Source organism: Scyliorhinus torazame, chromosome 15 (genome assembly GCF_047496885.1).
Source record: "Scyliorhinus torazame isolate Kashiwa2021f chromosome 15, sScyTor2.1, whole genome shotgun sequence".
Lineage (NCBI taxonomy): Eukaryota > Metazoa > Chordata > Chondrichthyes > Carcharhiniformes > Scyliorhinidae > Scyliorhinus > Scyliorhinus torazame.
Window position 1 is genome coordinate 94,214,914 of NC_092721.1, and position 288,358 is coordinate 94,503,271.

Consider the following 288,358-nt stretch of genomic DNA (forward strand, 5'->3'; position numbering starts at 1 on the left):
CGGTCAGCAGCCGCCACAGTCAGTGGAGTTATAGTGATATAGAAACATAGAAAATAGAAGCAGGAGGAGGCCATTCGGCCCTTCAAGGCTGCTCTGTCATTCATTATGATCATGGCTGATCATCCAATTCAATAGCCTAATCCCGCTTATACCACCTCCCCCATATCCTTTGGTCCCCTTTGCCGTACAAGCTATATCTAACCTTCACCATATTGCCATGGACGGGGCTCTGCCACGGGGTTGCCTGGTGGGACAGACAGGCAGCAACTGGAGTCGCCCCCTTTATGGGTATAAACAATCCGGAATTGTGGCATGCCAGTCCCGCGAGCGCTGGACCACTCACCCTCCCAGCCCAGGGGCGACCCCCACCCACCGATGGCGGCCTATCCCCCCAACTGGGCCTGTTCCATCCTTCCCCACTGCCGGCTCCCCCCCCCGCCCCACAGCCCCGTGCACTCGGGTGGTGGCTCCAGTGCCCCGGCCTGACTGCCCAATTTCAAATATGGTTACTCACCTCCTCGGATCCCCACAGCAGCCATTCTGCTTCATTTTTAAAGGTGTACTGGACGGCGCCATGTGACTGCTTGCTGGGGAGGCGGTCAGATCACGGGTGGCCGTTCAACAAGGGGTCCTTCTTGTTAATGGCATGGAGACTGGGCTTAATTGGTGATTATTGGTTTCTTGCCACTCCGCCGCGGGATCTGGATCTCACCAGCGGAAGCGGGCCGGTTAGATTGGAAACCAGTCGGTGCCTGCCGTGTTTCTGATTTCGGCCTCTCCCACGATATAACCGGCTCACTCATTTTTGCGTCCCGCGCGACGAGGCCGGTAGATCGCGTCCAAGAGCTCTTCAACTCCCCTCAGTATCTTTTATAAGTGACCTCTGTCATGTGAGAGTGCCTTTAAGAAATGGATGTTTAAGCAATGTACTTTTAAGAAATGCAGTGATGTCAGAGAGTGGGTGGAGCTGAGCTCAGTTCGGCCATTTTGAGGTTAGTTCTGAGTTTTTAGTTTCAGTTTGAAAAGAGCTTGGGTTGTGTCTGTGTTTGCAGTGAGCTGGATCTGCTGTGATCTCTGCCATGAAAGACTATGTCTGGATCATTTGGGTGATTTAAACTCATAATAGTAATGCCTTTAACCTGACGTGTTTCTGTTTAAAGGTGTTAAGTCTCTCTTGGATGTTGAAAGGAATAACTGAGGGATTATTTAGTGTTGTAATATTTTCGGGATTATCTTTGAAGTAAGGGGGTGTTAAGAGATCCAATGTTTATTTAAAAGGGTTAAGTTGAGTTCATGGAATAAACATTGTTTTGTGTTTAAAAAACATTTGTCCATAATTGCTGTATCACACCTGGAGAACAAGCCGTGTGCTCGGAAAAGCAACAATAGCATTAAAGGGGGAGGTTGGTTGAACTCCATGATACATTTTGGGGTTCTGAAAATGCCTTGCCCATAACACCTCAGATTATGGATTCGAACATCTACTTAATCATAACTTATCGCAGCTCTATTAAAAATGAACTGCCTGAACTCGTCCAATCTCTCCACATAACTGAAGAACCTCATCATCTCAGGTGGTCTTCCTAAGAAAGCAGTGGAAGCTGAGGGGCAATTAGGGATGGGCAATAAATGTTAGTCTAGCCAGTGACACCCACATCCCATAAACAATTAATTAAAAAGAAAATTGATTACATTGAAGATTGAGTGAGACAGGTTTCTGATGTACAATGGAGTCAAAGGTTATGAGGGGGGGTGGTGGGGTGAGTTCAGGACGAGAAATGATGTCAAAGCTTTCACATGGGACAGTGTCAAAAGCACATGAATAGTTTTGATGTTGTTGAGTAAGTTTACCCGAGCTGCTGTCACGCTATTTTATAAATCCAATCTCGGGTGCGGTGAATGTGCATTTATCCTTGTCGAGTGGGCACTGCTGATCATTGTTGATCCTGTTTTGCTTTGTCCCTTCCATGGGCAATGCCATCGAATAGGTTGAGCAACCTTTCAAAATCTGACAAGACTGAAAAAACAATTTCCTGGATGTATTATTATTAGGTGCTGAACTTTAGTCCATTGGACTCTCTCTGTGCTATTGAAGCACACTTCCATGAGTACAAAAACCTTGAGATATCGACTTTGTATTTGAAGATAGTTCAGTTGTATATCAAGCTTTGTGAGGAATGTATAGTCCTGAAATGATGCTGGCACTTCTTGGATTGTGGAAATAGATACTTGCATTGAATGATGGCTTTGTTGAGCACCTTAATGTCAAAGGATTGCCAAATGTCACCATTTTTTCATTGTACAATGACTATATTTGATATATACAGCAACACGTCAGGTAACTCAATGATAGCATCTGCTTACAATTGTTTCAGCTGCTGTGACACTTCAAGATGGATTGTAAATGGTAGTCATCTCAAATTGTGTGAAATTGGTGAAATTGATGTGTCAATGTGGGTGCATGATCCTAGCCTTTAATTTCCCCAAATCCAGTAAATAAGGAAGGGTGATGGGCATGTATAGTATGAATCATGAATCATGTTAATATGTGCTCCAGTCTTCAAGTTTGAATCTAAACCTGTCAAAAAGGTTTACTGCCATAAGGCTTCTGTCATTAGCTACTTAGAGAGTGCACCTGTCTCGGTGAGTTTTTTTGTAGTGGACTGGAACTGTGCTTGTTCCCAAAATCAGGGTCGCAAAGCCATCATAAGCTTGAAGAGTGTCTGTCTCAAGGTTGAGATAGAATTGAGAAAAATACTGATGGTAATTTTTTTCACTCAATGTCGATACTTTGGCGCCAACATTGATAAGAAGTGACACTGATTTTGACTGAGTATTTCTAAAAATGTTGTGGTGTTAAAAAACTGTATCTCACTTTCAAGAAGAGACTCTTCCACCTGTCAAAACACTGGATTATTTCTTGCTCTTTGACGACCTGCACATCTTTGTAACATAGTTCCATTGAAAGCATGAGTTACACGTTTTCACTCAGGCAACACATTGCAATGTGACTTGATGGACATTTTCGCAATTTGAACCCAGTTTTGAAAGCATATGAGCATGATGAGGCATGTTCTGATGAGATTGCTGAAATGTCCTTTTCCATAACCATGTCACTTGAACTGGTCAGGCAAGCTGTGTCTTACAATAGTGCATTGCAATCTCACCTCTTTGAGTCTAACATAGCAGATTCAATCTGCATTTTCCAATGTCAAATCATCCTCCATCATGAAGAGAGATTCCTTAATTTGTGGAAAAATAATTGAATGCTGGATAACTGGTGTGGATCAGACCAGTGCCAACAGCATAGGGTTCGATCCCTGTTTTGGCTGGAGTGGGTTTGAGACCTGCTTCCTTGCCCCACTCATGACACATGTCAGAGCTGTAGGGTTGGATCTGTCTTTGGGCAGAGAACTCAAAAAAAAGAAGAGGAAGGTGAAATAACTTGGATGTGGAATGCAGAGTAAAATTTAAAAATGTTCTAATGATGCAAAACTTGGAGCAGTGGCAAACAATGGGGATGATAAAAACTTACTGCAACAGGAAATAGACAGCGGAAGGAGAAACAAATGGTAGGTGGTATTTAGCGCAATTGGTTAGCTGGCTTGTGATGCAGAGCGAGGCCAACGCGTGGGTTCAGTTACCGTACTGGCTGAAACTATTACTGAAGGCCCCACCTTCACAGTCTTGTCCCTTGCCTGAGGTGCGGTGATCTTCAGGTTAAATTTCCACCAGTCAACTTTCCCCCTCAAAGGGGAAAGCAGCCTATGGTCATCTGGGACTATGGCGACTTTACTTTAATTTTTGCTTTAACTTTCTCATCTTTGTGTCTTCGCTATAGTGAACAGTAGTGTAGCTGCATAGCCTGGCTCCCCTCCCAGAGGTATCAGGATTAAAAAAAGTTCCCCAGGCACATCTCAAATCTTTCAAGAAGATAAACTGAAAGTCTATGAATGGTTTGAATGTCACGTGTGAAATGGTCGTACCAGTATCTCTGAAAGTATGACAAATTGCATGTGAGGCAATTCTTATGTGGAATTGTACGGTTTGGATACACTATAGAACCGGTCTCAGACAGTCAGTTACTGGAGAACAACATGACAAGAAATGATTAATGTGGCTCAGGAATGCCTGAGAACTTTAATGAAGGTATCAGAGGCACATGCTCCATTGAGAAACCAGCATAATTAATCAAACAATTGGCGAGAATCTGGTACCTATCAGAGGGACTAAAATTAAGGAGAGACATTGAATTTGGTTTTCTGAAATTCAAGGTTGGGTTGCTTTGATTTAACAAGATAATTAGGACAACTGCGAGAAATAAGCCTCAATCTTCCAGTCTGCACATTGGAGGAGACTTTTCGTGACCCAAGATGCACATTGGGACCTTGTGGACGTCCTGATAAGCTGACATCTGTGCGAACTGCCTTGGGCTTTGGGGGGAACATTTGATCATCTGCTGACACCTAGACTCCCCCTACTGCCCCCGAATCAAGTCTGACTGACCTCCGACCCAATCGACCCACCTGAGCCATCTACCACCCTATCCATAGAATCATAGAATTCCAACAATGGATAAGGAAGCCATTCACCCATCGAGTCTGCACTGGCCCTCTGAAAGAGCACCCTACCTAGGCTCACTCCCCCGCAGTATCCCTGTATCACCGTAACCTCACCTAGCCTATACATCCTCAAAACTAAGGGGCAATTTAGCATGACCAATCCACCTAACCTGCACATCTTTAGACCCAGTTGCCAGCTTACTCGCTTGCCACCCTACCCACCGAAAGCACTTTCCACCATACCCAGCTGTCACCTTACCCACTTACCCCACCCACCCTACCCACCCACATTCATCTATTCACTCATTCATCAACATTGACACTGGACGTAAAAACTAACTATACAGCAGTTAGTACAGTAAAAAGGGATGTGTATTCTCTCCCCATCACTGAAGCACTGCAATGAAGTTCTCCAAATGGACAAGATTTCTGGGGAAGCCAGGCTTGGAAAATTGAGCAACAAATGAGAAACTGCATCTAGGCGCAGAAAAATTTGAATGGAGTGGCAATCCAACAATGTTTGTCGAGAGGGGACTGTGTGAAAGAGAGGAGTGTGTATATGTGTGTGAGAAAGAGAGGGGTGTGTGTGAGAGAGACAGGAGTGTGTGTGAAGGAGGGAGGTGTGTGTGTGTGTGAGAGAGAGAGGGAGAGAGAGGAATTGTGTGTGTGTGTGTATGAGGGTGGAATGTGTGTGTGTGAGGATGAGTGCGAGGGTTGAGTGTGTGTGTGTGGAGTGTGCATGGAGTGTGTGTGTGAGGATGAGTGTGTGTATGTGTGTGAGAATCCAGCATTCCAGCAGCTTTCTTCCCATTTTATCCAAAGGAGTAGCAACCATCTTCCCATTAAATATGAATATGTTGTGTGCGTGAGTTGAGTGTGTGAGAATGTGTGTGAGGGTCAGTGTGTGTGAGGATAAATGTGTGTGTGAATGGGTTGAGTTGGTGGGTTGAGTGAGTTGAGTGGGTGTGTGCTGAATGTGTGTGCATATGTGAGGATGAATGTGTGTGAGGGTGTGTATGTGAAGATGAGTGTGTGCCGGTGTGAGAGTTGGATGTATGTATTGAGTATGTATGTGTTGAGTGTGTGAGGATCAAATAACCTTTATTGTCACAAGTAGGCTTACATTACCACTGCAATGAAGTTACTGTAAATAGCCCCTAGTCGCCACATTCCGGTGCCTGTTCAGGTACACGGAGGGAGAATTTACAATGCCCAAATTACCTAACAGCACGTCTTTCGGGACTTGTGGGAGGAAACCGGAGCACCCGGAGGAAACCCACGCAGATACATGGAGAACATGCAGACTCTGCAGACAGTGACCCAATCCAGGAATCGAACCTTGGGCAATATTTTCCCGGAAAACAGCAAAGCCGATGGTGGGAGGGAAAAGTGGCCTGAGCCCCCCAAGGGACTTTATTCACCTCATAGTGTAGCACTTAGTGCCAACAATTTTCATCCATGGATTTCACGCTGTATCGCTGGTGGGGCGGCCTCTGATTCACCCACCCCACCATCACCTCAATGGTGCAATCATCAGGGCGTCCATCTGAAGGCCGGCACAGCAACCATGCTTTGTAGGTCACCAGGAAATGATGGCTGCCAAGAAATCTGCCCCCAAGTTTACGGACACCTCCCTGGAGAAACATTCAGTAGAGGCCCGACATGATGTGCTGCCACATAGCAGGAACCCAAAAGCAGGTCAGGGCCCGTTAGGTCTCAACCCTCCAGAGGGCACCCACCAAGGCTATTGCAGACAACAGGGAATGGCAAACAGCAGACTGCCTCCACCTCTGCTGTGGATGTTGGAGATGCACCAAGACATAGTGGCAGGGCTAAGGAACTCTAGTTGCACAATATGGGCACAGGTGTTAAGCACTTGTACATTTTGTTCATCCCTTTTAATAAACACTCATTAGTTGCACCTTTTCTATGGCTCCATGTTCTGATGAGCTGTGTTCCTGTAGTCCTGACCTGAAAACTGTATTCCTGCACCAGAAAAGGCAGGGTGCTCAGTCCAGAGCTTCCTCCATTTGCTTTGTGTAAGGTTCCCAGCACATTGCTGGTATCCCTTCACAGTGGCTGAAGACATCAGTCATGATTGTTTCTGATAGGAAATGAGGATGTCTCCCACTCTGTACAAGACTCGTATCATTCATTCTAGTCATTGCCCATGTTTGCCCTCTGCTGCTTTGGAGCTGCATTTGGCCTCCTCCGTTCCATTTGCCTCAGCTTCAGTTGACACTGAACCTCAAGGCTGTGAATACCCGTAGTTTCTGTGGCTATTAGCACCCCGTTTCCCTGGGTTTCTGTGGCTATGACTCATCTTTCATTCTCACTCCACAGTATAAATATTTCCCACTTTCTCTGTTAATAGCTTTGACAAAGGGTCACCTGGACTCGAAACGTTAGCTCTTTTCTCTCCCTACAGATGCTGCCAGACCTGCAGAGATTTTCCAGCATTTTCTCTTTGATGCAAATACCACTCCCCTGTACAACAATATGCCCCCACTGTGGAAGTTCTTGTGGATCCAGAATCCGGCTTCTCAGTCTTCTGAACACTCACCAAGCCTGGCGTACGCATCCAACATTTCAACGGACCACTGCCAATGGCGAGCAAGAGATCTTGGAGATGATAGCGATTGCTGAAACCAACACCAGGAGATGGGAAAAAGAAGATTAGGAAAAAATACATGGAATCCTCAATCTGCATTTACCATAAGGCAGCAATTTCCAGAGAACATTACTGACATTGCAAATATTCTCCTGTAATTGTTGAGTTTCCACAGAATATGTCCTTCACTGACGCGTGTGTTATAGATTTATGAGTTTATTTTAGTATATGAATAGGCAGTCCTCATTCTTAAAGATTGATCTTAAAAATTCATTTAAGGACATCCACCATTGCTTTTACATGATAATATTCTGACACATTGATGGATTATAAAATCATTGGGAGTCTAAACTGGCTGATTGAATTAACACCGTTTAGCAAAGTAATATCATTACTCATCTACAAAATTTAGGCCACAAAACTCAGCTCGGTTGTACCTGTATTTTCAGAGTTATGGGTGCCATTTTAGTTCCAAAATGGCATCCATGATATGCATGCACATTTCTGGTGTCAGTCACAATAGAGAGCTCTTTGGTGAGACTTTTAGTGCGGGAACTGGGATCAAATTCCACAAGTGTAGGCAAATTGTGATGCCATGATAATTTGGTACCACAGGTATCATTTGGGACTCGATATTCCAGCCAATGCCCTCTCTTAAACTCAAACAGCTGAAAACCTATTCAATAACAGATAGGGCATACCAACCAGCAGTCTTTAAAGGTATTTATTTATCATCAACTACTTTCAGGTTAATTATGATTGATTTCTGTTGGCTCTTGTTCAGATTGTGGAAGTTTTAGGGTGGTTCAGGAACAGCAGTGGTAAGTTTCAAGGAAATAAGACAAGGTTGGACGACATCTCCTTGAATGCCAGCAGTATTAAAGGTATAACGGATGAGTTGAGGGCGACAATTTACATGTGGAATTGTGATATAGTAGCCATCACAGTGACCTGGATTCACCGGTCGCCGACGCCGAAATTACGTTAGTCGACCGGCTGGAGAATCCAAGTTTCCAACCAAATCGGGTGCGGCGCCGCTTTTGCGATGCTCGTCCCCCTCCAAAGCACCGTACTCTAGAAGTACGCCGCGCCATGTATCGATGGCTTCAGGATGTTGCGTGAGGCCCGCCCCCCGATGCTCCGCCCCCGACCAGCTTGAGATCCTGAAGGCATGGGTTACGTGTGGTCTCACCCGTTCGGAACACGGCATGGCAGCTGTGTACTCAGTCCAGCACCGCCACAGTTGGGGGAAGACCGATCCGGGGGCACGGGGGTCATTATTCGGGGCTTGGGGCACTGTAGAGGGGGTGGTCCGAGGCGCGTGAGCTGGCCGAAGGGGGACTATTTCGTGGGCTGGGTACGCGAGTGTCCGGCGCCATGTTGCATAGCGGGGCCGCTGCAGGCCACTGCCGTGTGCATGCGCGGCCATGGACCTGGAATTCTCCGGGGTGTATCGGTAGCTAAACAGGGAATCGGTGGCCATTGTGCGCCAATTTTCTGGCGTAAAACGCCACCATTCCCACGCCAGCATGAGTTCATAGTTCCAGAATCAGAGAATCCAGCCCGTGGTTGAGGGAGGGGCAGGATTGACAGCTCAACATCCCGGGATATAGAATTTTCAGGCGAGACAAAGGAGGGAGTAAAAGAGGAGGAGGCATTGCATTATTAGTTAAGGGGTCAGTTATTGTGGTAAGGAGAAATTATATCTTGGAGAGGACATCAAAACAAAGCTTTGTGGGTCGAGCTTAGAAACAAAAAAAGGACAGCTACATTGCTCGGTGTTTATTGTTGACTCCCAGATAGTCAGCATGAAATTGAGGAGCAAATATGTTTGCAATTCGCAGAGGTGTGTAAAAATAATAATAGGGTAATTATACTAAGTGATTTCAACTATTCCAAAATTAACTGGGATAGTCATTTGTTAAGGGCTTAGATGGTGTGGAGTTCTTAAAATGTATACAGGAGAACTTTCTAGCTCAATATGCAAAAGGTTCAACACAGGATGGTGCAGTGCTGGACCTAATTTTGGGGAATGAAGCTGGACTGGTGGTTGATATGTTGGTGGGGGAGCATTTTGGTGACAGCGACCACAACATAGTACAATTTAAGTTTGTTATGGACAAAAAAATGGTCAAGCTGTAAAAAAAGGTTGTGGATTGGGGGAGTGTGAATTTTACTAAAATAAGGCAGGATCTGGCCAAGGTGGACTGAAACAGAGTTATTTTATTTGTGGAGTAATCTATACAAGAGCAGTAGGGAGCATTCAAAAATGAAATGGGGAGGGTACAAGCCATGCCTCCACACTATCCCCGCAACCCAGTAACCCCACCTAAAGTTTTTGGACACTAAGCGCAATTTAGCATGGCCAATTCACCTAACCTGCCCATCTTTAGAGTATGAGAGGAAACAAGAGAACCCAGAGGAAACCCACGCAGACACCGGGAGAACGTGCTGGCTCCACACAGACAGTGACCCAAGCCGGGAATTGAACCGGGGACCCTGGAGCTGTGAAGCAACTGTGCTAACCACTGTGGTACCGTGCTGCCTCAGGATATGATGAGAAGGAAAAGGGGCTTTCAGCAAGTGCAAGGGGGGGTATTAGTAGAGTACAGAAAGTGCAGGATGGAATTTAAGAAAGCAACAGGAGTGCAAAGAGGGTATATGAGAAAGCTCTGGTTGGTAAAAGTAGGGAAAATCACAAGATCATTATGGCTGCACGGTGGCACAGTGGTTAGCATTGCTACCTCACAGCACCAGGAGCTTGGGTTCAATTCCGGCCTTGGTGACTGTCTGTGTGGAGTTTACACTTCCTCTCTGTGTCTGCGTGGGTTTCCTCCGGGTGCTCTGGTTTCCTCCCACAGTCCAAAGATGTGCAGGTTAGGTGGAGTGGCCATAATAAATTGCCCTTAGTGTCCAGAAATATTAGGTGGCGTTACTGGGTATCAGGGATAGAGTGTGGGCCTAGGTAGGGTGCTCTTTCTAAGGTCTGGTGCAGACTAAATGGCCCAAATGGCCTCCTCTGCATTGTAGGGATTCTCCAATTCTATAAGTGTATCAACGGGAAGAGAATAACCAGGGACCAACAGGGAAATCTATGGGTTGAGCCAGAGGACATTGGTAGGGTGTCTTCACCCACGAGAATGAGGTCGATATAGAACTCGGGAGGGGGGGGGGGGGGGGGGGGGGGAGATTGTGAGGCTCTTGAGCAAACTGTCATAGGGAGTGCCAAACAGCGGGATTCTCCGTTTCTGAGACTAAGGGCTGGATTCTCCGATTGCTGACGGCGAAGTCGCGTTTGGCGATTGGCCGGAGAATCCGTTTTGATGCCGAACGCCTCTGCTCCAAAACGGCATCATCGGTGAGTACGCCGCACGCCGTTGGGACGGCCTCAGGACGTCACCTGAAGGGCCTCCCCTGAAGCTCCGCCCCCAATGGGCCGATTTCCAGACGGCGTGGATCACTTGTGGTCTCAGGTTTCGTCAATCTCGCATGGCGGCTGAGGACTGTGTCCAGCGGCAGTCGGGGGCGGGGGGCTTTCTGCTGGCCTGGTGGGCTGAGGGGACTGGTGGGGGGTGCTGGCAGTGTCTGGCAGATCGGGTCCACGGGTGGCCGGTGCCATGTTGTATGGCGCGACCACTGCAGGTCACCACCGTGCGCATGTGAGACCACGGACCCGGCAATTCTCTGTCCATATCTGCAGGTAAAGCCGGGGATTTTACATGGTGCGGCTGTTAGCCCCCCACCGGGCGCAACATCTTTTTGGTTGTAATACTGGACACATGCTCCGGACATTGCCTCAAAATCGGTGAATCTAGCCCTCAGTGTTGATGCCAACGCGGAATTCGTTGACTTTCATGACAGAAAAACTGGCGTCACACCTGGACCGATTCCATTACTGTTGAGGGGCTAGTACCGGTGCCACGTGGGACACACTTGATTCGCTGTGCCTGGGCGCAGATGACAGAGGCCACGAGTGCAATGGGCAACATCATTCAGACCGGCCAGCAGTGCCGGAAGAAACTGCATGACCTCCTCAGGGCAGCCAGGGTGAGTAGGCAGCACTGTGTCCCTGGCACCAATCCTCGTCCCTCACACCTGTAACCCTAACACCCAGGCCGAACCCCCAGCTTGCACTACATGCTGGTACCCATACCTGCCACCATGGCCGGGTGCCCTGGCCACTGAGGCCACCAGCTACCCAACCCCTGGTGGCATCAGTCATTTTCTGTCCCCCCACCCCCCCCTCCCCCCCCCACTCCCCCCCCCCCCCCCCCCCCCCCCCGGAGAAGGCCATGCACAACCGCCGCGAGTGGGAGAAGAATGGAGTGGCACCGCCGAACCTGCGGCCCCTCACTGTGGCTGAGCAATGGGTCCTGGACATGGTCGGCACACGGAGGAATGGGCGATCACAGAGCTCGGCTGCGAATGAGGAAGTGAGACCCCACTAGCGCCTGGAAGGAGCCCGTGGCATAATGGTGCAGAGATACCTTCATCTTGACAGTCACCGGGAGTGGGTGCCTCCCCCCTGCCCTTGCGATACCAGGTGTGCCATGATATGGCAGATATGTGGCATTGTCTCCCTGCTCAGCCAAAGTCTTCAACTTCCCTTGACAGTGGTATGCTCTGCGAACCCCGCCCGGCGTCCCCATAGGGACTACTGAGGGCGTTGCCCTGGGTGGGCTGACTGATGCCCTGTCGGCGGGTGGTGGCTGGCTGCATGTTGGGGGATATGGCAGAGGGTGGGGTGCAGTGGTGAGGGTGTGGAAGCACCCATATGGCTGGTGTCACTCTGCAGAACCAGGGGCCAAGGTGGGTGGTCAGTGGGGTGTGCAGCAAGATGGCTGCCATTCAGGCAACGATAATGGCGGTCCATGCCTGGACACTACCCCAGTCCCATGGGGGGTCACCCTGGCCACACGGCCCATTCCCACATCACACCCACTGTGGCATTGGCAGAGCCTCCCCCAGTTCCCCCCCCCCGCAGCTAACAAGTGAGGCACGATCAATTGAACAAAGACTAGAGTTGGATACAACTGAGGCTTTATTGCTCTAAGATGTGTGGCCTCCCACAGCAGCTGGCGAAATGGCTGCTGAATGGAGGACACACATATTTATACTCCGCCTATTGGGCGGAGCCAGCAGGCAGGGACTACCGGCGAACCTGTAGTACAGGTCCTACCTTACATCACCTAATACAGGTGCAACAGTGGATTACCACATTCACCCCCTGTTAGAATTGAGTCCGGCGGAGGGAGTGGAGAACTATATACAGCATTGAATTTATATTGACAGTATTTGATCAGAAAAAAAATGTCTTTTGAAGTTCGGTGCCAGTTAGAGATTTAACCGGTCTGGTGCCTTGATATTCCGCTGGGAGTGACGTAGCGGTGGCTGCGATGTTGATGCTGGCCTGATGTTCGGTGACTCCGGGAATGTGCCGAAATCCTCTTCATCCTCGGGCGTGGGCAAGGGAAGGACGGATGGTCCTGGTGGGGTTAATGCTGGGAGCGCCGGGGGAGGGGTGATTGGCGCCGGGCCAGAGAGTTGTGTGTGTGTGGAACCTGCTGGTGCCAGGTCCCTGAGGGAGACAGTATCTTGGCGGCCATCGGGGTAAGCCACCTAGGCATACTGGGGGTTGGCATGGAGCAATTGCACCCTTTCCACCAACAGGTCCGCCTTGTGGAGGCAGAAGTGCCTACGGAGCAGGACTGGTCCTGGAGCTGCGAGCCAACTCGGGAGCGAGGCCCCGGATGTGGACTTCCTGGGGAAGGCAAAAAGGCGTTCATGGGTTGTGTTGTTAGTAGCGGTGCACAGCAATGACCGAGTGGAGTGGAGTGCATCAGGGAGGACCTCCTGGCAGCGAGAGGCTGGGGGGCTCCTGGACCGTAGGGCCAGTTGGACGGCCCTCCATACCGTCCTGTTCTCTCTCTCGACCTGATGGGCCACACGGTAGCACAAGTAGTTAGCACTGTGGCTTCACAGCGCCAGGGTCCCAGGTTCGATTCCGGCTTGGGTCACTGTTTGCTGAGTTTGCACGTTCTCCCTGTGTCTGCGTGGGTTTCCTCCGGGTGCTCCGGTTTCCTCCCACAGTCCAAAGACGTGCAGGTTAGGTGGATTGGCCATGATAAATTGCCCTCAGTGTCCAAAAAAGGTTAGATGGGGTTATTGGGTTACGGGGATAGGGTGGAAGTGAGGGCTTAAGTGGGTCGGTGCAGACTCAATGGGCCGAATGGCCTCATTCCGCACCGTATGATCTATGTTTTTAAAAAAAGGGAGCAGCACGGTAGCATTGTGGATAGCACAATTGCTTCATAGCTCCAGGGTCCCAGGTTCGATTCCGGCTTGGGTCATTGTCTGTGCGGAGTCTGCACAACCTCCCCGTGTGTGCGTGGGTTTCCTCTGGGTGCTCCGGTTTCCTCCCACAGTCCAAAGATGTGCAGGTTAGGTGGATTGGCCATGATAAATTGTCCTTAGTGTCCAAAATTGCCCTTAGTGTTGGGTGGGGTTACTGGGTTATGGGGATAGGGTGGAGGTGTTGACCTTGGGTGGGGTGCTCTTTCCAAGAGCCGGTGCAGACTCGATGTGCCGAATGGCCTCCTTCTGCACTGTAAATTCTATGTAATTCTATGTACCTGCCCGTTTCCCCAGGGGTTATAGCTGGTCGTCCTGCTGGAGGCGATACCCCTGGTGAGCAGGAACTGACGCAGCTCATCGCTCATGAATGAGGATCCCTTGTCATTGTGGATATAGGCGGGGAAACCGAACAGAGCAAAGGTAGTATTTAGGGCTTTGATGACGGTGGCAGACGTCATGTTGGGACATGGGATGGCGAAGCGGAACCTGGAGTACTCATCGACCACACTGAGAATATACGTGTTTCGGTCGGTAGAGGGAGGGTCCCTTTGAAATCCACGCTGAGGCGTTCAAAGGGGCGGGAGGCCTTCACCAGGCGCGCACGGTCCGGCCGGTAGAAGTGCGGCTTGCACTCCGCACAGACATGGCAGTCCCTGGTGATTGTCCATACTTCCTCGACTGAGTAGGGCAGGTTGCGGGCCTCAATGAAATGGTACAACCATGTGACTCCCAGGTGACAAAGGCTGTCGTGCAGGGTCCAGAGTCGGTCTACTTGTGCGCTGGCACATGTACCTCGGGATAGGGCGTCTGGGGGCTCGTTGAGTTTGCCGGGGCGATACAAAATCTCGTAATTATAGGTGGAGAGTTCGATCCTCCACCGCAAGATTTTATCGTTTTTGATCTTGCCCCGCTATGTGTTATTGAACATAAAGGCTACCGACCGTTGGTCAGTGAGGAGAGTGAATCTCCTGCCGGCCAGGTAATGGCTCCAATGCCGCACAGCTTCAACGATAGCTTGGGCCTCTTTTTCGACGGATGAGTGCCGAATTTCTGAGGCATGAAGGGTGCGGGAAAAGAATGCCACGGGTCTGCCTGCCTGATTGAGGGTGGCGGCTAGGGCGACGTCCGATGCGTCGCTCTCTACTTGAAAGGGAAGTGTCTCATCTACTGTATGCATCCCGGCCTTGGCGATATCGGCTCTGATACGGGCCAAGGCCTGCTGTGCCTCGGCCGTCAGGGGAAAATGGGTGGACTGAATGAGTGGGCGGGCCTTGTCCGCGTAGTTTGGACCCACTGGGCGTAGTACAAGGAGAACCCCAGGCAGCGTTTGAGGGCCTTGGGGCAGTGGGGGAAGGGAAGCTCCATGAGGGGGCCCATGTGGTCGGGATCGGGCCCCAGAACTCCATTCTGGACCACATAGCCGAGGATGGCTAAACGGGTCGTGCTAAACATGCACTTCTCCTTGTTGTAGGTGAGGTTGAGGAGAGTGGCGGTGTGGAGAAATTTGGCAAGGCTAGCAGCGTGGTCCTGCTGGTCACGGCCGCAGATGGTGACGTTGTCTAGGTACGGGAAGGTGGCCCGCAAACTGTACCGGTCAACCATTTGGTCCATCTCCCTTTGGAAGTGAGACCCCGTTAGTGACACCGAAGGGAACCCTGAGGAAGTGATAGAGACGACTGTCCGCCTCGAAAGCGGTGTATGGACGGTCCGATTTACGAATGGGGAGCTGGTGGTAGGCGGATTTGAGGTCTACAGTTGAGAAGACCCGGTACTGCGCAATCTGATTGACCAGATCAGATATGCGTGGGAGGGGCTGCGCCTCGAACTGCGTGTACCGATTGATGGTCTGGCTGTAGTCCACGACCATTCTGTGTTTCTCCCCAGTATTAACTACTACCACTTGGCCTCTCCAGGGGCTGTTGCTGGCCTCAATAATTCCCTCCCGAAGCAGCCGCTGGACCTCGGACCTGATGAAGGTCCTGTCCTGGGTGCTGTACCGTCTGCTCCTGGTGGCGACGGGTTTGCAATCCGGGGTTAGATTTGCGAAGAGGGAAGGTGGATCGACCTTTATGATCATGAGGCCGCACACAGTGCGGGGTGGTAGGGGCCCGCCGAATTTGAGGGTTAGGCTCTGGAGGTTACACTGGAAGTCCAGGCCGAGTAGTACAGCAGCGCAGAGATTGGGGAGGACATAGAGGCGGAAGATGCTGAATTCTACGCCCTGGACTGTGAGTGTGACTGCGCAGAACCCCCGGATCGCGACGGAATGGGATCCAGAGGCCAGGAAAATTCTTTGGTTGGCGGGGTGTACCGCGAGGGAGAAGCACCTTACCGTATCCGGGTGTATGAAGCTTTCGGTGCTCCCGGAGTCCAGCAGGCAAGAGGTCACGTGGCCGTTGATTTTCACACTGGTCGATGCGGTGGCCAGGTTGTGCGGACGAGACTGGTTGATCGTCACTGAGGCGAGTCGTGGTCGGTCGTCGCTGACATCGGATGATGGGGAGCCTGGGGCCCCAGGTCCTGGAATGCTGTCGGTGTCCATGCCCCGTGGGGGAGACAAGATGGCGGCGCCTAAAGATCTTGTGGGGGACAAAATGGCGGCGCCCATGGGCCGCACGTTGCGGGGGTTGGACAAGATGGCGGCACCCATGGGCCGTACGTGGACTGAGGGGAGAAGATGGTGGCGCCCACTGGCTGCGTGTGGCCCCGGGAGGTGAAGATGGTGGTGCCCACTTGCCGCGCGTGTCCGGGGAGGTGAAGATGGCAGCGCCGACTGGCCGCGCGGTCCGGGGAGATGAAGATGGCGGCGCCCACTGGCCACGCGTGGTCCGGGGAGATGAAGATGGTGGCGCCCACTGGCCGCGCGTGGTCCGGGGAGGTGAAGATGGCGGCGCCCACTGGCCACGTGTGGTCAGGGGAGATGAAGATGGCGGCGCCCATTGTGTGTGGGTCGAAGGGAGGGGGCGATAGCGGCGACTGCGCAGGCTTGGCACACCGCGGCGAAGTGCCCCTTTTTGCCGCAAGCCTTGCAAAGGTCAGCGCGAGCCGGGCAGCGTTGGCGAGGGTGCTTCTGCTGGCCACAGAAGTAACATCGGGGACCCCGGGGTGCGCGGGCTGACGTGTGGTGCAGGCGTACTGGCTGGGTAAGGCCCCCGTTGGGGCCATCTGTGGGGTCCACGAGGGGTAGGAGGGGTGGGCTGCGCGGCTGGTGGGGTAGGCCTGAATGTTACGTGATGAAACCGTCATGGAGAGCGCTAGCTTCTTTGTTTCAGCTAGGTCGAGCGTGGCCCTTTCTAACAGTCTTTGGCGTATGAGGTCCGATCCAATCCCCGTTATGAACGGGTCCCGCATAACGGTTGCCTTGTTTTAGGGGCAGCACGGTAGCATTGTGGATAGCATAATTGCTTCACAGCTCCAGGGTCCCAGCTTCGATTCCTGCTTGGGTCACTGTCTGTGCGGAGTCTGCACATCCTCCCCGTGTGTGCGTGGGTTTCCTCCGGGTGCTCCGGTTTCCTCCCACAGTCCAAAGATGTGCAGGTTAGGTGGATTGGCCATGATAAATTGCCCTTAGTGTCCAAATTTGCCCTTAGTGTTGGGTGGGGTTACTGGGATAGGGTGGAGGTGTTGACCTTGGGTAGGGTGCTCTTTCCAAGAGCCGGTGCAGACTCGATGGGCCAAATGGCCTCCTTCTGCACTGTAAATTCTATAAATTCTATGATAATCTATGATAAGAAGGTTGGAATGTTCAGTGGCCGTAACGGCCTGACAGTCACAGTCCCGGACGAGTGGGATTAGCACCCGCCAGAAGTCTTCTATGGACTCACCAGGGAGTTGAGAGCGAGTAGCGAGTATGTGCCTGGCGTAGAGCGTGTTCGTTTTCTGTGCGGAGTTTTCTTTGAGAAGCGCCATGGCGTCGGCATAGTTCGGGGCGTCCTGGATCAGCGGAAACACTTTGGAGCTCAACCTTGAATACAGGATCTGTATCTTCTGAGCCTCCGGAACAGAGTGGCCGCTGAGTTGATGTACACCTCGAAGCAAGCTAGCCAGTGATTAAACTCCTTTTTGGCATCGCTTGATTGCGGATCCAGCTGCAGGCGATCTGGTTTGATTCGGTGGTCCATCTTTTGAAAATCTTCGAGCAATATATTGAGGCACGATCAATTGAACAAAGACTAGAGTTGGATACAATTGATTATTGCTCTAAGATGTATGGCCTCCCACAGCAGCTGGCGAAATGGCTGCTGAATGGAGGACACGCATGTTTACACTCCGCCTACTGGGCGGAGCCAGCAGGCAGGGACTATCGGCGAACCTGTAGTACAGGTCCTACCTTACATCACCTAATACAGCTGCAACAGTGGTTTACCACAACCTTGCCAGTGTCCAGCCTGGCAACCCGTAGTCGTGCCTCTATGTGTACTACCTCCTCTCTCTCCCTCATCAGCCACGGCAACAGCTTTGCGAATTGTAAAAGCACAAGTGAACCTTGCCGTCCGGAATTTGGCCCATTGGAGGTGGAAAATCGTGGATGCCCTGGAGAATACCGGATCGGGCCCACAATGATATACAAGCGGCATTTACTGTACATGTGTTCCAGAATGCATTGACGCTGCTGTTCAGGTGACGGAGAATTGCGAGTTGGCATCAAAATGGTGCCTGCCGCGAATTTGGTGTCGGAACAGATTCTCCATTCAATTGTATTTCCCGATTTCAGCGTCGGCCGATGGAGAATCCCGCCCAAGAAGTTTGAACTGTCGAGATGGGATCTGATCATTGTTTATGTTGCCTAGGCAGATGTGGCATAATTAAACCTGTTGTCTGCCATTTCAGCTGATGTCTTTATCCCTGTACTTAAAGGAGTGGAATGAGAGTCGTATGACTGGAATGGTAACTGTGTGAGACAGTAATGGTTTTAAAAGGTGTTGAAGGTGGAGGTGAGAATGTACTTGAGCAAATTGGTAGCTACAAAGATTTTGTGGTGCATGGAGAGCTAAAGGCTAGACAATTGGAATCTTGGGAGTGCAGTTCCAAGTGAACCGGTGGAGAGCTACAGACATAGAATGAAGTAGGATTTGGAGGGAGAATCAGGATATGGGTGGAGAGAGATACAAGGCAGTGATCAGAGATGGTTTTATCTATAATTGATGCAAGTAGCGAGGCCACATGAGATGGCAAGTTGATGCAGGTGGCTGTGAATAAGGGTTGAGGATTTTACAAGTTAAGGATAGGAGGGCAGTGAATTTAGAGGAGAGAGAACATGATGAATCAAAATGGAGGTTGAAATCACTGAGACTTAGAAGCCATATGGTGCCTTTGCTGAGGAATGAAAGCAATGAATGTAGCTCCTTGTAAAAATTGGCATGGTACCTGGGCAGCTGGTAGCCTGCCAGCTTTTTAATTGGAGAGGCGAGATGGATACAACAGCACGATAAACTATTCAATGGAGGAAAAAATGGAAAACGCATAAGGACATAGACCAATATATGATTTAGACATAAGAGGCAAGTGGTGAAAGAAATAACCAGATAGCAGAGGCTTCAGTTAGGGGGAGGATGTCATCACCATTCAGCCAGATTTCTATCAGGGCCATGATGTTTATGTCATCATCCACAATAAGGTTGTGGATTCCAAGTGTTTTGCTCATGAGTGAATGGACATTCTTGAGGGAGGTATAGTGAAGGCAGTGAGATCTAGACCGCTGACAGATTCCGCAGGCCAAGCATTGGAAAGGGAGAAATGGAAATGGGGAGGAAAGTGTCAAAGTCAGCTGCTGTTATTGCATTGGGTGGGAAGGTTGGCGAAAGGGTAGGATGGGACAGATAGTGCTGCTGCTCATGTGGGGACAGCAATGAGCGCCTTGAAAAATCCATCAGTGAATGGTAAGTGAGGCACAGAGGAAAGCTACAAGAGGTAATCTTCCATTGGTCACTTGTAAACTGCGCAAGGGTGCAGAAAATTGCGTTATTCTACAAACATAACCAGATGACCCTTGGAAGGAGCCAGAGGTGAAAACAATTCTGGCCATGGTGATATTGACAGCCACTGGCAATGTGGTCCACCTGGGAGGAGGTCTTCTCCCAGGAGATTGCGAATGCCAGCTACCACCTGACATGGACATTCCAGTGACCTGAGGCATATTGTCATGCCACATTGTCTGGCATCTTTGACTTTGTCTATATATATGTTTATGGAACCGACCTCTTCATTCACCTGAGGAAGGAGCAGTGCTCCAAAAGCTAGTGATTTGAAACAAATCCATTGGACTTTAACCTGGCATTGTAAGACATTTTAATGTAAAAATTTGATTTTAGAACTTACTGGGTTCAGCATTTTAGCACAGTGACAAGATCGGTTTGAAAAGTGAAAATTACAAATGAAACAAAAATCAACAGAATTTATGATTTACTACCAACTGGCTAGATTCTGGAGTGGTTCCTGAAATGGAAATAGGTTTGTAAAAGAAGCAAGAACTTTTGAGACTTTTAAAGCTGACAACTGTGCCTGTACATGGTTTTCGGGTACTGTATATCTACATGTATTGCAAAGAAACCTTCATTGTAGATGACCGCGTGGAAATGTAATGCTATACTTAAAGGATACAATTACGTGACATTGATTTATTAGGCACATTGTGTAACCGGTTTAGTCTTCACAGCCACTCCATATGTTAACACTGATACTTGAAAGATTGAGTTTCTTTGCACAAAAGAAGATTCAAGGAAAATAAATAGAACGAGAGCGTCAAGTTTCTGTAATATGGCAGGTACATGACGAAGTTCTATTTGATTATATAATTGAGTTGTTTTTCAGAGCTTGACCTGAATAAAAATGTCAGCAGTTTTACTGTAGAGATCAAACTAACTACTGCTGCTGGGAAATAAACAATAACCAATGGGGTTCAGAGTTCCGTCGGTGCCTTCTCCTCAGAAAGCCTGTGGTTACCCTTTGCAATGTTACTACGTAGGGTGAATGCAAAAATGCATAGAGGTGGATTCTACATTGCCCGCTGCCGGTAGCGGGTTTCTCATCCGACGGAGAATGGAAGCATTCATCGGAAAACGCGATGGGCAGTGGTTGCCAATCCCGTTCCAATGCTCTGGTCCTCCGCCGGCAGCGGAACAAATCTATAAGCCCCCTGCCGTCAGCAACATGAAAATCGGTTAATGGGCCGGAGGCCAGATTCTACAGCGCCCCCCCCCCCCCCCTCCCCCCACCCCCGTCATACTCGAGCCCTCTTAGCTGGGATTCACATGGGCGTCAAGTGGTTTAACTATTTTCAAGTAGAGCCTGATGTGGGGTCGGGGGTCAATGCATGATGGAGGTGTCCCCCCAAAGTCCATCGGATGGCCCCCTCCCCCGCCACAACAAAATCCTGCAACTAGCCTGACCACCACCCCACTGACCTCCCCAGCCCACCCATCAGACCCCCATCAGATTCCCCATCAGAGACCCCATCACAGACCACCTTCAGAGACTCTCAACAGAGACTCCCACCAGAAGCCCCCAACAGAGACCCCCATCAGGGAGATCCATCAGTCACCCCTGCCTAACAGCTGAAGAGCATTCCAGGTAGTGAAGTGAAAAATCACTGTATTTACACTTCCTCTTTTTCACAGAAGAAAGCACTTTGCTGCATTTGTAGTGGTGAGGAATTGTCAATCATAGCAAGAGTGTTTATAAACATTGTGGTTAGCATTAAAGTAGGATAATGGAGATACATTCATGCATGAAGCGAAAGATAGATCAACAATTCACCAAGCAGCTATCTCTGGAGTAATAAAACTGTCTAATCACTGGCCAATGCAATGTATTGCTGTGTGAAATTGAGAGGAGGATTTGCATTTCAAAGGCTGTCACGAGATTTGAAGGCATTCACCTGAGGAAGGAACAGTGCTCCGAAAGCTAGTGATTTGAAACAAACCTGTTGGACTTTAACCTGGTGTTGTAAGACTTCTTAAAGAGATTTGAAGCCCTTTTAAGTATACTTGGTTTTGGAGGAAGTCTCTGATACTTGTAACAGTTGCTGCTTTCAAACTTTTTGTCTGAGGCAGCAGAAATGAGGGAAGGGTAAGTGAAAATGCAGTGATGTTTTTTCATTCCACTACCTGGACTGCTCTTCAGCTTTTGGGCAGCAGTTATTGATGGGGGTCTTTGTTGGGGGTCTCTGAAGGAGGCATCTGTGGGGTTCTCTGTTGGAGGATGCAGCAAGCAAGCGACGTTTCTCACCTGTTGCGACATTGCAATAAAAATGGAAACATTTTATCCATGGGATCTGCCTTGGTTGTGTCTGCCATTTAATGAGCAGTTTGTGATGTTTTTGACCATAGTTTGCCTGTTAATTCATGTTTATTGTGATGAATGTAGGAAATTGGTATATGAATTGTATTTTGTATATGTTTCAGTGAGATTTTTAAAAGCCTGAGTTAAGGTATTTATTTATTGCAGTAATATTATTAAAGAATCTTGGTTAAGGTGTCCAGACTGTGCATCTGCTAAAGCTGTAATTAAGGAGTTGTAAAAGGGCAGGGTCATGATTGATTCCAACCATTTACTTGGTTACAGATAAAGTGCTGATAGGATATTGTTATGATTGTTGGAGATTCCCTGGAGAGTACATAATTTGTGAGGGGTTGTATTTAGTCCACCTGAGCAGGTCATGTGACATCTTAGTGGGATACAGATTATGTAATTAATGGGAGGAACCAGGTCTGTCTGTAGATTTACAGTTTTCCATAGGATTTAAGTCTGACAAGGTAGAGGATTTTATGTTAAACAGCAGTTTTGCCAAATGCTGTAAGATTGAGCAGAGGTGTTCTGAATATGCTTTTGAAAGGTCTCAGTCTCCAAATGTCTCTAACAGCTAAGCAAGTAATATGTTTGTTAACTTTATTTATAAGTGGCACTTGAACTATATTGGGTTGCTTAATTGGAGTTAGTAGTAGGTATAGATACTAAGTATAAGTTTTTCCTTGTGTTTAACAACTGTTTAACTGATAACTGTAAAGCTATTTCTTTGATATTGATGTCATTAATTCTGTGTTTAACTTAAAGTTTGTTTTAACATACAAGATATCTATTGGCCAGGGTCATCACTCCTAGGATGAAGTATCCTTTTCTCACAGTTCTATATAGTAGAAAAAAAATGTTTGGGGTTCTTGTCCAGTATCTTAACATTAGTTCATTGTAATTCTGTATGTTAGAATCTAAATGAATAGTACTGACGGTTTGCTCTGTTGACTCTTGTACTGTAAAACTTCTTACTGTGTATTTAAAGCCGTGAAATCTTGGGACCGTATTCCCTTAGTAAGTAATGGGAATTCACATTTTTTATCTCCTTTACAATAAGGGCAACTAGGAATGGGAAAATAAATGATGGCCTAGCCAGCAAACCAAAATCCCTTGAATGAATAAAAAAGTTACTGGTCCCTAACTGGATTGTAATACTGTATTTAGTTTTGGATAATGATCGAAGAACATTCTTCGATTGTGTACATAATCAGGACTAAAAGTAAACTTCAATTTGTGAATATTGTAAAATAAAGTTTCAAATAAAACTTCATAATAACAGTTAAAAGGTTAAACCAACGCAAAAAAATTACATGTTAGTGTTTGTATATACGTGGGTGTGTCATTCTTTTATAGATCTCTGCTAAAATCACAGGAAGGAGAATGAAAACCTGTCAATCTCACCTGCACTGAAGGGGGCACAGTTTCAGCATTTTGCTTGAGCAAACTTTCTGCTGTTTAATTGCTCATTGTTAATAATTGTTCATGTAAATCGGTTCAACATAACACTGCATCACATAACACTTACAGATTTAGAAAGTCTGATTAACCCATTAGTATCACCACACACTATTCTGTATGAAAAAATAGTTTTGCTTATATAGAATGTCTCAAATAGTTTGCATTTGATTTTTATACAGATCCATTTATTTCTGCAATGCCCCTTTACTTAAATGACTGCCTTTGCAACTTTTATATTTAAGTCCCACAATATACCTAAATGGGTGTCAGGTCTTATCTGGAGTAATTTGTGGGGCGAATTTCTGCATCCCATGCAGCGTATTTCCCGGTGGCAAGAGGCAGCCAACAATTGATTGCCAGCAGGAACTTCTGATCTCGCCGCTGTCAATGGGATTTCCCATTGAATCCAACCCTGGCCGCTTGGGAAACCTGAAGATCCCTCTGGCGAGAACAGCTGGAAAGTTCCCTTTAAAGTTTAGACAAGAGTGTAAAATGGGTCATATCAGTTCAGGCACCCATTAAACACTTCCCCTTATTGTTGTTTGCAGTGAAGTTAATCAAAATAAACTGCCAGGATTTTCATTGATGGGTTCAGCTGTTCTTTTGTATTTGTAATTTAGTTCTTGCCAAAAGTAACAATTGAACAAAACAACTTACAACATTCTTGGATATAAAAATATATTTAGGTGTGTTTATTTTTGTATGTGTGTGTCTATGGGCGGGATTCTCTGTTGCCTGACGCCAAAATTGGGAATGGCGATTGTGCGGAGAATGGCTCCCGACACCAAAATTCCGTCAGGTGCTGGTTTGACGCTGGGTCGCGATGCTCCACCCCCTCCAAATCGGCGTCATTGAGAAGCGCGCTGCACGCAGTTCCAACCCCGTTTGAATGCCATTATCGGGCCACCCGCGATGCTCCACCCCTGATGGGCCGAGTTCCCGACGGCGCGGGCCATGTGTGGTCTCAGTGGTCATGAGCCTGGCATGGCGGCTGCGGAGTCCAGCACCGCCATACTCCACTGAGAGCCGTGCCGCTGGCCAGGGGGCTTCTACCAGGGCTAGGGGAAGTAGTGGGAGGTGGCCTGGAGGTGGGCTGTGAGGTCAGGGTGTACGGGTATGCGGTCCAGCACAACCAGCGCTATCTTTTCCGGTGCGATCTGTGCATGTGTGGGGGTTGTAGGCGTACACACGGCTTCAGCTTGTCAGCCTTGCGCATGTCCAGTATGGACCCAGCGATTCTCTCACTGTTTGTCGTGCGTTCCGCAGGTGTTTCACGCAGCGCCGGTGCTAGCCCCACACCGGTAGCGGAATCGGTGCGGGTGTGCCACCGATTTTTCCTTCGTGAAACAACACGGATCCTCCGTTGGCATCAGCACTTAGACGCAGGAACGGAGAATCCAGCTATGTATCTGTGTGTGTGTGTGCACCACAGATATAGGTCTGTTTTACCAATGCTCCATTACACTGTATAAAATTGACATAGGTTGGATTGGACTTATTAGAAAATCTAGAACCTGAGGGCTGATACCTTAACCTTGAATAAAGTAGCTTGAATGCCCTTGGGCCTTCACCAACTCTGCCACCGTAAATTCAACAGAAAACCCTTAAGTGTTAAGGACACCTAAAAGTCAGGGTTTCCACAAAACCTCTAGAGAAACTACTAAGGTAGAGCAGCAGCCACAGGAAAATTCCAAGCATTAAAGTAGCACTGAGCTTCTGATATCATTTATCAACATTTCGAGAATTAATGGGCCTGACTTTTGTTGTGTCCAGATGACGGCGAAACCCTTGACAAATGATGGGCAGTTTCCAATTCCAGGATCCCCAAACCCATGCCGGAGTTTCAGATTTTTTGAGAGTGCCTTTAAAGGGTGCGGGCTAGACTGGGATAAAAGCCTGTACCCAGTACTTTCAGACATTATTGGTTTCATTGCAGAGATAGGCATTTCCTACTCTTCCACAACCTTCATGGAGTTGTGTCGGATTTTTAATAAGGTGTAGTTCACTGTCCTTCAGAGGAGTCATGAAGCATAGCTGCATGAAGTGACCTTTTAACGAATCTTGGTTGAGAACCCAGAAATCCATTACTTTGGTGAAGCAGCTGAGCCCCAGAAAATAAAATAATTGATTGAGAGCACTGGTTCTCTGATATTTGTTGTAAATTTCCTAATGTTTATTTGCCATTATTCTATGTTAGCCGACGCCGAAATCGGGAAAGGTGATTGGGCAGAGAATTGGTTCTGACACCGAAATCGCAGCAGGCGCCAATTTGATGTCAAGTCACAATACTCCAGCACCTCAACGAGCAGCTTCAATGCATTCCGGAACGCATGTACAGTAGACACTGTTTGCATATCATTAGCGGGCCCGACCAGTCGGTATTCTACGGGGCCTCCACAATTCTCCACCTCCAATGGGCCGCGTTCCCATCGCCGTGGTTCACTTGTGCTTTCAGAAATCGTGAAACCGGCATGGCGGCTGCGGATGGGGAAAGAGGAGGTAAGGAAGGTGCCCAACATCGTCATAGTTTTCTGACAGTTGTGCCGCTGGCCGGGGGCTTCTGCCAGGGCTGGGGGGGGGGGAGCAGTGAGGGTGACCAGAGGTGGGCTGTGAGGTTGGGGTGGACAGGCATGGAACACCATTGCCGCAGCTGGCAAGACAGCCATGCAGTTGAACACACTGCTAACAGCTCACTTTGAACCTAGTGTCACAGGTCGTATAGGTGTCACCCCAGGGCACCCCCCTGGGTGCCCTCTGGCCCCAGCCGACCCAACAGCTGTATGGATGTGCTCCAGCACAACCAGTGCCATCTTTTTGGCTGGGATAAGTATGTTTGGGGAGTGTAATGTGTATGTGCAGCTGCAGCTTGTCAGCCTCCCAAGTGTCGATCACGGACTCGGTGAATCCCGCATAGTTTTTCATTGGAATTGACTGTGTTCCATGCAGCACCAGTGCTAGGCCCTCAACAGTAGTGGAATCGGTCCAGGTGTGGCACCGGTTTTCCTATTGTAAAAGTCCACGGATTCGGCATTGGCGTCAACACTTTGTCTCAGAAATGGAGAAGCCCAACCAAGAGGTTTCAAGGACTTGCATTTTCTATGACTGATACTTTAAAGGGTCTTGACAATTGACATTTTTATTAGCGAAAAGTAATGAATGAATGTCTTATTTTTTTTAAAAAGAGGTCTTTTACACATCCTACTCTCTATGGTTCATTTGTTCTATACATACTGGTTTTGTATATGTATATATATATATTGGCATTTAGTGGATCAATAGACATGGAAGTACTATAGCTTGTCATAGGAAGCATAAGTGTGAGGTTGAGCATAGGATGTGAGTGGGGGCATGAGGGGGCATATTTGGGGTTCGGAAATCTGTGAAGGGGTGAAGGCTGAAGGATTCAACATTTTCTGGGTTCTAAATTTTCTGTTGTAAGTGCAATCAAACCTAAGGGCGTGATCCAATGGCCACACTGCGTCCGAAAAGCAGCTCGCCATGGCGCAGGCTGGCCGATTAAAGCTGGGATCTATTCCGCTTTCAAAACCTCGCCAGATCCAATGCAATCTCTCGTGAGACGTTGCGATGTAAATCCCACCCATTTTGGGTGGATCACGTTTTGGCAAATCTGGATATTAGAGCGATTCAGTTAATCTCGCTCCAATGTGCAGATTCCTGAGGTACCTGAGGCTTTGGGATGCATCCCCTTCGCCTCAGAGACCTCGGGTGAGCGCTGTTCAGCACTGACCTCCACAAACAAGGGCGAGAAGGATTGGCATTCAGGGGGGTCTCTCAGGGGATTGGAGACCACAGCTGCTTGCACTTTAGGCATCTGGGTACCCTGGCAGTGCCACCTGGGCACCAGCCTAGCACTGCCAAGGTACCAGATGGCACTGGGGCGCTCTCCCATTGTGTGTTTGGGCTGGGGCCTTGGAGATTGGAGCTCCCTCGTGTAGAAAACGGGGTTATGTGTGGCCTCGGCCACATGTTCCCCACTGAGGCCCCTTGCATTGTATAACCATGTGCTTCTCGGATCCGCGAGTGCCAGGAAACATGTGGCTAAACATGCTCTCTTTGGGACTTTGTTCACAATTAGTTGAATCATGCCCAAAGTCAATGTTGTACAGTGGAATGGTACATTGAGAAAACAGACCTTTTTCCATGCATGTGTGTGCAAACACTCATACAAACAAACGCACACACAGAAATATCTCTTTATCTCCACGAATGTTGTAAGTCATTAATTGTTAGTTTCAATTGTTGGTTTTGGCAAGAATCAAGTTGCAAATGTGAAAATAACAGCTGATCCCATCAGTGAAATGCTTCACACTTTATTTTGATTGACTTCACTGGAAATAACAATAAGGTGAAATGTTTAATGGGTGGCTGAACTGATACTACCAATTTGTTATTATTTTAACTGAGATGAAATCCCACAGTGCCCAGTGGAGTGGGCCTTCTAAACATCCTTCTTCAGCAGCTATTAGTCCTTAGAGCTGCCTCCAAACCTTTTCCTGGGCCAGCTGGCCCAAACCCAGACCATATCTGCTCCATGGCAATGAAGATCTTGGCTTTGCAGGCATTTTCCTCTGAGGCAGGCGAGCCAAGCTGGAAATGTTCCTGACTCCCGCTGCCCACCTTGAGGCTGAAAATCAATCCTAATGTGTCTGTTAGGTATAAAGAAGGGTTAAGTCATAGTTTGGCATGATTGAGGCAGTAATTGAATGGCTGAAGGATGGAATTTTTCCTTTATATATGGCAAAACACATCAGCTAAGATTTTAATGCTACGGTACCTGCATTGAAATGGTGGAAATGTTCATTCGGGCACTACTCCACGTTTAAGTCCCCAACTATAAGAACCTCAATTCACCACTTCAGCATTAGCAAAATTCAACATTTTCTGATAGTGATAACAGAAAGGTAATTAAAATGCAAGAACACCTTGAAAGATTTTATTTTTGCAACATGAATCAAGAATTTCTAGACACAAATGATTGGAAACGGCAATCCAGCATATTTGGGTAAATGAATGACTTTACAGAGAGTTTGCTTTAACCTGGTCATTATTATTTATTGCAGGTGATGGTTTTGTCTTCTGTGCCTCAGTTCCACCTTTGGATGTTTCTTGAAACAAACGGCGTGGTGTCCACAAGGACATTATGATTCTTTTATATTCTTTTCTGAAGTTTTGGTTCAGCAGTCCATATATAATTGCATTAAGGCAACTGTTAAAGTAAGCCATGAAGTAACTAAGGACGAAGAGCCACTCTGGGATTTTTGGTGCAATCTTCTGTGGATTGATAGCCACAGCTAGGCCAATGAGGTTCAGGGGTGCCCAGCAAAATGCAAAAAGTACAAATACTAAAAACATAGTCAGAAAGTTTCTGAAGTCACTTTGCTTCAGTCCTGGCCTCACATCCGTTTTGACTCGCCTCCTTACTTGAATCACCAAAATCCAGATTCGCAGGTAACAAAATGACACAACTGTGATAGGAACTAGGAAGTGAATTACCACAACAGCAATGGTATAAGAGGAACTAACTGTCTGAGCAAATGTACAGGAATAGACGCGGGCATCATACTTCAAGGATCCAACAAAAAAATTTGGTACTATTGCAAGAACTGTTAATACCCAAATCAGAAACACAAAGATCAATGTGTTGCGACAGCTATATAATTTGTCATAAGCCAGACTGTGACAGATGTAGCAGTATCTGTTTATTGCAATTGCGGTGATGTTAAAAATTGAACCTATCACACTTAGTCCCATCAAAAAGCCACTCACTTTACAGTGAATGTCACCAAGGAGCCATCCATTGTGAAACATGGCAAAGAGTATTAGTGGATATGGATACACAGCCACGACCAGGTCAGCAAACGCCAAGCTTACAACAAACACATTACCTGCAAAAGAATAAAAGAAAGAGCTGTTAAACCAAACTTAATCACCATTTACCTCTACGGCATTCTACAATGGCTTCTATCGAAGTGGATTACTAGTCATTCATCTATTGGACATTGCAGGACGTTGCCACTGGAGGCTGACTGCCATTTTTGCTGACCTAATAGCAGTTATTGATTCCAACTGCAGTTATTCTAAGTACTCGGAGTCATTGGTAATGAGTTACTAACTTGGTCCACAAACAAGCAGATAAACTGGCTTTATGGCAAATCTATGGAGAGAGGGAGAGAAACAGGACTCCATTCATTACCAGCAAGACCTTGAAGCCTCAGTTAAGATAAAAACATCTTTTTAACAATTGCACTTTAAGAAAGAATGCAGCCTAGCACTGGAGAAATAGAAAAGTTAACAACATGGAAAATATCATTTTGTGAAGTAAGTTCTCCCATGTCAATCAGTTGGGTAACTTTAACCTATTGGTCATTTCTACCACTCCTTGTAGTTTAATGATGTAGCTGCACTCCTTGTAATAGCGTTTAGATTAGTGATTTGTAGCCTTGAAAAGTAGAGAAAGTAATGAATTGTAATTGGACATTGGATTTGACCCAGGAAAATGTCAGCTTAAAGGCACTTGTTCAATTGACCTAATTTCCCCACAGTCCCTTGATTTGTAAGCACTTACCTTAACTGGAGCATTACACTTTGAATCGGCAATCTTGTGTGCGTATTGTCTCACTGTCATTGAATTAACTTACTTAAAGCCAACTGGTTATGAGAAATAATTTGAGATGATTTGATATATAAGTACTTCATAAATAGAAGTAGCTATTTTTAACTATTGGTCCAAATTGATCACAACTTTTAATGCATTTACACAAGTGCTTAGGATGTCTACGTTATCACACCAATTGAATAAATAGCTCCTGGAAGAGTTTGAAATATTCTTCTACTTATCATTCAGCAAATAAGTAAACTCCTATAAGTCGAAAAGTGAAAATACTGACTTGATTGGGTGTTAAATCTGACCAGAACTCACCTTGTTAAAATCCCTTCAAGCATGCACTGTACATTGCTCTACAATAATTTGAGCAAATGGGTAGAAATTTATTTGCAGTTTTCCAAAATGTACTCTCAAGCAGGTGAGGAGCGCAAAGTCATAAAATGTCCTCTTTAATGTCTGATCTTAGGCTATGTTTTCAGAATGTTTACTCCTAGATCTGAGTCTTATGTAAGAGGAGTTTATATACCTAAACATGTAAAATAGCTAAGAAAAAGTACTCAACATTACACAATTGTAAACAATATAGGACGTTATTTCAGGGCAATATCAACAGTATGTGAACAAATGGGACTAAGCATCGTCCTGATATATGTGATTCAGCTTCAGCCGGCTGTTAATTTACCTACAGAACCTATCGGCGTTAGCTTGATCCCATTAACTCTGGGCAAAACTCTATGAAGTTAAAAAACATTATTTTTAATACTCACAATAGCTGATACAGATGGATTTATTTGCATATTCCAGTGCACAATATTTTGGTATCTGTGCTGGTTCCGAAACCAGGGACAAAGGGATGTGGGGTTAGAATTAAGGTGAATCAATGAATATACAGAGACCTCACATTTGCTTTCTTGCATCATTGAAAGGATTTTTCTCACAGGTCTTGTTCTGACAGTGTGCTTTCACTGCTTGGAAAGTGAGTTCCATTCCTGTGGAGTCTACATCAGAAGATCTGTCATTCCTAACTGACAGCCTTCAATTAAACTTGAGAGCACTTGTACAGCTTCACTTTGGTCCTCAGATGAGGAATAAGATGAGCAAAAGCAACCAAAACTGCAATGAGCAACAGGAATCTTCCCCTTAACCATCTGTTGCTCCACTGGACAGAAGGAATGGATGGATATAGGGGGGCAAAATATTGCAGCGGCATTAGTGGCCTTGCATGTCAGCTGGAGAGCTAGTAAGAGACCCACGATGCTTCTTTTTGGGAAGACCAGCCTGGAGGGTTCTCCTGGAGGGTCATTTAATAATAATCTTTATTAATGTCACAAGTAGGCTTACATTAACACTGCAATGAAGTTACTGTGGAAATCCCCTCGACGCCAGAGTCTGGCGCCTGTTCGGGTACACAGAGGGAGAATTCAGAATATCCAATTCATCTTACAAGCACGTCTTTAGGGACTTGTGGGAGGAAACCGGAGCCCCCGGAGGAAACCCACGCAGGCATGGGGAAAATATGCAGACTCCACACAGACAGTGACCCAAGCCGGGAATCGAACCTGGGACGCTGGCGCTGTGAAGCAACATTGCTAACCACTGTGCTTTACTCTACACTAGGGGTTCTCTATCATTGTACCTGCCTCCACAATCTGCTCCAACACTTTTCCATGTGAGAGACCTTTGAAACAACACAACTTCCTGTCTGGGTGGTTCCTTCAAGGTTTATGTATTTGAGATAGTGGACAGTATGCATGAGTCCTGCGATAGTGTATCCAAATACGGGACACGTCCGCAGCACCTCATCAAGCTCGACCTGGTATTGGGTCATGTCCCCCAGTGAGTTGGACATTCTGCCGAGGCCCTCAGCCATGGCTGTCACTGACTGCACTTGGACACTTTCACTCATGTTGCCAAGGTCTCCACTGTGGTCGCCACCTTAGCTGTGTTGACCTTGGTGCCACGTATTGCGGCTGCTATCATAGAACATAGAACATAGAAAATACAGCACAGAACAGGCCCTTCGGCCCACGATGTTGTGCCGAACCTTTGTCCTAGATTAATCATAGATTATCATTGAATCTACAGTGCAGAAGGAGGCCATTCGGCCCCCTGAGTCTGCACCAGCTCTTGGAAAGAGCACCCTACCCAAACTCAACACCTCCACCCAACACCAAGGGCAATTTGGACATTAAGGGCAATTTATCATTGGCCAATTCACCTAACCCGCACATATTTGGACTGTGGGAGGAAACCGGAGCACCCGGAGGAAACCCACGCAGACACGGGGAGGACGTGTAGACTCCGCACAGACAATGACCCAAGCCGAAATCGAACCTGGGACCATGGATCTGTGAAGCAATTGTGCTATCCACAATGCTACCGTGCTGCCCTTAAGAACAAATAAATCTACACTATATCATTTTCCCGTAATCCATGTACCTATCCAACAGCTGCTTGAAGGTCACTAATGTTTCCGACTCAACTACTTCCACAGGCAGTGCATTCCATGCCCCCACTACTCTCTGGGTAAAGAACCTACCTCTGATATCCCTCCTATATCTTCCACCTTTCACCTTAAATTTATGTCCCCTTGTAATGGTGTGTTCCACCTGGGGAAAAAGTCTCTGACTGTCTACTCTATCTATTCCCCTGATCATCTTATAAACCTCTATCAAGTCGCCCCTCATCCTTCTCCGCTCTAATGATCACCTGCTCCCGTAACCTCTGGGACTCCTCCAATTGGCTATGGACCTGCTGGAGTGTCGCTGACATCTCCCTTTAGATGTCCCGGTTCCTCCATAATGTCTCCATCAGCTCCGGGTAACCCTGTTGCAGAGACTCAGCATCTGACTGGGACCCAGCTGGGTCCTGGGATCCATCCGCACTTTGACTGCTGTCTCGCCTGGAGGTTCCTGCCTCAACTGATGTGCATCAGTGACTGTGTGGTGCTCACCAGATTGTGCCCCAGTAGCTTGTCCATTAACCTTGCCCACCGAGGTGTGTCCCGCTGCGCTGGTGGACGGTGGGGATGACACCTGTGCGCATCGGTGTGGAATCCTTGGAGATCTCCTCCGAGGTGGTCTTATGGGAGACAGGGGAGGAGGGAGTGGGGTACCACCCCGGATGGGCCATTGCCGTCAGCTGGAGGGCTGGTGGGGGAATGAACACATGGTCAGCGGGAGGGATGGGTCAGTCTGTGTGGCAGTAGTAACTCACGTGTGACAATCCACGGGTGGGGCCTGGTGGATCGTCACCTCTGCGGCATGCACCGACCTCCGCATTGGTGACCACTCTGTACCCGCCCACCCCAGTAATCTCCAGGACCCATTCCTCAAAGGTCATGAGTATTTTTATGTCCAGCATTCCTCTGTCGGTCAGGGCCTTCTCCCAGCGATTGTGGGAGACACAGAGAAGGCATCGTTAGCCACATGTGGGGTTCACATTGGTGGGGGCCATGGCCTGAAGGGAGGGTTGGGTGATGGGAGGGTTAAGGTGAAGGGGGGTGAATGGTGGGTTGGGGGGTAGATGGATGGTTGGGGGTGGGGAGGGCGCTGGTCGCGTTGGGGGCTGGGAAGGTTTTGGGGAGGGGGGGTGGTGTCAACTCCCCCGTGCTGCCCAGTGTGGGTTGTTAACCTTCTTGCGGCACTGGAGGCTAGTCCTCCTGGTCACACTTCCCGAGCGACAGCCGCTGACGTTTCATCCAAGACAGCACTGGCTGCCCTCTGGCTCACCCTCCTGGGAACAGGACATCCCTCTTTGGCCTCCAATGCATCTCGGATCCTCCCCAGGTCTGCATCTCCAAACCTTGGGGCCGGTCGTCTCGGCGCCATGGCTGCGAGCTGGCTGGGACTGCTTCACCTTGTTAGCGGGGGAGGGGTTGTGGGCTAGCAGGCATGGTTAGCGTTGCCGGCCTCGCCGGGCCGAGCGCCGGGAAGCTTGCGGCAATTCCCGCTCGCTACCATACTAAGAAATCCTTCTGGAGAATTGTGCCCATTGTTTCCTTGGCTGGTCTGACCTGTTGTCTCCCCTTACATTACACAATTAGTTTGAAATCCGGTTTGCTTTCCATGATATTGCCTTGGAAACAAACATTTAGAGGTTTTGCAGCATAAAAGCCTGTATGCTGATAATTGTTGTCCTCCTGCAGGAATACTTGCATCACGCTGGGCGGGCCCATGGGAGATAAAAGATACCAATTAAAGCTGCCAAGGTTAGAGGGTGTTAAATCATCAGTGTACACACTTTTCAATGGCTGCTGAAATCATGTAACAATGTTGGCTGGATGGTATTTAATTCTTTCAGTAAGCAGCTGGAAGACTGTCCATCTGCCCTCCCTCTGTATCTCTCCATCTCCAATTGCCAGTCCTGTCAAAACTTAGTTTTTCTCCAGCACTTCCTCCTCTGCAGTTTTCAGATAGAGGGTGACTAAAGGGCCTTCTCTGGTTCTCTGCCTCTCCTTGGTGTTGTCCATTCTCTTTTTCTGAATTGTGCATGTAGATGGTGAAAAGGCTTTGGGGATTATATTTTCTTAAAAGATATTTTATTCCAAACATATTCAACATAATAACACAACCTTAACATCCAACAGAGTGTGCAATTTGTGCATTTCTTCTCCATTTACTGCCCCCTTCTCTGCTACAAATAACTCCACAAATATAGCTATGAAAGGCCTCCACCCTATCTCAAAGCTCTCCACAGACCCCCTTAGGGCTACTTTGATTTTCTCCAGCCTGAGAAACTCGTAAAAGTCGCCCAACCATGCTATAACCCCCGGCGACGTGGATGACCTCCAATTCAAAAGTATCCATCACCAGGCAGTCAGAGAGGCGAAGGCCACGACATCGGCCTCTTTCCCCGCAGCAGCTCCAGCATCTCCGACACCCCAAAGATCGCTACCTTAGGGTCTGGCTTCATCTCAACCTCTAATATCCTCGATAAGTTCCCAAACTCTGCATTCCAAAAGTTCTCCAAATCTTCACACCCCAGAACATATGGGCATGGATTGCCACCCCCCTCCCACACCTCTTGCATCCGTCCGCTACCTCTGGAAAAAAACCACTCCTCTGTGCCCAAGTCATGTGGACCCTGTGCACCACCTTTAACTGTATAAGACTCGTTCTTGCGCAGAAGGAGGTTGAGTCCACTCGGCTCATTACTCCCACCCACCAAGGTCCCCAACCTATCTCCCTTCCCAACCCGTCCTCCCACTTCCGCTTGATCCTTTTTGCAAAAGCTGTTCCCTGCTACCCCAACCATTCATATATATCCCCAATCCTACCACAACCCCTTTCAACCAGGAGCAACATTTTCTCCAGAAGCGTACACTCCAGCACCTGAGGGAATGAAGGCAGCTCCTTGAGTGCAAAGTGCCGTACCTGCCAATATCTAAACTCACTGCCCCTTGGTAGCTCGAACCTCTCCGCAGCTTCTCTAGCCCAGCAAACCTCCCCTCTGCAAACATGTCCCTGACCCGCTCCTCCCTCCATCTCCTATACATCCCATCCATCCCCCCTGGCATAAACCGATGATTCCCACACAGCATAGTAATTACCAACATGTGACCCAGTTTAAAGTGCCTCCTCAGCTGGTTCCAAATTCTTACTGACGACTCCACCACCGGACTCCCCGTATACTTTCCAGTGGTGCACGGTAGTGGGGCCATCACCAGAGCCCTCAGGCTTGTACCCTTGCAAGACTTCTCCTCTAACTTGACCCAATCAGCCCCTCCCCATCCTACCATCGTCTCACCTTCTCCACATGCATTGCCCAATAATAATGCAACAAATTTTGGAGTGCCAGCCCCCCTTCCCGCCTCTGCCTTTGCAACAGAGCCATCTTCACCCTCGGCACCTTCCTTGCCCACACAAATTCCGAGATGAACGTAGCTACCTTCCGAGAAAAGGCCTTGGGGAGGAAAATCGGGAAGGACTGAAACACAAACAGGAATCTTGACAGTATGTTCATCTTCACCACCTGCACCCTCCCCGTCAATGTCAGGTACCCCATGACGTCCTCCACCAACCCCGTTAAATTCCACCTATGCATCGTGGCCCACTCATACATTACCTGAATCCCCAGGCACCGGAACCACTCCCTTGCCACCATAAATGGCAGTGCCCCCATCATCGCGCCCTCCCACCCCCCTAGCCTGCTGCATTCACCGGGAACACCTCACCTTTCCTACATTAAATTTATAGCTGGAAAAGGCCCCAAACCTCTCCAGCAATCCCATGATTCAAAGAACAAAGATAAGTACAGGCCCTCCAAGCCTGCGCTGACCGTGCTGCCTGTCTAACCTAAAACCTTCTACACTTCCGGGGCCCGTATCCCTCTATTCCCAACCTATTCATGTATTTGTCAAGATGCTCCTTAAAAGTCACTATCGTACATGCTTCCACCACCTCCTCCGGCAGCGAGTTCCAGGTGCCCACTACCCTCTTTGAAAAAATGTCCCTCGCACATCTCCTCTAAACTTTGCCCCTCACACCTTAAACCTATGTCTCCTAGTAATTGACCCTTCCACTCTGGGAAAAAGCTTCTGACTATCCACTCTGTCCATGCCACTAATAATTTTATAAACTACTATCTGGTCGTCCCTCATTCTCAATCATTCCACTGAGAACAAACCGAGTTTATACAACCTCTTCTGTACCCTCGCCAAAGCATCCACATCCTCCTGGTGGTGTGGCAACCAGAATTGAACACTATATTCCAAGCGTAGGCTAAGTAACGTTCTGCCCATGCTTTCTAACCAGTCCGTCATGAACAGCAACATGTCATCGGCATTCAACGACACCCAGAGCTCCCTAACCCCCGTCTGAAGCCCCGCCACTCAGCCGAGGCCCGAAATGCCATCGCCAAAGGCTCAATCGCCAAAGCAAACAATAGCGTGGACACCCATGGCTCGTGCCCCTGTGCAGCCCAAAATGCCCCAAATTCATCTCATTCGTTCACACACCTGCCATGGGGGATGCACAAAGCAACTGAACCCTTGCCACAAACCTCAGCCCAAACCCAAACCTCCCCAGGATTTCAAACAAATACTTCCACTCTACCTGGTCAAAAGCCTTCCCTGTGTCCATTGACACAACCACTCCGACACTTGCTCCCCCCCCCCCCGCCGCCTTCCCCAGGGGGGTCAAAATTATGTTTAACAAACTCCTAATATTACTGGAGAGTTGCCTCCCCTTCATGAACCCTGTTTGAACCTCTGAGACCACCAGCGTAGTTGGCAACTCCCCCTTCTCCACTGCTTCATTAAACATGCACAAAATGTGGGGGGCCAACTCTGCCACAAACTGCTTAGAAACGTTTGCCGGGAAGCCATCCGGCTCCAACGCCTTACCCGACGGCATCATACCAATGCACTCCATCCTCCTCCTTTAGCCCTAATGGCTCCGTCAGTGCCTGCGTCTTTCCCTCCTCTATCTCCGAGAAGTCCAGCCCATCTAAAAAAATGACCCAAATCAGCCTACTACTCCCCTCAGCTTGGGCCTCTACAACCCCTCGTAAAAGGCCTTGAACACTTCATTTATCCTCTCTGGATCCGACACCACGCTTCCCCACCCTCCGCCTTTACCTGAAGGATTTCCCTCACTGTTGCCTGTCGCCACAGCTGTTGGGCCAGCATGCAACTCGAGTTCTCCCCATACTCATGCTGCAACCCTGCACCCTCCACAGCTGGCCCACCGCCCTTCCCATCGTCACCTGATCATACTGCCCCTGCAACTTATTTCTTTCCGCCAACAACTTCTTTGTGGGGGCCACAGAGTACCTCCTATCCACCTGAACTATCATGTCCAACAGTCGCCGATGCTCCTCCTTCAAGGTCTCCCAAAACATGAATGCTGATGCCTCCCCATTCTGATTAAGCTCAACATAATTCTTAATCGTCACTGCCACCCTCCCACAGAACTCTTTGTCGGCCAAAAGCCCCAAATCCAACCTCCACCCGGCCTCTGCACGTGACCCGAGCAAAATCTCACATCTGAAATCACTATTCCTGCATACTCCGCACCTTCTACCCCCATCAGCACCACAAAAGTCAATCTGGGAATGCAGGCTGTACACCTGCGAGAAGAAGGACTACTCCCTCTCTCCTGGATGCCCAAACCTCCACAGAGCCACCATCTTCATCCTCTTCAGAAACTCTCCCAGCTTTCGTGCATTTCTTGACTTCCCCATCGACTTATCCACCCTTCGCACCAATACACAATTAAAATCCCCCATAATCAGCTGGTGAGAGTCCAAATCCAAGATTGCCCTTAATATTTTTTTAAAAAATCATTTAGGGATGTGAGCGTTGCTGGTCAGGCCAGCATTTATTTTCCATCCCTTCCACCCTTCAGAAGGTGTTGGTGAGTTGCCTTCTTGGACCCCTGCAGTCCTTGAGGTGTAGTTATACCCACTGAGCTGTTAGGAAGGGAGTTCCAGGATTTTGTCCGAGCGACAGCGAAGGAGCGGCGATATATTTCCAAGTCAGGGTGGTGAGTGACTTGGAGGAGAACTTCCAGGTAGTGAGGTTCACAGGTATCTGCTGCAATTGTCCTTCTAGATGGTATTGGTCATGGGTTTGGAAGGTGCTGACGAAGGAACCTTGGTGAGTTACTGCAGTGCATCTTGTAAATGGTACACACGGCTGCCACTGTTCGTCGGTGGTGGAGGGTTTGAATGTTTGTGGAAGGAGGAGCAATCAAGTGGGCTGCTTTGTTCTGGATGGTGTTGAGCTTCTTGAGTGTTGGAGCTGCACTCATCCAGGCAAGTGGAGAGTATTCAATTCCACTTCTGACTTGTGCCTTGTAGATGGTTGACAGGCTTTGGGGGGGTCAGGAGGTAAGTTATTCGCCGTAGGATTCCTAGTCTTTGACCTGTACTGGTAGCCACAGTATTAATGTGGCTAGTCCAGTTCAGTTTCTGATCAATGGTAACCCCCATGATGCTGATTGTGGGGGATTCAGCGATGGTAATGCCATTGTATGTCAAGGGGCAGTGGTTAAATCCTCTCTTGCAGGAGATGGTCATTGTCTGGCACTTGTGTGGCATGAATGTAACTTGCTACTTGTCAGCTCAAGCCTGGATATTGTCCAGGTCTGGCTGCATTTGGACATGGACTGCTTCATTATCTGGCGAGTCGCGAATGATGCTGAACATTGTTCAGTCATCCGCAAACATCCCCACTTCTGACCTTATGATGGAAGGGAGGTCATTGATGAAGCAGCTGAAGATTGGGCCCAGGACACTACCCTGAGGAACTCATACAGTGATGTCCTGGGGCTGAAGTGAATGACATCCAATCACCACAACTATCTTCCTTTGTGCCAGGTATGACTCCAACCAGCAGAGAGTTTCCCCCCTGATTCCCATTGACTCCAGTTTAGCTAGGGCTCCTTGATGCCATACATATCAACTGCTGCCTTGATGTCAAGAGCAGTCACTCTTCATCAAAGAAAGCCTCTTCTTGAATCTGGCATCATCCCAATTGAGCCCATACACATTCACCAACACCACCAGTGTCCCCACTAGCACCCCATTCACAATCATAAACCTCCACCCGGATCCCGCAACTCCCTAGCCCCAGTAAACCCCGTTTTCTTTTTCAACAGTATGGCGAGCCCCCTCGACTTCGAGTCAAAAACCGAATGGAACACTTGCCCCACTCACACCTTTCTCAACCACACCTGGGGGCGTGATTCTCCGACCCCCCCACCGGGTCGGAGAATCGCCTGGGGCTGGCGTGAATCCCGCCCCCGCCGTGTCCCGAATTCTCCGCCACCAGAGATTCAGCGGGGGCGGGAATCGCGCCGTGCCAGTCGGCGGGCCCACCCCAGGGACTTCTCCGGCCCGCGATGGGCCGAAGTCCCGCCGCTGTCAACCCTCACCCGCCGGCGTGGATTAAACCTCCTTTTGAATGGCGGGGCAAGGCGGCACGGGCAGGCTCCGGGGTCCTAGGGGGGGGGGGGCGCGGGGCGATCTGGCCCCGGGGGAATGCCCCCACGGTGGCCTGGCCCGCGATCGGGGCCCACCGATTCACGGGCGGGCCTGTGCCGTGGGGGCACTCTTTTTCTTCCGCCTTCGTCATGGTCTTCACCATGGTCTTCACTCACTCCATGGCCTCTACCGGAAGTCCGCTGAAGCGATTATAGGGAGGTGAGTTACTTGCCATGGAATTCCCAGCATTTGAGCTGCTCTTGTAGTCACAGTATTTATACAGCTGCCAGTGTTAACTTTCTGGACAATGATGACCCGCAGGATATTGATGATGGGGAATTCAGTGATAGTAATGGTATCGATGGAAAGGAGAAGTTGCAAGACCCTCTCTTGTTTCAATCAGGGTCCTATACTGTTTGGACTCCCATGCAATTTTGGTGATCTGCGTTTCCCACAGGAACTGAATGTTATCATACATTGAGATATCCGATACTCAGATTTACTTTGCTTCAGTGAGTTTGGTGTCGAGGACAGCGACATCAATTTACCAAAGGAAGGCACTGAAAAAAAATCAGAGAACTTTAGTTTCTTCATCACATCAACAGATTCAGCTCAGAAGCAAAAATAAAATTCCTTTTCACACAGAAGGTTTATTTCCTATCTGTAGAGGCTGCCAAGGAACCTCAGGAGGATGCTGACAGGGTGGCAGTTCGTGCAGTGGGATAGCAAATTGAATTTAATGTGGAGAAGTGGGAGGTGCAGCATTTAAGGGAGGAGGAATATGAAGAGGAAGCATTCACTAAATGGTAAAAGAGTTGAAAGAGTAGCAGAGAGCCCTGTGGGCTTCACAGTCAGCTTTTAGAAATGGAAGCATAAACTAATAAAGCTGTAAAAGAACATTTTTAGGATTTAGTTGCAAACAGTGCACACCTCGATCCATCCCACTGTTACCAGCAGACAAATCATTGTTGTCCTCGGCTTCGCTTTATTTACCTTTTCTTCTTGGGTCAACATATCCATTTTGGATGTGGAAGCGCTCAAACTCTCATATCAGACAGAAACCCGCGGCTGTTGGCAAGTTATCTCATTGACAGCACATGCGATCAATGACCTTAACATATTGCACCGAGTTAAATAACATAATAGCCTTGCTTAAAAAAAAAGCAAATTCAGCTTTTCCAGATGTTGATACATATGTACATTTATAAAAGATCTTGCATCTAGTGCATGCTTTGTCCATAATACATGGATGCGACATTACAGGTATCACATTTATACATGCTCACATTTTGCATCACAATATCAAATGCCTAAGATTGCAACAGCTTGAACAGGTGGAAAATTTCCCAGTCAAAATCAAGTGGGGTATGTGCGGACATACTACTAAGGAAAACATACAAAGGGTGTATGAAGTCAATCAACAATGAACATTCTTGAAAAGTTAACTATAAAAAAGAAGACAAATGATTGAAATTGCTTTACATATTTTTTGAAAAGTCCTTTCAGGTCCCATCTTGCTTCTCCGTAAATTTGTTTATTTTATTTATTGTCACGTGTACTGAGGTACAGTGAAAAGTATTTTTCTGCGTGCAGCTCAGATCATTTAGTACATGAAACAAAAAGAAAATACGGAAACTACCATCAATGCAACAGCCTTTTCTGTATTAAAAATACAACCTATGAACATTTTGATAAAATACCAGCTCTCTTTGAGAAGCCTAGTACCCCTATGTTTCTTTTATTCCCTTATGTCTCTCCATCTGCTATTCTCTTTCTCTTTGCTATTTTGGTGTAGTTATTGGAGGAGGGGGGAATTGTACTTTCAGACGAGATGCTGAACCAAAGACGCTGTTCTCCCTCGCAGGTGTATGTACAATCCATGGCACATTTCAAAAAGGAACAGGGGAGCTCTCCGGATGTCATTGCCATTATTTACCCCTTGACCAACATCACCAAAACAGGTTAACTAATCATTTATTGTTATCTGTGGAACCGTGCAGTGCACAAATAACATGCCACATTTTCATACATTACAACATCAAATGGCCTTCAAGGGGGTTTCACTGGCTGCAAGGCATGCCCCGATTATGAAAAGTGCTAGATAAATGCGAGTTTTTCTTCTCTTACAGTTATCCCCAGATTTCTCTCAGTTGTAGTTAACTTTATTTCTATTTAAATTCTCTCATTAATTACAATCTCACATGGCCAACTTTTGAGGGGATGTTGCACAGATCTGCAGAATTCTGTAATGAATAATTCAAAGTCTTGATTTTCAGCATAAGTGTCTTTATACCGCAAATCCAAATAATAACATCTAAGTTTTCTAATTATTTGTTTCTATGGTAATATCATGGAAAGCAAGTCGGATTTCAAACTGTGTAATGTAAGGTGAGACACCAGGTCAGACCAGCCAAGGGAAGCAATGTATTGTAAGAGTTTGACAACACTTATATCTAACAAGATAATACCATTCTCCTCTACAGAGATGTATTTTTGAGATGCGGTTTTTCACAGGCTTGATGAAGGTAGATAAAATGCTGAAATCACTACACTACAGTTTAAAGTAAAGCCCATGAGTAAATTACTTGTATTTGTTGGGAGTTCTCAAAAATTGCAAAATCAATGCTCGACACTATTTTAAAGGATCAACATTCTGTCCTTTAAAAATCTATTGGTTGATTTTAATATTTTTAGGTTTCAAGCAGGTTCTGCATACCTGATCAAAACATTTTGGGTGGATTCTCCCTTTCTGAGACTAGGGACTAGATTCTGCGTTTCAGCAGCTGAGTGCCGGCGTCCAGACAGGTCTCGGGCTTTTGGAACGGGCAGTCCCATCTAGAGTGGAGCTACAGTCACAAAGTCAGGGCTACATGAGGGTTGTCGGCGAGCATCCAGCTCCTGCAGGCGCAGGTGGAGGAGTCCAACTGCATGTAGGGGCAGGAGGTAGTGCTGACCATGCGAGCCATTCAGGCACTGCATGGGTGGCGTCCGCGGTGGAGGCATTGGGGGCGACGGTTTCGGCTATGGATCAGCATGTCCAAGGCCTGGGGCATTCTGTGAAAGCGCTGGCCGAGGTCCAGGACAGGGTTGCTGCCACACAAGCGACCATGTCCCAGAGCCAACTGTACATCACAGCGGCACTCCTAGCATGGCCCAGTCACAGCAGACCATGCCGTGCAACATCGCTGGCCAACATGGCGCAGACAAAGATGGTTTTCGCCCAGTCCCAAAGGGAGATGGCGCAGTCACTAACTGATGTGACACAAACCCAGAAGGTGGTGGCACAGTTGCCGCGTAACGTGGCGCAATTCCAGATGGCGTTGGTCCACTCCCTGTGCTCCATGGCCACGAGCATGCAGACCATGGTTGAGACGAGAGCAGGCCTCCAGGACTGGCAGTGCCAGTTGTCGGGGAGCCTCAGGGGATAGCTCCGCTCGCACCCCTGTCCTATGAATTAGCTGGGGGCCATGGGCCAGCCCGAAGGAGAAGGAGGTGATGGGGCACGTGCCGGTGAATCCCTCATGGGAGGTTCTAGAACACCGCAGCATTTCAGACTCCCCCGCCTCCCTCCTGTCCCTGGCACATCTGGTGGGCAGAACAGGGCAGCACCACACCACCTAGGACACCCGAGCAGCAGCCGGGCCCATTCAGGCCCAGTCGCCCCAGAAAAAGCCCACTAACGGGGATCTATGTCGCAGGGCAGGAATCACAGCAGGCTGCTTCCACTCCTGCTGTGCCGTCTGGGGAACCACCTCGGCATAGCATTAGGGCCTCTAAGGCCAGAAAAGTACACATCAGTTAAGATGGCGCGGGTGCAGGACACAGTTTAGTTATAGGGGCTGGGGCACAAACCATCGCAGAACAGGTTGTCATCATTCTCCATCCCATGGACCAGACCCGCTGTTACTACCAACCCAGGGCCCCCACCCTGTAGTGCGGAGGGGGTTGCAGGCGGGGCCTAGCCAGGGGAGCGGGGGGAGGGGGGGCATGTGGTGCTGGGATGCGGTGTCCGTACCCCTGGCCAGTCCCCCCCCCCCTCTACCCTCCCTCCTGGAGGCAATCAGAGTGTTCTTGCGCGTTGGCCCTGGCACAGACATCATGCGGCCTCCCATGCCTGCCTGGGTGACGTGCTCTGTCCACCCTCCTCCGCATCCTCCTCATTGAATGAGGCCTGGCTTTCATCCTCTTCCTCCAGCACATCGCTCCTCTGCTGCGTGATGATGTGGAGGACGCAGCAGGCCACCACGAGGCGCATGACCCTCTCAGCATCATACTGGAGAGCCCCGCCAGAGTAGTCCAGACACCTGAACCGCATCTTCAAGAGACCGAAGCACCACTCAATCACCACCCTGGTCGCTGCATGGGCATCATTGTAGCGGGTCTGCGCATCGGTCTGTGGCCTCGAGATAGGCATCAGCAGCGAAGACTGCAGCGGACTTGCTGCTTCTAAGATTGCTGACATTATCTTCAGTCTTTGTGTAAACCACCTTGTCGATGATATGACCCAGGTAATTTATAGATGACTTGAAAAAGTCAGACTTTTCCTTCTTAACTCTCAGGTTGTGGCTCTGTAAATGCTTCAGGGTAGCTTCCAAGTTCTCAAAGTATTCCTGTTCTCTTGAACTGATGATGCGTGTGTCATCGAAATAAACATTGCACTCCATTTAACCCACTTAAAATTTGATCCATGGTTCTTTGAAAAAGAGCAGGTGCAGATGTTAACCCAAAAGAAAGTCTTCTGAAATGAAACAGACCTTTGTGCATACCACGGTGAGTAGTTGCTGTAATTCGGCAGCTACATTCATCTGTAGATATGCCTGTGAATGTCCAATTTTATTGAAATCCTGTCCTGTACAAGGTCCAGCAAACAAGTCTTCAATCAGTGGCAGTGGATAATGATCTCCGCACAAAATTGGTTAATAGCTTCTGAATCTCCACACATTTTCATTGGGCCATCTCGTTTTAACAGAGGAATGATTGGTGTCACCCAATCGCTTGTCGCATCAGGTTCAATGACTCCTGTCTTTACTAATCTTTCTAGTTCTTCTTCAACTTTAGGCTTGATGGCGTATGGTGCGGTTCTAGTTTTGAGACATTTGGGTGTGCTGTCTGGCTTGATTTTTAGGTGTAGCTCAACTCCAGTCGTAGAGGTCAGTGAATCTTCGGACACTTTCCGTTGCAAGTTATTCTTTGAATTTAAATTGATTGGCTTTTTCCCAGCCAACCATGTTGTGCCAAATAGAGCAGGAAAATTTTCACGGACAATGTGAAGAGGCAACTTCGGCGTCTGCCCATTTGCTTCTACTTCACCATTATGCATCTTTTTAATGGTACAGCCTCTTCAGTGTACATCCTTTGGGTCACATTTGATGTTTTTAAAGGCAGATGCTTCAGCTTTTGATGATAAATTGTCTCAGGTATTAGCGGTACTGCTGCACCCGTATCCACTTCCATTTTAATTTCATGACCTTCAAGTTTTGGATATGCCCCAAAACATTATTCTTCTCCCTGCATTGACAAGACACCCAGCTTTATCTCTCGCTGTAGCTCGGTTTCACTGTCTTTTGGATGATCATAAGCTTCATCCACTAATTTGTAGACATGTCTAGTTTGTTTACTTGTATTGTTCTTCGTGCACTTTCTTGCTGTAGAATATGTTTTCCAAGCCCAACACATCTTGACAATATGGCCCTTCTTGCCACAGTTCTTTCAAGTATTTAATTTACTCCAGCATTCCTCTGCTGGGTGTCCAACCTGTATACAATAGTGACGTGGTTGCACTTTGGCAGCCCTCTTCCTTGAGGTGTCCATTTTGTGGTTCTTTGCTCCAGCCGCTATCTGTGAAGCTTCCCTTGTTGCAAGCTCCATAGATGTGGAACTTCCACAGCAGCTCTTAAAGTTAAATCACTGACAGTAAGGAACTTCCTCTAAATAACTTCACCGTGCACATCACAAATCAGCCTGTCTTGAAAAGAATCAAGTGCGTACTAAATCTTGTTAATCTTCTTAAAAATGCTACAAATCGTAAAATACTTTCACCTTCTTCCTGACTACGGGTGTGGAATCTGAACCTTTCAATAACACTCTAGGAGAGAAATATCCCACTAAAATTTTTATTAATTCACTGAAGGAAATGTCATCTGGTTTTGCTGCGTCAACAAGATTCTATTGCAGCATAAACATTTTATGGTCAACTGAGCTGAGAAATGTTGTGACCTTTAGGTCCTCCTGTGTCTGATTAGCTATTAAAAACAATCTTTATTCATGTGAACGCCATGTTTCATAATCCTCATTAAAAGCGCCCATGGACTGTACGTGCAGCCACTTTTGGATCCCAGCTCCTAGGGTATACACCTCTTCCCTTCTGACTGTGTTCCAAAGTATATCACAAACAATTCCTTGAATAAACAAATAGAAATTTTTTCCCCTTTTTGCCTGAGTATATTTTGACTTTTCGCCCGAGTAGTGGCTCATGAGGAATCGACAAACTTCAAAATCCCCGTTCCGAGCATGCCTATGTCAATGTGATTTCCCATTTAAACCATCCAACTCCTCTGGGGAACCCTTGGGTGGGGATGCACTGCTGGTGGGAACAGAGAATCCCAACGATCGGAGAATTCCGGCCGGAATATAAAAGTAGGGTGGTCCTACTGCAGCTGTACACAGTGTTGGTGCGACTATGGTGCAGTACTCTGTGTAGCTTTGAACAAAATATAACGGTGTTGGAAGAAGTTCAGAGAAGATTCACCTGACTCATTCATGGGATGAAGAGTTTATCTGAAGAAGAAAGGTTGAACAGGTTAGGACTATATACCCATTGGAGATTGTAAGAATGAGGGGTGATCTTTCTCAAACATTCTGAGGGGATTTGATAAGAGTGGATACTTGGAGGATGTTTTGTCTTGTGGAAGAGACTAGGGCAAGGGGGGACACAGTTTAAAAGTAAATGTGGAAATGAGGAGAATCTTTTTTTTCTCAGAGTGTGGTTATTTTATGCAATTCTCTTCAGAAAACAGTGGCGACTGGGTCATCAAATTTATTCAAGGCAGAGTTAAATAGATTTTTGACAGACAAAGTAGTCAAGAGTTCTGGGGGCAGACAGGGCAGCAGAGTTGAGACACAATTAGATCAGCCATGGCCGAGCAGGCTCGAAGGGCTGAATGGCCTATTCCTGCTCCTAAGCCCTATGTTCCTGGCTGGAATTCTCCGGCTGTTGCAATTTTCTTTAGCCGCTGGCAGCGCACCCCTGCCTACACGATTTACCAGCGGCATGGAGTGGCTTTAATAGGAAATCCCATTGACAAGCAGCAGGAATAGAGAATCCCGTCACCAGCGAATGGTGCGCTGCCGAGAAACAGGCAGCTGGGGAACCGGAGGATCAAGCTCCCTATGTTCATAATGCATGTCAACCATGAGGTGTACCGCACATTCAGCTGTCTGGCTAAACTAGTCTAAACAAATAATGATGGTGCATGCATGAATAGAGTGAAAGAAATGCAATGTGAAATATTTACAAGTGTAATTTAATTTTGAAAAACACCCACGGCACCTTTAAGCCTTATTTCACTGGCAATGTAGTTGGGCAGGTCAGTTGTGGCCATCATACAGAGCCTCCCTGTTTGAACAGGAGACGTTTTAATAGGCTGGCCTTACGTGCAAAATTGTCAGCTGCTAGTGGGTTTCACCAATGAAAAGCTTCCTCCACAACAAAATCAAACGTGTATTGCATGCATGCTATGGCACGTGGGATCTTTATTATAATTGTGTGGGAAAGGGCAAAAAGAAAGGAAGCAAAAGTGGTGCGTAGTTCCGGCTACGATATTGGGAATGGCACAACATTGACAAAGTCCCAGCCAATGTGTTACTTATAAAAGTAAAAGTTGGTGAATGGTATTAAAGACTACTGTAGCTCGAGTACTGCACACAGTTCTGGGCACTGCTACACAGGAATGATGTGTGATTGCACTATGGAGGGTACAGAGGAGATTTACAAGGATGCTGTCAGAAATCAAGAATTTTAGTTATGAGGGAAGATTGGATAGGCTGAGATCGTTTCCTTTGGAATAAAGGAGGCTGAAGGAAGGTTTAATTATGAAGGGCCTAGCTAAAGTGGATAGCAAAGCCTTATTTCCTCTGTCAGAGACGCCAATAACCAGGAGTCAGCAATTTAAAGTAATTGGTAGACATATTAGAGTGGAGTTGAGCCACAATTCTTTCATTTAGAGGGTGATGGGGACTGGAATTCAATTCTTGAAAGGGTGGTATGAGTAGAAGCCCTCATTGCATTAAAGAAAACTTGAATATGCGCTTAAAATGCCGTAAACTACTGGAGGGGATATGGACCAATAGTTGGAAAGGGGGATTAGGCTGCATTGCTCTTTGCCAGTAATGCATGAAAATTACTTCTTTCTGTGCCATAAATTGTCTGTTTTTTTAATATTGTTATATACACCTAATTATTTTAGAGGCACTGTTTAGTTTTCGAATTTAATTCCAAATACAAGTTCTGTGGAAAAATCTTGATAAACATCTGTGTTACGTTCTGGTGCTTGGCCAGATGGAATTAGTGCACTAGAGAATGTCTAGTTTGAGATTAGTTGAATATTTATTGATTAACAATAATGTGGATCAAATAACAACATGAAAATTACTAAAACCACTAACTATTAAATTACTAGTATAAAATTATCCAAGAGTTATTACAAATGTGACTATCCACTATGACGACTATCTCCAGACTCCTCGAGGTTGGAATGTCACGTGGTTATTCTTTACTTCCACCTGCTGGTTGGAGTTCATATCTGCAAATATTTACATAACTGTTTATGCATATCATCACATCCAAAGGTCCTTTGGAAATGAACAATATTTACTTGCATTATTTATATTCAATACATAATACATATGATATGCATAATACTTCAATTATTCACATATTCAATGTCCATCATAAATTCAATCTGTCTGGCTTACTTCTGTTTGTGGTCGACCTTCTAAGCACTGGTTGAACTTGTGAATTTGACTGGCATTTTCAGATGTTTCTGAAAATGGTTCTTGCTGTGTGTTATGTTATGCTGTTTGATTAACATAAGTTGCTACTGACCATAGACGACGTTGAAAGGCACGCCAGTCCTTGAAGTAAGTTGAAACGATTTATTCATTAACAACAACTAGATACATGAGTTTGATACTCTGCTGATCTAACTCTAGTAACTCAGTGATAATGACTAACTGTACAACTAGGATTTAGGCCACATGTGGTGACCCAGCCTGAGATCTAAACTATTCTGCTGCTAATCTTACAGTCCCTGCCAGGAGTGAGAGCGAGGGTCTAGTGTGTGTCTGGTTTTATAATGAGTTGTGTAGTGCCCTCTAGTGGTCATTCCACAGCCAGGTGTTCTGATTAACCCCTTAGTTTCATGTCAGTCTACATATCATTACAATGTGTTTCTATGCTTTGCACATCTTCAGCTTGTTCTGTTTCTGTATGCTGAAGTAGCATTTGTTCAGGCGTCCTAAGATTGCATTCTACATCATCCGGTAGTTCTGAAACAACGGTTGCTGAACATTCAGCAAGGCTCTCCTGTTTCTTCATAGTACTTGTCCTTGGTCCGTGACAATGATATATGACTTCTGACCTGATGGTTGTATTACCTTTGCACACTTCAGCCATCCATCAGGATCCATTAGTCAATGGTGCTGCTCTTTGGCTAAGTAACGCGAGATATGGATCTTCCCGACTGTCCATTGCTTTTTGAGTAGCTGTTTCACAATGTGAACACCTTTTTCAGCCTTTCGATTGGATTGAAGGTAAAGAGGACTAGATGTGATGTGTCGAAAATCATGGGCTGGATTCACCGTTTTGGAGGCTAAGTGCCGACGCCGGCATGGGAACTGTGGTGTTTTACGACGGCAAAATCGGCGTGGCACCCTCACCGATCCTGCGACCGCTGAGGAGCTATCAGCCGTGCTGAGTAAAAACACCCATCTCCCATGATACAAACGCCTGGAGAATGGCCGGGTCCATGGTCACGTATGCACATGGTGACAACCTTCAGCGGTCGCGCTGTAAAACATGGCGTAGGCTGTGTTCGGACCCGACCTGCCAAATAGTATCCCCCTGGCCACCCCATAGCCACCCCCCACCAGTCTCCCCAACTCTCGGCCAGCAGTATGGCTCCGACCTGACTGTGGTGGCGCTGGACACAGTCTGCACCTGCCACACCGGGCTCCCGACGGCTGAGACCACATGTGTTCCATGCGGTTGGGAACTCGGCCCATCAGGAACGGAGCATTGTGGAAGGGCCTTCAGGTGATGCGCCAATGCTGTTCCAACGGCATGTGGTGCACCACGTGATGACACCATATCGAAGGGGGTGGAGGATAGAAAATCGGTGTCAAACTGGCTCCGCCCCTAATTTGGGCATCAGAGGGCTTTTCTGCCCGATTGCCGATTACAAAATCAGAGTTTGGGAAGAGTGACTCCCGCCCCATAGCTCTGAGCGAACTCTGTCCATTCATGGCTGCTAATACATGGGCCATTGTCGCTCATGACAACTTGTGGTATGCCATGATGAACAAAAATATCCTTGGTATGTTTGATGACACATCTGGTTGACGAACTGGATAGTTGTACCACTTCTGGAAAGTTAGCAAAATAGTTGATCACTAACAAGTATTCTTTTACTGCTGGATAGAACAAATCCATTTCCACTTTGTGCCATGGAATCATTATTATTTCACCCATTTTGATTGGTTCTTTTCGTTAGCACTGACATTTTCGACAAGTTGCACAGTTTTCTACCATCATCTGAATGTCTTGATTTATGCCTGGCCAGTATACCGTGCCTCCAGCTCTTCGTTTGCATTTTTCAATGCCTGAGCGTCCCTCATGAATATTCTGTAGAATCATAGATCTTGGAGATTGTGGTATGATAATCCTGTTTTGTCTGAGTAAGAACCCAATGGCTGCACTTAGTTCTGCTCGAATGTTGTGGTATTTGGAACAAGACCCTTTTGGCATCCCTCACAGAGATGTTTTATGATCCTTTGTAGTACTTCATCCTTCTTGGTTTCTTCTTTGATCAACTTTGATTTCGCATCGGACAGTGGAATTGTCTCTGTCACAAGATTTACGTGTACTTGCACATCCTCATCCATGCATCATTCTTCCACCATATCTATAGCTCGTGAGAGTGCACTGGTGACTACGATATGTTTTCCTGGAGTATAAATAAGATTGAAATCATACCTCTGGGGTTTCATCATCATTCTCTGTATTTGTGGTGGCATCTCATTCAAGTTTTTCTTTATAATTGCTACTAGCAGGCTATGATCTGTTTCAATCAAGAATTTTGGTAGGCCATATAAATAATTGTGCACAGCTTTGTGCTTTCTTCATCCAACTTGAGTTGCCCAAAGTCCTGTGATGCACCTCGTTTGCTAAAGCATGTCACTTCTGACATCTCATTCATAATCTCTTCACGTTTCGAAATTGGATAATGTTTAAGTTGAGGTCTTTAGGATCCATGCAGATTCTCAAGTCATTGTTTTGTTTCTTCACGCACTCCATGAATTCACCCAATCCATTGGCTCTTCACTTTTTTTTTAATCAGCCTCAGATTTGTTATCCTCTCCAGTTCAGCTTTCAGCCGATCCTTTAGTGGTGCTGGTACTCGCCTTGGAGCAGTATAACGGGTTACACATTCTCTTTCAGTTGGATCTGATCAGTGAACCCCAAACTCTGAATCCTTGGAATATTTCTGGAAACACTTTTTTGAATCCACTGATGTACTGTGCGTGGATAAAGCACAGTCAACACTGTGTACCCTCTTTACCAATTCAAGTGCTTCACAGGCTTCCACACCCAGTAGTGATTCACGATCTCCTTCCACATTGGAAAATTTTACTTTATGAATTCTATCCTTTACTTTAACATTTAGTTCACAATTGATTCGTTTCCCAATTTAATCTTTCAAAAGTACCGATTGGTTCAAGAATTTTCGTTTAACTTTCATTTCTTGAATGTCTGACAGACTTATAAGATTAACTCTCGCTCCTGTGTCGAGTTTAACATTCACTAACGCTTGATTAATCATTAGAGAAACTGTCCAGTTACCTTTATGAACAGTAGCAATTTTATTACTATTATTGCAGATTTGCTTCAAAGACTTTTCAGTTTGCTTTGATTTATAACACCAGTCTTCATTAGATATGAGGGCAGCACGGTAGCATAGTCGATGGAACTGTGGCTTCACAGCGCCAGGGTCCCAGGTTCGATTCCCCGCTGGGTCCCTGTTTGTGCAGAGTCTGCACGTTCTCCCCGTGTCTGCGTGGGTTTCCTCTGGGTGCTCCGGTTTCCTCCCACAGTCCAAAGACGTGCAGGTTAGGTGGATTGGCCATACTAAATTGCCCTTTGTGTCCAAAAAGGTTAGGAGGGGTTATTAGGTGAGGGTGGAAATGAGGGCTTAAGTGGGTTGGTGCAGATGCGATGGGCCGAATGGCCTCCTTCTGCACTGTATGTACTATGTTCTATGTATGTTCTATACAACATCAATAGAAAATGTGTCTTCCAGATTTATCTCATCAGAAACATTTATTGACTTTTGCACTTCTGTTTTTTTAATTCAAAAAGCATTGTTTTGCAAAGTGATTCTTGCATTTGCATTTAGCACACACTTTTCCGAAAGCTGGACTTTGCCTTTGCAAATATGTGTTGCCGCTTTGTCGGCACAAAATGGTGGCATAGGGTAATCATGTAAAATGGCCACCACTGTTGAGACCACGTTCTGCATTTGGGTGCATCACAACATCAATGGCGTTGACTGCACCTCCGGTTTCACGCCAAAATTTCTTAAGTTTAAGATACTAATCTGCTGCGCAGCTCGCTCGCTGGCATGGCAAATGGCATTTAATGGCATCATCAAGCTGGAGTTCATTCTCCCTCAACAATCTTTCACAAACTTTGTTATTGCTTGCACCGAACACAATCTGATCTCGGATCGTGGACGTTTGCAAAGTTGCAAAGTTACATATTTGGGCCTTTAACCTCAAATCTGTTAGGAAGCTGGCGAACAATTCGCTGCCTGTTGTGTGCGCTTTGGAAAATGTACCTTTCAAATGTTTCGTTCTTTTTAGGTATACAATGTCAATCGAATTTCTTTGTGACTTCGTCAAAATGTTTAAAATCAGCTTCACTATCAAATGTGAAGGTATTACAGATTTCTATCGCCTGTGGACCTGCTACAGTGAGCAGCAACACTATTCTCCGTTCATCGGGCTGTGCCTGAAGACCTGGAGCTGCCACGTAGAGTGTGAATTACTGCTTAAAAGCACGCCCATTTGCACCTGGATTACCAGTAACTCGAAGCGGTGTGGTGTCTTCAAATCTTCCATCATTGACTTCAATGACTGGTAGTGCATTGAGCTATATTCTGTCAATGCTCTTCGTGGTCAGTAGAAATTTTTCTTCTCTTCTTTCTTAGCTTGGCCTTTGGTCCTTTAGATCTTCAGATCACCAATCCTGGTATCATGTTACATTCTGGTGCTTGGCTGGATGGTATTAGTGCATTGGAGGATGTCTTGTTCGTGACTAGTTGAATGTTTATTGATTAACAATAATGTGGGTCAGATAACAATATGAAAAATATTAAAACCACTAACTATTAAAATACTATTATAAAATTATCCAAGAGCTATTACAAATGCAACTATCCACTATGACGACTATCTCCAAACTCCTCGAGGTTGCAGTGTCACGTGGTTTTCCTTTACTGCCACCTGCTGGTTGGAGGTCATATTTGTTAATATTTACATAACTGCTTATGCATATCATCACAGACTGGAGTCTGACAAACCACACACTCTTACCATAATTATAAATCAAAAGCTAACTTTTGCAACACGGTAACACAGTAGCATTGTGGATAGCACAATTGCTTCACAGCTCCAGGGTCCCAGGTTCGATTCCTGGCTTGGGTCACTGTCTGTGTGGAGTCTGCACATCCTCCCCGTGTGTGCGTGGGTTTCCTCCAGGTGCTCCGGTTTCCTCCCACAGTCCAAAGATGTGCAGGTTAGGTGGATTGGCCGTGATAAATTGCCCATAGTGTCCAAAATTGCCCTTAGTGTTGGGTGGGGTTACTGGATTATGGGGATAGGGTGGAGGTGTGGACCTTGGGTAGGGTGCTCTTTCCAAGAGCTGGTACAGACTCGATGGGCCGAATGGCCTCCTTCTGCACTGTAAATTCTATGATCAAATTCTATGAACTTGTATTAATGGGTAAGAGTCATAAAATGGCAGCTTAAGTTACTTAGCTAAAGAACTGGAGCCCTGATATCTGCTGTTATTCCAGTAAAGGGTTTAAGTTATTCATGTGATTTCCCAGAATTAAGGAACGCTTTTGAATTAAAAGGAAATTCATTTTCATTTCTAACTGGAAACAGGCCGTGTGTGAGACAGTGCCATGGAGATTGATGGGACTTAATAAGATTCTTTGTTTAGAGAGTTGATCTCTGTGAAATCAGTTAAAGCATAGCAAGCAGGCAAGATTAGCTGATGTTTGGAAAATAAGCTGTCAATTTTCAGTCTTATGTAGTTTGTCACTCTTTGGAAGTCAAAAGATAAAACCAGACCTACACATGAATTAGAGTAAATGCAGGATCTATCATTGATGACGCAGCCTGCGATTGGGATCTAGTATTCAGCATAAGGCAAAGTTGGTAGAGGAAAGATATATTTAGCTGGAAGCTAAAGGAAGGAACCTACAGTCATCCTCTCAGTGGAAGATAGTTAACATTATTGCAGTTGGAGTTCTGGAAGTATTCAGCTTGGTTGCAGTTTGAAAGTACAGAAGTGGGCTCTTGGAAACCTCTGATATTTTCAGCTACTGCTCAGGAGTCACATGAAGGCCCATGTTGGAAGTGAGGAATCCAGAGTTGTGAGGTCGGAAAATAAATCTCAGAATTACTTAGCCAAAAGCTAGTGGAAAATCTTGCATGTTGGCAAATACTTGGAACACTGAGGAGAAATTTGAGTGAATTCCAAAGGACTGTAGCATACCTTTGGGTGTTCCCCACAGAAGTAAATCATTCGAAGATACCATTAAAGTAGAGAATTCTTGGTGAAAGTAAAACGTAAATCTGAGTGCATAACGTGCATAGTTACAAACCATGGTGTGATTTAATGGAAGCATTGCACTTAAGCGAGAGCGCAACGAGGCTGTTAAATCGCAGGAGAGGCCAAAATCGAGAATCGTGACAGGCGCAGGTCTGTCTGCGATCTAACAGGCCCGCTCCCATTGGCGAAACAAGGATCCCACCTTAGTGTGGCGAGAAACCAATAATCTTACCACTTAATCTCCATACAATTAACGGGAGCGACCCCCATTTAACTGAACCCTGTGATTTAACGGCCTCCCCAGCAAGTGGTCACGCGGGCGCTGATTAGTACTCCTTTTAAAAACGGGAAGCTGGCCGAAGGGCTGCTGCGGGGACCCGAGGAGGTGAGTAACCATCTTTGCTCACAGGCAATGAGCCTAGGGGCACTGCGGTTGCTGTCTCGGGGCTCGGAGGGCGGGTGGGGGAGCCAGCTAAGCACCAGTATTCCTCATTCCATGCCATAGTCTGACACCTGCTTGTCTGCTAAGTGCTCGCTCACACTCATCACCTGCACGTGGTGTGCCGGTGAGGAATGCTGGGAAGAGACATCCAGAAACTCGCAGAGATGGGGCATGGGATTGGTGCTCAGTCTGCATTGCGGAAGAAAGTGCCAGAGGCATCATATTGGTTGAGGTCAACGATTTTTAGTTATTAACAAATGTGACCCAACTGCCCCAATCCCCTGATGGTGCAGACCCCCCCTACCCCATCCCTCCCAGATGCCCCGCCCATCCCTCCCCCCAAACAACACACTCACCGCTCCTTCCCCTCGCAGTGATCTTTGACCTGCTTAGTCTTCTGTGCTCTATTGCTGCATCTAGGTGTGTTCTCAGCATGCACAGCAGAGGTCGAGACAGCCTGCTGCCTACTGCATCCCGTGGCCTTCGATGCCCCTGGTGGGTAACCTCTGGGGGCTCTTTGGTGGAGGGCCCTGGTGCACTGGCCGGCAGCACCTGCCCTGCCATGCTGCCCGGTTCTGGGTGCTGACTTCGAGTCGCACCCACATGGGACTAGGAGACTTTCCCAGTGAATAGGACGTGCTCTGCAGCACCTCATCAAGGTCCGCCTGGTACTCGACACGTCTTCCAGTGACAGGGACAATCTGTCGAAGCACCCAGCTATGGCCATCACTGATTGAACTTTGGACACCTCCACTCATGCTGCTGATGTTATGCAGTCCAGTAGCAACCCTAGAAGTTTTGGTCTTGGTGCCACCCATTGCTAGTGCCATCTCCTGTGCCCATAGCTTCTGGGATTCTCCAATCGGCTATTGACCTGCTGATGGGTCGCTGACATCCCCATGTAAATCTCACAGTGGCACCCTATCATTTGCATCAGCTCCGAGTAAACTTCGTCCAGAGGCTCAGCATCTGACTGGGATCCAGCTGGGTCCTGGGATCTGACTGCTGTCTCGCCTGGGCGATCCTGCCTCCACCTGATGTGCATCTGCAACTGTATAGTGCTCATCAGATTGCACCCCAGAAGCCTGTCAACAATCATTGCCCATGATGTATGTGTCTCTGTGCTGGTGGAGGATGGGGATGACAGCTGTGACGCTTCGACGGTGGCATCCTTGGAGCTCTCCTCCGAGGTGTTCTCAGGGAGGTGTGGTGTGGGGCTGGGAGTGGAAACCATCCCAAGTGGGCCATCGCCGCCGGATTGAGATCCAGCAGGAGAATAGACATGTGGTCAGTGGGAGGGATGGGTCAATTTGTGTGGCATTAACAACTCCCATGTGACAGGCCAACTAAGCTGAGGCCGGTGGATCCTAACCTGGTTAAAGATCTGTCCTCGGACACCCCCCAAGGGCGGTTCCTTATATGGGGTGAGGACACTGATGTTGAGCACCCTGCCACCCGTCTGGGCCTTCTCCCATATGTTGTGGCCCAACTTCTCCTGCGGGCCACAGAGGGGCATCGATAGCTGCCCCTGTCGTTCATCATGGGGGTGGGGTGGGGGGTGGTGGTTTGGGAGACTGTCCGTATGGGAGGAGGGAATGGGGAGTATTGGGGGGGGTGGTGGCAGCTTGGGGGGCATGGACGGTATTGCTGGACATGGGTTGGCCAGGGCTCGGAACGGTGCTGTGCGGGTCTGTGCCAGGCACATAATCATCAGAGGAAGGCGGGGGGATGGTTGGAGTCTAGTGCTAACTCACACGTGTGGCCTGGTGGAGGTCATTGATCTTCTTATGGCATTGGGTGCCGGTCCTCCTGCTCACACTCCCTGATCTGACGGCACTGGCTGCCCTGTGGCTGACCAACTGTGACCTTTGGGGGAACAGGACAGCCCGTCTGGCCTCGACCACGTCCAGTAATCTGCCCAGGTCATCATCCCTGAATCGTGGGGCTGGTCTCCTCAGTGGCTTGGCTGCGAGCTGAGTGGGATTGACTGTGCAGAAGCGGTTTAAATGCTGCTCTCCCTTGTTAGCTGAGGGGCAGGCGAGTGCGGTCCTGGTGAATCTCGTGGGGCCTTGTTAGGTCGACCGAGCATCGGGAAGCTCGCTGCGGTTCCCGCTCGCTACCATGCTTCAAAACCTTTTGGTTAAATCGCGCCCCATATTGATAAATTAACAGTGCTTGTTTTGTTTAAGTATTTTGTATGCAAGAAGTTTGTATTTCATTTAAAATGTGAAAACTGGTGGCGTAGTTCTGTTGGTTAAAGAGAAGTGTTCAGATTTCTCCTTAAATGTTGAGCCTTGAGCAGGATCATAACACTTTGTTCTCTTTAACCAGAACTCTCACTGAGATGATGATCTCTCCCCCCAAAAACCAGTTAGCTGAACATGGGTTGGAATTTCCAGTGCAAGCCAGAATCAATAAAAAAAGTATTTTGAATAGAATAAATCGTAATTCAATGTGGAACAAGAAACCATGACCCTGAAATGAAAAATCCCATTTTCTCTCATCTGATCTAACTAGGCTCTGTATGAGCTTTGCACAAATTCGGTCTAACTCCCAATAAATATTGGCCTAAAATTGGTTAAAATACAATCTCACCAGTTGTGAATTTAACAACATGAACATAGCATTTACAAATTGCATTTCATTCAGATTTTACGCCAAGTAAACCAAGGTCAAAGGTTGAAAAAAGGGTTGGTAAAGGTGGTACAATACTAACCACTCCTGTAACTTAGCCAACCTTCTCTAATTGACCTCGATTTCTTGCCTCCAGGGCGTAAATCTTATGTGTGCATCATTTTTATAGCTAAGGAGACCTTCTATAAATCACGAGGCTAAACTCTGAATTCATGCATGCACCAGTGACTGCAGTGCAGGATAAATGCACATGTGCAACTGTTCTTGATGCTTTCCCAGTCAGTGGCAGGAGTTACACTGAAAAAGACTGAACAGATAAGTTCAAATCTAATCGTTACCTGTGTATCCAGGGAATGATTTTATGTTCTTCCACCAGTGGGTTTGTAGACCCGGGGAATGTGGGTGGGGGTGGAAATGGGCAAGAATGAGCATACAATTGCTCACATCATAGAATTCATAAAATTTACAGTGCAGAAGGAGGCCATTTGGCCCATCAAGTCAGCACCAGCCCTTACACAGAGCACCCTACTCAAGCCCTTGTCTCTACCCTATCCCCGCAACCCAGTAACTCCCACTTAACCTTTTTTGGACACTAAGGGCAATTTAGCATGGCCAATCCACTTAACCCACACATCTTTGGACTGTGGGAGGAAACCGGAGTACCCGGAGAAAACCCACGCAGACACGAGGAGAACGTGAGAATCCGCAGAGACAGTGACCCAAGCCGGGAATCGAACCTGGGAACCTGGAACTGTGAAACAACTGTGCTAACCACTGTGCTACCATGCTGCCCAGATAGCCTTCTCACCGGACTCCCGCTGCCCAAAGCTTTCTGCATTTTAAGCTTAGACTGAACAAGGCGAGGCCTAGGCCCTTGCCCCAGTTGATCCCTTATGTGGCCAAATATGGTCTACTTAAGGGCTGTTTCGCACCCAGCCTCAATTTTGAAGCTGACAGGAGGATTTCAGGAAGGGGGGTGGTAGCGGGGGAGTTTGAAAATGAACCGAATTAAGGTCTTGGGCAGGAAAGAGATCAGGCCGCCTCCATCAGTAGTCTCCTTTTAACATTCAGGGCCCCTCCCTCTCCAAAAAAGATCCGTCCCCTGAAGGTGCTCCCTGTCATCCAGATCCCTACACCAACACATTCCTGCCCCTCTGCCTACCTCCTGGGCTTCACCTCCCCAGCCCACCCTGAGAACCCCACACCCACTTGGTTCTGGGACTTAGGACAGGCTTTTGCCCCCCCCCCCCCCCCCTCCCTCCACCCTCCCACGCGCGGCGTGTTTTCCAGTGTCAGAGACAGCTCAGCATTGGCTGCTGGTGGGATTTCCCAGTCCCGCCAATGTCTGTGGCATTTTGTGTGGCTTGTACCCTTTGCTGCTGAGAACCCGCTATGTGGGTAACCATCAGTGGGGCTGGAAGACCCCACCAGCAGGAAGAGCAGGAAAATTCAACCCTTCGATTCTTGGAACTACTTGCCAGCCAGTCCTGTCCACTGCATCCTGTGGCACTGCAAGGACGAGAGAGCTGCTGCCCAATCAGATTGGCTGGTAGCTCTCTGAGGTGGGTGTCCTCTTGAGCGAGGGACAGAATCATTGGCTCCAGCCAATTAACTCTGTTGGAGCGTTAAATGTCTGTGGGGCAGGACGTGATGACGGGGATTTGTTCTCCGCTGACTCCTCGGAAGGAAAACGCCGTCATCCTAAAAATCCTGCCCCTAAAATGTAGCTAAAGCCATCACCGGAATCGCCTCCCTTTGAATATCAGATTGAATATGTGCTTTATTTAATTAATACAGTTAAATACAAAATAAGAGTGAATTATACACTTAAATAGGCTCTGTGATGCATAAAACATAGAAAATGATAACATAAGGCACACTTTCTATGATGGGAAACATGGTACAGTTTCAAGCTGCATTGTCTCTTCGCTGGCTGGCTCAACCTTAAACACACAACTTCCTCTGCTGACTCAAAATTAAGGCACTCACCTATAAACTGATTGCCTATTAGCGAGAGGTCAGATCAGTTATATAATTCAACACCTTTTAAAGACATAACAAAACAAAATACAACAGGCAACTCCCTTCCTCATTGACTAAAGGTTATCAATTACTGAGTCAAACACAATTACCACTGTCAGTAATTTATGGAGATGGCTCACAGCCTTTCTCTCTGAGCCCAAAGTGTCAAACTTAGCAAGTGGAATAGAAGGACACTTAACCAACAAGGTATCAAGAAGTGTTTCTTAGCAACAATGCATTTGAAATGATCACTTCTGCGTCTCAGAATGTAATGTAAATTTGTTGAACAAAATAATGAACTATAACTGATCTTTGTCTGTGTGACTCTGTGTTTTAATCTTTTACACAATATCAGACATGCCAAATCTCGCAAATTTATGGCGAGAGACACAATTTCCAAGTGAAATACGTCTCAATCATAATCTTGCAAGGGAGATATGAAGCCTTGGGGTTTTTCAAAACATATTTTCTCTTGATGAAAGATGAGTGACTTTTAGCTTTCTGTCCTCTGCTGCAGCCTCTGCAACTGGATCATCGACTTCCTGGCCCATAGACCACAATCAGTAAGGATAAACAACGGCACCTCAGCCACGATAGTCTTTAATACCGTGGTCTGCAAGGCTGCGTCCTTAACCCCGATTATACTCCCTAGACACACCCGACTGTGTGGCAAAATTAGGCTCCAACGCCATCTATAAGTTTGCTGATGACACGGCCTCGTAGTGGGTCGGATCTTAACCACCGATGAGTCAGAGTACAGGAGGGCGATGGAGAACCTAGTGGCATGGTGCAATAACAACAATCTTTCCTTCAATTTCAGCAAAACTAAGGAGCTGGTCATCAACTTCAGAAAGTGAAGTGTCCTACACGCCCTGGTCTGCATCAATGTGCTGTGATGGAGATAGTTGACAGCTTCAAATTCCTAGATGTACACATCACCAAAAATCTGTCCTGGTCCACCCACACCAACGCTACAACCAAGAAAGCACAACAGCACCTCAGGAGACTAAGGAAATTCAGCATGTCCACATTGACTGTTACCAGCTTTTACAGATGCATCATAAAAAGCATCCTATCTGGCTGCATCACAGCCTGGTATGGCAACTGCTCAGCCCAAGAGTATAAGAAACTACAGAGAGTTGTTTACACAGCCCAGTCCATCACATGAACGTGCCACCCATCCATTCAGTCTATCTACACTTCCCGGCTTTGAAAAGTGGGCAGCATAATCAAAAACCCTCCCTTTCCGGGTTATTCTTTCTTCCAACCTCTTCCATTGGGCAGAAGATACAAAAGTCTGAGAACACGCACTAACAGATTCAAAAACAGCTTCTTTCCTGCTGTTACCAGACTCCTGAATGGCTCTTTTATGGACTGAACTGATCTCTCTATGCATCTTCTCTATTGTTGTAACAGTACACTCTGTATGCTTCACCCAATGTCTATGACTATGTATTTACATTGTGCATTTATCGTATGTCCCATGTTTTTCACGTATGGAACGATCTGCCTGGACGGTACTCAGCACAATATTTCTCACTGTACCTTGGTACAAATGGCAATAAATTTAAATCTAAATGCCTTTGCCTGAGCGGCAGCCACCATGTCCCAGTGGTGAATGGTAAACGATGAGGCTGTCAATGAGATAATTGTGCTGGCCATGACAAAGAGGCTGTAACTGTGAGAAAGGTGGAGGCAGGGAGAGAGATAGCACGGGCCAGTGGCCACAGCCAGGAAAAAAACTTGGATGTGGCCTGAATATTGTTTTGGAAATTGTAGCCTAGGTTCAGCTGTAGGTTTTAGGGGAGAGATCTTCATCCTACTGAGATTTCTGGTTAAAGAGAGAAGAGAAAGCAAAGAAACAGAAAATTAATGGCACAGAAAGTTGCCATTTGGCCCATCACATCTCATCTCTACCATCATCAAAGAGTTATCCAGCCTAATCCCATTTTCCAGCTCTTGGCTTGTAGCCCATAGCTTACTCATATTAAGTAATTTTTTTAAAATGAGGGCTTCTACCTCAACTATCCTTTCAGGAAGTGAGTTCTAGACCCCCACCATCCTCCAAGTGAAAATGATCATCAATGCAACTCTAATCCTTCCACCAAATAATTTAAGTTGCGGCCGCCTGGTTATTGAAAGTAGAACTAGGTCCTTCCTATCCACCCCAGCTGGCTCTTCATTATTAAATCTCCCCCAGCCTCCCCTGTCCCAAATAAAACAAACCCAGCCTATCCAATCTTTCCTCTTAATTGAAATTCTCAATTTCTAGCAAATGTTTCCCCTCTCTAGTGCAATCCTCTGGCCTTTTATTGTACATTGTTTCTTTAAATTTTATATAATTCTTAACTTCTTTAGTTAGCCACAAATATTGTTTACTTTTCATAGAGTATTTATTTTTCAATGGCATGTATCTTTGTTGAGAATTATGAAATATTTCCTGAAACACTACTGGTGCTTTGCTATCATCTTATCTTTCCATCAACTTTCCCAAACCATCTCAGCCAATTCTGTGAGTGAATTTTTAGAATTATCTTTATCTGAGTCGAAGGCCGGGATTTTCCGGTGCGTCATAGAGGAGCCAGCCATGGGAGACTCGGTGCCCCAGCCAAAAGACTCTCGACAATCCCAGCGGTGGGTGGGAATGGAAAATCCTGCTTTAAGACAGGAGTTTCAGATTCACATTTCTCATCTTCAAACCGAATAGGAAATTCTTTCATTTTATGATCACTCTTACCCAGTAGATAATCTATCATAATATTGTTAATTAATCTTTTCCATGGATTGTCACCTTGCCGTGGTGGAGAGGCTTAAGCATTCTGCTGATGTTGAGAGTGATGCCATAGAATTCTTAAATTCCTGGCAGGGTCATCTATAATGGTAAGGTCAGAGGGAAGGAGCCAGACAAAGCATGATCCAAAACAAGACCTCATGGAGGATCAGGTGGAAGATACTCATATGGTATCAATGGCTGCAATGACGGATGAAGGCTTCAGCAGTAGGAAGATCTCTAGTCATTGAGGTTCTCTTGCCACTGGAACTGGACCTATCCTCTGTCAAGGACCATGAGTCTGCCGATGTACAGTGGCATTCCCACGTTAAAAGGTGTCCCACACAAGTGTCTACCTAGAGGAAACCACCACGCGCACCACACAATCAGGACCTGCACTGGTCGGCGAGAGGTGACAGGGACAGGACTGTGAGATCTGGAAGTCCCTAGTTCAGACCAACACTTAGACGGTAGAGTTTGATTCAGTCTTGTGGTCTTGGAATTGGAACAGGGGAGCGTTTTGGCAGCTTTCTTTACGACTGAATAGCCCTCTTCAGGATCCACTATTCACGTTGCATGGGGAAAGGGCTAGAAAAGGGACCCTAAAAATAGTCTGTTCCATCTCTAACCTGGCTGGAAAACTGAATCCAGCAGCTCACCCTAACTGCGATCAGAAAATCAGAGTTAAACTGTATTTCGGAACCTGGAATTAATGAACCCTCATGGATATTGAGTAAAGCAATTGACTGGAATGGAGAACTGCCCTTGTTTCATGTGAACTCAGGCACTTCAACATTGACATCGTTGACCTGCAAGAGACCCGAAGAGCAGGCAAAGGGCAGCTGAGGGCAGATGGCGGTGGTTACACCTTCCTCTGGAAAGGAACACCCGAGCATCAGCCCAGGACGCATGGAAGATTCCAACAAGAATGAACTCGCAAACCAATTCTCAGAGCTTCCTATTTTTAAAAAATGAAGTTAGTATACCCAATTTATTTTTTCCAATTAAGGGGCAATTTAGAGTGGCCAATCCACCTAGCCTGCACATCTTTAGGTTGTGGGGGCGAAACCCACGCAAACACGGGGAGAATGTATAAACTCCACATGGACAGTGACCCAGTGCTGGGATCGAACCTGTGACTTCGGCGCTGTGAGGCTGCAGGGCTAACCCACTGCGCCACCGTGCTGCCCCTCAGAGCTCCCTGTTGGCATCAACGAATACCTGATGACTGTCCGTCTACAACTTGCCAAGAACCGGCAGTCAATGGTTGTGAGTGCTTATGCCCAACCTTTGGTGCCAATGATGAGTCCAAAGGAGACTTCTACTCCACCCTGGACACCATACTCTCCAACATTCCAAAGGAAGATGAGATATTTTCCAAGGGGACTTCAATACCAGGGTTGGGAATTCCTGCTCAACTCTGGAAACAAACCAACGGAAATGAGGAGTTGCGAATTGAAACTCCAACATGGTTCTCCTGCTCACCAAATGCCTGGAACACCAACTTGTCATCACTGACACACCGTTCACCAAAAAGCCAAGTTCAAGACTTCAAGGAGACATTCACAATCAAAGCACTGGTACATGATTGATTTAGTCATCGTTTGATACCGAGACCAAAAGGATGCCCTCATCACCAAAGCGATGACCAGTGCAGATGACTGCTGGACAGCCCATCGGCTCGTCTGCTCATCTATTACTATCAAACTCCATCAGAAGCAGCAGAAGATGAAGAAACAGGTCAGAAAAAAGATCAACATTGAGCCCTTCAGGAGCCAATAATTCTCCTGAACTTCCAACAATGTCTTCATCAAAATCTCCAAAGCATTCATTCTAATGGCGTGAAGGAGAACTAGAAAGAGATGAGGACAGCCAGCATCTCAAGCTGTGAAGAAACTATCAGCTACAAGACCAGGAAACACCAAGAGTGGTTCGATGAGAATGACTACATCATCTAAGGCCTCATCAACAGGGAGAGGAAAGCTCTCCATGCCTGGCAAAATGAGATAACCAGCATGGCAAATAGGAGAACTCATGTAACAGCTAAAGGTGGAGGTACAAAGAACTAGGGAAATCAAGAACCAATGGTGGACTGAGAAAGCTAACAAGCTGCAGCTCTTTGCCAGCAGGCACAGCACCCAGGGTTTTTCAGTACACCAAAGTAATATATGGGCACAACAGCCTAGACTTCAAACCGGTGTGGAATAAGGATGGAACCCTCTTGAGGGACAGAGAAAACATCAGCCTTGGATGGAGATAACACTTCAAAGAACTCCTAAACATGACACAATCATAGACGAGGAGTATTCGAGGATATCTCCCAACTCCCTATCAAAAATGATCTTCGACTCCCAAGCATGGATATGGTCAAAGCCACCATTAAACACTTGAAGAATGGAAAAGCCTCAGGAGTGGACGAGATTCCAGCAGAGATTTTCAAACATGGTGGAAAAGAGGTCACCCATCATGTTCATCAGCTGCTCCCAAAAATCTGGGACAGAGAAGAAATTCCTGCTGGCCTCAGGACACCATCATCACCACCATCTTCAAGAAAGGAGATAGTGGATTGTGGGAGCTACCAAGGAATTTCCCTACTCTCCATTGTCGGGACGATTGTCATCTGAATCCTCGCTAGTCGCTTTCACCCACTCTCTGAAGAATTCCTCTGAAAGATGGTGTGGCTTCTGACCAAACCATGTAACAATGGACATGATTGTCACTGTTCGACACCTTCAAGAGAAATACCAGGAGCAACATGAACCACTCTATGTGGCCTTCATTGATCTGACTCAGTCATAGAATCATAGAATCATAGAAGTTTACAGCATGGAAACAGGCCCTTCGACCCAACCAGTCCATGCCGCCCAGTTTTTACCATTAAGCTAGTCCCAGTTGCCCGCACTTGGCCCATAACCCTCTATACCCATCTTACCCATGTAACTATCTAAATGCTTTTTAAAAGACACAATTGTACCTGCCTTTACTACTACCTCTGGCAGCACATTCCAGACACTCACTACCCTCTGAGTGAAGAAATTGCCCCTCTGGGCCCTTCTGAATCTCTCCCCTCTCACCTTAAACCTATGCCCTCTGGTTTTAGACTCCCCAACCTTTGGGAAAAGATGTTGACTATCTACCTTATCTATGCCCCTCATTATTTTACAGACCGCTATAAGATCACCCCTAAGCCTCCTCTGCTCCAGGGAAAAAAGTCCCAGTCTATCCAGCCTCTCCTTATAACTCAAACCATCAAGTCCCGGCAACATCCTAGTAAATCTTTTCTGCACTCTTTCTAGTTTAATAATATCCTTTCTATAATAGGGTGACCAGAACTGCACACAGTATTCCAAGTGTGGCCGTACCAATGTCTTGTACAACTTCAACAAGACGTCCCAACTCCTGTATTCAATGTTCTGACCAATGAAACCAAGCATGCCGAATGCCTTCTTCACCACCCTGTCCACCTGCGACTCCACCTTCAAGGAGCTATGAACCTGTACTCCTAGATCTCTTTGTTCTATAACTCTCCCCAACGCCATACCATTAACTGAGTAGGTCCTGGCCTGATTCGATCTGCCAAAATGCATCACCTCACATTTATCTAAATTAAACTCCATCTGCCATTCGTCGGCCCACTGGCCTAATTGATCAAGATCCCGTTGCAATCCTAGATAACCTTCTTCACTATCCACTGTGCCACCAATCTTGGTGTCATCTGCAAACTTATTAACCATGCCTCCTAAATTCTCATCCAAATCATTAATATAAATCACAAATAACAGTGGACCCAGCACCGATCCCTGAGGCACACCACTGGTCACTGGCCTCCAGTTTGAAAAACAACCCTCTACAACTTCTGTCGTCCAGCCAATTTTGAATCCAATTGGCAACCTCACCCTGGATCCCGTGAGCTTTAACCTTCTGCAACAACCTACCATGCGGTACCTTGTCAAAGGCTTTGCTAAAGTCCATGTAGACAACGTCTACTGCACTGCCCTCATCTACCTTCTTGGTCACCCCCTCAAAAAACTCAATCAAATTTGTGAGACATGATTTTCCACGCACAAAGCCATGCTGACTGCCCCGAATCAGTCCTTGCCTCTCTAAATGCTTGTAGATCCTGTCTCTCAGAATACCTTCTAGCAACTTACCTACTACAGACGTTAGGCTCACCGGTCTGTAGTTCCCAGGCTTTTCCCTGCTGCCCTTCTTAAACAAGGGCACAACATTCGCCACTCTCCAATCTTCATTTGTCATTTGAGAAGTGCTATGGAAGACCCGTTCAAAGGCTGGCTGTCCAGAGAAATTCATCAATATCCTTTCACTCCTTTGTGACAAGATGTCGCCGATAGTCCTCACCAACGGAAATAAGACAGAAACATTCAAGGTCAAGACTGGAGTCATTGCCCCCACCTTTTTCTCCATTTTATCGCAACAATCCTTCATCTTGTCTCATTACACATTAACAGTCCTAGATTGGCTTGTTACCTGGTTGGTTTCATGACGCATTGTTCTAAGAAACTGTTCAGAGTACAGTCTATGAACTCAACCACTAAGTTATCTTTACCAATTTGATTGGCCCAAACTGTATGAAGGTTGAAACCTCCAATAATTATTATAGTACCTTTTTTATAAGCCTCTATTATTTCTTAATTTATATACTACTGTACAGTGTAACTACAGTCAGGGGGCATATAAACACACCACTAGACTCTCACCAGTGTCTTATTTCTACTGGTAATTTTAATCACCACCCAAAACTCAAAATGGTTCTACTTTCGAATCAAGATCATTTCTCACTATTGTGCTCCTCATCCTTTATTACCAGAGCTACAGCACCTCCTTTTCTTTCTTTCTGTACTGCTGAAATGTCACGTACCTGTGAATAATCAGGTGTGAACTGTGGTCCTTTATCAATCCTGTCTTTGCAATGCATCTCAGATCATACTTATATATTTTTATTTATGATATCAGTTTATCCATATTATTACAAATACAATATGCAAATAACATTAAGCCTATTGAGATTGAAACACAGGGAAATAGCTAATATTGAGTTTGTTTAATAAAGATATGCAAGGAAATTTTCACCTTTACAGATTAAATAATAATTTGGTGATAATATGTTCCACTGTAAATTTTTTCCCATTTTCAATCCATTGATTTAAATGGAAAACAATGGGGTTGTATAATGATGGGGACATCACTTTGTCAAATTGCTGTCCAAGTTGAGAGGGTGAAAATGACTGAGTGGGACTGAAAGTTGGGTGGGGTGTTCGGCGGCGAAGGTGCATTGTGTAGCTGGGCGCACCCATATGGGTTTCTTTCTGAGATCCTTTATATTCATTGGGCATTTTGTGCCAACTTCTCTGAAAAAATACCAACAGCATAAGATTGAATCAAACATATTGGGGGCGATTCTCCGATATGGAGCCCAAGTGTTCGTGCCGTCGTGAATGCCGTCGCGTTTCACGCCGGCGGGAACCGGGCCCGGGTACGACTGATTCTGGGCCCGACGGGGGGCCAACATGGCATTGGAGCAGTTCACACTGCTCCAGCCTCCTTTCGATGCGCCAAATAGATGCCACGCCAACCCGCGCATGCACAGTTGGGCCGCGCCAACCTGTGCATGCGCGGGGGACTTCTTTAGCGCGCCAGCCCTGACTCAACATGGAGTCGGTGTGCAGTAGCCGGCGCGCCAGAAAGTAGGCCCGGTGGGGGAGAGGCCGGCCCGCCGATTGGTGGGCCCCGATCGTGGACCAGACCCCATCGGAGGCCCCCCCCGGTGAAGGAGCCCCCCTCCCTCCCCCCCACCACAGGCCACCCCCCCCCGACCGTTCCCGCAGATATCCCGCCGGCAGCGACCAGGGGTGAGTGGCGCCGGCGGGAGTTTGTCGTGTCGGCGCGGCCGCTCGGCCAATCTGGGCCGGAGAATCGGCGGCCCCGCCAATTCCAGCGGCCCGCGGCCGGCGCCGCGCCAAAAGCACTTGGGAGAATCGCGCGCCGGCGTGGGGGCGTCGTAGCGCGGTTGCGGTGATTCTCCGGCCTGGCGCGGGGCTCGGAGAATCGCCCCCATTGTGCCCGTCATTTGGTGTGAAATGGAGGTCAAGCATTTGAAACATTATGCAACATGAGGGGTTGGATTTGTAAGCGACAACGTGAAAGAAATGTTTTCCAGTGAAGCTCCCAATGCTGTTCCAGGAAAGAATTAACAAACCATTGAACTATGATTCACTGTGAATTAGACTGGTCATTCCATTGAAGAAACAAGGCTGATGAGTGGATGATGCCCAATGGACTGGGGCTGTGCCCAGGCACCGATCGCCATTATGGCGGCCATCTTGCTGAACACACACTGACCACCCACCTTGGCCCCTGGTTCCGCACAGTGACACCGGCCATATGGCGCCCAGCCCCGCACCCCACCCCCCACCACAATTCACCCCCACCCCCGAACACCCCACCCAACCGGCCGCCACCCACCGGCGGACCACCCACGGCAACACCCACGGCAGCCCCCAGTGAGGGCAGTGCCAGCCAACGGTACTTCTGGCAGCAGGGAGGGCATCAGGACCGGGGGCCCACACGGTGCCGGACACCGACGGGGTAGGGATGCAGGGGTGGGGGAGGGACATGCGTGGGCAGAGCCCGCACTGCCAACCGGGGCCACCGTGTGGTCCATGCAACCTGGCTGGTCACGGGAATATGCGCCATATGCTAACAGATTGGCCTTTCACCCCCTGCGGATGATGGCTTTGGAGCTCAACTTGCAATGCTGGCCGCCATGGCGATGGTCGCAGCCCTGCGAGATGCCTCCTGCCGTGTTAGCGGGAGCCGCTCGGAGAGGTGGGGAAGCTGCAGCAGCAGAGCGGGCTGCAGAGGGGCAGGTGACGGCTGCCAGGCTGGAGGGTCAGCCGCCAACAGGCCAAGAAAGAGGAGGTGCCAAGGAAGCGCCACATGAGGCCTCGTGTGTACCGGCACCGCCTGTCATTTGAGGAACTGATGGACCGGGCATGGCATCGGAGACTTAGGCTGAGTCCGGGATCTCACAGACCTCAGCGCACAGGTGCATCCGCACCATCATGGACCCCCCTATATGCCCAGGCGCCTCAATACATCCAGTTCCATGTGGACCAAGCCCACCAGGATGTCCGGGTGGGGTTCACTGCCATCACCGGGTCCAGTGGGCCAAAGATGGAATGGGATGCATGTCGCCCTACGGCTCCTGTGGATAACAGGCCGTCCTCCACTATCCAAAAGGGGGGATCACTCGATGAACATCCAGTTGGTCTGTGACCATCAACTGTGCATCATTCACCTCTGTGCCTGGTACCCAGGCAGTGTGCACGACTCCTTCATCCTGGCACACTCAGTGATTCCTGACATGTTCGAGGGGCACCTCCCAGGCTAAGGGGTTGGCTCCTGGGTGACAGGGGTTACCCGCTGCAACTGTGGCTGGTGCTACCTATCCGGAGGTCACAAGCCCACTACAACGACGCCCATATAGCGACCTTGAGTGTGATTGAGCGGTGCTTCGGCCTCTAGAAGATGCAGTTCAGGTGCCTTTATGCTGTGGAGGGGCCATCCAGTACAAGGCTGAGGGTTGCCCGCATCGTGGTGGCCTGCTGCATCCTCCACAACATCGCGCAGCAGTGGGGCGATGTGCTGGAGGAGGAGAATGGGGAAGAAGGGCAGGCATTGTCTGACGAGGAGAATGCGGGGGAGGGGGACAATGCGCAGGACATTGTGCGGGCTCCCAGACAGGCATGGGAGGCCGCACAACATTATCGCCAAGGCTAACATGCATGGGATGCTCTGATCGCCTCTAGGTTCACCGACTAGGATGGGGGGGGTGGCGATGGGGGAGGAGTGCTGACCAGGGGCACGGACACCACATCTCCTCACCTCCCACACCACCAAACCACCCGCTTGCACATCCTTCCGTTATACAAAGCTGCGGCTCTATGGGTTGGGGGCTCTGGGTTGGCAGTCAGCAGGTCTGGTCCATGAGAGGAGGATGAGGCTCGAGCGAGGAGCTCCAGATCGTACAATAACGTCTGACTCATATACACAGTAGCGTCTTCCACCTGGGTGATCCCTGCCTGCTGTGATGGAACTGTCCAATCCCTGGGCTGGAGCTGCTGGGGATAGTCCAGGCACTGTGGGGGGGAGGGGGGGGGGGCACAGTCCCCCCTCAGGCCCCTGCCACCCCACCCACACCACCTGGCCAGCCCGGACCAGCCACTCCCACACCCATCAGACAGAGCACTGAGGCAGGTTTCAACGGTGTTAACAGATGTTTATTGTGGAGACGTATATGCAGTCTGTGCCCTACCCCTATGCCCTGTACCCATGCCAACCTAACTGGTGTCTAACTTTCTGGCCTTACAGGCCCGAACACTATGCCTAGGTAATTCCACAGATGGTACAGCAGGAGTGGAGGCGGCCTGCTGTGATTCCTGCCTTGCGACAAGGGTCCCGTTGGCACGCTTCTCCTGGGGAGACACGGCCTAGATGGGCCTAGCTGCTGCTCGGGTGTCCCAGGTGGTGTGTTCTGCTCGCTGCCCACCAGATGCACCAGGGACAGGTTGGGGGGAGTCCGAGGTGCTGCGCTGTTCCGGCATCTCCCCTGCGGGAGTCACCAGCACCAACCCCATCACCTCCTCCTCCTTCGGGGTGCCCGATGGCCCCTGGGACAGGGGTGTGAGTGGAGCCATCCCCTGAGGCCTCCCGAGGCCGCTCTGGTCTCTGTCTGGGACTGCACCACATCACGCTGTGACTGTGCCACCACCCTGTGGGCCTGTGCCAAATGATCCTCCCTCTGGGACTGGCCAGTGCCTGGGCAATGCCGCCGACGTTCCCAGCCATGGCCTGCTGTAACTGGGCCATGTTGAGGTGCGCCATTGCAATGTCTAGGTGGCTCTGGCACATGGCTGCCTGTGAGAGGGCAGCTCTGTCCTGGGCCTCGGACACAGCCTGCAGAGAATACCCCAGGCCTTGGACACGCTGATCCATAGCCGAAACCTTCGCCCCCCCAATGCCTCCACCACGGTCGCCACCCGTGCAGTGTCGGCCTGGTGACATGCGTGACCGGCACCACCCCCTCCTCCACCTGTGCCCGCAGGCGCTGGTTGCCCGCCGTCATCCCCTCTTGTAGTCCCTGGGTCTCTGACTGCACCTGCACCATGGTTGGGACTGGGAGGAGCCCTGGACCCGTCTGGGCGGCAGCTGGTTCCTGGGGCTGGGCTGCCCTCCGACCATCCGGCCCCTCGGCTGCTCCTACCTCCACCTGTTGTACCGGAGCAACTGTGTGGTGTGCACCAGATAGTGAGATAGTGTCCCAGGAGTCTCTTCACTAATGTGCCCAACCGAGGTGATAGTCTCTGGGATGGTGAAGGGTGTAGGAGACAGCTGTGATGTAAAGTCCGTGTCTTCATCTGACCCGAGCTCCCCGTCAGTGCTTGGCTGTCTGGGGGGCACCGGCTCTGGCACTGGTTGGGGGGGGGGGGGGTGTCTCTGGATGGACCGGCCCCATCTGCGGCAGATCCTATAAGACACAAGACGGCATGTATGGTTAGACAGCGGTCCGGGAGGTGGCATGGGGCGGCGGGGTTGAGGAGGGTGGGGGCTGGTGATGGGGTAGGGGGTGTGGGGTGAGGGGGGTAGGGGGTGTGGTGTGGGGTGTGGGGATGTGGGGTGAGGGGGTGCAGGGGTGGGGGGGGGGTGATGGGGATGTGGGGGTGTAGGGTGTCCACACATGTGTCATGGGATCCGCAACTAAGCAGGGTCTCACTTACTCACCCTGGCCACCCTGAGGAGGTTGTGCAGTTTCTTCCAGCAGTGCATATCAGTCCGCACGATGTTGCCACGGCGCTGACCGCCTCTGCCACCTGCGCCCAGGCACGGCGAATGGCGAATCGCCGTGCCTGGTGGCCTTCCTCCCGGGCCGGGGTAAAGGGTCATCTTCTCTCCTCTGCAGCGTCCAGGAGGGTGTCCAGCTCAGCGTCCCTGAACCGTGGCGCTGCTCTCCTTCCAGCCATCTTGTTGGCTGGGACGGTGTGTGTGGGAAGATGGAGCGTTTAAATGCGGCTGCGGCGAGTGAGCTTCACGTGCGACCCGGCAAATCCTGCACCGTTTTGCATGGAATTGGTTGTGTTCCACGTGGTGATGCTGCTAGCCCATTTAAAGTAGCTGAATCGGTGCAGCTGTTGCGCCGTTTTTTCTGTCGTAAAACACCACTGTTCCCACGCCGGTGTCGGCACTTCCCACTTCGAGAATCCAGACCCAGGGGTTTATTTCTCTGAATATTCTCCTCTGGGAGGATCTGAACATTTCCATTTGGAAAATTCAGAGTTTGCCACCTTTGGCATCTGCATGATTGTGACCACCAGGTTTGAACAACAACAAACTATTCATTAGAATAACTATATACAGAATGCAAGGGTGTGCTCCCGACTTCAAAAGCCAGGCTTCATTGTGCCTGGGAAAGCCCGTGCTCAGCCCCCTGGATCCGCCCGTTAAGGTTCAACTGGCCTATCGGGTCAAATGACATTTCAAAACCTTCCCCTTCAAGGGACCCGCTAGTACATCTCCCTCTTTCTCCCATCACTTACTTCAGGCCCTCCTTGTAGCCATCAGTATGTGTAGTCAAAGACAAGATGAACTCTTGAACAATCGCCAAGAAATATTTTGGAAAGAGATCATTGTATTTGAAAATTCTCACAAAATGCTCAAGAGGAAAATACTCATCACCACTTACCTATTAGCAGTCTTACCAGAAACCTGCTGCTATCTTAAGGCTTTTAAATCCTGTGGCAACAGGATTTCTCCTACTTCATGGTCACCCACAAATGATTTACTCTCTGGTTATACAAAAGATGACTCCACAAATTATGGCAGTGGCAGTGGCGTAGTGCGCCAGCAGGCAGACATCCCTCATCACTTGTTACTGGAACATAAATGGCCTTGCAGATTTCCAGGGCTGTGATTAGTAATTTTGAGATAAGGTCTGGGTTTTATTAGGTTCACTGGAGACATTGTCGATCAATACTTTCTCTGAAAAAAGTGCTTCAAAATATATATATTAATTGTTACTGTCTGTACACATCTGTCCAAGGGAGACATGAAGCTCTAGGGAAATTGCTTCAACTGTTGACAGCAACCTTGGTTAGTGTTTTGATTTGATTTGATTTATTATTGTCACAGGTATTAGTATACAGTGAAAAGTATTGCTTCTTGCATACTATACAAATAATGCAGACCATACATAGGGAAGGAAGGAGAGACTGCAGAATATAATGTTACAGTTATAGCAAGGTGTAGAGAAAAGATCAACTTAATATGAGGTAGGTCCATTCAAAGGTCTGAAGGCAGCAGGGAGCTGTTCTTGAGTCGGTTGGTACGTGACCTCAAACTTTGGTATCTTTTTCCTGACAGAAGAAGGTGGAAGAGAGTATGTCCGGGGTGCGTGGGCTCCTTAATTATGCTGGCTGCCTTTCCGAGGCAGCGGGAATTATAGGTAGAGTCAATGGATGGGAGGCTGGTTTGCGTGATGGACTGGGCTACATTCACGACCTTTTGTAGTTTCCTGCGGTCTTGGGCAGAGCAGGATCCATACCAAGCTGCGATACAACCAGAAAGAATGCTTTCTATGGTGCATCTGTAGAAGTTGGTGAGGGTCGTAGCTGACATGCCAAATTTCCTTCGTCTTCTGAGAAATTAGAGTCGTTGGTGGGGGTTGAGGACACAGCCTTGTGTGGCACCTGTGTTGAGGATGATCGTGGAGGAGGTGTTGCTGCCTATCTTTACTGATTGTGGCCTGTGGGTTAGAAAGTTCAGGATCCAGTCGCAGAGGGAGGAGCTGAGGCCAAGGCCACGGAGTTTGGAGATGAGTTTCGTCGGAATGATGGTGTTGAAGGCTGAGCTGTAGTCGATAAATAGGATGATGCACTATCAATTACAACGAGACGAGAGTAGAGAGTAATCAAGGCTTTATTAAGCAGAGATGTGTTGCCTCCTACAGCTGCTGCCGAAACGGCTGCAGCTTGGTGAGCACACACATTTATACTCCACCTGCTGGACGGAGCCAGCAGGTAGGGATCTACCCCCGTACCTGTAGTACAGGAGCCTTACCGTATTACTTCTCATATCCGTCATATATAAAACAGTGGTGACTACCACATTCACCCCTGTTAAAAAAAGAGTCCAGCAGGGGTGGTGGAAAACTATTTACATGTATGTGAGCATTTTTAAAGTGTACAGTTTGGGGAAAAGTTCACAAATTTAGCCGGTCGGGTGTCTTGATCCTCCATTGTGAGCGCCGCAGTCCCGGTGGCGATGCAGGTGCCGGCTTGGTCGCCGGTGACTCCGGGAGCGTGTAGTCCTCATCTTCATCCACGGGTGGAACCAATGGGAGGACGGATCATCCTGGGGCGGGGGCTGTGGTGAGGTGCGCTGGGGGGAGGATGGGTGGCGCCGGGGCAGTTGGCGGGGGGGGGACACCCAGCTGGTGCCAGGTCCCTGAGGGAGACTGTGTCTTGGCAGCCGTCGGGGTGTGCCACGTAGGCGTACTGCGGGTTTGCATGGAGTAGCTGTAACCTCTCAACCAACTCTGCCTTGTGGAGCCGCACGTGCTTGCGGAGGAGAACGGGTCCTGGAGCTTCCAGCCACGTTGGGAGCGAAACCCCGGAGGTGGACTTCCTAGGGAAGGCAAGGAGGTGTTCATGGGGGGTTGCATTAGTCGCAGTGCAGAGTAGCGATCGGATAGAGTGGAGGGCGTCGAGGAGGACCTCCTGCTAGCGGGAGACCGGGAGATTTTTAGACCGTAGGGCCAGTAGGACGGCCTTCCAGACCGTCCCGTTCTCCCTCTCCACCTGCCCATTTCCCCGGGGGTTGTAGCTGGTCATCCTGCTCGAGGCAATGCCCTTGCTGAGCAGGAATTGACGCAGCTCATCACTCATAAAGGAGGATCCCCGGTCACTGTGGACGTAAGCAGGGAAACCGAACAGAGTGAAGATGCTATTGAGGGCTTTGATGACTGTGGCAGATGTCATATCGGGGCATGGAATGGCGAAGGGGAATCTGGAGTATTCGTCGACCACGTGAAGGAAGTACGTATTTCGGTCGGAGGAGGGGAGGGGCCCTTTGAAATCCATGCTGAGGCGTTCAAAGGGACGGGAGGCCTTCACCAGGTGCGCTCGGTCTGGCCGGTAGAAGTGCGGTTTGCGCTCTGCGCAGACCTGGCAGTCTTTGGTGACCGCCCTGACTTCCGCAATGGAGTAGGGTAGGTTGCGAGCCTTTATGAAGTGAAAGAAGCGGGTGACCCCTGGGTGACAGAGACCATCGTGTAGGGCCCAGAGTCGGTCCACTTGTGCGCTGGTACATATACCTCAGGATAGGGCATCGGGGGGGCTCGTTGAGCTTACCGGGGCGATACAAAATCTCGTAATTGTAGGTGGAGAGCTCGAACCTCCACCTCAAGATTCTATCATTTTTGATCTTGCCCCACTGTGTGTTATTGAACATGAAGGCAACCGACATTTGGTCAGTGAGGAGGGTGAATCTCCTGCCGACCAGTTAATGCCTCCAATGCCGCACAGCTTCAACGATGGCTTGTGCCTCCTTTTCGACGGAGGAGTGCCGAATTTCGGAGTCATGGAGGGTGCGGGAAAAGAATGCCATGGGTCTGCCTGCCTGGTTGAGGGTGGCGGCCAGAACGACGTTTGGTGCATCGCTCTCGACTTGAAAGGGGAGGATCTCGTCGACCGCATGCATCGCGGCCTTGGCGATGTCGGCCTTGATATGGTTGAAGGCCTGGTGAGCCTCAGCCATCAGGGGGAAAACTGTGGTGTGAATGAGTGGGCGGGCCTTATCCGCATAGTTAGGGACCCACTGGGCATTGTATGAGAAGAACCCCAGACATCGATTCAGGGCCTTGGGGCAGTGGGGGGGGGGGGAAGTTTCATGAGGGGGCGCATGCGATCGGGGTCGGGCCCTAGAACTCCATTTTGCACCACATAGCCAAGGATAGCTAAGCGGTTGGTGCTGAACACGCACTTCTTGTTATACGTTAGGTTCAGGAGTTTGGCGGTGTGGGGAAATTTGAAACGGTTAGCGTCGTGGTCCTGCTGGTCGTGGCCGCAGATGGTGACGTTATCGAGGTACAGGAACGTGGCCCCGCAGTCTGTACCGGTCAACCATTCGGTCCATCTCACATTGGAAGACCGAGACCCCGGTAGTGACGCCGAAGGGAACCCCAAGGAAATGGCAAAGGCGGCCGTCTGCTTCGAACGCAGTGTATTGGCGGTCCGCCTTGCGGATGGGGAGCTGATGGTAGGCAGATTTCAGGACCACTGTAGAGAAAACCCGGTACTCTGCAATCTGATTGACCATATCAGATATGCGTGGGAGGGGGTACGCGTTGAGCTGCGTGTACCGATTGATGGTCTGACTGTAGTCAATGACCATCCTGTGTTTCTCCCCAGTCTTTACAACTACCACTTGGCCTCTCCAGGGGCTGTTGCTGGTCTCAATGATGCCTTCCCGCAGTAGCCGCTGGACCTCCCACCTGATAAAGGTTCTGTCCTGGGCGCTGTACCGTCTGTTCCTGGTGGCGACGGGTTTGCAATCTGGGGTGAGGTTTGCAAACAGGGAAGGTGGGTCGACTTTAAGGGTCGTGAGGCCGCATACAGTAAGGGGTGGTAGGGGCCCGTTGAATTTCAGAGTCAGAATTTGGAGGTTGCACTGGAAGTCCAGGCCGAGTAGCAAGGCAGCGCAGAGGTTGGGGAGGATGTAGAGCCGGAAGTTGCTGAACTCTACGCCCTGGATGGAGAGGGTAGTGGTGCAGTACCCCCGGATCTCCATGGAGTGGGATCCGGAGGCCAGGGAGATTTGTGGGGTAATGGGGTGCACCGCAAGGGAGCAGCGCCTTACCGTATCGGGGTGGATGAAGCTCTCCTGCTCCCGGAGTTGAGAAGGCAAGGTGTCGTGTGGCCATCGATCTTCACCGTCATTGTCGCGGTTGCGAGGTTGTGTGGCCGGGACTGGTCGAGCGTAATGGAGGCGAGCTGCGGCTGGTGTTGGTGGGCCCCGGGCAGGTCGGCGGCGGTTTAGGGCGATGAGCGGCCCGATGAGGCGCCCGACGAGCAGGGGTCCTGAGGCGGCATCCAAAATGGCGCCAAAGATGGTGGCGCCCATGGGGCGCACGTGGCGGGCACCGTTAAAGATGGCGGCGCCCACGGGCCGCACGAGGTCTGATGGGGAAGATGGCGGCGCCCATGGGCCGTACGTATTCTGATACGAGGAAGATGGCGGCACCCACGGGCTGCACGTGGGTTGTGGGGACGGAAATGGCGGCGCCCACGGGTCGCACATGGGGGGTGCAGGAACAATGGGGCTGGTTACAGCGGCGATCGATTGGGCCTGGCACACTGCAGCGAAATGTCCTTTCTTCCCGTAGGCCTTGCAGATTGCGCTCCGCGCCGGGCAGCGCTGCCGGGGGTGCTTTGTCTGCCCGCAGAAATAGCACTTGGGTCTCCCGAGGTCGGTGCGACGCGGTCGGTTGGCTGGCTTGGGTTTGGCTGGGGGCGGTCGCTGGTGGGGTCCACGATGTCCAGGAGGGGGAGCCGTGCGGTCAGGGGCATACGCTTGCACATTATGGGAGGCTAACGTTAGTGAGGTCGCGAGTTTCTTGATCGCTGCGAGGTTGAGCGTACCCCCTTCTAAGAGGCGCTGGCGGTTGTACGCCGACCCTATACCCGTAACGACAGCGTCCCTGATTAGGAGTTCAGAATGTTCAACGGCCGAAACTGCCTGGCAATCGCAGTTCCTCGCCAGGGTGTGCAGTGGGTCCAATGACTCACCAGGGAGTTGTTGCCGCGTGGACAGGAGGTGCATGGCATCGAGTTTGTTGATTGGCCGGGTGTAGTTCTCTTTCAGAAGCACCATGGCCTCAGTGTAGTTGGGCGCGTCCCGGATAAGGGGAAAAATATCGGAGCTCAACCGTGTGTACAGGCTCTGGAATTTCTGTGCTTCTGAGGGTTGTTCTGTCGCTGATCCGATGTAGGCTTCAAAGCAAGCTAGCCAGTGGTCGAAGGCCGACGTGGCATTGTCTGCTTGAGGGTGCAGCTGCAGGCGATCTGGCTTGATGCGTAAGTCCATCGCTGTAAAATCTCTGCTTAATAAATTGATGCACTATCAATTACGACGAGACGAGAGTTGAAAGTAATCAAGGCTTTATTAAGCAGAAATGGCTGCAGCTCGGTGAGCACACACATTTATACTCTGCCTACTGGGCGGAGCCAGCAGGCAGGGATCTACCCCCGTACCTGTAGTACAGGAGCCTTACCGTATTACTTCTCATATACGTCATACATACAAACAGTGGTGACTACCACATAGGAGTCTGACATAGGTGTCTTTGTTATGTCAGTGTTCCAGGGTAGAGTACAGGGCCATGGAGATGGCGTCTGCTGTGGACCTGTTGCAGCGGTAGGCGAACTGTAGTGGATCAAGGCAATCCAGGAGGCTGGAGTTCATTCATGCCATGAAGCACTTCATGATGATGGATGTTAGAGCCACTGGACGATAGTCATTAAGGCACTCTGCTTGACTTTCTTTTGGTACAGGATGATGTTGTCTTCTTGAAGCAGATCGGGACCTCACATTGTTGTGAAGAGAGGTTGAAGATGTCTGCGAATACCCCCGCCAGCTGATCCGCACAAGACCTGAGTGCTCGTCCGGTTACCCCATCCGGGCCAATGGCTTTCCGTGGGTTGACCTTCAAGAAGGCTGCTCTGATGTCTGCAGTGACCATAAGACATAGGAGCGGAAGTAAGGCCATTCGGCCCATCGAGTCCACTCCACCATTCAATCATGGCTGATTTCATCTCCATTTACCCGCTCTCTCTCTCCATAGCCCTTAATTCCTCGAGAAATCAAGAATATATCAGCTTCTGTCTTAAAGACACTCAACGTCCCGGCCTCCACCGCCCTCTGTGGCAATGAATTCCACAGACCCACCACTCTCTGGCTGAAGAAATGTCTCCTCATCTCTGTTCTAAAGTGACTCCCTTTTATTCTAAGGCTGTGCCCCCGGGTCCTAGTCTCCCCTGCTAATGGAAACAACTTCCCTACGTCCACCCTATCTAAGCCATTCATTATCTTGTAAGTTTCTATTAGATCTCCCCTCAACCTCCTAAACTCCAATGAATATAATCCCAGGATCCTCAGACGTTCATCGTATGTTAGGCCTACCATTCCTGGGATCATCCGTGTGAATCTCCGCTGGACCCGCTCCAGTGCCAGTATGTCCTTCCTGAGGTGTGGGGCCCAAAATTGCTCACAGTATTCTAAATGGGGCCTAATTAATGCTTTATAAAGCTTCAGAAGTACATCCCTGCTTTTATATTCCAAGCCTCTTGAGATAAATGACAACATTGCATTTGCTTTCTTAATTACGGACTCAACCTGCAAGTTTACCTTTAGAGAATCCTGGACTAGGACTCCCAAGTCCCTTTGCACTTCAGCATTATGAATTTTGTCACCGTTTAGAAAATATTCCATGCCTCTATTCTTTTTTCCAAAGTGCAAGACCTCGCACTTGCCCATGTTGAATTTCATCAGCCATTTCTTGGACCACTCTCCTAAACTGTCTAAATCTTTCTGCAGCCTCCCCACCTCCTCCATACTACCTGCCCCATCACCTATCTTTGTATCATCGGCAAATTTAGCCAGAATGCTCCCAGTCCTGTCATCTAGATCGTTAATATATAAAGAAAACAGCTGTGGCCCCAACACTGAACCCTGCGGGACACCACTCGTCACCGGTTGCCATTCCGAAAAAGAACCTTTTATCCCAACTCTCTGCCTTCTGCCTGACAGCCAATCGTCAATCCATGTTAGTACCTTGCCTCGAATACCATGGGCCCTTATTTTACTCAACAGTCTCCCGTGAGGCACCTTATCAAAGTCCTTTTGGAAGTCAAGATAGATAACATCCATTGGCTGTCCTTGGTCTAACCTATTTGTTATCTCTTCAAAGAACTCTAACAGGTTTGTCAGGCACGACCTCCCCTTACTAAATCCATGCTGACTTATCCTAATCCCACCCTGCACTTCCAAGAATTTAGAAATCTCATCCTTAACAATGGATTCTAGAATCTTGCCAACATCCGAGGTTAGGCTAATTGGCCTATAATTTTCCATCTTTTTCCTTGTTCCCTTCTTGAACAGGGGGGTTACAACAGCGATTTTCCAATCCTCTGGGACTTTCCCTGACTCCAGTGACTTTTGAAAGATCATAACTACAAGTTCATCCGAGGCTTCTAGGGTGGAGGGCTCGCTCTCGCTGATCTCTTCCTCAAAGCGGGCATAGAATGCATTGAGCTCATCAGGGAGGGGTGCGTTGGAGCCACCGATTTTACATGCCTTCATCTTGTAGCCCGTTATGTCTTGCAGACCTTGCCATTGTCGGCGGAGGTCCGTGTGGCTAGCCTGGGACTCGAGCTTGGTCCGGTACTGTCTTTTGGCATCTTTGATGGATTTCTTTAGATCATATCTGGCTTTCTTGTAGAGGTCAGGGTCACCTGACTTGAACGCCTCAGACATATACTTCAGCAAGCAGTGGATATCCCTCATCATCCAGGGCTTCCGGTTGGGAAACACGCGGGTTTGCTTCTTTGGCACACAGCCTTCTACACACTTACTAATGAAGTCAGTTACTGTCGTGGCGTACTTGTTCAGGCTGCTCGCAGAGTTTTTAAATGTTGAAAGGTTTTGTTGCAAAGCACACACACATAGGACAAGAATTCACAGAGTTATATTTATGTTGCACAAGGAAGACACACTGAGACCTTCGGTAAACTATTCATCATGAAACAATAGTCAAATTTCACACTGTCATTATCCATGAAAATGTTCTCCATATTCCATGGCTAAGTAAACAAATCACTTGAGTTAAATTTTGCACATATTTTGCTTCCTGGACTTAAAATATGTATTATTTTGCTCTAGAAATTACCTCATGATCATTTTGTCTGGCATCTGATGGGATGATTAATCTGCACCTTCACCGAATTCTTAATCCTTGATATCACACTTGATTCATAAAAATTGATTTGGAAATGATGCTGAAAAAAAGAGGAATTAGAACCGTGTGCACGTGTAGTTCTCCAGCCAAAAAACTTGAGGGGATGAGAATGAAGACACGGATTGGTGTTCCGCTTAAATTAACAATGTTGCATCTATAAACTCACTTGTCTAATACGCAGGCTCTGGCCATGAATATGAGTGGGGGCAAATTCAAACATGTGCATTATCCTGTTTAGCCAACCTCTTAGGCCAACAGCTGTTTGGCTTCCACAATGAAATGTCTACCAATTCATCTATAATGTACTCATTTATTCTGCAAATGTTATTGTGTTTCAGCTCGCCTGGAATTAGTAATGATGAGGTTAGAACGAAAACAGAAAACGCTGAAAAAACCCAGCAGGCCTGACAGCATCAGTGGAGGGCCAACATAGTTAATATATTGGGCGGGATTCTCCGTGAATTGACGCGGTGGCCCGAACCCGGTGCCTCAAACGGCGCAAATCACTCCAGCGTCGGGTCCCCCGAAAGGTCGCGAATTCTCTGGCCGGGAATGGGCTAGTAGCAGCGTGACGCGTTTCGCGACGGCGTCACCCGTCACAGATGCGCGCGCCATCAGTGACACCTGACGCCGCGCGGCGGCGCTGCACAAAAGACGCCCCCCCGGAGACCTGGCGAAATGGCCGCCCGCAGCACAACGCCAAGTGAGACCCCCCCCTGCCTGCTCCCCTTTCCCCCTTCCCAATCCCCCCTTCCCCCATATCCCCCTTAACCCATAACCCCTTCCCCCATATCCCACCTTCCCCCATATCCCCCCTTCCCCCATATCCCCCCTTCCCCCATATCCCCCCTTCCCCCATACCCCCCTTCCCCCATATACCCCCTTCCCCATATCCCCCTTCCCCCATATCCCCTTCCCCATATACCCCCATATCCCCCCTTCCCCCTTATCCCCGCTTCCCCATATCCCCCTTCCCCCATATCCGCCTTCCCCCATATCCCCCTTCCCCCATATTCCCCCAAGGAGAGGGCACTGGGTGTCAACCCAAATCCGTCCCATGGAGTGGCGATTGTGGCCACCAGCTTTCTCCCCCCGGCCCCCCACCCCCCTCCCCCGAGTTCCACCCCTCTGATGAGGTGGCATCTCGCAGTCAGCACATGGGACAGGGCGGCATGGCTGTGCATGTGCCGGCGACAAGTGAGCTGGGGCTCTCCGACCCCAGAGTCCCCAGGGGACGCCCGCCAGGGGCATCGAAGACCACAGGATGAGGTAAGCAGCTGGCTGCCTCCACCTCAGATGTGCATCCGGGGGAAACACCAGGATGTAGTGGGAGAGCTAGGAGGCTCAGGCACATTAAGGATCGCTGAGGGCACTGGGGGAGGGGAGGGGGTGGTTGGGGGCCAAGGGGGGTTTTGAGGTGCGGCACTACCGGGAATAGGATATTGTACAGCACATTAAACTACTTTTTGCACAACCATTATGATGTCTCTGTCACTTTCTTCCGCAATGCGGGCTGACTCCTGGACCTTTGCACATCGCGCCAGGCATTCCCACTCCCCCTCCCTGTGGTGCCCACCCACCCTCCGGCCGTGGGCATGTCCTCGGAGCTGTGTCCCATCCCCTGGGTGTTTGAATGATAGCTGCTGGGTTTGGGGTGTTGCCTCCTGCAGTGTTCTAGTCCAGGCATCAAGGAGTGATTGGGATGCTAGGCAATGATTCCCACATGCTACATGGTCTTTCTACCCACAGAAATCCACTTGGCATGTGTCAAGTGCTCACTTAATCAGGATTGCCAATTCTCTATTGGCAATAGCCTTCAGCCGCGCAGTCAGAGGCCTCAGCAATTGATGGGGGGTATGGGTGATCGGTGGGGCAGACAGGCAGAGACAGGAGTTGCCCCGTAACGGGTACACACGATCCAGAAGTTGGCATGAAGTTGCTGCGAACGATTGCCCACCCCACCCCGGTTGCCCCCCCTCCAGTGCTTCCTCCCCCATCCCCCAAGGTGGCCCACTCCTGTGGAGGGACCCCGCCCCCTGCTGAGCACTGAGGTGGCAATCCGAGCACCCCCGGGCTCTTTGCCTGTGAGCAGAGAATGCTGCTCATCTCCTTGGCTCCCACAGAATCCCTTCCACCAGGTTCATGGTTTTCAAAAGGAGCTCTAAACAGCGCCAGCGTGAACATTGCTGGGAAGGCCTGTGAATGATGGGAGGCCTTTGGATTCACTCTCGTTGAATGTGTGGAAAGGGGGGGAGGGGCTGGCGGGGGAGGGTGCGTGATGGAGAGGGTGCGCGCCGAGGAGGAGGGGGAGGGAGGGGGTTTGGGGACGGTGCTTGCCGGGGAGGTGGGGGGCGGAGGGGGTGTCCGCCTGGCCATGTGCCAGCTGGCAAGAGTCGCGACCATGCAGCCCATGGCACCTGGCTGCCGGGGGGGGAGGGTATGGGCAATGGTGACATGTCGTCTATCCTCCACACCCACCCCCCACCCTCTGCAGGCTGTTATGTTTGGTCATCACTCAGCGATGTTGGCCGCCGTGGTGGGAGCCGCACCTATACATGTTGCACTGGAGGAGCTGGAGCAGGAGCGTGCCAGGGAGGCGGCGGAGGCTGCCGCAGTGGAGTGTGCCGCAGGGAGGCAGGTGGCAGCCGCCCAGGCTGGAGGGCCCCCCGCCCGACAGGACGAGGAGGAGGAGGAGGTGGTGGTGGTGCCACGGTGACGGAGACGTCCGATGAGGCCCCGTGTGTACCGGCCCCGCTCGCCGTACCAGATTCTCATGGACCGGGCATGCAGGAGGAGACTCCAGATGAACCGGGAAACCGTGGCACACATCTGCCATCTGATGGCACACCTGGCACCGCGTGGCACTGGGGGAGCACACCCTCTCCCCATGGCCGTCAAGGTTACGGTGGCCCTGAACTTCTATGCCATGGGGTCATTCCAGGCACCGAGTCGGGACCTGTCTGGCATCTCGCAGCATTGGTGCACCGGTACATCCGTGCAGTGACAGACGCCCTATATGCCATTGCGGACCGCTACATCCAGTTCCCTGTGCACCGGGTCATCCAGGATGACCGGGCAGCGGGCTTCGCTGCTGTGGCCAAGATGCCCATGGTCCAGGGGGCGATCGATGGGATGCACGTCGCCGTGCGGCCACCTGCAGATAACAGGGCCGTGTTCATGAATAGGATGGGGACCTATTCCATGAACATGCAGGTGGTCTGTGATGCCGCCCCCCCCCTCCCCCGGCTGAGGGGCTGGTTGCTGGGCGACAGGGGTTACCCGTTGCGGTTGTGGCTGATGACGCCTATACGGAGGCCACAGACTGACAGGGAGAACCGCGACAACGATGCCCATGCAACGACCAGGGGTGTGATAGAGAGGTGCTCTGGGCTGCTGAAGATGCATTTCAGGTGCCTGGACCGCTCTGGAGGGGCCCTCCAGTACCCCCCAGATCGGGTCGGCTGCATCGTTGTGATCTGCTGCATCCTGCACAACATAGCCCAGCAGAGGGGCGATGTGCTGGAGGCAGAGGAGGGAGAAGGGGAGGAGCAGCAAGACGAGGCGCAGACCTCTCCAGATGAGGAGGATGGGGGCAATGGTCAGGACAGACGGGGTGGACATGGACGGGAGGCTGCCCACCATTACCCGCTGGGCCAGCGGGCTCGGGACAGGCTGATAGCCACCCTATTCACGGACTAGGGGGACGTGGGAATCGCCGAGTATGGGCACAGACTGCACACCACGGCACCAGCCTACCACCCTCACCCCACCCACCCAACACCAACCAGCCTCACCGCACCCACCCAACACCAACCAGCCTCACCCCGCCCACCCAACACCAACCATCATCACCTCACCCACACAACACCAACCACCCTCACCCCACCCGCATGCACACCACCCCTCCATTGCACATCCACCTGCGGCACCAAGGGCCGGGCTCACACGGTCGCCGGTGGAAGCGTGTTTATTGCAGGCCATGGAGGATGATGACGACCCGCTCTGCTCTGGGCTCTACATCGTTGAACAATATCTGACCCATGGCCACAGTACCACCCTCTACCCGGACCGTCCCTGCATGCGGCCGTGACACTGCAGCGCACCGTCCCGTCGTTTGCCCGGGGGGTTGGCGAGGGCAACTCGGGGGGAGGGGTGGGCACACTCACCTGAGGCCAACGTTCTATCACCCCTCACACATCCACTGGTGCTCACCTCACACCACCACACCCGCACACATCAGACAGAGCACAAAGGCAGCTTCTGTAGATGTGAAAGTGATTTTAATAACAAACAGTTCATACATGTGCCCTAGCCCCGTTCGAGCACCGTCTGCCCCTGCATCACCTGGCTCTGCCAGCCCCGGCGGTTCCTCAATGCCTGCACCAGAGTGTTGATGCCCTCAGTGATGCTCCTCAGTGACTGGGAAACATCCCCCGTGATGGGGCCATGCTTTGCTCTGCCTCAGCCATGCCCACCTGCGGCTGGGACAAGATCCGCAGCGCCTCGGCCATTCCCATCTGAAGCAGGACATGTCCCACAAAACCTCATCAAGGTCGGCCTGGTGCTGGGTGACATCCCCCAGTAAGTCGGACATTCTGCCAAGACTCCCAGCCATGGCCGTCACTGACTGCGCGACGCCTTGGACACCTTCACTCACAATGCCGATGTGCATCAGGCTCTCCACATCGGTCGCCACCCTAGCAGTGTTGGCGTCGGTACCACGCATTGCCAGCACCATCTCGTGTGCCCGTAGCCTCTGGGACTCCTCCAAGCTTCTATGTATCTGCTGGAGTAACCTCTGAATGTCCCGGCCACTCCCTATCATCTCCATCAGCTCCGGGTAGCCCACTTACAGAGGCTCAGCATCAGGCTGGGACCCAGCTGGGTCCTGGGATCGAGCAGACCTCTGACTGCTGTCTCACTTGGGGGTTCCAGCCTCCACCTGATGTACATCAGCAGTAGTGTGGTGCTCACCAAATTGTGCCCCCAAAGCCTGTCCACTAACATGTCCCACCGAGGTATGTGTATCTTCACTAGTGGAGGGTCGGGATGACAGCTGCGCCGCGACCACGGTTGCATCCCCAGAGCTCTCCTCCGAGGTGGTCTCCTCGGAATCAGGATGGACCGTTGACAGGTCCTCCGGGTGGGGCCCGGTGGTTTCTCATCTATGCGGCGTCCGCCAGCCTCCGCATGGGTGACCGATCTGCCCTCGGCCGTCCCAGTCACCTCCAGGGCCTGATCCACGAAGGAGGTGAGGATTCTGATATCTGGTACTTTGCTAGTCTTGGTCCCCTCCTGCCGATTGTGGGAGAGCTTTTCCTGTGGAGACTCAGAGAGGGCATCGTTAGCCACACGCGTGGTGGGAGAGGGGCGGGAGAGGGGTGTGAAGATGGGGTTGGAGGGGAGGGGGTCACTTGAAGAGTTGGGGGGTGGATATTCCAGGGGAAGGATGTTGGTGTCTACTCACTCGTGCTACCTGGTGTAGGTCGTTGACCTTTTCCTGCACTGCTGGCCAGTCCTCTTGATCATACTATTTGAAACATCGGCTGCAGTGACCTCATCCCAGGCAGCACTGGCTGCCTTGTGGCTCACCCTCTGGGACCTCCGGGGGAACAGGACATACCTCCTGGTCTCCACCGCGTCCAGGAGCCTCCCTGGGTCAGCGCCCACAAATCTTGGGGCTGGTCTCCTCGCCGCCATTATTGCGAGCTGGCTGGGGTTGGCTGAGCAAGTGCAGATTAAGTACTGCTCAACCGAGTTAGCAGGGGGCTGGCGAGCATGGTCTCGGCAAATCAGCTGACGAGGCGTTATTTGCAGCGAGTAGTCCGTGAGGCCTTGTTAAGTCGACCAATTAATGTTGAATTGTGTTGCCGGTTTCACTGGGCTGAGCTCCGAGGAAGCTCGTGGGAATTCCCGCTCGCTTCCACACTTAGAACTTTTTCCAGAGAATCGCACCCATGGAGTTGGAAGATAAATTTTGTTCCTCCCTCCACAGATGCTGAGTTTTCCCATCATCCATGGTATGTTGCTTTTATTTTAATGATGAGGTTGAGCTGAGGCCAGAAGTGAAGCCGCTGAAAAAGATTTCAGCAACCGTTTTCCAGCTACGTCGTAAGAATAGCTGAAGGTCAGTGAAAGAGGCCGACGTTTTGGCCTTTGCCTCCCTGGTAGCCCGGAGACGGATCCTTTTAATGTGGAAGGACTCGAAGCCCCCGAGTGTGGAGACTTGGGTCAGTGACATGGCTGGGTTTCCCAAGCTGGAGAAAATAAAGTTTGCCTTGAGGGGGGGTCAATGCTGGGGTTCTCTCGGAGGTGGAAGCCGTTCGTCGACTTTCTTGGGGGAAATTAAAATGTCAGCAGAAGCAGCATTCTGAATGGAGGGGGGCGGGTAGGTGCAATATGGTTAAGGGGTGTACAGAAGGGGTTGGGTGGGAAATGTCTAGCTTACCATGTTGATGTTTATGTTAATATTATTTTGTTTGTTATTGTTGTAAAAATTTTGCAAATACTTCAATAAAAGTATTTTTTTCAAAAAAAGAATAGCTGAAGGTCAAGTCAGCTCAGATGAATCTAATGATCCAACACAAAAGCTCCAATTCAAGTCCTTTTTATCCCACTAAAGTTTTTCATAAAAGGAAAATAAATAAATAATTGAAAATCCTTGTCTGAAAGAAAGAGTGAAGAACAAATAAAGAATATAGTTTTGCGTACATAAAATAACTCAAATTGGTAGAAATACTTCATACATATTGTGTAAGCATTGCAATAGAACAAAAATACATGAAGACAGATACATAATACAGAGGGCTAGACTTATATCATCTGGTTTAGTACAGGGCTAAATCGCTGGCTTTGAAAGCAGACCAAGGCAGGCCAGCAGTATGGTTCAATTCCCGTACCAGCCTCCCCAAACAGGCGCTGGAATGTGGCGACTAGGGGCTTTTCACAGTAACTTCATTGGAAGCCTACTTGTGACAATAAGCAAATTTCATTTCATCAGCTTTCTGGCGATGGGCTGGGAGGCAGAGGATTCTTAATATCATGATGAACAGCATTGGGAGAGAAACCCAATGCATTTATATCACATCCTGAAATTGCAGAGGGTGCTGTGGATGGAAGGAAGACCTCACGCTGAAACCTGGAACGTAATTAAACCTTTTAAACAGGCAATTAACTGCTAATTTTCCAGGATTTACGAATTTAACAAGGGGCACACGGAAACATAGAAACGGGGGTTCAGACCCACTCTGCTATTAGCAAGAGGTGGATTAGCAGGAGGTCAGTGTTGGCCTTTGACGGCAGCTATTGTGAACAGATGCGTGGATTGCTAGGGAGGATAGAACACTGTGGGCCGTGGAAATGACAATCAAGAGCAGGGGCAAACATGCCACATCAGCAGGGGCACATTGCATGAGTGTCTTGTCGGACATGGCAATTTTGTATACAGGTCAATGAGTAGGGGGAGGACGCGGGGTTGCTCAGGTATATGTAGTGTAAGGCCCTGAGAACTAATTTTCTGTGGTTCTCATTAACTTAGGCTTTTAGACTTCCAGTGTGGAGAAGCCGAGGGGGAGAAATCTGTAACCATAGAGAGCGGGACAGTTGCAACCTGACAATCACCAGGATATCATCCTTGAAGGGAGCAAGGAGGAAAAAGGTGCAGAGGGATATACAACTAGCCTCTTGCATGCAGATGTGGTTTCCTACCAGAGAGGGTTTACCAACAAAGGCTCAGCTTCTTGCAATGGTCAGACCAACAGTGTTGCTGAAGACTGTCTCACCAAGGAAGTACTCGTGGAGCTGGATGCTATTGTCGAGAATAAGTTAAGCCTGTAGGGAGGGGCTGGCATCCAATGCCTATATTCCTGAAGGACATCTCAAGATTATTTCTGGATCTTCTGGAGATGTGTGTGGCATCTCCCAGTCTGCGATTCACTGCTGCATCAAAATAATCACCAATTCCATGTTCAAATGGGCCAGTCAATACATGTGTTTCCACACCATTCTGGATAGTCAAGCTCAGAGGGCTATAAGGGTTCAAGGCCATTTCTGAATTCCGTCAGGAGCAGCGTGTCATTGACTGCACACGTGTAACCATCAAGGCTCCCACAGACTATGTAGAAGCCACTCAGTTTACAACTGGACCACAACCACTGCAAACTATTCCTTCAGATTTGTTCAAGGTTCCCAGGAAACAGTCAAACCCCTATACAGTAATGAAATCCCAGGTGCCAGACTTTTTCAATCCCTCCTGTTTGCCTTCAAGGATGGATACAAGTACCTGAGAGAAACGCAGACATTGGGTTGGGGGCTGCACGATAGCACAATGGTTAGCACTGTTGCTTCACAGCTCCAGGTTCCCAAGTTCTGTTCCCGGCTTGGATCTTTCCCTGCACATTCTCCCCGTGTCTGCGTGTGTTTCCTCCAGATGCTCCGGTTTCCTCCCACAGTCCGAAGATGTGCAGGTTAGGTGGATTGGCCATGCTAAATTGCCCTTAGTGTCCAAAAAGGTTAGGTTGGGTTATGGGGATAGGGTGGAGGTGGGGGATTGAGTAGGGTGCTCTTTCCAAAGGTCGGTGCATACTCAATGGGCTGAATGACTTCCTTCTGCACTGTAAATTCTATGATCTATGATACAGAGCAGATGTACAACATCTGGCATGGGACAACTTGAGCTACCATCATGTAGGCCATAAGCTTTCTGAAAATGAGCTTCAGATGCCTGGATAAATCTGACGCCTCAGAAGGAATCTCACATGTCATGTGCAGTGCTGTGCTGTCAACAACCTGATGCTATGGAGCTTTGAAAAACGAGGGCATCCTAGAGCTTGATGCCTCCTCTGGTGACCAGGTACCACATGGTGAAGAGCTGCATGGACCACATGTAGGGCAAGGGATGCTTGCAACTTGCTGATACTGGCATATTTCGGCTAACCCTTACAAACAGATTCATGTAATCCATTAAAGCTGCATTTTTAATTGTCCTTACCATTTACCTGCCCTCATTAATGCTTTGGACAGCAGCAGCGTGAATGCAGCGGCCGCACGCAGTGTGGCCATTCCCACTCCTAGTTCATCAGTTTAAGTATTCTATGTCTGGTCCAGTCAGAGACAGGAGGGTGTGATTATGAGTGAGGCAGATATGGGGAATCCAGAAGGTGGAAATGAGGGCAGCACGGTAGCATTGTGGATAGCACAATTGCTTCACAGCTCCAGGGTCCCAGGTTCGATTCCGGCTTGGGTCACTGTCTATGCGGAGTCTGCACGTTCTCCCCGTGTGTGCGTGGGTTTCCTCCGGGTGCTCCGGTTTCCTCCCACAGTCCAAAGATGTGCTGGTTAGGTGGATTGGCCATGATGAATTGCCCTTAGTGTCCAAAATTGCCCTTAGTGTTGGGTGGGGTAACTGGGTTATGGGGATAGGGTGGAGGTGTTGACCTTGGGTAGGGTGCGCTGTCCAAGAGCCGGTGCAGACTCGATGGGCCAAATGGCCTCCTTCTGCACTGTAAATTCTATGAAATCTATGAAGGAGTCTCAGCCCTTGTAATTATCCAACTGATTTGAGTTTGGTGCCACCTGTACGGATGGAAGCAGAGGCTGCAGGGAGAATGAGTAAACTGACTACATGCCTATGTTACAGGGTTCATTCCAGTGGGGAAATTAAGATGAAGTTCTAGTAGGGGACAGTGTAGTTAGGAGGATAGATACTTGATATGCAGCTGAGAGCATGAATCCTAAAGTCTGTGTTGCATGTGAGGGTTAAGGATATTTTCCTCAGGTTTGGATAAGAACTAGAAGTGGGAGGGTAAGGGTCCAGCTGTCATGGTTCATATGGGTGCCAATGACCAATGACCAATGACCGGTTTCCTCTTACAGTCCAACGATGTGCAGGTTAAGTGGGGTTACGGGGATAAGGCAAGGGAATGGGCCTAGGTAGGGTGCTCTTTCGGAGGGTTGGTGCAGACTCGACGGGCTGAATGACTTCCTTCTGCACTGTAGAGATTCTATGGACATAGGTAAGACCAAGAAGAAGGTTCCGCTGTGGCATTGTGAGCAGCTAGGTGCTAAACTAAGAGACAGGCTCACATATTTTAAAACAAAATATCCCCAAAATTCCCAGATTTGTAACGAAGGATAAAACTGGAGCCAATCTTTACTCACATTTATAAGAACCTATTTACGAGGTTATATATCTCTTCATATAGCAGTAAGAAGTCTTACAACATCAGGTTAAAGTCCAACAGGTTTGTTTCAAACACCAGCTTTCGGAGCACTGCTCCTTCCTCAGGTGAATGAAGAGATATGTTCCAGAAACATATAGATAGACAAATTCAACGATGCAAGACAATGCTTAGAATGCGAGCATTTGCAGGTAATTAAGTCTTTACAGATCCAGAGATAAGGGTAACCCCAGGTTAAAGAGGTGTGAATTGTCTCAAGCCAGGACAGTTGGTAGGATTTTGCAAGCCCAGGCCAGATGGTGGGGGATGAATGTAATGCGACCGGGTCCCGGTTGAGGCTGCACTCATGTGTGTGGAACTTCGCTATACGTTTCTGCTCGGCGATTTTGCGTTGTCGCGAGTCCTGAAGGCCACCTTGGAGAACGCTTACCCGGAGATCAGAGGCTGAATGCCCTTGACTGCTGAAGTGTTCCCTGACTGAAAGGGAACATTCCTGCCTGGTGATTGTCGCGCAATGTTCGTTCATTCATTGTCGCAGCGTCTGCATGGTCTCACCAATGTACCACGCTTCGGGACATCCTTTCCTGCAGCGTATGATGTAGACAATGTTGGCCGAGTCGCACGAGTATGAACCGCGTACCTGGTGGGTGGTGTTCTCACGTTTAATGGTGGTATCTATGTCGATGATCTTGCATGTATTGCAGAGATTGCCATGGCAGGGTTGTGTGGTGTCGTGGTCACTGTTCTGAAGACTGGGTAGTTTGCTGCAAACAATGGTTTGTTTGAGGTTGCGCGGATGTTTGAAGGCAAGAAGTGGGGGTGTGGGGATGACCTTGGCAAGATGTTCATCTTCATCGATGACGTGTTGAAGGCTGCGAAGAAGATGTCCTAGTTTCTCCACTTTAGGAAAATACTGGACGACGAAAGGTACTCTGTCGGTTGTGTCCCGTGTTTGTCATCTGAGGAGGTTGGTGCAGTTTTTTGTTGTGGCGCGTTGGAACTGTCGATCGATGAGTCGAGCGCCATATCCCGTTCATACGAGGGCATCTTTCAGCGTCTGTAGATGTCTGTTATGCTCCTCCTCGTCTGAGCAGATCCTGTGTATATGGAGGGCTTGTCCATAAGGGATGGCTTCTTTAATGTGTTTAGGGTGGAAGCTGGAGATGTGGAGCATCATGAGGTTATCCGTGGGCTAGCAGTAAAGCGAAGTGCTGAGGTGATCGTCCTTGATTGAGATGAGTGTGTCCAAGAATGCAACTGATTTTGGAGAGTAGTCCATGGTGAGTCTGATGGTGGGATGGAACTTATTGATGTCATCGTGTTGTCATTTCAGTGATTCGTCACCGTGGGTTCAAAGGAAAGAAATGTAATCCATGTATCTGGTGTATAACGTCGGTTGAAGGTCCTGTGCGGTGAGGAGGTCTTGTTCAAACTTGTGCATGAAGATGTTAGCATATTGAGGTGCAAATTTGGTCCCCATGGCTGTTCCGTACGTCTGGATGATGAACTTGTTGTCGAAGGTGAAGGCGTTGTGAACCAGAATGAAGCGGATGAGTTGCAGAATTGCGTCTGGAGATTGGCAGTTGTCGGTGTTGAGTACTGAGGCTGTTGCAGCAATGCCGTCATCATGGGTGATGCTGGTGTAGAGTGCCGAGATGTCAATTGTGATGAGGAATGTTCCTGGTTCAACTGGTCCATGGGTGCTGCGTTTCTGTAGGAAGTCCGCCGTGTCGCGACAGAAGCTGGGCGTACCTTGTATGATGGGTTTCAAGATGACCTCGATGTAGCCAGAGAAGATCGTGCATATAGACACTGACATTAAGTTTCTACAAAGATGCAAGAAAGCAGACAAGATCCCGAAAGGGCTACAGATCACAAACCCACTCAAGTCGATCTACAACACAGACTATGCTGAGAGACTCTGCCGTCGCACCTCTCTCACACACCTCAACCATCTCGTACGCCAGCTCTACAGCAAACGACGCAACCTGGAAACCAAGATAGAGACCATATTCTCAACTTGCGCTCAGGATGCAGCAGACCAGCTGCGGAACACCGCCAAACAGATGAGACAACGATACTATGCCACCTATATGCACACCAAGAACAGGAAGCTTGAGAAACTCAGCATCACCACGAGCAGCAACCAAGCCTCCCTGGTACCACAGTAGAAAACAATACAGGGAAATCTATTGTCAACTTGTTGGACTACACCCTTCAACCAGATGAAATCGAAGTCCTCAGCAGAGGGCTCAATTTCTGCACCACCACCAAAATGGACCCGCCAGTCTCACGGCAGACACGGAGGAATTCATCAGGCGAATGAGGCTCCGGGAATTCTTCCACAGACCCCAAGAGGCCGACAGCGAACCCAAGGAGACTACCAATGAACCGGAACAGCAGGCCGAGAGATCTGCGGTGCGGCAACCGAAGAGGAAAGAGTCGAATTAGACCCCTCCGGGAGGCCGCTGCTCTAGACTCGACATGTATGCTCAAGCCGTCAGGAGTCGCGTCAATGCCAGATTCATCAGTCGCATTCACAAGACAGCCCCAAACGTCACCCAAGCACAACGCAATGCCATCTGCGCTCTCAAGACCAACCGCAACATCATCATCAAACCAGTAGACAAAGGAGGGGCCATTGTCATACTGAACAGAATGGACTACTGCAAAGAAGTATACCGCCAACTCAACAACCAGGAACACTACAGACAGTTACCTGCAGATCCGACCAAGGAACACATCCGCCAACTCAACAGACTGATCAAGACCTTGGATACAGACCTTCAGAGCACCCTACGTGCTCTCATCTCACGTACTCTTCGCATTGGAGATCTCTACTGCCTCATGAAAATACACAAGGCCAACACACAAGGCCGTCTTATCGTTTCAGGCAATGGGACCCTGTGTGAGAACCTCTTTGGCTACACCGAGGGCATCTTGAAACCCATTGTACAAGGTACGCCCAGCTTCTGTCGTGACACAATGGACTTCCTACAGAAACTCAGCACCCATGGACCAGTTGAACAAGGAACATTCCTCGTCACAATGGAAGTCTCGGCACTCTACACCAGCATCCCCCATGACAACGGCATTGCTGCAACAGCCTCAGTACTAAACACTGACAACTACCAATCTCCAGACGCAATTCTGCAACCCATCCGCTTCATTCTGGAACACAACGTCTTCACCTTCGACAAAAAGTTCTTCATCCAGATGTATGGAAAAGCCATGGGGACCAAATTGGCACCTCAATATGCCAACATCTTCATGCACAAGTTTGAACAAGACCTCCTCATCGCACAGGACCTTCAACCGACGTTATACACCAAATACATCGATGACATTTTATTCCTTTGGACCCATGGCGAAGAATCACTGAAACGACTACACAATGACATCAATAAGTTCCATCCCACCATCAGACTCATCATGGACTACTCTCCAAAATCAGTTGCATTCTTGGACACACTCATCTCCATCAAGGACAATCACCTCAGCACTTCGCTTTACCGCAAGCCCACGGATAACCTCACGATGCTCCACTTCTCCAGTTTCCACCCTAAACACATTAAAGAAGCCATCCCCTATGGACAACCCCTTCGTATACACAGGATCTGCTCAGACGAGGAGGAGCATAACAGACATCTACAGACGCTGAAAGATGCCCTCGTATGAAGGGGATATGGCGCTCGACTCATCGATCGACAGTTCCAACGCGCCGCAGCAAAAAACCGCACCGACCTCCTTAGAAGACAAACACGGGACACAACCGACAGAGTACCCTTCGTCATCCAGTACTTTCCCGGAGCGGAGAATCTACGACATCTTCTTCGCAGCCTTCAACCCGTCATCGATGAAGATGAACATCTTGCCAAGGTCATCCCCACACCCCCACTACTTGCCTTCAAACAACGGCGCAACCTCAAACAAACCATTGTTTGCAGCAAACTACCCAGCCTTCAGAACAGCGACCACGACACCACACAACCCTGCCATGGCAATCTCTGCAAGACGTGTCAGATCATCGACATGGATACCACCATTACACGTGAGAACACCACCCACCAGGTACGCGGTTCATACTCGTGCAACTCTGCCAACGTTGTCTACCTCATACGCTGCAGGAAAGGATGTCCCGAAGCGTGGTACATTGGCGAGACCATGCAGACGCTGCGACAACAAATCAACGGACATCGCGCGACAATCACCAGGGAGGAATGTTCCCTTCCAGTTGGGGAACACTTCAGCAGTCAAGGGTATTCAGCCTCTGATCTCCGGGTAAGCATTGTCCAAGGCGGCCTTCAGGACTCGCGACAACGCAGAATCGCCGAGCAGAAACTTATAGTCAAGTTCAGCACACATGAGTGCGGCCTCAACCGGAACCTGGGATTCATGTCGCCTTACATTCATCCCCCACCATCTGGCCTGGGCTTGCAAAATCCTGCCAACTGTCCTGGCTTGAGACAATTTACACCTCTTTAACCTGGGGTTACCTCTATCTCTGGATCTGTAAAGACTTAATTACCTGCAAATGCTGGCATTCTAAGCATTGTCTTGCATCGTTGAATTTGTCTATATATATGTTTCTGGAACATAGCTCTTCATTCACCTGAGGAAGGAGCAGTGCTCCGAAAGCTAGTGATTCAAAACAAACCTGTTGGACTTTAACCTGGTGTTGTAAGACTTCTTGCTGTGCTCACCCCAGTCCAATGCCGGCATCTCCACATCACATCTTCATATAACAACCACAGTTTTAATTTGTATCCATTTTTTACGAATACAAATGAATCCCCAGTTAATTCTTATTGCTTGTATAAAATTAAGCACAGTTAATATATAATGAACAGATTCCATTCACTAAATAAAAAATGAGTTTATACGTACAACCAAAATTTCAAAACAAATTAAATCACAAGTCTCTGGGCGGCACGGTAGCATTGTGGTTAGCACTGTTGCTTCATAGCAGCAGGGAGCCGGGTTGGATTCCCAGCTTGGGTCACTGTCTGTGCGGAGTCGGCACATTCTCCCCGCGTCTGCGTGGGTTTCCTCCGGGTGCTCCGCTTTCCTTCCACAAGTCCTGAAAGACATGCTTGTTAGGTGAATTGGGCATTCTGAATTCTCCCTCAGTGTACCCAAACAGGCGCCGGAGTGTGGCGACTAAGGGATTTTCACAGTAACTTCATTGCAGTGTTAATATAAGCATACTTGTGATACTAATAATGATGATTATTATTATTATATTCAGTACAATGCATTGCACTGGGAGATGTCACTCCTCTGGTATCACAAGCAAATTCTTCATACATTCTTCATACATGTACTTTCTTGTAAAACAATCAGGCAATTAATATCTTACATTAGCCCACTTAATTTTAGCGATTTTCTTTCCCGCCAGTATTTGTTTTATGCCAGCAAAATTAATCACAACTTGTGCTCCCACATTTTGGAGATTGTACACTATCCTACAATGAATGACTATCCTACAATGAATATCTACATAACATTCAACAGATATGTTTTCTACAGTATGCTAATTGTACAGAGACTCACGTAAAATGTTTGCCAAATACACTCCAATGACAACTGCCCTCCAGAAGAGCCATATTTCAATAGCCAAAGTAATTTTAATTCCAATTTTTATTTTTTTATTTTCTCAATCTCAAGGACAACATTTCCAGTTTTTGCACATAAGAAGTATTTTGAATCCAGCTGCTACAGGTACCTATCAGAAAGATTAGCATGTGAACCACTGTCATAAATTTCTAGTTATATGTTCTTTGGGTCTCCTAAGGCTGGAACTTAAGTCAGCATTTTTCGTGATTTAATTTTTGCAATGTTTTATTTGCCGTTAAAACATTTGTGACTTTAGGCTGTTTATTCATAGTGCAATCAGATCAAAAATATTGTGGGCCCTGTGGTGTTCTTTGTGGTTCTAATCCGAGGATGGTTGGTGTAGTGTTTACAAAGACCACAACTAGCTTTTATATCAACGAAGCTAAAGATTTATTCACACTACTGAACTGGATTTGACACTTAGGCCTACATAATAAATAGTTGATAATAAACATGCAATCTACACTCATCTACTACTAATCTCTACACTAATACAATAACTATGATCCGCTCTCACTCACACTGTCTTTCTTACAGTCTGTCTTCTAGCCTTCTCCTCAACCTCTCTCCCAGAAGGCTAAGCATCGATGCCTCATATAGTTCTGCATCTAGCTCCCTCTAGTGGTTGATTTGGACATAACATTAACCCTTACAGTTCTGTACATTTATCATAATGTCATGGGCCCCACTTTTAATTGAACTCAATTTATTTCCGGTAAAATAAATCTCACTAAAAAATATTATTCGCTGGAGGTATCATTTGACATAGAATCACAGAATTTTACAACAGAGAAGGTGACAATTCAGCCGATCGTGTCTGCACTGGCTCCCGAAAGAGCTACCTAGCTATTCCCATTACCCAGCCCTATCTCCATAGCCCTCTAAATCAGTGTTTTTCAAACTTTTTTGCTCGGACCCATTTTTACCAACCGGCCAACCTTCGCAACCCACCTCGGCTGACCTTCATGACCCACCATTTTCTTTTACCTTTAATGCGAGAGGTGAGTATGCTTGGTTCTCACAATCTCACTCCAATGAGGTTCACAGCAGGTGAAGGCTATGCGCATATTCAGTTGTATTGAGAACTCCTGCGCTGATTCCAAACAAGAAATAAGCTGGACTTCTAAATTCTCAGCAATATCACAAATTCGGCAAGCCACTGTGTTATCACTAACTGGGATACATTTCATTTTTTCATCTAAACACTTATCTAGGACTGTACAAGCTATGCCTATTGCTGCAGGAAGAATTCATCGCTCTGCTACAGTGAGGGGCACTTTCTCTTTAGCTAGACTGTAAGCTAACTAAGAGGCTAATTGTACTTTGTCATTCAATGTAACATTTCTGCTGAGGATTCTTGCTGCATCCTTTGAAAAAAATCAAGAGGTTTGCCCTCAAATTCACCATGCTTTGTCTTCAACTGCCTTTGAAGTTTTGAGGGTTTTAAACTTTCATTTGCCAGTACTTCCCTGCATATAACACACATGGGCTTCACATCCTGATTTGCATTGGCACAATTAATAAAGCCATACCTTAAAAAATCATCTTTCTATTACTTTGTGTCTGATTTCAGCTTCTTAATGGGCTGCTCACCAGAGTCTCTGGAGCTCACACCAGCATTGCTTTGTCTGCTGTGGATTCTCCTGAGCCACTCTCTCCAGCAGGTTTAGTTGTGAGATCCTGGCCTATTTGTGTCTCATGCCCTCTCTTCCTTATTACAAAATGATCCATTTAAAATTCTACAGTCCTGTTGCTTGTTTGCTGCTAACAAAATGGAGGAATCGCAATCGTGCTCAGAGTATGTGACGTTAGAGTTCAGGGCGCGTGACCTGCTCTCTGCCTCGCTTCAGGCAGGAAGGTTGCATCAAATTTTTTTAAAAATATTCTGCTGTGTCAACGTGCTGGCATCAGGAGGAGGCGGTCCTTCTCGCTGGACTCCGGGCCTACGCACTGATGAGCGGGCATGCATGCGCTGCACGGCCGGTATTCTGAAAGCCGGCCGCGGCTGTCATTTTTAAAAGCGGCTGCTGCAGCCGTTGGCCATTAATTCCTGCGATCGGGTACGCCATGATGCATGATTCCGCGACCCTCCTGACACCCACCTGTGGGTCGCAACCCCAACTTTGAAAATGACTGCTCTAAATTCATCACTTTCAAATGAATTTAAAGCTCTCTTTTGAAATTGTCTTTGGAATCCGCCTCCACCACTCTCCCAGGCAGCATATTCCAAATCCCAACAAATCTTGGAGTAAAGAAGTTTTTCCTCATCTCACTCCTAGCTATCTTGCTGACCATCTTGAAATTGTGACCCCGAGTCACTGACTTACCAACTAGTGGAAATAGAATATCCTTTGTTACCCTGTCAGAATTGTTCATCATTTTGAACACCTCAATAAGATGACCTCTTAATCTTTTCTGTTTAAAGAGAAAGGCCCAATTTATCTCATCTTTGTTTTCATTTAAAATTCCTCATTCTTGGTATCATTCTAGTAAAAATCGTCTGCACTCTCTCTAGAGCTTTAACATCCTTCCTTAAATAACGTGCCCAGAACTGAACAGAATATTCCAAATGTGGTCTGATGAATGATTTGTAGAGGTGTAGCATCATTTCCTTGCTTTTATACTCTGTCTCTATTTATAAACCCAAGGATGCTATAAGCCTTCTTAACAACTGTTTCAACTTGCCTGGCCACCTTCAGAGAATTATGCACTTGAACCCTGAGGTCCCTCTGCTCCTGAACTCTCCTCCGAGCCTGTATTGTCTCCCTGTGTTTCTTCTACCAAAATGCATTACCTCACTTTTCTCTGCATTGAAATCCATCTGCCAGGTGTCCATCCATTTGGCCAACTTGTCAATGTCCTCTGAAGTCACTTGACATCATCCTCACAATTCAATATTCTCCCTAGTTTTAGTATCATGTACAAATTTACACAACACCCACAACATCCATCTCTAAATAATTTATATAAATCAGAAAAAGCAACGGTCCCAACACTGAGCCCCGGGGAGCACCATTTTCAACTCTCTCAGTCTGGGAAATACCCATTATACCTTCCCTTTGTTTCCTATCTCTTAGCGAACATCTAATCCATGCTGCCAAGGACCCGTCAATCCCCAAAATGTCTAATTTGCTATCCAACCTGCCATGTGCACCGTATCAAATGCTTTCTGAAAGTCCAAATATACAACATCCTCAGCATTACCCTCATCTGCTCTTCAAATCACTCAATTAAATTTGTCAGACATGGCCTGCCCTTGACAAAGCCATGTTGACCGTCTGGTATTAATTAATTTTTCTCTCAGTGTATACTTATCTTATTATCTCAACATATTTGTTTAGTTTCCATAGGTTTCCTTCTGCATCTGCTGCCATTTCTGTCGTTCAAGAAACATGCTGCCTGAAAGGTATCGCCCTGCAGAAAGTCCCATCTGCAAGGACTGTTTCTGTACAAACCTGTCTATGTGACAAAGCTAATTGTCCTTCGCCTGTTTCTCAAGATATACTCTCTCTAACTACTAATTCCTTGGGTGAGATTATCCAAGAAATCGACAAAGGTCGATGTTGGACAGGAAAAACGATGTTGGACCTGTTGATGGCAATGGTGACTTTTTCTGCCTCACAGTACGGCACTTAATGCCGAAAGCATTCAGCCACGGTTTCTACATGTATCGCTGGTGCAGCAGCCTCTGATCCATCCACCCCATGGTCACCTCAGCACTGTAATCACTGGGGGCGTCATACTTAAAGGCGGCCCCCAACCACACCAGCCGCACTTCGGTGTGATGGTTGTCAGGAGATACACATCCAAGTTTACGGAAGCCTTGCTGAAAAGATTCCTGGATGCAGTAGAGGCCAGAAGTGCTGTCCTCTACCATGTACAGGAAGAAAAACAACCAGCAAGGCCACCAAGCCAGCATGGGAGACAGTGGCAGCAGTGGTCAGCGCGAACGTCCTGCCGAAGAGGTCATCCATTCAGTGCAGGGGGAAGATGAATGATCTCTTCCATTCTGCCAGGGTCTCATCAGTCTCAACTCTCACACCCATAACACATCCTCAGGGATCTCACTCACTGCCAGCTCGAGGGATGCCACCACTCGCTCTCCCACGCACATCTTCATCTTCACTGTGGGTTGTGTCCTCATCACCTTGCTGCTCCCATTGACCAGTCACACATACCAGGTATCCTTAACATCTATCCTGCAAGCATCCTGCTTCCACTTTAACCATCTGTCTTCATGCAGGAAAGTTGGCTCACAACAAGAGGGAGAGATCACAGACAGGTAGAGGGATGCCAGGGCTTAAGGTCCCCAAGGACCTTGAGGAGAGAGAGACATCCAGTTGGCCAGGAGGAGATTAACTGCTCCTGTGCTGATGGTGAGGTCGGTGTTGATAAACCAAGTGAGGATCCAGCACTACAGCATCCATTAGACAACAATGCCGTTGATCATGTCTCCTGTACTCAGGATCCCGCCATGCGCTAATGACCTCTCCTTTTTGGCACAAGTATATCTGGGAAGCATGCCGGGAATCCACCAGCCATGTCCTTGATTCCAGCCCCAAGTGCAGCTCAGAGGAGGGATTCACAGACCCTGATATTAAAGACCCGTCACAGCATTCACCCAGACCTTCCACCAGCACAGAGATACACCACAATGGGACTTAGTTGGAGCGCAGTTTCAGGGTCACAATCTGGTGAGCAAATCAGACTTCCAGATCCAAAGCAAGTAGAGGCAGGGACGTCACAGGGTGCCAGCAATTGGAGGAATGCTGGAGGCCAGGAATCTGCCAAGTCCCAGTCAGATGACATGCCTCTGGACTCAGTCAATCCTCATGTGATGAACGTAGGAATTTCAGATATATTGCGCACAATCTAACCCCCAAAAAATCAGAGTCCGTTCTGGGTAGGATGAGCGAGGTCGTTTCCGGCTCTTGTAGCGTAAGGAACGACCCCACTATCTAACGGCACTCTGTTGCTATTTCGGACGTCAGTGGGGAACACTACCGTGAGGCTGCACATTGTCATTTCCTGTACTGAGGAGCTCCGATGAGCTCGAGCCCCCCACGCCTGCCGAGGCGACCTCCGGACCCCCCAATTCCCCAACTCAACTATAAGGGGGTCTTCGCCCCCCACCCCCGGACCCCACCTCACATGGCAGGGCACCCCCAGGCCTGATCCCCGATGTGTGCACAATGCCAGCCTCTCAACTTGGCACTGCCATCCTGCCATCCTGGCAATTCCACATGGGCACCCTGGCAGTGTCAGGCTGGCACACAGGTGGCACTGCCAGGGTGCCATGTGGTAGAGCCTGGCAGTGCCAAGGTGCCCATGTAACACCAGCGGTGCCAAGGTGTCCTCCTGCCCAGAGGCTGACCACCCGAGGACCTCTGATTGTCTGGAGCCCCCCACCCCACAAGTGCCATTCCACCTGGTCCCCGTATGTGGGGACCACAGCTGGCATGGCCCAGACGGTAAGGCTGCTGGTACAAGTGGTGCCGACGCATTGCAGCCGGGCGGTCCAATGTCCATATCAGAATCTGACTCACTGTCTATGCCGATGCTGGCTGGGTCCACGAGTGCCACAGGTCCCCCAGCATCTCGACGGTCAACAGGAGGCAAAACAGGTGGGGTCCAGATTCCCCACTGATCTCGGGACTTCTCCTTGGCCCGTTCATCGTGGAAGCAGCGGTCTCCGGTATGCTACACACCTCCAGAACCGGCTGTATCACCCCTGGAAATCCGCCTGCAACCCAGATGGCCATGGGACCCTCCGCCTGAGGACGTGGGCAATTTCCAGACTTGGTGGGGTTGGAGGGGGAGGTTTGAGGGGCGGGGTAGGTTCGTTATGACCCCCTACAGGGACAGAACTGTATAACATCCGCTTCCTGTCCCACACACCTGAGAATGAGCTACTCCTCCTAATTGGAGGAGTTCCCCACAGAATATAAACCCCGACCTGGAAGCAGTTTGGGGAAGGAGACCCTGTGGTGCGTGGAGAGGAGCGTGGAGCGGAGCGTTTGTTGTGATTAGTGTGGAATAAAGTGAGTTGTACCCTGTCAGCCTGGCCTCTTGTGAGTCTGTGCCTCCGTCTACAACAATTTCTGTCAACAGCACTCATGATAAATGTGATGTACAATTCAAACGCTCTAACCATTTTAAACTTTTGCTTCTGTGTGCTGTGAGATAAGAAAAATAAAAACAAGGTAAAAACAAATGGACTTCCCCATTCCTGAGTGCACTAAAAGCTTATACACGTTTTAAGGTGACATTACGAATAATAGGGGAGGTGGTGGAACAGTGGTATTATCACTGGATTTGTAATCCAGACACAGGGGAAATCCTCTGGAAACCCAGGTTCATATCCCAACACTGCAGATGGTGACATTTAATTCCAGATTTTTATTGAAGTCAAAAGTCTAACGCTGACCATGAAATAATTGTCGATTGTTATAAAAACCCATTTGGTTCCCTAATGTCTTTTAGGGGAGGAAACCTGGTCTGGCCTACAGATGAGTTCAGATCCACGGCAATGTGGTTGATTCTTAATGGCAATAAATGCTGGCCGAGCCAGAGACACTCACATCCCAAGAATACTTTTTTTTTTAAACTTTAATTTATATACTATAAATGTTGCCACAGTCCCATAGGTTGCTCTCCACTTTGAGAGCTGACTGGTGGTGATTTAACCTGAGGGTCACCACACCTCAGGCGAGGGCAAGGTTAAGAAGGCAGGGCCTTCATGAATAACCTCAGCCGGTACAGGATTTGAACCCAAACTGCTGCCGTTGCTCCGCATCACCAACCAGCCAGCCAAGCCAACCAAATCATCAGTATATACTTGTGGTACTGTTGTATATATCACATACGAGATATAATACAGTAAGGCTCCTGTACTACAGGTACGGGGGTAGATCCCTGCCTGCTGGCTCCGCCCAGTAGGCGGAGTATAAATGTGTGTGCTCACCGAGCTACAGCCATTTTGGCAGCAGCTGCAGGAGGCTACACATATCTGCTTAATGAAGCCTCGATTACTCTCTACTCTCATCTTGTCGTAATATATACTTATATCTCTCAATGATATTTCAAAGTATTTCTCACACAATTAATTATTTGAAAGTCATATTTCAGGTAAAAGTGGTAGCAATTTTTCTTCATAAATATTTTAATTCAAATTTTCAACATTTATACATTTTAACCCAACCCCAATGGCACTCCCCCGCCAAACTATCCCCCTCTATCCCTTGGCGGCAAACGGATCCCCTAAAGTGTAAGACAAACAAACCCATCTCTGGTGAAACCCCCATCCACCCCTCTCAGAGCAAAGTTCACCTTCTCCAAATACAGAAACTTGACCCTTAAATTTCTCCAACTCCGGACAGGACCAGAACCAGGTTCCTCCCACACCGCTTGCAACTATCCTCCACTCCCTCAAACAACCAGCTCATTCCTGCCCTCATTAAGTGCACCCTGTGCACCACTTTTAATTGAATCAACCGCAGCCTCGTGCACAAGGTCGAAGCATTAACCCTTTGCAGCACTTCACACCATAGTCCTCCCTCCAACACCATCCCCAACTCTTCCTCTCACTTGGCCTTAACCCCTTTCCTTGGACTCCTTGTCCTCCTCCATAATCCTACCATAGATCGCCGAAAAGACCTCACTCTCCAGCCTCCCACCGACAGCACCTCCTCCAACAGTGAGGAGGACGGTGCCACTGGAAAGTTCGGAAAAACCTTTTGTGTGAAATTCCGCACCTGCATACACCTGAAGCTCTCCTCCCGCTAGAGCCTATACTTCACCCCCAATTCCTCCAAGCTTGTGAACCGCCCTCCAAAAACAGATCCTGCATCTCTTTCACCCCTTTCTCCTCCTGTCCGAGAACCGTGCATCCATCCTTCCTGTCTCAAACCTATGATTCCCTCTAATCGGCATTACCCATGAACCTGCCCTCACCTTGAAGTACTGTCGGAATTGCCCCCAAATCTTCAGCGTGGCTACCACCACAGGACTACCCAAGTACTTCAATGAGGTGAACGGTAGTGGCACTGTTGCCAGCGCCCGCACCCCCGGCCCTTTACAAGAACCCGCCTCCATCCGAACCCACAAAACCTCCAGCCCGCACCTTCTCCGCCCAATTAGAGTGCAACAAGTTTGGAAGGGCCAAACCCCCCGACTGCTGCGCCCTTTGGAGCACCACCTTCCTTATTCTGGCAACCTTCCCTGCCCACACAAACAACAAGACCAGTCTGTCCACCTTACAAAAGAATGACTTTGGCAAAAAAAACGGCAGACACTGGAACAGAAACAGGAACCTTGGCAGAATGTTCATTTTTACTGCCTGCACCCAGCCTGCCAATCACAAGGGGAGACAATCCCAACGCACAAAGTCCTCCTTCACCCTCCACACCAGGCTCGGGAAATTAAACTTCCAAAGTCTCACCCAGTCCCACGTCACCTGCATTCCCAAATACCTAAAATGAGTTGCCGCTACCTGGAATGGCTTCCAATGATTGTCCAACCTGGAGAGACAAGGGGAGACCCAAAACATGGAGAAACCCTGGAAATGTGGGGACTGTGGGAAGGGATACAGAGCCCCATCTAAGTTAGGAGATTCATCGACGCAGTCACACTGGGGAGAGGCCGTTCACCTACACTGTGTGGGAAGGGATTCACTCAATTCTTCAGCCGACAGTCACATCAGAGAGTTCACACTGGGGAGAAACCATTCATCTGCTCTCAGTGTGGAAAGGGATTCAGTGCTTTATCCACTCTGCGGGACCATCAGCGAATTCACACTGGGGAGCGGCCGTTTACCTGCTCTCAGTGTGGGAAGTGATTCAGTGATTCATCCACCTTGCGGAAACATTATGGGCGGCACGGAAGCACAGTGGTTACCTCAGTTGCTTCACAGCTCCAAGGTCCCAAGTTCGATTCCGGGCTTGGGTTACTGTCTGTGCAGAGTCTGCACATTCTCCCTGTGTCTGCCTGGGTTTCCTCCGGGTGCTCCAGTTTCCTCCCACAGTCCAAAATGTGCAATTTAGGTGGATTGGCCATGCTAAATTGCCCTTAGTGTCCAAAAAGGTTCGGTGGGATTACTGGGTTATGGGGATAGGGTGGATGTGTGGGCTTAGGTAGGGTGCCAGTGCAGACTTGATGGGCCGAATGGCCTCCTTCTACACTGTAAATTCTATGATCTATGACCCCTCACTCCTAGCCCTTCACCTGGTGAAGAAACCACAAACTATTCAGTCTTCCCTAAATTTAACTTATACTCTGAAAATGCCCCAAATTTCCTAAGCAACCCCATTATGTCCCTCACCGACAAGCTCGGGTCCGAGATGCACAGCAGCAGATCGTTCGCGTACAGAGACACCCTCTGCTCCATTCCCTCTCACAATCCCCTTCCATAAGTCCCAGCCCCTCGGCACAATGGCCAAGGGCTCTATCGCCAGCGCAAACAGAAGAGGGGACATGAAGTATCCCCATCTTGTTCCCCAAAATAGTGGAAAGTACCCTGAATTTGTGTCGTTCATCTGCATCCAGTGCTAGAAAACATACAGTTAACAGTAGCTGTTTAAAAAAAAAATTTTTTTTAAAATTTAATTTACTAATTAATTGACGCAATGTCAATTAGAGGGGTGCAGTGCTCTGACTGTGAGATGTGGCAGGTCCGGGAGGCTTCCAGCATCCCGGATGGCTTCATCAGCAGAAAGCGCACCCAACTGGAGCTCCTCACAGACCGCATGATTCGGTTGGAGCAGCAATTGGATGCACTTAGGAGCATGCAGTACTCCATGCAGTGGAAAGCGTCATAGATCGCAGTTATATAAATGCGGTCACACCCAAGGTGCAGGCAGAGAAATGGGTGACCACCAGAAAGGGCAGGCAGTCAGTGCAGGAATCCCCTGTGGTTGTCCCCCTCTCAAACAGATCTACCCCTTTGGATACTGTCGGGGGGATAGCCTATCAGGGGAAAACAGCAGCAGCCAGAGTTGTGGCACCACGGCTGGCTCTAATGTTCAGAAGGGAGGGTCAAAGCGCAGAAGAGCAATAGTCATAGGGGACTCTATAATCAGGGGCACATTTAGGCGCTTCTGTGGACGTGAAAGAGACTCCAGGATGGTATGTTGCCTCCCTGGTGCCAAGGTCCAGGATGTCTCCAAATGGGTAACGGGCATCCTGAAGGGGGAGGGCAAACAGGCAGAGGTCGTTGTACATACTGGTACTAACGACATAGGCAGGAAGGGGCATGAGGTCCTGCAGCAGGAGTTCAGGGAGCTAGGCAGAAAGTTAAATGACAGGACCTCGAGGGTTGTAATCTCAGGATTACGCCCTGTGCCACGTGCCAGTGAGGCTAAAAATAGGAAGATAGACCGGCTAAAGACGTGGCTAAACAACTGGTGTAGGAGGGAGGGTTTCCGTTATCTGGACCACTGGGAGCTCTTCCGGGGCAGGTGTGACCTGTCTAAGAAGGACGGGTTGCATCTAAACTGGAGAGGCATAAATATCCTGGCCGCGAGGTTTGCTAGTGTCACACGGGAGGGTTTAAACTAGTATGGCAGGGGGGTGGGCACCGGAGCAATAGGTCAGAAGGTGAAAGCATTGAGGGAGAACTAGGGAATAGGGCCAGTATGGCTCCGAGGCAGAGCAGACAGGGAGATGTTGCTAAACACAGCGGGTCTGGTGAACTGAAGTGCATATGTTTTAATGCAAGAAGTATTACGGGTAAGGCAGATGAACTTAGAGCATGGATTAGTACTTGGAACTATGACGTTGTTACCATTACAGAGACCTGGTTGAGGGAAGGACAGGACTGGCAGCTAAACGTTCCAGGATTTAGATGTTTCAGGTGGGATAGAGGGGGATGTAAAAGGGTGACGGAGTTGCGCTATTGGTTAGGGAGAATATCACAGCTGTACTGCAGGAGGACACCTCAGAGGGCAGTGAGGCTATATGGGTAGAGATCAGGAATAAAAGGGTGCAGTCACAATGTTGGGGGTTTACTACAGGCCTGCCAACAGCCAGCGGGAGATAGAGGAGCAGATAGGTAGACAGATTTTGGAAACGGGTAAAAACAACAGGGTTGTTGGGATGGGAGACTTCAACTTCCCCAATATTGACTGGGACTCACTTAGTGCTAGGGGCTTAGATGGGGTGGAGTTTGTAAGGAGCATCCAGGAGGGCTTCTGAAAACAATATGTAGACAATCCAGCTAGGGAAGGGGCTGTACTGGACCTGGTATTGGGGAATGAGCCTGGCCAGGTGGTAGAAGTTTCAGTAGGGGAGCATTTCGGGAACAGTGACCACAATTCAGTAAGTTTTAAAGTGCTGGTGGACAAGGATAAGAGTGGTCCTAGGGTGAATGTGCTAATTTGGGGGAAGGCTAATTATAACAATATTAGGCGGGAACTAAAGAACATAGATTGGGGGCGGATGTTTGAGGGTAAATCAACATCTGACATGTGGGAGGCTTTCAAGTGTCAGTTGAAAGGAATTCAGGACCGGCATGTTCCTGTGAGGAAGAAGGATAAATACGTCAGATTTCGGGAACCTTGGATAACGAGGGATATTGTAGGCCTCGTCAAAAAGAAAAAGGAGGCATTTATCAGGGCTAGAAGGCTGGGAACAGACAAAGCCTGTGTGGAATATAAGGAAAGTAGGAAGGAACTTAAGCAAGAAGTCAGGAGGGCTAGAAGAGGTCACGAAAAGTCATTGGCAAATAGGGTTAAGGAAAATCCCAAGGCTTTTTACGCATACATAAAAAGCAAGAGGGTACCAGGGAAAGGGTTGGCCCACTGAAGGATAGGCAAGGAAATCTATGTGTGGAGCCAGAGGAAATGGGTGAGGTACTAAATGAATACTTTGCATCAGTATTCACCAAAGAGAAGGAATTGGTGGATGTTGAGTCTGAAGAAGGGTGTGTAGATAGTCTGGGTCACATTGAGATCCAAAAAGACGAGGTGTTGGGCGTCTTGAAAAATATCAAGGTTGTTAAGTCCCCAGGGCCTGATGGGATCTACCACAGAATACTGAAGGAGGCTGGAGAGGAAATTGCTGAGGCCTTGACAGAAATCTTTGGATCCTCACTGTCTTCAGGTGATGTCCCAGAGGACTGGAGAATAGCCAATGTTGTTCCTTTGTTTAAGAAGGGTAGCAAGGATAATCCAGGGAACTACAGGCTGGTGAGCCTTACGTCAGTGGTAGGGAAATTACTGGAGAGAATTTTTCGAGACAGGATCTACTCCCATTTGGAAGCAAATGGATGTATTAGTGAGAGGCAGCATGGTTTTGAGAAGGGGAGGTCGTGTCTCACCAACTTGATAGAGTTTTTCGAAGAGGTCACAAAGATGATTGATGCAGGTAGGGCAATGGATGTTGTCTATATGGACTTCAGTAAGGCCTTTAACAAGGTCCCTCATGGTAGACTGGTACAAAAGGTGAAGTAACACGGGATCAGAGGTGAGCTGGCAAGGTAGATGCAGAACTGGCTAGGTCATAGAAGGCAGAGAGTAGCAATGGAAGGGTGCATTTCTAATTGGAGGGCTGTGACTAGTGGTGTTCCGCAGGGATCAGTGCTGGGACCTTTGCTGTTCGTAGTATATATAAATGATTTGGAGGAAAATGTAACTGGTCTGATTAGTAAGTTTGCAGACGACACAAAGGATAGCGATGAGGACTGTCAGAGTATAGAGCAGGATTTAGATCGTTTGGAGACTTGGGCAGAGAGATGGTAGATGGAGTTTAATCCGGACAAATGTGAGGTAATGCATTTTGGAAGGTCTAATGCAGGTAGGGAATATACAGTGAATGGTAGAACCCTCAAGAGTATTGAAAGTCAGAGAGATCTAGGTGTACAGGTCCACAGGTCACTGAAAGGGGCAACACAGGTGGAGAAGGTAGTCAAGAAGGCATACGGCATGCTTGCCTTCATTGGCCGGGGCAGTGAGTATAAGAATTGGCATGTCATGTTGCAGCTGTATAGAACCTTAGTTCGGCCACATTTGGAGTATAGTGTTCAATTCTGGTCGCCACACTACCAGAAGGATGTGGAGGGTTAATGAGGGTGCAGAAGAGATTTACCAGGATGTTGCCTGGTATGGAGGGCATTAGCTATGAGGAGCCGTTGAATAAACTTGGTTTGTTCTCACTGGAGCGACGGAGGTTGAGGGGTGACCTGATAGAGTTTTAGATACAAAATTATGAGGGGCATAGACAGAGTGGATAGTCAGAAGCTTTTCCCCAGGGTAGAGGGGTCAATTACTAGGGGGCATAGGTTTAAGGTGCGAGGGACAAGGTTTAGAGTAGATGTACGAGAAAAGTTTTTTACACAGAGGGGAGTGGGTGCCTGGAACTCGCTGCCGGAGGAGGTGGTGGAAGCAGGGACGATCGTGATATTTAAGGGGCATCTTGACAAATACATGAATAGGATGGGAATAGAGAGATACGGACCCAGGAAGTGTAGAAGATTGTAGTTTAGTCGGGCAGCATGGTCAGCAAGGGCTTGGAGGGCCGAAGGGCCTGTTCCTGTGCTGTACTTTTCTTTGTTCTTTGTTCTTTCTTTGTTCTATCATGCGGTTGGGTCATTTGAAAAAAACATTTAGAGTACCCAATTCATTTTTTCCAATTAAGGGGCAATTTAGGGTGGCCAATCCATCTATCCTGCACATCTTTGTGTTGTGGGGGCGAAACCCGTGCAAACACAGGGAGAATGTGAAAACTCCACACAGACAGTGAACCAGAGCCCGGATCGAACCTGGGACCTTGGCACCGTGAGGCAGCAGTGCTATCCACTGTGCCACCGAGCTGCCCTACGCTATTGGATCTTTGTATAACAATTTCATCTATGCCACAAACATAGGCCCAATCCCAAACTTCTCCAGCACTGTAAGACAAATAACTCTGTCAAATGTGTTCTCTGCATCTAACATCACCACTACCTTTAGCTTCCTTCCCTCTGCTGGAGAAAGCACCACATTCAGCAGTGCCGCACATTTGACACAGCTGCCTGCCCTTGACGAACCCCATCTGATCCTCCCCCACCACCTTCGGAAGGCACTCCTCCAACCTCACCGCCAACACCTTTGCCAATATTTTAGCATCTATGTTCAGTAGAGATGGGCCTGCACGACCCATACTCCACCAGATCCTTCTCCTCCTTGAGTAATAATGAGATGGATGCCTGCCTCATTGTCTCTGGCAATGCTCCCCATGCCATCATGTCCTCAAACATTTCTACCGTCAGCGGTACCAACTTATTCTTGAAGTTTTTATAAAATTCCACTGGGAATCCAACTGTTTCCGGTGCCTTACCCGATTGCATCTTCCTTATCACTAGTTGCACTTCCTCCAGTCCCATTTGTTCATCCAGTACGGCTCTCTCCTCCTTTCCCTCCTCCGGAAACTCCAGTCACTCCAGAAATTCCCTCAACTCCGACTCATCCTGCGGTGGCTCCGACTAAGACAAGCCCCGATAAAAGTCCTCAAGCACTTTAATCGCCTGCTCCGGTGCCACTACTGACCTACCTGTTCCATCCCTAATCCATACGATCTCCCTCACTACTGCCTGCCATTGGAGCTGGTCCGACAGCAATCGGCTGGCCTTCCCACCATACTCATAAATTACACCCCTCGCTCACCTCAACCGCCGAACTGCCCTCCCCGTGGACAGAAGATCAAACTTTGCCTGCAACTCCTTCCTTCTCACCAACACTCCCGGCTCCGGGTCCTCTGAAAACCTTCCATCCACGTCCAATATTTCCTCTATCAACCACTGCCACTCCTCCCGCACCTCCCTATCCACCTTTGCCTTGAATGAAATGGCCTCACCATTCACTACTACCTTCAATGCCTCCCAAACCACCGACGACGGCACCTTCCCATTTTGGTTAAACTCCACATACTCCTCAATCACCTTCCCCAGCTTAATGCAACAAATTTGGTCTACCAACAAACCCACATCGAACCTCCAATCCGGCCTCTGGGCTAGACCCTTCTCCAAGACCACATCCACGCAGTGCGGAGCATGTTCCAGTATCATAATCGTCGAGTACTCTGCCTTCTTTACCCCAGCTAACAGCGCCTTCCCCACCACAAAAAAGTCGATCCTTGAGTGCACCTTATGCATTGGCAAAAAGAATGAATACTTCATATCCCACGGATGTAAAAGCCTCCACGGGTCCACCCCCCTTATCTCCATCATGAACCCTACTGTTGAAGCCTGAATGGAACACTTGGCTCGCCCAACCCTTCCTCAGCCTCACCTGGTCCTTTACCCTCAGATGGGTCTCCTGAAACTGTATTGCGTCTGCTTTCAGGCCCTTTAAGTGCAAGAAAACTCGTGCTCTCTTCACTCGTCCCCCAACTATCACACATTCCACGTCACCACTCTGATCCGGGGACCCTCCCCCTTTCTGCCCTTCCTACCCATCATGACCATCCTCCCAGGCCCTGCCTAGCAGGCGAGACCCATCCTCGGCTCTAGTCACCATCACCCCCCCACCCCTGCCCCCTTCCCAGAAACCCCTCCATCACTTCCTCTTGAAAACACCTCACCCAGTATCATCCACATCCCCCCATCATTCACACCTCCCAGGACCATCAAAATCTGCATTGCAACGATCACGACCCCTCCCTCCACCTCGCTCCCTTTTACTAGCCAACATTATGGGGGCAGCACGGTAGCATTGTGGATAGCACACTTGCTTCACAGCTCCAGGGTCCCAGGTTCGATTCCAGCTTGGTTCACTGTCTGTGCGGAGTCTGCACATCCTCCCCGTGTGTGCGTGGGTTTCCTCCGGGTGCTCCGGTTTCCTCCCACAGTCCAAAGATGTGCAGGTTAGGTGGATTGGCCATGATAAATTGCCCTTAGTGTCCAAAATTGCCCTTAGTGTTGGGTGGGGTTACTAGGTTATGGGGATAGGATGGAGGTGCTGACCTTGGGTAGGGTGCTCTTTCAAAGAGCTGGTGCAGACTCGATGGGCCAAATCGCCTCCTTCTGCACTGTAAATTCTACGAAAAATTCTATGTTTGCTAGCATGGTGGCTCCTGCCAGAGCCCCCCTCCCACATCGAAAAACCACACCAGCTCCAAAAAACCCCACACCCACCCCCTCCAAGCTCCCACCACCTTACATCCAAACAAGCCTCAAAACCTAATCAACCATAAATCCCCACCGTCCCAGAAAACAGTTAACCATAACATCCAGAACGAGAAAGTACAACATAAAGGAAAATCCCTGTCAAAAACTGCCAAAGTCCAAATTCAGTCCAGTTCCAGGCCTTCTGCCTTCACAAAAACCTCTGCCGCCATCACAAATTAGTGGTCCCTGCCATTGTGCGTGACCCTCGGGTAGACCACACCAAACCACACATTGGATTTATACAGCACTACTTTAGCTCGACCGAAGGCCGCCCATCCCCTTGCCAGCGCCGTTGTCGCGTCCTGGTATATACACCATTTCCGTCCAACTTCACCTCCCGCTTCTGCTTCACCCACCTCAGTACCTTCTCCTTTACTCGCAAATTGTGAAAGCAGACGATCACAGCGCTCAGCGGTTCATTTGTTCTTGATTTCGGCCGGAGCGACTGGTGGGTCCTGTCCAATTTGAACTGAGAGGGTTCTTCCCCTCCCCATCATCGTCGCCAGCATTTCGGCGAAGTATTCCGTAGGCCTCCAGCCCTCCACTCCCTCAGGCACACCCATGATTGCCTTTGTGACCTGTTCTCCAGGTCTTCTACTTTGGCACTTAGCCATCTATTGATCTCTGCCACCTTCCGCAGCTCCTCTCCCATTGAGGTGAACTGGTCGCTATGCCATGACAATGCCTCCTCTACACCCTTTTCTTCTCCCCTTAGTCCATCACCGCCGTCGAAGTCTTCACCAACTCCTCTCTCATCGGGGCGAGGGTCTCACCCACCCACTCCTTAAGCGAGGTCATCATCTCTGTCAATGCCTTTCGAAATGTTTTGAAAGCAACCACTCAAACTCCCCTGCCATCACTTCAGCCATCTTTTCCACCCGACAGGCTCTCTCCATCATCTTTATCCCTGCAGCACTCCTCGTCGCACTTTGCAGTAGACATTCACTCACTCCCTTTTTCCCTGGATTCTCGTCTCTGGTTTTTGACATTCTTTAAATCCTACAGTTTCTCACAAAAGAATTTTCCCAAAAGCTGGGTGTAAAACGCCTAAAAAGATGACTCTGGCAGGAGCCACCAAACACGTGACCTCCACTTACATGCTACAACCGGAAGTCCCTGAGTAGCAATTTTGTGCACAATAAAATAAGGGGCTGGTTTAGCACACTGGACTAAATGGCTGGCTTTTAGAGCAGACTAAGGCAGGCCAGCAGCACGGTTCAATTCCCGTACCAGCCTCCCCAAACAGGTGCCAGAATGTAGTGACTAGGGGCTTTTCACAGTAACTTCATTTGAAGCCTACTTGCGACAATAAGTGATTTTCATTTCATTTCATCCACAAATAGAAATGAAATGAATGATTATGAATCTATTTAAGTTTTTTGGTGGTGGGGTTTGCAAGGCAATGCTGGCTGGAGGATTTTTGGCCAAGAGAGGAAGGAAATTGTCTTGCTATTTTCCAAATATTGGCAAGCAAATATTAATTTTCACCTCAAGCAGTGGCTTAAAAATATTTCCAAGTCACTGGATTAGTAAACCAGAGACCCAGATGCTCTGGGGACTCAGGTTCAAATCCCGCCACTGCAGGTCCTGAAATTTGAATAAAAATAAAAATCTGGAATTAAAGTCTAATGATGACCATAAAACCACAGTCATTTGTCATAAAAAGCCATCTGGTTCACTAATGCCCTTTAGGGAAGGAAATCTGCTGTCCGTACCTGGTCTGGCCTATATGTAATAATCACTTATTATCACAAGTAGGCTTCAATGAAGTTACTGTGAAAAACCGCTAGTCGCCACATTCCGGCACCTGTTCGGGGTGGCCGGTACAGGAATTGAACCCATGCTGCTGCCTTGTTCTGCATTACAAGCCAGCTATTTAACCCAGTGTGCTAAACCAGCCCATATATGTAACTCCAGATCCACAGTTGACTCTTAACTGCCCCTTCAAGGTCAATTAGGATGGGCAATAAATGCTGGCACAGCCTGCAACATCCACTTCCCATGAACAAATAAAAAAACATTAAGCTCTCGATCAACATAGAAATCAAGAGACTATTGAAGACATTCAGGGTGAGATGCTCTGGTCTGCCAGCCGCTTTTTCTGGTGCAGCGTGCCCCTGCCAACAGCGAGATTCTCCATTCCCGCAGCTGGACAATGGGCAATGGAGGGGGGGGGGGGGAAGGCTCCTATTGTGGCCACCCCATGCCGTCGGGAAACCCGCAAGCTTGGGTGAGCTGCGGCAGACTGGAACATCCAGCCGACGGAGAATTCTGCTGACAGGCTTACTCCTGAAATGAGGCAAAATTGACTGCGTAGCTGGGTCATGTCAGGTTGTGAATTCTGGATGGAGGCATTCCTGGAGGTTTGATAATGTGACCTGAAAGAGTTGTGCCACTAACCTTTCCACCCTTCTTAGGTCCTTGAGCCTTTCGGTACACTGTCCCTACCTGGAAGGGTTCTGCTCACCTCTCTGCTTCTTTGATGCGTGCCTTGTTGATGAGAGGCCGGCCTCTTCCTCCCATCCTTGGCAAACATCACCTAATTGCAGACCTTCAGATCCCGCAGCAAGAGTTTTAACTAAATGTGAGAGATGGCAGTAAGAGAGTGTGGGGTGAAGGAGAATTTGGGGAGATAAGGGCAGGGATGTGATAGGCGTGGTGCAGAGCCTTTCCATGTTTCCTTTCCATTCCTGCATTTGCTGGGGTCTCAGGAATCTATGTCCATGTCAGCCTTTCTGATACCGACTTGAATGTTTTTACTTGGAAATCCCTCCTTTGACAGAATCAACAGGTAAGGTTGCTGATAGAAACCTACTTTTTGGGAAGAAATGATTTAGTGACATTATACCATTAAAAATCATATATTAGCCATGACAGCAGAAAATGCTGAGAGCATGGGAAAAGATCAAATAAGGAAATCAGTATTCAAACTGACGATCCACGTTGCAGAATAGACTCATTGTTATCATTACTGGGCAAACATCCCAGTTTTAGCAAATATGGTGGGAAACAGGTGGTTCAATCACACCATATTATGGAAACATAGAGAAGTTTTCCCATGCCATATTATTTATTAAAACGTGATAGACAGATATTTTAGATGAATTCTAATTATTTTAACCCACTCACAGTCAGAAATGCGACAGAACCTAAAAAAGATTATGATTTCCTGAAGAGAACGGGAGAAAACCTTTGCTCGCTCTCTCTGAATTCATCTTTGACCTAACCTTTGAAACCTATTCCTACTTTGCTTTGTAAACAGTTATTTCCTTTTGTTTCATTTTTGTATTGTGCATTTTGATCTGAAGAAATGGCCACAAACTAAATTGTATTTTGAATTCAACTCAATCATCTGTATTTGCATTGGACAAACAACTTTTTAGATTCTGTATTCGCATAAAATTTGACTTGATCAATAGACTTTGAAACTGACATAAATAAAGCTATACTTGACTTCACCCAAGAAGCTCAGTCTCAAGTTCTGTAAGATTAATACATAGTGCGGCGACACATAAATATATTAACAAAATACAGATCCATCAGTTGCCCACCCTCTCTGATTGATCAGGAAATCCAGAAGCAATATGCAAATTATGGGTTTCTATTGAAGAGTCTGCTGCGACTGCTGTTCTTTCTCAAAGCCTTGTTCCATCCACAACAAAGAATCTATTATAAGGTAAAAGAAAGGTATTGTAATAGCAATGCGAATGCTAAAAGCTCTCTTGGTAAATCAGATAGCAGAAGATCCAGTGAGCTGCAACTGAAAGTACCCCCTTATATTGCTTCAGGAACCCTCCAACACTAATCAATTTTGCTGGCAGGTTTAGGGTTAAAGGAGGCATCGGCAAACTTAGGATATGATGTCATTGAAGCAAGTTATTGATCTTTAAAATTAGGACACTGCTTGCCTGCTGATTTCCCTTTAAGGGACTGTCCCTTTAATTTGTCCCTCAGTTCATTTGATTTAGTTTCATTGGTTATTTATGTTAATCAGAATAGTTGGCCAAGAGCATTGGGAATAAATGATCTGAATGGATACATTTTCTCTGTAGAAATATAATTTAATTGGTTGCAGATGATAGTTTGTTCATTACATAACAGCTTTTGTTATTGGTCAATAAGTAGGCAACGAAAATCATCATGGAAATTGTCCAGGTGACAATGAGGACAAAATAGGTTATTACTCTTCTTACTATTGCAAAATGACGTTACATACAAAAACCATAATTACATTTAAATAAGCTTTAATTGAGGAGATTCTCTTCAATCTTGGATGGTAAAGTCAACATCATATTGCAAGAGCGCTGTTTGTTAACATTGTGACCTATTTTCAGGCTTAGCAGTAAAGAAAGTAATTCTTTGGGTGTTTAATTGAATTTTTTTAAATATAAATTTAGAGTATCCAATTATTTTTGTCCAATTAAGGGACAATTTAGCGTGGCCAATTCACCTACCCTGCACTTCTTTGGGTTGTGGGGGCGAAACCCACGCAAACACGGGGAGAATGTGCAAACTCCACACGGACAGTGACCCTGAGCCGGGACCGAACGCAGCTAACCACTGCCCCACCGTGCTGCCCTTATTACAATTTTTAAGTGACTTTTGAAAATGTAGCCTCAGCAAAAACTGTTTGGTAATTTCTACCCTTGAGGGGGCATTATTGTCTCAACAAAAAATAAAAATTGAAAAGTTTCCCCACTGTAAACATGCTATGCCTGATACATATGAATGATAGTCTAATCAATTGAAACTTCATTCTTTATACTTAAAGAACAACATGGTAAACTGGTGTGGCTTCAGTCTTTCCATGGGTCCCAATTTATTCTGATTAATGCCCATTTTAGGTTTCTGTTGTTAATAAGTTATGCTACCATTTTAGTGACAGTTTGTCATACCTTGACATTGACAAAATAGTCAGAACATGGCAGTAATTGGCATTTGAAAAAGAAACACATTCCCTGATCATGTCTGAACACCAAAACAACTGTTCCCTAGTGTTATCCAGTATCTGTGGAGTAGGTTTCTTTAGGATCAATACTGGGTCAGAGAAGCATTGGGCTCAGTTGTGAGGTCCTCAGGTGAATGTTTCAAACTACTACAGAAAAGTTGAATAAGAATAAAACTGGATGGACCATTTTGCATCAACCTATGGGCTTCGAATATGACAAATGCACAGTCAACCCTGCAAAGTCCTCCTCACTGTTATGGTCAGGACCAGAACCCAAATTTTGGTTAAGATCCTGGATTAGAACCCAACTATTTTCATTTGATAAAACTATGATGAAATGTTACTGCACCACCAGAGTGATAATACTGACCAGTGACAGATTTTATATTAAAACATACTTTAATTTGAACACATAATTGAGCATATAAGAAACATAGATTAACAGGTACAATATCTCAGCTTGCTTCATGAAATCTGCCTCAACTTTCCAATTAAGCATACAAAGTTAAGAACCAGGTTTTGCTTGCTCATCTTGGTGCAGAGTCCTTGGAGAGAGAAATCCTTTTTTCAGGACCAAACTGAAAACCTTCTGCTCAGCTTAGAGTCCTAGAAGCAATTATTTTGTCCAGACAGACCTGGCCCCTCCAATTAGCTACACTAGCTGCCCTCAAAGCACACAGCATTATTTTGTCTCTCATTACAAGATGTGCCTTGATTTGTTTAGCCAGGGTCAGACTGTTACAACATTACATTAGCTCTCTATCTTCAAACAGATAAAATGGTGTTTAATCACAGCTCTAGCAGACATACTGTCTGTAAACATTTTATCCTAGGCTGTAATAATATTACTGCAAAAATACAAACTATAAAATATGACAATGTTCTTATATTCCTCACATCACTAATATCTGGGAACTTATACTAAAATTGGGAGAGGCATTCTATAGGATAGTCAAGCAGCAGCCTGACATGTTTATATTCGCCAAATTATACCTTAGAGTCTGTCCCAAACTCCTTCATCACCATTCCTGGGTATGTCTTGTCCCATCAGCAGGATAGACCCTTCAGAGGTAGCGACACAATGGTATACAGTTGGCAGGGAGTGGCTCTGAGAGTTATTAATATCGATTCTGGACTGCAAATCTCATGACATCAGGTCCGGCTCCACCTCACCCTCCCGGCAACCAACTCCCCTTGTCCTCCCCCCTCCCCAATTTGACATTGCCCTCTTGCGGTTCCGAGTCAACTTCGCCATCTGATTCAACATGGCCTTCCCGCGGCCCTGATTCCACTTCGGCATCCCAGGACAGCGACTTGACCTCGCCCTCCTCGGAGAGTCTTAGCCCCACCCTCCTGCCACACTGACTCGATTTTGCTCTCCCAGTGCCCCAACACAATCACTCCATCCTGGACCCTGACTCCACCTCACCTGCCATAGCTTCGACTCTATCTTAACATCCCGGCCAACAACGCCATCTTGCTTTCCTACCACCCTGACTTGGCTTCACCCTTGCACTGCCCCAAATCCACCCCACCCTCCTGGGCCCTGACTCCACCTCGGTCTCCCACGGCCCTGTATGCACCTCACCCTCCCAGCAGCCAACTCCATCTTATCCTTCCGTGACGCCGACTCAACCTCACCCTCCTGGGCGCTGACTCTACCTTGCCCTCCCAAGACCCAACTCGATCACCGTCCCAGGCCCTGATTTGACCATGCCCTTCTGCAATCCGACTCGATCTCGACCTCCTGGGCCTTGCCTCATCCTCTTGGGCTCCTTCTTGACCTCACCCTCTTCAGCCCCAACTCGACCTTGCCCTCCCCAGCCCTGAGTCAACCTCATTCTCTCAAGAGAATGACTCTTAAGGCCATTGACTCGACCTCACCCGATCGCAGTCTCGACTCAACCTCACCCTCTCGGGCCCCGACTTGATTTCACCCTCTCATGCCCCGACCTGGCCTCACCCTTTTGGGCCCGGACTTGACTTCACCCTCTCGGGACCTGACCTGACCTTGCCCTCCCATAGTCCTGATACGCCCTCCCATAGTCCTGACTCGATCTCACCGTCCTGAGCTCGACATGACATCGCCATCCCTGTGCTTTGGGTCAGAAATACTGAGTCCTGGGCTCCAGCCTTGCTATTGCTTTACTTTCCTTGGCCCGGCACTCTTCAGCACATTCGCCAATGCTGGTGTTTGCTGCTCCACCAATCAGACACTATTTCTCTCCCTCATTAGCTGCTGATAGACTCATATTTGAGCTCACTGATCACAAACAAAAACAGGGGAGCAAAGGCCCATGATTGGAGGAACAGCTCCAAGAATAATCTTCCATTGAAACTCACCTCTGACTGGAATTTTGAACATTGTTGTTGAGAGCTACACGGAGGGGCTTTACTGGCTGCATCTGGCCCATGGGCCATACTTTGGACAAGCATGTTCAAGAAGGTAGTGTGTGTGGGTTTGGAAGGTGCTGCCTAAGAGGCCTTGGTGAGTTCCTGCAGTGCATCTTGTAGATGGTACATGCTGCTGTTACTGTATATTGGTGGTGATGGGAATGAATGTTTGTGGAAGGGATGCCAATCAAGTGGGCTGCCTTGTCCTGGATGATGTGGAGCTTCTTGAGTGTTGTTGGAGCTGCACTCAGCCAGGCAAGTGAAGTGTATTCCATTACACTCCTGACTTATGCTTTGTAAATGGTAGACAGACTTTGGGAAGTCAGGCGGGAACTACTCGCTGCAGCATTCCTGGCCTCTGACCTGATCTTCGAGATACACTATTTATATGGCTGGCCCAATTAAATGGTATTCCCCAGGATGTTGATAGTGGGGGATTTAGTCATGGCGATGTTATTGATTGTCATGGGGAAATGGTTTGATCCTTTCTTGGAGATTGTCATTACCTGGCACTTGGTAGCGTGAATGCTACTTGTCAGCCCAAGCCTGGATATTTTCCAGGTCTTGTGACATTTGGACATGGACTGCTTCATTATCTGAGGAGTCGCGAATGGTGCTGAACATTGTGCAGTCATCAGCGAACATCCCCAGTTCTGACCTTATGTTGGAAGGAGGACCATTGGTGAAGCAGCTGAAGATAGATTGGCCTAGGACATTACCCTGAGGAACCCCTGCAGTGATGTCCTGGAACTGAGATTATTGACCTCCAACAACCATAACCATCTTCCTTTGTACCAGGTATGACATCAACCAGTGGAGAGCTTTCCCACAATACCAATTGATTCCATTTTTGCTCGGTCTTCTTGATGCCACACTCGGTCAAATATTGCCTTGATGTCAAGAGCAGTCACTCTCACCTCAGCTCCTTTTCCATGTTTGAACCAAGGCTGAGATCAGAGGTTGAGTGGCCCAGTGGAACCCAAATTGAGCATGTGTGCATAAGTTATTGCTGAGCAAGTGGTGCTTGAAAGCACTGTTGATGACCCCTTCCACCACTTCACTGATGATGGAGAGTACACTGATGGGGTGGTAATTGTAATGCTATGTATAATCGGAGGCGAGTAAACGGTTAAAAAGATGATGTTCATGTATATCAACACTAGATGGCATCACTGAGTATTTTATAAAAGGCTGTGTCTCTTAGCATTCTGGGAGAAACTGTTGGAGAAATTGATGAAGAAGGATAGTGTGAGGTTGAGTTAGAGTGTAGTTTATATTAAAGAGAGATAATTAATTACTGTAACATAGATTCAATACTATTATTGTGTTAGCTGTTACTCAGCAGAGTATGCAAACCATTTCAAGTGGTGTAAAATAAACTAGCTTTGATTTAAACATTTCACTTTCTGTTCTTTGTAAACACAAATGACTTTGGCTATCTTGGAAAGCAATATAAGGAACATAACAGTAATTGTCTTTTCCTGTTTCATGTGTATAGGACTTCCCTGGGCAATTTTTCACATTGCAGGTAGATGCCAGGGTTGTAGCTATACTGGAACAGCTTGGGTAGGGCTGTGGAATTTTCTGGAGCACAGGTTTTCAGTACTATTGCTGGGATATTGTCAGGGCCCATAGCCTTTTCAGTATCCAGTGCTTCAGTTATTTCTTGATATCACGTAGAGTGAATTATATTGGCTGAACACTAGCATCTGTGATGCTGGGTACCTCAGAAGAAAGCCAAGAGGGATCATCTACTCAGTACTTCTGGATGAAGATTGTTGTAAATGCTTCAGCCTCATCTTTTGCACAGATGTGCTCGGCTCCCCCATCATTGAATGTAGGCATATTTGTGGTGCCTCCTCCTCCAAGGTGTTGTTTAATTGTCCATCACCATTCACGACAGGATGTGACAAGGCTGCAGAGTTTAGATCTGATCCGTTAGTTATGTAATCACTTACCTCTGTCTATCACTTGCTGCTTATGCTGTTTGGCACACAAATAGTCCTGTGTTGGAGCTTCACTAAATGGTCACCTCATTTTTCTGTATTGCACTGTTGTGCCTGGCATGCCCTCCTGCACTCCTCATTGAACCATGGTGGATCCCCTGGTTTGGTGTAATCATAGAGTAAGGGGTTATGTTGGGCCATGAGGTTGCAGATTGTGATTGAATACAATTCTGCTGCTGCTGATGATGACCCACAGTGCCTTATGGTTGCCCAATCTTGACTTGCCAAACCTGTTTTAAATCTATCCCATTTAACACATTCGTAGTGCCACACAACACAATGGAAGATATCCTCAATGCGAAGAGGGGACTTTGTCACCACAAGAACTGTTGTACCTACCAACACTCTTAGATCGATGCATCTGCAGCAGGCAGATTGATGAGGCTGAGGTCAAGTGTGTTTTTCCCACTTGTTGTTTCCCTCACCACCTGTTGCAGACCCAGCCTCATAATTATGTCCTTTAGGACTCTGCAGCTCAATCACGAGTCATGCTACCGAGCCACTCTTGGTGATGGACATTGAAGTTCCCCACCCAGACAACATTCTGTGTACTTGCCGCCCTCAGTGTTTCCTCAAGTGGTGCTCAACATGGCGGAGTACGGATTTATAGCTGAGGGGGGGCAGTATGTGGTAATCAGTAGGAGGTCACCTTGCTCATGTTTGATCTGATGCCATGAAACTTCATGCAGTCCTGAGTCGATGTTGAGGGCTTCCAGGGTAACTCCCTCCTGACTGTAAACCACTGTGCCGTCACCTCTGCTAAGTCTGCCATTCGAATAGGACATACCCAGGAATGATGATGGTGGTTTCTGGGATAGTCCGTAAGGTATGATTCCGTGCGTATGTCAGGCTCTTGCTTGACTAGTCTTTCAGACAACTCTCCCAATTTTTGTGCTAACTCTTAGGAGTTAGTAAGGAGGACTTTGCAAAGTTAACAGGATTGAGTTTGTCCTTTTTGTTTCTGGTGTCTCGGTCGATGCTGGGTGGTCCATCTGTATCCATTCTTTTTAGAGCGTTATATTTCTTTGTTGCCGCAAAGGGAAAAGGTATGGACGTGCCCACACTCAGGATTCTTGTAAAACATGATGATGAGTTTATTAAGAGGTGTTGCCCATACAATCAAAGATGGTGATCTGCCCAAAGCGCATGCAAAACACTCTTCTGACGTCACTACACATCATGTGACGCTAAACCAGCAGGAATGCATTCTCTGATACATAGAGGTTTGAAACAACTGGGCATCTTGCTGGGCCATTTCAGAGGGCATTCAAGAGTTAATCACATTTCTGTCAGTCTTGAGTCACATGTAGGCCAGACCAGGTATAGACAACAGATTTCCTTCCCTAAAGGACATTGATAATCTTCACAAGTAGACTTACATTAACACTGCAATTAAATTACCGTGAAAAGCCCCTAGTCGCCACATTCCGGCGCCTGTTCAGGTACACTGAGGGAGAATTCAGAATGTCCAACTTACCTAACAGCACGTCTTTCGGGCTTGTGGGAGGAAACCGGAGCACCTGGAGGAAACCCACGCAGACACGGGAAGAATGTGCAGACTCCGCACAGACAGTGATCCCAAGCCGGGAATCGAACCTGGGACCCTGGATATGGGAAGCAACCGTGCCACCCATTATTAGTGAACCGGATGGTATTTTTTCATGGTCATCATTCGACTTTTAAATCCAGATTTGTATTGAATTCAAGCTTCACCATCTGCGATTATCAATGTGAACTTCGATCCCAAAACTTTGCCCTGGGTCGCAGGATTATTAGTCCAGTGACAATACAACTGCACAACCACCTCCCAGTCAATGACCTTCCATCCATCATAGGTCAGTAGTGGCAATGTTTGTTGATGATTACACAGTGTTCAGTGCTATTCACAACTCATCAGACACCGAAGCAGTCTATGCCTGCATACAGCAAGCACTGAACAACATTCAAATTTGGGTTAATAAATGACAAGTAACATTCATGCCGCACAAATGCCAAGCAATTACCAGCTCCAACAAATGAGATTGTCAATCTCCCCCTGACATTTAATGGCATTACCATCGCTGAATCCTTCACCATTTTGGGGTTAGCATTGACCAAAAATGTAACAGGACTATCAATATAAACACTATGGCTACAAGAGCAGCTCAGCAGATAGGAATTCTGAGGTGACCTGTCCACCTTCTACAGGTCAGGAGTGAGATGGGATCCACTTTATATGTACAGCTCTAAAAACAAAAGGTCACACCATCCAAGACAAAGCAACTCACTTGAACAGCACCCCATCCACCATCTTGAACAGTCCCTCCTCCATCAATGAAGTACAGGGGCAACAGTGTGTGCCAACGACAAGATGCATTATAACAACTCACCAAGGCTCCTTCGACTCCACCTTTCAAACCCACAACCTCTATTGTGTTGAGCTGTCACCATGTTTGGCATGTTATTATGTCTTGATGAGATTCTGCTTATTCTACAAGTGACTGAAGATAGGTGGTACATAGTTTTGAGAAAAAAACATTTGTTCATAAGTTATTCACAAAGATCTCAGATGAGTGCATGGTTTCTTTGACACTATTCTGTGACTTGCTCTCTTGGACCCTCGTGATCATCTGACTCTTGATGCCAAACTTGCATCATCATCAACCTCACTGTCTCAGTTACATAACTTTTAACCCTTTACTCCACATTTACTGCCTAAAAAAGCAGTAGATGCAGGTAAACACCAGATGACGGTTCCCTCCAAGTCACTACAATCCTGATTCAGAGCCGTTCTTTCACTGTTGCTGGATTAATATCCTTGAAATGCCTTCCTAACAGCACTGTGTATATACCTACATCACATGGACTGCAGTGATTCAAGCGGGCAGTTCACCTTGCAAACAATGCTTAGACACAATGAATAAATAAAAATAAACTATCTTACTGAGTTTATTGCTCCTTTCTCTTCTTTAAAATCTCTCAGGAACCACTCTGAAACATTGCCACATTTATCTCTCAATAGATTTATCAAATAATGTCACTGTTCCACAATGCTGGTCACCTCTTTGTTCCGTTGTATTTGCTGTCATGATATGCAAACATGCAACCAATGAACACTCAGAATAGGACACAACCAATGGGCAGTCAGGACACTCAGAGGTGGCATCACCACAAAGGGGCATGACATAAACACTATAAAAGGGATGAGGCACTCACACCCTGCCTCTTTCCACAGACAGACATCTAGAGAGTGAGACAGGGTTGATCAGCAGCATCACACCCCAGTACGTGGCTTAGAGCAAGCTGGTACAGTTAGACTGAGTTACTACAGTTAGATTAGCAGAGAGTCAAACTCATTTGAGAACTGTGTTAATAGTTCAAAAAACACATTGAACTCATTTCAGAGTCTGGAGCATCCTTTAGTTAAGACTGCATCAAGTAGCAGCCTGTGTTATCCGAAGCAGCGTAACACAACATTTGTCACAAAGTATTTTCCATTCTGAATCACAACTACCTCCTAATAGCAAACACAAACACTTTTATCCTTTCACACAAAACTAATTCTTCATATATGAACTGTAGCACTAGCAACATCTCCAACCAACTCTTAAATGTTGCAGCGTGCCGCCATTGACAGCAATTAAAGTATGTTGAATGTATTTTCGCGAGCATTGGATAGATGCTTTATCTTACTTAACACCGAGCTGGCACCAGTACTAGGAGAAGGAAGAAACTGTGCAGCCAGGAATGGCTGCACCTGAACCAAACAGTGTGAGTGTCCCTATAAAAGCACACATTAAGTGGCTTAAATTGAGCAAGAGAGTAGGGACTTGAACAGAGAACTTCGTGGAAATTATGTTAAATCTGAAGAGAATTAAATAAGAATTGAGAGTAAACGCCCGATAGTAAGGAACAATAAGTGTAAAACCATAGCGTAAACCATCGGGAAAGATATACATTTTAGATTATAAAAACATAACCACACTTTCACAAAGCAATTGAACATTGAATATATTAAATGGCTTGTTCAACAATGGGTACAACATCCAAAACAAAGCACCTGTTTCAAATATTATTGCAAGGTGCCTGTTCTTCCATGCTTGTGTGAATCCCTTCTGCCTTTCCACAACGTTCACGCTCTGGATTCTGAGAGCGAGGGCAAGATCCCGATCGCACTGGGCAGAGAGAGCCGGGTGGGGGTGACTCACAATTGGCCCAGCAAGGAGCCTGATTTGGGGCTCACGAGCGATCCACCCATTGCGCTCAGATCCGCGTCGACCGCAACAGGGTCGCTGAACCACACCCACGATATTTTGGCCCCAATTGTTTCCTGTGGTAACAAATTCCACAGGCTCACCACTCTTTGGTTGAAGGAATTTCTTCTCAGTTCAGACTTTAAATGTTTACCGTGTATCGTTTGACTATGGCCCCTGGCTCTGGTCACCCCCACCATGGGGAACATCCTTCCTACATCCAACCTGTCTAGTCCTGTTAGGATTTTATAGGTTTCTATGAGATCCCACCTCATTCTTCCAAACTCCAGTGAACATAATCCTAAACTATTCAATCTCTCCTCAGATGGTAATCCCGCCATCGCAGGAATCAGTCTGGTAAACGTTTTTTTCTGTGCATTATGGGTACCTAACCCCATTATTTCCTGAGGATTACACCTGTTCCTTACGTCCTATAACCACAAGTGATCAACAAGAATATATAAAAATATAGAAGCATTCATTTAATTGCACAAACAAATGTCACTGTGGTGTTTTCTTCTATTTAAGCATAGGTATGCCTGTGCATAAGCTGCTGGCTGCTGATTTATCATGCTTTGGAGCAGAGCATTTTGGCGAAAGCAAAGTAAGTAATTAGGAAAGCTAATAGAATGTTATCGTTGATTGCAAAGGGAATTGAATATAAAGGGAGGGAGATTATGATTCAGTTATACAGGACATTGGTGAGACCACATCTGAAATAATGTGCACAGTAATGATTTCCTTATTTAAGGAAGCATGCAGCACATCAGAAGCAGATCAGATAAGGTTTACTAGACTAATATCTGAAAGGGTTGTGTTGTCTTTTGTGGAAATGTTAGACAAGCTAGGCTTGTATCCAATGGAGTTTCGAAGAGTAGGAGGTGACTTGATTGAAACCTTGAAGATCCTGAGGGGTCTTGACATGGTGGCTGTGGAAAGGATGTTTCCTCTTTTGGGAAAATCTAGACGAAGGGGTCACAGTTTAAAAATAAAGGGTCATTTATTTGAGACAGAGATGAAAATAATTTTTATCCCTCTGAGCATAGTGCTTCTTTGAAATTCTCTTCCTCAAAAGGCAGTGGCAGCAGATTATTTGTATATTTTTGAGGCAGAGGTAGATATATTCTTGATAAACAAGGGTGTGAAAGGTTATTTTGGGTAGGCAGGAGGTTACAATTTGATCGGCCATGATGTTATGGAATGGCAGAGCAGGCTTGAGGGACTCAGTGGCCTATTCCCAATTCATATGTTCATATTTTGAAAAGTATGTATGAAAATATTGGTTTGCCCAGACGTTTGGCACTGGGTATATAGTTCATAAACTGCCTGTGTCCTTGAAGATTCAGGTGTAGAACCACACAATTGTCAAGTGCCCACCTCATCTGCATAATTGTAACAATGTTCCAAGTAGCTGCGTTGCTCCTTCAAGGTGTCTGTCACATCTGTGCACAGCAGGAGGGCCCAACGGCAATGTTTATGCATCACATAGTGCAGACAGCATATTTTTCTTAATGGCCAACTGGACCATAAAGGGAAGTTGCACCAAAATATTATTGCGATGCAAATTATTCTAAGTGAACACTGGGGCACATTGAGGGTACCAGAGTGGTGGATGTGGCATAGGAGGAATTAGTGGAGATGGTGGGCAGGAAGAGAAGTGCCTTGATTCCGCTCGAGGCCAAGTGGTCTGCAGGGACCACCCTCAGAAGACAGTGGGTGCAGGTGGCCAAGGAGGTCAACTCCTGAAGTATGGATCTGAGGACTGATGTGCAGGTTAGGTGGGGTTACAGGAACAGGGCGGGGAATGGGCCTTAGTACGGTGCTCTTTCAGAGGGTTGGTGCAGACTCGATGGGCTGAATGGCCTCCTTCTGCACTGTAGGAATTCTATGGTTCTATGGACTTGGATGTCAGGGTCACAAAGAAATCTAACATGGGCGGTCAATGTATTCAGACTGAGCACACCAACAATCTCTCACCCTGCTCAATGAACCACTCCTCTATCACTCATCTGGCAGAACTCCCTCGAACTCAGGACTCAAGCCGGACATCCAGAATTAATCTTTCTTTTTTAATCATTCATTGGGTGTGGGTGTCGCTGGCTAGGTCAGCATTTATTACACATCCCAAATTGCCCTTGAAAAGATAATGGTGTGTTGCCTTCTTGAACTGCTGCAGCCCATGCCTAGGTTCCACCTCACTCCCAGACAGTTATCAATACTGCCAGCCTCATATCCACCTCCCATGCTTTCAGCTATTCAGCTATGGGAGACACGTCATTCAAACATGGTGCTAAAGATCACTGACATTTTGCCCTGTCGCTTCAGGAAATGGTGACACAGAACACAAGGAGAAAAGCAGACCTGGCAGAGGACAAGGCCACCTGCACCCGATGGAGAGATGATTGACCATATCATGGGTGTCGTGTTGGGTGTTCCGATACACAAACGAACCAACACGGTTGTGGATGGTACAACTCTGTTTTATTATTCTGTACAATAATAACTATTAACTTCTGGCTGTGGTTCGTACTTCACCAGCTAACCTGTGGACCCAGCCCTAGCACTATCTTAGTGAGGCACTCAGCACATGGTGTATGTCTGAGTGGCACGCTGTGAGCTCTGTGCTCTGAGCTAGCTCCTGGTAGAATGAACGGGAACTGTGGTGTTCCCTGTTTTATAGTTTGTGTGCTCTCGCTGGTGATTGGCTGCGATGTTGTGTGTGTGTTGGTTGGTCCATCTACCTGTCCATCAGTGTGTGTGTGTGATTGCACCATGATATGTTAATATGGATATCATGACAATGGGTGCATTTGTGACAGGCCTGCAACATCCATAGCTGGTATGTTCCTGCCCTGTGTCCCTTCTCAACACCCACATCCCCTCATCCTCAGATGTAGATGATGAGCAAGCTGCTGATGGTGTGACTACGCCCTCACCCTTTCCCTCACACTGCCTTCCCCTTCTGCCCTGCAGCTTTTGGACTCAAGAAATGCCACCTGCATTTAAGGGAGAGCCTAATAGACTCTTGATAAGGAAGGGGTGAAGGGTTAGGCGGGAGGTTACAATCAGATTCGCCATGTTGAATGGTGGAGCAGCCTCAAGGGGCTTCAATCTGTCCTAATGTTGATTTGCCAGGTCATCGGACTGCAAGGCCCCTGATGAATTCCACTGCAAAGGACTCTGATGAGGACCTTGATGCAGCGGCATACAGAAGAGTACGGAAAGAAGATGTACATTGAGATACCTTCACTATCAAGGAGCAAGGAGGAGTGCAGAGGTTATGGTATCGAGCTTGCCCTCTCCACAGACTTTGCTGGATCTCACTGTCATGCGACAGACCTAGTGGCACAGTTTCCGCATCCTCGTTACCTGTTACAGACTTTGTATGGAAGAGCTACTCTGGTTTCCCTGGTCAGGGTGTGACAACACTCTCTGGCAAATCTAGGAACTCACCACAAAAGCATTCCAAAGGACTTTTGAGCACTTTGCAATAGAATTGGTTCCAGGAACTTGCTTTGCCTGCAATTAGGTGCGTAGCATTTACAGAATGCTATTGGGGAGCCCATCTTGCAGCTTCACACTTGCTTTTTTTCTTGACTGTGCAACACAAACATTGCCTCCACTAGTGTTAGCCAAATCTGGGATCCTGGTTGGGCTGCTGGCATCAGGCTAGCTTCAAATCAACATCTTCTGGTACACTCAGTGGATGCATTTGTGTGTGCCTTTACCGGACATGAATTTGCCTAGAAACAGCAGTAAAATGAATTTGACAAAGCTCATTTTCTCCACCATGTGGGCAGCACGGTCGCCTTGTGGATAGCCCAATTGCTTCACAGCTCCAGAGTCCCAGGTTCGATTCCGGCTTGGGTCACTGTCTGTGCGGAGTCTGCACATCCTCCCCGTGTGTGCGTGGGTTTCCTCCGGGTGCTCCGGTTTCCTCCCACAGTCCAAAGGTGTGCAGGTTAGGTGGATTGGCCATGATAAATTGCCCTTAGTGTCCAAAATTGCCCTTAGTGTTGGGTGGGGTTATTGGGTTATGGGGATAGGGTGGCGGTGTTGACCTTGGGTAGGGTGCTCTTTCCAAGAGCCGGTGCAGACTCGATGGGCCGAATGGCCTCCTTCTGCACTGTAACTTCTATGATAATCTATGAAAACATAATGGGATCCAACCTCCCCAGCATTAGGTAGGAATCTGCCTGGAGACTTCAGTAGCCAGTATTAAAAAGGCTGGATGAGACGCGTCTCTCCCTGTAACAAGATAGTTGGCAGCTTAGATAAGAATTGGATGTGAATAGGTTATGAGTAAAAAAAGTTTACCTAGATGATTGGGAAGATGAAATATGTGTACATATGATAATATTTCAAGTCAAGGAATTTGATAAGGGTAGACAGCCAGAAATATAGAAGGCAAAATCAAAGTGGAGCAAAGGTATAACTAGACGGATGCTCAGAAGAAAGGAGGCCAGTTAACATCTAGTAGGCAGAAGCAGACAAACCAGTTTCCTGCTAACAGCTTCTAAGTCTTAGAGCCAAGGCAGTGCAGAAAACCTTTGTAAAGGCAGTTTAAATATATTCACTGGGCAACATTTCCCAGACTTTATTATCCTTCCTATATTGTGTGGTAAATATAAGATGGTTTTAACCTATTTAACTTTATTTAATTTGGATGTTGTTTGGGGAAACCTGTAAATCTTAAGGACCTCAGGGATTGCAGATTTATTTTGGAACAAGGGTACATTGTGCATAAACTGTGTGTGTGTTTAATAATTCATATACCTTAATTGTTGTAGAGTATAGCATTCCTGTTTGTCTGTATTTGTCTTTTCTTTACTTTAATAATTAGCCTTTAATAATCATTATGCAATGACAAGGCTGCTTATTCCCACTTGAGTTTCACTAGTCTCCTCACACCATAACAAAACAAAACTATACACCCCCATGAACAGGCATTTCAAGTTGAGATACCCTCCCAGATGACATCAGTGTGCTTCGTGACAAACCTTAAAGATTTACTCTTGTGTTAGGATACTGGACCAAACTTCACCATTCATTAGGACACCAGACGGGAACCCCAAACAAATGTTTTTTAATTTGTAAAACTGTGAGGAAAGGATGCGTCACCCCATGAGTGATAACTCTGGCCAATAGGTGTCTTTTACATTAAAACAAACTTTAATTCAAACAGAATTAACCACATTAACAGCAAAGAAATAGCTTACACTTATCAGTTGAACAGTTCTTTGATTAAATGATAAACTTGAACTTACAATCAACACCTGCTACTAATTCTAATTAAGTACTGTTCAAATGCCACTTATAAATAAAATTAACAAAACAGGTTACTTGCTTAGCTGTGTAGAGACTTTTGAAATGAGATCCTTTCAAGAGCAGATCCAGTATACTTCTGTCTTGTCAGACTCAAATCCTATGGTAAACTGCTGTTAAACTTAAATTCTTATAACAGACTGCAAAACTACAGACAGACCCGGATCCTTCCAATCATTATATCATGTGTATCCCACTAAGTTCCATGATCTGCTTAGCTCGGACTAAATACAATCCCTCATAAATTATTTACAATCCAGGGAACCATCCAAAATATGAACAATGTCCCATTAGCGCTTTATCTGTAACCAAGTAAGTGGTTGGAATGAATGATTACCCCATCTTTTACACTTCTTTAATTACAGCTTTAGTGTACATACTGCTGGTATGTATTTTAAACCATTAATAACATTATTGCCGCGAATATAAAACATAATATATAACAATTTCTACATTCACCACCCTTGTGCCACACAGAAAATGCTGGTCACTATAAGCGGCACAACACAAGGGACTTTTGCATCTATCAACTGGAATTTGCTCTAATCTTTATTCATTTTTACTTTATTAATAAACTTGAAGCGCTAATTCCTGCAATATCAACTCCAACCAGATTTCTCCCCACTTGAGTACCTGTAACGACCGAATGTTCTATTATAGCAGTGTTTCTCAAACTTTTCTCCCCTGGACCCATTTTTACCAACATCCTTCGGGACCTATGCCATCCGACCTTTGCAACACATGGCGGCTGACCTACTCGACCTATGTCGGCCGACCCACGCCCGAATTTCGCGATCCACCATTTTCACTTACCTTTAATGTGACAGGTGAGCCTGCTTTGTCCTCACAATCTCACTTGCTTTGTTATTCAATGTCACATTTCTGATTATGACTTCAGCTGATGATTTAAGATCTCACTGCGTCCGTTGAAAAACTTAGAGGTTTATCCTCGAACTCGCCCTGCTTAGTCTTAAAATGTCTTTGACATTTTGAGGGTTTTAAACTTTCATTTCCCAGTACTTCCATGTATATAACATACATGGGGCGGAATTCTCCATTGGCGCGATCTTCTGCTCCGCCGGCAGTGCACTCAGGCCCGCGGGTTACCGACAGCGTGGGATGGCCACAATGGGAAGCCACATTGGCCGGCACCAGAATGGAGAATCCCGCTGCTGGCGGCGGCCCGCCATGCCAGAAAATGGGGCTGGTGAGATGGAGAATCCCGCTCCTGAACTTTGAATCCTGATTTGCAGTGCACAAGTAATAACCCACATCTCGAATAATCATCTTTATACTGCTTTGTTCCCGTTTTTAGCTTTTTCTTCATGAGTTTTTCACCAGAGGCCCAGGAGTTCACATCAGCACTGCTGGCAGCTGCAAAATGGAGAAATTGTTCTTGCGCGCTCAGAGCACGTAACGTCAGTGTTCGGGGCACGTGACTGCTCTCTGCCTCCGCTCCATGAAGCCTCCTCCTCTTGCAATATTTATGCCTATTAATTTCATGTCTGAATCTGGGCTCCAGTGTGATCTAAAAGTCAGTCCGTTCACACTGATCATATTGAGATTCAAATTGTTCTCCTTTGTGTCTTCTACCAATTACCTGAGCCTGATATCAAAGTTCCATCTGAATGAATCTCCAAATAATTATGCCGTTCCTACCCATCTGCTCAAACAAGAATCAGTGATATGATAATATTGAAGAACATTGGAGGTTGCAATTTACATACAAAATTAGTCATTTATTCCAGTAGCTGTACCAAATTTACAAAACATTAAGCTTCTGTTATCAGGGTCAATTCCACTGAATGCATTCGATTTGGAAATCACTTTAGCTCCAACAAACTGTGACTCAATTTCTTCTGCTCATCAATTGTTGTCATTGCCCCAAGTGATTCTGTCATTCAGTTTTGAGGAGGGTAAGAGGGAGGACATTGACATTTTGCTTTGTTCAAGTGCGGTCTGTGCACAGTTTCAGAGTTTAATGCTGTATTGCCCTGTCAGATAACTAAAACCTTGGAAATAAATCATCATTCGTGATGGGTGTGTAAGCTGCACAGTGAAGCCATGAAGCATGTCCACATGTACTCCCAATACTCCTTAAATCAAATGCATTCTTTTACATTCTTTGAGCCCCAGTATAGGTTGGATAGTGGTGGAGATAACAAGAAGCAATGTATTTACCACCCCACCCCAGCAGGTCCAGAAACAGCGGAGGAGGGAAAATTGCAAGGATGGGATTCCGACCGGAATCTCACATGCCGAAGCCTGGTCACGATTTTACGCCGGGGCAGGCAAGGCCTCAGGCAGGAAACCCGTCCTCGCCACAATTAAGGCTTTTAAGAGGCCACTTAAAGACCACTTAAAGGCCTTTATCTGACCAGCCTCAATTTTCAGATTGGCAGGCGGATGATAGATCTTGGGTTGGGGGGGGGGGTGGAGGGGGGGAGCCAAAATTGAACTAGGCTTGATTTTGGATGGGAAGGTAGGGGGGAGGTGGGGACGCCTCCATCAGAAACCCCCTTCAGACTGGGGGCCCCTTCCCCTTGATGATCATTGACCTCCGGACCTCCCTCTCCGCCATCCTATCTCCCAAGACTCTAATTTCTCCCTCTTGATCCTCCAGGCCTTCCCCACCCCTCTCCCCTTGACCCCTGCCACTTTACCTTTCCTCCGGTTCCCAGTACTTTGCTCCAGGCAGCTAGCTGCAGTGCCTCTTCTGGCCTCTGCAGCGCTCATCCTGGAATGGTTGGAGAGTTGCCAGCCAATCTGATCGGCCAGCGGCTCTCAAAGCAGGACTTCCTCCCATGGATGGAGTGGCACGGTTGCACAGTGGTTAGCGCTGCTACCTCACAGCACCAGGGACCTGGGTTCAACTCTCACTTCGGTGTCAGTCTGTGTGGAATTTGCACATTCTCCCTGTGTCGGCGTAGATTTCCTCTGGGTGCTCTGGTTTCCTCCCACAGTCCAATGGTGTGCAGATGGATCGGCCATGCTGAATTGCCCCTCAGTGTTCAAACGATTAGGTGGGGTTATGGGGACAGAGCAGAAGGGTGGGCCTCGGTCTAGTGCTCTTTCAGAGGGTCGGCGCAGACTCGATGTACTGAATGGCCTCCTTCTGCATATAGGGATTCTATGATTCTTCTGCAAATCAATAATCATTAGACTATGCCAAGCTTCCGATGTCCTGCAAACTTTGGTCTAAGTTCTGTGATGAACGCAGAAGTGGGAGTGATTTCTGGTTGGCGGGGAGGGTGGTGGGGTGGAGGGGCCAATGCTTGTCAGCTCATTAAATATGTATCCATGCAGAGCATGGGTGAGGGCAGAAAGTTGCAGTACCCACCGTTACCTAATGTACCTGAAGTTCCAGGTGCCATATTTAAAGGGCTTTGAGACAGCCATCCACTCACTGCAGGCCAGGAGCTTCTTCTGGATGTCCGGAAGGTCTCAGAGAAGAAAACAATGTGCAGCCCTATGGTCCAGCAAAGTCTCCCAGGAGACTCTCCTTCAGGCTTTACAAGAAAGACAGGAGGAATTGTTTCCCTGGCAACAGGATACTCTCCCATCTGACCGTGACGGACTGGATGGAGGTCGCAGCAGAGATTAGCATCCAGCACAGGGACACCCAGCAGTTCAGGAAGAGGTTGAATGATCTGCTGATGGCGAAGGGGAACCGGGAGTACCCGTCAATTACGTTGAGGAAGTACACGTTGCGGTCGGTGGAGGGGAGGGGCCCTTTGAAGTCCATACTGAGGTGCTCAAAGGGGCGGGAGGCCTTCACCAGGTGTGCTCTATCTGGCCGGTAGAAGTGCGGCTTGCACTCTGCGCAGACTTGGCAGTCTCTGGTTACGGTCCTGACCTCCTCAATAGAGGAGGGCAGGTTGCGGGCCTTGACAAAATGGAAGAACCGGGTGACCCCCGAGTGGCAGAGGTCACAGTGGATAGCCTGGAGTTGGTCCACCTGTGCGCTGACACATGTACCGCGGGATAGGGCATCAGGGGGCTCATTGAGCTTCCCCAGGTGATACAAGATCTCATAGCTATAGGTGGAGAGCTCGATCCTCCACCTCAAGATCTTGTCATTTTTGATCTTGCCCCGCTGCGTATTGTTAAACATGAAGGCAACCGACCGTTGGTCAGTGAGGAGAGTGAATCTCCTGCTGGCCAGGTAATGCCTCCAATGTCGCACAGCTTCCACAATGGCTTGGGCCTCCTTTACGACAGGGGAGTGTCAAATATCGGAGGCATGGAGGGTGCAGGAAAAAAAAGCCATGGGTCTGCCCACCTGGTTGAGGGTGGCGGCCAGAGCTACTCTGATGCATTGCTCTCCACCTGAAAGGGGAGGATCTCGTCGACTGCATGCATCGTGGCCTTGGCGATGTCCGCCTTGATATGGTTGAAGGCCTGGCGGCCTCAGCCGTCAGGGGGAAAATTGTGGACATGATGAGTGGGCGGGCCTTGTCCGCATAATTCGGGATCCACTGGGCGTAATATGAGAAAATCCCCAGGCATCCTTTCAGGGCCTTGGCGCAGTGGGGGAGAGGGAGTTCCAGGAGGGGGCGCATGCAGTCAGGGCCGGGCCCTAGGACTCAATTTTCCACTACATCGCCAAGGATGCCTAAGCGGTTGATGCGGAACACGCATTTCTCCTTATTGTAGTGAGGTTGAGGAGTTTGGCGGTATGGAGGAATTTTTGGAGGTTTGCGTCATGATCCTGCTGATCGTGGCCGCAGATGGTGACGTTATCTAGGTACGGGAAGGTGGCCCGCAGCCCGTACTGGTCAACCATTCGGTCCATCTCTCACTGGAAGACCGAGAGCCCATTGGTGACGCCGAAGGGAACTCTAAGGATGTGATAGAGGCGGCCATCTGCTTCAAACACAGTGTATTGGCGGTCCTCCAGACGGATGGGGAGCTGGTGGTAGGCGGACTTCACGTCAACTGTGGAGAAGACTCGATACTGCGCAATCTGATTGACCATGTCAGATATGCGTTGGACGGGGTACGCGTTGAGCTACGTGTACCGGTTGATGATCTGGCTGTAGTCAATGACCATCCTGTGCTTCTCCCCAGGCTTCACTACCACCAATTGAGCTCTCCAGGGGCTGTTGCTGGCCTCAATGATCCCCTCCCGCAGAAGCCGTTGGACCTCCGACCTGATGAAGGTCCTGTCCTGAGCACTGTACCGTCTGCTCCTAGTGGCAACGGGTTTGCAGTCTGGGGTGAGGTTCGCAAACAGTGAAGGTGGCTCGACCTTAAGGGTCATGAGGCCGCAGATGGTGAGGGGGGCAGGGGTCTGCCGAATTTCAAAGTAAGGCTTTGGAGATGGCACTGAAAATCAAGGCCTAGTAACAGGGCAGCGCAGAGGTGGGGGAGGACGTAGAGCCTGAAGTTGCTGAACTCTACGCCCTGAATGGTGAGGGTCGCGACAGTGTACCCCCGGATTTTAACGGAATGGGATCCGGAGGCCAGGGAGTTTTTCTGGGTGACGGGGAGTACCGGGAGGGAGCAGCGCCTTACCGTAGCGGGGTAGATGAAACTCTCTGTGCTCCCGGAGTCAATGAGGCAGGTCGTCTTGTGCCCATTGATCTTCACCTTCGTCGTAGCGGTCGCGAGGTTGCGGGACCGAGACTGATCCAGGGTGATGGAGGTGAGCTGCGGAAGATGTTGGGAGGTCCCGGGCTGATCAGCGGTGGCGGAGGTATCAGCAGGCAGCGAACAGCCAGGCGGGCAGGGGTCCTGAGGCGCGGTCCAAAATGGCGCCGAAGATGGTGGCACCCATGGGGCGCACATGGCGGGTGGCATCAAAGATGGCGGCGCCCACGGGCCACACGTGGCTTGCGGTGGAGAAGGTGGCGGCACCCCTGGATCGCACGCTGGGCCTGGAAACAGCGACGACCGACCGGGCCTGGCAAACGGAAACAAAGTGGCTCTTCTTCCCACACCCGTTGCAGGTCGCACTCCGCGCCGGGCAGCCCTGCCTGGGGTGTTTGCTCTGTCCATAAATAATAACATTTGGGCCCCCCGGAGTTGGCTGGCTGCCGCGCGGCTCAGGCTTGCGGTGAGCTGGAGTCGACAGCTGGTGGGGACCACGATGCCCACGAGGGTGCCGCGCAGTCGGGGGTGTCGGCCTCTAGATTACGGGAGGCCACTTCTAGTGAATTAGCAAGCTGCCTAGTCTCCGCAGGATCGAACTTCCAATAGTCGCTGGTGAACATACGTAGACTTCATGCCTGTGACATAAGCGTCTCTGATTAATAGTTCGGTGTGTTGGACTGCCGAAACTGCCTGGCAGTCACAGTTTCTACCGAGAACCTGTAGGGCCCACAGGAAATCGACCAGAGTCTCCCCCGGGAGTTGCCGTCTCGTGGCCAGGAGGTGCCTGGCATACACTTGATTGACTGACTTAACGTAATGTTCCTTTAGTAGCGTTATCGCTTCTGTGTAGGTGGGCGCATCCCAGATGAGGGGAAAAATTTCAGGACTCACCCGTGAGTAGAGGACTTGGAGCTTCTGTGGGTCCGAGAGTTCTTCAGTGGCTGCTCTGAGATAGCCTTCGAAGCAGGCTAGCCAGTGGTCGAAGATGGACGTGGCGTTGGCTGCGTGAGGGCTCAGCTACAGGCGATCAGGCTTGATTAAGATGTTCATCTTTTAAAATATTTCACAATAAATTGACTCTCCCCAGACAGTGTGCACAAACTCTCCCCAGACAGCCTGCACTAACTCTCCCTGGACAGTCTTCACTAACTCTCCCTGGACAGCCGTCACTAACTCTCCCTGTGCAGCCTTCACTAACTCTCCCAGGACAGCCTGCACTAGCTCTCCCCGCACAGCCTGAACGAACTCTCCCCGGACAGCCTTCACTAACTCTCCCTGGAGAGCCTTCACGAACTCTCCCAGGACAGTCTTCACTAACACTCCCCGGCCAGCCTTCACTAACTCTGCCCGGACAGTCTGCACTAACTCTCCATGCACAGTCTGCATTAACTCTCCCGCACAACCTGCACAAACTCTCCCCGGACAGCCTGCCCGAACTCTCCCCGGACAGGCTGCACTAACTCTCCCCGGACAGCCTTCACTAACGCTCCCCAGACAGTCTGCACAAACTCTCCCTGGACAGTCTGCACTAACTTTACCCGGACAGTCTGCACTAACTCTCACCAGACAGTCTGCACTATCTCTCCCCCGACAGCCTGAACGAACTCTCTCCGCACAGTCTGCACTAAATTTTCCCGGACAGTCTGCACTAACTCTCCCGACAGCCTTCACGAACTCTCATCGGACAGCCTTCACTAACTCTCCCCAGACAGCCTTCACTATCTCTCCCCGAATAGCCTTCGCTAACCTTCCCCGGACAGCCTGCACTAACTCTCCCCAGACAGCTTGCACTAACTCGCCCCGGACAGTCAGCACTAACTCTCCCAAGACAGTCTGCACTAACTCTCCCCATACAGCCTGCACTAACTCTCCCCGGACAGCCTGCATTATCTCTCCACTGACAGTCTGCACTAACTCTCCATGCACAGTCTGCACTAACTCTCTCCGGACAGTCTGCACTAACTCTCCCCGGACAGCCTTCACTAACTCTCCCCGGACAGCCTGCACTAACTCTCCCCAGACAGTCTGCACTAACTCTCCCCGGACAGCCTGCACTAACTCTCCCCGGACAGCCATCACTAACCCTCCCCGGACAGTCTGCACTAACTCTCCCCGGACAGCCTGCACTATCTCTCCCCGGACAGTCTGCACTAACTCTCCCCGGACAGTCTGCACTAACTCTCCCCGGACAGCCTTCACTAACTCTCCCCGGCAAGCCTTCACTAACTCTCCCCGGCAAGCCTTCACTAACTCTCCCCGGACAGTCTGCACTAACTCTCCCCGGACAGCCTTCACTAACTCTCCCCGGACAGCCATCACTAACCCTCCCCGGACAGTCTGCACTCACTCTCCCCGGACAGCCTGCACTATCTCTCCCCGGACAGACTGCACTAACTCTCCCCGGACAGTCTGCACTAACTCTCCCCGGACAGCCTTCACTAACTCTCCCCGGCAAGCCTTCAGTATCTCTCCCCGGCAAGCCTTCAGTAACTCTCACCGAACAGCTTTCACTAACTCTCCCCCGACAGCCTTCACTAACTCTCCCCGGACAGTCTGCACTAACTCTTCCCGGACAGTCTGCACTAACTCTTCCCGGACAGTCTGCACTAACTCTCCCCGGACAGTCTGCATTAACTCTCCCTGGACAGCCTTCACTAACTCTCCCCGGACAGCCTTCACCAACTCTCCCCAGACAGCCTTCACTAACTCGCCCCGGACAGTCTGCACTAACTCTCCCCAGACAGCCTTCACCAACTCTCCCCAGACAGCCTTCACTAACTCGCCCCGGACAGTCTGCACTAACTCTCCACCGACAGCCTGCACTAACTCTCCCCGCACAGTCTGCACTAACTCTTCCCGGACAGTCTGCACTAACTCTCCCCGAACAGCCTGCACTAACTCTCCCCGCACAGTCTGCACTAACTCTTCCCTAACAGTCTGCACTAACTCTCCCCGAACAGCCTTCACTAACTCTCCCCCGACACTCTTCACTTACTCTCCCCGGACAGTCTGCACTAACTCTTCCCGGACAGTCTGCACTAACTCTCCCCGGACAGTCTGCACTAACTCTCCCCGGACAGCCTTCACTAACTCTGCCCGGACAGCCTTCACTAACTCTCCCCGGACAGCCTTCACTAACTCTGCCCGGACAGCCTTCACCAACTCTCCCCAGACAGCCGTCACTAACTCTCTCCGGACAGTCTGCACTAACTCTCGCTGGACAGTCTGCACTAACTCTCCCCGGACAGTCTGCACTAACTCTCGCTGGACAGTCTGCACAAACACTCCCCGGACAGTCTGCACTAACTCTCCCCAGACAGCCTGCACTAACTCTCTACGGACAGCCTGCACTAACTCCGCCTGGACAGTCTGCACTAACTCGCCCCGGACAGCCTGCACTAACTCTCCCCAGACAGCCTGCACTAACTCTCCCTGGACAGCCTGCACTAACTCTCCCCGGACAGCCTGCACTATCTCTCCCCAGACAGCCTGTACTAACTCACCCCGGACAGCCTGCACTAATTCTCCCGGACAGCCTGCACTAACTCTCCCCGGACAGCCTGCACTAACTCTCCCCAGACAGCCTGCACTAACTCTCCCTGGACAGCCTGCACTAACTCTCCCCGGACAGCCTGCACTATCTCTCCCCAGACAGCCTGTACTAACTCACCCCGGACAGCCTGCACTAATTCTCCCGGACAGCCTGCACTAACTCTCCCTGGACAGCCTGCACTAACTCTCTCCGGACAGCCTGCACTAACTCTCCCCAGACAGCCTTCACTAACGCTCCCCGGACAGTCTTCACTAACTCTCCCCGACAGCTTGCACTAACTCTCCCCGGACAGCCTTCAGTAACTCTCCCCGGACAGCCTTCACTAACTCTCTCCGGACAGCCTTCACTAACTCTCCCCGGACAGCCTTCACTAACTCTCCCCTGACAGCCTTCACTAACTCTCTCCGGACAGCCTGCACTAACTCTTCCCGGACAGGCTGCACTAACTCTCCCCGGACAGTCTGCACTAACTCTCCCTGGACAGCCTTCACTAACTCTCCTCGGATAGCCTGCACTAACTCTCCCCGTACAGTCTGCACTAACTCTCACCAGACAGTCTGCATTATCTCTCCCCGGACAGCCTGAACTAACTCTCTCCGCACAGTCTGCACTAACTTTTCCCGGACAGTCTGCACTAACTCTCCCCGGACAGCCTTCACTAACTCTCCCCGGACAGACTTCACTAACTCTCCCCAGACAGCCTACACTATCTCTCCCGGAATAGCCTTCGCTAACCTTCCCCAGACAGCCTGCACTAACTCTCCCCGGACAGGCTCCATTATCTCTCCCCAGACAGTCTGCACTAACTCTCCATGCACAGTCTGCACTAACTCTCCCCGGACAGTCTGCACTAACTCTCCCCGGACAGCCTTCACTAACTCTCCCCGGACAGCCTGCACTAACTCTCCCCAGACAGTCTGCACTAACTCTCCCCGGACAGCCTTCACTAACTCTCCCCGACAGCCTTCACTAACTCTCCCCGGACAGCCTTCACTAACTCTCCCCGGACAGCCTGCACTAACTCTCCCCAGACAGTCTGCACTAACTCTCCCCAGACCGCCTGCACTAACTCTCCCCGGACAGGCTCCATTATCTCTCCCCAGACAGTCTGCACTAACTCTCCATGCACAGTCTGCACTAACTCTCCCCGGACAGTCTGCACTAACTCTCCCCGGACAGCCTTCACTAACTCTCCCCGGACAGCCTGCACTAACTCTCCCCAGGCAGTCTGCACTAACTCTCCCCGGACAGCCTTCACTAACTCTCCCCGACAGCCTTCACTAACTCTCTCCGGACAGGCTTCACTAACTCTCCCTGGACAGCCTTCACTAACTCTCCCCGGACCGCCTTCACTAACTCTCCCTGGACAGTCTGCACTAACTCTCCACGCACAGTCTGCACTAACTCTCCCCAGACAGTCTGCATTAACTCTCTCCGTACAGCCTGCACTAACTCTCTCCGCACAGTCTGCACTAACTTTTCCCGGACAGTCTGCACTAACTCTCCCCGGACAGCCTTCACTAACTCTCCCCGGACAGCCTTCACTAACCTTCCCCGGACAGCCTGCACTAACTCTCCCCAGACAGCCTGCACTAACTCGCCCCGGACAGTCAGCACTAACTCTCCCCTGACAGTCTGCAGTAACTCTCCACAGACAGCCTGCACTAACTCTCCCCGGACAACCTGCATTATCTCTCCCCAGACAGTCTGCACTAACTCTCCCCGCACAGTCTGTACTAACTCTCCCCGGACAGTCTGCACTAACTCTCCCCGGACAGCCTGCACTAACTCTCCCCGGACAGCCTGCACTAACTTTCCTTGGACAGCATGCACTAACTCTCCCCGAACAGCCTTCACTAACTCTCCCCCGACAGCCTTCACTAACTCTCCCTGGACAGTCTGCACTAACTCTTCCCGGACAGTCTGCACTAACTCTCCCCGCACAGTCTGCACTAACTCTCCCCGGACAGTCTGCACGAACTCTCCCCGGATAGCCTGCACTAACTCTCCCCGGACAGCCTGCACTAACTTTCCTTGGACAGCATGCACTAACTCACCCCGGACAGCCTGCATTAACTCTCCTCCGACAGCCTGTACTAACTCTCCCCGGACAGTCTGCACTAACTCTCCCTGGACAGTCTGCACAAACTCTCCCCGGACAGTCTGCACTAGCTCTCCCCAGACAGCCTGCACTAACTCCGCCTGGACAGTCTGCACTAACTCGCCCCGGACAGTCTGCACTAACTCTCCCCAGACAGCCTGCACTAACTCTCCCTGGACAGCCTGCACTAACTCTCCCCGGACAGTCTGCACTAACTCTCCCTGGACAGTCTGCACAAACTCTCCCCGGACAGTCTGCAGTAGCTCTCCCCAGACAGCCTGCACTAACTCCGCCTGGACAGTCTGCACTAACTCGCCCCGGACAGTCTGCACTAACTCTCCCCAGACAGCCTTCACTAACTCTCCCCGGACAGCCTTCACTAACTCTCCCCGGACAGCATTCACTAACTCTCCCCGGCAAGCGTTCAGTATCTCTCCCCGGCAAGCCTTCAGTAACTCTCCCCGAACAGCCTTCACTAACTCTCCCCCGACAGCCTTCACTAACTCTCCCCGGACAGTCTGCACTAACTCTTCCCGGACAGTCTGCACTAACTCTCCCCGGACAGTCTGCATTAACTCTCCCTGGACAGCCTTCACTAACTCTCCCCGGACAGCCTTCACCAACTCTCCCCAGACAGCCTTCACTAACTCTCCCCGGACAGCCTGCACTAACTCTCACCAGACAGTCTGCACTATCTCTCCCCGGACAGCCTGAACTAACTCTCTCCGCACAGTCTGCACTAACTTTTCCCGGACAGTCTGCACTAACTCTCCCCGGACAGCCTTCACTAACTCTCCCCGGACAGCCTTCACTAACTCTCCCCAGACAGCCTTCACTAACTCTCCCCGGACGGCCTGCACTAAGTCTCACCGGACAGTCTGCACTAACTCTCCCCGCACAGTCTGCACTAACTCTCCACCGACAGCCTGCACTAACTCACCCCGGACAGCCTGCACTAACTCTCCCCGGACAGCCTGCACTAACTCTCCCCGGACAGACTTCACTAACGTTCCCCGACAGTCTTCACTAACTCTCCCCGACAGCTTGCACGAACTCTCCCCGGACAGCCTTCAGTAACTCTCCCCAGACAGCCTTCACTAACTCTCCCCGGACAGCCTTCACTAACTCTCCCCGGACAGCCTTCACTAACTCTCCCCGGACAGCCTTCAGTAACTCTCCCCGGACAGCCTTTACTAACACTCCCCGGACAGCCTTCACTAACTCTCCCCAGACAGCCTTCAGTAACTCTCCCCGGACAGCCTTCACTAACTCTCCCCGGACAGCCTTCACTAACTCTCCCCGGACAGCCTTCAGTAACTCTCCCCGGACAGCCTTCACTATCTCTCCCCCGACAGCCTTCACTAACTCTCTCCGGACAGTCTGCACTAACTCTCGCTGGACAGTCTGCACTAACTCTCCCCAGACAGCCTGCACTAACTCTCTACGGACAGCCTGCACTAACTCCGCCTGGACAGTCTGCACTAACTCGCCCCGGACAGCCTGCACTAACTCTCCCCAGACAGCCTGCACTAACTCTGCCTGGAAAGCCTGCACTAACTCTCCCCGGACAGCCTGCACAATCTCTCCCCAGACAGCCTGTACTAACTCACCCCGGACAGTCTGCACTAACTCTTCCCGGACAGTCTGCACTATCTCTCCCCCGACAGCCTGCACTAACTCTCCCCGGACAGCATGCACTAACTCTCCCCGGACAGCATTCACTAACTCTCCCCAGACAGCCTTCACTAACGCTCCCCGGACAGCCTTCACTAACTCTCTCCGGACAGCCTGCACTAACTCTTCCCGGGCAGTCTGCACTAACTCTCCCCGGACAGTCTGCACTAACTCTCCCTGGACAGCCTTCACTAACTCTCCCCGGATAGCCTGCACTAACTCTCCCCGTACAGTCTGCACTAACTCTCACCAGACAGTCTGCATAATCTGTCCCCGGACAGCCTGAACTAACTCTCTCCGCACAGTCTGCACTAACTTTTCCCGGACAGTCTGCACTAACTTTCCCCGGACAGCCTTCACTAACTCTCCCCAGACAGCCTACACTATCTCTCCCGGAATAGCCTTCTCTAACCTTCCCCAGACAGCCTTCACTAACTCTCCCCAGACAGCCTACACTATCTCTCCCGGAATAGCCTTCTCTAACCTTCCCCAGACAGTCTGCACTAACTCTCCCCAGACAGTCTGCACTAACTCTCCATGCACAGTCTGCACTAACTCTCCCCGGACAGTCTGCACTAACTCTCCCCGGACAGCCTTCATTAACTCTCCCCTGACAGCCTGCACTAACTCTCCCCAGACAGTCTGCACTAACTCTCCCCGGACAGTCTGCACTAACTCTCCCCGACAGCCTTCACTAACTCTCTCCGGACAGTCTGCACTAACTCTCCCCGGGCAGCCTTCACTAACTCTCGCCGGACAGCCTGCACTAACTCTCCCCAGACAGTCTGCACTAACTCTCCCCGGACAGTCTGCACTAACTCTCCCCGGACAGCCTTCACTAACTCTCCCCGACAGCCTTCACTAACTCTCTCCGGACAGCCTTCACTAACTCTCCCCGGACAGCCTTCACTAACTCTCCCCGGACAGCCTTCACTAACCTTCCCCGGACAGCCTGCACTAACTCTCCCCAGACAGTCTGCACTAACTCTCCCCATACAGCCTGCACTAACTCTCTCCGGACAGTCTGCATTATCTCTCCCCTGACAATCTGCACTAACTCTCCATGCACAGTCTGCACTAACTCTCTCCGGACAGTCTGCACTAACTCTCCCCGGACAGCCTTCACTAACACTCCCCGGACAGCCTGCACGAACTCTCTCTGGACAGCCTTCACTAACTCTCCCCGGACAGCCTTCACTAACTCTCCCCGGACAGCCATCACTAACCCTCCCCGGACAGTCTGCACTAACTCTCCCCGGACAGCCTTCACTAACTCTCCCCGGACAGCCATCACTAACCCTCCCCGGAGAGTCTGCACTAACTCTCCCCGGACAGCCTGCACTATCTCTCCCCGGACAGTCTGCACTAACTCTCCCCGGACAGCCTTCACTAACTCTCCCCGGACAGCCATAACTAACCCTCCCCGGACAGTCTGCACTATCTCTCCCCGGACAGTCTGCACTAACTCTCCCCGGACAGCCTTCACCAACTCTCCCCAGATTGCCATCACTAACTCTCCCCGGACAGTCTGCACTAACTCTGTCCGCACAGTCTGCACTAACTCTCCACCGACAGCCTGCACTAACTCTCCCCGGACAGCCTGCACTAACTCTCCCCGGACAGTCTGCACTAACTCTCCCTGGACAGTCTGCACAAACTCTCCCCGGACAGTCTGCACTAGCTCTCCCCAGACAGCCTGCACTAACTCCGCCTGGACAGTCTGCACTAACTCTCCCCAGACAGCCTGCACTAACTCTCCCCGGACTGCCTTCACTAACTCTCCCCGGCAAGCCTTCAGTATCTCTCCCCGGCAAGCCTTCAGTAACTCTCCCCGAACAGCCTTCACTAACTCTACCCCGACAGCCTTCACTAACTCTCCCCGGACAGTCTGCACTAACTCTTCCCGGACAGTCTGCACTAACTCTCCCCGGACAGTCTGCACTAACTCTTCCCTGACAGTCTGCACTAACTCTCCCCGGACAGCCTTCACTAACTCTGCCCGGACAGCCTTCACTAACTCTCCCCGGCAAGCCTTCACTAACTCTCCCCGGACAGCCTTCACCAACTCTCCCCAGACAGCCTTCACTAACTCTCTCCGGACAGTCTGCACTAACTCTCGCTGGACAGTCTGCACTAACTCTCCCCGGACAGTCTGCACTAACTCTCGCTGGACAGTCTGCACAAACACTCCCCGGACAGTCTGCATTAACTCTCCCCAGACAGCCTGCACTAACTCTCTACGGACAGCCTGCACTAACTCCGCCTGGACAGTCTGCACTAACTCGCCCCGGACAGCCTGCACTAACTCTCCCCAGACAGCCTGCACTAACTCTCCCTGGACAGCCTGCACTAACTCTCCCCGGACAGCCTGCACTATCTCTCCCCAGACAGCCTGTACTAACTCACCCCGGACAGCCTGCACTAATTCTCCCGGACAGCCTGCACTAACTCTCCCCGGACAGCCTGCACTAACTCTCCCCAGACAGCCTTCACTAACGCTCCCCGGAGAGTCTTCACTAACTCTCCCCGACAGCTTGCACTAACTCTCTCCGGACAGCCTTCAGTAACTCTCCCCGGACAGCCTTCACTAACTCTCCCCGGACAGCCTTCACGAACTCTCCCCGGACTGCCTTCACTAACTCTCCCCGGACAGCCATCACTAGCTCTCCGCGGACAGTCTGCACTAACTCTCCCCGGACAGCCTTCACTAACTCTCCCCGGACAGCCTTCAGTAACTCTCCCAGGACAGCCTTCACAAACTCTCCCCCGACAGCCTTCACTAACTCTCCCCGGACAGCCTTCACTAACTCTCCCCGGACAGCCTGCACTAACTCTCCCCGGACAGCCTTCACTAACTCTCCCCGGACTGCCTTCACTAACTCTCCCCGGACAGCCATCACTAGCTCTCCGCGGACAGTCTGCACTAACTCTCCCCGGACAGCCTTCACTAACTCTCCCAGGACAGCCTTCACTAACTCTCCCCGGACAGCCTTCACTACCTCTCTCCGGGCAGCCTGCACTAACTCTTCCCGGACAGTCTGCACTGACTCTCCCCGGACAGTCTGCACTAACTCTCCCTGGACAGCCTTCACTAACTCTCCCCGGATAGCCTGCACTAACTCTCCCCGTACAGTCTGCACTAACTCTCACCAGACAGTCTGCACTATCTCTCCCCGGACAGCCTGAACTAACTCTCTCCGCACAGTCTGCACTAACTTTTCCCGGACAGTGTGCACTAACTCTCCCCGGACAGCCTTCACTAACTCTCCCCGGACAGCCTTCACTAACTCTCCCCAGACAGCCTACACTAACTCTCCCCAGACAGTCTGCACTAACTCTCCCCGGACAGCCTTCACTAACTCTCCCCGGACAGCCTTCACTAACTCTCCCCAGACAGCCTACACTATCTCTCCCGGAATAGCCTTCGCTAACCTTCCCCAGACAGTCTGCACTAACTCTCCCCAGACCGCCTGCACTAACTCTCCCCGGACAGGCTCCATTATCTCTCCCCAGACAGTCTGCACTAACTCTCCATGCACAGTCTGCACTAACTCTCCCCGGACAGTCTGCACTAACTCTCCCCGGACAGCCTTCACTAACTCTCCCCGGACAGCCTGCACTAACTCTCCCCAGACAGTCTGCACTAACTCTCCCCGACAGCCTTCACTAACTCTCTCAGGACAGCCTTCACTAACTCTCCCTGGACAGCCTTCACTAACTCTCTCCGTACAGCCTGCACTAACTCTCTCCGCACAGTTGCACTAACTCTTCCCGGACACTCTGCACTAACTCTCCCCGGACAGCCATCACTAACCTTCCCCGGACAGCCTGCACTAACTCTCCCCAGACAGCCTGCACTAACTCGCCCCGGACAGTCAGCACTAACTCTCCCCTGACAGTCTGCACTAACTCTCCCCAGACAGCCTGCACTAACTCTCCCCGGACAACCTGCATTATCTCTCCCCAGACAGTCTGCACTATCTCTCCCCAGACAGTCTGCACTAACTCTCCCCGCACAGTCTGCACTAACTCTCCCCGGACAGTCTGCACTAACTCTCCCCGGACAGCCTGCACGAACTCTCCCCGGACAGCCTGCACTATCTTTCCTTGGACAGCATGCACTAACTCTCCCCGAACAGCCGTCACTAACTCTCCCCCGACAGGCTTCACTAACTCTCCCCAGACAGTCTGCACTAACTCTTCCCGGACAGTCTGCACTAACTCTCCCCGCACAGTCTGCACTAACTCTCCCCGGACAGTCTGCACTAACTCTCCCCGGACAGCCTGCACTATCTCTCCCCGCACAGCCTGCACTAACTTTCCTTGGACAGCATGCACTAACTCACCCCGGACAGCCTGCATTAACTCTCCTCCGACAGCCTGTACTAACTCTCCCCGGACAGTCTGCACTAACTCTCCCTGGACAGTCTGCACAAACTCTCCCCGGACAGTCTGCACTAGCTCTCCCCAGACAGCCTGCACTAACTCCGCCTGGACAGTCTGGACTAACTCGCCCCGGACAGTCTGCACTAACTCTCCCCACACAGCCTTCACTAACTCTCCCCGGCAAGCCTTCAGTATCTCTCCCCGACAGCCTTCACTAACTCTCCCCGGACAGTCTGCACTAACTCTTCCCGGACAGTCTGCACTAACTCTCCCCGGACAGTCTGCATTAACTCTCCCTGGACAGCCTTCACTAACTCTCCCCGGACAGCCTTCACCAACTCTCCCCAGACAGCCTTCACTAACTCTCCCCGGACAGCCTGCACTAACTCTCACCAGACAGTCTGCACTATCTCTCCCCGGACAGCCTGAACTAACTCTCTCCGCACAGTCTGCACTAACTTTTCCCGGACAGTCTGCACTAACTCTCCCCGGACAGCCTTCACTAACTCTCCCCGGACAGCCTTCACTAACTCTCCCCCAACAGTCTGCACTAACTCTCTCCGGACAGCCTGCACTAAGTCTCCCCGGACAGTCTGCACTAACTCTCCCCGCACAGTCTGCACTAACTCTCCACCGACAGCCTGCACTAACTCTCCCCGGACAGCCTGCACTAACTCTCCCCGGACAGCCTGCACTAACTCTCCCCGGACAGACTTCACTAACGTTCCCCGACAGTCTTCACTAACTCTCCCCGACAGCTTGCACGAACTCTCCCCGGACAGCCTTCAGTAACTCTCCCCGGACAGCCTTCACTAACTCTCCCCGGACAGCCTTCACTAACTCTCCCCGGACAGCCTTCACTAACTCTCCCCGGACAGCCTTCAGTAACTCTCCCCGGACAGCCTTTACTAACACTCCCCGGACAGCCTTCACTATCTCTCCCCCGACAGCCTTCACTAACTCTCTCCGGAGAGTCTGCACTAACTCTCGCTGGACAGTCTGCACAAACTCTCCCCGGACAGTCTGCACTATCTCTCCCCAGACAGCCTGTACTAACTCACCCCGGACAGCCTGCACTAATTCTCCCGGACAGCCTGCACTAACTCTCCCCGGACAGCCTGCACTAACTCTCCCCAGACAGCCTTCACTAACGCTCCCCGGAGAGTCTTCACTAACTCTCCCCGACAGCTTGCACTAACTCTCTCCGGACAGCCTTCAGTAACTCTCCCCGGACAGCCTTCACTAACTCTCCCCGGACAGCCTTCACTAACTCTCCCCGGACTGCCTTCACTAACTCTCCCCGGACAGCCATCACTAGCTCTCCGCGGACAGTCTGCACTAACGCTCCCCGGACAGCCTTCACTAACTCTCCCCGGACAGCCTTCAGTAACGCTCCCAGGACAGCCTTCACAAACTCTCCCCCGACAGCCTTCACTAACTCTCCCCGGACAGCCTTCACTAACTCTCCCCGGACAGCCTGCACTAACTCTCCCCGGACAGCCTTCACTAACTCTCCCCGGACTGCCTTCACTAACTCTCCCCGGACAGCCATCACTAGCTCTCCGCGGACAGTCTGCACTAACTCTCCCCGGACAGCCTTCACTAACTCTCCCAGGACAGCCTTCACTAACTCTCCCCGGACAGCCTTCACTACCTCTCTCCGGGCAGCCTGCACTAACTCTTCCCGGACAGTCTGCACTGACTCTCCCCGGACAGTCTGCACTAACTCTCCCTGGACAGCCTTCACTAACTCTCCCCGGATAGCCTGCACTAACTCTCCCCGTACAGTCTGCACTAACTCTCACCAGACAGTCTGCACTATCTCTCCCCGGACAGCCTGAACTAACTCTCTCCGCACAGTCTGCACTAACTTTTCCCGGACAGTGTGCACTAACTCTCCCCGGACAGCCTTCACTAACTCTCCCCGGACAGCCTTCACTAACTCTCCCCAGACAGCCTACACTAACTCTCCCCGGACAGTCTGCACTAACTCTCCCCGGACAGCCTTCACTAACTCTCCCCGGACAGCCTTCACTAACTCTCCCCAGACAGCCTACACTATCTCTCCCGGAATAGCCTTCGCTAACCTTCCCCAGACAGTCTGCACTAACTCTCCCCAGACCGCCTGCACTAACTCTCCCCGGACAGGCTCCATTATCTCTCCCCAGACAGTCTGCACTAACTCTCCATGCACAGTCTGCACTAACTCTCCCCGGACAGTCTGCACTAACTCTCCCCGGACAGCCTTCACTAACTCTCCCCGGACAGCCTGCACTAACTCTCCCCAGACAGTCTGCACTAACTCTCCCCGACAGCCTTCACTAACTCTCTCAGGACAGCCTTCACTAACTCTCCCTGGACAGCCTTCACTAACTCTCTCCGTACAGCCTGCACTAACTCTCTCCGCACAGTCTGCACTAACTCTTCCCGGACACTCTGCACTAACTCTCCCCGGACAGCCTTCACTAACCTTCCCCGGACAGCCTGCACTAACTCTCCCCAGACAGCCTGCACTAACTCGCCCCGGACAGTCAGCACTAACTCTCCCCTGACAGTCTGCACTAACTCTCCCCAGACAGCCTGCACTAACTCTCCCCGGACAACCTGCATTATCTCTCCCCAGACAGTCTGCACTATCTCTCCCCAGACAGTCTGCACTAACTCTCCCCGCACAGTCTGCACTAACTCTCCCCGGACAGTCTGCACTAACTCTCCCCGGACAGCCTGCATGAACTCTCCCCGGACAGCCTGCACTATCTTTCCTTGGACAGCATGCACTAACTCTCCCCGAACAGCCTTCACTAACTCTCCCCCGACAGGCTTCACTAACTCTCCCCAGACAGTCTGCACTAACTCTTCCCGGACAGTCTGCACTAACTCTCCCCGCACAGTCTGCACTAACTCTCCCCGGACAGTCTGCACTAACTCTCCCCGGACAGCCTGCACTATCTCTCCCCGCACAGCCTGCACTAACTTTCCTTGGACAGCATGCACTAACTCACCCCGGACAGCCTGCATTAACTCTCCTCCGACAGCCTGTACTAACTCTCCCCGGACAGTCTGCACTAACTCTCCCTGGACAGTCTGCACAAACTCTCCCCGGACAGTCTGCACTAGCTCTCCCCAGACAGCCTGCACTAACTCCGCCTGGACAGTCTGGACTAACTCGCCCCGGACAGTCTGCACTAACTTTCCCCAGACAGCCTTCACTAACTCTCCCCGGCAAGCCTTCAGTATCTCTCCCCGACAGCCTTCACTAACTCTCCCCGGACAGTCTGCACTAACTCTTCCCGGACAGTCTGCACTAACTCTCCCCGGACAGTCTGCATTAACTCTCCCTGGACAGCCTTCACTAACTCTCCCCGGACAGCCTTCACCAACTCTCCCCAGACAGCCTTCACTAACTCTCCCCGGACAGCCTGCACTAACTCTCACCAGACAGTCTGCACTATCTCTCCCCGGACAGCCTGAACTAACTCTCTCCGCACAGTCTGCACTAACTTTTCCCGGACAGTCTGCACTAACTCTCCCCGGACAGCCTTCACTAACTCTCCCCGGACAGCCTTCACTAACTCTCCCCCAACAGTCTGCACTAACTCTCTCCGGACAGCCTGCACTAAGTCTCCCCGGACAGTCTGCACTAACTCTCCCCGCACAGTCTGCACTAACTCTCCACCGACAGCCTGCACTAACTCTCCCCGGACAGCCTGCACTAACTCTCCCCGGACAGCCTGCACTAACTCTCCCCGGACAGACTTCACTAACGTTCCCCGACAGTCTTCACTAACTCTCCCCGACAGCTTGCACGAACTCTCCCCGGACAGCCTTCAGTAACTCTCCCCGGACAGCCTTCACTAACTCTCCCCGGACAGCCTTCACTAACTCTCCCCGGACAGCCTTCACTAACTCTCCCCGGACAGCCTTCAGTAACTCTCCCCGGACAGCCTTTACTAACACTCCCCGGACAGCCTTCACTATCTCTCCCCCGACAGCCTTCACTAACTCTCTCCGGACAGTCTGCACTAACTCTCGCTGGACAGTCTGCACAAACTCTCCCCGGACAGTCTGCACTAACTCTCCCCAGACAGCCTGCACTAACTCTCTACGGACAGCCTGCACTAACTCAGCCTGGACAGTCTGCACTAACTCGCCCCGGACAGCCTGCACTAACTCTCCCCAGACAGCCTGCACTAACTCTCCCTGGACAGCCTGCACTAACTCTCCCCGGACAGCCTGCACTATCTCTCCCCAGACAGCCTGTACTAACTCACCCTGGACAGTCTGCACTAACTCTTCCCGGACAGTCTGCACTATCCCTCCCCCGACAGCCTGCACTAACTCTCCCCGGACAGCCTGCACTAACTCTCCCCCGACAGCCTGCACGAACTCTCCCCGGACAGCCTGCACTAACTCTCCCCGGACAGCCTGCACTATCTCTCCCCAGACAGCCTGTACTAACTCACCCCGGACAGTCTGCACTAACTCTTCCCGGACAGTCTGCACTATCTCTCCCCCGACAGCCTGCAATAACTCTCCCCGGACAGCCTGCACTAACTCTCCCCGGACAGCCTGCACTAACTCTCCCCGGACAGCCTGCACTAACTCTCCCCGGACAGCCTGCACTAACTCTCCCCGGACAGCCTTCACTAACTCTCCCCAGACAGCCTTCACTAACGCTCCCCGGACAGTCTTCACTAACTCTCCCCGACAGCTTGCACTAACTCTCCCCGGACAGCCTTCAGTAACTCTCCCCGGACAGCCTTCACTAACTCTCCCCGGACAGCCTTCACTAACTCTCCCCGGACTGCCTTCACTAACTCTCCCCGGACCGCCATCACTAGCTCTCCGCGGACAGTCTGCACTAACTCTCCCCGGACAGCCTTCACTAACTCTCCCCGGACAGCCTTCAGTAACTCTCCCCGGACAGCCTTCACTAACTCTCCCCGGACAGCCTTCACTAACTCTCCCCCAACAGCCTTCACTAACTCTCTCCGGACAGCCTGCACTAACACTTCCCGGACAGTCTGCACTAACTCTCCCCGGACAGTCTGCACTAACTCTCCCTGGACAGCCTTCACTAACTCTCCCCGGATAGCCTGCACTAACTCTCCCCGTACAGTCTGCACTAACTCTCACCAGACAGTCTGCATTATCTCTCCCCGGACAGCCTGAACTAACTCTCTCCGCACAGTCTGCACTAACTTTTCCCGGACTGTCTGCACTAACTCTCCCCGGACAGCCTTCACTAACTCTCCCCGGACAGCCTGCACTATCTTTCCTTGGACAGCCTTCACTAACTCTCCCCAGACAGCCTACACTATCTCTCCCGGAATAGCCTTCTCTAACCTTCCCTAGACAGTCTGCACTAACTCTCCCCAGACAGCCTGCACTAACTCTCCCCGGACAGGCTCCATTATCTCTCCCCAGACAGTCTGCACTAACTCTCCATGCACAGTCTGCACTAACTCTCCCCGGACAGTCTGCACTAACTCTCCCCGGACAGCCTTCACTAACTCTCGCCGGACAGCCTGCACTAACTCTCCCCAGACAGTCTGCACTAACTCTCCCCGGACAGCCTTCACTAACTCTCCCCGACAGCCTTCACTAACTCTCTCCGGACAGCCTTCACTAACTCTCCCTGGACAGCCTTCACTAACTCTCCCCGGACAGCCTGCACTAACTCTCCCCAGACGGTCTGCACTAACTCTCCCCGGACAGCCTTCACTAACTCTCCCCGACAGCCTTCACTAACTCTCTCCGGACAGCCTTCACTAACTCTCCCCGGACCGCCTTCACTAACTCACCCGGACATTCTGCACTAACTCTCCACGCAGTCTGCACTAACTCTCCCCAGACAGTCTGCATTAACTCTCTCCGTACAGCCTGCACTAACTCTCTCCGCACAGTCTGCACTAACTCTTCCCGGACAGTCTGCACTAACTCTCCCCGGACAGCCTTCACTAACTCTCCCCGGACAGCCTTCACTAACCTTCCCCGGACAGCCTGCACTAACTCTCCCCAGACAGCCTGCACTAACTCGCCCCGGACAGTCAGCACTAACTCTCCCCCGACAGTCTGCACTAACTCTCCCCAGACAGTCTGCACTAACTCTCCCCGCACAGTCTGCACTAACTCTCCCCGGACAGTCTGCACTAACGCTCCCCGGACAGCCTGCACTAACTCTCCCCGGACAGCCTGCACTATCTTTCCTTGGACAGCATGCACTAACTCACCCCGGACTGCCTGCATTAACTCTCCTCCGACAGCCTGTACTAACTCTCCCCGGACAGTCTGCACTAACTCTCCCTGGACAGTCTGCACAAACTCTCCCCGGACAGTCTGCACTAGCTCTCCCCAGACAGCCTGCAGTAACTCCGCCTGGACAGTCTGCACTAACTCGCCCCGGACAGTCTGCACTAACTCTCCCCAGACAGCCTGCACTAACTCTCCCTGGACAGCCTGCACTAACTCTCCCCGGACAGCCTGCACTAACTCGCCCCGGACAGTCAGCACTAACTCTCCCCTGACAGTCTGCACTAACTCTCTCCAGACATCCTGCTCTAACTCTCCCCGGACAGCCTGCATCATCTCGCCCCAGACAGTCTGCACTATCTCTCCCCGCACAGTTTGCACTATCTCTCCCCCGACAGTCTGCACTAACTCTCCCCGGACAGCCTGCACTAACTCTCCCCGGACAGCCTGCACTAACTCTCCTTGGGCAGCATGCACTAACTCTCCCCGGACAGCCTGCACTAACTCTCCTCCAACAGCCTGTACTAACTCTCCCCGGATAGTCTGCACTAACTCTCCCTGGACAGTCTGCACAAACTCTCTCCGGACAGTCTGCATTAACTCTCCCCAGACCGCCTGCACTAACTCCGCCTGAACAGTCTGCACTAACCCGCCCCGGACAGTCTGCACTAACTCTCCCTGGACAGGCTGCACTAACTCTCCCCGGACAACCTGCACTAACTCTTCCCAGACAGTCTGCGCTATCTCTCCCCCGACAGCCTGCACTAACTCTCCCCGGACGGCCTGCAGTATCTCTCCCTGGACAGTCTGCACTAATGCTCCCCTGGCAGCCTGCACTAAGTCCCCCCGGACAGTCTGCACTAACTCTCTCTGGACTGTCTGCACTAACTCTCCCCGGACAACTTGCACCATCTCTTCCTAGACAGCTTCCACTAACTCTCCCTGGAGAGCCTGCATTATCTCTCCCCAGACAGCTTGCACCATCTCGTCCTAGACAGCTTCCACTAACTCTCCTGGTGCATGCACTAACTCTCCCGGAGAGCCTGCATGATCTCTCCCCAGACAGCATGCACCATCTCGTCCTAGACAGCTTCCACTAACTCTCCTAGAACAGCATGCACTAACTCTCCCGGAGAGCCTGCATGATCTCTCCCCAGACAGCATGCGCTCTGCCTTCCACCTTTGCCTTTGTCACGGCTCCAGCCTTTCCCACTTAGCCGTTCTATCTTCCTTCCTCCTTTGGTGATCCTTGAATGCACTATCCAGTTTCAAATACGGGTTGGCGTTTTTTAAGGATAGAATCGTAGAATCATTGAATTTGAAATGAAATGAAAATCGCTTATTGTCACAAGTAGGCTTCAATGAAGTTACTGTGAAAAGCCCCTAGTCGCCACATTCCGGCGCCTGTTCGGGGAGGCTGGTACGGGAATTGAACCCGCGCTGCTGGCCTGCCTTGGTCTGCTTTAAAAGCCAGCTATTTAGCCCTGTGCTAAACCAGCCCCGCTCTGAATTTACTGAATTTACAGTGCAGAAGGAGGCCATTCGAGTCTGCACTGGCCCTTGGAAAGAGCACCCTACCTAAGCCCATACCTCCACCCTATCCCCATAACCCAGTAACCCCACCTAACCTTTTTGAACACTAACGGCAATTTAGCATGGCCAATCCACCTAAACTGCACATCTTTGGACTGTGGGAGGAAACCAGAGCACCCGGAGGAAACCCATGCAGAGACGGGGAGAGTGTGCAGACTCCACACAGACAGTGACCCAAACCGGGAATCAAACCTGGGACCATGGAGCTGTGAAGTGCTAACCATCGTGCTACCATGCCAGCCCTATTTTTAGCCACGTGATTAATCAATATGCACCAAAGAAAAAGTTTAACTCTTTGCTCTCTAACTTACTTCAGCAAAGTGATGTAGCCTGGTGGATAGCAAGGATGCTTAAGAACCAGGTAGACTGGGCTTCCTTCATGCAATTTAGAAATAGATGTACTCTGGCCATCAGAAAGGCAAAGGCTGATTATTTACTACTTTGGAATGTAATCCCAAAAAAGTTTGGCATACGAGAATAAATCCACCTTTTCTCAGTTGCCTATTTAGACTCCCTGTAGTACAGAAGGAGGCCGTTCGGCCCATCGAGCCTGAAACCCTCTGAAAGAGCACCCTATCTAGGCTGACTTCCCTGCCCTTCCCCCATAACCCCACCTAATCTGCACAACTTTGGATTCAGGAGGGGCAATCTTAGCATGGCAAATTTTAGCATGGTTAGTTCACCTAACCTTCACATCTTTTGAATGTGGGAAGAAACCAGAGTACCCGCAGGAAATTCATGCATACACGGGAAGAATGTAAAAACTCCGCACAAACAGTTATCCAAGTCCAGAATTGAACCTGCGTCCCTGGTGCTGTGATGCAGAATATGAAGCACTGTGCCATAACTTTCGACAATATTGTAGTTACCGTTATAATGTATATGGTGACCTGTTGAATTATCAATTTGTTAAAGCAGGACAGGCATTAAACATGGCTATAGCTAACAATAGAACTATTGGAGTTCCTCCAATGTTCATCAACATCGACTCTGCCTCTTGTCCTTGCAGTTTTTCATCACTGTCTGTCACAGTACCAGAGTTGTTCGAAGAACTACTCAACTTGGACCCTAGGCCTAGGCAGCACGGGGGCACAGTGGCTAGCACTGCTGCCTCACAGCGCCAGGGACCCGGGCTCAATTCCTGCCTTGGGTGACTGTGTGGAGTTAGCACTTTCTCCCTGTGTCTGTGTGGGTTTCCTCCGGGTGCTCAGGTTTCCTCCCACAGTCCAAAGATGTGCAGGTTAGGTGGATTGGTCATGCTAAATTGCCCCTTAGTATCCAAAAGGTTAGAGGGGCAATGGGGATAGGCTGGGGGCATGGGCATAGGTAGGCTGCTATTTCCTAAGGTTGGTGCAGACTTGATGGGCCGAATGGCCTTCTTCTGCACTGTAGGGATTCTATGATTCGATAATAAGGCAACTTCTCCTGATGATCCCAACCCCTTTTATGAGAACTGCAGCTTATGTAATTTCTGTCCCTCTATGTCATCTATTTAGTCCCACTATTCAAATGGCAGGAATTCCTTTAGCATGCGAGTCCACTGTCACCCTACTCCATTTTAAAGGGGTGTCAAGATAGGGATATATTAGAAACTTGGGTCCAGAAATGGGGTCCAAGACGTAGCAGGCAATTTAGGAATTAAAAGACTGAGGGAAAACATGGCTAGCGCAGAGTCAGAGGGATATGCCCACAGCCTGAGTTATTGTGTCCCATTCAGATGTAACCTCATTAGTGGGAATACACAGAATTTCTTGGTTCTGCCAGGATGATCCATTCAAGATCCATTGTCATTCAGGACAACATTGTCTGACCAGCCATTAGCCAATCACAGAATCTGATGACCTATTTGTCCATAAATGGAAGGTTAGTTCGATATAGATGGTATAGCTCTGTTCTTTTGGATAAACTGGAATGGGCAATCAGCCAAGATAATAATAATAGGTTCAAGTCTGGAAACTCGAGAGAACCTTTGTTTGAGGGGCTGGATGGAACATAGAGAGAGAGAAAGAATACTGTGCTGAACAGTTACAGGATGAAGGCCATGGAAATCGACCAGAGAGATCATGAAAGCTACCACCGGGGCATGTGAAATGCAAAGTATTGCCTTTGCCTATTTGTGTAAGTGAAACGAGAGCTGCATGTTCATGTAAAGTGTTGTTTGATGGAACTAGGATGTTAAGTTTAAGAAACTGCATGTAATCTGTCAGTGTTAGAGTTGAAGCAAAATATTGAAAAATTGTTTTTGTTTCTTCCGTTGTATTGAAGTTTGTTTATAAAATAACCAAGCCTTATTTCTTGTTTTATTATTCCTGGAACAAATTGATCTTTCTGCACCATCTTCAAACTTTAAAAAGTTATGGCATCTGGTCCGGTCGCTTAACCACCTTAGAGAGCTGAGCAAGTGTCTGGAACAGGGGGTAATAGTGCAGATCCAAATTGCTACATACCAATTTCTATTTTATTCTGCCTTTCTAAAGTTATGGAAAGGATTGTCTCTAAGCAGCTACCTTATTTTTTCGACACTGACAACATTTTGTCAGATATGTAGTCTGGTTTTCGTTAGGAATATGGATGCATTACAGCTACATTGATAACTGCCTTAGATAAGAAACAAACTTATGCTGCTATTTTTATTTATCTATCGAAGGCATTTCAGACTGTTGGTCAATCAATCTATATTCATGAAAAGATTGAGGGACATTTGTTTCAGTAAGTATTGTCTTGCATGGTTCATGAGCTACCTTTCAGTTATCAGTGTGTTAATTCAGATAGGTTTGTTTCTGGCCCTTTTACAGTTAAAAAGGGGGTCCCTCAATATTCTATTCTGGGCTTTGTTCATTTTTCTATTCATATAAACAACATAGTTCAAGCAACAGGGAGATCTTGTATCCATTTGTATGCAGATGATACAGCCTTATATTCTATAGGTCCATCCATTCTTTCCATTTTACACAACCAATAACTCAGTTTTGTAAATGTACAATGGGCAATTTTTGGTCTTTATCTTCCGCTGAATTCGACTAAAATCAAGTTTATGCTGTTTAATAGGAAATGGTCTTAATCTACCTGTGATGGCAAAATGTTAATGTATGATAACTCTGAACTTGAGCAGGTTTCCATTTACAGATATCAAAATCTGGTTGAACCATGATTTGACATTTAATTCCCACACTGATATTTTACAAACTACGGTTAAGTCTAGACTTGACATTCTGTATCGCAGTAAGTCCTGCTTTACTAAATATTGAGTTCACAGAAGCAGCCACATGGGAAGCGTTGGGAACAAAAGGTTCATTTACAGAGATCCAAAAAGAATATATACACAAGCTCTGGCTGGGATTACCGGGCCGGCTCAGGTTGGGTTTAAATACTCTGGTTTCCTCTCCTGCTGATAAGGGGGGTCCGCCCCTCAGCGGGGAAGCTTGTACTCCATGAGACTCAGGGGGAGCCCAATCAGCCTGGCCCGGGCCCCGTGGGACCCATGTGGGTTACAATACTCACTCTGCGAGAAACACCATAGTTCAAATGTCTATCCTGCCTATTTTGAATCCAGGAAAATGGCTTACAAATCCTCTCTTGGCAAAGTAGACGTCTTTTTTCACTCTGTAATGAGATTTCTGGGGCTGGATTCTCCCAAAATGGGACTATGTCCCACGCCGGGGTAAAAGCACTGGAGTTTTACTCTGGAGAATCCTGGGGGAAAGTGGAGCTGATTCAATGACCTGCAGGGGGCTAGAAGGGACCCAGAATAGTTCACGCAGCTTTAGCTGCGGATATGGGCCCCGCACTTCCGGTTTTGAGCCGGCGCATGCGCACGGTGGTGGCCTCCAGGGACCGCGTTGAGCGCCATGGCGGACCTGGACTGCAGAGACAGACATAGAAATTAGAGCCCCCTGATCGGCCATGCGCTCGAGGAACTGACCGCGCAAATATTAACCCCGGCCGCCTATGAGGCCCCCCAGTGCCTAATCCCCCCACCCCCCACCAGGGAGGCCGCGGATTGAGTCTGCAGCCTCCACGCCAGCATCCCAACCGGAAATAGGTGGTTAGTTCCATGCCATCGGGAACTCGGCCGGTCGGGAGCAGAGGCTTGTTGGGCAGGCCTTTGGCAATACTCCATGGTCACGCCGATTTTCGGGTCCCGGAGAATCGCCGAAGCGCTGCCGGGCCCGATTACAGCGTGAAAGTGGATTCGCAACCCCTCTACCGGCCGCGATTGCGGCGCTGAGCTGCGGAGAATCCAGCCCAGGTCTGCTCTCTTAATTTGCATAACAGCAGGAAGGCACTCTGGTTATCTTCGTTGCCGATGTAATAACTTGACAGACAGGCAACCACCAGATGGATGAACAAATGATGAGTAATGAGTAGTAATGGGGATGGAGATAGAGATTGGGCAGGCATGATGGATGAGTTTGAAAAAGCTAATTAGCAATTTGAAAAAATGTTTAAATCACTGCATTCTGAATTCATCTTTGCGCAAAATTCTCCGTTAGGGAGTCAATGGGTTGGATTGTCCGATTTTGCGGCCAAATCTGGAGGAAGCATCAGGTCTTACAACCAAAATATCGGCGGCACCCTCGCACCGGTTCACCACCCAGCCATCGGAGAATCCCGCCCTATCTTTTCCCGCCAGAGCTGAATTGCACCTGCAAACAGAAAGAGGTGCTTTTCAATCACCTCCCTTCATGGGTGAGTGATTTTGAAGTGTTCAGTTAGATATTGACAGCACTTAACTCTGTTTGAAATGGTCCAGGTGTTGTAAGTCAAATCTATATGTTTATAAACATTGCGATTACAGCACTTCAGAGTTACTCAACTGTGAAGGAGGATGAATGGAGCAATGCTGACAGCTGGGGGTGTGTGGAAGCTGTCAATCACAGCTTAGTAAAATCAATATCAAAGAGAAATGAATGAATGGCTTGTAGATCAAAGATCTGAGTGGGTTTAAACACAGCTAACTGTTTTTTTCTTTCCAGGAATTGGCAGGTGATACTTCCTGGGCTCAATTCTTCACCATCGGGATGCTTCATTTTACCAGCTGTCCGGGGGTTTCCCAATGACGTGGGGCTGCCCCAAAATGGGAAACCCCATTGACCGGCCGGCGAAATGGAGAATCCCGATGGCGTGCTGAACCAGAAATCTGGCACGGCAGGACGGAGAAACCCACCTTCTGTGTCTGAGCCAGCAGGTGTATTATCCAGGTGTGTTAAAATAGCAATGCTTTTCACTGCCACTGTCTGGAGTGCACTCTAGTGCCTAGATAGGGGTCTCTCTTCTGGGGGGCTTCCTGACAGGGGTTACTTTCCTGGAGAGTAGGGGGAGGTCTCCTTATTTAGGGAGTCTCTGCGGGGGGTCCCTTTATTTATGGGGTCTCTGCTAGGGGGGTCGATGGGCAGGGGTCTGGTAGAGGGTGGGCTGGTCTTGCATTGTGGGGGGGAAGGGTGGCCCTATGATGGGAATTGTGAGCAACTCCCTTAAAGAGTTACCCCTTAGCCCACCATGAGGTCGACTGTGTCTGGGCCACACTTGTCAGGACCGGTAGTAATTCTCACCCATGCGATTCCTGGCCCAGAGGACTGTAGCATCACATGGGCCCATACAATATGCTGCCTGGCCCCCAGCCGGAGGATGCAAATGGGTCATTAAGGCACGTGGCGTGAACTTCAATCCCAACGCCAGCGGCTGTCTGGAGCATTGTGCACAGATCCCGTTTTCTTCACAACCGTTGGATTCTCTGCCTCATCGGTAACTCCGCTACCGGTAACATGAGGCAGAGAATTTCGCCCAAAATGTCCGATTCGGGGAAATTATTGTTTTCGTTGAATATAGGGTTAAAAATCATTCAGAGCCTCTGGCAACTAAGTTCAAAGGGAAAACTTGTGTTTGAGTAAGTTGCTGTCTGTGTTACAGTGTCTGTGATTTTTCTTGTCAGTGTCTACTGCCTGTGACATTAAATTGTATTAGTGGAAGCGGTAGTATTATAAGGTCTGGAAAGGAGTCCACACTGAGCTGAACAGGTTGAGTCAAAGGAAAAAGCTTTAATATAACAGAACAAGAGTACAGAGCAGTTACTCTACTGCAAGAGCCACCTCACAGTTCATGGCCCTCCGGTTATACAGGATGTAGAAGGGGGTGTCCCGGCCCTCAGTGGTGGAGTGTGTATTCCCCATTGTCCTTTGGGAGTATCAATCCCCCAGTCTCATAGTGTCCCATGATCTGCTCAAGGTTTCATTAGTGTCCCGTGACCTGATTAACCCCAGGTTATGACAGGCAGCGTAGCGGTATTGCCACTGGACTAGTCATCCAGAGACCCAAGTTAATGTTCTGGAGTCCTAAGTTCAAATCCCACCATCCTTATTTGGTCTGGCCTACAGATGACTCCAGACCCAGAGCAATGTTGACTTTGAAATGGGCAAGCAAGGCACTCAGTTCAGGGCAATTAGGGATGGGCAATAAATGCTGGCCTTGCCAATAGTGCCCATGAATGACTAAAAAAAAAGTTAACGTTTTGGGGTCACGGTCTGGTTCTGTTTATTGTTTTAAAGTTGCTTCTTGAATGCGTGTATGTAGGTGTATTTTGAATTAGGTAGAATGAGGACACGGGTAAGCTGTGATAAAATACTAGACAAGTTGTTAAAGCAATTGCCTTGTTCTGGTGAAAGAGTGGTGATTCTTGGACAATAAATGCTTTGGCACTTTGGTTTAACTACAAAGAGTGTGAAATTTACTCTTTGATATAATTCTTGAGAATTTACCTTTTCTTTGATTTTTAATTATAGTTTTGAAAAAAGAAGAATAAAGCCTTAACTTATTTCTAGATATAGTTGCTCTAGATAGAAATATATATATAGAGAGAGTAACAGTGGTCAACATTTTGGAGCTACTTTGAACACAATTCTCAGAAAGAAAATGGATTAAAAAAAAAAGGGGTGGGACTCTCCGCCAACCGGCGGGGCGGGCAATACCGGCGCTGAGGAGTGGCATGAACTACCCCGGCGTCGGGCCGCCCGGAAGATGCGGAATCATCCGCACCTTCAGGGGCTAGGCCGGGCCGGCGGGGTTGGCACCCCGCTAGCCGGCGCCGAAGGACTTGGCGCCATGCCAACCGGCGGCGAAGGGCCTCTGCTGGCTGGCGTGAGTTGGCGCATGCACGGGAGCGCCAGTGTGTGCTGGCGTCATCCCAGCGCATGCGCAGGGGGATTCTTCTCCGCGCCGGCTATAGCGGTCCGTTACACTGGCCGGCGCGGAGGGAAAGAGTGCTCCCACGGCAAAGGCCCGCCCGCGGATCGGTGGGCCCCGATCGTGGGCCAGGCCATCGTTGTGGGCCCTCCGGGGCCAGAGTTCCTCCAGGGCCAGAGCCCCCCCCTACTCCGAGGACTCCGTAGGCCTCCGCAGAGCCGGTAAGGACCTGGTCTAATTTCCGCCGGTGGGACCGGCTGAAAACGGGCGGCCACTTCGCCAATCGCAGGGCGGAGAATCACGAGGCGGGCCGCTGCCCACGGCCCCCGACCGGCGCGGCTTGATTCCCGCCCCCTGCCGAAAAACCGGCGCCGGAGAATCCGTCAGCCGGCGGCGGGGCGGGGTTCACGCCGTACCCCGGCGTTTCTCCGGCCCGTCAGGGGGTCGAAGAATCCCGCCCCAAGTATTTAAATTGGAATTTGGAAATAACCAGTGTGAGCTTGGAATAATTCTGGGTATGCTTAGCTGAAATTATGAAAAAAGAAGATCTAAAGCTTGGAATTTGAAGATAGTGCTCTTTGTTTAAAGAGGCCCTGGCCGGGATTCTCCAACCCCACGCCGGGTCGGAGTATCCCGGGGGGGACGCGGGAATCGCACCCCGCCTCCCCGACGCCGGCTTCACGATTCACCACCCGCCGATGCTCAGCCACCCGCGGGATTCCTGCCCCACTTGTCGGGGGCCCTTGAAAGCATCCCCCCCCCCCCGGCGATTCTCCAGGCCCCTATGGGCCGAGTGGCCGACGTGTTTGGCCGAGCCCCGCCGCCGTGGTTTACTCAGGTCCCACACGGCGGGACCTGGAAGGAGAGTCTGCGGGAGCCGCCCTAGAGGACGGGCAGGGGGATCTGACCCCGGGGGGGGGGGGGGCCCCCATGGTGGCCTGACCTGCGATCAGGGCCTACTGATCGGTGGGCGGGCTGGTTCCGTGGGGCCTATGTTCCTCCGTGCCGGGCCCCTGTAGGGTTCCGCCATAATGCCGGAGGCCTAAATTTTCTGGCACCCAGATTTCCTGCCATTACCATATATGGGGTAAGGTTTATATGGGGGCTGGTTTAGCACAGTGGTCTAAACAGCTGGCTTGTAATGCAGAACAAGGCCAGCAGCGTGGGTTCAATTCCCATACCGGCCTCCCCGAACAGGTGCCGCAATGTGGCGACTAGGGGCTTTTCACAGTAACCTCATTGAAGCCTACTTGTGACAATAAGCGATTTCAAAAAAAGCTTACGTGCAGACAAAATACCTGGAAATGGACCCCCTGGGGTGGGTTTTTGGTGTCCTGCAGAGTTGCAATGAGCAATTCCGTTGGGTATTGCCACCACCCCCCCCCACCCCCACAGCCACGAAATCCCATTGGCTGAGGGCCAGAGAACTTTCTGGAAAAGCGTGAAGAGGGGTATAAGAATCAACCACCAAGACCCTCCCCAGGAAAGACTCGGTGCAGAGACAACTGACAACATTCAACATTGGACCAGAGGACAGAAGAAAGCAGTTTGCAGGACCCTCCTTCGCAGCCAGGAGTCCTGAGACAACCAAGACTCAGAGAATTGGACCCGCAGCTCACCTGAGTTCATCAACACAGGTAGTATGAAGAATCTTGGGATTATTGAAGTTAGGATAACTTAAGGGGGTGGGGCTAATTGCTTTACTGTATTTGATAATAAATTAGGCTGAATTATACATTTGTATTTGTTCATCTCGAAAATAAAGGCACCTGGGTAAAGTGTTGTAGATTGCCCAGATGATGTCAGACTTTCTGGGACCTAGATTTACCTTATATGAGATAAAGATTTGTGTAGACAATGCACCTGAGGATGGACCTCTGGTACGGGAGGGGGTAGTTCCTGATTCCTTTTGAGTTGCAAACAGCAACTCGATTGGGTGTTGCAACCCCTGCCCAGTGAACTCATTGGCTGAGGGCCAGATAAAATTCTGGAAGGACACAAAGGGCGGGATAAGAAGAGACATCCAGAGACCCTCCCCAGCGAAGACTCAATGCAGAGACAATGGAGAAGACACAACAGGGGACTGAGAACAGACAGAAGAGACATGCGAGACCCACCAGATGAGGACCCTGCGACAACTGGGACTCAGAGGATTAGACCTGCAGCTTGATCCAGTTCACCAGCATGATTAGTATTAGAATCTTGGGGAAACTATGGGTGAAATTCTCCGGAAATGGCGCGATGTCCGCCGACTGGCGCCCAAAACGGCACCAGTCAGACGGGCATCGCGCCGCCCCAAAGGTGCGGAATGTTCCGCATCTTTGGGGGGCGAGCCCCAACATTGAGGGGCTAGGCCGACGCCGGAGGAATTTCCGCCCCGCCAGCTGGCGGAAACGGCCTTTGTTGCCCCGCCAGCTGGCGCGGAAATGACATCTCCGGGCGGCGCATGCGCGAGAGCATCAGCGGCCGCTGCCAGTTTCCCACGCATGCGCAGTGGAGGGAGTCTCTTCCACCTCCGCTATGGTGGAGACCGTCGTGGAGGCGGAAGGTAAAGAGTGCCCCCACGGCACAGGCCCGCCCGCGGATAGGTGGGCCCCGATCGCGGGCCAGGCCACCGTGGGGCACCCCAAGTGGTCAGATCGCCCCGCGCCCCCCCCAGGACCCCGGAGCCCGCCCACACCGCCTTGTCCCACCGGTAAGGTAGGTGATTTAATTTACGCCGGCGGGACAGGCAATTTATCGGCGGGACTTCGGCCCATCCGGGCCGGAGAATCGAGCGGGGGGGCCGCCAACCGGCGCGGCGCGATTCCCGCCCCCGCCGAATATCCGGTGCCGGAGACTTCGGCAACCGGCGGGGGCGGGATTCACGCCAGCCCCCGGCGATTCTCCGATGAATATCACCCTGTATTGGGATATTTTGGAAGGTTAACTATTTTTGTGTTTGTGAATAAATTTGGGTTGAATCGTGAACCTGTGTTCGTCCTTTGTTCATCTCGCAAATAAGGGCACCTCGATAAAGGTTTTACTAATAAACTGGTCCAAGAGTCTGATAATTTACAGACAACATCATGAAAGAATGGCCAAGAACAACGATGAGACAATGGAGAAGTTTCCTCTCCAGTTTGATGAGGTGGCATAAAAATCATTGGAGCTACTTTTTGCCTGTACCAAGTTACTTAAAACTTAAAAGGGACATAGCTAGCGTATGGAATGTTTGATTGTTGAAAGGAAAAACAAATATTACGTTGGACAGTAATGTTTTACAAGGGAAGGCAGAGAATAGGATGATGGTTAATAGGATGTAATGTATGTAATGTATGTAGCCGAGCTCGTAATAATCGTTGAACTACAGTCTGAATACAGAGACGAGGCAAGCTATGAGCGAGCTCTCATTTTGGATGCGGACTGGACAAGAAAAGGAAACCATATTAATATTACCACCTTCTGCCGAAAGCCCCACATTCTGGCCAGTATAGGTACCAATATCATATTTCTCCCAGAAAAGCTACAATCAATTAAACAACAATGAATTAAAACCCATCGGACCTATGTAGATGTTATCCAGCGAGCCAGAACACCAGGGAATAATTTGAAACCATAAAAGAAACTAGCTGGTCGGATATTATTTGGAATTGAGGCACAAACATATAAATACACCCGTGGATAAAATAGCTTTGCATATTATGATTATCACTATAATTTTGGTTTCATTATTGTCATTATCATTATAATTATGAGGGGCATAGACAGGGTAGATAATCAGAAACTTTTTCCCAGGGTAGAAGGGTCAATTACTAGGAGGCATAGGTTTAAGGTGTGAGGGGGAAGGTTTAGAGGAGATGTACGAGGCAGGTTTTTTACACAGAGGGTAGTGGGTGCCTGGAACTCGCTGCTGGAGGAGGTGGTGGAAGCAGGGACGATAGCGACGTTTAAGGGGCAACTTGACAAATACATGAATAGGATGGGAATAGAGGGATACGGACCCCGGAAGTGTAGAAGATTTTAGTTTAGACGGGTGGCATGATCGGCACAGGATTGGAGGGCCTGTTCCTGTGCTGTACTTTTCTTTGTTCTTTGTTCTTTGTTCTTTGTTCTTTGTCAGTGAGAAAGAGACAACAAATGTTAAAATGAGACTGAAATTATGGCACAGCTTGGGATTTAATGCCGCTCGGAAAGTAGGCAGGTATAGTTATGGTCAGATTCGCTAATGCGCAATGGATCAAAGGGAGGACTGTAGTATGCTGGGTATTTGTAAAGACACCAGCGCAAAGTGAAGACACCAGCAGAACCTGATTGTTAAAAGGGCTAACTCTGTATCAGGCTAAGGACTGTGGGGTAAGCAAGGCTGCGGGTGTCTGCAGTGGAGAACAGGCACAGGAGTTTGTTGGACAGTGGCTGATGCTATGCCTTGTACAGTGATTGAACACACCCTTGTGTCGTGCTCCTGAGAGACATACGGCCCCAGGGAGATACGTGATTCACTGAGCATTCATGTCTAAAAGACATTGATTTATTAATGCCTGTCCTGTGAGCACATGACTGGAAGCACGATCAATGCCAGTGAGATCTGTACCAACAGGAGCGGCAAAGGAACCTCTGGAGTGACAACCTGCAGGAATAAATCTTGTAACAAGCAGCACTCTGGGTCTGGGACTCAGTGAGAACATTAGAATCCACCATCGAGGGAGACTGATCATCTCGCCCCTGAACGGGTGTTATTTAGGTCCAAGCCCTGAGTTTTGATACCTTTCGTAGAACAGAGTTTTGATATACTTTACAGAATAGTTTTGATACTTTTGTGGTTACTTGGTGAGGTACAATTTTAAAAATGCCTGTACGGTAATTTGCGATTTTAAGTGTTTTGGCTGGAACATTAGTTGACCCAAGTTTGAGGGGCAATAGTGTGCTAGCTGTGTCCAGGGTGGCCTTCAAAATGGTGGCCGGATCATCAAAGCGCTGATGTGATGGTGGGGCGGGCGAATCAGAGGCCGCCCATTAGTGATATGGTGTGGAACCCATGCCTGACATTTTTTTCAACGAAGAGCTTCACGATACAGTGGAAAAAGTTACCATTGCCCTTGATGGACTCACTACCATTTTTCTCGCCCGATATCGGACTTCGCCGTTATCAGAGATGATTCTACCCACGGTATCTATTCCATATATCTATGGAAACTGGCCATTATAATTTCTCTAGGTTAACACAGGATTTACTTTGCTCTTTTGGTGATTATTCACACAGGGTGGTAACATGATGTTTCTTCTCACAATTTTTGTCTTTTTTCCCTTTCATGTTGGTCAGGGACTGAAGCAGTGTTTACACCGACTGCTGCTTGATCTCTATTAATCACTCATGCCTTGTAACCTTCATGAGACCCATGGTGATGACACGATTGATTTCCCCGTGGGGCTCGTGGAATATGGTCTCCCCGCTGATGGGTGGAAGCCTATCATCTGTGGCTCATAGAATCAACCCTTAAAAAAACGGCAAGATCGGTGGTCCCGGTTAGGACCTATGTGCTGTGTGCCACGTTGTGGCCTTTTCTTTCAGTTGGAAATAAATCTCCATTTTGAATCACCTTCTCGGGTCTCCTAAACCTTGAAACCGTTTAACTTGACAAGTTAAGGCTTCTGTTAAATTGATGACAAAGAATTTCATGGAAAATGGTAAATGTTTAAATACTAATATTCAAAATCAGCTTAATTGCATCGATTTCTATGTAAACAAATCTAGGGTCAAACAGAGAATCCCATATCACCAGATTAGCTGCAATCATTTGATTTCATTAACTTTTGAATGCTAAGAAATAAATACTTTATCATACTTTGTTTATAAGCTACCAGATGGATTAAGTGAACGTCAATTAAATGCCCAATATACCAATTAAATGCCCAATATACCGTGCAGTAGATTAACAGCAGTTACTTTCAACATTTTTCTCAGAATTATTAAAGTAACAAAGGCCTTCCTCCTACACTGATATAAAATATAAAACTAATCTTTGAAACAGTGGCCGGGCTTCTCCCCTACCCGGCGGGGCGGGGGGTCCCGGCGGGATGGGGTGGCGAGAACCACTCCGGCGTCGGGCCGCCCCAAAGGTGCGGATTTCTCCACACCTTTTGGGGCCAAGCACTCACCGTGAGGGGCTAGCCCCGCGCCCGAGTGGTTTTCGCTCCACCGGCTGGCATGGCAGGCCTTTGGCACCACGCCAGCTGGGGCCGAAAGGGCTTCATCGGGCGGCGGAAGTCCGGGCATGCGCGGGAGCGTCAGCAGCTGCTGATGTCATCCCCGCGCATGCGCAGGGGTGGGTGCCTCTTACGCGTCGGCCATCACGGAGGCTATGGCCGAGGTGGAGGAAAAAGAGTGCCCCACGTCACAGGCCCGCATGCGGGTCGGTGGGCATCGATCGTGGGCCAGGCCACCGTGGGGGCACCCCCCGGGGCCAGATCGCCCCCCCCGCACCCCCAGGACCCCGGAGCCCATCCGCGCCGATAATATAGGTGGTTTGATTCACGTCGGCAGGACTGGCATGACAGCAGCGGGACTCTTCGGGCCATCATGGGATGGAGAATCGCGGGGGGGGGGGGGGCGCCGACCGGCGCGGCGCGATTCCCGCCCCCGCAGAATTTTCGGTGCCGGAGAATTCAGCGGCCGGTGGGGGCGGGATTCACGCTGCCCCCCGGCGCTTCTCCGACCCCAATCCTGCCCAGTATCCTTACATGGCTGTCGCTATCGAGGATTTCTTAATCTACCATCTTGCTCGGAACTTCCGAATGTCAACTGACTGGGAGTCAATCACCCTCACATACTATTCAACATCAAAAGCAACAACTCGTATTTCTAGCGCCTTGGGGATGTGGGGGATGGTCACGTAATGGCATTGCCACTGGACTAGTAATCCAGAGATGCTGGGTAATGCTCTGGGGTCATGAGTATGCATTCCACCACGGCAGAAGATGAAGTTTGAATTCAATACAAACCTGAAATTAAAAGTGACCATGAAACTATTGTTGATTGTCATGAAAACCTATCTATTTCACTCATGTCCTTTAGGGAAAGACATCTGCCACCCTTAGCTGGTCTGACCACATGTGACTCCAGAAACACACTTAAGTGCCCTCTGAAATGGCCCAGCAAACAACTCTGTTTGAGGGCAATTAGACAATAAATGTTGGCCCAGCCAGTGATGCCTGCACAAATAATTTAAAAAATAATGTAATGTCCCACCTTACAGGAGTATCATGATGCAAAATTTAACACTGTGTCGCAGAAGGCAATATGAGGGCAAGCGATCAAAAGCTTGGTCAAAGAAGTGTTTTAAGGTGTGTCTTAAAGGTGGAAAAAGAGATTTAGAGGAGTAGGGACAGAATTCCAGAGCTTAGGACATGGGGAACTGAAGGCACAGCTAGCAATGTGGCACAATTAAAAGCGGGGATACTCAAGAGGTCAGAATTAGAAAACCGCAGGTATCTCAGAGACTTCCTCTGCAGGGAAGTCTCAATCTTAGTGACAAAGTGGTCCATGAGCTCCTCATACTTATTGTTGGAGGTGAGGGTAGAGCAAGTTGGGGAGAGGTGTTTAAGAGGCAGTTTTCAGTCAAGAATAGAAGCATCCATATATTGTTACATGCTCCAAAGCCTCAACATTCAAAGAGCCATCAATAAAGAGCACCAAGAGAAGCAAGGCTACAAATAGAGACAAGGGAATAACAAGGCAAGTGGGAAAAGCCTGATGATCCAGCTGCTCAAATATCTTCTCGAGAGGACCAAGCTGTGCCGAATTGTCATTACCAAATTTGCTCAATTTTTTACTCAAACACCTTTTCACACTGCCAAATAGAAAGTCTGCTTGGCTCAATGCAACTGGACAGATTTTAGAATGTAAAATAACAAAAAATGACATCAAGAATATTCATTGATATATTCAAGACTTCTAACTTGGTGTTGTCTTATTAATAAGGCTGAAAACAAAGTTGATCACAACAAACAAACAGTTCTAATTAGCTTGTCTAGTTCGCTACCCGTCATTCTGATTTTAAATATCTGAAAATAACTTTTTTTTTACAGAACACTGTACAACGCTACACAACATTTGTTGGTCACGTTGGTATAGAGTTACAGATTCTTAAAATGTGAAATAAATATTTACATTTTCTTGATTCTTGCCCATTGGTATCCTTATACATAAAAAGTGTTAGTTTAAGAGCCTCCTCCAAGGCCCACAATTGGAGAGAACTCACGGTGATGATTGATTTGATAGAGGTTATGGTCGGTTTGTGGGTGGAGTTGATATCTAGTATGATATACACAAGATTACAGAACTTATATTGCTCTGAATGTAATTGGCAAATGAAACTCCTCGACCCATTGCACTAATTTGGATCTTATGGGGACAATTATGCTAAAAACAACTGACACAGTGAAACCACCTGATTAACATTCGTGCCAATTCTTCCATGATAGGGGCAGGAAGGAGCTGTACTGATGGGAAGGCTCCAACTGAACTGGGATGGGACTGTGTCCTTGTTGAAAGGATAAACAGTGGGATAGTAAAGGCTTGAACCTAGTAATATGGGTGGAACGATCTACAAGAAATGTAAGCCACCTAAACATAGAATTTACAGTGCAGAAGGAGGCCATTCGGCCCATCAAGTCTACACCGGCCTTGAAAGAGCATCCTACCCAAGCCCACACCTCCACCCTATCCCAGTAACCCAGCAACCCCACCTAACCATTGGACACTAAGGGGCAATTCAGCGTGACAAACCCACCTTAGCTGCACATCTTTGGGCTGTGGGAGGAAACCAGAGCACCCGGAGGAAACCCACGCACACACGGGGAGGACGCGCAGACTCCGCACAGACAGTGACCCAAGCCAAGAATCCAACCCGGCTCCCCGGCACCGTGAAACAACAATGCTAACCACTGTGCCACCGTGCTGCCCTACAGTTCTGGATGTGATCAACTGAAAAATCTAATCTAATTACTTATGACGTTGCTGGTGTTTCAGCAAATTGGATGAAGTAATGAATCTCTTCCCACGCTGAGAGCAGGTGAATGACCTCTCCCCAGTGTGAACTCGCTTGTGTCTCAGCAGGGTGGATGAATGAGCAAATTTTTTTCCACACTCTGAGCAGGTGAATGGCCTCTCCCCAGTGTGAGTGCGCCGGTGCCCCCGGAGTTGGGATGAGGTAGTGAATCCCTTCCCACACTCGGAGCAGGTGAACGGCCTCTCCCCAGTGTGACTACGCTGATGAACAGTGAGATTGTATGACGACTTCAAACCAACCCCACAGTGAGAGCACTTGAACGGTCTCTCATCAGAGTGAACATGCTGATGGCGTGTTAGTTCCCCGGAACTTTTAAAACACTTCCCACAGTTTGTACATTTAAAAGGTTTCTCCTCGCTGTGAACTCGCTGGTGTTGCAGCAGACGGGCTGACTGAGTGAATCCCTTCCCACACTCGGAGCAGATGAACGGTCTCTCCCCAGCGTGAATTCGCTGGTGTTCCAGCAGGTGGGATGAAGTAATGAATCCCTTTTTACACACGGAGCAGGTGAACGGTTTATCCCCGGTGTGAGTGTGACGATGATTTACCAACCTGAACTTGTCATAGAACCTTTTCCCACAATCCCCACAGTTCCACAGTTTCTTCCCAGTGTGTCTGCGCTTGTGTTTCCACAGGCCAGATGATCGGCTGAATCGTTGTCCACACACAGAACACTTGTACGGTTTCTCTCCACTGTGAACGGTGCTCTTTCCTTCCATGTTCAAAATCCACTCAAGTTACAATAATTTGGTCAGACCCTGTTGTGATTTTTGGTTTCAGTTTCCCGACTGAAAATTCTCCCCTTCTAATTCTCTTCTGACAATGCGCAGTTCCTAAAGGTAAATAAAATCTGGAAAAGTGAGTTGAGGAAAGAATAAATAAAAACAGAAAATACTGGAAACATTCAGCAGGTCTGATAGCATCTATGGAGAAAGAAGCAAAGTTAACGGGCGGGATTCTCCGTTTGCCAACGGCGAAATCACGAAACGTGATTCGGCGGAGTATAGATTTCACCGCCAAAATCGCAGCAGGCGCCGATTTGACACCAAATCACGATTCTCCGTCACCTCGACAGCAATATCAATGTATGCCGGAATGAACGTGGAGTACACACTGTTTGCATATCATTAGCGGGCCCGACCCGTTATTCTCCGGGGCCTCCGCGATTCTCCTCCTCCGATGGGCTGAGTTCCAGACGGCGCGGTTCACTGGTGCTTTCAAAAGTCGTGAAATCGGCTTGGTGGCTGATGAGGAAGAGATAGAGGAGGTAGGACACAGCGAGGAGCGACTGTGGGCTGCCAGGCCAGCCACTGGCCTGGCTGGCTTGGGTGGTCGGGCCCCTGCCAGGGCCGGGGGGAGCAGGCCGATTACCACGACCATCTTGCTATGCACCCACTGACCACTCACCTTGGCCCCTGGTTCTGCAGAGTGACACCGGTCATATAGGTGCCCCCATCCCCCACCCCACCCTCCACCACACACACCCCTGCCGCACTCCCCGACCCTCACCCGGCCACCACCCACTGGCAGCCCACCCAGTGGAACACCACAATAGCCCCTAGGTGGGCTGCGGTGCATACTCCTGGTGAGGGCAGTGCCAGCTGATGGTGCCCTGACATCTGGGATGGGCAGCAGAGCCAGAGGCCCCCACTGTGCCGGTCACCGACGGGGCCAACAGTGCAGGGGGAGGGACATGCGGGGGCAGAGCCTGCAGTGCCAACTGGGCCACCATGTAACTCATTGGACCAGGTTGGGCATGGGTAATGCACCATGCTAACATGCCGGCCATTCACCCCCTGCAGACAATGGATATTGGAATTCATCCAGCAATGGTGGCCTTCTTCCTAGCTGCCAGAGCCCTAGGGGACGCCCTGCGGCTGTACAAGTGGGCGCTGCTCGAGGAGGTGGAAGAAGCTGCAGCAGAGAGTGTGCAGCAGTGGAACGTGCAACAGCGGAGTATGCCACAGCGGGACAGGTTGCAGCCACCAAGGCTGGAGAGCCAGCTGCCCAGCAGGCTCAGGAGGAGGAGGTGCGAAGGAGGCACCACATGAGGCCTCGAATGTACTGGCGCCGCCTGTCATTCGAGGACCTGCCAGACCGGGCATGCCGTCGAAGACTCCGGCTGAGCAGGGAGACAGTGCAACATATCTGCCAGATGATGGGACACCTGGCATCATGGGGGTATGAGGAAGTCACCCGCTCCCAGTGGCCTTCACATTGATTGTCGCCCTGAATCTTTACGCGACAGGGTCCTTGCAGGTGCCGAGTGGAGACCTGCCCGGGATCTCACAGACCTCGGTGCAAGGGTGCATCCGTGCAATCACGGAGTCCCTAGATGCCCTGGTAGCTCAATACGTTCTACTTCAATGTAGACTGAGCCCACCAGGCTGCCTGGGCAGCGGGGTTCGCCACCATCGCTGGGATGCCCTGGGTCCAGGGGGCGATTGACGGAATGCATGCTCCGCTACGACAGGCTGCTCTCCACAAACTGAAAACGGGTTCCACTCGATTAACATGCAGCTGATATGTGATCATCAGCTGCGCAGCATACACATCTGCGCCCGATACCCGGGCAGTGTGCACGATGCCTTCATCCTGGCACACTCGACGGTGTTCGAGATGACTCCCCGGCTGGGGGGTTGGTTCCTGGGCGAAGGGGCTATCCACTGCAGTTGTAGCTAATGACACCTATCCGGAGGCCACAGACCGATGCGGAGACCGGCTACTGCGACACCCATGCAGTGATTAGACCCGTGATCGAGCGGTGCTTCGGCCTCCTGAAGATGCGGTTCAGGTGTCTGGACTGCTCTGGATGGGCCCTCCAGCATGACGCTGGGAGGGTCGACCGCATCATGGCGACCTGCTCTGTCCTCCACACAAGCATGCAGCAGAGGGGCAATGTGCTGGTGGAGGAAGAGGAACGGCAGGCCTCATTCGATGAGGAGGATTATGAAGAGGGCGAGGGATTTTACTCGGCGTGGCCGCTAGCCCCTCACCGATCCTGGAATCGGTGAGGGTTTGACGCCGATTGTGGCATCATAAATTGCCACTGTTTCCATGCCGGCATCGGCACTTAGCCGCAAAATCGGTGAATCCAGCCCAGAGTCTCAGAAACGGGGAATCTAGCCCCATATGTCTCTTCTTCAATTCTGAAGAGAAGCTGAAATGTGATGGGTTTTATGCTGTTGACAAGGTGAGGGAGTGGAGCAGGTAGAGCAAAATAGAAGATCGTGGATAGGTTGGAGACCAGGGGCGGGATTCTCTGACCCCCCGCCGGGTTGGAGAATCGCCGGGGGCTGGCGTGAATCCTGCCTCCGCCAGTTGCCGAATTCTCCGGCACCGGATATTCGGCGGGGGTGGGAATCGCGCCGCGCCGGTTGGCGGGCCCCCCCACCCCAGCGATTCTCTGGCCCGCGATGGGCCGAAGTCCCGCTGCTGGAATGCCTGTCCCACCGGCGAGAATCAAACCACCTCTCTTACCGGTGGGACAAGGTGGCGCGGGCGGGCTCCGGGGTCCTGGGTCCCCCACAGTGGCCTGGCCCGCGATCGGGGCCCACCGATCCGCGGGCGGGCCTGTGCCGTGGGGGCACTCTCCACTGCACATGCACGGGGATGCCGTGAGTGGCCACTGACGCTCCCGCGCATGTGCCGCCCGGCAAAGTAATTTCCGCGCCTGCTGGCGGGGCACCAAAGGCCTTTCCCGTCAGCTGGCGGGGCGGAAATCAGTCCGGTGCGGGCCTAGCCCCTCAAGGTGAGGGCTCGGCCCCTGAAGATGCGGAGAATTCCGCACCTTTGGGGCGGCGCGATGCCGGACGGATTCCCGCCGTTTTTGGCGCCGGTCGGCGGACATCGCGCCGATTGCGGAGAATCCTGCCCCAGGAGAGGTGAAATGGCAGAACAGAAAGGGAATTGCAATGATAGTGTTAAAGACTAAAGCAGTCTTAATAGAAGTCAGATAGCAGAATGTGTTAATAGGAAAGCAAGGATTAGCACTTTCTGAAAGCAAAACATGAGAACAAGAGGCCACCTAATAGTGAAAGGAGGAGGAAGACATATGCAGGCATAAAAACATGGAATAATCATAGATTTCAATTACCCCGATATTATCTAAAACAACACTTTGGTGTCAGGGATAAGGGAATGGAGTTCCTACAATGTGTACAGAGTTTCATCATAACTCAATATGCAAAAGCTCAACAAGGAAGAACCCGTATTTCACCTGGTAATGGGGAATTACCAGAGCAGCTAAGTAAAAACAAGGGAGCATCTGGGTAATAGTGACCATAATACAATGCAATTTAAGTTGATCTTAGAGTAGAACATACATATTGTGAAAACCAGGTTAATACTTTGGAGAAAAGCTGATTTTGAACAGTTGAGAATAGAATTGGGAAATAAAATGACTGATAATACTGGCAAATAACGAGGTAGAAAAATAATGGGAAATATTTAAAATTATATTCAACAGAACACAGGAAAATTGTATTATGTTAAAAGGACAAACTAAACACTGGTGCAACTCCATGGATAAATAAAGTAAAAATGGTAAAATGGAGGGTGAGGAACGAGACATACATTAAGTTCATAGCCAACGGAGGAGTGAACAATAAGAGAAGATACAAAGAGATTAAGAGAGAAGTCAAAAATATAATTAGGAAGACAAAATTAAACCATAAAATTAAATGTTCAAAGAAAATAAAACAAAATGGTAAAATATTTTACAGGCACATTCATAAAAATATTTTATGATCCCAGTTGATGTTACTCCTGTCTGGCTCAATCGGTCATAACATTTATTTTTTTGTTCAGAGACATGGATGAATAAGGTCACAGGACTACCAGTTAAGTTTTAACAAAATAATAAAACCTTTATTAAACATGAAAAGATTGACTAGAATACAATACTTCTACACCCCACCTGTATTGTTGCAGATGTATAAAGGCATGCCTCGCACATTTAGCTTCTTGTTCCACACATTCCCCCCCCCCCCTTGAATTCTGATCACTAAAAGCAGTGAATCTTTAAATCCTTTCAATTGCTTCTCTATCGTCTTTTGATGCCCATATCCAGTCGCCAAAATGATTTTGCTTTAACCTCTCAAATTCAATATGAATTCTCTGTTCACTCAGTATGAGTTTACCCAGGCTGTTTTCTTGTGCTACAATTTCTGCTTGTAAGCCTCAGGAACCAATTCATACGCACTAAGAATAACTTTCTTTACTGCATCATACTCTGCAGATACCTCATCTGACAATGCTACATGCACCTCACGAGCTATACCTACCAGTCTACTTTGTTAAACTACTGTTCAAATTTCTTTTGCCCATTTTATCTGTTTAGCTCCTTTTTTTAAATAAATAAAGAAGGCTTCCACTTCCCTCTCGGCAGAATTTGGAAGAGCCTGTATGAATTTAAATGTTTCTCTCTTGGGTTCAGACATGTTAGATACACTGGTATAACACTGGCTGAACTGGATGCAGCATAGATCAAAAAGGTACTCCAGACCTTGAAGTTAGTTCAATCAGGTTTATTGAACTAATGGCACAGTTAGCACAGTTCTCTATGAGTTTGACTCTCTGCTAACTTAAGTGTGGTTACTCTGTCTGACTGAACCAGACTAGCTCTTAGCCACATGGTGGAGGTGTGAAATTGTAACAACACCCTTGACTGACTCTCTAGATGTTCATCAGTGGAAAGAGGCGGAACGTGAATGCCTCGTGTCTTTTATAGTCAGATCTCACCCCTGAGTGTCCTGCCTGCTTATTGGTCATGTCCGGTTCTCTGTGTCCAATAGCTGCTTGTCTGTATATCATTATGTGTGTGTCTGTATATCATGACAGGTTCTTGCCTGGAAATAAGTCCTTCCTCAACTTCTGGGGCGAAATTCTCTCCCAATGGCGGGATGTCCGCCGACTGCCACCAAAGCCGGCGCCAATCAGACGGGCATCGCGCCGGCCCAAAGGTGCGGAAGGCTCCGCATCTTTGGCGGCCTAGCCCCAACATTGAGGGGCTAGGCCGACGCCGGAGGGATTTCCGCCCCGCCAGCTGGCGGAAATGGCGTTTGTTTCCCCGCCAGCTGGCGCGGAAATGCGGCGCATGCGCGGGAGCGTCAGCGGCCGCTGTCAGTTTCCCAGCGCATGCGCGGGAGCGTCAGCGGCCACTGTCAGTTTCCCGCGCATGCGCAGTGGGGAGAGTCTCTTCTGCCTCCGCCATGGCGGAGGCCGTAGCGGAGGCGGAAGGGAAAGAGTGCCCCCATGGCACAGGCCCGCCCGCGGATCGGTGGGCCCCGATCACGGGCCAGGCCACCGTGGGGGCACCCCCCGGGGTCAGATCATCCCGCGCCCCCCCCCAGGACCCCGGAGCCCGCCCACGCCGCCTGGTCCCGCCGGTAAATACCAGGTTTGATTTACGTCGGCAGGACAGGCAATTCCTGGGCGGGACTTCGGCCCATCCGGGCCGGAGAATCCAGCGGGGGGTCCCGCCAACCGCCGCGGCCCGATTCCCGCCCCCGCCCAATCTCCGGGAGCGGAGACTTCGGCGGGGGCGGGATTCACGGCGGCCAACGGCCATTCTCCAACCCGGCGGGGGGTCGGAGAATGACGCCCCTGGTTTTTCTTTTTAACTGTCAGCTTTTCAAACTGGAATTCTTTTTCTGTACTTTTCTCTTTCTTCCTTTGCTAATTTCTCCATTCTCAAATCCCTCTCCTGTATTCTCTCTCTCTCCTGCCTTTCTTCTTGTTCTCTTTGGACTGCTCTGTCTTTTTCCTTTTCTTTTTCCTCCGGCTCCAATCAAAGTCTCTCCATTTGCAACTGGATTTTAGCCAATTCTGCCAGTCTCTGAGGTATCCCTTGCAATTCAAAATGTTTAGTTATACTTCAATTATGACATTTTTCCTGGCCCTTATGGGTAATTATAACTGGAATTGATCTGCCAATTCATGAACTTGGTTACTTGCTGTAAACTAGTCAGGGTTTCATCTTCCAACTTTAGGAAATATTTTGCAACTTGCACCACCATTTCGGACTCCAACCCCTACAATATATCTCACAGCAACTCCAATTCCTGTGTCTTGTACCTCAGTACCTCCACTTACTCTTTTTTAAAGATTCACAGATCCCACCTTATAGCAATAAATGCAAAACCAAGTTACTACTATTGGGCATCCAGTAATGTGCTTTCCATGTTTCACGGTACCTCAATGAATTGTTATTAATCAGTGTCCAATAGCCCACTCTCCACATTTTGAACCCTGCCAGAGTCCCCAATTTTATTGTGACCCCCAGCTGATATTCCTACTGAACAGGCAGGTCCCAGAGCTGAACCTTGGCTCAGTAGATCATAACTTTTATTTATTTGTTTAGAGGCGTGATGAACAGACCCACAGGACAGCCAAACAATTCTTTAAAAAAGAATAAAACATTGATTAAACATGAAAAGATTGACTATAATATAATACGTATTCCCTCCACCTGTATCTTCACACGTACACAGATTTTTAAAGATAACACAAGTTACAAAATATATCTTATACTATAATGTTTTGATAAGTACACATGTAATCCATGTAAACCAACAGACCAACTATGGTTAGACAAACCACACTCTGAAACCAAGTAGCAGATGCTACCCAAACATCTTCTGTGGATTGTTCATCAACCCCCGTCCCATATACTTATCACACTGTAAGCCAACTGGTGTCACCAGAATCTGACTTCAACATGAGGGTTTCCAATCTCCACTCTTGAAGAACACACTTTTAAATCTTCTCCCACACAAGCTCTCTCTCAGATGCCTTCACCAAGGATCCACATCCAGAATTTTTAATTCTCCATTCAGTATTCCTTTGCCCTGGATTGTCACATGCATTTAAACTTCCGCAGAATCTCTCAAGTAGCCCACCATGCCTACAGAACACCATTGCTTCACGCTGTATCAACTTTAGGATTATTTCAGATGTCTGGCTTCTCGTTAGCCAACTTCACCAGGTCTTCACATTCCAGCTCTTTCTTTAACTGGGAGCTTCCCTCTGTTCCTTTCTTTAACTTCAGCTAACAGTACCTCATTCAGATTCCTGTTCTTTGTCCTTTTGAGTTCAGTCTTCCTGAAACTTCTCTTTTCATCCCTTGGTTTCTAGAACAATCTACCCCTAACTCCACTGTCTTGCTTCTGCTGGCAGTTTCTGTGAGAGCTGCTTTTGTGTCTGATACTTGGTTCCAACTGAACTACAAGTACTTATGCTTTTCAGTGTGGGCCCCTGCTTGCTAAGCAACAACATAGCTGTTCTCATGATCCTCTTCGTTCGCAGATTATAAACCCTTCAACTGCAATGCAAGCACAGGTTAAAGTACTCAAACCCATAGACAAGCAGGCACTTTTATTCAATATGAAGCTAACTAAAGTTTTAACCCTTTCATACACAGAAACACAAAGTTAAACTGACTTAAAGCTGTACCCTATTTCTAAACCCACAAATACAAATTTGGATTATTTAAAACTACCCCTTTCTCCTGACAGCTGAGGTGGGAAAAGGACCATTAAGTGTTTAGGCAGAACAATCGAAAAGGAATATTGGAGATATGGCCGAAATAGTGAATAATTTTTTTTCTTTGTTCTTTAGTGGAAGCAGATACCATAGTGCCTTTTAATGGGTGACTTGACAAATACATGAATAGGGGGCAATAGAGAGGTATGGTCCCCGGAAGGGGTGGGGGTTTTAGTTCAGACGGGCACCCTGGTCGGTGCAGGCTTGAAGGTCCAAAGGGCCTGTTCCTGTGCTCTAATTTTCTTTGTTCTTTGTAATTATTTTCCTTTTGTATTTACCAGGCAATTAGAACATGGCATTAGATGACAAAATGAAATGAATGACATTCAAAAAGGATAAACCCAGGTTTTAAAATAATCTAGTGAAAATAACAGGCATTACTATCTATATTTTAAAAATTGTTAGAAAAAGTTGTGGTACTAAAGCACTGACAGATAGCTAACATTATACCTATATTTAAGAAGCGGGATGTCTAGGGAATTATACACCAGTCAGCTTAATATCAGAGGTCGGAACATCAATGCAATTCCTTCCAAAGGAAAGAATATAAGAACATCTAGAAAGAATATATATAATGAATATTCATGATGGATTTCAAAAGGGAAGACATTGCTTGACCAACCGTATTGATTTTTTGAGAAGGTGACAGAATAGACAATGGTAATGGAGTTGCTACAATTAATCTGGACTTTCAAACGATTTTCAATGTGGTTCCCGATAATGGTCTAATGATAGGGATAGAGGTCACCCTAAGTGTCAGGTGACCCGTGGCAGAATGAACTGCCAGTTAACATCAAGCCAGAAAGCAGGAATTGGGAGTAAAGGGTAGTTTTCCACATTGTCAAAGGTTGTGAAGCAGTGCTGAGACCACTGCTGTTCACAATCTACATTACCGATTTAGACTTTGGAATTACAAACACCATTTCTAAATTTTGGAATAATGCCAGCTTTAGGGGAGGCACGATCAATATTGAGGAGGATTGTAACAAATTATAGGAGGACATTAATAAACCCCCGAAGAATGGAAAAATAATTGGCAAATTAAGTTCAATGCCAATAAATGGGAGGTAAATAAAAGTGTTGTTTGGGAGGTACACCATTTATTATTTGGAAGACCTGGGGCGAAATTCTCCGTGATCGGCGGAAAGTCCGCCGATCGGCGCACAAAACGGCGCAAATCCCACTTGCGTCACGTCAGAAAAATGGGACGATAGTCTCCGGCCCGAAATGGGCTAGCAGCGACGTAACGGGATCCGCGCCTGCGCAGTGGTTCACGCCGTGCAGCGTCATACGCGCTGAACGGCGTGGCGGCTCATAAGGCCGCGCTGCTCCCCCCCAACCGACCGGAACACCCGACCGCAACACCCGACTGGATGGCTGGCCGTCGCTCAGACCCGAGGTACGAGTCACGCGATGTGGAGGCGCTCCTGGACGCGGTGGAGCAGCGGAGGGACGCCCTGTATCCCGGGCACGGCCGCAGAGTTGCCCCACGCCACAGCCGGCATCTGTGGAGGGAAGTGGCAGAGGCCGTCACCGCTGTGGCCCTGACACCACGGACAGGCACCCACTGCCACAAGAAGGTGAACGACCTCATCAGAGCAGGCAGGGTGAGCCTCCCCCATATCCCCCCTCCCCATATCCCCCCTCCCCCATATCCCCCATATCCCCCCTCCCCCATATCCCCCCTCCCCCATATCCCCCCTCCCCCATATCCCCCCTCCCCATATCCCCCCTCCCCCATAACCCCCCCACCCCCATATCCCCCCCTCCCCCATATCCCCCCTCTCCCATATCCCCCATATCCACCATATCCCCCCTCCCCCATATCCCCCATATCCCCCCTCCCCCATATCCCCCCTCCCCCATATCCCCCATATCCCCCCTCCCGCATATCCCCCCTCCCCCATATCCCCCCTCCCCCATATCCCCCCTCTCCCATATCCCCCATATCCCCCCTCCCCCATATCCCCCCTCCCCCATATCCCCCTCCCCCATATCCCCCCTCCCCATATCCCCCCTCCCCATATCCCCCCTCCCCCATATCCCCCATATCCCCCCTCCCACATATCCCCCCTCCCCATATCCCCCCTCCCCCATATCCCCCCTCCCCCATATCCCCCATATCCCCCCTCCCCCATATCCCCCATATCCCCAAGTGAATCCAGCCCTAACCTTAACCTCTGCAATGCACGCGCAAACGATGGCGTGCATTCATATACCTGCCTAACACTGTTGCCTTTTACCCCTGCCACCACCCCCCCCCCCCACAGGAGAAGCGCGCACACAACAATAGGGAGCATGTGAGGACTGGAGGAGGGCCCGCTGATGAGAGGCCACAGACCGTACACGAGGAAAGGGCCCTGGAACTGGCTGGCGGACCTGAGGACAGGGAGGTTGCTGATGCAGAGGTCGGGGGCCCACCAGCAAGTGAGCCACCGACAGCCCGTCCCCATATCCCCCCTCCCCCGTATCACCTGATCACTGCCTGATGTCTAACCATGCATGCTTCATTGTGTATCGCAGGACCAAACGTCCAGGCACCCATCCCCGCAGATGCACACCGCCCGCAGGATGCCCCTCGGAGACCACAGGAGACGGAGAGACCCGCACCCTCCAGCATGCGACGCCCGCAGGATGCCCCTCGGAGACCACGGGAGACGGAGAGACCCGGACCCTCCAGCATGCGACGCCCGCAGGATGCCCCTCGGAGACCACGGGAGACGGAGAGACCCGGACCCTCCAGCATGCGACGCCCGCAGGATGCCCCTCGCACACCACGGGAGATGGAGAGACCCGGACCCTCCAGCATGCGACGCCCGCAGGATGCCCCTCGCACACCACGGGAGACGGAGAGACCCGGATCCTCCAGCATGCGACGCCCGCAGGATGCCCCTCGCACACCACGGGAGACGGAGAGACCCGGACCCTCCAGCATGCGACGCCCGCAGGATGCCCCTCGCACACCACGGGAGACGGAGAGACCTGGACCCTCCAGCATGCGACGCCCGCAGGATGCCCCTCGCACACCACGGGAGACGGAGAGACCTGGAGCAACAGGGAGATGACACCCCCGTCACGTGCGGGAGCGACCACCCAGCGATGAGGGGGGCAGCCACAGGCCCCCGTCACATCCGAGCCAGGACACCACTACCCAGGACACCACTACCCAGGACACCACTATCCAGGACACCCCTACCCGGGACAGCACTACCCAGGACACCCCTACCCGGGACAGCACTACCCGGGACAGCACTACCCAGGACACCCCTACCCGGGACAGCACTACCCGGGACAGCACTACCCGGGACAGCACTACCCAGGACACCCCTACCCGGGAAGACGAAATACCGGACAGTGACTCAGAGTGGATGGGTGGAGACGAACCCCACCCCAAAGTGCCATGGAGTCAGAGTGGGACGAAGAGCACGACACAACGCCACTGCTGTCACCAACACCCTCCACCATCGCAGAAACACTCACCTCGGTTGGGCACTTTAGTGATGAGGCGTCTGGTACACTCACTGGTGCGCACAACACAGCCGTCCCGGTACAGCAGGTGGAGGTAGGAGCAGCAGAGGGACCGGGCGGTCGGAGGGCAGCCCAGGCCAAGCGAACATCTGCCGCCCAGATGGATCCCGGGTTCCTGCAGTTACCACACCCACACATAGATCCGATGCAACCACCGACCCGGAGACGAGCGAAGAGGGTGACGGGTGGCTTGCGGCGGCTGCGGTCGCAGGTGGAGGAGTCCACCCGTGTCCAGGAGCTGGGAGTGGTCCCGGTCATGCGTGCCACCCAGGCTGACACCGCACGGGTGGCGTCCGCGGTGGAGGCAATGGGTGCGACGGTGTCAGACATGGGGAACGGTTTGCGAGGCCTGGGGCCTTCCGTGCAGGCGGCGTCTGTGGCCCAGGAAATTACTGCCCTCTCACAGGAGGCCATGAGCCAGTGCCAGCGCCAGATGGCAGAGGCGCTCAACGCCATAGCCCAGTCTCAGCAGGCCATGGCCCAGTCTCTGCAGGCCATGGCCCAGTCTCAGCAGGCCATGGCCCAGTCTCAGCAGGCCATCGCTGAGGGCATCGGCGCCAGTGGCCATGTGCGAGCCGGCGTCGCACTGTCACAGACAGGGTTTGACAACACCCTGGGCTCCATGGCTGCAAACCTGCAGACCCCTGTCGATACCAGCACGGGCCTCCAGGACTGGCAGCGCCAGATGTCGGGGGGGCGTCAGATGGCCAGTCCGTTCGCATCCCCCACCCATGTAGAGGCCTGGGGGCCATCGGGCACCCCGAGGGAGGAGGAGGTGGTGTGGTCCGTCCCGGCTCCCTCTGTAGGGGAGGTCCCGGTACACCGCGACACCTCGGACTCCCCCCCTTCCGTCCCAGGTGCATCGGGTGGGCAACGGGCAGGACAGGCTGGCAGCTCGCCATCCCAGTCGCCCGGGCCGCAGCCTGGCCCATCTAGGCCAGGACGCCCCAGGAAACGGCCGCCAAAGGGATCCAGTGTCAGAGGGCAGGAATCACAGGAGTCCACCTCCAGTTCTGCTGTACCGTCTGGGGAACCACGTAGACGTAGTCAAAGGGCCCGTAAGGCCAAACAATTAGACACTGAGTAAGTTGGCACGGGTGCAGGGCACAGATGAGTTTTAGGGGCTAGGGCACGTGCATGAACTCCTTTGGTTATTAAAGTCAATGTTACACCTACCGAAGCTGCCTTTGTGCTCTGTCCAAAGTGTGCGGGCGTGTCATGTACGTTGAGCGCAAGTGTGTGTGTGAGGGGTGGTCTTACCTCAGCCCCAGGTGAGTCTGCCCCCTTCCCCCTGGGCCGCCATCAACATCCCCCGGGCAGAGGACGGGACCGTGCGCTGCAGTGTCACAGCCGCATGCAGGGATGGTCCGGGTGGATGGTGGTACTGTGGCCATGGGTCAGACATAGTCCAACGATGTAGAGCCAGGAGCTCATCGCAGGGCGGGTTGTCATCATCCTCCATGGCCTGCGATAGACACGCGTCCACCCGCAACTGGGTGAGCCCGGCCCGTTGTGCCGCCGGTGGATCGGCAATGGGTGGGGTGGTGGTGTGCATGCGGGTGGGGTGTGTGGGGTTGGGGAGGGGGGTGAGGGTGCTGGGTGGGTGGATGGGTGGGGGGTGTGGGTGGTCGGCTGTTGCCATGGTGTGCGGTCTGTGGCCATACTACCCGATTCCCACGCCCATCTAGTCAGTGAAGCGGGCGTCTATCAGTCTGTCCCGTGCCCGCTGGGCCAGCCGGTAACGGTGGACAGGCACCCGCCTGTGTCTACCCCGTCTGCCCTGACAATTGCCCCCATCCCCCTCATCTGGGGAGGACTGTGCCTCTTCCTGCTGCTCCTCCACTCCGCCCTCCTCTGCCTGCGGCACATCGCCCCTCTGCTGGGCTATGTTGTGCAGGACACAGCACACCACAATGATGCGGCCGACCCTATCTGACCGATACTGGAGGGCGCCCCCAGAGAGGTCCAGGCACCTGAAACGCATCTTCAGCACGCCAAAGCACCTCTCGATCACTCCCCTTGTCGCTACATGGGCATCATTGTAGCGGTTCTCCGCCTCATTGCGTGGCCTCCGTATAGGTGTCATCAGCCACGATCGCAATGGGTAGCCCCTGTCGCCCAGCAACCAGCCCCTCAGCCGGGGATGGCGTCCCTCGTACATGCCGGGGATGGATGACCGCGACAACACGAATGAGTCGTGTACACTGCCTGGGTGACGGGCGCAGACGTGCAGGATCATCATGCGGTGGTCGCAGACCACCTGTACGTTCATCGAATAGGTCCCCTTCCTATTAGTGAACACGGCCCTGTTATCTGCAGGTGGCCGCACAGCGACGTGCATCCCATCGATCGCGCCCTGGACCATGGGGAACCCGGCCACGGCAGAGAAGCCCACGGCCCGGGCATCTTGGCTGGCCCGGTCCACGGGGAAGCGGATGTAGCGGTGCGCCATGGCATAAAGGGCATCTGTCACTGCCCGGATGCACCGATGCACCGATGTCTGCGATATGCCGGACAGGTCCCCACTCGGTGCCTGGAATGACCCCGTTGCATAAAAGTTCAGGGCCACCGTAACCTTGACGGACACGGGGAGAGGGTGTCCCCCGCCAGTGCCACGCGGTGACAGGTGTGCCAGCAGGTGGCAGATGTGTGCCACGGTTTCCCGCTCATCCGGAGTCTCCTCCTGCATTCCCGGTCCGTGAGGTCTTGGTATGACTGGCGGGGCCGGTACACACGGGGCGCCCTCGGGTGCCTCCATTGCCGTGGGGCCGCGACGTCCTCCTCCCCCTCCTCGTCCTGTCGGTCAGGTGTCCCTCCAGCCTGGGCGGCTGCCGCCTGCCCCTCTGTGGCAGCCTGCGCCGCCTCTCTGGCACACTCCTCCTCCTCCTCCTCCTCATCCAGGGAAACATAGACATGAGCGGCTGCCACCACGGCGGCCAACATCGCTGGATGATCTGAAAACATGACGGCCTGGTGGGGGGGAGGGGAACGACGACATGTCATCATTGCCCATATCCCCTCCTCCCCCCAGCCAGGTGGCATGGACCGCATGGGTCCAACTGTTGGAGGCTGGCACCTGGCCAGGTGGACCAACTCATTTGCCCTCCCATCACCCTCCTCGGCACGGACCCCCTCCCCAACCTCCACCCCAGCACGGACCCCCCCCCCCAACCTCCACCCCGGCACGGACCCCCTCCAACCCCCAACCTCCACCCCAGCACGGACCCCCTCCAATCCCCAACCTCCACCCCAGCACGGACCCCCACCCCCAACCTCCACCCCGGCACGGACCCCCTCCAACCCCCAACCTCCACCCCAGCACGGACCTCCTCCCCAACCTCCACCCCAGCACGGACCCCTCCCCCCCCCAACCTCCACCCCGGCACGGACCCCCTCCCGGCACTCCTCCGGAGCCCAGCCTACTCTAACCACCCCCCCCCCCCCGCCGCACACACACACACACAAGCCGAGACACACCTCTCCTCACGCAATCAGTCTGCGGCCACGCCATTTCCTGCCCAGAGCCAACCCCCCAGGCCGTCACTCACCTCCTCGCTGGTCGGCGTGAGCCTGGAGCACCGGGTCACGCCGATGAAAAGGAGTTTTGATTCACGTCGACGTGAACGGTCATCACGTCGACGGGACTTCGGCCCATCCGGAAGGGAGAATATCGGCAGGCCGAAAATCGGCTGCCTTGCGCAGACCCGTGACATTCTCCGTGGCAGCGGCGCCATTAACGCCCCCCCCGACTTTTCTCCCTTCGTAGACTTCGGCGGGGGCGGGGTGCGGGATTCACGGCGGCCAACGGCCATTCTCCGACCCGGCGGGGGGTCGGAGAATGACGCCCCTGAGTCTGGGTGGGGTAGCGAAACAAGAGGGACTTGAAGTACAAATGCACCAATCACTAATAGATCTGGCATAGGTTAGCAAGGACATAGAACGCCATCCAAGCATTCAATTTTATTTCAAGAGGGATAGAATTAAAAAATAGGGAAGTTATGCAAAACCTGTATAGAACCTTAGTTAGACCCTAGATTAGATTACTGCAAGTAAATCTGATGGCCATATTATAAAAGGAGAGAGTGTAAGGACCCTTCCTGCTGATTCCCTAATTTCCCCTTTTTTTATTTTGCCATTATCATTTTGATCCAAGGATATTAATAGGCATTTATCTTTAAATTGAGCAGAGGAAGTGAGGATCTCAAAAAGTTACTACATAGTGTACACTGTGCTAGCTTTGAACAGCAGAACTTAAATGTTTTGGTACCCAAGAGAGATTGGAGGGACTTGGGTCGACTGATTAGCTGGTGGCCAATAAATTGGCCAAAAGGCCATCTGCCCGGTAACAGGTGGTGGTTGGGTCCTACCCAAATGGGATGATTTTTCAGCTAAACAAGAAAAGCACAGTCAGGTCCTGGACACTCATAGGAAAGGAGCACTCTCGCTCTTCTTTTCTCCAGTAAAGCTGTATATTCTGAAACTACAGAGACCTGAATAAATCTACAATGAAAACCTCAAACTGAAAGCTTAAATTGAAGGAAGATGCTATAAAACAACCATCTGAAACTCTTATATTTTTAATTTCATAATTATTTTTACACCCATCTTCTCCCCTTTGTGTTTGTCTGTCTAATGTGTGTGTGTAGAGTGTGGGGCAAGTTTAAGTGGGAGATTAGGAATTAATAAGAGTTAACCTGTTGTATTTTCAGTTTATTTATAGTTATTCATTTTAATAAACTTAATTGTGTTTAAATTTACAAACCAGGTGACTGTAGTTATTAGTCAGCCAAGGGCCAAAGACTTTGGGTGTTTTCTAAGACTTATATATTAATTTGATTTGATTTGATTTATTGTCACATGTACCGAAGTACAGTGAAAAGTATTTTTCTGTGGCCAAGGGAACATACACAGTACGTACAAAGTAAACAAAAAAAGAATAATCAACAGATTCCTATGTCTGTATGTGCAGGTCTTCTGTATCTTCTGCCTGATGCAAGGGTCTGTAAGAACACAAAGCCTGGGTGGGAGGGGTCTCTGATAATGCTGTCTGCCTTCCTGAGGCAGTGGAAGATGTAGATAGAATCTATGTGAGGGTGGAAAGCTTGTGTGATGCGTTAGGCTGAGTTCACCACTCTGCAGTTTCTTGTGATCTTGGGCTGAGCAGTTGCCATACTAAGCTGTGATGCAGCTGGATAGGATGCTCTCTATCGCACATCTGTAGAAGTTTGAGAGAGTCGATACAGACATGCTGAATTCTTTAGCTTCCGTAGGAAGTAGAGATGTTGTTGGGCTTTCTTGACTGTTGCATCAACTTGAGTGGACCAGGACAGACTGTTGGTGATGGTGACCCCCAGGAACTTAAAGCTATCGACCATCTCCACTTCAGAGCCGTTGATGCAGACAGGGGTGGTGGGCATGCTACGCTTCCTAAAGTCGATGATCAGTTCCTTGGTCTTTCCAACAATTAGAGAGAGTTTGTTTTCGGTACACCATGCAACCAAGTGATCAGTCTCCCTTCTGTAGTCTGATTCGTTGTTGTTTGAAATACGACCCACCACAGTTGTATCATCCGCAAACATATAGATTGAGTTGGAGTTCATTTCAATTGTGTTGTGATGCTGGGTCAAGTGGGAAAGGAATTGATCACGCACTAGCCATGGGGGTCTTAACAATATAGATAATAGAGAGGATGCTGAGATTTGCAAGGTTAATACTAGAAATTCCTGTGTATATATATCAAAAAAGAAAGCTGAGGGGGTGACTTAATAGAAATCATTAAATTATTAAATGTTTTGTGGGGATAAAGAGTGGGTACATAGAACATAGAACAGTACAGCACAGTTCAAGCCCTTCGGCCCACGATGTTGTGCTGACCATTTATCCTAATCTAAGATCAACCTAACCTATACCCCTTCAATTTACGGCTGTCCATGTGCCTGTCTAAGAGTCACTTAAATGTCCCCAATGACTCTGACTCCACCACCTCTGCTGACAGTGCATTCCACGCACCCACCACACTCTGTATAAAGAACCGACCTCTGACAACTCCCCTATACCTTCCTCCAATCACCTTAAAACTATGTCCCCTCGTGACAGCCATTTCCGCCCTGGGGAAAAGTCTCTGGCTATCCACTCTATCCATGCCTCTCATCACCTGTACACCTCTATCAAGTCACCTCTCTTCCTTCTTCACTCCAGTGAGAAAAGCCCTAGCTCCCTCAACCTTTCTTCAAAAGACATGCCCTCCAGTCCAGGCAGCATCCTGGTAAATCTCTCGCCAAAGCATCCACATCCTTCCTATAATGAGGCAACCAGAACTGGACATAATATTCCAAGTGTGGTCTAACTAGGGTTTTATAAAGCTGCAGCAAAACCTTGCGGCTCAATCCCCCTGTTAATGAAAGCTAACACACCATACGCCTTCTTAACAACCCTGCAAGTAGCTGCAAGTAGAACCTCTACTTAATCCAATTAACTAATTAACAGGGTACAAAGCTAAATCTTTCCACGTCTGGGGAAGAGCATAACTAGAGGCCATTGATATAAGATATGTGTCTCCACAATAATTAAAGATGGCTTGAAGGCCTCACAGACACAGAGCCCTCAACCCCCCCCACCCGGCTCAGGGGCAACCCTGACCTAGAACACTTCAGCCTCCATCCAAGCCCAAGTCCAATTCTCTCAGTAGCTCCATCTCCATCGCATCTCTCCTGATTCTGCAACCATCCACACCAGCGCTTCCAAAATGTCTTCTCTTTTTCTCAATCAAGGATCCACACCCAGCATGATTGACAGGACTGTCCACTGTGTCCAATTCATTTTACAGACGTTTGATCACACCACTTACCCTCCCTCCCCTTGTTCTCAATTGCCAGCCCACCAACCTCTGTATTCAATAGATCATCCTCTACCATTGCTTTAGCTCCAGCGTAATGTCCCATCAAAAACATCTTCCCCTGTCCTCCCCATTTAGTCTGTGACACCTCAGGCCACTCCTCAGTCAACGCCCTCTTCCTACCATATGGTGTCTTTCCATGCAAGTGCAGAAACTTCGGGCGGGATTCTCCGTTAGCCAACGCTGAAATTGGGGTGCGATTGGGCGGAGAATAGCCCCCGGTGCCGGAATCACGGCAGGCGCCGGTTTGACGCCAAATCACGATGCTTCGCTTCCTCAAAAACGGCGTCAATGCGACGCAGGCCGCGGGTAGTTACAACACCATTCGCATGTCATTAGTAGGCCCACCCACGATGCTCCGCCTCCGATGGGCTGAGTTCCCGATGGCGCATTCCCCTGTGCTCTCACAACTCGTGAACCTGGCGTCGTGGCTGCTGAGAGAGAAAGAGGGCGTACGGACAGTGTCGAACATTGCCATACTTTGCCGACAGCCATGCCGCTGGTCAGAAGGGCTTTTGCCAGGGTCAGAGGGAGTAGTGGGGGGTGGCCAGCAGGTGGACTGTGGGGTCAGGTTGGACAGGTACCACAGCCGACAAGGCAGCCATGCCGCTGACAGCCTGCTTTAAACCTGGTGCCCTGAGTCATATAGCTAACCCCTCCTGGGTGCCCCCTGGCCCCAGCTGACCCATCAGCTGTATGGGTGCTCCAGCACAACCTGTCCCATCTTTTCGGCCTCGATCAGTGTGTGTGTGGGGGGGGGGGGGGGGGGGGGGGGTGTATTGTTTAAGCACGGCTGTAGCTTTGTCAGCCCTGCGAGTGTCCATCACGGACCCGGCGATTCCCACACCATTTTGCATGGGAATCGATGGTGTTCCACGCAGCGGCAAAGCTAGTCCCTCAGCGATAGCGGAATCGGTGCTGGTTTGGCTCTGAATGTTCTGATATGACAGTCCACGGATTATCCGTTGCCGTCAAGACTTCGACTCAGAAACAGAGAATCCGCCCCCTTGTTCTTTCAGCTCCTCCCTTCTCATTGGCCAAGACCCCACACTCCTTCTAGGTAAAGCAGCAATTTACTTGCACATCTTACAATTTAATATGCACACAGGAGAGACTAAACACAGACTGGCTCACTGCTCGGTGGAACACCCCTGTTCTATCCACAAGTAGCACCTGCAACTTCTGCTGCTTGTCATTTTATTTCTAATATCAGGGATAGGCAGGTTGTCTTTTGAGGCAAGGTATTGGAGAGATACGTTTGTATCCACCCAGAGTTTGAAAAATAAGAGGTGACTTGATGAAAACGTCTTGAGGGGCATTGACAGGGTGTAGCAGGTGTTTCCTCTTGTTGCAGCATCTAGAACTAAAGGGCACTGTTTATAAAGGGCCACTCGTATAAGGCAGAGATGAGGAGAAAATTTTCTCTCAGAGGGTTGTGAGCCTCTGGAACTCCCTTCCTCAAAAGACAGTGTAAACAGAGGGCAGGATTCTCCATTTCTGAGACTAAGGGCGGGATTCGCCATTCCCCGACGCCGATATCGTAATCGGCAATCGGGCAGAGAATCCCTTTTTGCACCGACATCTGGGGCGGCGCCTGTTTGACGCAGGTTTTGTATTCCCCGCCCCCTCCGAAATGGCATAATCGCGTTGTGTGCCGCACACCGTTGGGACGGCCTCAGCTCGTCACCCGAAGGCCCTCCTCCGAAGGTCCGCCCCCAATGGGTCGCGTTCCGGACTATGTCCAGAGCATGTGTCTGGTCTTACGACCAAACGTTGGTGGCCCCCCCTGCACCGATGCTTCTCCCGATGGGGGGCTAGCAGTATGCCACGTAAAGCTCCCTGCTTTACGTGCAGATAGGGACAGAGAAAAGCCGGGTCCATGGCCGCACATGTGCAGGGCGGCTGCTGCACCGTGCAACATGGCACCGGCCGTGCACAGAGTCGACCCGTCAGTTAGTGCCCCCCTGGCTACCCCTTGGCCACACCCACCAGTCCCTCCAGCTCTCGCAGAAGCCTTGCCGTCTGACTGTAGCAGCACTGTGCACAACCCGCAGCCTCCACACCGGGTTCCCGGCCGCTGAGACCATGGGCTGGATTCTCCGATTGCTGACACCGAAATCGCATTTGTCGATTGGCCGGAGAATCCACTTTTACGCTGAAATCGGGACGGCGCCATTTTTCGGACAATCCGCCACCTCAAAAACAGCGTAATCGTCATGTACGCCACACGCCTCCCCCGAAGTGCCACTCATACACCCTGGCAGTGTCACCCTTGTGTTGCTAGGATGTCCAGGTGGCACTGCCAGGCTGGCATGGGCACTTCCAGGATGGCAGTGACAGGATGACCAGTTGGCACTGTCAGGCTGGCAAGGACACTTCCAGGGTGGCAGTGCCCAGCTGCCAGGATGGTACTGTCATGGATCTGGCACGTGGGTTCCTTACTTATCAGGTGGAGCGGGGAGTGAGGGGGTGTTCCTGCAGGCCTCGCCGAGGTTGGGGAGAGGGGTAGAAAATGAGGGGGGGTTGCTGAAAGTGTTGGGCGGGATGATCGGTGCAGCCAGACAAAATGGCAGACTGATGTGAAGATCCTTTCCTACTGGGCACACCAGGAGGAAACGACTCCAAATGCGGCCTCAGCGAGAGAAACTCACCAGAGCCAAAACACGGCAACGTGCTGTAGAATATCGGTGTGTTTCTTAGCGCTGCAGCCACCGAGAAACACCTTCAAAACGCACCCAAGAAACAACATTTTGTTATGGTTAAATTCCGCCCGTTATTTCTGTCTTCACAAATGTTGCCTGACCTGTTGAGTATGTCTATCAATTTTCGTTCTATACACTGTACCCAAATGTTATTATCTTACTGTGAAGTGTACTTCTGCAAGTATTTATTAAACTGGTGGTGTGATTGATGTGTTCTATTAAGTAACAAAAATGAAAATACTGGACAATCTCAGCAGGTCTGGCAGCATCTGTGGAGATAGAAGGGAGCAAACACTTAGAGTCTGGATGACTTTGCACAGTGAAGTCCAAGGTATCCATGGATGTGATAGTCACATCCTGAGAACAAATAAAATATCTTCAGTCAGTGACAGTCAGTGACTTGGCAGAATTGGTAGAAAGAGAAAGCTAATAACCCCGAGCTCTTGCTTTCCTATATCCTAGTTCCTCAAAACTTCAGAGCAACTTCTATTTATTGGGTTGTAGGTTGAGAGCTGCTCCTTCCATGTGAATTCACCTGCCTTTTTTATGTAGTCTTCACCTGCAAACCCCAACAGCATGATGGCATAGTGGTTAGCACTATGGCTTCACAGCACCAGGGTCCCAGGTTCGATTCCTGCTTGGGTCACTGTCTGTGCGGAGCCTGCACATTCTCCCTGTGTCTGCGTGGGTTTCCTCCGGGTGCTCCGGTTTCCTCCCACAGTCCAAAGATGTGCAGGTTAGGTGGATTGGCCATTCTAAATTGCCCTTGGGTTAGATGGGGTTGTTGGGTTATGGGGATAGGGTGGAGGTGTGGGCTTAAGTAGGGTGCTCTTTCCAAGAGCTGCTGCAGACTCGATGGGCCGAATGGCCTCCTTCTGCGCTGTAAATCCTATGATTGTGATTACATGTACATACAGCGTCTTGCTACACTGTGTGAAATGATGTTTGGAGTATTTAAGGAATTGTGTGCAGGAGTGCAGATAAAGGTGCTATTATAATGTCAACCTGGTTGTAAAATCAAGTACAGCTGGAGAGATTGTTTCCATGAAGAATGGATTTATGGGATGGCTGTGCATGACAAGTGAGGGATGGGACAGTGTGAAAGGGATGGCATTGGAAGAAGAAGAAATTGTTGATTGTCACAAGTAGGCTTCATATGAAGTTCCTGTGAAAAGCCCCTAGTCGCCACATTCCGGTGCCTGTTCGGGGAGGCTGGTACGGGAAGGACAGATGAAAGATGGAAGGACAGAAGGATAGCATGGAAATGTTGAAATGATGTGAAATGATGGAGTTGGTGAAGTGTGGCAAAAGTGGCAAGGACAATTATTTGATACAACTTATCATTCAAAAGCTATTAGTTGTGCAAAAAATGAAAATTCCCCAGGTTCGAATGAAATTATTTTGGAAAAGATCAATTATAAGAATACACCACCAAATAAAGACGATGGGCTGGATTCTCCGTTTCTGAGGCTAAGTGCTGACGCCAATGGAGAATCCGTGGACTTTCACTTCAGAAAAAACGTCGCCTCACCTGCACCGATTCCGCTAATATCAATGGGATAGCACCGGCGCCACGTGGAACACAATCAATTCTAATGAGAAACGGTGCTGGATTCGGCAGGTCCGTGATTGACACTTAGGAGGCTGACCAACTACCCCAGCCAACAAGATGGCTGTAAAGATGGCCTGGATGAGGTGGAGTGTAAAGATGGCCTGGATGAGGTGGAGGAGCAGCGGATGTCCTTGTACCCGGCCTGGGAAGAGGCCGCCAGGCGCCATCATCCGTCGTGCCTGGGCACAGGTGGCAGAGTTGGGGGGTGCCGTGGGCAACATCGCCCATACCGGCATGCAGTGCCGGAAGAAACTCCACGACCCCCTCAGGGAAGCCAGAGTGAGTAGGCAGCACTATGCCTCTAGCACTAACCCAGCCTCCCACATCCATAACCACCCCCCCAGGGATGGCCGAATCCCCACCCTGCCCCACATGCCAGCACCCATACCAGTCACCATGGCCAGGTGCCCTGGCCACTGAGGCCACCAGCTACCCACCCCCTGGGTTGCATGTGTCGGACTGTCTAATACTGTCACTGTGTGTGCCCGCCTCCCCCCCCGCCCCCCCAGGAAAAGGCCGCACATTATCACAGGGACTGGAGAAGATAGGCGGGGAACCACCAGACCTGCGGCCCCTCACCATGGCAAAGAAGAGGGCCCTGGACTTGGCTGGTGGGCCAGGGGAACAGCTCCGCTCATACCCCTGTCCCATGGAGTAGCCTGGGGGCCATCGGCCACTCCGATGGAGGGCGTGAAGGGGCTTGTGCCAGTGACTCCCGCAGGGAAGGTGCCGGAACACCGCAGCACCTCGGAACCCCCCTCATCCTGTCCCTGGTGCATTTGTTTGGCAGTGGGCAGGACAGAGCGGTACTACGCCACCCGGGACACATGAGCTACGGCCAGGTCCATCCAGTCCCTGTCACCCCAGAAGACCTTGTCACAGGGCAGGAGTCACAGCAGGCTGCCTCCTGGAGAAGCACCTTGACATAGCGTTAAGGTCCGAAAGACCAGAACGTTAGACACCAGTTGAGTTGGCACGGGTGCAGGGCACAGCTACATTATAGAGGCTAGGGCAGAGACGGTATATATTTGTTCACAATAAGCACCTGTTATAATCTGTCTCGGTGCACTGTCTGATGGGTGTGGAGGTGGGCTGGTCTGGGCTGGCCGGGCCGGGTGGACGTTGGGAGGGCATGGTAATGCACCCCGCGCTTCTGCCTTCCCGCTCCGCTGACTGTCCCACCACTGTCACCCCAGGGATTCAATGGGACCGTGCGATGGAATGGCCAGCTCGCATGCAGGGATCACCCAGGCGGACGGTGCTACCATGGGTAAGAGTCAGACGTTGTCATACGATGCAAAGCACCAGAGCTCATCGCAGAGTGGGTTGTCAACACCTTCCATCGCATGGACCAGACCTGCTGTTACTGCCAACCCAGGGCCGCCACTCCAGAATGCTGCAGGTATGTATCACGGAGGGGGTGCAGGCAGAGGATGGCTGGGTTGGGAAGTGAGGGGACTTGGGGTTGGTATGTGGTGTCTGTGCCCCAGGCCAATTGCTCTGCCCTATCCCCACCACCCTAGTCGGTGAACCTGGAGGTGATCAGAGCATCCCATGCACATTGGCCCTGGCGCACACATCGTGCGTCATCTCATGCCTGCCTGGGCCCCATGTCCTTCTCATCCTCGCCCTCCCCGCATCCTCCTTATCGAACGAGGCCTGGTCTTCAACGTCTTCCTCCAGCACATCACCCCTCTGCTGCGCCATGTTGTGGAGGATGCAGCAGGCCGCCACAATGCGGGCGACCCTCTCAGCATCATAATGGAGGGCCCCTCCAGAGCAGACCAGGCACTTGAACCGCATCTTCAGGTCAATCACACTCCTGATTGCTGCATGGGCATCGTTGTAGCGGGTCTCCGCGACGGTCTGTGGCCTCCAGATAGGTGTCATCAGCTATGACCGCAGTGAGTAACCCCTGCCACCCATGAGCCAACCCCTCAGCCAGGGGGGTGCCCCTCGAACATGCAGGGATCGCCGAATGTGCCAGGATGACGGCATCGTGCGCACTGCCTGGGTATCGGGCGTAGAGGTGAATGATGCTCAGCTGATGGTCACAGACCAGTGAACGTTCATTGAGTGGTATCCCCTTTTGGTTTGTGTAGAGCGGCCTTTTATCCACAGGTGCCCGTATGGCGAGATGCTTCCCGTCTATTGCCCCTTGGATCCAGGGCATCCCAGCGATGGCGACGAACCCCGCTGCCCGGGCACCCTGGTGGGCTCCGTGACAGCGTGGATGCGCCTGTGCTCCGAGGTCTGTGAGATCCCAGGCAGGTCCCCACTCGGCACCTGGAAGGACCCATGGCATAGAAGTTCAGTGCGACCGTGACCTTGATGGACATCGGGAGCGGGTGTCCTCACCCATACCCCCACTATGTCAGGTGTGCCATCATCTGGCAGATATGTCGCACTGTCTCTCTGCGCAGCCGGAGTCTTCAACAGCAAGCCCGATCTGGCAGGTTCTCGAATGTCATGCGGTGCCGATACAAACGAGGCCTCATGCGGCACCTTGTTGGCAACGCCCCCTCCTCGGCCTGTTGGGCGGCCGGCTCTCCAGCCTGGGCAGCTGCCAACTTCCCCTCTGTGGCACACTCTACTGCTGCAGCTTCCTCCTCGAGCAGATCGCGCTCATACTGCTGCAGGGTATCCCCCACGGCTGCGGCGAACAGCAGGATGGCCATCACTGCTGGTCGAACGGCAAAATCCATTGTCTGCAGGGTTTAACGGTCGTCATATCATAGATATCATAGAATTTACAGTGCAGAAGGAGGCCATTCGGCCCATCGAGTCTGCACCGGCTCTTGGAAAGAGCACCCTACCCAAGGTCAACACCTCCACCCTATCCCCATAACCCATAAACCCCACCCAACACTAAGGGCAATTTTGGACAATAAGGGCAATTTATCATGGCCAAGCCACCTAACCTGCACATCTTTGGACTGTGGGAGGAAACCGGAGCACCCGGAGGAAACCCACGCGCACACGGGGAGGATGTGCAGACTCCGCACAGACAGTGACCCAGGCCGGAATTGAACCTGGGACCCTGGAGCTGTGAAGCAATTGTGCTATCCACAATGCTACCGTGCTGCCCGAATGTCATGTTAGAATGGTGTGTACCGCCGTGCCCAACCAGGTTCAACGGGCTACACGGTGGCCCCGGTTGCCACTGCAGGATCCGCCCTGCACCTCCCTTCCCTGCCCCCATCTCCTCACCCCTGCCCAGTCAGTGGCTAGCACTCTGGGGGCCCTTGGGCCTGGCGCCTGTCCCTGATGCCAGGGGTACCTTTGGCTGGCACTGCCCTCGCTAGGGGCTGCCGTGTGTGTTGCCCTGTGTGGTCCACGGTGGGTGGCGGCCGGTTGGGTGGGGAGTATGGGGCAGGGGCGTTTGTGTGAGGGTGTGTGTTCTGGGTTGGGGGCTGGTGTCACTTTGCAGAACCAGGGGCCAATGTGGGTGGTCAGTGAGTGCGCAGCAAGTTGGCTGCCGTAATAGCGGTCCGTGCCTGGCATGGCCCCAGACCCATGGGGGAGGGTCACCCTGGCCAATTGGCCTACCTCCCCCCCCCCTGCCGGCCCCCTCCCACCCCAGCCAGCACGGCCAGTGTCTGGGCCGGCAACTCGCAGTCGCTCCCTCCGTGTCCCACTTCCTCGTTCTCTCTGTCAAGCAGTCACCACACCAGGTTCACGATTATTAAAAGCATACCTGGACCGCGCCTTCAGGAATTCGGCCCATCAGAGGTGGAGAATCAGGGGCGGGCCACTAATGATATGCAAACAGTGTTTAAACTATGCGTGCCATGCTTCACATTGACGCCATTTTCGAGGTCACGGAGAATCATGGTTTGGCATCAAATCGGCGCCTGTCGCGATTTTGGTGTCGGAAGCTATTCTCCGACCAATCGCATTTTGATTTCGGTGCCGGCCGATGGAGAATCCCGCCTAAGATTTTCTTATACTCTCTAAAGTGTCAATACATTCTGATTACAATGGCATGCGACCACAGAAACTTTGGCCAGAATTATGCAGTAGTAGTGGCCCGACCCAAAAGAACTCAAAATGCCACAAGAGGCTGGGCATGCGTTCCAATGTCATTGCGCACTTGTGCAATATTACTGCCAGCGGGCATGTGCAGAACGTGGAAGCACACCCGCCAACAAGTAATCAACCACTTAAAGAAATTAAAAGAGAAATTGATACAATTTTACGCTGTTGTATAAATTTAGCAGTCGTCACATCAAGTATGGACTAGAAAGGGGCTGGAACGTTGTGTGAGTGGCTAGGGGTTCAGGTGAGAGTTTGCTGTTGCTTTATTTCATATCTTTTCCTGCTGTTTCTTCTGAAGTATTTGCTTTGTTAGCTTTGTCTCGAGGAAACTTTGGTTTTGTCAACTCTCTTATCGAATTTATGCTGAGTGCAGCCTTCAATGCGCGGGACAATGCAGTCTGCATTTCAGCAGATGGGGATTGCGTACTCTACTGGTGGGACCTGCTCTGAGGAGGAAGAGAGGGACAGAAAGGGGAGGAGGCCAGGTGTCTGCAGACAGCATCGCAGGGAAAGGCCTGTGGGAGCTGAGGTCTCGGCACAGGGGGTGCTGGACCATAGGGAGTGCTAGACAGAGGGACCACACAAGATAGCTGCCAGAGTGTATAGGCAGCGAGTCAACTGCCTCAATATGAATGAGCTCAGTGCCACTCTGTGGACATGACATCATTGTGCTGCAAGATTGAGCCAGAGATCGCCTCCAACTACCAATGCCAGAGGCTCTGAAGGTCACAATCACCCTCAACTCTTCTGCATGTGGATCTTTCCTGAGGTCAATGGAGGATCTGCATGAAGTATCCCAATCAGCTGACCACAGTTGCATCAGGCCCATCACTGATGCTCTGTTCAGACGGATTTCACATTCATTCATTACCAGATGGATGAAGTCAGCCAGGCTGAACAAGAAAGAGACTGTGCAACTATTCCTAGGTTCCCCCACATCCAGGGTGACATAGACTGCACTGGTGTGGCCATAAAGGCGCCGGTGGGTCAGCCGGATGTCTTTGTGAATAGAAAGAGTTACAGCTCCACAAACGTTCAGATAGATTGCAATCTCAGGGCGCAGATTCTGCATGTCTGCACAAGGTACCCTGGCAGCTCCTGTGATGCATACATACTGCAACACTCCCAGGTGCCAAGACTGTTCATGGCTCCAGGTGGGCTGGATGGTTGGTTGTTGGATGACAAAGGCTATCCCTTGAAAAGGTGGTTCATGATGCTACTCCAGCAGCCAAGGACAGACGGAGGAGAAGTACAATCGGAGTCCTGCCTCCACAAGCGTGGTGGACCATTGGACTGCTGAAGATGAGGTTATACTGCCTGGAATGATCAGGGAGTGCACTGCAATATCCTCCAGGGCGCATGCTGCTTATCCTTGTTGGCTGCTGCATTCTGCCCAATCTGGTATTGGCAAGGGGGTACCCTCTGGAGCATGAGGATAGTGAGGCAGCTCCACAGGCCACAGAGGGAAACACTACTGATAGATCTAATCAGCAGCATGGGCAGGCTAAGGGTGAGGATATGGAGGCAGACTTCAAGAACATTCAGGGAGGCAGGGACATCAGGAAAATTTTGATTCAATGCACCTTCAGCTAGGCTGCCAAGGCATGGCTTCGATCTCATTGCAAGTTACCAACTCCATATTGAGGAGGCAATTGTATAACCCCGATGTCACTTCACAACTTCTGTAATAAGTATTGTTTCCCCTGCCATCTATCATAAGGCACTGATGAAACCTGCACCAGTGAAAAACATTAAGGATGCTCAGGGCATTGAAACTAAATCTTGATGTATATCTTTACCAGAGTTGCAAACAAGGAATGTCACATATTATGGTGAGGCATAATTCAATAAATCAAAATGTATCACCTGTAAAAGCCCCATCCTGTGTTCATGATGCCATAAGAATGTGCTTGTCAGTGCTACATCTTGGTGCCCCACCAAGGGTAGGAGCCCCATCCATCTCTCACACTGGCAGTGATCTCCTGAGAGACCTGCTTTCTGCAACCTGATGATCTTGGTGCGCACTGGCGCCCGAGCTCTCAGGCATGTATCTCATATTTATCTCAGTATGAGCAGGTTGGCCACCTCACCAGCTGTTTGTGAGCACTCAGTGGAACTATGGCTTCTCTTCTCCTGCATGGAGGAATGTCCATTCATTAGTCAACCCTCTACCTGTAACACCAAAGCAGGCTCCCCGCTACCCACACCCACCTTGGGGATCAGGTTGAAACGCCCATCATATACACCGTGAGCTAGCGGTCTGATCTCTCAGCTTCAGTTACTCTTAATTTTACACCCTGAACACCACAAAGGAAGGCCACCCTTTAAGTCTTATCCACACAGTACCATACCAAGTCAATACTCATCCTTGCCGATCTCAGAGGCACCGCACCATGTTGTGCCCACTGACCTGGGCTGCCACTTCTGTCCAGGTATTTTTTGGTTAGCGGGGTGGCCTCCTCTTACCATCCTGTACATTAGGGTATCCTTACCTGGCACTCAGTACCTCCACAAGAGCGCACAAGCACTCATTTGAGAAGCGGGGGTAGCAGAGTGTCCACCTGCATTTCCTTCCCACCTGGCGTTTTGAGCAGGTGCTAATGCCATAACTGTAGCTTATATTTGGCCAGCTCCCTGCGCCTCCTTTGCAACCCCTGTCAGCCTTCAGGGTGCTGCCTTAGCCAACTGCAACCTCGGTGCCCACCATACTCCTACCCCAGACGGCAGTCCTTTTCCAACATTGGCGCCCATTTCACACTGACCAGTGTGACCAGCCGGTGTGAAATCGCCCTGTTTGCAAGTTCCCGGAAACCACGGCTGCTTCCGGCTCCAACAACCTCACGTGCCTAATAGTGCGACATTCTGGCCTTTGCCTCAGGGAAGCAACAGTTACAATGGTGCCGTGAAACTTGAATCCTGATGAGGACTTCACCATGGAACAAGATTGGTATTTAGGAAGCTGCTTTCTTCATTGATAGAGGCTGGAATTATAGCAGGCATATTTCAAGGAATTATTTCTTGAATAATATTGAGCCCATGAGATTAAAACTCCATTTTCAACTCAGGAAAAAAAACATTTCCCAATTCAACATCCATTTTCTGACTATAAACCCAAGTCACAAAATCAGACTCTTGGCAAAATTTGTATTTATATTTCAAGCCCTGTTTTTATACATGGGCAGGTTTCTGTTTATTTTTTACTTCCAAAGTAAGACATTTTGATTCTGTTCAAAGCTTTGGTGAAAGAATAACTAGAAATCCTGGCTTTAAAGTACTGTTGTAATAAAGATATTAGTTTGACTGCAAGAGTCTTTGCTAGTAATGTACTGTATGATAGTATAATAATAATCTTTATTGTCACAAGTAGGCTTACATTAACACTGCAATGAAGTTACTGTGAAAAGCCCCTAGTTGCCACATTCTGGAGCCTGTTCGGGTACACAGAGGGAGAATTCAGAATGTTCAAATTACCTAATAGCACGCCTTTCGAGACTTGTGGGAGGAAACTGGAGCACCCGGAGGGAACCCATGCAGACACGGGGAGAACGTGCAGACTCAGTATATAAAGAGATCAAAACCACATGTATTGTACATTGTATTAATAAATTTGTATTCTGCTTTCATTTCAAGAAGTGTGTTATTTAAACACAATTAATGTGTGTCTTGACACATTGATGTATTATGAGCATGGAACATATATGCTGTACAGGGCACATATTAAGTCATACAGTTTTTACAACATGCAAGGAGGCTCTTTGGCCCATCGTGTCCACGCTGGCCATCAAATACCTATCTATTCTAATCCCATTTTCCAGCACTTGGTCTGTAGTCCTGTATGCTGTGGCATTTCAAGTTCTCATCAAAATATTTCTTAAATGTTGTGAGGGTTTCCGCCTCTACCATCCTTTCAGGTAGTGAGTTACAGATTCCAACCACCCGCTGGTGAAAAACTTTTTCCTCACATCCCCTCTAAACCTCATACCCCTTAAATATATGCCTCCCTGCTAAGGGGGAAAGTTCCTTCCTATTGACCCTAACTATGCCCCCCAGAACTGTATACACTTCAATCAGGTCCCTTCTCAGCCTCTGTGCTCCAAGGAAAACAGCCCCAGCCTATCCGATCTCTCTTGAAAGCTCAAGAGCTCCGCTCCGGCAACATCCTAGTGAATCTCCCCTGCATCCTCTTTCGTGCATCACATCCCTCCTATTGTGTGGCGACCAGAACTGCACACAGTACTCCTGCTGTGGAGTAACCAGCATTTTATACAGCTCCATCATAAACTCCCTGCTCTTATATTTAATGCCTTAGCTGATAAAGGCAAGTATCACACATGCCCTCTTAACCACCTTATCTACCTGTCCTGATATCTTAGAATCATAGAATTTACAGTGTAGAAGGAGGCCATTTGGCCCATCGAGTCTGCACCGGCTCTTGGAAAGAGCACCGTACTTAAGCCCATGCCTCCACCCTATCCCAGTAACCCCACCTAACCTTTTGTTTTGGACACTAAGGGCAATTTATCATAGCCAATCCACCAACCTCTACATCTTTGGACTGTGGGATCTTCAGAGATATTTGGGCATGCACACTAAAATCCATTGGGTCCTCAGTACTTCCAGCATGAAATGAAATGAAAATCACTTATTGTCACAAGTAGGCTTCAAATGAAGTTACTGTGAAAAGCACCTAGTCGCCACATTCCGGCGCCTGTTCGGGGAGGCTGGTACGGGCATCCTACCATTCATTGTGTATTTCCTTGCCTTGTTAGTCCTCCCAAAATGCATTGCCTCACACTTTTCTGGATTGCCACATTTCTGCCCATCGAACAAGCACATCTATATTGTTCTTTTATCTAAGGTTTCTTCTTCACTATTTACAACACCACCAATGTTTATGCCATCTGCAAAGTTACAGATCATTCCTCCTACATTCACGTCCAAATCATTAATGTACATTCCAAGCACAAAACCAAGTACAAACTAGTTTTCAAAAGACATGCACAGGAAGATGCAGAGGGTGCATCTGAACAAAATGAAGTATTAGCACAACTCGGAACAGTTGTTGTCTAATTGTTTACAAAGACGTATAGTTGGAATAGATATATCTGCCAGTGACTGCAGAATATCTTGTCCATGTTATTAAAGTTTTCTCATGCAACTTACAAGTTAAGCAAAATTAATCTGTTTTACAAATAGTCTGTCTTGTACATATGATCAGTATTTGCACCTTTTATACTATCTGCATCGTTCTATCCATTGTGCAACTTCAATCAGATAGATACAGCACCTCACAAGCCACCTTGACAACTGTTACCATGTACCTGCATAGAGACAATGGCATCTGGACAGAGCAGGAGAATGGGAGAGCAGCACTAACTCAAAGGTTGGGAAAATAACAAAAAAATGGAAAGGAATTTCTAAGTTTCCAAAAGTTGTTGATCGGGTTACATTGAGTTGAAAACATCCGTGCAAATGATTGAATACAAAGATTCAAATAACACTAAGATCTGGAATCAAATGTTGCTTATTAGTTTCTTTAGTATTATAACATTTCGGAAAATTATATTAATTGATTGATTGATTAAACATTTTTATCCTCTTATAAAATAGGTTTTATCTGCCATTCTTTAAATCCCCTAGTGCCAACACATGACCAACTGAGAGACTGTAATATGCTCTAACCATCTGCCAGTATCAAGTGAGGTTCTTGTTGTATAAGAGCACCCAAATGTATCTATTCTTCATGTGAAGAAGCAACTCACAACTGCTTGACGTTTCCTTCAGATGGGCTGACTCAGAGCAAGAGCTCGCCATGATTTTTTAAAATGGAGCGGGAATTGTACCCTCGCATTCCAATGTACAACACGTTGGTAAATTATTCACCACACATTGTGTTACCACATTCCCATGACTTTTAAAATGATAGCTTTCCTTCCTGCAGTATTGTCGAAATTCCTTCCAAAAAGTTCCAAAAGGAACATCTGATTAGTGCAAGTTTTGTGCAGACCAGGAAGAGAGTGGAGCAGCAGTAAATCCTCACACCTCCGGCTTTCCACCAGCGAGTTCATTCGTTAGGTTTGTATCCCACTTTCCAACAAGTTCCAGACCGGCCGCGTTAAACAGAAAAAAACTCTTAGCATTCTGAATGTGTTCTGGTGTGCGATTGGCAAACACTTGAGCCAATCCGTTTCAGTTGAAGGCCAGTGAGACCGAATTGGGATTCGGGGCCCGAGAGGCAGCGCTGGGATAAATTAGATCATAGTACAGAACTTCAGCCAAAATATTTACCAGAATTATACAATCTTTATCTCTCTCTCTCGCTGGATTATTTTTACTTTACCCAGTTCTTCTGGCAATCAGCTTGTTTTTATTTTGCCGAAAACTAGGGCATTATTTACACAAATTCCCATCGGTCCAGTGTGTGTTATCATAATGAGTTTAGAATTCCCAATCATCGGTGGTCAATGAAACAAAATGTGTGCATTTCTATTTAAAATGACAGCTGTTGCTCTGTGGATCTGCACTTAGCCCTAGGTTCGACAACTTAGATCTAAATGCAGAGCATTAAAGATGTCCCAGCTTCATCCAGGTAAAGTTGGTTTTTGTTTGCTTAAATCTGGAGCTGGGCACTGTCACGTTAACAGCCGCGGCACCGGGACGTGAGCTGGGCTCTACTGCTCCACGTCAAGTTTGCAAAGGCGAGCGGACTGCGTGAGCTTGCGGTGGATGAAAGAGCGGTTGGACTTACCCGTGTTCCTCAGTTTCTTATTTCTGATGACGGAAACGATCACCAGGAAATTGCCCAGGAGGTCCACGGCGGTGGTGAAGATCAGCACGCTGGACAGCGCCGGCACTGCCCAAGCCGGACGTGAAGTCCCTTCCAAGGGCGGAGACCTCGCGAAAGCCGAATAATTCTTCAAGGAGGGATTGTGTGGCATAGCTGGAAGTTTCACTCGCACCGTCCACACCTTTTACAACCAACTGATTATTTCTATCCCCCCCCCCCCGCCCCCCTTGTTTTAGAAACACTCGGATCGTTTCCGTCTTGTTGCCATTTGCAAAGGGATAACTGAAACTCCGTTCGAGTGGCGAGATTTTTAATGGGAGGAAATCTATCACGCCAGCTACTTATGCATTCACTATTGATTAGAGGTCGGCACCTACATCCTTTATATCTGCCTTCGCCTCTCTCTCTCTCTCTCTCTGCCAAGGCAACCCTTAGACCTGCTGTCAGAATGATGAATTAAAGGCAGCAGCCAGCTGATGAAATCGTCCTGGGAAACCGAGCAAGGATCAAGTGGCCCTGGATGGGGCACATTGTGGGAAGGGCGAAGGATCGTCCCCCTGGGGGAAGGATTGGGAGTTGGGAGGGTCGAGTCACGCTGTTAATGGAGCTGTCATGTTACAGTCTGAGCGGATTGGGTCTCCCACAGTGAGCAGAGCTCCCTCCACACCAACACTTGTGAAGCTGAGATCTCCACCTCAAAGGCAGCGGGCACATTTCAGCCAGGCCGGTTACATAAGCGGGGGACAGCTGCGGCTAGTCAGTGATCGTGCAGAATGGTTTGGAAGCGGTGACCACAATCCCCAGAAAGTGAAAGAAACGAATCACATCCAAGGGCAGGAAACACGCACCATTTAAAAAAAAACATTTTCATACAGAAGGCTGACAGGCAGAAATGTGATTAAAAATGACCTGGCAACCTGTCTTGCCACTGCCGTCAGTCATATCCCCGGGTGCCAGAGAACACGTCACCCCCCCCCCCCCCCCCCCCCCGCCACATGGTAATAGACACACTGCCGTTTGCCATCCCACCGGTTTAGAAAGCATCGCCAACATCCCGCTTTGATTCACGGGTGTCTGCTTTCCCTCGGCTGCACTAACATCTCTGACATGTCTTTTTCGGGATAAATGACGCGGTTTAAAAGTTCTCGCTGTCCGAATAGAAATTAAAACGAGAGAGGAATAACGCCGGGACAGAACTAATTGTTCCCGGGACTAATTCACCAGTGATTGTCCACTGATATATTCAAATCTATTTCAGACTTCGAGGAGTCAAATTTGTTGCTGTAAGTAATCGGCCTGGATTCCAATCCGAACCTTTATTTCAATTAGTTTTCTGCGCGAATCTCGAACTATCCATCCTCCTTGAAGAGCTCCTTCAAGTCTGCCTCTTTGATCAAGGCCACCCGTCCTACCATCTCCTGACATAGTTCCGTCAAATCTTGTCTTAGACGCACTTCTGTGAAGCCTCTTGAGACACTTTCCTATCGTAAAAGTGCAATTGTAGTTTAACAAGAATGAAATGCATTTATATGGCAACCTGACTGTAATTGATAACAAGTCCCAAATACATTCAGGGAACCATTATCAGAGCATTGCTCAACTCGGGTTGTCTGAAGATGACCAGAGGTCACAGTTACAGACTTTCAAGCACGTGACCAGGAATATTCCCAACAGATCCAATATCCAGATCAGGTGCAAAAAATGTTGATTTTTTTTTGGCTTGAGTAACTGAATCAGCAAGTCGATGTATTTTGTTGATTACATCTATTCCATGAAGTTGCTGCTCCAATCATAGACTGTAACTGACAAGTAGCACAGGAACACGCTGTTTGCAGACACGCTTGACAGAAAATAACGCTGCTAAAACCAGTCTCTTGAAGATCGTTTCTGTTACGTTTTAATAAATCAGTGTCCAACAGTTCGGATACCAATAAGCAATCCGTTTATGAAGTAACCACTGCAGACAACATAGAGCAAGGAATGGCTCCTCCTCATTGACTTTTGCAAAAAAAATGCGTTTCGGCAAACTGAAAGTTAATTTTCCCAGATTAGCGGGGAATCAGCTGAGCTGACAATTGCACACTTTAGAAGGTAATTTTCCTCAACAAAATATGCTGTTGGTAGTTTCTGAAATGGTGCATACATTGCAAGAATCAAAATTGCGCACATCCTTTCCATCAAAACTGAAATACTCGTTTCTGTTCTCAGATTCTACAATCGAACTGTAGTTTTACTTTGATCAATAAAAACGGACATTTCCAGTTCTGATTAATTCTAGTTGATAAGAGAGATGCGGAGTCTGATTCATCTCTCCACATGTCATTGAAACCAATTGCTTGTTCCTCTTAGGAGAATGTTTTACATGTCAGTAAAACCAGCAAACTTTTAAGTGAAAACAAATGACCTTGATTAATATTTATGTGTTTTCACAGCTCTGGAATATGTTTGTGGTGCTGAGGATATATCGTTTAATGCCCAAAGTAACTATTATTAATTGGGAATTTCCTTTGTAACAGCATTGTTGGGGCACTCACACCAGATAGAGTGCAGCAGTTCAAGAAAGTGGCTCACTGCCACCTTCTCAAGGGCAATAAGTGATAGGTAACATTTGTCCGCCTGGCCAGTGATACTCACACCTCATGAAAGAATTTTTCAAAAATCTTCGTATGAAATTTTTAGATGCAACAACCACAACATTTTGATAGTTTAACAGGGTGGACCTCTATTAGGTCTATATGCCGGAGGTCACAATTTGAGGGGCTAAGACTGAATTCCCTGCCTTTGTAATTCATTTATGTTATAGTGATCTCCGCAGAGACTGGTCAATCTTTCAAAAGATTGGAGTTTCCAGTTAGTAGCTGAAAAAAAAATGGGAAAATTTCACATTCTAAAACCTTTGCTAAAACCTTTAGTAACACAATACTAAAAGTACAATTGACTGAAGACTATTTCCTTTTCTGTATGCAACTTACAATTTAAATGACTGTGAAGAACATTACTCTTTGAATTTTCCAAGGAATCACAGTCCTTATAGCAAACTGTCCACAGGTACTCCCGACTTTTAACAGGTTCTGTATCGCCATTTCATCAAGTTGTAACTTCAAGTGATGTCTCCAGGCACTTGCCTCAGTTTTTGTACAATTCCTTAAACCCATTAACAGCAGTAAAGCCTGTCCCAATGATTCTTGGAAGTCTATGATGAAGTCAGCAGCTGTGGGATGGTTGCTCATGCAGTGACACGAGAATTTCACTGACCTGGCATAGTCTGGCAAGGTGAGTGGCATTCCTAATACCAGGTTTTGCAGTCCTTCAGATCATATGTTGCACCCATAAAATGTGAGGCGAGGTTGCTAAGCTAGGCATGACCAGACACCAGAGTAGCCTTACACTGTTGGGGGGTGGGGGCGGGGGGGCATGGTCAGTCTGAATTGTTTGCTGCATTGACAAGACTGAATGGCTGTTTGCACCAGGCCTCAAACTGATGCCATGATGGACATGGAAAGTGACACAGGCTGATGAGTATAGCTGGACTATGAGAGAAGAGTGAGATTATGCATGTATGAGTTCCCAGGAGTAGCAAGCTCACAGTGATAAGGACTGGGGAGGAATGGAAGGTGTTGTGACACTCCTAGATGTTTTGACTCCAATGGAGGAGGAGGAGGTGGCGGCAATGAAAATAAAATGGATTGCAGCAGGACAGACTCTGGTGAGAAGTGTTTAGAGTGCATAGACAATGTGTAACATAATGGATGCAGACAACAAATCTTCTGATGAGTAATAACTATGGCACCTCTGTAAACTTTGATAAACACTTGAATCTCCAGACAGGCAGCAAGAGTTGATTGAAAGTGCATTGTGATAACATCATTACTCTTGTCTCTTTCCTGCGGCTCCGTGAGCGAATAAGGAACCAACAATGGCTTTGGCAACACATGAGACCCGAAGGTGCATCCACCAGCTAAGGACATTGGTCTAGTATGCCCTCCATCATCAGGTGCATTCTCAAATTGGAGGGCATTGGTGTGTGGTCGTAAATGGTAGTGTAGCTGGAAAACATGATACGTATATGATTAGTTAATGTGGGCAGTGTGACAGCTATGACCACACCCTATTGGAGGACTGAAGAAGGATCCAGTGATGCTCAGCTTCACACTGATGGTAAGCCTCAGGAATCATTGTCAAAGGTCAGAGATGGAAAGCTGAATAAAATGTGCGGATATCTGCCACAGAGTTTATGAGGCTGTTCACTCCTATGGGCACCTACAGTGAATGAGTCCGTCCACACCATGAATGGCACAGTATTTCTGACATGTGAGTTCAAGACCTCTTCAATTGAGAGAGTGGTGACCCTAATGGGGAGGCAGATGCAGCAAACCACACAGTGGATGCAGAAAGTGTGAACTGATCGCCACAATATGGCTTCTTGACTGTTGGATAAGCAAGATGGCCCTAAGATGCCTGGAACCATTGCCAGGTGGTCAACCACTCCAAGTAAGCTGGAAGGTATAGGTGGGCCTTGGAAATATTGAGTAGCAATTGCATAAAGACTATAAGGTGAAATGATGGGACACATGGTGCATTCGAATGAAAGGTCATTGAACTGAAACATTGGCCAGAATTTTATGTTGCCCGGGCAAGCACGTATTGAACTTGGAAGCATGTGAAATTATGCAAAAATACATGAGGTGCACACCTTCACATCTCCTACACTTGCATAATATTTTGCATGTGAGTCAGAAGCTGACAATCGAGGAGGCAATGTAGCTCATCAAGGGCCAACTAAACACAATTTTACATGGCCTATTGACTTTTACATTTTGTGAGTGGACCGATTGGCCAGGCAAACTTTATGTTTTAGCTTCAACCTTCATCCAGGACAGGATGAAGTTTCTGGGCTGAGATGAAATTTAAAAAGGTGCCTGGGGAATGAGGTTTGTGATTGAATGTGCTGCCCAGACACTCTTTGCAGAATATTTCCATCGCAATCTATTTTTTACAGGTCAGCAGCTCCCTGAGATCGCTCCGCAGCAGCTGTCAAGCCTGAGGTAAATAGGGAGGGGGAGGGTTCAGTTGTAGGGGAAACTAGAAAACCCAATTTAAAGGAGGAGGCAGGAGTGCAGGTTAACAATGTGGTGGATGGTTACCAGAAAATAAAAGTGAAGGATAGAACAGGTGAATGTCTTTATGTACCAACGAATTATAGAAGAGTGGGGAAATCTAACATCAAAACATTAAAAACTTTGTATCTAAATGCAAGAAGCATTCATAACAAACTTAAAGGGTTAATGGCGCAAATAGAAACAAAAGGTTAAGACTTGGTGGAGATTACTGAAACGTGATTACAGGGAGACCAGGTCTGGGAATTGAATATCCAAGGGTACGCAGTATTTCGGAAAGATGGAGTGAAAGGCAAAGGAGTTGGCGTAGCCCGGCTGGTGAGGAAAGGAATCAGTGCTGTAATGAGAAATGCCGTAAGCACTGGAGATCAAGTTTCAAATCAGTCTGGGTAGAAATAAGGAATAACAAAGGAAATAAGTTCTTGGTAGGAGTAATCTATAAGTCCCCAAACAGTTGTTCTAGAGTGGGGCACAGTATAAACCAGGAAGTACTGGGGGTTTGCAAGAAAGGTACGGCAATAATAATGGGTGATTTTAATATGCACACAGACTGGAGGAATCAAATTGGCAAGGGTAGGAGTTCATTGAACGCATTAAAGACTGTTTCCTGGAACAGTAAGTTGGGGAATCAACCAAGGAGGAGGCTACTCTCGATTTGATATTCTGTAATGAGGCGGGATTAATTAATGACCTCATTGTTAAGGATCCACTCGAGATCACTCTACCATAGTATGGTAGAATACAAGATTCAGTTTGGGGCGAGAAAGTGGAGTCTTCACTAACATTCTGGAATTAAACAAAGGAAATTACATAGGCTTGGGGACAGATTTGGCCCATTTAGCCTGGGCAGAAAGGCTAAAAGGTAGCACAGATGATGAGCAGTGGCAGTTGTTTAAGGGGATACTCAATTCCTCACAATTAAGGAGAAGATGGGAAGAGGGGTAACAAACATCCATGGCTAACTAAGGAAGCCAAGGGCATTATCAAGACAAAAACTAAGTCATATCATATTGCAACGGCCAGTGGCAGGCTGGAAGGTTGGGAAACTTTCAAACATAAACAAAGGATTACTAAAAAAGTAATAAAATGAGCTAAGGTAAATTATGAAAAAAAACCTAGCACAGAATATCAAAAAGAATAGCAAAAGCTTCTGCAGGTACATAAAAGGGAAGAGAGTCGCTAAGGTGAATGTTGGCGCCTTGGAAGATGAAACCAAAGAGTTAATAGTGGGATGTACAGAAATAGTGAAGGTGCTAAATCAATATTTTGCTCAGTTTTCACGGTGGAGGACACTCGTACCATTCTTATAGGAACGGGCAATTCAGAGGTAATAGAAAGGGTGGAACTTAGAATAATCAGCATCAATAGGGGAAATGGTACTCAACAAACTCTCAGAATTGAGAGCAGACAAGGCCCCAGGGCCTGATGGCCTTCACCTAGGGTGTTAAACGAAGTGGCAGCAGAGATAGTGGATCCATTGGTTTTGATAATCCAAAATTCTATGGACACGGGAAAGGTTCCAGTGGATTGGAAAAATGGTAACGTAACGCACTTTTTCAAAAAGAGAGGGAGGCAGAATGTGGGAAATTACAGACCAGTTAGTTTAACATTTGTTGTTGGAAACTTGTTATGATCAATTATCAAGGACTTAATATCAGGGCATTTGGAAAGTCAAAACGCTATCCATCAGAGTCAGCATGGTTTTATGAAGGGCAAATTATGTTTGACTAATTTGCTTGAGTTCTTCGAAGATGTAACAAGCAAGGTGGATAATAGGGCTCCTGTAGATGTAGTATATCTGGACTTCCTGAAGGCGTTCGATAAGGTGCTGCACAGAACGCTAACTCACAAGGTGAGATCACATGGAATTAGGGATACTTTTTAGCTTGGATAGAAGACTGGCTGACGAACAGGAGACAGAGAGTCGGGATAAATGGGTCTTTTTCTGGATGGCAAGATGGGGTGCCACAGGGTTCGACCCTTGGGCCCCAGCTATTTACAATCTATACTGATGACTTAGATACAGGGATAGAAGGTTCTGTAGCCAAGTTTACAGATGACACAAAAATAGGTGGGACAGTAAGTTGCAATGAGGAAATAAGAACTTTACACATGGATATAGATAGGTTAGGAGAGTGGGCCAAAATGTGGCAGGTGGAGTTTAACGTGTTTCAATGTGAGCTCATACATTTTGGTCGAAAAAATGGAAAGGCAACTTATTATCTAAATGGGGAGAGACTTCAGGGTGCTCTAGTGCAGAGGGATCTGGGTGTCCTTGTGCATGAGTCACAGAAAATGTGCATGCAGGTGCAGCAGATAATAAGGATAGCAAATGGAATGTTGGCAGTTATAGCAAAGGGAATTGAGTATAAATGTAAGGAAATGTTGTTGCAACTGTACAAATCATTTGTAAGACTGCACCTGGAGTATTGTGCACAGTTTTGGTCCCCTTATTTGAGGAAAGATGTAGGGGCATTGGGGGCAGCTCAGAGAAGGTTCAGTAGATTGATTCCAGAGATGAGGGCCGGGATTCTCCAATGATGGGACTATGTCCCCACACCTGCCAGAAAACGGGCGCGAATCACTCCGGACTTTTTTCTAAAGAGTCCAGAGTGATTCTCAATTTTTAAGGGGGCTAGGAGGGCCCCGGCGTGTGCCGCGCAGCTCCAGCTGCTGATACGGGGGCCTGCATTTCCGGGCGCGGGTCCACACATGCGCGCGGCCGCCGCCTGTAGCGGCGGCCTCGCGCAACATGGTGGACCCACACAGCGGGCTGGTGTGGAAAAACGTAGCCCCCACCCCAGATCCCACGCGCGTGCCGATCGGTGGCCGCCCGATCGCCGGCCTGGCCGTCGTGGATGCTCTCCTCTAAGTCTGATCCCGCCACCAGGACGGCCACCACAGCCGCGATGCCGAGCCGCCGCCGGGTGGAACCATACGAGAAACACGCCGGAGGGAACTCAGCCGATCGACTGTGGAGAATCGCCGCGGGGGCCGCTTTCAACGGCCCCCGAACGGCGCTGCGTCGACCGCGTGCACACGGCTGGCGGCGATTCTCCGGTTGCCAGAAAATCACACGAAGGCGTCGTGGGTCCGGCACCCCATTCTCCACCCCCGCGCCGGGTGCAATTGCAGCGTGGGGGCTCAGAGAATCCCGGCTGAGGGGTTTGTCGTACGAGGAGTGATTGAACAGTTCCGGACTCTCACGAGTTTAAAAGAATGGGGGAGATCAAATCAAGGTATACAAGATGCTAAAATGTATGGATAAAGTCGATGTGGAGCAGATGCTACCTCTTGTGAGGCATTCTAAAATGGGAGGTTATAATCTTAGAATAAGAGGTAGCAAATACAAAACAGATTTGAGGAGAAACTATTTTTCCCAAAGGGTTGTTGATCTGCTACCCCAGATGGATGTGGGGACAGTGAGTAAATTTAAGGAGTTAGACAGATTTTTAATTGGTAATGGGTTGAAAGGTTATGGAGAACAGGCAGGACAGTGGAATTAAGGCCAGGATGGGATCAGCCATGATCACATTGAAGGTGTTTAGGCTAAGTTGACGACTCCTGCTCCTAGGTCATGTGTTCTAGGAAGGAGATGCTGTGGCTGATTTCGCAATCCAGCTCTTTGTCTGTAGCATTGTAGATAACAGATGAGGAACATATCAGCCATGATAGAATGGGGGAGCAGACTGGATGGGCCGAACGGCGTCTAATTCTGCTCCTATATCTTATGAACTTATCAGAAGTGCTAGCCCACAGCCTCCCTTTTGTCAGCACCTGCCCTCTCCCGCCCACTCCGGCAGCTGAGATTATCCCAGACAGCATGAAACCACATCCTGGGGCCAGCTTCGGTTGGATGAATGTTGTTCACCTGCTTCCAGAGCGTCGAGTGCGCACGCCAAATGGACAAAACGTTCAGGCCATTAACTCTGTTTTTCTCTCCATAGTTGTTGCATGAGCTGCTGAGTATATCCAGTATTCTCTATTTGATTTGAAGACCATGGGTGCTCTTCTCAGGGCGCTTTTTGTGTTGACAATGGATTCTCAGCCCCTTTGGCAGTGACAGGAGAAAAGGATGCTGGGTAATAGGGGGCCAGAGGAAGGGATTGGAAGTGAGCCAATTAGGATGTATGGCCAGGTCAGGAGGGGTATAGGATGACCTATGGGAATCGTGTATGTGAAACTTGATGCCATTATTGATGCCATTTGAATGTATTTGCAGAAATCCCTTTGTCTCCTTCTTCATTCGTTTTCCAAGGGTCTAGGAGACTAGTTCTGTGTCCTGTGCATCTGTGAAATGAATCAGGCTTGCAAGTCAAATAAAATAACTAATGCTGTACCTGCAAATCCATCTCGACTTTTATTGAGGCCATACCGACGGGTAAAGAAAATTATATTTTGTCATTTGGTGCCTGAAACCCGGGATTTCTCAAGACAGCTCTGACCAACCGCAAAATCAGAATTAAACTGATTATGAACAGGGAGAGTGGGAAAAAGGGCCCACAATGTACAGCTGGAAAATGACCGCGCATTGATTTTTCCCCTCTTCTTATCGTCTGATTAGTCTGGTCACTTGCGGTTGGTACGGAAAGGTTGTCTCGACGAAATCAAAGGTCAGTCTGGGGATTAGAAATTTAATTGATGGGATTTCATATTGTTGATTCGGCTTGGGTTAGGTTATGGGTTGATAGGACATCTAAACAGAGATGATTCAATTCCATATGTGAGTTCTGATTCGGCTTGGGTTAGGTTATAGGTTGAGGCAACATCTAAACAGAGATGATTCAATTCCATGTGTGAGTTCTGATTCGGCTAGGGTTAGGTTATGGGTTGATGCAACATCTAAACAGAGATGATTCAATTCCATGTGTGAGTTCTGATTCGGCTTGGGTTAGGTTATGGGTTGATGCAACATCTAAACAGAGAGGATTCAATTCCATGTGTGAGTTCTGATTCGAGTTTTGGGTTGATGCAACATCTAAACAGAGATGATTCAATTCCATGTGTGAGTTCTGATTCGGCTTGGGTTAGGTTTTGGGTTGATGCAACATCTAAACAAAGATGATTCAATTCCATGTGTGAGTGTTTTAAATCTATAGTTGATTAAGCTAAAATTGTATCCTTGGACTGTAGTGGCGAGAAATGCAGTCTTGAGGACTAGTTAGAGATTATGGGGAATTGCTTGGATAAATTTCAAAACAAAGAACATCCATAGAACTGGATGCTGCAGAAGTCTCTCAAAGGGTTAACAGCAGCAGCCAAAGTTAAAGACTACAGATAGTGCTTCTCACACAGGCCTTGAGATAACAGCAGCAGCCTGTGGTGTAATTGGATACCTTTCCTTTGAGTCAGTGAACTCCAGCAAAGTTACGTTTTGAATTAATTAAAGGAAACCAGTGGGTTTCTCCACCTCTTTGATAAAAGTTATCATTTTCGAAAGCAATTGATTGAAATTGCCAGAATCTTAAGTTTTACTTACTTGAAATAATGTTTATCTCATTTTATTTGTGAATTAATAGAAACTTAAAGAAACTCACTGACACCATTTTTAAAAGTGTAAATCTGGAGATGACAGTTGACTTTGCTCCGGTATACATCACCGCAGCTAACTGCTCCCTCATTGATAGCAGCCAACATTTTTGTGAATGCAAGAAAAACTTGTTAAAAGAAAAATTGTTAAGATAAAGAATTAATTAAGTTGTAAATGTTATACAAGTTTGTGTTAAGCAAATCGTAAATTTAGTTCTGAGTTGAGATCAGAGCTAAGCTTGCAAGTTGCAGTAATTCAATTTGAATTTTCAAACATTTTAAGTTTTAAAAGAACACTGTTAGAACCTTTTCAATAATTTTGCCAAGGAGCAAAAATTGCCATTGGTTATAAATAAGCAAAAAAAATATATATATATAATAATAAAAAAGAAAGAGCCCAAATATGAAAGCTAAAGAGTTAATTAGGTTATGGAGACAATATTGTCAACATGAGAGGGATAAGATCATGTTATTAAGTTGGCAAGAAAATGCCCTTAAAATGGGGATTCCAATTAGTGAAACAATGGGCTACGTAGTTCAATGGCTGGCCTTGCATTGACAGAGACAGAAGATGAAGATGAAGACAATTTGACCAGGTCGGCTAGGATTCCGACTGCACCTGTAGCATTGTCTGCACTAATTCCGGAACCACCAGAGTATCATAATTTATATCCAGTCACTGCTCCCCAGATTCAAATCATGCCAGTCACTCCAGCCCCTTTGGTTGATAGCGTGGGTTCTAACTTACCATCTTCACAATCTAAGAGGGAAGAGGAGCTCTGTTCCACAAGCCCAGTTAGCTCTAGGACCCGATCTCGGACAGCGAGAGAAGGGCCTGATCCTAACCAGAAACAATCAAGCATACCACCTAAATCCCTTCAGACCGATCAGGGGGAACAGCAAACTCCGAGAACAAAGGGAGAGGAAAGGGATGGTTCTTAAGAGAAAGAGCTCCCTCTAGTGACAGGGAGGGACGTCGAAGTCTTGGAAGAGCCAGAGGAAATAGCTAGAGTGCCCCCTGGTGAGACTCGGAGACAGTTGCCGAACTGGATGGATATCAAACCCACCCAAATGGACCCTCAGCTCCTCTTTATGGCCCACCGTATGCACCAACAGCTTTACAACTGCCGCCCCCTCTGAGGAGCCATTGGTCTACTGGGAAAAAAGGACGGGGCAGATATAGAGGGAGCAATGCATGTTTTAATTGCGGCCGTGCAATCACTGGCAACAGGAATGCCCCTTTAAAAGACAGGCAGCAGAAGGAGACTACCCGACCCAAAGGAGGGGGTACCCACCAAGGGGAGGACAGATGAGATACACTGACTTCTCCCAGGCAAACCCTTTCCCAACACAGGATTTACTAGCTAATTTAGTCATAAGGACTCTCCAATCGGACAGGGAACCTATTATCTCTCTGCAGATAGGAGATCAACATCACCCAATTGTAATCGACACTGGAGCAGCCATGTCTTCAGTACAATCAGAACTTCGACTACCACTATCCGACTACACGCAGCATTTGTCGGGGTCCCAAGGACAGGTGTGTGAGTATCCTATCTCTGAACCTGTGACAGTCACTTACGAGAATATGTCTGCAGATCATCAGTTTGTAGTGACGACTGGATTGGACTGTGACTTGTTGGCCCGAGATTTACTGTGTATCTTCCAGCTACAGCTAGAGTGCGGAGACGAAGGGGTAATGGTTCAATCATGGAGGATGAGACAACAGTGTTATATTTCTATCACCCCCCAGTGGTGGACGTTAGACATTGAACATTCATTGCATCACGTTACCCTGGCCTATGACAGAACCGGACAAAACAGGGAGTTGGAGGACAAATAACGGCCATTAATTGGGACCGAATGGCCAGTCAAAGTTACAGCCACAGTCACGGGAAAAGAAGGTACAGCCGATTTTGTTACAATAACACCACATTTATGGCCACAGTCAGCTTCGGTATGCCCCCATATTACACGTCAGGTCCACGACCAGTACCATGCCAGGGATCTGGGGCCTATGGTAAGGAGGGCAGTGGATCATTCAGATCCAACAGAGTACACACTTCAAGTCACGCCAGACGGCACTGCCATAAAATATTTTGAGGTCCCTGAAACGATTAACACTCGACTGCAGCCCCGTCTATAGACAAATTAATCCGAGAGCTGTTGCAACAGGGTATTTTGGTCCCGTGCCAATGAGAATGTAACACCCCCATACTTGCTGTGCCTAAACCAGCCAAGCCAGACCAGTACTGATTAGTACAGGATTTACGTTTAATCAATGCCATCGCACAGCCGTTACATGCTCTCACTCTCCAACAGGATATTACGGTGTATAGCTCCCACTCGGTCATCGCACTACTGAGGCAACTGCAGACTCAGCATCTTACCGCAGCTCGTCAGAATAGGTACGAGATATACCTTTTGAACAATCCACGTCTGACATTTAAACACTGTACCACTATCAATCCAGTCTGTTTTCTTAGTTATCCCCCTGTCCATGAAGACGCACCTGGCCACGTCTGTTTAGTCTTGATTCAGGAAACTACCACAATAAGGGACGATTTGAGTGATATTTCGGTCAGAACAACCTGACATGATTATGTGTGGTCAAATATCCCACCGGGGATTAGTTAATGACCTACTACAGGCCCTCCTTATGCCCGCGCAGATTTCCGTCATTAAATGCGCTGCCCACACAAACGGTAAGACCCCAGGTGACGTTGGTAATGAACAAGCAGATTGTGCAGCCCGGACAGCCGCACAAATTCAGCAAGTGATGGTGCTTAAAATGTTAGGTCAGACTAAACGTTCTGCAATGAATAGGTCTGCCTCTGACAAGCCAATGCCAACCATCCAAGACGTCATAAGGTTACAGGAGGACGCTCCTGAGAGTGATAAACAAATGTGGAAACGGTTAGGTTGTACATATGATTCTGTTTCCTCTTTATGGACCACGCCAGCACATCAGACTTGTATGTCTGATGTACTGGCTTTATGGGTCACTGAATGTGTACACTTTGCAACTCATTGTGGGGCTCGGGGGACTAGTGATTTGTTGCTGGACACTTGGTGGCACCCTAAAATGCAGGGGTTGGCTCAGAATATCAGCACTCGGTGTTTGATTTGTCAGCAATATAACACAAGCAAAGGTATCCCTTGTGGTGTGGGGCAAACCCCGTTGCCCAGTGGTCCCTTTGAGACGCTCCAAATGGATTACATTGAGTTGGAAAGATGTCAATGTTATAAATATGTTTTGGTCATTGTGGATGTGTTCAGCAGATGGGTTGAGGCGTATCAGACTATCGATAATAAAGCTGCTACTGTGGTTAAAGTTCTGATGCGGGAAATCATTCCCCGGTACAGTATACCAGCTCAGTTGAGTTCTGATAACGGGCCTCATTTTCTTGGACAGATTAACCTGCCTCCCTTCCCCAGTGCTATTTTACAGGTGTGGAGCATGATGGGGTGGCTACGCACCGCCTGTGTGATCTACGGCCTCACCTCGCTTGGAGTGACATCGGGGACGGACATGGAAAAGGGACATATTATCTACATTTGTAACCCCACCCAAACTACAAGGACATTTTGTTTATGCAGAGGTGATGTTCTTCGCTGCCCCTATATGCGAGGACATGGTATCGACTCATGGAAGGTCATCAGGTTAACGGAAAATGCAGGACTCATGAAGCAATTGCACCGGTCACGGCGATGGGAAGGAAACATTACATGGACATTGCCTTGTTTTTGGAGTACATGTAAATTTGATTTTGGATGTGCTAAGATTGGTGCGATAAAGGTAACATCAGACCGTCAGGAGAGAGTAGGAAGAGGTTGTGAGAGAGAGAGGGGGACTAGAGAGACGACAGAGCGCGTGAGAAGGGAAGTACAACTAGAACGTAGGTTATCAGGAGACACACTTAATTTAGTTAAAGGCCAAACTGAGGAAAACCCGGGTAGTATGAATCTCTTCTACCAGAGTTACCACCGCTTGTATGGCCACGGACGGGTTGTCTGCTACCCGAACCCCGCAGCGGTGTCTAGGTTATTTTCTGTTTCACCGCTTTGTGGCACGCCCCAAACGGTGGTTCATTGTCAGCGTTCCGAGCCACCGCCCGAGCAAGTCACTCTTCCTTACGATCCGGGTTCAGCACCACCGGCTATTTGCCTTCCCCTTCCTCGGGATAATTCCCACTCACAATATGATAGGCTGCAACGGTGGAGGGCGTACATACCTAGCCACTTCACTCCCAATAGGGATTCCCGGTCGTACGAGAATTGTTTCAGCAGTGAAGGATACGGCTGTTTGCTGGTAGAGGTGGAAACGAATATAACATGTCTGTTCCCCACCTGTACGGACAGGAGGTGTCATATCACCCAGGCGTCTGGCCAATGCGTTTGTTATAACACCACCTGCATTCCATTGAACGCCGGCCTCCAACTCCTTTGTGGCTGGGCGAATGTCTCTCATATCACTGTTGGGACTAGGGCTTTCCGCATTGCTAGGCGGCCCGAATGGGCGTTTCAAAGCTGGATAAACTGGGCTACTGGGGGATCCCTGCACAACCGATATACTGATTGTGATGCTAGCCTGTACACGGAGCAAGGATACTACTTTTTATTTAATGGCACAGCGACCAATGTTTTGTCACCCCCATTTCCCCGCCAAATTGGTATTGGGACTCTAGTCCCTACCACAGTCCCCTGCCCTTCGGCGTGGATGCTGCATAATCAGTTAGTACGCCGGGCAGTCTCAGCTGAATTCTGCGAGAACTGGAAAAAACCTTAGGTTCTCGCACCCAACTGGGGCCACTCAGCCGGGTGGGGGAATTCTGAGCGTCTTGTAGCTGCGGTTGTTTGCAATGCAGAACCGGTATGCTCTTGACTATCTTCTGGTCCGTGAGGGTGGGGCATGCGCCATAGTACAGGGCAAGTGTATCATGGCAGTTCAAGACTTAACTGCTAACATCACTAAATTTATGGATCGCATACGGGATCACCTGGACGGAATGCAGGATCCTGGCTCTTGGGGTAACTGGGGATTTGGAGGTTGGAAGGACTGGTTGATAAATATGGCCATGTATTTAGCAGTGGCTATTGGCTGCATCTTTGTGGGCCCAGCCATCCTTAAATGTGTGATGGGTAGAATGCGGGGTGCACTGGAACAGATCAACGCCCCTAAAATCTTGGCTGTCAAAATCCATGAGGGTGCAGCGGGTGAAGGGGGGCTACTACAGGAATTGGAAATGCAGCGACGGATCTTTTTAGATGAGGGACCGTAGCTATGGATTGAATAGTTCGGTTATCATGGAATGATAAAAGGAGGGACTGACGAATGTGATATAAAATAATTGTTTTAGAGATATTAGTTACTGTAATGTAGAGATAGGCCAGTCTCATTCTGGTGAGTTCACAGACAAAGGATTTCAGAACGCATGGCAAAGCAAGGGGGAGGAGTGTCCAGCAAAGGAGGAGAAAAGGATGCTGGGTAATAGGGGGCCAGAGGAAGGGATTGGAAGTGAGCCAATTAGGATGTATGGCCAGGGCAGGAGGAGTATAGGATGACCTATGGGAATCGTGTATGTGAAACTTGATGCCATTTGAATGTATTTGCAGAAATCCCTTTGTCTCCTTCTTCATTCGTTTTCCAAGGGTCTAGGAGACTAGTTCTGTGTCCTGTGCCTCTGTGAATCAGGCTTGCAAGTCAAATAAAATAACTAATGCTGTACCTGCAAATCCATCTCGACTTTTATTGAGGCCAGACTGACGGGTAAAGAAAATTATGTTTTGTCAATGGCAACTTCCCAGGAATCATGGACACAGCTGCTGGTTCCACTGTGAGGGTCGCAAACTATTTGAACATTCAGCAAATGTAACCCCTTTCTGTTCAGAATGGCTTGATGGCTAAACACATGCAACTGATTTCTCCCTTCACATGAGGGAATCCAGTGAAGACCTTGAATTCCATTGCCTTGTTGTCCTGAATGGTCTGACTGGTGCAATACCAGGGGCAGGATTCTCCGGTCTCCGACCCGAAATCGCGTTCGGTCGTAGAAGCCATGTTGGCATCGAAATCGGAGGCGAGCTGCTTTTGCAATGCTCCGCCTCTTCCAAAATAGGGTACTCTCGGAGTACACTGCACGCCGTATAGACGGCCTCAGGACGTTACCTGAGGCCCTCCTCCGATGCTCCATGCCTGACGGGCCGAGCTCCCGACGGCGTGGGTCTCTCGTGCTATTTTTTGTCGGGAACTCGGCATGGCGGCTGCGGACTGAGTCCAGCACCGCCACAGTAGGGGGGAGCTCATCAGCGGGCAGAGGGGAGGATTTGGCAGGGCCTGAGGGCACTGGTGGGGAGTGGTCCAAGGCTGGGGAGCCTGGCCAAAGGGGGGCACTCTTTGGCAGGCCAGGTCAGCGCGCGGCCGGCGCCATGTTGCAAGGCACGGCCGCTGCAGGTCGCCGCCGTGCACATGCTCGGCCATGGACCCGGCAATTCTCCGGCCGAATCGGCAGCTAGAGCCGGGTGCTCTATGCTGCGTGCCTAGTAGCCCCACACCAGAAGGGGGATCGGTGGCCATTTTGCACCATTTGTTTAGGTTGTAAAAGACCACCATTCCCATGCCAACATCAGCACTTCGTCTCAGAATCGGAGAATGCAGCTCAGGGCATATTGCCCTGCCTTCTGATATATGGCATTTGTACTTTCTTTTTTTTTTTAGAAAACATTTTATTGAAGGATTTATAATTTTGACATTTCAACATATTAACATTCTAAATAACAGAGCGGTCCAACACGCAAAAACCCCACAGTAACACACCCAACTTCCCCCGCCCTAACTCGTAGCTACCCATACCTTAGATTCCCCACCCTTATTCTTCACTGCCATGTCTCCCCCCCCCCCCGCCGCCCCCCCCCCCTCCCATTCCCCCCGCCCCCCCCCCCTTCTGCTGACCGTCAGTTTTCCTTAAAGAAGTCGATGAACGGCTGCCACCTCCGAGCGAACCCCTGTATTGAACCTCTTAAGGCAAACTTAATTTTCTCTAGCCTGAGAAACCCTGCCCTGTCACTGACCCACACCCCCGACTTTGGAGGCTCCGAGTCCCTCCATCCCAGCAAAATCTGTCTCCGGGCCACCTTGGAGGCAAAGGCCAAAATGTTGGCCTTTCTTCCCCCCGGGCTCCTGGATCTTCCGACACCAAATATTGCCACTTCTGGACTCGGAGTCATCCTCCCTTCCAGGACATCTGACATGACATCTGAGAATCCATGCCGAAATCCCCTCAGCTTCGGAAACGCCCAAAACATGTGTACATGATTCACCGGACTTCCCCCGCACCACCCACACCTGTTTTCCACCTCCTCAAAAAACCTACTCATCCGTGATACAGTCATATGAGCCCTGTGGACCACCTTGAACTGGATCAGGCTGAGTCTGGCACACGACGAGGATGCATTGATTTTCCTCCTTCTCCCATAGCCCCACTTCCAACTCCCCTCCCAACTCATCCTCCCACTTCCTTTTCACCTCCCCGATTGGGACCCCTTCCTACTCCATCAATTCCTTATATATTTCCGAGACACTCCCCTCCCCAACCCCTGTTTTTGACATCACCTTATCCTGCAGTCCCCTTAGAGGGAGGCGAGGGAAGCTTAGGACCTGCCTCCGGACAAAGTCCTGTACCTGCAGCTACCGAAATCTGTTCCCACCCAGCAACTCAAACTCCTCATCTAGCTCGTCCAGGCTCGGGAACCTCTCCTCAATGAAGAGATCTCCAGACCTCTCAATCCCTGCCCGCTGCCACCTTCTAAAGCCCCCATCCAGCCCCCCCCCCCCCCCCCCCCCCGGAGCGAACGGTGATTGTCACGGATCGGTGACCACACCGACGCCCCCTCCAGTCTCATGTGCTGCCTCCATTACCCCCATGCACTCAGGGCTGCCACCACCACTGGGCTTGTGGAGTACCGAGCCGGCAAGAATGGCAGAGGTGCCATTATCAGAGCCTCCAGACCCGTGCCCTTACAAGGTGCCGTCTCTACTCACTCCCACACCGACCCCCTCCCCCACTACCCACTTCCTAACCATTGAAATATTAGCCGCCCAGTCGTAGTTAATAAAGTTCGGAAGGGCCAAGCCTCCCTCCCCACGCCCCCGCTCAAGAAGGACCTTCTTCACCCTCAGGGCTTTCCCAGCCGCGCTCACGTTCCTAAAAAATGCCTTGGGGATAAAGATTGGGAGACACTGAAACACAAACAACAATCTCGGGAGGACTGTCATTTTCACAGTCTGTACCCTCCTCGTCAATGACAGCGAGAGCACATCCCACCTGCAGAAGTCCCCTTTCATTTGCTCAATCACCCTGCCCAAATTCAATTTATGAAGCTGCCTCCAGTCCCTTACCACCTGAATCCCCAGATACCTAAAACTCATTCCCACCACTTTGAACGGCATCTCCCTCAATCTCCTCTCCTGCCCCCTTGCCTGGATCGTGAAGACCTCGCTCTTGCACAAGTTTAGTTTGTTGCCTGAGAACTGGCCAAATTCCTCCAGTATTCCCATAATTCCTGCAATCCCCCCAACAGGTCTGTTATATACAGGAGCAAATTGTCCACATGGAGCGAGACCCTATGCTCCACCCCTCCTCTCATTATCCCCCGCCAAATGTTCGATGTCCTTAGTGCCATTGCCAAAGGATCTATGGCCAGGGCAAACAGTAGTGGGGAGATTGGGCACCCTGCCTTGTCCCCCTGCACAGACTAAAATACTCCGACCGGACCCGGTTGGTCCTTACATTCGACACCGGTGCCTGATAAAGCAACCGGACTCAATCCACGAATCCCTGCCCGAACCCGAACCTTCCCAGGACACCCCACAGGCACCTCCACTGTGTGGTGATATGCATCACTGTAAATACACAAGGGGTTAATGTAAATATACTACGACTAAGTAAACACTCGAGGGAGCACCAGAGACGTCATGACATGCAGACATACAGCTATTGAACACATAGAATAGGACACGACCAATGGGCATTCAAGATACCCAGAGGTGACACTACCACAAGGGGGCATTACACAACCCATATATAAGGACAGGGCACACGTGCTCTGTCTCTTTCCACAGGCGACAGTTAGAGAGTAGGACAGGGGCAGATCAGAAGCATCACACCCACCACGTGGCTTAGAGCAGACTGGTTAGTTAGACTGAGTTACTATAGCAAGATTAGCAGGAGAGTCAACTCATAGAGAACTGTGCTAATGGTTCAATAAATCACATTGAACTTACTTCAAAGTCTGGAGTATCTTTTGGTCAAAGCTGCATCGAGTTGCAGCCTGTGTTATCCCAGATTACATAACCCCACAACACACTCCACTCAATCAAAGGCCGTCTCTGCTTCCATGCCCACCACCACCTCGACCTCGCGCCCCTCCGCAGGCATCATTATCACATTTGGGAGCCGTCTAATATTGGACGTCAGGTTTTGTCCCTTCACAAATCCCGTCTGGTCCTCCCCTATTACCTCCGGTGCACAATCCCCTATGCGCATGGCCAAGACCTTTGCAAGCAATTTTGCATCCATATTCAACAGGAAAATCGGCCTATATGACCCACAACACTCCGGATCCTTATCCCGCTTCAAAATAAGGGAAAGCGATGCCTGTGATAACGTTGGGGGGAGCACTCCCAGCTCCTTGGACTCATTAAAAGCCCTTATCAGAAGCGGCCCAAGCAACCCGGAAAACTTTTTATAAAACTTAACCGGGTGTGGGATTCTCCCCTACCCGGCAGGGCGTGGGGTCCTGGCACCGAGGAGTGGCGTGAACCACTCCGGCGTCGGGCCGCCCCAAAGGTGCGGAAACCTCCGCACCTTCAGGGGCTAGGCCTGCCCCGGAGTGGTTTGCGCCCTGCCGGCCGGCGGAGAAGGGGCTTGGCGCCACGCCAACAGGCGCCGAAGGGCTTCCGCCGGTCGGCGCAAGTTGGCAAATGCACGGGAGCGCCAGCGTGTGCTGGCGTCATCCTCGCGCATGCACAGAGGGCGTTGTTTCCGCACCGGCAATGGCGGGCCAGTACAGCCTCCGGTGCAGATGAATAGAGTGCCCCCACGGCACAGGCCCGCCCGCGGATCGGTGGGCCCCGATCGCGGGCCAGGCCACCGTGGGGGCACCTCCCGAGGCCAGACCCCCGAAGAACCCCGGAGGGCGCCCGTGCCACCAGGTCCCGCCGGTAAGGACCTGCTCCAATTTATGCCGGTGGGACTGGCAAAAAAATGGGCGGCCACTTGGCCCATCGCGGGCCGGAGAATCGCCGGGGGGGGGGGGGGGGGAGCGCTGCTAGCAGCCGCCGACGGGTGCGGCGCGATTCCCGCCCCAGCCAAATTCCCGACTCCGGAGAATTCGGCAGCCAGCGGGGGCGGGATTCACGCCGCCCCCGTCGATTCTCCGACCCGGTGGGGGGTTGAGAATCCCGCCCCGGGTATCCATCGGGCCCCAGGGCTTTACCCGATTGCATCACCTGCAACCCGTCTATAACCTCCCCAAGCCCAAATGGGGCTCCCAAGCCCTCCACCAACTTCTCATCTATCCTCGGGAACTCCAGCCCCCCCAGGAATCGCTTCATACCCTCCTCCCCGGCTGGGGGTTCCGATTTATACAATCTACTGTAGAACTCCTGAAACACATCATTTACCCCTGCTGGATCCAAAGCCACCTTACCCCCTGTATCCTTTACTTTCCCAATCTCTCTTGCCACCTCCTGTTTCCTCAGCTGATGTGCCAACATCCTTCTGGCTTTTTCTCCATATTCATACACCGTCCCCTTTACCCTCCTCAGCTGTCCCTCCACCTTACCTGTGGCCAGGAGCCCAAATTCCAGCTGCAGTGTCTGACGCTCCTTCAAAAGCACATCATCCGGAGACTCCACCTACCTCTTGTCCCCCTGCAAAATCAGCCTGTCCAACTCCACCCGCTCAGTCTTCTCCTTATGGGCCCGGATTGAGATGAGTTCTCCCCTAATAACCGCCTTCAGTGTCTCCCAAACCACACCATTCGAAATCTCCCCTGTGCCATTGATCTTTATATATCTACGAATGGCCTCCCTCACCCGCTCGCACACCTCCTCCTCTGCTAACAGCCCCACATCTAACCTCCATTGCGGCCACTGGGCCTTTCTCTTGTTGACTTGCAGGTCTACCCAGTGCGGGGCATGGTCTGACCCAACAATTGCTGAATATTCATCATACACCACATCAGTCAGCAGCGTTTTGTCCAACACAAAGATGTCTATCTGGGAATACACCTTGTGTACATGGGATTAGAATGAGAACTCCTTACTCTTTGGCCTCCCAAATCTCCACGGATCCCTCCCCCCCATGCGCTCCATCAACCCCCACAGCTCCTTTGCCATAGCTGATACCTTCCCAGACCTGGAACTCACCCGATCCAGCCTCGGATCCAGGGCCGTTTTGAAATCTCTCCCCATAATCAGTCGATGTGAATCCAGGTCCGGGATCTTCCCCAGCACCAGTCTAACAAACTCAACATCATCCCAGTTTGGGGCATATATATTTACCAATACCACAGCCATTCCCTCCAGCTTCCCACTAACCATAATATATCTACCCCCCCCGGTCCGCCCCTTTCTTCCCCACCTCGAACGCCACCCGTTTATTGACCAGGATTGCCACCCCCCTCATTTTAAAGTCTAATCCCGAATGAAACATCTGCCCAACCCATCCCTTCCTCAACCTAATCTGATCCCCCACCTTCAAATGTGCCTCCTGCAACATGGCCTCGTCCGCCTATAGTTGCCTCATGTGCGCGAGCACACGGGCCCTTTTGGATGGCTCATCAGTCCCTGAGCGTTCCATGTGACAGCCTGGTCGGGGGCCCATCGCACCCACCCCCCCTGCAGATCAACCATTACCTCTCCTGGGCCAGCCTTCGGCCCATGTCCCGCACCTCCCCTGGCCCGCCCCTCGGGAAACCACCGTCATCAACAACCAGCCTCCTGCTCCAATTTGAAAGTCCCCTCCCTGTCAGCAGTCTAGCCTCCCCCCAACCCCTCTTCCTCCCCCTCCCATCCCCTCCCCACATCGGTCTTCAGCTCCCCTCCCACTTTGCTTCCGTGAACTAGCCCTTCCACCTAGCCTCCTAGCCCCCGCCCATGACGCCTAGCAACTTACCCCCCACTGGTTCCCCTGCCCCACGCTCTTAGTGCAAACAGTCAAAACAAAGGCAAGAAGCAAAAACAAAGAAACAATCCCTCCCAAGGTCCGAGCATATATGCTCACCCCTCCTCCGTCAAAAAATTACTGTATACTAGCATAACCCCAAACCGAACTGAAAAAACCCAGGAAGAAACAAACAAAACTCCTGAAATAATTCCAAACAACACAAATCCAAAGTTTTACAAAACATAGCTCAGTTCTCCTCAGTCAAAGTTCAAGATCTTCCTTCTCCTGTCAGTCTATTCTCCTTCATAAAGTCTGCAGCCTCCTCCGCCGAGCCAAAGTACCACACCCGGCCCCCAGAGGTCACCCATAGGCGGGCCGGGTACAGTAGTCCAAACTTTATGCCCTTCTTGTACAGCGCTGACTTGACCTTACTAAAGCTCGCCCTCCTCTTTGTGAGCTCTGCCCCCAGGTCCTAGTACACCCGGATCTTGACCTTTTCCCACGTACATTGCCTTGTCTGCTTGGCCCACCTCATAATGCGTTCCTTATCCAGGAACCGATGCAATCGCACCACCATCGCCCTCAGTGGCTCACCCCCCTGGGGCTTACGCGTCAGTGCCTTGTGGGCACTGGGGCACAGAGTACTCTAGGGCACAGAGTATGTAGGTTATGTTGGAACACATTAAGCATAGTTATATCACATTGTCACTAGAAGTCTCAAAGTAAGGCTGTCGTCTTTTTTTTTTTAAATTGATAGGGAATTTGTCCCAATGCAGGTATGTTGTGGCTGTGTCGGGAGGACATGACCTGTAGCGGGAATTGGGATGTCCAAAATGACTAAGTATCCACCAGTTCACAGATTAGGAGGCAGAAAATCAGGATAATAATAATCTTTATTAGTGACACAAGTAGCCTTACATTAAAACTGTAATGAAGTTACTGTGAAAATCCCCTAGTCTCCACACTCCGACGCCTGTCCAGGAACCAATGCAATCGCACCACCTTCACCCTCAGTGGCTCACCCCCCTGGGGCTTGCACGTCAGTGCCTTGTGGGCCCGATTTACCTCCAGCGGTCAATCAAATGCAGCTTCCCCAAGCAGTTTCTCCAACATCTTCCCCACATATGCACCAGCGTCCGATCCTTCGATTCCCTCCGGCAGACCCACGATCCGAATGTTCTGCTTACAAGCACGATTTTCCAGATCCTCCACTTTCTCCAGCAGCCTCTTCTGCTGGTCACGCAGTATCCCAATTTCTGCTGCCATTGAGGTGGACTGTTCCTCCTGCTCCCCCGCCTGCTCCTCCAACCTCTGGATCGCCTGACCCTGGGCCACCAGTTTCGTCTCCGCGCGATCAACCACCGCCTTGATCGAGTCCACGGCCCGGGCCAGGTCCTCCACACTCTTCTTCCATTGATGGGTGAACTTCTTATTTAAGAAACTCACCAACTTCCATCAACCACTGAGCTGATGGGGTCCAACCCTATTCGTCCGCCATCCCCACATGCGTTATTCGCTCCTCACTCGCCACCACTGCCTGATTCGTTCTTTTCCGATGACCTCTGGGCCGCAGCTCCATAAACTGGGGGTCCCTTTCTTTTGTTCTTGCATCTACACCTTTTCTCTACAAAATTTCTGCAACAATCCGGCATAAAAACCACAAAAAGACCACCATGAGTGGGAGCTGCCAAATGTGCGACCGCTCATTCCATGGTCGCCACCGGAAGTCCATTTGTTACTTTTTTGATACATCAGTGGGCTGACTGAGATATGACACAGATGTCTCCAGAAGATTCTTGGAATGATCCTGGCCGTTACAACCCATTGGCCTCACGTGCTCTTCCAGTTTTTCACGCAGGTTCCACTTAGCCCTGCTTGAACAGGTGTTATCTTCTGAGACAGTTGTATTCTGACTTCTGCCTGAAGTAGATCCTACATCTGTAAACCCTTACAGCTGGGTTGCACTTTCTGCGAATAGGAGCCTGTTACTTGGTCGAGTGTGTGCTCCTTGTCTGTATTCCTTTGTATCCCTGTTCGATTATTGCTAGTCTGGCTGTTTCAGCTCACTCCTTCTGCCTGACCCTGTTTCTCTCTTCCAATCTTCTCCCCAATGGAAGAGTCCAACTCTAAATACATGAAAGCCATCAGGAGTTGGTGAATGTGGCACTCTGAGCCTTTTAACTAGTTCTCCCTGCACGATATCAATTGGAACATGGAGAGACCTTACCATTAACCTTTCTCTCATATGGTTTCACACTATTCAATTGCTCCAAATTTCTCTTCCTTTGTTTCAATGACTCTCAGCCTGCCTGTTTCACAGCTGTACTAAATGACTGCTATCCCACGACTCACCTGCCAATGAACCCCCATCTCCTTTTAGCTCATGAGTGCTGATGTGCCACCAAATTCGTACACCCAAGAGGAAATTAAAAATTCTCCTCAGAATTTCTGACAATTGGTTGTTTGCCAGCCTTAGTTAGCGGTCTGCTATCTTGATATGCGATTTTGATCCTGTTGCCTGACCATCTCTGGGAAATATGCCCAGTTACAAGCCCCTTATCATAGTGCTAGTAAAATTCCACCAATGACCCGTTTTACTCTGCATGGCTGTTGGGTGTTTTCATTTTAGAATTTCAGCATCTGTCGTATTTTACTTTTGACTTGACAGACATCAGTGTGAAAAGAGGGTATGCTTAAATTGCATTTTCTAGGGCACAGAGTATGTAGGTTATGTTGGAACACATTAAGCATAATTATATCACATTGTCACTAGAAGTCTCAAAGTAAGGCTGTCGTTTATTTATTTTTTTAATTGATAGGGAATTTGTCCCAATGCAGGTATGTTGCGGCTGTGTCGGGAGGATATGACCTGGAGCGGGAATTGGGATGTCCAGAATGATTAAGTATCCACCAGTTCACAGATTAGCAGGCAGAAAATCAGGATAATAATAATCTTTATTAGTGTCACAAGTAGCCTTACATTAAAACTGTAATAAAGTTACTGTGAAAATTCCCTAGTCTCCACAATCCGACGCCTGTTTGGGTGCACAGAGGGAGAATTAAGAATGTCCAAATTACCTAACAGCACGTCTTTTGGGACTTGTGGGAGGAAACCGGAGCACCACACAGGAAACGGGAAACCCACACAGACACAGGGAGAACGTGCAGACTCCTCACAGACAGTGACCCAAGCTGGTAATCGAACCTGGGACCCTGGAGCTGTGAAGCAACTATGCTAAATTTTACTATTTTCTGTTTAATATTTAAACATCTCATTTTGATCGAAAAATTGGCAAGATACATTTAGACCAAATTAACTCATTCGGCTACAAGCCTAAATTATATTTTGTGCTTTAAAAAAAATAGATGGATCATTAATCACAGAAAACAAGCGAGTTCAGCAGCTTCAAGACTTCAAGATTGTTTATTACATCATAGTGATAATCACAGTCAGGACAAGTCTGGGCCTGCCCTGGAAACAGGACATCAGGAGATAATCGGTTTCATTCAAATGGATCGATTGTTGTGGGTTGCCCAGATGAAGCTAGATTTTCTTGCACCCAGATTTCCTGCTCTTACCATATATGGGGTAAGGTTACGTGCAGACAATATACCTGGAATTGAACCCACAAAATGAAATGAAAATCGCTTATTGTCGGGGTGGGTTTCTGGTGCCCTGCAGACACAGGGAGAATGTGCAGTCTCCGCACAGACACTGATCCAAGCCGGGAATCAAACCTGGGTCCCTAGTGCTGTGAAGCAACCATGCTAACCACTGTGCTACCTTGCCACCCATATCAAAGGCTGGCAGTAATTTAAACAGGAAATGCATGATTTAGGGACAAAGCAGGGAGGCAACACTGTATCTCAAGCAAGTCGGAAGAACAGCTCCTCTGAAATTAGTCCAATTTACAGGTAAAACGATGACAGGGGACTCCACAACCCAACTTGGGGCAGCCTTGTGTAAATGGAATGGAAAACTAATAAAAAGGCTGAAAGAACTAAATAGAAGTGGAATGGGCAAGAAATAAGACATTAACTATATGCACAAGTTTGTAAGAAAGATATAAAATTGTTGCTACTTCCTTACTGTTATGGGCCAGGGTTTAGAAAACTCCAAAGTATATCATGGAGTTCACCTCTACAACTGTTTATTGATTTTGGTTTACGATGAGCACAAGTGCCTGCCTTTCAGGTGTTATTCAACAGAGGCCTTAAGCACTTTTAATTTAAAAAAAGTCCATTCTACAAATTTATTTAACATTTTTATAAACGCACACAATAGGCATTTTTATCAACTACCAACATAAATACCCCACACAGCTACAGTAATCTATGTATAACCCTTAATAAATTTCCCCCTTAAGCTGTTCCAATTTAATAACAAGATCCCATAAACCAGAAAACCCTGTTCAAAGGTGTGGTCCAGCACACGACACTCAAGACCTGGTTTGGATGCTCCTGTTTCCTTTCCAAAACAGCAGGTTTAAATTTCTTCCAGTAAGTAATTTTTTTTTTCAAATTATCAAGCAGTCTGGAAACAGCTTTTAAAATGAAGGTAGAGAGACACTACTTGTCTGTCTGAATACAGCAGCCAAATGTGACAACGAAAGCAAAAAACTTAGAGCCATCAAAACAAGCCCAAACTAAAACATAAAGTAAAACTCAGGGCCACAGCCCAGCTCCACCCACACAATGACATCACTGAAGCCATGTGATAAGACAAAACATTTCTTAAAGGGACACTCCCATGACACTTACACAGCAACAAGCGTTGATAGAGGGAGTCGTTAGACTTATGACACAATTGTTTCTTATAAACCACATTGTAAGTAGAAATGTCGTAAGTCAGAACTGATTTTCCCATAGGAACAATAGTAGAAATGGAGGAATGGTTACTGAACCGAGGCTGAAAGCCACTCATACAATTCCCACCAGTGTAAAATGCTCTCAACTGTTGCCTTGTCAAGTCGCTGAGGTGACTTTTGATGTCTGCACGCCTTAGCACATGTTCCCTAGTTACTGTGGGGGATATAATGAAACCATTCAATCATTGTCAGTCGCCTGTTTAACCTTGAACCTCTGCAAGTCTGAGTGCATGTTAAATACAACGTAAGTGTATAAATGCATTAAAATTGCATCAGTTGTGCCAAAATAATTTAACAGAGTAAAACACTTGTTTCAAACCTAATAAACTTGATTCAACCTGTCCAGTCATACAGATGGGTGACTCAGAGCCTCAATGTGCATATGTGAATGTTCTGGCGTGGCGTTGTAAAGTTGAAACTGACATTGGAAAGTCAAAATAGGGTGTCAATTTATAAATATTGTAACTGCCATTTGTCGTCACTCAAACGTCGTTAAGTCGAGGACTGCTGTGTATCACAAAAAAACAAAAGAATGCATTATGACTGTGAGGTCCTTTATGTTTTTATTGAACATCATTAATGAAATATTCTTAATTAAGTGAACCATACCTTTAATATTACCAGTGAGAAGTTAGACACTGCTCACATTAGTTCATGATTAGTACCCCATGTTGACTGGCAATTGTTAAGTTGCTTTTCAATAATTGGTCCCGCCCAGGCCTCATTTAGCAGAATTCACTATGATGGAAGGCAAATGTTGTGTAATACATACATGCTATACCAAGAGATGGTCAGGGGATAGTTGGTGATTTCATTGTAGAAATAGGCTAGCTAGTGTGTGATGAGTGGAATAATGGAAAATAAGGCGAAGAATTGATTTTTGCTCTATCCATTTCCTGAGGGGAAATTGGGGGCACAAAGGCCTAATTTTAGGGTGAAATGTCTGCAATACATCTGGCCCCATAATGGAATAGCAGCTGCCTGAAATATACCTTAGGCTCCTTAAATGAAATGAAATGAAAATCGCTTATTGTCACAAGTAGGCTTCAAATGAAGTTACTGTGAAAAGCCCCTAGTCGCCACATTCCGGCGCCTGTTCAGGGAGGCTGTTACGGGAATTGAACCGTGCTGCTGGCCTGCCTTCGTCTGCTTTCAAAGCCAGCGATTTAGCCCTGTGCTAAACAGCAGGGACCATCCCCATGAAATGAGGGTGGAGGGGAGGTTTGAAGTGTGGGGGAAGTGCACAGCAGGTAAGTAGGAGCCTCCGGAAAGTTGTCTAGGTGATGGGTGGGGGTCCTAGAAGGAAGGGGGTGCTGCAAGGGAGCTTCAGGGAGAAGAACCCATGGCCATCATAGAATCATAGAACCCCAACTGTGCAGAAGGAAGCCATTTGGCCCATTGAGTCTGCACCAACCCTCTGAATGCCCCTTCCTAGGCCTTCTCCCTTGCCCTAACCCCGTAACCCTACCTAAGCTACACATCTTTGGACACTAAAGGGCAATTTAGAATTGTCAATCCACCTAAACTGCACTGTAAATTCTATGATAATTCTTCTATGACCTTTGGACTGTGGGAAGATACTGGAGTACCCAGAGGAAACCCACACAGACACGGGGAGAAAGTGTAGACTCCACTCAGTCACCCAAGGCTGGAATTGAACCCATGTCCCCGGCACTCTGAGGCAGCATTGCTAATCACTGTGCCACCGCACCGTCCCCAATTCCCCACATTTAAGTTAAGCGTGGGATAATTGCAGTCAGCCTTTCTGTCCTGAGGTTAATTGAGACCGTTAAGGACAACTTAGGCCCTTCCCCGCCCTTATTCTGCCACCACTAGCATTGTGCCAGCAGTGGGGGCTGGGGTGCACTGTACATGGCGAGGCTGCTAGTTGTTATGGGTCCAGATCAGAATCCCAATTTTGGTTTAGATCCCAGATTAGAACCCAACTATTTGCATTTAATAAAGCTGTGAAGTAATGTTACTGCACCACAGGAGTGATAATAATAATAGTAGATAGCTTTTAAATTAAAACAAATTTGAATTTGAACACTGAATTAAGCACATTAGCAACAAATGAATAGCATTACAGTTAACAGTCACCATATCCTAATTTGCTTCCTGAAACTTATCTCTACATTACAATTAACAAACCGATATATTTCAAATACCACTTATGTACACAGTTAACAACCAAATTTTACATGCTTATCTTGGTGGAGAGTTTTTGGAGAGAGAAACATTTTTTTAGGACCTTCGGCTCAGCTTAGAGCCCTAGAAGCAATTGTTTTTTTCCAGACAACCTGTACCCTCCCATTAGCTGCACCAGCTGCCCTCAAAGCAGCTTGTTACAAGATGTGCCTGGATTTGTTTAGCCAGGTTCAAGCTGTTACAACAGTACATTACCTCTTTATCTGCAAACAGGTAAAATGGCTTTTGATCGCTATTCGCAAATCACCTCCCCTGCAAAAATCACTGACCGCCTCACTCTCAATCACAGCTCTGGCAGGCATCTCTCCATGAGCACTTTAACCCAGGTTTTAATAATGTTCCTGCAAAAAGGGGTGGCACTGTGGCGCAGTGGTTAGCACTGGTGCCTCACATCGCCGAAGACCCCGGTTTGATCCCGGCCCCGGGTCACTGTCCGTGTGGAGTTTGCACATTCTCCCTGTGTCTGCATTGGTCACACATCCGCAACCCAAAGATGTGCAGGGTAGGTGGATTGGCCATGCTAAATTGCCCCTTAATTTGAAAAAAAATGTTACTGAAAAATACAAGCTATAAAATATGACCAATTCTTGTATTCATAACAGTATATCCTGGCTTCTTCCCTCCTGATTGGGCACCCCAGTGATATGTCTTGCTCCAATTGGAAGAGACCCCCCCCCCCTCATTCCCCCCTCCCCCTTGTAGCCACCTAAATTGGCCAACTCCCGATGTAAAATGGCGAACGGCAAAGGCTGATGGGAAAGTCAGCCAACATAGACAGAAACCAGCAGCTGCAGGTTTGCTGTGTATTTACCTCTGCAAAGGCCAGCCAACATCGATACCAGCGACCATCAGCATAACAAAGTAGCAGCCATCTGCATACTGATGTGCAATCCCCGGGAACAATAAGTAACATTTTGGACACACAAAGCAAAGCCAGACTCCTCGGCGCCAGCAGGAGCCAACACAAAGGAGGTGAACGAGCACCTCAATACCGCCCATCGATCAGGGAACCGCTCCAGTATTGGAGAAAATCGAACCAAGCGATTGGAATAAAGTCCAATCACTTGGGACCAGGTACAGGGTCCGCCCCGAAAGGCGGGAAGCCCCTGTGGACTATAAGAGTTAAGCCCCAAGTTCAAATCGCTCTCTTCAGTGCTCTTCAGCTCTCTTCACCTCTGCGTCCTGCCCGGGTCACCCAGCAACACAAACCAACATTGACCGTGACCGGTGCAGTGACCCTCGATAGAAGTAAGTCTTAATTCAACGCTCGCTACGATATAGGCGCTCCTAGCTACCATTCCGTACCAACTTCGAATCCCACAGACTCAGAACCCGAACGAAAGGCCATTTGTTCCCCTGACCTGGTGAGCCAGTCCGAAGTTAAGTATAGGCCTGTTAGTTGTAGAAGTAGCTTAGATGTAGAATTTGTGCATGAGTAGCGATTACTGTGTATAATAAATGTGCTTTGATTTAAATCTTACTAATCGGTGTATTGGGTTATTGATCATTACTCGGACTTGAACCTCGTGGCGGTATCATAAAGATACCTGGCGACTTGAGAGCAAAGGTAATAAAACAGAGCAATTGAACCAAGGCGAAAGTTAGCAACACCCTCATCCCCCCTTCCGCCTTCCCGGCCAATATTCTCAGGCCCCAGAGAGGCACTCACCTCTTTGCCAAGGTCTCAATCGATGGAAAATGCTCTAAAGCCTGTTTCTGTCTGAGCATTGGCCGTGGCTGCTTGTGGCACTACTGGGACAGAAGAGCTACTGTCCCCCTTTTGGAAGAAGGATGTTCACTTTCAAAGACACAGGAACTCTGATGGTAGGCAGCAGACTGCCCAATACGCAGTTACATAGATACATAGAAAATAGGAGCAGGAGGAGGCCGTTTGGCCCTTCGAGTCTGCTCCGCCATTCATCACGATCATGGCTGATCATCCAACTCAATAGCCTAATCCTGATTTCTCCCCATAGCCTTTGATCCCATTCTCTCCAAGTGCTATATCCAGCCGCCTCTTGTTGGGATTATGTTGGGACTCCTAGAAGTGACTCCGATGGCATTGCTACCAGACCTCTGGTCAGTGTACAGAGCCAGTGTCAAGGCTACTAAATTCAGTCCATTGTTGCTGCTGGAGGTCCACTGAGCGATCCTCCCACCTACTTTCCCCCCAGGGCTCCACCATCAATTCCCTGTCATTTACCAGGATTGAGTGCTCGCTTCTTCAAGGAAAGAAAGCAGAGGTGAACATTCATAATCAATTGTGTGGAGGGGATGGAAGGACACCAACTGTATAGGGTGACTGAGAGGTATGACTCTGAGATAGCAGTGGAATGAGGTTATTTTAAATATTGATTATTCAAATGGTGATGTGAGGAGATGCCTGGAGAGAGATGGATGAATGGAACTGCAAGATGTGATGTTCTGAAGAGTCCCGTGTAGGAGACTGCTGGAAAAGTCAGAGTGTGGGACTTTGTATCTGAAAGAGTCATGCAAGCACTTGTCATGCCCTCCTGAAGTCTGAGATCTTCCAGGTTGGAGGAAGCGCACTTTCTGTTGGTTTTCTTAACAATTTCCTTCCGCACCTTGTATTTTGACCTGTTCTTCATGTTCTAGGTAAAGATAATCTCACTGCAGCCCCTTCTATCCCATGTAAGAGTGAGACCCCAAAGAGACAGCCTTCCCAGGTTTCCTCTCCATTCCTACACTTGCTAGTGCCTCAAAGATCTACGTGCTGGCAAGTCGTTCTAACCCACGTCATGGTCCATTTAATTAGAAATCCTTCCTTTGACAGAATCAATGCATCATCCTTCCAAATCCCCTTGCTAATTGAGGTGCCCAGAGATTCACTGACCAGAACAGGGATATTAATGTTGTGGCTCACTGATTAGTTGAACCAGAAAGGTACTGCCATTCTGGCAGGGATTAAGACCGGAAATTCCGTCCAAATGTATTGTAATTTGACTTGAGCTCCAATTTGCACCACTTGGCACCTCCACAGGCCATCTAAACTGATTCTGTGAAAACACCACGTGGGGTACTATAAACTATGTGTTGCATTCTGTCACTCTGTGAAGCAGTGAAATACTGCCGTGACTGGAATGCAAACAAATGCTTTGTGGTAATATTAAAAATGTTAAACAATGTCAAGGATCTGTTTGTGCTTTTTTTATAGGTGGTGAGCCCTTAGAATATCCTTGTCCCCACATTAAGTTTGTCAATTTAGCCTTGGTAAATGCTACTTCCTTTTTAAAAGAATAAATCAATCAGAATAAAGAAAATCACTTGTTCATAATTAGGTAGTTTTTATTTACTGGAGCTTGTTATGACCAGATCATTTTTGTTTTTGCTTTGTTTATTGGAAGTATTTTATTCTGTCATAGTTGAGCAACCCCGGTGACACAGCATGTTACAACTTCAATTCACCACAGCATAGAGTGTCAGATTGTGTAATGCCCCTGTAGCTCCCTGCGTCATTTGTTCTGTGTTCAGCACTTCACACCCACATTTATATATACTTTATTGAAAACATATCCTCTGCAAACTAAAAAATCTGAGATGTTACACAAAAGGATGCCGCCGCCATGCGCATGCGCAGACCCCGACCGGAAGTGCAGGGCACCGTATCGGCAGCTGGGGCTGCGAGGACTATACCGAGGCCCTGCTAGCCCCCTTCAGGTAGGAGGATCACTGGACTTTCTCCAGGTAAGTCCAGAGTGATTTGCGCACGTTTTTACGCGAGCGTGGTGACATGCCCCCATTATTGGATAATCCTGCCCAAGGGGTTTCATAACTTGGGTTACTTCAAGTTAAAAATATATTGTTGTTTAAAATAGTTGTGGAAAGCAATTCAAATAAATCTACAGACTAGTAGTCAGAATTATTTTCTGCAATTATTATGCATTAATGGGTTGGTTATTCATCTGTATTTAGTATTTCTTAGATGAATTTGATCTCCACTAGCATGGGTGAACAATCCTTTGTGGCAAAGTAGGAGAAAAAGTGCCTTCTGCTGATTAAACAGTTGTGAAATTATTAGACATTCATTGCTGGATCTGTTCAAGACAAGCCAATTATGACAGAGTTAAGTATTCTGAAATTTCCTGAAAGTTTGTGCTTAATAATAACACAGTTCCATCTTAGTAATCTAGCAATCTAGATCGGAGTGACATGTCCCACCAGAATTCCCTGGACGTTTTGTGCATTTCAGCTCATAGCATTCGCTGAAACCCCGGATGTTTCACTATCATAGTTCTATCTACTTGAAGAGTTCATGTGTATTTTATTCTTTAACAGCATGTGTGTGTTGCTGATGAGGCCAGCATTTATTTCCCATCCCTATTTTCCCTTGAGAAGGCGATGAGCTGCCTTCCTGACCCATTGCAGTCCACGTGGTGTAGGCACACTGACAGTGCTATTAGGAAGGGATTTCAAGGATTTTGACTCGGTGACAGTGATTAATTGCAAATTTCTTGGATTTATCCCACTTATCTCACTCCAGCTACTTAAACTTTTAAACAATGGCACAGGTCACAGGGTATTGGCATAACTGAAGGATTTCCCATGATTCTCAGCTTGGAAGGTCAATAAAAGGACAGCTAAAGCTGCATGAATTAGAGAACTTTAATGAACAAACAGGAAGTGTGAGGAAAAGATGAGAAACCAGCCGTCTTTCCTGGAACGAGCAGAAACCGATGCCCTCAGTTAAGTACCTCAAGGACCGAGATCTCAGGGGCTCTGTCTTTAAAAGATCAAATAGTCTGGACCATAGAACACATGTGCATGTAATAGAGACAGCCTCCTCCCATTTGGTTGGAAAAGTTGGAAGATTCTGCAGTTCACATCTGCAGGAGGTATAACATGGCACGTGGTGATTGTGGCAGTCTAGGAATTCAATACACCTTCATGCTTTCAGGAAGGGGGCCCTTAGAGGAGCTGCTCTTCCATTTATGGCCTGAAGAATAACCCAGCTCATAGCTTTTAGGACTAAATGGGGACAATTTGCTGAGAAATGCAAAACTTCACTCATGGACTGTATCAGTCCGAGCCACGAAACTCAAAACCTCCTGAGGTTGAGGTAGCACCGCATAAAAATAAAAGTTAGGATCAAACTTCAAAAGAGTTTTATGCATAACGGGTAGTCATGGTGATAACTGGGAACAGTATTAGTGGGGAACATGCAAAGGACAAGATAGCAGACAAGTGCAATTCTGAACATTTACGGTACTTGTGCATATTTTCCAAGGAGGCTTACGGCTATTCTTCTTATATGATGACAAATGTCTATAAGTCTTCTATCCCAGAGCTTAGAGATATTACAGACTAATTGAATGCTTTCCTGAGAGTAACAAAAGGATTGTAAAAGGCTTTATTTGAGGGCACACTCTTGGAACAAGATATGCTCTCTTACCTGATGAAACATGCAAGACCATGGAGACATTTACAACCAGGCTAAGAAATCAATGAGCATAAGATCAGTGAGCAGAACGAGTGTGAATTAAAATGCAGGCAGCAGAGTTTGTATGAATTCAAGTTGATATAGGCTAGAAGGTGGGAAGCTGACCAAAGGAAAACTGGAATAGTCTAGTCCAGACGTAACAATGATGGAAATGAAGATTTCAGCAACAGATGAAGAGGTGGACGATGTAATGGAAGTAGAAACAGGCAATCCTGGTGATATATGTGTTTCATATTTCATCACAGGGTCAAATAAAATTTAAGGTTGTAAACGATATGGCTGAGTCACAGGCAGTGACCAGGTTAGAGTTAGTTGCAGGGACCAAAAACAATGGGCAGGATTCTCCGTTGCCCGACGGCAAAATCAGGAACAGCGATTGGGCGCACACCGCCGCAGTTGCAATCCCTTGGAATGTCCACCTCCGATGGGCCAAGTTCCTGATGGAGTGGGCCACGTGTAGTCTCAGCGGTCATTAGCCTGGTGTGGCGGCTGTGGAGAGAGAGAGAGGGCATGCGGACGGTATCCAGCACCGCCATACTCAGCCGATGATCTGTGCTGCTGTTTCACGCAGCGCCGGTGCTAGCACCTCACCAGTATCGGAATCAGTGCGGGTGTGGGGCCGATTTTCCCGTCGTGAAACACCACGGATCCTCCATTGGTGATACCACTTAGCCTCAGGAATGGAGAATCTAGCCCAATGACTCTGGTCTTTGTCATGTTGTTATAATGATATATGCACCAATCGTTCATTAGCGATTATATAAACACTTTGTGTGTTTATTTACTGAGACCATGAGACCATAAGATATGGAAGCAGAATTAGGCCATTTGGCCCATCGAGACTGCTCTGCCAATCATTCTTGGCTGATGTGTTCCTCATCCCCATTCTCTTGCCTTCTCCGCATAACCCCAGATCCCTTTATTAATCAAGAAATCCCCTTATTAATCAAGAACACCAGATTTGCGCTTGAGGTGTTATTATTTACAGAGCTCACACCAAGAACTGGAATGTGGAATGAGACAGAATAGTTATTTCTTAGAACATAAGAACTAGAAGTAGAGGCAATTTAGCCCCTCTCGTCTGCTCCACCGTTCAATACGGTCATGGCCGATTTCATCATGGCCTCAACTCCACCGTCCTGCCCGTTCTCTGTAACGATTCAACCCATTACTAATTAAAAATCTGTCTAACACCTCCTTAAATTTACTCACTGTCACGGCATCCACCACTCCCTGGGGCAGCAAATTCCACAGATTCACAACCCTTTTGGAGAAGTAGTTTTTCCTCACCTCTGTTCTAAATTTGCTTCCCCTTATCCTGAGACTATGCTCACTCATTTTAGAATGCCACACAAGAGAAAGCATCTGCTCCACGTCTACTTTATCCATACATTGTATCACCTTCTCTATCTTAATTTGATTGTCCTCATTAATCTAAACTCTAGAGAGTATCGGCCTAAACTGTTCAATCTCTCTTCATAAGACAGACCCATTAGACTCAATCTAGAGAACCTCCTCTGAATTGCCTCCAATGTCATTACATCTTTCCTCAAATTATGGACCAAAACTTTGCACAATACTCGAGGTGTGGTCTTACCAATGCCTTGTACAGTTGAAGCAATACTTCTGTACATTTATACTCTATTCCTTTATCTATAAATGCCAACATTCCATTACTTTCTTTAATACCTGCATGTTAGTTTCCTACGACTCATGCATGAGCACACCTAGATCCCTCTGCATCGAAGCACCCCGAAGTCTCTCCCAATTTAGATAATAAATTGCATTTCCATTTTTCCGAACAAAATGGATGACCTCACACTTATCCACGTTAAACTCCATCTGGAAAATTTTGGCAAACTCACCTAACCTATCTATATCCATTTGTAAGGTTCGTACTTCCTCATTGCAACTTACTATGTTTGTGTCATCTGCAAAGTTGGCTACAAAACCTTCTAATAATAATTATTAATAATGATCATTATTAGTGTCACAGGTAGGCTTACATTAACACTGTAATGAAGTTCCTGTGAAAATCCCCTCGTTGCCATACTCCGGCACCTGTTCGGGTACACAGAGGGAGAATTTGGAATGTCCAATTCACCTAACAAGCACATCTCTTGGGACTTCAGGGAGGAAATTGGAGCACCCAGAGGAAACCCCACACAGACAAGGGGAGAACATGCAGACACTGCACAGACAATGACCCAAGCTGGGAATCGATCCAGGGTCCCTGGCGCTGTGAAGTGACAGTGCTAACCACTGTGCTACTGTACCGCCCATAACTTCCATCCCTGTATCCAAGTCATTAATATAGATTTTGAAGAGTTGGGGCCCGAAGACCGAACACTGTGGCACCCCACTACTTAAATCTTACCATCCAGAAAACAACCCATTTGTCCCGGCTCTGTCTTCTGTCCATCAGCCAGTCTTTGATTGAAGTTAATAAATTACCCCTATCCCCATGTGATCTAACCTTGTGTAGTAATCATCTGTGCGGCACCTTATCAAACGCCTTCTGGAAGTCCAGATATACTGCATCTACAGTATTCCCATTATCCACTTGGCTGGTTACATCTTCGAAGAACTCCTGCAAATTAGTCAAACATGATTTGCCCTTCATAAAACTGTGCTGATTCTGATGGATTGCATTTTGACTTTTCCAAATGTTCTGATATTACTTCCTTAATAATGGATTCTGATGATTTCCCAACAACAGATGTTAAACAAACTGGTCTGTAATTTCCTACATTCTGCCTCCTTACCTTTTTGAATAAGGGTCTTACGTTAGCATTTTGTCAATCCATAGGACCCTTTCCCGTGTCCAGGGAATTTTGGAACATTATAACCAATTGATCCACTATCTCTGCTACCACTACCTTCAACACCCTGGGATATAGGCCATCACGCCCTTTGGACTTGTCTGCCTTCAATCCCAAGAGTTTGTTGAGTACTGTTTCCCTATTGATGCTGATTGTTCTAAGTTCCACCCTTTCCATTACCTTTGAATTACCCATTCCTATTGGATGGTACTAATGTCCTCCACCATGAAAACTGAGGCGAAATATTGATTTAGCACCTCCACTATTTTTGTATGGCCCACTATTAACTCTCTGGTTTCATCTTCCAAGGGACCAACAATCACTTTCGTGACTGTCTTCTCTTTTCTCAACTTACAGAAGCTTTTGTTATCATTTTAGATATTTTGCACTGGCTTTCTTTCGTAATTTACCGTAGCTCTTTTTATTACCTTTTTTGTAACCCTTTGTTTATGTTTGAGCTTCCCAAACTGCCAGCCTGCCATTGGTCTTTGCATCATGGTATACCTTAGTTTTTGTCTTTACCATCTTTCTTCCTCTCTGGAATATATTTTAGTTGTGAGGAATTGAGTATCTCCTTAAACAGCTGCCACTGCTCATCAGCTGTCCTACTGTTTAGCCTTCCTGTCCACTCTCCTTGAGCCAAGTCTGACCTCATTCCTATGTAATTTCCTTTGTTTAATTCCAGAATGCAAGTGTGGGCATCCACTTTCTCGGCCCCAAACTGAAATTTTAATTCTACCATACTATGGTCACTATTCCCTAGAGGATCCTTAACTATGAGGTCATCAATTAATCCCCTCTCAATGCACAATCCAATTCCAGAGTCGCCTGCTCCCTGGTTAATTCCACAACAGATTGTTCCAAGAAACAATCTCTAATACATTCAGTAAACTCTCCCTCAAAATCAATTTGCTTAATCCAGTCTATGTGCACATTAAAATCACCCATGATTATTGCTGTCAGTTTCTTACAAGCCCTAAGTATTTCCTGGTTTATACTGTGCCCCACTGTGGAACCCCTGTTTGGGGACCTAAAGATTACTCCTAACAGGGACTTCTTCCCTTTATTATTTTTTATTTCAACTCAGCCTGATTCCACATCTTGATCTCCAGTGCTTACATCATTTCTCATTACTGCACCAATCTCTTTCTTCACCAGCAAAGCTACGCCACCTTCTTTTCTTTTCAGTTCATCTTTCTGAAATGCGAAGTACCCCTGGATATTCAATCCACAGACCTAGTCTCCTTGTAACCATGGCTCAGTAATCACCACCAAATCATGCCCTTTTGTCTCTCTTTGCACCGTTACCTCATTAATTTTGTTCCAAATGCTTTGTGCATGTAAGTAGAAAGCTTTTAAATTTGTTCTATTGTCAAATTTCCCAACTCTTTTATAATTCTTTGTTGCAAAAAGACATTCATCATTGTGTCCCTCACTTTTATTTTCTGGTAACCATCCACCACATTGCTAACCTGTAATCCTACCTTCCTTTAATTTTGGTTTTCTAATTTTTCCTGCAGCTGATTTTTCCTCCCCCCACCCTATTCAGTTTAAAGCCCCATCGACAACCCTAATTATGCGATATGAGACTCAGTACATGAGAACGTTTGCACAAAGATAAAACATTTAAAGATGTCAGCAACAGTGCTGTGGGTAACCGGGTGAAGAGGGCACTGTACATTAGCAAGGTGCAGTGCGGCATTGTATATCCAGCGAAGCCGAGGGTGACTTAGAAGCTCAGGGACTTTTATTTTGGAACGGCGGAAGCAGCAGAGGAGTTTGCGAAGGCAGAAGGACTGTGGCAGAACTGAGAAATTGAGAAATGGCCATGTGCCGATGTGACCTCATGACTGACTGTATTTTCTTCTTTGTTTTGTTTCACTGCATGCGGGTGTATGGGCGAAAGGAACCAATGTTGTATATATTTGGACAAGGGAAGTGATGGGACTTTCGCTCGAAATGAGGGCTCTTTGGGGTGTAGGTGGATATGCGGGGTTTGTGTGCTAAAAGGGGATTTCTGGACTTTCCTAGGGCCGGGCAAAGGGGAAAGGGACCCAGGCGGGGGCCTCCACGCTGGCCGGTTTAAGCCGGCCAGTGAACGGGAGTGAGGTGGGGGGAGGGGCTACGGCCATCGGAGCCTGGCAGAACAGGGTCCGAGTAGTCTGGCCGGGGTGGAAAGTTGGGGGGAAGGAACCGAGGTTGGGGGGAGGAGTCTTACAAGAGGCAGTGGACGGGAGGAGTTGGAGACTGGGGAGGGGTGTACAACTCTTGGGTATCCTGTACGGTACTCTTTCAGAGGTTGGAGGGCGTTGAGTGTAGGGGGGAGGGGGAGTGGACTCTATAGGTCAATGGTGACTATGGGCGGTCCCGGACTCCTTTTTCTCTTTTGTTTTTTGTTTCCACAGTGGGAGGGTTTGTTTTATGGGATGCATATATTGACAGGTGGGCCGTTGTTTGGGGTGGTGGGAGGATTGTTGGTATTGTTAAGGGGATTGATTTTGTATTTGTTACCGTTTACTGTTTGTGTGTGGGGTGTAAATTTTTAAGGAAAATGTGAAAATGCAGAATAAAAACATTTATATATTAAAAAAAACAGTGATGTGGGTGCACACGCTGTTCAAAAGCAAAAGTGAAACTAAGTGAAAAGTGAAGACTGGAACGTTCAACGCATTTCCCTTCTGGTGAGATCATTTTTCTATTGCTTAAACACATATTAGAACAGTCTTCACCATACTGAGGGAAGGAAATGTCTGTTCTTGAACCAGATGATGGGCAAGCAGCATGAAAATTCAGAGATAGTGGAGGAGTCGAGAGATGTGGTGGTGATGTCGAGATGGGCATCGACAGTGGAATCTGACATTATTTTTTAAAAGGACCAGCTTGTAGATAAAAAATAAGACTAGGTCAAGGACAGATGTTTTTAATATGTTTTTATTGAGTTTTCATATTTTATATCCACCAGTTTAGAAATTACAAGAGCGTGCAAAAACCAACACATATAATCACAAGATAACATCTTCACAACAACTGTGGCTGTAACCCCCTTTACGTTTCTCATTATAGCCAATACACATATTAACAGGCATTGATATACAATTTTCTTTGCGCTTTAGCTTGCCCTCAGACCGGTCCCTTGCGGCTTTGTCCCTCCTGTTTGTTCCTCGCGTTCCATTTGCAGCCTTCTCCCCCCATCCCTCCCCCCTTTCCTTTTCCTCTCTGCCTGTGGCTTGCCCATGTTCCAACCCCCTTATGCTACTGGTTGCTGGCTACGAACAAGTCTTGAAACAAATTGGTGAATGGCTTTCAAGCCCTTTGGAATCCTTCTTCCGACCCATGGATGGCAAATTTTATTTTCTCCAGCCTGGGAAATTCCGCCAGGTCAGACAGCCAGTCTGCAGCCTTGGGTGGTGCTGCCGATCGCCAGCCAAGCAGGATTCTCCAGCAGGCGACCAGGGAGGCAAAGGTTAGGATGTCAGCCCCCCTCCCCATGAAGAGTTCTGGCTGATCTGATCCTCCAAAGACCGCCACTTTTGGGCATGGCTCCACTCCCACAACCCTGGACATGGTCTCAAAGAGAGTCATCCCGACAAGACTGGGTCAAGCCCAGAACCTATGGGTCTGGTTGACCAGGCCTCCCTGGCACCATTCACATTTGTCTTCCACCTTCAAAAAGAACCCACTCATTCGGGTTCTGATTAGGTGCACTCTGTGCATCACTTTTAGCTGCATTAGGTTCAGTCTTGCTCATGTGGAGGTTAAGTTTGCCCTGTGCAGTGCTTCGATCCAGAATCCTCCCCCTATCTCTATGCTTAGTTCCTCCTCCCATTTTTTATATATCTCATCCATGAAGGGGCGGACCTCCTCCAGCGGTCACCCATATATGTCCGCACAGTTCCCCTATATCTCCCCGAGTCCAGCAGTTCTTCTACTAATGAGTGTCCTGATATCTGGGGTGAGCATTGATTTTTGGTGGTGGATGTTTTTGACCTGAATGTATCTCAAGTTATTTGCTCTTGGTAGCTAGAACCTCTCCGTGAGTTCCCCCAGGATCACTACTCTATCTTCCATGTACAAGTCCCTAACCGTCAAAGTCCCCTTGTCCTGACTCCACCTTTTGAATAATGGACACCACTGGGCTCCTCAAGTATTTGGCTGGGGATGATAGGAGAGTGATTGTGACTCGGGCTCGGAGAGATGTCCCTGTGCAGGAACTTACTTCCATCCTCAACCACTCTTTCCTTGACCCATCCCCGTACTCCTGCTGTGGCGGCCCAGTGGTAGAACTGTAGGTTTGGAAGGACCATGCCCCCACATTTCTCCTCCTCTGCAGGACCTTCTTTTGGATCCTCGGACTCTTCTCCCCCCCCACACAAATGCCATGAATAGCTTGTCGACTGTGTTGAAAAAGGCCTTGGGGTTATTGATAGGGAGGGATCCGAACAGGAAGAGAAACCTGGTAAACACGTTCATTTTGATCGTCTGTGTTCTCCCTGCCAGGGAGAGTGGAAGTGTATCCTACCTCTGCAGATTCTTTTTGACATCCTCCACCAGATTCATCAGGTTCCATTTCTGGCTCCGAGTCCAGTCGTGGGCTATCTGGATCCCCAGGTAGCGGAATTTAGTCTGGGCTTGCTTAAACGGCAGCTCCTCCGGCTTCGCCCCTACCCCGAGGGAAGATCTCGTTCTTGCTCAGGTTAAATTTGTAACCAGAGGAGGCTCCAAACTCCTTTAGGAGTTTTATTATCCCTTCCATGCTGGTCCGGAGGCAGGTAATCTGCATAGAGCGGGACTAAGGAGCTGAACGTACCCCCTGCAAGCTGCTATGTGGACTGATACAGCAGATCACCTCTGATTCAGTAAGCTCTATGGCATAGCCTGTGATGTCATTTGATCAACTCGGCTACCAACCAATCACTTCTTCTGGAATTCTAGACTTTTTATATTTCCACTGGTGATTGGTCAAGCACTTCAGAATGTTCTGGAGGACACAGGCAAACCATTTTGTTTTTAGTTTCACTTCTGAGATTTGGGCTGGAAGGCAAAGCAGCTTTCAGCTTTGCGATCTAAACTGATTCCAACCAAGCCTGGGGAAGTGCCTCCTGTTTAAAAGCCTGCAGGCAGTTGTCAGGTCTGTGAGAATTAAAAATTTCTGTTTGGAAGGCTGGTGATGTGAAACATTCTTTCTATCAGCTGAAGCTGGCAATTAAAGTACCCTCCAGCCAGTCTGTGAATGTCCCACTTCTGAGAAAAAGGCTAGGGAACTGAAACCGACTTTTCTCAACTGATGTTCTGTGGTTGAAGAACTTTTTCTCTGCAGTCAGGTCAACCTGCGGAATTACCTAGTCCAGAGCCACCTGGGGGTTGTTTAAAAACCTTGTGAAATCCTCAGGTGAAGAATTCTAATATTACCTCAGTGGGCCTAAGGATTAGACTGTCAGAGGTCCTACAAATGCAAGTGACGAGAGGCCTAAATGGGCCGATTAAAAGGGCCCGAGTGTTCGTGCACTTGAAAGGACTGAGGGCAGACGAGGCCATGCTTCAGGAGACGCACCTGAAGGTGGCGGACCAAGTTAGGTTAAGGAAAGGATGGGTGGGACAGGTGTTCCACTCAGGGCTGGATGCAAAGAACAGAGGGGTGGCCATACTGGTGGGGAAACGGGTGTCAATCGAAGCTAGGAACATTGTAGCAGACAGCGGAGGCAGATATGTGATGGTGAGTGGCAGACTGGAGGGAATGGAGGTCGTGTTGGTTAACGTATATGCCCCGAATTGGGATGATGCGGGATTTATGAAGCGGATGCTGGGACGTATCCCGGACCTGGAGGTAGGAAACCTGATAATGGAGGGGGGACTTCAACACCGTGTTGGACCCAGGGTTAGATAGATCTAGATCTAGGACCGGAAGAAGGCCGGCAGCGGCCAAGGTGCTTAGGGGGTTTATGGACCAAATGGGGGGAGTGGATCCGTGGCGATTTGTTAGGCCGATGGCCAAGGAGTTCTCCTTCTTCTCCCATGTTCACAAGGTGTACTCCCGGATAGATTTCTTTGTTTTGGGAAGGTCACTGATCTCGAGGGTGGAAGGAACTGAGTACTCAGCCATAGCTGTTTCAGATCATGCCCCACACTGGGTGGACCTGGAACTAGGAGAGGAGAGGGAGCAGCGTTCACTCTGGTGACTGGATGTGGGATTACTGGCGGATGAGGGAGTCTGCGGAAGGGTGCGGGGATGTACCGAAAGGTACCTGGAGGCCAATGACGACGGGGAGGTCCGAGTGGGAGTAGTATGGGAAGCACTAAAGGCGGTGGTCAGAGGAGAGCTGATCTCCATCGGGGCCCACAAGGGGAAAACAGAGGCCAAGGAAAGGGAAAGACTACTGGGAGAGATTTTGAGGGTAGATAAAGAATACGCGGAGGCCCCGGATGAAGTATTATACAGGGAGAGGCGACGACTCCAGGCGGAGTTTGACCTGTTGACCACAAGGAGGGCGGAGGCACAGTGGAGGAAGGCACAGGGAATGAGATATGAATATGGGGAAAAGGCGAGTCGCCTGTTGGCCCATCAGCTGCGAAAGAGGACAGCGGCGAGGGAGATAGGGGGAATTAGGGATGAAATGGGAGCTATGGTGCGGAGAGCAGGGAAGATAAACGAGGTGTTTAAGACCTTTTACGAGAGACTATATAGGTCCCAACCCCCGGAGGGAAAAGAGGAGATGCGGCAGTTTTTGGACCAATTAAGGTTCCCGAGGGTGGAGGAGCAGGAGGTGGAAGGCCTGGGGGCGCCGATTGGGGTGGACGAGGTTACCAAGGGGCTGGGGAACATGCAGGCAGGGAAGGCCCCGGGACCAGATGGGTTCCCGGTGGAATTCTATAGAAAATATGTGGACTTGTTGGCCCCGCTGCTGGTAAGGACCTTTAACGAGGCCAGAGAAGGGGGGACCCTACCCCCGACAATGTCGGAGGCGACGATATCGCTAATCTTGAAGCGGGATAAGGATCCGCAGCAGTGCGGGTCCTATAGGCCTATCTCACTGCTAGATGTGGACGCCAAGTTGCTAGCAAAGGTGCTGGCAACGAGGATAGAGGATTGTGTCCCGGGGGTGGTGCACGAAGACCAGACAGGGTTCGTAAAGGGGAGACAACTAAATGTCAACGTGCGACGGCTATTAGGGGTGATAATGATGCCCCCAGCAGAGGGGGAGGCAGAGATAGTGGCGGCAATGGATGCAGAGAAGGCATTTGATAGGGTGGAGTGGGAGTATCTATGGGAGGTGCTGAGGAGATTCGGGTTCGGGGACGGGTTTGTCAGCTGGGTTAAACTCCTCTATGGGGCCCCAACGGCAAGTGTGGTCACAGGTCGGCAAAGGTCGGAGTATTTTCAACTACACAGGGGAACAAGACAGGGATGCCCGTTGTCCCCATTACTGTTCGTGTTGGCAATTGAACCACTGGCCATAGCGCTGAGAGACTCCAGAAAATGGAGAGGGGTGATTAGAGGGGGAGAGGAACACCGAGTGTCACTCTACGCGGATGACCTACTGCTGTATGTGACGGACCCAGTGGGGGGGATGAGAGAGGTCATGCAGATATTGAGAGAGTTTGGAGATTTCTCGGGATATAGGCTGAACATGGGAAAGAGTGAGCTTTTAGTGATACACCCTGGGGACCAGAGTAGAGGGATAGATGGCCTACCGCTAAGGAGAGTGGAAAGAAACTTCCGATACCTGGGGATTCAGATAGCCAGGAGCTGGGGAACCTTACACAGACTCAATCTGACATGGCTGGTGGAACAAATGGAAGAGGATTTCAAAAGGTGGGACATGCAGCCGCTGTCACTGGCGGGCAGAGTGCAGGCAATTAAGATGATGGTCCTCCCGAGGTTCCTATTTGTGTTCCAATGTCTCCCTATACTGATCACTAAGGCCTTCTTTAAAAAAATAGATGGGAGCATCACGAGCTTCGTGTGGGCAGGGAAGGCCCCGAGGGTAAGGAGGGGGTTCCTACAGCGTAGCAGAGACAGAGGGGGACTGGCGTTGCCGAATTTGGGCGACTACTACTGGGCCGCCAACGTGGCGATGATTCGTAAATGGATGATAGAGGGAGGGGGAGCGGCGTGGAAAAGGTTGGAGATGAAGTCCTGCAAAGGGACGAGTTTAAAAGCGCTGGTGACGGCGCCACTACCGCTCTCCTCAAAAGGATTTACCACGAACCCAGTGGTGGCGGCAACATTAAGTATCTGGGGGCAATGGAGGCGACAGAGGGGTGTGCTGGGAGCCTCGGTGTGGTCCCCGATCAGGAACAACCATAGGTTTGCCCCAGGGAGGCTGGACGGAGGATTCCAGAGTTGGCACCGGGTAGGAGTCAGGAGAGTGGGAGATTTATTTATAGACGGGACGTTTGCGAGCTTGGGAGCGCTTGAGGAAAAGTATGAGCTGCCCCGGAGAAATTTCTTTAGATATATGCAGGTGAGAGCGTTCACAAAACAACTGGTGAGGGAATTTCCGCTGCTCCCGACACAAGGGATCCAGGACAGGGTGCTTTCGGGGGTGTGGGTCGGGGAGGGCAAAGTGTCAGAGATATACTGGGAGATGAGAGAAGAGGGGGAGGAGTTGGTGGGCGAACTGAAGGGAAAATGGGAAGAAGAGCTCGGGGAGGAGATTGAGGACGGTTTGTGGGCTGATACCCTAAGTAGGGTAAATTCCTCTTCCTCGTGTGCCAGGCTTAGCCTGATCCAATTTAAGGTGCTGCATATAGCACACATAACGGGAGCAAGGTTGAGCAGGTTCTTCGGAGTGGAGGACAAGTGTGGGAGGTGCGGGGGAAGACCGGCGAACCACACATATATGTTTTGGTTGTGTCCGGCACTGGAGGGGTATTGGATGGGAGTGACGGGAGTGATCTCGAAGGTGGTGAAGGTCCGGGACTAGCCAGGCTGGGGGTTAGCTATATTTGGAGTAGCGGATGAGCCGGGAGTGCAGGAGGCGAAAGAGGCCGATGTCATGGCCTTTGCGTCCCTAGTAGCCCGGCGTAGGATTTTACTCATGTGGAAGGAAGCGAAACCCCCCGGACTGGAGGCCTGGATAAACGATATGGCGGGGTTCATAAAACTAGAGCAGATGAAGTTTGCGCTGAGAGGATCGGCTCAAGGGTTCACCAGAAGGTGGCAACCGTTCCTCGACTACCTAGCGGAACGTTAGAGGGAAGATAGATGGCCAGCAGCAGCAACCCAGGGGGAGTGGGGGGGGGGGGGGGGGGGGGGGTGGGGGGGCAGGGAGGGGGGATAAATTGTTTGGGTTTTTGAAGGGGAGAGGGGGCGGGGGGAGTATGACTTTGTGTTATTTGGTTAGTTTACCATGTTAGTTATATTGCAGTTATCATGTTACCTTTTTTTTTGATTTGTAAAGGAAAAAATTGTGTTTGAAAACTTTAATAAAAATATATTTTAAAAAAAACAAATGCAAGTGACTCTCTGGAGGGAATTTTACCACCTCCATGTTCTAATCGAAGACATTAGGGAATGCAAACCAACCAAGAAGTTCAACCCTTCACATCCTTGGAAGATCGCGGACCACAAAAACCGTAACCTCAGCAGAGGAGATCCTCAAATCTCTCCTACCTCTTAATCCCTGTTAATTTTGAACTTTTCCTACCCCATTCACCATGTGTCTGTCTTGTGTGTGTCTGGGTGGAGGGTGAGGCAGGGGTTTGGGAATAGGTAGACTAGCAGACCGTTGTTCCATTATATGTTCATCTTATACTCTTGTTATAAATAAACAGTTTGTTAATGTTTTACTTAGAAATCACGTACCTGTAACTCATTGGAGCAGTGAAGGGTTAAAGATGGCAGGAAAATACACAAATTATATTGGGACTCCGGAGTCTGTGGGGCTGGACCTGACCATGCACTCATCCAGGATGTCATAACACTGTTATTGTGGAGTCATAATTTATTTCCTAGTTCTCTTATTGGGACACCACCCTCCCTGCCAGCTTTGGGAATAGTAGGTTTAGTCTTGTACAAGGCTATTGTCCCATTAACAGTTCAGCTGGGGAAATTCCTGCTGTTGTGTGAGGAGTGGTCCTATCGTTGAATAAAAATTGTGCCAATTTGGTCTCTATGGCTGCTGCAGATTGTTTTTTCGTGTCAGTTTTAAAAGTCTGCACCGCCTGTTCTGCCAGCCCATTTGACGATGGATGTTAAGGTGCTGTTCTGATGTGCCATTGGGTAGCATGACGTTTTGGAACTCACCACTGGTGAAAGCAGTGCCGTTATCAGAAATCAGGCCTTCTGGTAATCCGTGCGTGCATAAACTCTGTCGTAATTTCTTGATTGTAGCTTGGGAGGTAGTGGAGCTCATGCAGTGTATCTCCAGCAATTTGGAGTGTGCATCTACCAGATCAAAAACATGGAACCCATAAAAGCCCAAAAAGACCTAAGGCGGCCAGATTCTCCCTGCTGTGTTAAAGCGGTATCTCAAGAGTATAACAAAGGGCTTCAGATCATAGTGTTTTTTTTAACCAAGTCTATTATCTCATTAGAGGGCTAGAGGGCATAGGTTTAAGGTGAGAGGGGAGAGATTCAGAAGGGCCCAGAGGGGCAATTTCTTCACTCAGAGGGTAGTGAGTGTCTGGAATGGGCTGCCAGAGGTAGTAGTAGAAGCGGGTACAATTGTGTCTTTCAAAAAGCATTTAGATGGTTACATGGGTAAGATGGGTATAGAGGGTTATGGGCCAAGTGCGGGCAACTGGGACTAGCTTAATGGTAAAAAAACTGGGCGGCATGGACTGGTTGGGCCGAAGGGCCTGTTTCCATGCTGTAAACTTCTATGATTCTATGATTCTATGATTCTAAAGGTCTTCAAGTCAGGGGCATCTGGGTAGGTCAGATTTTTTATTCACACTGACTGTCAGGGCCCCGCATGCTGTCAGCAGGATCACTTTCTGTTATTCATCTCCCTCAGCATTATTAGCCCGGAAGAAGTAATGTGTGTAATGGGCCCAATCATCTCCGCTTACATCATAGAGTTCAAGTTTACCAAAGAGAGGCATTTTTTTCTTAGGGGAGAAGCCGCTGGTTCTCAACAATGAAGGTTGCCCGGGGGGTGGGGGGGGTGGGGGGGGGGGGGGGAAACATGCTTACTCCTCATCATTAGTGTAATAATCTTGCCAAGGCCAGTCTTCCACCACTCTTTTATTTACATATCGGAAAATGCCACTGGCTGGATTCTCCGCTCCCCGGCGCCTAAATTGCATTTGGCGACAGGGCGGAGAATCCGTTTTGGCGCCAAATTAGGAGCGGCGGTGGTTTTTGAAATTGCCGCCCCCTGAAGTACTCTTGGAGTACGCCGCGCCAATTATCCACCGCCTCAGGCAATTGCCTGAGGCCCGTTCCGCGATGCTCCGTCCCTGACTGGCCTAGTTCCCGACGGCGTGGGTTACGTATGTTCACACCGTGCGTGAACTCATCGTGACAGCTGCGGACTCAGTCCAGGGCCACCACAGTCGGGGGAGGGCCGATCGGCGGGTAGGGAGAGCTTCATTCGGGGCTGGGGACACTGTGGGTGGGTGGTCCGGGGCCCGCGAGTGGCCGTTGGGGGGCACGACTTTGGCGGTCCAGATCCGCGGGCTGAGTTCGCCATGGAGCATGGCACAGCTGCTGGAGGCCACCGCCATGCACATGCGTGGCTTCTGAATCGGAGGTGCTGGGCGCCATATCGGCCGCTAGAGCTGCGAGCTCTACACTGCCTCCCTGCCAGCCCCCAGCAAAACGATGAATCAGTGGCTGTTGTATGCCTGTTTTCCTGCCGTAAACCACCACCGTTTTCACACCTGCGTGGGAATTTAGTCTCCAAAACAGAGAATCCAGCCCCACAGCCATGGCTCACACGAGTCAAAGCCCAAGGACCTACAGGTTGAAGAAGCAGGTTTTAAATTCCTGCTGCTCATTTCTCTTTGGGTATGCTCCTGCCCACTCAATAGGGAAGTTCACATTCCACTAAGACCACAGGAAGATCTGTTGAGGATTCCCTGTGTTCTTTGTGGCCACCATTGCATTTACCAATATCACAGTTAAGGAGGATGCAATTTGTGAATTTAATAAGAGCGCTGTGGCAGAGGCAGAAACATGATTGGAGACTATTAAACCTGGGTAGGATTTTTCACATGGCAGGGTCTCCCGCCCCATCACCCAAAGAGTCAGCAGGAACATATCCCTGCCGATCACAGCAACACTGCAGCATTTAATACTCTGAGCGGCACTAATTGGCTGCACAGGGGACTTCTGCCACTCACATGGGAGGAAGTCTTCCTCTCAGAAAGCTGTCAGCTAATCTGTTCGACCCGCAGCTCAGTAATTAGTAGCATTCAGAGCACAGTATCTAGGACTAGGACTATAAACAGTCCCTGATTTTAAGTCCTGGATTCCGGGACCAGGCAAGCCAGGGTTGAGGGGGCTCATGTCAGGGATGGGAGGTTAGGCTCTGAGTGGGTGAAGAAGGGGATGGTGCTATCAGGGTCTTGATGTAAAGGCCAAGCTTTGTCAGTTTTGCCAACGGGTGAGGGAGCACCTGTGGGGGTAGGACCTTGGGGTTGGTGCCTGGTGTGAAATGGGAGCCCTTGAGGGAGGTGCCCACCCATCCCAAGTAAGGTGACCTGCCAATTTCTTCACCCCCACCCCTAAACTCCCTCAAAATAATTGGCCACTTAAGAGCCTCAATTATGGTGAGGCAAGTGGGCTGTCCTAGGCCTCGCCTGTCTCCCATAAAATTGTGGACAGTTTGGATGGACAAGCGGCTGGTGAGAATGCCAGCTCGGCAAACATATGGGCCCCCACTTACTGCAAACCCGCCATCGTGGAGTGGTAAAATTCTGCCTGTGGAGTTGTGGCAGAAGTGGGATAATACAGTGTATGATCAGAATCCCAGCAGATCATTACTGAAGTGCTTTAGTCATCCACCAGATTCCTCCATGCACAGTGGAAATAGTAAAGGAATAATATCTGTGTAATTGTTTGGAGCAATGTGAGAACGAAGCAAAAATATAAATTGATGGTTTTGCACAAGATGAAATTAAAGATGACTTGGACAGTTGGAGAGATGTATTACAACTTTAAAAAATATTATAGCTCTGGCACTCAAACAAAGACGTCTTGATTTATTATTTCTCACGACAGCTATTTCCCCATTGTGACTCACTTTCCTAAATTGGCAAAGCTTTGTCACCCTGTTCTTCAACTTGTGTGACAAGGTTCTTGGTGAGCGAAGTTATGGATCATGCAAGGCAAAAATTATTTTGGGACTCTGGGAGAAATATACATAAGGTATTGATTGGTAAAGACATCTGAAGTACAGCTTCAAAATCCCAATTGTATTTTTGACAATCACTGATGTGGCAGCAAAACCTTCTGTATTCCTTCTGAAGACACTATTCAGAACCTAGGCTGCAGAGGAAGAGTGACTTTCCAGGAGAAATCTCCCTGTCCTTCCTTCCCCTTTAAATAAGGCTAATGCAAATTGATGTACCAGAATATATTTCAGAAAAGCAGAGACCAATCTGCATGATTCTGTACTAAATACTGAGAGAATGAATTCCCATTCATTACAGATCTGGCATAGGGCGATGCACAGTGGCTCGAAACAGTGCTTCCAGGGTTCTGTGGAGACAGCTGGCCTGTAGAATTGTCTTATCACATTGTTACTGTTGGTCATTTGCCTAAGTAAAGAGATTCTTGAGCTTGCTGAAAAATGCAGCTGTGACATCCTTTATGGATCTCTGACCAGACTCTGCACATGTGCCCTGCCAACTTCAAATGAGCAGGATACATAAAAGATTAGGGTCTTGCTGATGAACTGCCACTGGCCCTGAGTGCTGCTCTATGTTTGTTAAATAAATATAAAAGCGCATCTACATTGTGTAAGTGCATTTGTGAAATTTTCATCCCCTCGTGGAGGTGGGAAAGAGGTCAGAAATTGTAAAAAAAGGAAAATTTTGAATTTCCTATGACTTCCTGACCCCACATAATTTTCACATTGCCATTTTGCACGTCAAAAACAGCCTGAGTCACAACCCCGCATGCAAACCCACAGATGTGGAGTGACCATTGACAGCCCAAGTGGAAATTTGTGCATCCTGCCCCTAGTATTTTCATCGAGTCAGGCTGGTTTTGGAAGGCTTCTGAAACTGCCTTGTTTGGCACTTTGCAAACTTTTGGGGGAGCATGCTAAAGAGTTGGGAATATTCTGAGGAGTAGGTGTTAAATAGCTTGACAGCTTCAAATGTAATTATTTGATGCCGTATTATAAGTTAGATGTGTTTTTACTGCCGTGATTGATCATAGAGCTCTTTCCTGGAAAGATAAGTTGACCATTATGGAGTTACCATTGTGTAAATGTTGGGATGCATTAGCACTATTCCCATTGAGAAAAGTGCTAGTATACATTCAAAACTATAGAAAACAGTGCTTCGGAACTCAAACGTCATGATTTAAAATTGTGCAGCCTGCAATGTAAGCTAAATACGTTTGTAGCTTTCTCTTAGAGAGAAAAAACTGACACTTGCTCAAGGACTGCTTTAATTGACGGGCCATCTGATGTAACTTAGAAAAATAGGGACATCCAATCTTGCAATTTCAATGGACTTCATTGTATGTGAACTGCAATGACAGTTGAAGTCATTATGAATGCTTTACTGAGTTTCAAAATCCATAAAACCAATGACTTCATCAGAGGGCTGTGCAGCCAGTTTGATTGACAGTTTTAACAGGTCACCGAAGTATTAACTATCTATGATGTGGTTACTGACTAGAAATTCATACGTTTTTACAACAGATTCACGCTTGAGGTAATTATTTTCCCATTGGGTCAGGATCTATTTTTAAAGATGAATGATTCTGTTTTTCACTGGCAGTTCTATTAGATTGTTTGAGGTGTACTCTATTAATATCCATATCAATGATTCCTATTGCTATTTCAACTTCCTGAGGACTGTACGCTGTTGATAGAAGGTGAGTAACCATGGAGAAAAATTGGGGAGCAAATAGTGGGTAAGGGGGTGAGGATTAACGGTTAGGAGGTATAAAAAAGTAGAAAACTGGAATGAAGTCCCAGTGAACTGAGGCAATCTTTCTCATCAGACTGCTTCGGCACCTGCACTATTTTGACACCTCAGGACCTGGAAAACCTAATGCCTGTCCGCTTTTGTCTCCAGGAAATGAAAATATGCAGGTATGGGCAGATTTCCTAGCCCAACACAAGAATCCAGGGTACTAAATGAGGTGGACATGGAACTCGTGCATAGGTTGTCATCTTCTAAAGTTCTGGAACATACTAGCAGATTGGAAGGTGGTGAATATAACCCTGCTATTTAAAATAGCAGGGAGTTAGAAAAAAAGGAATTAAGGACCGGCTAGTCTAATATCGGTAGAAGGGAAAATGCTAGCATCTGTTATAAAGGATGTCATAACAAGTCATTTTGGGCATCACTGGATTGTGCGCCATGTGATTCATGAACTGCAGGTTATCCAGAAGTGTCTGGGGCAGCAGCCTCCAGAGCGGTGAGTCCATGCAGTTAGAAGAGTACAGCTCACAGAGGCATTTCTTTAGTTGTGTTAGCTGGTACTCTGAATGCCTAACCCCTTTGCCCTCCACTCCCAGTCAGTATCTGAGCTCTGTGTGTGAAAGAGTCAGGGATCAACAATGGCCTCTCCATTTGCAGACTAGATTGACTGTAGTGCATCTTTGAGGCATCACCTTAGCACCTTGAGTAGCATGGGCTGCATAGATGCTGCCCTTTCCACTGAGGCCCATGTACCCTCTACCATTCAGTCAAATGAGCAGCATGGTAGCACAGTTGCTTCACAGCTCCAGGGACCCAGGTTTGATTCCCGGCTTGGGTCACTGGCTGCGCGGAGTCTGTATGTTCTCCCTGTGTCTTCGTGGGTTTCCTCCGGGTGCTCCAGTTTCCTCCCACAGTCCAAAGATGTGCAGGTTAAGTGGATTGGCGATGATAAATTGCCCTTAGTGTCCAAAAAGGTTGGGTGGGGTTATGGGGATAGGATAGAGGCGTGGCCTTAAGTGGGGTGCTCTTTCCAAGGGCCGGTGCAGACTCGATGGGCCGAATGGCCTCCTTCTGCACTGTAAATGTTATGATTCTATGATGAGCGTGAGCAGTCGAGGGATCACATAGCCTGGCAACGCAGATGAGGTAATTCATTCTTTTCCGACATTGCGGGGCAGTCCTTCGGTGGGGTTGCAGGGCACTGACCCTGCTGGAGACTTACTGCCATGCAGGGTTGCCGCCTTTTAAATACGGTGACCAGATATGACAGTAGCACGCGCACCATCCAGCTTGCCCTGCCACACGAAACATCGAGGAATCTCCAGCTGCAAGATTAATTAGGCCAGCATCAGGTGAATTCCCATTGGCCTTTCCAGTGGGATACACTCCCGGTTTCCGCTCCCACTACAGGCATAGAATGGAAAACTCTGCCCCTCATAGCACTGAAACCTTATCCTCATTTCATGTTAAAGTAATGCATCTTGTTTTGTGCTCAGAAATTGATAAAGATCTATTGTAGATAGTGGAGATCTAGTGTAGACAGGACTTTCCCCTTACTTGAGAGGTCAATAACCAGGGGGCATAGATTGAAGGTAATGGGCAGATGTAGAGGGGATTTGAGGAAAATCCTTTTTACTCAGAGGGTGGTGGAAATCTGGAACTCACTGCCTTAAAGGGTGGTGGAGGTGGGAATCCTCACAATATTAACAGGCATTTAGATGAGCACTTGAAACCCCCTATAGCATAGAAGGCTATGGTCAAGTGCAGGAAAATGAGATTAGAATAGATAGTTGCCCGATGCCTGGCAAAAACAAGATGGCTGAAGGGCTCTTTATTGTGCTGTAAAACTCTATGACTATATATTATGCTCTTATTTAAATCCTGCTCTCATCTTAGTAACTCTTTGCTCTGTACTAACACCCCACTCTCTACTGTACTACTAAAGCCTCTGTCCCTATCACCAATTCAAGCCCTACTCCCCATTGGAGCCTTCAATTCAATTTTCTTATTGAAAACACTTGTTTCAGTTTACCAATTTACTGTCTTTAACAACAGAAACATCAATTATATTACATTATTTTTGTACAAGCATTCAGTCCAAGCTGTACAAAGTGAGGGCAAACTACAATAATTGCATTATTAATTGTTGCGAATCTACCATTTACAATTCTGACCCTTGGTATATTTCTGAATCCTTCAGTGGAATTTAATCGGGAGTGTTGTGTTATTCACCCTGGGGTAACACAGACTGCAACAGGATGCAGATGAACGGCAAAGCATACATCAAACGTAGGCGTTGGTTCAATACAATTTATTGAACTTCTGTAACAATGCACACAGCTGGCTGTGGGTTGACACTCTACTACTCTAAGTGTACTAACACTAACTTACTAGACCAGGCTAGCTCTTATCCACGTGTAGAAGGTGCTGACTGATATACACACCCTGACTTTCACTACAGTTGTCACCAGTGGAAAGAGGCGGAGTGCTGATGCCTCGTGGGCTTTATAGTTGGAAGCCCCCCTCTGGTGTTCTGTCTGGTGATTGGTTGTGTTCTATCCTGTATGTTGATTGGCTAACCTGGGTGTATGTCACTGCCTGTTTTTACCTCATGATGTGCATGGGTGCATATTATGACAGGGAGAGCACCAGTTCCGCTCAGGTGTCGAGAGCCGTAATGTACACTTTGGATTCAAATCCTAAGTGTGTGCAATAGAGACATGCGCGCTACGTGGAATCGCATGGTGGGAACAAGCACTAAATGTCCACCCTTGCATATGTGATGTACATGTGCCTTTAAGGCTCAGTAAATTACTGTCAATCCACATGACAGGATGTGATCTGCAAACGAACATCTCTGAGACTGAACATAGTATTTTTTAAAAAATTATTAAGAGTACCCAGTTATGAGGTACAGTGGTGGCATTGGTATTGATATACAGTAACTTCATGCATGTGTACAGAAATTTCACATTATAGTTTGTTCACATGATTATTATTTGCATCATATGCATTTTGGGGACTTTTTCAGAGGGCATATTGTACTGTCATGCTTACCAACCATTGCTGAAGGGAAGGGACTGAGGGACATCTCACTTACAGGCGACAAGCTGGTGATATGTTAAAGATGAGCCTTTATTGGATGGTAATGTGTGTGGCATGATTTGATTCCTCAAGGCAATGCGACATTTGTGAACAACTACCATCTTTCAACATGGACTGAAAAGGAAATACAAGGGGATAAGGCAGCGATGGCACTTGATGAATTGCTCTTTCTGAGGGTCAACACAGACACGATGGATCAAATTACCTCCTTCTGTGCTGAAGCTATTGCATTATTCTGTGTTGGCCTTCTCAGAAATGATGTGTCGAGGAAAGTGGCTGTAGTTACATGTGTGTACAAGAAGTGTTGTGCACATGCACGCATGGCCCTGTCAACGTGGGCAAGAAGCAGAAAGCTGGCTAATAATAACCTGTGACTTATGTGCCAGTGCAAAGCTTGTATTCTCAAAAGTCGTCATCCTTTTTCATCATGTGAGATAAAGGTCCATTGACCTTAGCTTTCTGTGGGTTAGAGGATGTGAATAGTGAGATGGGTCTAGATATAGACTGACAAAGATTGACACACATTCAGGGCAGGCAAAGGTTTGCTGACAAGGTACTGTTGGGAAAAATGATTGAAGATGAGGTTGTCTCTGACCGCCCTGGCATGACTTTCCATGTCTTTGGTATCTTGATTAGGTGCCATGATATCTCTGTCCTCTTTCTTTTACTCCTTTCCATCATCGTCATCTGAGGAGATCAGCAGCTCCTCCATGCCTTTACATGGCAACCTCAACCCCAATACATTGCAGTGTTGAGCAGTGTACAGAGATTCCTCTGTGCCATATTCCTAATGGTCTGCGAGAGTGGTCACGGCATCAGAAGCACATTTGAAGCAATTACATTGTCTGTTCTCTGATTGTCCTGGTCAATCTGTGTGCAGCATTATAACTCTCCTCCATGGAGCTGTGGGGGTGAGGCAGTAGTAAACCGTGTCCTCAAGGGATGCCTCATGTCACCCAGGATACAACCCTGCATTTGGAAACTGGCCTCAAAGAACTGTGGCAGCTGGAAGTTCCTTAACCACCCACCTACATAATTCAATTCCAGTGGTCACAGGCAACTTGAACATTAAACAAGTGAAGACCCTTCTGATTGACAGACACAGCTAGGGGGTTCTAATATTATAAAATCACTACAGTGCAGAAGGAGGCCATTTTGACCTTCGAATCTGCACCCTCTGAAAGCACCCTACTCAGACCCATTGGCCCACCATATCCCTATAACCCTCCTTAGCATGCACTATTTTGAACACAAAGGGGCAAATTTATCCTGGCCAATCCTAAACCGTGTGGGTGGAATTCTCCATCGCCGACACCAGAATCGGGAAAGGTAATTGGGCGAAGAATCACTTTTGATGCTCAATTTGTGGCAGGACACGGGTCCACGCCAAATCACAATTCTCCGGTGCCACGACAGCTGCATCAATGCGCTCCACTCCGCAAGTACAGTAAACGCCTTTTGCATATTGTTATGGGTCAGGTTTAGAGAATCCCTAAGTGAATCATGGAGTTCACCTGATCCACAACTTTTAATAGATTGTGATATGGGGAGCACATGGCTCACTCTACAGGTATGGTACAGCAGAAATGGACCAGTAATTTTTGAAAACAAAACAATGTTTATTCTATGAACTCAAGTTAACCTTTTTAAAACAAACAGCGAATATATTAGCAACCATTAATTCAAAGATAACCCCCAAAGAATACAACACTAAGTAACCTGTACGCTGTCCTTTTACACCCAAAAGACTTAACAAACCTTTAAACAGGAGCACATCAGGGTTTACATTCAATACTGGAAACATTTATAATTCTGAATTCAACAAATGATTAAGAGATAGTCCTTCATGGCAGAGAGCTCAACAATACAGCTGCTTTGGCTGCCTTCAGCTGCAACACACTGGAAAACCCAGATACACCCAAGCTTTTTTCTCAAAGTGAAACTAAAAAGCAGAACCAGAGCTCAGCTCCACCCACCCACACTCTGACATCACTGCAGTAACATGAGCAGCCAAACATTTCTTAAAGCGACATTCTCATGACACCTCCCTCCAAGAAAAAAAAACCCATCAACTACAAGATGGTTTCATTTTTCACCTTTTCTTTAAGAAATGCACACAGTAAATATAGTTTTTCGTTTTAAAAAAACCACACTCAGACAGGTATAATAGTAGTACATGTTTTTTTTTGTTCTTCCTCCAACTGAAATCCTTCTGTTCATCACATTCGTGACTAAGCATCGGCTATCATGTTTTCCCATCCTGTCACATGTACTATTTTTAAATGAAATGGCTGTAAAAATAAACTCCAGCAAAACAGCCTTGCATTGTTATTCCGGAATCGCTCCAAAAACGTCAACGGATTATGATCAGTATATATAATGGTGTCAGACTGATTGCTGGTCACATAAATGTGAAAATGTTGCAAAGCCAGCATCAAACTCAAAGTCTCCTTCTCAATTGTTGAATACTTCTTCCGGTGAGAATTCAGTTTCTTTGAAAAATAACCAATAGGCCGTTCTAGCCCTTCGTCGTCGTCTTGTAGAAGTACCGCACCTACGCCCACATCACTCGCATCAACAGCCACTTTGAATGGTTTGGTATAATTTGGGATGGCTAACACAGGAGCAGCGGTTAACACAGCCTTCAGGCCGTCAAATGCCTGTTGACACACCGCTGTCGACTGGAATATGTAATGCTTATTGAGCAAGTCCATTAGTGGAGCGACCACACACCTAAAATTTGGTACAAATTTCCAGTAAAATCCACTCATACTAAGAAATCACATTATTTCCCATCGTGTCAAGGGTATCGGAAACTCCCCAATAACTTTCGTTTTCACATCCCGCGGGACCATTTGACCCTGTCCGATTGTATGGCCAATGAAAGTGACTTGGGCTTTTCCAAATTCACTTTTGGCCGGGTTTATCACAAAACCCGCCTCCTGAAGTCGATCGAATAACTCCAGCAGATGTTTTAAATGGTCTTTCCATGTCTGACTGAAAATTACCAGATCGTTGATGTATACCGCACAATTGGGTAATCCTGAAACGACTGTGTTAGTTAACTGTTGAAATGTGGCTGGGGCGTTTTTCATGCCAATTGGTATAACTTTGAATTGGTATATAACATCTGGAGTCACAAAAGCTGAAATCTCCTTCGCCCTTTCGGATAAAGGTACCCGCCAGTAACCTTTAAGTAAATCCAATTCGGAAATAAAAGCGGACTGTCCCACTTTCTCAATGCAATCCTCCAAACATGGGATAGGATAAGAGTCCATTCTTGTAACTGCATTAACCTTTCTATAGTCCATACACAACCGTTGGGTACCGTCTGGTTTAGGTACCATCAATATGGGTGAGCTCCATTGGCTGCAACCCACTTCAATTATGCCATTTTTAAGCATACTCTCAATCTCTTTGTTAACCTGTGCCAATTTTGAAGGATTAAGTCTATATGGCTGTTGTTTGATTGGAACAGCATTTCCCACATCTACATCATGTATAGCCATTTTAGTACTTCCCAATTTATCTCCACAAACTTGCCCATGTGATATCAATAACTCTTTCAGGTCAGCTTGTTTTTCCTCTGGAAGATAACTCAACAATTTATCCCAATTTTTAAGAACGTCCTCATTTTCCAATTTAATTTGGGGTCTGTCAAATTCACAGTCATCTGGATTTGGTTCGTCACTTTGAGTTAGAATCATTAAAATCTCCTCCTTTTTCTCTCCTTCCCTTTCAAAGTACCTTTTAAGCTAATTCACATGACACACTTGGTGAGTCTTCCTTCTATCTGGTGTTTTTACCGTAGAATTCACCTCACTTAATTTCCTTTCGATCTGATAAGGTCCACAAAACCTAGCTTTTAAAGGCTCCCCTACCACTGGTAACAACACTAAAACTATATCTCCGCTGGCAAAACTACGAACTTTGGATTTCTTATCCGCGACCCGTTTCATCACATTTTGTGCAACTTTCAAATGTTGTCTAGCCAATTCACCTGCTCTATTTAATCGTTCCCTAAAATTTGACACGTAATCCAAAAATGTAAGTTCTGATTTCTCACTCACCAATTTTTCCTTAATCAATTTAAGTGGTCCTCTGACCTCATGACCAAAGATTAGTTTAAAAGGACTAAATTTTGTTGACTCATTAGGTGCATCCCTAATTGCAAACAGTACGAATGGAATTCCTTTATCCCAATCCTCTGGATAATGTTGACAATAAGCCCTCAACATTATCTTTAATGTCTGATGCCACCTTTCTAACGCTCCCTGCGATTCTGGATGGTACGCAGTTGATTTAAATTGTTTTATTCCTAAGCTATCCATAACTTCTTTGAATAACTTTGAGGTAAAATTTGATCCTTGATTCGATTGTATTTCTGTGGGTAGTCCATATCTAGTAAAGAATTTAAGTAACTCCTCCACAATCTTTTTAGCTGTAATATTACACACCGGAATGGCCTCTGGAAACCTAGTAGACACATCTATTATATTGATTCCCACTTTTTGTTTTAGGAAGCGGTCCTACACAATCAATTAGGACCTTTGTAAAAGGTTCCTCCAATGCTGGAATGGATATTAAGGGTGCTGATTTTATCACTGCTTGAGGTTTCCCTATCACTTGACATGTGTGACATGATTGACAAAATTTAACTACATCTTTATGTAGTCCAGGCCAAGAAAAATGTTTTTGGATTGAAGCTTGAGTTTTCCTTATTCCCAATGACCTCCCACTGGTACCTCATGTGCAACTCGCAACACCTCCTTTCTATACCCTACCGACAATACTACTTGATGAACTTCTGCCCACTTTTCATCCGCCTGCATATGTAAAGGTCCCCATTTTCTCAACAAGACATCACTTTTACGGTAATAGCACTCTGGTATACACTCAGATTCCTCTTCCGTGTATGCTTTCTGATACATCCATTTTATTTCTGTATCTTTTTGTTGTAACTCCGCCAATTTTCCTGAACTAAAAATATCTGCCTCATCCTCCACCTGTTCTTGTTCTTTTTCAATCATCTGATCCAAAATTGTTTCTGACAATTGCTCTTCAACGTCACCTTCACTCTTTGATTTCTCCTCTTGTCTTAACCTGTGACTTTGCGACGTTGTTACCACACAATCCGGAAAAACCCCAGGATATTCGTCCTTCAACACTTCAGTTGTCTGATTTTGCACTGGCTTATCAACCACAGTAGGCATCACTCCCACCTGCGAACCAGCTATGTCATTACCCAAGATAAACTGTATTCCTGGACAAGATAGTTTCTCTATTACTCCTACTACCACTTCACCACTCTTCACTGGACTTTCCAACCTTACCTTATATAATGGAACACTACTCCTCTCACCCTGAATTCCACATATTACCATCTTTTCTTCAACATTCTTCCCAAACTACGTAACTCCTCCTCTCTTACTATTAAAGTTAGACTAGCTCCCGTATCTCTTAAAATTGTGAATTCTTTACCTGCTCCTCCTGATACACATGATTAAACTTTACCCACACAAATAAATTCTTTAAAGACATCTGGCACCTTCTTATCAATCACCTCTTGAACAGTCTGTACAATCTTTTGCACCTCCTTCGCTTCACTTGGGCTTTCCTTTACCACTCTAACAAACCCCACTGTCTTATCCTGTTTTACCACATCAGCCTTCCCAGTGCTTTTCTTCAACCACCAACACTGTGACTTTACATGGCCTGGTTTATTACAGTGAAAACATTTGAAACTTTTAATTTCTTTTCCACCCTCCTGGATTTCTTTTTTAATCTGAGGTACACTCTCCTTATTATCTCCCATCAGATCACCTTTACCTTTACCACTTGAGTATTTATCATATCCCCAGTTTCTATCCCTCACAGGCTGAAACTGATGTCGGAAACCAACCTTTGATTTATGAACTAATTCATAATCATCTGCCATTTCTGCTGCGAACCTCGCAGTTTTAACCCTCTGCTCTTCCACATGAGTTCTCACTCCATCAGGAATTGAATTTTTAAACTCCTCCAAAAGTATAATTTCTCTGAGAGCTTCATACATTTTGTCTATTTTCAAAGCCCTTATCCACCTATCAAAATTACTCTGTTTGAGCCTTTCAAACTCCATGTATGTTTGACCAATTTCTTTCCGTAAATTTCTAAACCTTTGTCTGTAAGCTTCAGGCACTAGTTCATATGCACCTAAGATGGATGTTTTCACCTCCTCATAAGTCCCAGATACCTCCTCTGGTAGTGGTGCAAACACTTCACTAGCCCTTCCTACCAGCTTTGTTTGAATCAGTAATACCCACATGTCCTGTGGCAATTTCATTTGTTTAGCTACCTTCTCAAATGAAATGAAAAAGGCTACAACCTCCTTCTCGTCAAACCTTGGCAATGCTTGGACATATTTAAATAGATTCCCACCAAGCCTTCGACTTTGACGCTCTTTCTCACTATCCTCATCACTATCATCCAACTGTACGTTTCCCTTTACATCTGCCAATTTTAACTGACTGTCATGTTTCATGGCCATTTTCTGAAGTTCAAACTCTCTCTCTTTATCTTTTTCCCTGATCTGTATCTCCCTTTTTTTCTTTTTGTTCTGCTAGGGCTATTCTTCCTTTACTCCTTTCTTCTCTCTCCTTTTCTTTTTCCCCTCTCTCTCTTTCTCTTTCCGCTCTCCCTCTTTTGTATTCAAAATGCTTTAGTTCTTTCTCATGTTACATTTGTTTAATTTGCAAATGAATTTTTGCCATTTCCAATGAGTCAAACTGTATCTCAGGCAAGTTTGAATGCTTAGCCACCACCATAATTACCTCATCTTTTCACATTTTGTCAGGTAATTTTAACTGCAATGTTTTTGCCAAATTTAACAGTCTGCTTTTAGTCTCTGTCCATAAGGTACTGCGTGTGACCGTCTCCACACCCAAAATCCTCTGAGCCTCTGAAAGAGCCATTGTCCACAAAACATTCCCCACTTAAACTAAAATACCACACCTGAAAAGCAACCACAATATACTCACCCCTCACTGTCTTTACGTTCACTAAGCCAATCCAATAGATAGACTTTTATCCCGGATGAGCCCCAATTGTTATGAGTCAGGGTTTAGAAAATCCCAAGTGTATCATGGAGTTCACCTGACCCACAACTTTTACTAGATTGCGGTATGGGGAGCACACGGCCCACTCTACAGGTGTGGTACAGCAGAAATTGACCAGTACTTTTAAAAACAAAACAATGTTTATTCTATGAACTCTAACCTTTTTAAAACAAACAGTGAATGTCTTAGCAACCATTAATTCAAAGATAACCCCCAAAGACTACAACACTAAGTAACCTGTACGCTGTCCTTTTACACCCAAAAGACTTAACAAACCTTTAAACGGGAGCACATCAGGGTTTACATTCAGTACTGAAAACATTTATAATTCTGAATTCACCAAATGATTAAGAGATAATCCTTCATGGCAGAGAGCTCAACAATACAGCTGCTTTGGCTGACTTCAGCTGCAACACACTGAAAAGCACAGACACACCCAAGCTTTTTCTCAAAGTGAAACTAAAAAGCAGAACCAGAGCTCAGCTCCACCCACACTCTGACATCACTGCAGTAACATGAGCAGCCAAACATTTCTTAAAGCGACATTCTCATGACAATATCATTAACAGGCCTAACCCGCATTCTTCAGGAGTTCTGAGACTCTCCGCTTCTACTGGAGGGACTCCTGACGGCGTGATTCACTTTTGTTTTTAAAAATCGAGAAAGAGGCGGCGTGGATGATGAGGGACAGAGAAGAGGTAGGACACGGTAAGGCGTGGCCATGGGCTGCCGGTCCTGACACTGGGCAGGACCGGGGGACGATGATGGGACCGGGGTGACGCCACCACGGGACTGGGGTGGTGTCCAGGCATGGACTGCCATTGCCGCGGCCTGCAAGGCAGCCATCTTGCTTCGCACTCCACTGGCTACCCACCTTGACCCCTGGTTTTGCAGAGCGACCCCGGCCATTTGAGTGCCCCCATCCCACCATTCCCACACCCCAGTCCCCACCCTCCACCCTAGCACCCCACCCGCCACTATTCCACCCCCCTGTTGCCACCAGGGATGAATGCCAGGGACAGATGTCCCCACTGTGCCAGAACCAATGGGGCCGTGGGTGTGGGGATGGGGGGCAGGGTCTGCAGTTTCAACCGGAGCCACTGTGTAACCGATTGGACCTGGTTGGGTATGGGGGTACGCACCATGGTAACATGCCGGCCTTTCACCACCTGCAGACAATGGAGATTGGAATACAACCAGCAACAGTGGCCTTCCTCCTAATCCTAGCTGTCCTGGGGGATGAACTGATGCTGTACGAGCTGGTGCTGCTCGAGGAGGAGGAGGAAGCTGCAGTCGTGGAGCTTTTCCAGAGGAACAGAAGGCAGGGGTGAGGATGGAGAGTCGACCATCCAACAGGCCAGGAAGGAGGAGGTGCAAAGAATGCACTGCAAGAGGCCTTGTGTGTACCAGCAGTGCCTGTCATTTGAGGACCTGCGGACCTGGCATGCCGTCGAAGACTCCGGCTGAGCAGGGGGACAGTGCAACATATCTGCTGGATCATGGTGCACTTGAAACCACAGGGGAATGGGGGAGGAATCCCGCTCCAGCTGCCTGCCATAGATCATGGAATTTACAGTGCAGAAGGAGGCCATTTGGCCCATCGAGTCTGCACCAGCCCTTGGAAAGAGCACCCCATTTAAGCCCACACCTCCACCCTATCCCCATAACCCAGTAACCCCACCAAATCTTTTTTGGACACTAAGGGACAATTTTAGCATGGCCAATCCACCTAACCGGCACATCTTTGGACTGTGGGAGGAAATCGGAGCACCCGGAGGAAACCCATGCAGCCACTGGGAGAACATGCAGACTCCGCACAGACAGTAACCCAAGCCGGGAATCAAATCTGGGATTCTGGAGCTGTGAAGCAACAATGCTAACCACAGTGCTACAATGCTCCCCAAGGTGACAGTTGCCCTCAACTTTTACACCACAGGCTCCTTCCAGCCGCCGAGTGGGGCCCTGTTTGTGATTTCACAGAGCTCGGTGCACAGGTGCATCCGTGCCATCATGGAGGTTCTATATGCCCAGTTGGCACAATAGGTCCATTTCAATGTGGACTGAGCCCACCAGGATGCCCGGGCAGCGGGGTTTGCTGCCATTGCCGAGATTCCCCGGGTCTAGGGGGTGATCGAGGGGATGCATGCCTCCCTACATGCAGCAGGCCACTCTTCATAAACCGAAAGGGGTTACACTCGATGTACGTGCAGCTGGTGTGTGACCATCATGCGCATCATGCACGGCTGGGCCCGACACCCGGGTAGTGTCCACAATGCCTTCATTCTGGCATGTATGACAGTTCCTGGCCTCTTTGAGGTCCCCCCCCCCCCCCCCCCCGGGCTGGGCGAAAGGGTTATTCATTGCGGTCATGGTTGTTGATGCCTACCTGGAGGCCTCAGGCCGGCAAGGAGACCCGTTTCAATGCTGGCCGTGCCGCGACCAGGGGCATGATCAAGCGGTGCTTTGGCATCCTGAAGATGTGGTTCAGATGCCTGGACCACTGTGGAGGGGCCCTCCAGTATAGTGCTGGGAGGGTGGCCTGCTGCGTCCTCGACAACATTGTGCAGCAGAGGGACGATGTGCTAGAAGAGAAGAATGAATGACAGCCCTTGTCTGATGAGGAGGATGTGTGGGACGGTGAGGGTGGGCCGGACATGGGAGGCCGCAAGACGTTAGCGCAAGTGCCTTCGCGCACGGGAGGCGGGATTCTCCGACCCTCCATGCCAGAAACGTGCCAACGCGGGGGCGGAGAATAGCCATCCAAGCCAGAAATCTGGTGCGACGGCGCTTCCACGATTCTCCGCGGACCCGCCCACCGGTCGGGAACTGTTGGAAGAGGGCCCCGCGGCGATTCTCCGCGGTCGACCATCCGAGTTCCCGCCGGCGTGGTTTACATCTGATACCACCCGGCGGGAGCTCGAACCCATGGCCGCGGTGGCAGTCCTGGTGGGGGGGCGGGGGGAATCTGACTCCGTGGGGGGCCTCAGCGGTGGCAAGGCCTGCGATTGGTGGCCACCGATTGGCGGGTCATCGCGATCTGGGGGGGATCTACCTTCCTCCACGCGGGCCCGCTGTGTGGGTCAGACATGTCGGCGGCGCCCACACCGAAGTGGCCCACGCCACGGGCATGTGCGGTCCAGCTTGCAGCTGCTGTGCGCATGCGCCGCCACGCGGTCTGGACAGCAGGGCCCCACCGGCAGCCAAAGCTGCAGGCCGCACGCCGGGCCCAGCTTGCCCCCTTGAAAAACGGAGAATCACCCCGGACTTTCGAGGAAAAAGTCCGGAGTGATTCTCGCCCGTTTTCTGGCGGGAGTGGGGACTTAGTCCCCAAAAGGGAGAATCCCGCCCGGATGCTCAGATCGCCTCCAGGTTCACCGACGGATTTGGAGATGGGGGGCTACTGGCCAGGGGCACGGACACCGCATCCCACCCCAACATCCCCCCTCCCCCCCACATCCGGTCACCTCCCCGCCTGCAACCCCATCCATGATACTCACCTGCCGCACTGCAGGGTGTGGGCCTTGGGTTGGCAGTAACAGAGTGTATGGTCTATGGGATGGAGGATGATGACAACCCGCTCTGTGATGAGCTCTGTTGTTCCGCATCATTTCACAACGTCTGGTTCCTTCCCCCAGTAACACTTTCCACCTGTGTGATTCTTGCGTGGGAGCTGACCATTCCATCACACGGTCCCATCGAATTCCTGGGATGGTGAAGATGGTGATGGTGGGAGGAGGGATGGGTTGGGACACAGGACCGATGACCACTGGCTGAAATGCGGTCCCAGAGCCAAACCCACCCCCCAATGTCTGCCAACTCTACCTGGCTGCTACTAAGGTGCCGCAGGTGGCCTGGTGCCACCCTATTCTGACCGCTACCCACCAGATGACCAGATGCAGCATTGACGGGGGGGGGTTGCGGGGGGGCATCCAAGGCGCTGCGGTGGTGGGGCACCTTCCCTGCGGGATTCACCGGCACTGGCCCCATCACCACCTCCTCCCTTGGGGTGCCCAGTGACTCCTGGGCTACTCTCTGGGACGGGGGTGAAGCGGAGTTAACCCCTGAGGCTCACCCGCCACCTGGCACTGCCAGTCCTGGAGGCTGGATGCCATCTCGACAAGGGTCTACACACTCGTGACCATGGAGCACAGGGAGTGGATTACCTCTATTTGGGCTGCGCCACATCACATTGTGACTGTGCCACACACCTTCTGGGTCTGTGCCAGACACATCAGCCAGTGACTGCGCCATCACCCTCTGGGTCTGTGCCATGTCAGCCAGTGTCTGGGCAATGAGGCTGACGTTCCCAGCCATGAACTGCTGTGACTTGGCCATGCTTAGAAGCACCACTGCAATGTCCAGATGGCTCTGGCACATGGCTGCCTGTGAGGGGGCAGCCCTGTCCTGGGCCTCGGCCATCGCCTGCAGATGTCCCAGGCCTTGGACATGCTGACCCATGGCCAAAACCTCGCCCCAGGGCTGCTACCAGTGCAGTATTGGTTTGCGTGACACGTATGGTGGGCACCACCTCCGGCTCCTGCACATGGTTGAACCCCTCCAACTGCACTGTAGGTGCTGGATGCTCGCCGACAACCCTTCACTTAACCCCTGGGGTTTCTGTCCCCACTTCCTGCGAGGTCAGCCATACTTACCACATGGAAGTGTTCCTGCATGCTGGGGGTCCCTTTTTTTGAGGGCCATCCAAGATGGTCACCGCTTTCTTCTTTGTTCCAGCCACCCCCATGTGCGACCTATTGTGACCAGCATTCTACCAAGCCCGTCTACCCTTGCCGTCTTCCCTTCCCTTTCCCTGTACCCCTGTTGCCTCCCCACCTTACCTCCCCGATTTGCCCTGAGTTGCTCCCCCCTCACTGCAGTTCTTTGTTTTGTCCCTCCATTCTGCCAGGCATGCCCTCCCTATCAGGAGCTGTGTCACAACCCCACCTACTTCTCCTCTTACTTTCTAGCACTGGTTTACTCGCCAGCATGGTAGCTCCCCCCTGGGAGTAGCTTCCTCTGCCCTCAAACCATTTAGTCTCTCCCCCCTCCCCTTCTCTTTTCAGTGTACATCTGCTATCACCCCCACCCCCACCCCCACCACCCCGGTAATGTAAGCATTCAGCCCAGAATAGGAATAGTCTTGTTCAGGATTCTTCATTGCACATTTTTCTGGATGAAGTCATTATCATCCTCCAGCATGATAAATAGTGCTTTGTGGTGCCGTTGGTTACCCAAAGTCTCACCAGGTACAGCATGCCAAACCGCACCTTGTTTTTAAATAAAGCCACCTTGGTCCCATTAAACTGGTGCTTGGCCAGGTCGGCTTCAATGTTCTGGTAGATGCAGATTGTATGTCCCTCCCATCTACATGACCGCATGCTCCTCACCCAGTTCAGCACCTTCTCTTTGTCCTGAAACTTGTGTAGTCTTGCTGTGATCGCCCACAGTGGTTCACCTGATTTGGGTCTTTGGCGGAGCGAACTATGGGCCCAGTCTACCTCTGGGGTTTGGTGAAGCCTTCCCCTCCGACCAGCTTCCCGAGCATCTCTGCGATGTACTTTGTCGGGTTTCTGCCCTCTGTGCCCTCAGGTAACCCGACAATCCTTAGGTTCTGGCAATGGGACTGTCTTCCTGATCTTGCACCTTCCCCTTGAGAGCTCTCTGTGTTGTTACCAACCTTGCTACCTCGGCCTCGAGGGAGATGATCCGATCGCTCTAGTCAGTGGCCGATTTCTTCAGATCCCGCACCATCGCTTCCTGGATCTCTAGTCTCCGCGCCATTCTTTCCAACAACTCTTTGATGGAGGTCTGAACAGTTTCTTTGGCCCACCTCATGGCTTATATGATGTCCTCCTTTGTCGAGTACCTGTGTTTTGGAGCTCTATTGAAATAAATGCCATCCACTGCTCTGTCGGTGGGTAGGTCGGTGTATGCGTTGGAATTCCTGCCCATTCCACCGTGCTCTGCTCTGCTTCGGTCCCCGTGTCTCCATGCTCTGAGGTCTGGATCCTCCTCTCCTAACTTTCACTATTACTACTATTTTTCTGGCTCCGTGGCTGGTTCGAAGACACTTCCTTAGTTTGAGGTGAGGATGTTTTTGTTACTTTGGTACCTGATTTACAGGTTAAAAGGGCCTAAATTGAAGTTCCCAAGGGAGAGCCATCTTTCGTGTGACCGCTCAGCACATTGCTGCCACCAAAGTGTTGTGAAAGTTACTCTTACCCCAGCTGTTGGATGTAGACAAGAATAACTTAGAGAACTGAATTTTCAATATTGCCTTCCTTTCCTTAGGGGACTCTGCTCTCTTGTGTGCAAATTGCAGGTCCAAACACACACCCTGGGCGGGATTCTCCGTTACGCCGGCAGGTCAATAGGGTTTCCCATTGTGGGGCAGCCCCACGCCGTCGGGAAACCCCCGGGCGCCGGCAAACCGGAGAATCAAGCCACCAGAGAATCACGCCCCCTTTTGGCCGGCCGGCGTAACGGAGAATCCCGCCGGCGGGTCAGGGCAGAAAAGTGATGCGGCGGGACAGAGAATTCAGCCCCCATTCTAAGGTGTTAAAAAATTGAGTGACAAAAAAAATTGTTTTTACAATAGAGATACCACTGTGTGAATCACTTTCCAATTTCAGCTTCTTAGATAGCGGAACAATTGGTTTCTAATATTAATTTCTTTCACGCTTTCCTTTAATCAGAGTGAAATCTCAGTGATAAAATAATAAATTCATTTGAGATGAATTCATGGATAGGAGGAGTTTGAAAAAGAGTTAATAGGAGATGTAATAGAACTTTTAAAAGGTATGTCAGGTGCTAACAGTGAATAAAGAAAGACCAGTTGCTCTGGATAGGGTGCAAACGACAAGAAAAGATTAAACATTTGCACTAAGAGCCTGAGGAGGAAGGCTAGGAAACATTTCTTTACGCGAGAGCTGTTGGAATCTTGGCGATTTTGACAGGTTCAGGCAGAGATAATTGGATCTTTTAAGGAGGAGGTGGATACATAATTGATGTAGAAAACAGTGGGCTACGGGAAGAGGTGAGGGCAGCTGATTCCAAGTCTTTTGAGGGCTACCATTTTAACTCCTTTTACCTTTCCAACTCTGAGCTCTATGTCCTTGGCCTCTTATGTTTTTCTCCTCACCATCCTCTGCTCTGAACATTAACTTTAGCTGTACATATGCCATTTTCTATGCAGCAAGGGTTGCTGATCATGTGGACAGGCTGGGTGAGATGACAGCGTGGTGTTTTGAGTGAAGACTTTGAGTCAGGGCACAGTACTGATGGAGGTGCAGAGGAGGGTAGCTGTACCCTCCACCTTAACTGTTCCATCTTCTGTTCGAGCTGGTGGGTCCATGGATTCTGCTTTGAACCTTGGGCGGGAATTTCCGGTTCCCCAGCCGCCTATTTCTCGGCGGTGCACCGTTCACTGGCGGTGGGACTCTATCTTCTGCCGCTTGTCAATGGGATTTCCCATTGTGAGCACCTCTCGCTGCCGGGAACCACAATGACCGGAGACTTCCGGCCCGTATTTTAATGTCAGGTGTGAAAAAGAACATTCCTGTTCTCCCCACAGGTAGTGACTGCTCTGTTTCCACCATATTATATTGCCCAGATTCAATCACCCGTGACATTTTGTTTATTCATTTCAAACTTGCTCCAAGGTTTTCCATATTCTATGCTCGCATTTTTTATCACCTTTTCACTGCCTTTTCTGCTTTTTTAAAACTTGTTTCCTGTGTCTGTACTTGACTGAGATGATCTGTTACATCATTTGGCAATCATCTGGTGACATTTCTTCCCTGTTCTTGTCTGCTTGGCTTTAATATTTATTTTCCTTGCCTTTCCTCCTCTTTCTAACCCTATTACTCACCTGTCACTCAGGGTATGAACCTGAAATGTCAACTGTCAGTTCTCTCCACAACTATTGATTGACCTGCCTGATATTTCAACCTTTTTGAGTGGGGCAGTAGAATCGCTCAAGCAACAAGTACGCAATGAGCTGAGATACCCCTTTCTGTGCAGTGAAGGCAGATACCTCCATGGGATTTCCCATTCAGTGATTCCTTTTTGTTGTTTATTATTTTAGACAAATGTTGATAAATGACAATCAGAATGATTAGCACGAGACATGTTTTCCTGCACCAGCCAATTTGTCTGGATTTTATTTTTATTTGTGAATTAGATTTCCTGTCCAGGGAGTTTTGTTTTCCTTTAGCGTTGGTATAGGACAGTGGTGGGCAAACTGCAGCCTGGGCGGGGGCCACATGCGGCCCATCAAGGTTCTGAATGCGGCCCACCAGACATTTTGTTGACTGCTGCCCATGTGAAGAATTGCCACATTCTGTTCGTTTCCATCCATGTAGCTTTTTCCCTACCGGTATGACTGAAGTGATACACACATAAAAAAAAGGCATGTGAGTAGTAACTGAACACAACATTGACTGTGAGAGCCTTGTGCTCCCGCTGCATCCAATCAAGGGTAAATATTCATTTTGTTTATACCACTTGTAGTTGATGACAGTTCTATCAATATATATGAATGATTAAGCATTTTCTATAACTTATGAAATATTTGCATGTATTAAATGTTATTCATGTGGTCATGGTTAGTGAATATGCCCGATTTCAATTTTACGGCCCACTGATATAAAGGAGGGCCACTCATGTGACCCACTCACTAGCCGAGGTTGCCCGTCACCGGTGTGGGCCCACCTATTTGTGTTTAGCACTGGTGCCTCATGTCGCAGAAGACTCGGGTTGATCCCGGCCCCGGGTCACTGGCCGTGTGGAGTTTGCACATTCTCCCCGTGTCTGTGTGGGTCACACACCCACAACCCAAAGTTGTGCAGGGTAGGGGGATTGGCCACACTGAATTGCCCCTTGTAGCCACCTGAGTTGGCCAAGTCCCGATTTAAAATGGAGAACAGCCAACACAGGCAGAAACCAGCAGGTGCAAGTTACTGTGTATTAAACGCTGCAAAAACCCAGACAGCATCGATACCAGCGTCCATCAGCATAATAATATAGCAGCCATCTACATACTAATAAGCAATCTCCGGGAAAAATCGCACCATTTGGGACAAACAAAGCCAAGTCAGACTCCCCGGCGCCAGCAGGAGCCAACACAAAAGAGGTTAACGAACACCTCAAGACCGCCCATCGATCAGGGAACCGCTCCAGTATTGGAGAAATCGAACCAAGCGATTGGAACGAAGTCCAATCACCTAGAACCAGGTACAGGGTCCGCCCCAAAAGGCGGGAAGCCCCTGGGGACTATAAAGTTAAGCCCCCAAGTTCAAATCGTTCTTCTTGACCGGGTCACTCCAACGCGAAGCAACCCCTGAGAGTGAACGGTCCAAGCTGCCGCATCCCTGAAGTAAGTCTCAAGTCAACGCTCGCTACGAGATAGGCGCTCCTAGCTACCAGTCCATACCAGCTTTGAATCCCGCAGTTGCAGATTCCGAACGAAAGGCCATTTGTTCCCCTGACCTGGTGGGCCAGTCCGAAGCTAAGTATAGGCCTGTTAGTTATACAAGTAGCTTAGAAGTAGAATTTATGCATGAGTAGCGATTTACTGTGTATAATAAATGTGCTTTAATTTGAATCTTACTAATTGGTGGGTTGAGTTATTGATCATTACTTGAACTTGAACCTCGTGGCGGTATCATAAAGATACCTGGCGACTCGAGAGCAAAGGTTATAAAACAGAGCCAATTGAACCAACCAAAAGTTAGCAACACCCTTAATTGGAAAAAATGAATTGGGTACTTCAAAAATTAAAAGAAATGTCAAGATCAGTGGGGGTCACGAGATGTGAGTGCGAGAATAGCTGTTTTTCTGTAAGATCTGGTACTACTCAGCCGATAATCCTTCAATTTATCGCGCTCACACAGCTCGTACTTGACTAATCTGGGAGTGAGAACTCCATAATACATCTCTGGAATACTTCTGGCTAAACATTGATGACAAAATGTCGAGAAATATAAAGAAAATCGTCGACAAAAAGAGCAGTCAGAAGAGACTGGGGTGGACCCGACTTAACAAGGTGACTTAATGAGCGAACAGGCCATCAATCTCCCCAAGACATTACAACTGATGACTGCTGATATTATTAAGGTCATTGATGAGAAGCTCTGTCTGTTAGCACAAAATATCAGTGTTCATACTATAGAAATGCAGGATACAGGTAAATGGCTTGATAAAGTAGAGGAGAGAATTAGTACTGTTGAAAATGCAACTTCTTCACTAGATGCCTGCTTATAATCCATGTAAAAGCAATTGTGTGGTATGTCAGAATTCCTGACGACTTGGAAAACCGAAAGCAGAGGAAGAATGTCCAGGTTGTCGGATGACGGAGCTGAGGGTTGATGCTAACTTTGGTTGGCTCTTAATTCGTTGCTCGTTGTGTCTTTACTTAATTTGCTCTGTTTCTATAACCTTTGCTCTAGAGTCGCCAGGTATCTTTATGATACCGCCACAAGGTTCAAGTTCAAGTACTGATCAATAACTTGACACACCAATTAGTAAGATTCAAATCAAAACACATTTATTATACACAGTCAATCACTACTCATGCATAAAACTCTACTTACTAGACTTTCTCTAACACTAAAAGGCCTATACTTAGCTTCGGACCTTGCCCACCAGGTGAGGGGAACAAATGGCCTTTCGTTCGATTCTGAGTCTGCAGGATTCAAAAGCTGGTATGGACTGGTAGCTAGGAGCGCCTATCTCGTAGCGTGCGTTGACTGGAGACTTACTTGGTTGATGCGGCAGCTAGGCAGGTCACTGTCAAGGGTTGTTTCGCACTGCTGAGTGACCCTGCCAAGAAGGACGAATTGAACTTGGGGACTCTACTTTATAGTCCCCAGGGGCTTCGCGCCCTTTTGGGCGGAAGCCGTATCTTGTTCCAAGTGATTGGACTATGTTCCGATCACTTGGATTGATTTCTCCCATACTGGAGCCATTCCCTGATCGCTGGGTGGTTCCAAAGTGTCCGTTGGCCTTCCTTTGTCTTGGCTCCTGCTGGCGCCGAGGAGTCTGGCTTGGCCTTATTCACCTTAAATGTTTCAATTGTTCCCGGGGATCGCTCATTAGTATGCAGATGGTTGCTAATTTCAGTGCTGTCTGGGTTTCTGCAAGTTCTAATACACAGGAAACTTTGCACCTGCTAGTTTTTCCTGGCTTGGCTGAATTTCCCTGCATTCTTTGCGGACCTCCATTTTAAGTCGGGAAGTGGCCAACCCAGGTGGCTACAACCCTCCTTGTGATCCCTAACGTGAAGCGTGAAGGATCACATAACTGCGGCGTCTTCACTTCCTGACCCAGCGAGCACTCTTCCATGGCCTCTACACTGACCATAACTATGTCAGAAATGTTTAACTGACAGTTCTAAGTGGCGCTATGTCACAACAGGGACATGCATTACAACATAAAAAAATGGTACCTCTAACTATCCTCAATAAACTATCCTCACTCAAACAATCAAAAATAATCTACAACACTTTAAATGTACAAATAGCAGCAACACAAGTTTCTCTGGCTTGGCAGTCAAACACAGACGTTTACATTCTCTCAGTTGTCTTTATTCACAAAATGACGCCAAACAAATGTCCTTTATTGTAGATCAAGGTGTTCAGGCGCCTGGTGAAAACCAAAAATAGGGGATCTCATCCTGTATACCGGGGTGCGAGAGCGGTAGGCTCTCCTTCACCATTTCCTCATGCGGTCTGCACGATGCTGCAGAATATCGCCAATATTAACAGGGATTCAATTATGTATGAAAGGGAGTACCATGTTATAAACGTGATGGTGCGTTGTTACTTGTCACTGGGCTCTGGGTGCTATGGGGAAGTGAATCATTGAAGGCCGGGGGATTTGGGGTCATGGGGTTCGCGTCCGCGCGTAACCGCATATACATTATAACGAAAAACACGTATGCCGTCTTCATTGTTCTCATCTTTTCCTTTCTTCTCTTCCATTTTGTCTCTTCTCTCTTCCTGAAGCTTCTGGAATTCTGTAAATCAAGCATAGTTTCTGTTACTATCTTGTTTAATATCTTGAATGTTAGCATGTCTGTCTTTTAGTGCCAATTTCCCTTTATAATTGGTCACCATGTGTGACTCCCTCATTTAAATTTTTTTTTTTTAAACGCAAAATTTGGACTCGACATCTAATAGTTGTATCTAATACTGCCGTACTGCGAGCCATCTCGCAGCCTGTGTGATTTACCATCCTAGTGTTTGAGAATGTAAATAGCAGAGGGAAGCAACCATAGGTTGCCAAAACCAAACAAAAGAATTTTGAACATAATGAGCCAAAATGGGGTGCGTATGGGCCGCGGCGGGTAAGGTTTGGACGGAATCCCCGGGTAGGATGGTGATCAATGCCGTATGTGCTCTATGTGTAGTTGACCAGAGGGGGGGTCCTCAGGCAGGGTGGAGACCAGTGCCATTTCTCCACTGCCTGAGCAACTGGCAAGAACGGGTAAGAATGTGGTCATCGTGGGGGGTTGCTGTAAAGGTTCTACCATTGAACCAGAAGAGCAGTTATGATCGGGGGTCTGGCAAGCTCTCAGCGGTTTCTGCCGATAAGCGTGCTGGCAAGTTTTCACAGGTTTCTGCCGACAAATATGGCGTGTGGCCATGGAAGCGGTTTAAACTGAAACAAAGAACATTAGGCAAACATAAACAAACAAACATGCAACGAATATCGTGCAGGTTCCATCAGAAAGGACACCGTTTCTCCCAAGCGGTTCCTTTTAAAACATCATCTGGACACCTCAGTTATCAGTTGCGAACAGGGTGGCAAAGGGGTTCTCGTTTTGGGAGTCAGACTCAATGTCATCATCTTTTCCCGGATGCAATACTCGTGAATGGATGAGGGTTGCTAAAGCTGCATGGTGTGACTTAGGGTCCATCTCGTTGTTTCGGACGAGCCTGTACGAATTGTCACGGTGCCAAATAGTTGCATCTAATTCTGTGGGGACGGATTCGTCACCGTAGGGCGATGGTCTTTGATGAGGTTTGTGAGGAATGTGATTAGGAAGGGATCACTCGAATCGTGTTCAGATTCGCTGGGTGTGGGTCCTGGTGCATGGGGATAGTAGGGAGGCGTGCTGTGGCTATTGCCTGTGTCACAGTCGCTGTTGCTGCTGCTGCTGTCTGTGGGCGTTCCGGGGCGGAATCTAGAGTTCGGGGGTGGAGTCGAGGTCGAATCCGTGGATGGGGTGGACGTGTTGGGGGAGGGTAGGGATACGTTGGCTGTGGGCGGGGCGTGGTCTGCTGCATCGACCATGACGTGGTGTGTGTGGTTAGACTGCGAGCCATATGCCTTGAGCTGGTTAATATCGAACCACGTGGTCTTCCCGTTGGGGTAGTTAATTGTATAAACGGAGGGAGTTACTTTGTCCGCAACGGAGTACGGACCCGAATACTTGGGTGACAGGAATGTGCTGGGCTTGTAAATGGAGAGCATGACCTGCTGTCCTACTTCAAACTCAGTCGCATGCACTGTCTTGTCGAAACAGGCCTTGCTCTGTTTCTTCCTGGTGCCTAATTTTACTGCGGCTGCTAGCTGAGCCGTTTTTACATTCTCAACTAATTGTTTGACTGCGTTCTCATATGTGAGGGACGTCACTTCGGGGCTGGTCAAGTCAAGTCCTAATAAAAATTCTGTGCCTTTCATGGGGCATATCCTGTGGATGTCGAAACAGTGTTACGCAGAAACATTAGTGCAAAAGGGAGGACTGAATCCCAAGTGGTGCTGTTTTGTTGGACCATTTTCCTGAGGGCTGCTTTTAGGGTCCGAATCATTTGCTCCACGATACCACTTGACTGGGGGTGGTATGCGATGTGGAATTTTTGGGTAATGCCAAATATTGTGAGAACGTTCTTCATGACACGTCCCGTAAATGGGAACCTTGGTCAGATTCAATGCTGCGGGAGAGTCCCCATCTCATAAAGATGTGGTGGGTTAAAATCTTAGCTGTAGTCTTTGCCGTGTTTGTTCTAGATGGGAATGCTTCTACCCATTTCGTAAACATGTCTATCACAACTCACACGTACTTGTGGCCATTCCTGCTAGGGGGCAATGGTCCTATAAAATCAATCTGGAAGTTAGTCCAGGGGCCATTAACAGGGCGGGTGTGGCTAAGCTGAGCCTTCTTTGCATATCTGTCCGGATTGTTTTGGGCACAGATAAGGCAATTTTTAACGTAGTGCGTGACATTGTCCTTTAAAATCGGCCACGAACAGAGCTGCCTGAGGTGGGCTGTAGTGGGGTCAATTCCCTGATGCCCATGACTATCATGGAACAAACAAATGAGCTAATTCCTGTCCTGCTCAGGAACTACATAAAGGGTGTATTTTAGGATCACACCGTCATGTGTGGTCAGTGCATTTTTAAACCTATCGTATGGGGCTGGAAAGCTTCCTTTTAAAATCTCCCTGAGTTTACTGTCTTGCTTCTGGGCCTGCACGAAATCCTCAATATTAGTCTGTGAGACCTGAACTGCATTCACTGGGGCGCTATCGGGGGGATTCCAAAAATGCCCATGTCTGGAACCTGCTTTAGCCAGTGCGTCGGCCTCTACATTTCCAGGTGGGGAGGAACGGTGGTGACTTCGGACTTTAATAATGCCAAAAATCCTGTCCTGTGCTTTGTCTAAAATGTGCCGGAGCAATGGGGCTGAAGGGAGGGGTTTTCCTTCTGCGGAAACAAATCCTCTTGCTTTTCACAGGGGTAGGAATTCTGTGAGGCTGTTGTCCGAGTATATGTCTGCTGGGCTGGGGAAGGAATCTGGGTGATCTATAATGTACGCAATGGCTGCTAGTTCTGCCGCCTGCGCGCCTAAGTGTCCTGGTAGTTATAAGGAGATTTCTTCGAGGGCGCGTCCCTGCGCGTCCTCAACATAGATGCCGCATCCTGTAATGCACTTCCCGTTTAATACAGTGGAAGAACCATCCACATATATTCTCAAAGGTGCGCACGTGTCTCTGTGCTGGGGGCTCTGGGGTGAACTACCTATCTTTCTGGGGGGTGCTTTTGCGATAAACGGGCCTGTGTTGTGGTGCGGTGAGATGATTTCACATTCATGGGGGGTGCCTGGGTACTGAAGGTTGTCGGCTAGGAAAGTGTGGGTCTTGGTCCTTTTAACAGTGATGTCCCGTCCCTGCAAAAGAAGGGTCCACCTGGCTGCTCTAATCTAGCTTACTGTACCGTCCTTGAGTCGTCCGTCTAGTAAACGTTGGGTGGGGGTGTGTTCCGTGAGGATTGTGATAGGGTTTAGTCTGGTGATGTATGAAAAGTATTGAACTGCCCAGAAAACTGCGAGCAGGTGCCTTTCACAGGCCGAAAATCCCTGCTCCACAGGATCTAAAACTCTGGAGGCGTAAGCCATGGGTCTTAACTGTTCGTGCCGTTCCTGGAGGAGCACGGCCGAAAGGAGTTCGATCTGTACTAGCTATCTCTATAGCATAGGGGGAAAGCGGGTCTGGAACCTGTAATGCGGGGGCTGCAATGAGTGTGCGCTTTAAAACATCTACAGCATCCGTGTGCTGCGGAAGCCATTCCCAAGGGGCTCCTTTCTTTAGGAGGTCCGAGAGTGGTGCTGCTTTGGTGGCGAAACCGTCAATATGGTTTCGGCAGTAGCCAACCAGTCCTAAAAACGACCGGAGGGCTGAAACATTCTGGGGAAGGGGCAATTTGACAATCGAGTGAATTCTTTTGTGTTCGATCTCGCGTTTACCATGCATGATAATGGATCCCAAATATACCACTTTGTTTTCCAAAATTTGGGCTTTCTTGGGGTTCACTTCGCATCCAATTTGCTGTAGGAGTTCCAGGAGTTCGGCCAGAAGCTCGATGTGCTCTGCCTTGGTGTCTGTCTGCAGTAATAGGTCGTCTACATACTGGACCAAACATTCGGGGCGAGAACATTTTGATAAACCATTTGCCAGCTGTCGGTGGAAAATGGAGGGAGAGTTGTGGAATCCTTGTGGAAGGCATGTCCACGTGTACTGCTGGCCTTTAAAAGTGAAGGCAAATTTGTACTGGCACGCCTTTGCCAATGGAATGGACCAGAATCCGTTACTGATGTCCAAAACCGTAAAATATCGTGAATTGAGTCCCTGTTTGAGCATGGTCTCCGGGACTTGTGGCTACCGTGGGGGCTGCTGCGGGCATGACTTTGTTGAGTTCCCGATAATCGATGGTCAGTCGCCATGATCCATCGGGCTTTCTCACTGGCCAAATCAGGACATTATTAGTAGAGGCTACTGATCTAAGTATACCTTGTTCTAATAAGCTATCTTTGGACCTTTGAGATTTCTCCCTCTGCCTCTTGGGGAAAACCATATTGCTTCTGGGGTCTAGGGTCAGGTCCTGTTATTTGAACTGAACCAACCATCCTGCCGCAGACATGTTTATGACTTGCAAATGCGGTCCTGTTGTTTTGAAGAACTGCCCTAACCTGTTTGTCTGCACTAATCATGGTCGGGTCAAAAATCGCCGACTGCGCTAATCTTATTAGCACACTCACCTACTGTGAGCGTTGCGGGGGCTCTTGCTGACTTTGTCATTTTCCAGACACATTGATTTACTGGGTCAAATGAAAGGTTGTGGGAGTTCATGAAATCAATGCCCAAAATGTGTTCTGCTGTGTGGTCCAGATCGATCAAAACTATGGGGTCTTTTGTCGTAATGTTGCCAA

General features: G+C 48.9%; 1 protein-coding gene across 1 annotated transcript; it reads right to left on the reverse strand.

The window, feature by feature from the left end:
* Positions 1-28,226: 28,226 nt before the first annotated feature.
* Positions 28,227-208,404, reverse strand: LOC140391691 (melatonin receptor type 1B-like). Its single transcript, XM_072476446.1, has 2 exons — positions 208,184-208,404; positions 28,227-29,180 (listed from the first exon to the last, which is right to left on the reverse strand). Exons 1-2 carry the CDS (start codon positions 208,371-208,373, stop codon positions 28,312-28,314), a joined length of 1,059 nt encoding a protein of 352 aa, XP_072332547.1. The 5' UTR covers positions 208,374-208,404; the 3' UTR covers positions 28,227-28,311.
* Between the last annotated feature and the right edge of the window lie 79,954 nt (positions 208,405-288,358).

Excerpts from the sequence above, each read along its gene's own strand:
- LOC140391691 (XM_072476446.1), bottom strand. The coding sequence starts at position 208,373 with ATGCCACACAATCCCTCCTTGAAGAATTATTCGGCTTTCGCGAGGTCT. Across the intron at positions 29,181-208,183 it reads TAAGAAACTGAGGAACACGG|GTAATGTGTTTGTTGTAAGC; the intron begins GTAAGTCCAACC and ends ATTCTTTTGCAG.